At 42.2% G+C, this 243,793-nt stretch overlaps 3 protein-coding genes and 1 non-coding gene across 6 annotated transcripts; 1 reads left to right on the plus strand and 3 right to left on the minus strand.

Annotated features, from left to right (window-relative positions):
• Window positions 1-32,603: 32,603 nt before the first annotated feature.
• On the minus strand, window positions 32,604-39,488 carry DMRT2 (doublesex and mab-3 related transcription factor 2). 2 transcript variants are annotated; one of them, XM_028531076.2, is made up of 5 exons: window positions 39,045-39,488; window positions 37,657-38,234; window positions 35,915-36,017; window positions 34,200-34,280; window positions 33,736-33,811 (listed from the first exon to the last, which is right to left on the minus strand). In XM_028531076.2, exons 2-4 carry the CDS (start codon window positions 38,188-38,190, stop codon window positions 34,225-34,227), a joined length of 693 nt encoding a protein of 230 aa, XP_028386877.1. In that variant the 5' UTR covers window positions 38,191-38,234; window positions 39,045-39,488; the 3' UTR covers window positions 33,736-33,811; window positions 34,200-34,224. The 2 variants fall into 2 exon arrangements, with proteins under 2 accessions (XP_028386869.1, XP_028386877.1); XM_028531068.2 differs by lacking the exon at window positions 34,200-34,280 and having other exon boundaries at window positions 32,604-33,811; window positions 39,045-39,478.
• A 59,868-nt stretch (window positions 39,489-99,356) lies between these two features.
• On the minus strand, window positions 99,357-114,212 carry DMRT3 (doublesex and mab-3 related transcription factor 3). Of its 2 annotated transcripts, XM_036021709.1 has the most exons (3): window positions 114,089-114,212; window positions 113,130-113,879; window positions 99,357-101,086 (listed from the first exon to the last, which is right to left on the minus strand). In XM_036021709.1, the coding sequence occupies exons 2-3, from the start codon at window positions 113,581-113,583 to the stop codon at window positions 100,122-100,124; spliced, it is 1,419 nt and encodes a 472-aa protein (XP_035877602.1). In that variant the 5' UTR covers window positions 113,584-113,879; window positions 114,089-114,212; the 3' UTR covers window positions 99,357-100,121. The 2 variants fall into 2 exon arrangements, with proteins under 2 accessions (XP_035877602.1, XP_028379761.1); XM_028523960.2 differs by lacking the exon at window positions 114,089-114,212 and having other exon boundaries at window positions 113,130-114,027.
• Window positions 114,213-121,002: 6,790 nt separating this feature from the next.
• On the minus strand, window positions 121,003-223,233 carry DMRT1 (doublesex and mab-3 related transcription factor 1). Its single transcript, XM_028525127.2, has 5 exons — window positions 222,892-223,233; window positions 219,491-219,680; window positions 186,905-187,188; window positions 168,621-168,765; window positions 121,003-122,158 (listed from the first exon to the last, which is right to left on the minus strand). Exons 1-5 carry the CDS (start codon window positions 223,231-223,233, stop codon window positions 122,004-122,006), a joined length of 1,116 nt encoding a protein of 371 aa, XP_028380928.1. The 3' UTR covers window positions 121,003-122,003.
• Window positions 223,234-237,472: 14,239 nt separating this feature from the next.
• LOC114514559 lies at window positions 237,473-237,604 on the plus strand. The gene has a single exon (XR_003686079.1). It is a non-coding gene; the product is annotated as a small nucleolar RNA SNORA51 (small nucleolar RNA).
• Window positions 237,605-243,793: the final 6,189 nt, after the last annotated feature.

Raw genomic sequence — 243,793 nt, forward strand, 5'->3', positions numbered from 1 at the left:
GCTTTGCTAAGAATGTCCTTCTGATAAGGGTCCAAGCATAAAATTAGTTTGTTTCCCAAAGTTTTATGGCCCTTTAGCTAACTGATCCTGACTCAGAATAAGCCCTCATAGTTCTTTGAATGTTATCTATTGTTTGATCATTACTGCCTGACAATGATGAATGAAGACATTCCTTGAGGTAATGCTCCCAGAAAAGCAATAAAAGCCTGTCCAGGCAAGGGTCAGGACACCGTCTCACTCAGAGAGTGGCCGTGCTGTCCCTTCTTCTCCACAGTACTTCTGCAGTCTGTGTGAATTTGTTCGTCATATCCACAACACCGTGGACACTGCTGGTCAGAGTCTGCATCAATCCTTCAATAGATGATTGGATAAAGAAGATGCGGTACACATATATAGTGGAATAAAGGGTGTGTTTTTTTTAATGAGCAAGAATTACTTGGGCAAAAAGAAAGGAGAAGAATATACCATATGTAGAGTTTTCAAGCAGAGGCACAAGGACAGAAATACCCAAGGGACCCAGGCAACTAGAATACAGTTAGGAAGAAAGACTAGAGGAACAGAGCTTTGAAAATATAAGTTGGTGCCTGCCTTAAATGGCAGGCAGAGACGGTTTGTGTTTTCTTACTGATGAAGGACACTTGGATGTTACATTATCTCTGCAACATTTCCTCCTCCAAATAAACAGAACACTTTGCTTTCGAAGGCAAATGACCAGAAGCTGTGATTAGGATCAGATTGTCTTACAGACATAGAGGACTTAGTAAAACAATCTCCCTACTAACAAGTACATTACCATAGTAGTTTCCAGTTTGTTTGTTTTTCCCTTACACGGTTGCCCGTTCTTCCAGCCCACACTTTCCCCACATGGATCAACACTCTTGCACCCTGTGCCTTGTTCACAACAGGTTTTATTTGCACTGAAAACGAAATAAACAAACTATCTGGGTGAGTGAAAAAAAATGTGGTATCTTCCCTTTCTTCCCTGCCCCCTAGTAATAAGCTAAACTCTATTGGCTTCATTTTCCTTTACCTCCCCTAAGAAATACCACCAGTCGTAAATATTGTAGCTGTCCCCTTGACTCTGGCTGACATTTCATGCAAAATTCATTTTAGAGAACATCTACCTTTTAGTGATTTATAACCAAAGTGTTAGGGATTTCAGAAAGTACAAGATTTGAAATACAACCAAACAAAGACCTCACCTTGTCAGTCACTGTGTGCTCTTTTTCCGGTGGGTGGTGGTGCATTAAAAACTTATTGTTCTGAAATTAGAAACAGAACAGAACAAAACCTCTATGTTCTCGTGGAAGGAGTTTCATGCTCATTATATGAAAGATACAGGGGAAAATGCCTACTGCCTTGCTATCAACTGAGGCCTGAATATTTCAGTAGGAGAAGGAAACGCCAGTCCTTAAGGGGACATCATTTATAACTGGGGATAAGACACAGCTACAGAATACTTATCTTCCCAAGAGATGCTTTAATAGAGGGAGTTCAGGTGGAAAGGCAGGTCTGAAAAATGGAGGTGGGGCCTGAGAACTGAAATCTAGGGCTCTGTGTTTCCAGTTTGGATGCTAAACCAAGTAACTTTTAGCTTATCATTTAGCTGTACTGAACTGCTTGTGGAATGGAGATCATCAGACTAACCTATCTTGTACTGCATAGAACATTTAGTTTAGAAAATAATTAAAAAGGCAAAACAATCATAAATCTGTAGAAAAGAGACTATGTCACCCGAGGAAACTTTGAGCAATAATAACACACTTCAAGAGTAGTTTGAGATACAAAGGGATTAACTATTTTAATATAAACCTACATACTCACTCTCACCTCTTCTAAAGGAACAAAAGAGTTTTACTCAGGATGTTCAGAAACCACTGGCTTTGTACTCTCACGTAACCTTCTTAACCTTGACTTGCCTGTCACTTTAAATATTTAGCCATTTAAAAAAGCACTTGAACACCTGCAGCACAGAGAGAACATTTCATTTCCCTACCAGAAAAACCATCAAGCAAATTTAAATAAATCACCTCAATGTATCTCCAGTAATGGCCCAGCTGCCTGGTTATTCGTCCCCGACTTGCCATTAGATTTAACTTATCCTTGCCCGGTGGATTTATCTAACAAAAGCGCAATGTGTTGTTGACATTCTTTGGAATAAGGAGAATGTCTGAAAAGCTGTACAAGGAAACAGGGGAGTGATTTTGCCATAGCTAAGAAGGAATTTGTTTACACCACTTCACAGTTCACTGTCCCCCTGCCCCTCCACAACATCCCAGCTCCCAGCCTCCATCCCTGTCCCCCTACATAGTTACAACAGAATGCTGTCAGGCAACAGTTCTCTAAATGGGTTCCCATAGCAGCAGCAGCAGTATCACCTGGGAACTTGTTGGAAATGCAAATTCTCAGGCCTCACCCCAGACTTTCTAAATCAGGAACTGCGAGTGGATCCCAAGAGCTGTGGTTTAACAATCCTTCCAGGTGATTCTGATGCACACACCAGTGTAGGAAGCGCTGCTACCATGAAAATTAATCACGCCTGACTCCAATCTTCTTTACAGAAAGCCCATAATTACGCTTATCATCCTAGGGACACCAGAAATCACCTTAGTTTGGGGAATTTTGTTTGCATTTTTAAAGCAGAACCTACCCAAAAAATCTAAAGCCATTTGGATTATGGAGGGTTTTGGTTCTTTTTTTTTTTCCTGCTTTCATAATTAGACCATCATGTAGACTAAGCAGAGAGATCAGTATTCCAGTCAAAAGAAGGGAGCTGACTGGGATCCTCACATGCCCTCTCTCTGAGCATTATTAGGTACAGAATAATTTCTTTAAGGATCTTGCCACTTCGGCCTCTTCTAGACAAGACGTAGGCCTGGCAAGGAAGGCGGTACGGAAGCCAGTACTCTGGAAAGCCTGTGCCATCCACAGGCGTCACCTAGTGGGCATTGCTGAGAGGGAAGTGGCCTTGGGGGCTCTCACAACACGCCTCACACCTGACTTCTTGTGACTCAGGGACAACCACTGAGACCTTGCTTTACAGTGAAAACAGCTCTAGACAGGGAACATAGGCCAGGCTGGCTACAAAGTGGAGCTGGGGGTTTCTAAGCAAACAGTGCTACATTGCTCTGATAGGAGCTGGGAAGATGAAAAAACATTTTTAAAGAACATATGTAGAATACCATATTTAAAAGCAAGATCTGAGAAGTTTGTCACATCCCAACTTTTGGGTTCCAGAAGAAAGTACTTTCAAAATAAACACGCATATCTCTGATTTGCCTCTAGGCACAGCGCTGGTTTTCTATCAGACTTTGTCCTGTAAGAACTGCCAGACTGACTTGTCCACTTTGTTCTCAATTTTTTTAGGATGCTGTGACCCTCCAGGGCACTCTGATATATTAATCTATGACTCCTAGGCCCTTATGACCCCTAAGCCCTGGTCTCCACCTTCTGCTTCTCTCTTTGGTTCTGTTTCTGGCTCTAGCTGCTGCCCAAACCACTCCTTCCCTGTGACTAAGTGTTATAAACAGTCTTACAGGCACCACTCAGACTCTACTCAAGTCTTGTGAATGAGGTGGAACATTCTTGAATGATACAGCACTGTTTTACAGGAGGCTCTGGCGTGACTCTCTCTCCCATAGGTAAAGAGGGAACTTGTACATGGTCAGACGAGTGCCGGTGAATCAGGGGTCTTCCATGAGCTCTGCAGCTTGTTTTCTTCAAGGGTGGTCATGTGGAATAAGGGTGACATATCATACCACTAAATTTCATTTCAGTACATCAAAATCCACTCTCCCTTCCCAAAATATGCTGGTTAAGGTGGAAAAGAACTGGTATCTTTATGGTTTGAGAATTTTTTCATATTTAAAGGGAAATTAATAAAAAACCTTTCTTAAGGAGGTGGCTAAATTATATCAGGCTCAAATATCACAGTTGTAAGAACCCATAATATCAGGAGACAGGGTGACCCCCCTCCATGGAGAAAGAACTCCAGAATAATTAGGAGGAAATTTGGGAAACCACCTGTGGCCCAAATTGCCTCCACTTTAATGAAAGGACTGTGACCTTCACAGAGGGAACAAATTGCAGCTCTATACTTACTTGGACAAATGACTTTAGCTTCCATTTCCTTATCTCTGAGAGGGGGAGAAAATTACACTGGCATACTAGTGAGAAGAATAGTAGATGCTTAATTAATGTCATCTGTTATCCTTCTTGTTAAATACTGACTATAGTAGAATAGAAATTATAAGTATTAAAATAATAAAATAAATGCTGTGATTACAGCACAAGGAAAGGAGTCTTCGCAGTATCTGTGAAACACCCTGGGCACTCTAGTCCGTCCTCTGCCTAAGGCGCCACTGACTTTTCTTCTCATGCCCTGAAGTCTGCCTCATCAGCCAGAATAAGCAGGTTAGCACTTTAAGGCTGGCACCTGTTCACTTATTGGCCCAGCAGGAATCATCAAAGGCTTCACGGACAGGCCTCACTTCAGTTGTGAGCTCTCACATTCCCAGACTCCTCAGATCCAGTGTTTCCCCAACTTTTTACCTGGTTTCTCACCTAGTGTCTCCTTTTGAGCATAAGGGTCAACGTGTTCCTTGGTTTCTTACCAAAGGGTCTAGGCACTTCCTGGTCCAACCCATGCCTGGATCTTGCCCCTGCCTTCCGTTCTCAACCTTGCCTCTGTTTTCCCCATGCTGAATCCAGTCGCCACCCTTGCCCAACTCAATATGAAATGTATCGGAGGCAGGTGAGCTCTGCCCTCATGCTGAAAGGTCAGGGACAATAGCGAACAAGGTGGGAGAAAGGATCCTTGGAGAAAAGATTATGAACCCAGGCACAGAAGCAATAAATCTCCTCTCTTTAGGGCCTGCCTGTGTGATGACAGTGAAAGGTTAGCCTAATTCCAACCCCAATAAGACAGCATGTTAAGTTGGGAGCCTTACATTTCAGACTAAAAGACTGTGCTTTGTAAGAAATTGCAGAGCTGTGCACAAGCATGTTGGGTTTTCAAGACACTACTGGGGAGAGAAGTGTCTTAAGCACAACAAAAATGGCTGTTTCTTTTCTTTCCACATTCACTTGCCCCTCCATTCATCTCCCCCAAGCCAACAACTCACTCATATGTCCTTGGTGCCAGGTCTTATATGGTGCCAAGTCCACACAGCCAAATGAAACCATCTGGTCCACAATAATGAGAGAGGCCTGTTCCTAGCACCCCAGGACATGCCAAAGGAAAGGGGAGACCTGGCCTGCACCTACATACCAGAAAAAGACAATAAGCCTAATTAAATATGGGGCAGGGCACAAATTATTGAGCTAATACTTTATATGAGACCAATTACAGTTGTGTAGCTATTAAGCCTTATGGCAATTGTTCTCAAAGTGCTGCAACCCCAGCCTCCCTGAAAATGTGATAGAAATGCAAATTTGCAGTCTCCTTCCAGACTCACTAAATCAGAAATATGGTGGGGGTGGACAGCAATATTTGGTTTAACAAGCCTTCTAGGTGATTTTGATGACCACTAAAATGTGGAAACGACTGCTCTGTAGCAGAGTTTCTCAACCTTGGCACTACTGACAATTTGGGACACATAATATTATTGTGGGTGCTCTGCTGTGCATTGTGGGGTGTTTGGCAGCATCCCTGGTGAGTACACACCAAAAGCCAATAGCATTCCCCCCTCAGTCATGACAAAAAAAGTCTCCTGACACCATGAAGTGTCCCTGGATGACAAAATTGCCCCAGTTGGGAACTACTGCTTTATGGTAAAGTGTTCCCTGGTGTGATTGGGATTATTCTGATCAATGTAGTTACACAGTATCAATAACAGTGCACAACCCAAAATTATCCTATACTTTTGTAGAATATTCAAGGGATAAAAATCTGCAGACTCTTAAAGGATGTCAAATTAACCCAAATTCTTGGAAAATCTCTAGTTATCTTTGAATTATGGCATTATAGGTGACAATTATTTATTTTCTGTAAGCTTTTTGTTTGTTTTGTTTTCCAAATGTTCTATTCTACATATGTATCATATCAGAGTAGAACAGAGAACTTATAGGAAATGAAAGAAAAATGTCTTGGATAAATGTTGGCATTTTTTCACCCAAATATTTCTACCTTCACTTCAGTTTTGCAAGGAAAGTGTGAGTCCAGAATGACACGTGTGCTTTCTTACAAATCTGCTCTCATCTGACATCTGAAGACTAGCATTTGTATACTGTGCTTTATAAATTACCTACTGCTTCATATACATCATCTTGTTTGATTATCACAACAATCCTTTAAATAAGCTTGGAGCCCCAAGTTCCCTCTATCAGTAAGTTTCAGATCTTTAAACTTTAAGTCTGGCGATCATTTCAACTATTTTCTCCATCATAACAACCCAAAAGCTTTGCTCTGCTTGGAGGCCCAGACTCTAGAACTGACTTACCTAGACCCTTGGTAAATGAAGTGTAGTCCCTATACCAACAGCATTGGCATCACCTGAGTGAGCAAAGCAGGAGTCTGGGGAGAAGTGAGCCACCATAGATCAGAATCTCATGGCCCCTTCAGACCTAGTCAATCAGAATCTTTAGTTTAGCAAGCTCCCCAAGGGATTTCTGTGCACATTAAAGTTTGATGATACCTGACTTTGGCCACTGTACTGGCACCCATCTAAAGGCTATAGTCAATATTTTATTCCTTTTTATAGCCCCAATCCATAGCACCATTTAGTACTTGCTCAATTTATCAGTTCTTTGTCACTGCTGCAATAAATTACCACAAGCTCAGTGACTTTAAGGGAAAAATACGCTATTGCCTTACAGTTCTGGAGGTCATCCAAATGGGTTTCACTGGACGACATCAAGGTGTCATCAGGGCTGCATTCCTTCTGCAGGCTGTAGGGGAGAATCCATTCTCTTTCCTTCATAGATTCTAGAGGTCATATGCAGTCCTTGGCTTTGGCCCTTTCTCCAATTTCAAAGCCAGCAGTGTCTTCAAATCCTCTCCTCTCTCCTCTCTCATCCATCCATCCATCTCTTCTCTTGCTCTCTCTCTCTCCCCCACCCACCCCCTTCCTCTCTCTCTCCCTTCCTTCCTTCTTCCCTGGCTCTCCACTCTCTCCTCTCTCCTTTTCCCTATCTCCTCCCTCTTTTACTCATCTGGGCCCTGTGATTACATTGGGCCCACCTGGATAATCCAAAATAATTTCCCCATTTCAAGATCATTAATTTAATGACATCAGCAAAGTATAAAGTAGACTATTCACAGATTCTAGGGATTAGAAAATGGATATATTAGGGAGGTGGTATTCTACCTATCGGGACTCATTAAATGTTTGTTAATTGGATTCAAATGGGCTAAACTGACCTGCAGTGGCTCACTTTTCCCCTGACTCCTGTTTTATCAGGAACATCATCTCCCTTCCAGGCATTTGGCACTTCCCTGGAGTCAGTCTACCTCCCTGTCTTCTTTGCCACTTTCCTGTCGGCACCAGAGCACCTCCAGCTGGCCCCCTTCTCCTGCCTGCTGTTCACACTTTTCAGCTTGGTCTTTAGCAACTATCAGTGTCAGTGCTCATTTCCACCCACTTCCATCTCACCTGCCCAGGATAGTTTACTACCCACTGCCTGTATTTCCTTCTTTTTCTCCCTTCCTCCCTCTGTCTTCCCATGATGACTATGGTTGAGGCCACTGGCCTGCCACCAGCCTGTTGACCCAGCTACCACCCTTCCTTTGTTCAAATCTCCCTTAATATTCCCTTCTTCAAAAATACTTTTAATATTACCTTCCTGGTAAGACACGGTTTCTTTCTCTACTTACTCCCCACACAAGTTCACAAGAAAAAAATGGAGAGAAGCTACAAAGAAATATATTTCATGTTTATGAAACACTTTTGCAAGGAGATTCTCAAGAATGTAACAACAGGACTTCATTGTAGAGGTGCCTCTACCTCACGTGAGTGGCTTAGGAGGCTAAGAAAATCATTAACCTCTGGTTGAGAACACAGACTGAAAAAAATTTCCATACAGTGACAGCCAAAATTCACCTGCCCATTTAACCTTTTAATGTGTTTTTCCCAAGGACCAGTCCATCTAATTAGCTTCATGGACACATAGTTCCCAGGGTCAAGGGGACCATAGGAAAGGCTAAGATTTTGACTGGGAAATTTGGAAAGCATGCCACATTCTGGGAGGGATCGAGCATGACAGGCTCTGGAAACTTAGGGGTAAAGTGGTAGGATTCAGAAGAGAAACAAAAGGAAAAGGAGCCAGTATTCCCAAACCTACAAAATAGGGCTGAAACAACCTCCCAAGGTGACTTGAAGAAACAACTGAGCTATAAGTGAAAATGCTCTCAGACTTCAATCTGCTGTACACATTAAAGCACTAACATAACAACAACCACAAAAAAAGGACATTAAGTTATAGAAGAATAAAAGAACTCAGACTAACAGCTTTGCCCGCTAAAAGTAAGTAAGAACAGAGCTAAGATGGCCTTACTGCCCTACTCTAAAATCACTAGCAGCAGAAAAAAAATAGGAAGCTGGGACAGATACATTCTGCCTTACTGACAATACCCTAATTTAATTTGGGGCATCAGCGTGCCAAACTGAAATATTTTTCAGCCACACTTCGAAGCTACAAATGGCCCAAGGACAGCTCTGGACACATAAATAGAAGCCTGCTGAGAATGTCTGGGCAAGTTTTGCTTTCCCGACAGAGACAGTGACCTTTCTTTCCTGTCTTTCCCACCCGAACCTGTGCAGAAAGCAGAGGTAACAGCTGGCCCGGAAACAGCATGTTGCACGCAGGACAGAAGGGGTGGGAAAACCACAGTCCTCAATGCTGAAATCTGTACACCACTGAGTTAATACTAACAGCTTCCTCTCTGGGCTTCTTGTTACGTGAGAAAAAAGTAAGTCCTTCATTACTTACATAGGTATAATACCTACTTCCTGAGTTTTCTCCCCCTTGCATCCAAACAGAATTCTTTACTGATACAGCAGCTCCAGAGAAGAGTGAGCCTGGTTCTGGGCAAACTTTTGCCTTACATAAAATGAACACCTGAAATTCATCTCCTCCTTCATGAAATTCTCTCCTCATTGACCCACTTCTCAGATGCTCAAGTCTCAGAGATTTTAGAGCAGTCCCGAAAAGTGACACTCTAGTAGATTCCACTGCCTAGCTTAGGAGGCCTTTTATCCTCGCATGATTAAGTTAATCTCGGGCATTTCAGAGTGCTTAACGATTGTAAGAAATTATTTTACTTATATTACTTATATCCCACTCCCAAAACAATTCTTTAGAGCAGTGATTTTCTTTTTTTTTAATTATTGTATTGTTGTTCAATTACAGTTGTCCGTATTTTCTCCCCACCCCTCCCCCCTACCCCTAGAGCAGTGATTTTCAAAGTGTTGTCCCCAGCCTAGCAACGTCAGCATGACCTATAGAAATGCAAATTTTTAGGATAAAACTAAGATCCAATGAATCAGAAACTTGGATAGTATCAGTTCTCAGCAAAGATCTGAGCTCTAACAAGCCCTCCAGGAGATTCAGATGTGTGCAAAGTCTAAGAGCCACTGCTACTGAGTGTGGCATACAATTTTTTCAGATAAAGAAATTAAGGCTGTGGTAGATTATCTTGGCTTATCAAAGGCATCACAGTAAGATGATGTAGACATTACAGACAGTAATGTTCTGGCTCTAAACCCAGGGCTATTTTTACTACACGCAAGTATTTTCCATCCATTCCTGCTAACTGCTTCATTCTACAGAGAGCTGTCATTTTGAGGGGGGAAAAAAGAAATTTACAAACTGATGTAGAATATTAATGTCTGACAATACTTGTTTTTCCTTCTCAAGGGAGTTTACATTTAAGAGGAATACTACTCAAATCACAATGAGATACCACCTCACACCCATTATGATGACTGCTCGCAAAAATCAAAACAGAACAAAATAATAAGTGTTACAGGTGATGCAGAGAAACTGGAGCCCTTGGGTAACATTGGTAGGAATGTAAAATAGTGCAGCCACTTCAGAAACAGTACAGGAGTTCCTCAAAAATTAAAAAAGAATTAGTATATGATCCATCAATCCCACTTCTGTATACACACCCAAATGAATTGCAGAGACTTGAACAGATGTGTGTACAAAAATGTTCATACCAGCATTATTCACAGCAGCCAAAAGGTGGATGTGATCCAAATACATATTGATAGATGAATGAATAAACAAAGTATGGCTCATAAATACAGTGGAAAACTGTCCAACTTTGAAGAGGAAAGAGATTTTGACACATGCTGCAATATGGATGAACCTTGAGGACATTATGTTAAGTAAAATAACTCAGTTACAAAAGGACAACTTACATGTGGTGCTTAGAATAATCAAATTCACAGAAACATAAAACAGAATGGTAGTTGCCAGAGTCTGAGGGGAGAGGGAGGTAGGGAGTTATCATGTAATGAGCGCAGGGTTTCAGTCTCACAAGAAGGAAAGAGGTCTGTGGATGGAGGATGGTGATGGGGGCCCAGCAGTGTGAATGTCCTTTACTGCACTGAATTATGCACTTAAAATGGTTAAGAGGGTAAAGTTATGTGAATTTTACCGCAATTTTTAAATGTATTTTAAAGACAAATACAAGTCAACTTGTAAAATGTCTGTTCACTTCTGATGAGGAAAGTATTGGAGAGAATACACTGGGTGACTTCCTTGGCACCACTCAAACCACATCCCATAAGGGACTCTGAACTCCACATAGAATTTTGGAGCACAACTGGACATTAAACCAAAAATCAAGAGTACAAGTCCCATCAGGTACAGGGTAACATTGAAGGGTGATTTCTCATGGATTGTTGTAAATATCACGTTAGGAAATAGAGATGTGAGAGACAAGGTTGAAACTGTTAGGCTTAGCATACACAATTTTGAGTAAAGGAAAAGATAAAACCTCTATTCACCAACAAATGGCTCCTGTCCTTTAATAATGTTACTAAACTTATAAGGAAAAGAAAGCAGTTAAGCCAAGACTTAGGAGGTCTTGGCTTCTAATGAGTCCATCTTGAGGACAAATATGGCCTTCAGGAGTGCTCTTAATACATTCTTGGAGGAAAACAGACAGCATGGGACAAATGCCAATGGTCAGCATGTGTCAATATTTTTGACAAACAACCTTAATTGCTAATTTTTCCCCAATTTTTTCAGTTCTGAAATAATTTCATATTTAATGAAAAGATATAAAAATCATACAGAGAACTTCCATATTCCCTTTACAGAGACTCACTAATTTTTACCATATTTGCCACATTTGCTCTCATTCTTCTAGCTACATGTACTTTATTATTTATCTCTCCCTGAACCATTTGAGAATGCCCCCTTTCCCCTTGATACTTTGGGATATATTTCCTAAGATCAAAGATATTCTCTCACAATGCTACAATAGTTACCCAATTCAGAAAATTTATCACAGATACAAAAGTTTTATCTCCAGTCCACAATTCAGTTTTGTCAACTGTACCTAAAATGCCTTTTTTCCAAAGATTTCATTTCTTTTTAGAGACAGGGAAGGGAAGGAGAAAGAGAGGGAGAGAAACACTGACGTGCAAGAGAAACATCAATCAGTTGCCTATCGCACACTCCCAACAGAGCTGCAACCCAGGCATGTGCCCTGACCGAGAACTGAACTGGCAACCTTTCAGTTTGCAGGACGACACCCAACCCACTGAGCTACACCAGTCAGAGCCCCATAATGTCTTTTATAACATTCCCTACAGGATATAGTCAAGAATCACATATTGAATTTTATGTTATGTTGTTTTAATCTCTTTAAATCTGAAACAATTCTTCAGTCTTTCAGTAGAGATCAGCTATTGTATAGAATATTCCTCAGTTTGAGTTTGCCTAATGTTTCCTTAATATTAGATTTGGTTACATCTGCTCAGCCAGAACAATAACATAATGTTGTGTCCTCAGAGTATCACATATACAGGCACGTAAGTCCATCACTGGTGATCATTTGTATTACTACGTTAAGGTGTTGTTCAGTTTCTCCACTGTATGTGTACTGCTTTCCTACTGTGCACCTAATAAATAATGCATGGAAAGACATTATCAGACCTTGCAAATATCCTGCTTTCCACCAGAATTTATACCCTAGATTTAGCATCCATTCATGATTCAAGCCTAAACCAACCTTTGTATGATGAGTGCAAAACAATAATTTTCCAACTGTTCCCCACCACTTCCTCCATGTTTATCAGTTGGCATTCTGCCTCAAGGAAGAATCTTCTTTCTCCCCCCTTTTTAACTTATCCATTTAATTATAAGTATGTATTCATGGGCTCTTATTTTATTCAGTAGATTATCATTAATTGCTATTCATATTTCTTTTGCTGCTCAAATTTTTCCAGATTTGGCCAGCAGGAGCTCCTTTAAGCTGGTACCTGTATCATTTTGACAGGTCCCCATCATTTTCTTATGAGGACTTCTTTACTTTCTGGCAGAAATGTTCCAAGTTATCTGGTACTTTCACTGTTTCAGTCCTGGAATCACTCATTTCTCACAGAAGCTCTAGTTCATTTACTTTTTCCCCAAATTTGTAACATATTGAGATGGAATTCTGTTTTGTTTTCAATGACTGGGTTTTACTTTTGTATATATTTCTTTCATTCTCTCATTAGACATCTTTTAAGGGATATGATGTGAAGTGTGGGAAAGACATATATGGCTATCAACAAGAAAACATGAGACAACAGGTGCTAGTGAGGATCTAGTGAAAAGAGGATGTAAATTGGTCCAACCACTATGGAAAACAATATGGAAACTCCACAAGAAAAATTGAAAGTGGATCTACCAAACAATCCAGCAATTCCACTACTGGGCATATTTCTAAAGTAAATGAAAGCTGTATTTCCAAGAGATACATGCACTGCCATGTTTACTGCAGCATTATTAACAATAGCCAAGATACAGAAACAATCTAAACACCATTGACAAATAGGTTTAAAAGATGTGGTATATACACAGTGGAATATTATTCAGCCATGAAAAGAAGGGTTTCCTGCTATTTACAACAACATGGATGGACCTTGAACACATTATATTCAAATAGTTTAAACACATACTGCATGATAACACACATATGTGATACATAAAATTTTAAACTCAAAGTCATGAAAGGCAAGGACCTACATCCAAGATCACTCTATCCAGCAAAGCTATCATTTAGAATGGAAGGGCAGATAAAGTGCTACCTAGATAAGGTCAAGTTAAAGGAGTTCATCATCACCAAGCCCTTATTATATGAAATGTTAAAGGGACTTATCTAAGAAAAAGAAGAAGATCAAAAACTATGAACAATAAAGTGACAGCAAACTCACAATTATCAACAACTGAACCTAAAAAGAAAACAAAAACAAACTTAAGCAAACAACTAGAATCAAATATCAAGAAACAAGCAGGAACAGAATTACAGAAATGGAGATCACATGGAGCATTATCAGCAGGGAGAGGGAGGGGAGAGAATGGAGGAAAAGGTACAGGGAGTAAGAAGCATAATTGGTAGGTACAAAACAGACAGGGGGAGGTTGAGAATAGTACAGGGAATGGAGAAGCCAAAGGACTTATATGTGTGATCCATGGACATGAACTAAGGGGCGGGGAGATGTTAGAAGGAGGGTGGCATAGGGGGAGGAGGAGAAAGAGGAGAAAAAAATGGGAAATCTGTAGTGGTATAATCAATAAAATACATTTTAAAAAGTTGAATTAGTGAAAAACAGAGCGTAAAATGCTGGTTAGCAGGGAACCGTGAGTGGGGAGAAAAGACCGATGTTGTCCAAGGGCACAAACTTGCAACCAGTAATATGTAAGTCGTCGTCATGATCTAGTGCACTGTATAATGAATCTAAACAGCAATATCATACTATGATTATGTAATGTGACAAGTACAACTACAAAGGCAATCATATTGCAATATATAAAGGTATGAGTATAAAAGAAACATTATACATTTTAAATGTACAATGTTGTATGTCAAATATATTCAATTAAAAACAGAAAATGTTGATTATAAATTTTAAAGTAAAACAAAATAAAATTAAAAAATAAAAAACAGAGACAATTTTAAAGAAAATGTACAATAATATGTTTTTTATATAGGGGTGGGGGAAAGACCTCTGAATAAGGCTCTAAAAACACAAAATTAAGCCCTGGCTGGCATAGCTCAGTGGATTGAGCGTGGGCTGGGAACCAAAGTGTCCAGGTTCGATTCCCAGCCAGGGTACATCCCCGGGTTGCAGGCCATGACCCCCAGCAACCGCACATTGATGTCTCTCTCTCTCTCCCTCCTTCTCTCTCTCTCTCTCTCTCCCCCTCTCTCTCTCTCCCCCTCCCTCCCTTCCCTCCCTAAAAATAAAATAAAATCTTAAAAAAATGCTTTTAAAAAAAACACAAAATTAAAAATTGATTAATTTGATTCTGTCAAAATAAAGAATACCACAGAAAAAGTAAAGGGGAGAATTTGGGGGAAAATATTGGTAACACACAAGCCAGCAAGAACTTAACACCTGCCAAACCCAAACAACTCCTAAAAATCAGTAAGAAAAAAAAGTGAGAAGCTCAACTTTAAACTGAGCAAGATATTGGATAGACAATTCTCAAAAGGGAAGCCCAAGTAATTAATAAGAATGTCAAGAAATACTCAGACTTTTCAGTAAACAAAGAAATTGAAATGAAAATAAGATTATTAGAATGCCAAAAATTAAAAAGTTATATAATTTCAGAGATGACAGAATGTAAAAAATAGAAACTCTGGTATACTTTGTGGGAAACTGTAAATTGGTGCAGTCATTCTAAAAAAAAACAATATATTCTCTGACTCCAAAATTTCTTTCTGGTTCTATATATCAGAGAAATTCTTGCACAGCCTCACAGGGGATCTGTATAAGGTCATTGACTGTGGTGTAGTTTGTAGTACTGGAACTCGGAGGCAACCTAAGTGTCCATCTGTAGGGGAAGAATAAAACACAGTGGATGCCATGGTGGTTGCCAGGGACTGAGGGGAAGTGTGAATGGGAAGTTACTGTTTAATTGTTACAGAGTTTCAGTTTGGGAAAATGAAAAAGTTCTGAAGGAGAGTGGTGATGGTTATAGAACAATGTGAATGTACCTGATGTCAAAAAATTGTACATTTAGCCCTGGCTGGTGTGGCTCTGTGGATTGAGCATGCGCCTGTGAAAAGAATTGTATACTTAAAAATGGTTAAAGTCTTAAATATTGTTATGAATATTTTACCATAATTTAAAAAATATTTTTAAAATACAGCGGATGCACACTATGAAATACCTTGCAGAAGTAAAAAATATTGAGCTAACTAGTTATAGCCATATGATCATAAAAAAAGATTGAATGATAAATTAAAATCACAACCACATTCCAAACAACACACTATATTTTACTAGAACACATGCATCTTTAAAGATTCATTATCAACATATTAGTTTGGAAAGTTATTGGGGACAGAGGACTAGAAACGCAGGTTGAGAATTGAGGGAAAAATAACAAAATAAGAGGGGTGTTACATGGACCAATAATAAGTGACAAAAAGACATTATGAACTGAGAAGTTTATACCTTCAGTTAAAAAGAAATTACTTCATACATGTGAAAATCCTTTGAAAGGATGTAAAGTTTTACAGTTTATAGTTTATTATTTCCTTCACTTGAAGAGGAGTGAAATGAACCAAAATAGACTTGCCTCCTAATTTTTTGGATCTTCAGTGAATTCTGAAAATCGGTGATTTACACATTGCCTAAGTATCCCACACTGGAAGTTTATCTGTATTTTATGAGCTTTTAAATGTCTCCAGTGATCTCTCATTACCACAAATTTCTTCTTTCCTCTTTTTATATTCTGTTCCATACTGAGCCAGATTAAAGGGTGTGCCAGACAGGATTTGCCTGGGGTGCTAGTATTTAAGAGGTGTTAAAAATGTCGCTAGAATTATAGTAAGATGGAAAAAATTATTTTCTTTAGCACTCCTGTTACAGAGAATACTTTGCAAGGTTAGAAAGAACCCAGTTATAAATTGTGTGGGGTGGGGCTGTGTGTGGCCCCTCTCCCAGGGAAACACACAAATAATAATAGAAGTTATTTAAACTCAGGGCCACAAAGCCACAATGAAGAGCTCTGCACAACTCCAACATCTGTTGTTTACATACGACCTGCAAGACTGTCCATGGTGGCCCTGTTTAAACTAACTCCTTGAGTGGTCACTCAGTCAGAATGCAAGGCTTTTGCTTTATACGTTGGATAATCAGGGTAGGTGCTGGAGTTGAACTGTTTAGGAAAAAAGAGGACAAGCTGAACACTAACAAGGCACCAAGTTATTGGACTGCCTGGGAAGCCACCTGCTCCTGGCCAGGTCTACTTCCAGAAAAAAATTCCAGAAGGTCCTTCATTTAGGATGTTGAAGCCTAGCCATTACTCCCATGTATGTCAGGCTTTCAGAGTCTAATCATGCTCTTCATCCTTCCTTAAGAGGCAGGAAGTGGAAGGTATAGGGGATGGGGGATGGCAGATGACAGTCAAGGGGTCCTCTGTGGATTCCATGTGCTGATGAAGCAAAGGTAGCATGGCTGTGCATAAAACCAAGCCAACAACCTTGGCCTAGCCATACAAAAGGGTATTTTTGAGAAGATGGAGAAATGCCTTTATTTGACCCTAATTCTTAAGGAAAGACGGGCAGACCGCTACCAATTCCTAAAGGCATTTTGGGAATCAGTAGAATTGTTCATTTGTTTAAGCACATCTCTGTGGGATGTTTGGCAACCATAATTCTTTAGCCTCCATTCTCAACTCATTTAACACAACTGAGTCCATAAATTGGGCATCTAAAAAAGTACTTTGACAGCCAAATTAGAGTTGAATTACATCAGTTAGCAATTTTCCTTAAAATATCCCAATTATTTTTTATTCAGCTCACATATTAAGCAGTTGACAATATTGTCCTAAATAAAGCAGTTCACAATATTGTGTTCATTGACTCTTCAGAAAGACCTAGAAACTAAAACATAAAGCAAAAAGCAACAACAAAGGATCTCTTCTGGTGACATGTCTAGCAATCCTGAGCTTCACTGGCCAACTGAACAAATCTCCACTGGGTGCCAGACATCACAGCAAGTGCTGAATACCCTCTGGGGGCCCTGCCCCAGTGGCACTTGGAGTCTGGAAGTGTGATTTCACAGAAGGACTGGGACGTGTGCCTTTTCCAGCTGACTCTACAGGTCATCTGAGATAGCCACAGGCCATCCCAGAATGATGAAGTCAGACCAGATGGCTTTAAAAGTCCTTTGCAGCTTTTGGATTTGAAATTTTTAATAAAACTTTATTACTTTACCACCTTTTTAATATGTAATGAATTCTATGTAAAACACACACACACGCCTACATTGGAACATGGCTAAGCATTTTGTACACGGTTTAGCCTCCGAACAGTCCTCTGAAGTAAGAATGTATACACCCAGTTTTCAAAGCAGAAAACTAAGTACAACGTCACATAACTAGCAAAGGCAGTGTGGACCAAAACCCAGGTGTTTGGGAACATAACTGGAGACTTTGCACTGTCCTTGCTCTGTAAGCTGCCTCTAATGTTTGTCCTCCGTTATCAGCAGTATCTTTTCCAGACCCTGCCTGTTACCTATCCGCTGACAAATCCTGGTGTTTCAGTTCTGTGCAGTTCAACCATTTATTTCCTCTCTGAAACGAAACAGCCTCCGTAAGAGGATCCGTTCATACCACGCTCCAACCAACTGACCAGCCAGTCTGGCAGAGCGGTGCTTTCCCAGAATGGGCGGAACGCACCAAGGGACAGCAGCTTTGCGCATGCTCCTGGGGGTTCTCACTGCTGGGTGCTGAGGAGCGTTCTTATAATTTACATGCTCCACTTGAGATGTAGATGCTGAAGCACCAGAATTATACATCTGTTCCCTTGACTTTTTAACCAAAGAGTGCTAGTTTATTGCTGAGCTTAAGGATAAAAGAGGCAAGAAATGAAAGTTGGATTGGGTTTTTTAAAGTTTCCTCCCCACTAAGTACAATCAGATGTTGACTCTGTGAGCCGGATGCTGGGTGGATGTTCACTTCACTTTGCCTCTCAGTTTATCAGCTCGTTTTTTTAGGTAACACTTTTCATCACAAAGGAAAACCGAAGGGTCCTATACAAATATTTTCAGTTAAATGCATCAAACAGCCCCAATGTTGTGGTGCCAGAAGAAATAAAATAAAATAAAACAGGAACAGTACGTAACTGATTTATGAGGCTTTGTGGGGAAACAACTGTCCTTTCATCTCTGGATACACAGTTTATCTTTGACCCTGGAGTACTTGCTGGAATTCCGGGCAAAGGGCACCTATTCAGAAATAATCTGTCCAAGACCTGAGGAGCTCCATCATGAACCAGAGATCAAACGCCTTTTATGTTCTTTCTGCTCTAGGATTAAAACAGCAGACCTATTGTATTTTAATACAAAAAAATAAAGAATCAATCAGGGGAATCTGCTGCCTCAGCAAACACCTTCTTCCAAAAGAACTATTTGTGATATAAAACCCAGTACGTGTCTCCATTGGGCATCTCAAAGATGGAGAGGTGGGCTGCATCTTTTCAAAGGTAGGAAGGTAAATGAATCAGCTAGTGGTTTGACATGCATTTTCATGGAGAAAATAAAATGTCAAAGGACTCGTGTTCACCCCGCCTCTAAGAAATATGTATTCATTTAGGATGCTGGTAAAAGAAATTTCTCTACACCTTTCCCACATTTTCTCCTTTGACCAAGAGAATCTTTCACCCTAGCCCAGAGACTTGTATGTGGTCTCCACATGTATCATCAAGAGTTCCTCCAGGTTTCTGCACCTGGAGATCAGCACAGTAGCCTACCAAGTGCACAGGGTTTTGGATGGAAATGCAGAGTTGCCTGGGCACCTGGAGAGATGGAGGACCAGTGCACTGTGATAGGCACCAAATGGGGTCTGTCTGACTCAGGAGTCTCTTTTCTGGTCTCCAATAACCTTCCTGTGCTTTGTGTCTTCATCTTCCTGCACAAGGGTGATTGGTCCCAGGATGGTTCTTTTCCCATGCCTGCCTAATCAAAGTTGTTTCTCAGGACTTTTAACTAGGACAAGGGCAAGAATTCAGTATTTTCAGGGTGAACAGTGTAAAACTATGATGCTTGGGAGGGAGAGCTGGTCTGCAATGAGAGAGAATTACTCATCCAAAATGTAAGTTCCTGGACCCTGTCCTAGATCTGCTGAATCAGAATCTTTGGAGAGGCATCTTAGAAACCATATTATGAACACAAACACCAGATGACTTTTATAAACCTAAAACTCTGAGTACCTCTACTCTAAGAATTCCAGGAGGTCTTAAGTGTGGGGTAGAGGGTTATATTTTTTAATGCTACCTGCCTTTCCACTGATTTTTGACAATATCTTCCATTCAAGAGACACAATATCAGTGGCAATTAAGTTAAAAATAACCAACCTGACCCTTCAATGTAGGTAAGAAGTGCAATGATGTTTTCTTCTCATCAGTGCTGTCACAGAGTGAGGGTGGCCCACATGACTTCATCCTCCAAGGTCCAATGAATGGAGCACCCTCCTGGGGAAAGTGGGAAGATTTCACAATAAGCTGAGAAGCCATAATGAAACTGGGTGGCATGTTCCAGGGTTTAAAAGGAAGAGGGATGCTGGCTAGGTTGGCTGGCAAGTTTGGTCCTTATGGATGTGAAGTCAGTTGGCAGTGTCAAATTGAGAACACACCTACATGAGATGGCCTCCATCATGACGCTGCAGTGTTCTCACCACACCTGTAGGCAGCTTTCAACCATGTCCCCGAATGACCAGTATTCCCAGTTACCCTCTCCTCTCCCAGCACACACAATGTGCCTTTCCATCAAAAGTCAACAAACTAATTTGTTTTTATCAGCAGTACTTTATGTTTATGTTTCATCAAAACCTGTTATCTTCACATCATCCTCTTTCTTTCCCAGTCCTGTCCCCTCCAAGAGGGAGAGAGAAAGAAGAGTACAGTGCATGAGAGTATGGGTTTTAGAGTTGGAGAGAACCAGAAACGTTGGGCAAATTATTTAACTACCTAAGCCTCACTAACCTCATTTGTATCTACAGCTCTTGTTAATGAGTTTCAAACAAAACTTAGCACATCCTAAGTAGTAAATAAATATTAGTGAACTCACTGGCCAATATGTTCACATGCATGTGCATGTTCAGACACCTAGGCTCATACAAAGCATTATGGCATTAAAAATTGGCTGAACGAAAATCAAGGCATCTGCAACCTTGAACAATTCACACCTACTCTGGGGGCCAGTGTCCACATCTGCGCAATGGAGTGTTATGCTAGGTAATATCTAAGCACCCATCCAAGACACAGAGTTCAACAGTCTGAATCAGCATTAAAGCATCTCCATATGAACTGGCACAGAATGGTCTCCAAGACACACTACTAAGTGAAAAGGGCAAAGTGCATAACCATGCACATATATGTTCCCTCTCATGCATGTGTGTTCACAGACTATCTCTGGAACAATACATGACAAATTGGCAACCGTAGTTGCCTCTGGAGAAAGGATTTGGAGGACCAGAATAGGAAGCCTTACTTTGTATTGTACAGTAGTCCCCTTTACCCTGGTTTTGCTTTCCAAGTTTCAGTTACCTCACAGTCAACAGCAGTCTGAAAATGTTATATGGAAAAATACAGAAATGAAGAATTCATAAGTTTTAAATTGAACGCCATTCTGAGCAGTATGATGAAATCTTGCACCATCCCACCCAATCCTGTCCAGGTCATGAATCATCCCTTTCTCCAGGGTATCCATGCTGTATACAGTCCCCACTGCTTAGTCGCTTAGTAGCCATCTCCATTACCAGATTGACTGTCACGGTATCACAGTGCTTGTGTTCAAGCAACCCTTATTTCACTCAACAATGGCCCCAAGTACAAGTGTAATTGCCTGAAGTTTGCAATTCAGACATCCCAAAAAGAAGCCATAAAGTGCTTCCTTTAAGAAAGAGATAGAGCCAGCAATTCCACTTCTGGGACTATATCCTAAGAATCCCAAAACACCAATTCAAAAGAATATATGCACCCTATGTTCATAGCAATGTTATTTATAACAGCCAAGATTTAGAAACAGTCTAAGTGCCCATCAGTAGATGAGTAGATAAGAAAAGCTGTGGTACATTTATACCAGGGGTGTCAAACTCATTTTCACTGGGGGCCACAGTTGCCTTCAAAGGGCTGAATGTAATTTTAGGACTGTATAAATGTAACTACTCCTTAATAGTTAATTAAGCAAGAGCTCGGTGCTGCCGCCAGGTAGAAACAAGGTGCCAGGCCAGATGAAGCAAGGTGGAGGGCCAGATTTGGCCTGCGGGCCTTGTGTTTGCCACCTGTGATTTCACAATGGAATACTATGTAGCAGTAAAAAACAAGGAATTCTTACCTTTTGCAATAGCATAGATGGAACTGAAGACTATTATGCTAAGTGAAATAAGCCAGGCAATGAAAGACAAATACCATATGATCTCACTTATCATTGGAATCTAAGGAAGAAAAGAAAAACTAACAAGCAAAATAGAATCAGAGGTGCAGAAACAAGGAACAGACTGACAGCTGTATGAGGGGAGTGGAGAGGTTGGGAGTGGTTGAAAGAAGGTGAATGGACCAGACAAACAACATATATGTGTGACCCATGGGCATGAACAATGGTGAGGGGACTGACTGTGGAAAGGGAAGGGCTGCAGTGAAGGGAGGAAGGGGGAAAAGTGGGACAACTGTAACAGTATAAACAATTAAAAAAATTAAGAAAAAGAAAGACAGAACTCCCAATTACAATGCTCTTCAAAGAGGTTCAGAAAAAAAAAAAAAACTTTCAACTATCAGGATCCCCAACCATCAAACCATCTGCTTCTGACATAACTGCCAACATTGTCATGGCTCTATCATCCAGGATCATCCCAGGCAGATGGTCTTCCTTTTGGTATCTCATCAGGAGGTCAATAGTAGCCTAACGCTACATCACAATGCCTAGGCCATTCACCTTACTTCATCTAATCACGTAGACATCGTATCATCTCATCTCACTTCAACACAAAAAGGGTGAAAATAGTAGTAGAAAATATTTTGAAAGCAATCATATTCACATAACTTTATCATAGATATTGTTACAATTGTTTTATTTTATTATTAATTATTAATGTTAATTTCTTACTGTGCCTAATTTATCAAACTTTATCATGGGTATGTATGTATAGGAAAAATCATAGTATATATAGGGTTTGGTACTACACACAGGGGTCTTAGAACATATCCTCCATGGATAAATGGGGGTATTTTATGAGTGGGGGACACAAAAAAACAGAATTATCTTTTTTGGAGGACAGGCCCCTTGTAGCACAGGTTTCCCCGACTAGGTGAATGTTCTAGGAACCCATCTGTACCAGCTGGCATTGCTGTAAGAGGCTGCATTCGGCTTCAGTGAATTTTTTTTTTTTTTAAAAATCTTTCAACACATTTCATGCACAAATCTTTCAATGCATTTGCAAATTTCATGGCTGATGACTTATGAGCGCACCTGCCCACACCATGCTGAGTGTTCAGCAGTTTTGACCAAAAACACCATGACCCCTATGCCCCACTCTCCCTATTCACCCAATCCCACCCCTAGAGACTTTTTTTGGTTTCCCTAAATGAAAAAAAGCCCTCAAAGGGAAAAATTTTGCCTATGTGGAAGAGGTGAAACAAAACACAGTAGAAGCACTAAAAGGGATCAAAATCAACGAGTTCAAAAACTGCTTTGAGCAGTGGGAAAAACACCTCAATAGGTGTATTGCATTCAATGGGGAGTACTTTGAAGGTGACCGAAAATTAAACAGGTAAGAATAAATACCCAATTTTTTATAAATAAATTCCAGGTTTTTGTGAGTTCTCCCTTGTATACCCTTTGTAGTTTTATACCATGGCCATTCTTCACCTATTTTTTTAGTAATTTAAAACCTAGAAAAGAGACCCACATTACAAGTGGGTACTGAACGGCTAGTTTTTATCATAGTGAATTCCATCTACATTTAGTTTGCTTTCATAATAATTTTATATTTATTAAAATATTAAAAATTAAATCGTTGCAGTTCTATAGAATCTTGAGGCTAAATTTTTCCACCTCAATAATTAGTTCTTGCTGTAGCTTAGTGGATTGAGAGCCGGCATGCAAACCAGAGTTGCTGGTTCAATTCACAGTCAGGGCACATGCCTGGTTTGCTGGCCAGGTCCCCACTTGGGGGTGCATGAGAGGCAACCATACATAGATGTTTCTCTCCCTCTCTTTCTCCCTCCCTCCCCCTCTCCCTAAAAATAAATAAAATCTTTTTTAAAAAAGTTATTAGTTCTTAAAACCACTCGACTCTTCTTGTAGGCTGTTGAAAGTTACAAGCTCTTGGTGAGAAGGAAATTGCTTCTAGGGAATACCATGAGTCTAACATCAGGAGAGTGACTTCATTATAAAACAGGCACTTTATATGTATTATCTCATTTAATCCTTACAACAATTCTCTGTGCTGGTAATTTCTCCATCACATCAGGGATGGGGGCTCAGAGAGGTGAGATGGTTTGCCAAGAAGAAACTGAGGTTTAAATCCAGGTTTAGCTTGACTCGAAGTCCATATGCATTCCAGGTTGCCATGCTGCCTCCTGGAAGTAATCTAAGGGAATGGGTTCACATTAAGAATATTAGTCATTTATGTGAGTGGAGAAAGGAGGGGGAAATGCCATATAAAAATTGGTAGACTAGAACTGTTAGTTACTATGAGCTATGTCTGTTTTCTGTTGCAGGCTTTTCAGCATGCGCGTAAGCATCTTCAAACACATCCTCTGCTTCATGCCTCACATGTGCCCCTGGACACTTTAGCTCTATACTACAAGAAGTGTATTTTTAGAGAGTTTCTTCCTAAAAGATTAAAGCTACAGGTGGAGCCTAGGCTGACTGGATTGACCAGAGCCACCACAACTCAATTGGTTCTGTTGGGTCTTCCTGCCATGTGACAACCGTGTGACCCAGGCAGGATTCAAACTCAGGCCTTTCAATAGCCAAGTCTTTAAGGTCCATTTCATCAACTTTTTTCATTTTACAGATGGACAAAACCTGAGATCCAGAGGAGCAAAATGACAAAGAAAGGAAGCACTGAGGTCAGAACTCAGACCTTCCACCTCTGTATCCTGTATCCTTCTTTCTACAGCAAGATGCTGCCATGAAAATGAGCCCTTTTTCATTTCTGGGTGATGATGTGAGACATTGGTTAAGATGGTTAGGAGTAAAAACTCTGAAATTCCAATGACCTGGGATTCTTCTCTATGCAGTCACATCCTATATACATGATACTAGGCAAGTTGCTGCACTTCTTTAAGCCTATGCCCTTACATGTGAAATAAGAATAACAATTATACCTAATTCACAAGTTAAAAGTTGTGTGGATTAAATAAGGCATGCAAAGTGTCAGATGAAAAACAAAGACCAGAATAAATGTTAGCTACCATTAGTAATATCTGTCTTATAGTTGGAAATGGATTTTGCAAAAAACATTAAGTATATGGATGTTTCTCCTTCAGTAGGCCCTGAGCTCTTGGAATGCAGAGTCCATGTCTTATTCTAAACTATCCTAAACTAATCTGGGAGAGGAATTTATTATATTCCAAGATCCACTACATCCAGGCTTCCAATGAGGTGTTTCATTTGTGACATTATTGTGGCTTATACCACATGACTCCCCACAGAAACCAATGCAAGTACCTTACCTGCAAGGCTTGCCCAAAAGAAGACAACAGGGATTGACTAAACTCATCAGGTCTCACTCTTAGGTTTAAGAAAAGTACTTACAGTATGAGGAGACAATAGGTGGTAGAGTAAGAAACCAAAAGATGCACACAGAGATGACAGAAAAGAGAAGTCACATGGGGAAGGAAAACTGAGAAAATAGAGTGGGAACCATAGGAAAAGCAGACACAGGCATAATTCCTCCCTTCTTTATCAGGAGGAATTATATTCAGCTGTTTGTACTAAGACCTAAAGACAATGGCTCATGCACATAAAGAGTTATTATCTCTCATAAAAGATGAACAAACAGAGGAAAGCAATCCAGAGCTGGTATAGATGATCCTCAAAGTGAACAGGCATCCAGGCTGCTTTGATTTCTCTGCTCCAAACTCCTTTGAACATGGCTGCCAAACTCAAGGTCACAAGAGGCTACCAGAGTTCCAAATTCCAAAAAGAGAGATGATGAAAAAGGCACTCTTCCCTGTTGTTTCAGTCCCCTTTAGAGAGATTTCCTGAAGTCCCACCCATGGCTGTCCACCTGCTTCTTGCTGGCCACACCTAGATGCAAACTAGGCTGGGTAATGCAGCCTTTCAGCTGGACACATCACCAGTCTAGATAAAAGGAGGGCTCTGTTACTAAAGAAGAGGAGAATAGATATTGAATAGGCAACTAGACATTTCTAGTACTACCCCCCCCCCACCTGCGCCATGCATTTACTTAACTGTCAAGGGAATAACAGGAAACAAGGTTGCTAGACCTGGGCTGAACCACCTTCTAGTGACCAGACCACATTCCAGTCTTTGTGAGACCTCCTAAGTGTCAAGATTTCCATCTTCCTTATCTCCCCTTAAAATAAACTATTTTTAAAAAATAACTTAAATAAGCCTCTGAGGGTTTTTTTCTACTTCAAAAAATCTAAATAGCACATAGGCCCAGTTCCTGACATGTACCTGGCACCCAGGAAGTTCTCAGTAAATGTCCATTAAACTGAACTTAATTCCATGAACAATCAATCATACAGTCACACCGCTCTCTCACTCACCCTCCTACTCGCTGCCTGCCCTGAGTCTTCAGATCCATTACCTCAGAAGACAGTAATGGGTATATTGTGTTTGTATTTCACTGGGCTTTTGCAAGCGTTTTATGCAAGGTCATCACTAACAGCAAGGGCTTCAGGGCTTTTTGAGTTGTGGATCACAGTGGGCCATTCACTGCTTTAGTGTGTGTGTTGAAGAATGATGATCCTTTGTTGATTTCAGGGCCATGGCCACCAAGCCTGAGTTTCATAACAAATTGGGGCAGCTGAGGCTAAACTGCTTTCCTACAGGGAGCTCCTGAATCTACAAGTTTCACTTTAAAAAGCTCTGGCTGAAATGAAAACTATTGAGAGAGAGAGTGAAAGAGAGCTGAGTCACATCCAAACAATCCATGCCTGAAATGACAGGAAATAACTGTGGGCTCCTTCCATGCAGGAGAGAGGAAGTGGGGAAGCAGAGGGCTGTCTGCACTCACAAAGTATAATGGAGAGTAAAGTAATGAATGTAATCTACATTAACTTCCCAGATTATAAATTTTTGAAAGCAGTACCTTAAATTATGGGTGGTCCATAAATGACTAGTCTGCCTTGTGAAAAAAATGTCCATTTGTGGACAACCCAAATTGAAACATGGTCTCCCTTTAATTGAGCTCTCCTTTACCCCCTGTAACAGACTCTTCTTAGCCCTGATTGTTTCTTCTAGAGACTCCCAAGGCGCTTTAATTCCTTCTCCAAAATGACAGTATTTCAAATATATGAAAATGCAAATCAAGCCCTTAAGACATCCCTTAAGATATCTCTTCTCCAAGTCATCATTCTCAATGTCCTTAACTGTCTACAGTCAGAAAAGACTGGAAGACCTTTCAGCACCCTCATCCTTGGTTCCATTCCTCCTTTGGAACCAAGTCTATCAATGTCCCATTGAAAATTCAATGCACAGAACTGGATATCAAATCCCAGATGTGATCTGATGTGGGGGGAGGGAAGACCTATAGTTAGCATTCCCTTTGATCTGGACACTCTATTAACAGAATCTAAGCTTGCATTAGCAATTTCTTATAACCATGGCTCATTCTTGGTTATTTTTTTTTGTAAATTGAATTTATTGGGGTGACATTGGTTAGTAAAATTGTATAGGTTTCAGGTATATGATTTTGTAACATATTAACTATATTCACTCTTGGTTCTTTTTTGAGCTTTGTGATCCCCTATGACTCCTAGCTCATTTTCACATAAACTAATGTCAAGTCAAATTTCCCTCAACATATAGTTTCATAGTTGTGTGACAGTTGTTTTTGAAATCCAAATATAGGATTTTCTCCTTGATGTATAGTCCCAGTAAAGCCTAACCTGCCATCAACAGTGGTGGTTAGACCTCCCAACTTAATGTCATGCAAAGATTAACAACAAACTGCTTATGCCTTCACTTGCTAGCCAGGATGGTCCAAAATAAGAGAACCATGAGCACTAAGACTACAGACTGTCCTCAAAATTGTCATGGATTTATTACTCAAAGTCTTTTGAAGGTAGCTCTTCAAACAGCTAAAAAATCCACCTGACTTCACTGTTTTCCATCCTAAAATTTTTTTCTTACTCAAGACTTTATTAAATGCCTTGCTGAATTGCGCTATATCTTGTCTTTAGCATTCCTCTCCCTGATACCTCTCTAGCAACCCTGTCAAAAGAGAAAATATTAGTTTGGCTTAAAATTTTCACAACATCTCAGGTACCTTCCTATGATAACTTTTTAGGATAATAATCCATGACAATAATTTGGTGATGAATGATAGAAGTACAATCCCCATGGGTCATGCTACTTAATAATATCAAATGATACACTCATCAGTAAAATAATACTTCAGTATTGGCCAACATTTTATACATAATGTCTTAATACCATCTGGGGTAAATTAATTGATTCCTCTAGTTTTTGTTTTTATTCTAAAGAAAAAAAAAGTGCACACAGTCTTCAGTCTAGTTAACACACATAAAGTAACCACACCATTCCTTGGCCCCTAACTCATATCTTCAGCAATGGCCTGAACTCTTCTAGGGTTTGTGGTCTTTAGATTGATTTTAATTCAAAACAAAGAGATAACAAATTATATGTTAATCAAAGGGTAGAGATTAGAGTAACTTATCTGATTGGTGAGTATGGAATAAGGAAAGAGGCATGAATAGCTCTGCCTTCTTCTCTCCCCTTTCTTTCAAGAACAAACACACAGGCAGAGAACAGAAACACTCAATCACTCTCTGCCTGCAGCAGAGGTGTGGTGAACCAATGCAGACTGCTTTCAGGTGGCTACTTCTATTTAATTCTTGGGTTTAGTACTAGAGATCATTCTAGGGGTTAGTTTTGGAACTTGCTCCTGGATATGTCATCCTCTAATATGATCACAATCAGTAATAAAGTTAGGTAAGGTATATTCTAATCTCCATATGCCAGCTCCTTTGTTCTATTTCTTGATTGAACTCCAGGCATATAATAGCAGTGCTCATTTTTAGGCTCCTAAAACATCCATAACAAAATGCTTGGATGGGGAGTTCCCACATGAGGGGTCCCCTCTCAGGACAAAAAAGGTTCCATTCTAGCACTTCTCTATCACTTGCTGGAAGCAGCCTGGGGAAAGTGTGGCATTGATATAAACACCACAGTGGATTCAAATGTGAGACAGCCGAGACTGCAAGTTAGTTATCCTTCCCCAGTAGGTTCCCTTTCTTGTTCTTTATCTCATTTGTTCTCATAACTCCCTGAGATCATGTGTATATGTATGTTACTATACTTTATGAAGCTAAAGTAGGTATACCAATGTTTCTACATAGAAATATATGCAGTCATACAGGTAACATTATACATATGTAACTTATCATATATATTATATATTATAAGCATTTGATGTACGTAACATTTACACACATACAAACTCTTAGAGGCAGATTAGGCCATGTCAGTTCATATACATTAGAAAAAAATCTCCCATGTACACACACAGAGGACATAGATCCAATTATTGATATGGTCATTTGCCAGTTTTATATAGAACTTTTATAGGAGGAACAAAAGAGATAAATATGAATGTTTTATAAATTAGGGGGCACTAAACACATGTTAATTATTATTATGACACATTTTTCATTACATCAGATGCCAACCTATTTCAGGTGTCTCCGTCTAGCATGCCCTAAATGTGTTTAGATATAACAAGTTGAAAAACAAAATAAGGGTAATCAATATGATAAAAGCTTGGTACAATCATTAAAATAAAAATAAGTGAGTGCCACAAACCCAAGTTTATATATTGCAGCATCCAGCATTTCAAGAACTATCAGCTCTACAAAGTGGATCCTAGAAGAAAATAACCCTCAGCTTACAGATATAGAATAGGAACAAAGGAGGTTAATCCAAAAATAAATAAAATTAGGCAGGGCAGTAAAAATTCTAGCACTGACTGAAAAACCCAACATTAATAATAAGTTATTATTTTACAGGGAATTGTAGATATTCCTTCTTTCTTCATCTCTTTAGCACTGCTGATAGTTTGTAGGAGGAATTCCAGAAAGTTTCTTAATACAAGTTAACAGAAGTCTTTCATTCCACAATTAGAAGTAAGCTTTTAAATGCAGATGATGTGTTAACACACACAAATTCACATTAAAAGGTACACAACTGATATTGGAGCCTCTCTGAGCACACTGGTGTTGCCTAGGTAAGAAATGACGATGGTCCATGAGCTCAGGAAGGGGGACAGAGTGGAAGAGAGGTATACTTGAGAAAACTATGATAGGAAAGAAAGTGAAATCGGGAAGCGGGGACTAGGTGAAGAGATATTTGTACACCCATGTTCACAATAGCAAAAGGGGAAAGCAACCTAACAGATGAATGGACAAACAAAATGTGATATATACATACAATGGAATACTATTGTCTTTACAAAGAAGGAAACTCTGACATGTGCTACAACATAAATGAACCTTGAAGAAGCTATTCTAAGTGAAATAAACCAGTCACAAAGGGACAATACAGTATTATTTCACTTATATGAGCTATCTAGAGTAATCAAATTTATAGACAGAATGACTGCCAGGGACTGGGGGTAGGAAGATAAAAAGAGTTCTGTGAATGCATGGTGGTGATGATTGCACATTATACACTAAAACTGTACACTTAAAACTGGTTAAGATGGCAAATTTTATGTTATTTGGTAAAATCCAAATTAAAGACATATAGTATATTGTTAACTAAATTAAAAGACCTAGGTTTAAAAAAAGAGAGAAGGGAAACAACTTTTCTACTTTATAGCTTCGTTTAGGTTTTTTTCCTACTTCAGCCACCAAAGGGTTAAAAGGGAACTTTTTAAATAAACTATTAACTACTATTAACTATTCAAAACTGCAAGTTGAGCAAAAACTAATATTAGATCAGTAGAGATAGAAGAAAAATAATGCCATTAAAGCTGCATTAATATGAGTTAAATTGAGAAAAAGGCCTATTACATTCTTAAAATGATTAAAGCTACATTCATTTATTGCCTTGAACATAGAAAATGCTTAAATTGAAGCATAAGTTTGATTTAATATGTCAATGACAATGTCCTTTGAAGGCTCTTTATAGTAAAATAGTAGCTTTTATGAGAGAAAATGATTAAAAGAAGCAAAGAGCCAAGCACAAACCTCTCACTGAGTGGCTGATGGGAGAGCTAGTGGGTTTGAAATTCTGAGAACTCACCACTACAATAGAATTAATGAATAGTATGATAATAATTTCACCAAGCAAAGTACTGACCCTCATAAATGTTCAAGAACAATAAAATTCTGGTCACTGGTAGTGTGAGGAAAACCACTAATACCCACAGCCAACTGGATTCACCTAATGAGATGAAAATGATACAGAGAGAAGACAGAAACGACATCCCAAAATTTTCATTGAATACAAAAAGACATAACTGACAAATATAAGTATTCAAAAAACTACAATAAAGTAAGAAAGAGAGAAAATCCATGTTTAGATTTAGAAGGCCTTCTCCTTGAAATTTTTATGTGGACTTTTAGTTTTCCCCCATTGCCTTGCAGCAGTTGGATTTCAATACTAAGTTTACATCTAACACTTGACAAAAAATAAATTCCTGATAGGAAATAAAATTAATAACTATAAAGATACAGCAAAGTGACTGGGAGGGGGCAGTGGGTGACTGCAGTGAGGCTCCGTCTCTGACACCAGGGCATTCAGTGCTAGAAAATATTTTTCCACTTAATGATAATCTTCAACAGTTATTGGGATCTCTGCCTGCTTTCATTTTCTTTTCTTCTGGCAAACTTCCATTCGCTCTGGCTTTTGCAACAGTAAAAATGAGTAAATTTGACTCAACAAAACCAAGTATTATTTTACAAATACAAACTGAAAATCAACCTAAGTCTGGCTTGTTGTTTTTGAAACAGATGCTAATTTTAAGCAACAATTCAGAGAACCCCTGGAGATTTACATGAGCTCATCAGTAGCAAAATCATTTTTGAATAATTTTAAATGTTTTCCAGAGCAAGAAACTCTTTAAACTGCCAAATTTCTTGGCACATTCCACACACCCACCTAATAGTCTTGTCATCCAAATGAGAGCAGCACTGAAAATAAACTCACTCCACGGCAAAATTAAAAGGTGAGATATTTGGCTCTTGATTTTCTGTGTAGAAATGACTGAAACATCTTAGAACTTGACTTGGGGTCCACAGATGAGGTCTTACTGTATCTATCATATAGAACAACAGTTAGCATTTTGTTGAGCTTTAAAAACAGAGGGGGAAAGTTTAAGAATCAAGAAGCCACCCTCATGCTATGATAAACATCTGATGGCTCCCCCACCCCGCCCCCTCACTGCCCCCCACAACTGGCAGATAAAGCAATTTGAATAGTAAAAGCTTTTAACTCCAAAAAGAGCTCCACTAAGAACCTCTGATGCTGCTGAAAATATGAGACACATAAAGCTGACACCCAGGGCCTGCCTCTAAATGCCTGCTGCCACCAGTCCTTAGGAAACAGAAGTTACACAAAAGCTGAGAGGGTCTCTAACCTTGTGCTGTCATGGTTGAAACTGATGGCACCCTACAAGAGAATCTGCTCTGGGCTCCTAGCAACCCCCAAACCATAGTATGAAGGTTCAATTGAGAAAAGAAGCTTGAAGCTCTACTACATAGACATCCCCATCAAGGAAGGACACTGGGACCCAGAGAGTTAAGAGATCCATTCCAAGAATCCATGTCTTCATACAAACAAAATATTAAACTTGATTTCTCTTTAATTTAATTCAACTTTGCCTAATCACACAAAATTATGATTCTATACACATGAAAATCTTACCTATGTTCTCTGTAAAGCTATTTTGCCTCAGTCTTGAATAACTAAATTTACATACCCTCCAAAATGCAACAACTAAGGCATTATAAGTGTTCTCCTGTGGCCCCCATGGACCATTAAAAGCACTTGAAAATACAAAGAATCATAGAAAAATAAAGATCACATTTCATGGACATTAGTTTTTTTGCCTAGACAAGGACAACTATTTACTTCAGCAAATACTAGGTCTTTTACAAGGCAGTGTCAATTTTATTGCTTTTTGAAATAATGTATAAAGTGTGAAACTTTATAATTTGCACATAAGCAACTTCCATTTTTAAGTTTAAACAGGTGGTGAGAAGAAGTACATGCATATGAATATAAATTTTTTAATCACCATCATTTACATTAGAAATTCCTTTATACAAACATCTTAACTTTGTTCTTTAAAAAAAAATCAGCAACTGGTAAGAACCTTCTGAGACTGCAGAAAATCCAGCTTTCCATTTCAGCAGGCTTTCACTGAGAGATGTGAGTGATGGCAGATGAAGGCCTCTTGAGAATAGACTCAACAGAAAATGACAGCGGTTCATTCACCGAGAGTTTTGTTCCAACTTGTTTGGCTACAAAAAGGTCTTTTGCACATCTATCTATTGTAAATGTGTACTTCTGGTTCTCCTTGACTAAACACTCTCTGTGTTTCTTAGGGGCCTCTTCAAAGGCCTCTTTGACAAATGGTGTTTTCAACTCAGAACCTGATTTGTCATTAAGACTTTGCTGGAATAATGAGTGGAATGGATTATGTTTAAGTGGCAGAGGGTGCCTGGTGCTTTCTTTGCTGATCTTGGTTAAGATGTGCCCTTGAGCTGCCAGGGAGTCCGTGTCAACAATAGGAGAGAAATTCCGTCGGGGTGGGGAGAATGCAGACCTCTCAGGGACAGCCTGGTGACCCTGAAGGTCACTTCTTAAGGTCTGGACCTCAGGAGTGTGAGGCAGCACCAGAGAACCTTCCAGTTTTGATGGCATCATCTCGTGTTCTGCAACCAGTCCATCCTGGACTTGCACTCCCTTCAAGTCCCAGCTGGCCCCAGGTTTCAGGGCTTGAACAGAGGTGGTGGTATTTAGCAGGCATTGCTGGTAGAGGAGAGTGTCACTAATGGGGCCACACTTGGGCCAAACTAAAAATCTTGAGGACAAGGGATACTGTCTGTAAGTCGTGGCCACACTGACATTAGAAGAAATTAGTTCCATATTCCCAGACCCTGAATACTGCATGGTTAGATCAAGGCAGGCGGGCAAAAAATTACAGAAGTCTTTGTTTGGTGGTTCCACTGGGGTGGGGCTGTAAGTACTTTTGTAGGAGTTGTATTCAGGTCCATGTACCATGTGGTTGGGCAGGAACAATGCAGCAGCTTGGGAAGCTTCCAGCATCTCCCTCTCTTTATATTCTCTCTCCAGCATAATGTTCTCCAACTCTTTATCAGCAAAGGCCCGCCTTTTCCTCATCCGGTCACTTACTGGGGGAGGTAGAGGTAAGCTCCCTCCCACATAAGTCTCTGCTGGGATGGGGCGGTAGCCTAGAAATAAGCAAGCATCGCATACGAAAGAGATTAACATCTAGGGGGGGAAATCTAGAAATCCAGAAAGCAACAGACACACTGCAAATTGGCAGAACAAGTGTTTATAGTTCTATGTCACTAATATTTTTATACAGAAAGCAAAAGTATTGGTTCAATTCAAAATTGTTCCTTTGGGGGGAAAGGATATTCGTGTTCTAACTTTTTGTTATTATTGTTTTAGTACTTATAAGTGTGTTTGTTTACTTTGACAAGTGTACTTTATTGGCTGAAATTTTAATATTCTTCCCAGGCTCCTACACATAAACAAGGCTGCTAATCTTACTTCAATCAATGATTCATTACTATCCATGTCATCTTTTTCCATTATTAGAAAAGGTATCTATACCTAGAGCTGATGTCACTTTTATTTCCTAAAGATGGCTCATTATGTACACATTGTTACAGTTGGAGAATAATCCAAGGAGAACTAGGAAAAAAGAGAAAGTTAAAGCAGATTAGTGAGGAGAAAAACAGAAAGGACATAAGGAAATACAGAAAAGACATAAGGAAACTAGAAAGAGCTGTTACCTCGTCAAACAGACTCTGCAGTAAACACTGAACCAGGCACCTGCCCCTGACCACCAATAGAAAACAAACAAACAAAAGTGGGGGCTGGCACTGAGATACCCTTCTATATAAAAAAACTGCTCTAATGCATTTTCCCCAAGCACTAGTCATGTTGGCCAGACACCCCAATGGTTGAACAAGCAATCATTAGAACAAAGATTAAGTCATCTCAAATTTATGAAGTTGAAAGCAAAAATTAATTTAACAATATAAATAGATTTCTTGGTGGTATAAAATACTTTCATCAGCCCCAAGCACTTGCTTGCCATTATGAAATTTGTTTGAAGGATTCATTGTAATGGTTGTGTTTACATAGTGACAAATCCATCATACTCATTTGCAAATAAAATAAAATTTGAAAATTAATGTTTCTTTTTCTAAGGTAAGTTTTTGTCAGAAAGTTATTTACTCCAATTTACTATTACATTTATTTCTTCTTCCCACTTCTCAAATTGCATTGGCACAATTTCAGTTTATCAGTGCAGGCCCCATGGTTATAAATCTGTTTACCCAGTTTGTAATCAAATTTACTTTCAATGCATCAGAAACCATTCTAAGGTCAGAAGTACACTGCACAGAGTAAGACATGAACAAATTTTAAAGCCTGTCCAGACCAAACTCAATTCAGAAGCTACATAAGAAAAAACAAAATTCAAATGTCTCCTTAAAAAAGAAAAAAATCTGCTTTTCAACCTGAATCTTTGAGGCAGCAGTACTTAGAGCAAATATAAACATTTCCTTTCCTCAATTGGTGAAACGTAGAAATAAACATTTCTTTTCCTTAATTGGTGAAAGGTAGTCAATATATTATTTAGCAGGTTACTCAATAAATTCCATACCAATATGCTTTGAAAAATCAGTAGTATTTTAAGAGAAATTAATGTATCCCCAGGCTTTAAAGGACGTAAAAACATGGAGAGGGTTCAAGATTTCACACTGTTCAAATTCAGCCTTCACTTTGCCTGTTTGATTCTACAATCTCAACTGTCAAAATGATAAAATACACTGTGGAAAAAACCACAATTATAGATAATCTAGGGAGGGAAATGGTAAAATGAAAATGAGTGGAATTAGAGGTTGGATTGCCCAGACTCGAAGTGTTAGTGTGGGTAGCTGCTAAAGTCCTCACTTGACGTACTCTACTTAGCTCCAACAACTAAATAAGCTTTTACAATTTATTTCCTTCCAGGACATCTGCTCTGGGATCACTTGGCAACATAACTTTGTACATCCCTCACACTAGGGCAAATTTCATATGCACTCCCTGCTAACCCCTTAACTCTTAAGCAGACAACAAAATTATCAGTAACAAAAACAGGATGGATTCATTTTCCCGTGTCCTGATTTCCTTCCTGGAGCAAAACCTTCTAATGAAAGGTACATTCCCCTCAGATTTCTCCTTCACAGGTTAATAAAAATAGCATACACCAGAATGATGAGAATCACTCAGAACTTTGTTTTAAAGGCTAAAGGGGCAATTTTGCATTGCTTTACCTTCTAAAATACTTTTGGCCAGCAAACTGGGTGTCCTGACTTGCCTCTGATATACAGCTTTGCGCTCGAAGTTATTCTGTTTCCCAGAAAGCCCCTTCTTGTCCTGCAAATACAAGAAATAATCAATAATGCCTTTTTTAAAAATGTGGGAGAAAAACAAGAAGGAAAGGGTGTCAGTAACGCTCCTGGGGCCAAATGTATTCATGTTTTCTATCCCATGTGAAAATTATTCCAAACGAATTAATATTAGCGCTCCTTAATTCCAACACAACGAGCTAGCTCTATCCAAAGCCACCAACTGGTGAGCAGAGCCCTGGCTTTCTCTGGGGTGCTTTGCCAGAGTCATCCCAGATAAGACCAGCAGCCAGAATTGGGGGAACGATTCGGGAGGAAGGAAATCCACAGTAGACAGTGGGAACCCAGCCCTGGGCCCTGAAAGACAGCTGCGACGCCGCCACCGCCGCCAAGCACCGTATCCTCTGTACCCAGAGACAGGGCTGAAGGTGCCCATGGCCTGCTTTTGGGCAATGACGTGGTGCTGGTTTCTCCCCACAGCAGGACAAGTAGGATGGGTGCAGGGGGTCGAGGGATAGATATGAGGGTCCCTATCTCTCAGACTCTTCCCTGTTCCGGCTGGAAACTCTGGATTGTTCGTGGGCAAGGGGGACTCAAGACGGCAAACAAAACCCTCGGAAGCCGCAAGGGCTGCGGGACATCGAGGTCTTCCTCCCGCAGTCACCACCAAGTGGGTAGACTTCTGTGCCCTTCTGGTCTAGTGTCCAGCCCAGCAGGCCTTGGGGTGCAAGAGGGAACGCAGGGTCCCAGGGTCCGCGGTGAAACACACAGGACGCAGGAGGCTGCCAAGACCGAACCCGGATCAGGGCCTCCTCAGGCATCCAGCTCGCTCTCCAGGGACCTTGGAGGCTTTCCATTAGGGCCATTATTTTCGGTGTGTACAGAGATCCACTCTCAGGCCCCTCCTGGCCAAAAAAGTAAAATAAAAAATCTTTCCCCTGCCCAGAGTGTGAGAGGGAGCCGCGTGTAGCCTCCCTCACTCTGAGCTCCCTTCCCCCTGTGCAGGAACAAGTGGGAACATCAAGTCAGACGTTCAAGAAACGCCTCTCCCTTCAGGAAAATCCTGGGTCCTTCCCACAATTGGGGCCTCATGGTGGGAGGCGGCAGACACCCCTCCAACGGCTTTTAAGAAAGCTCTGGTTGCATGATCTTGAACTGTGGACACTTAACTTCCCACGCCACTTCTGATCTCATCTGTAAAATGGGCACCACATTCAGCCTGTATGAAACGGCCCAGGACAGTGGAAGCAACCTGGGCCCTAGCTGGTTCTTTTTCGCCATCAACAAGAGTCCAGCACTGAGCGTGGAAAAGGACACCACACTCTAACCCTCCTCCACCCAACACCACCAATAAACTTTAAAATATAAAAAAAATCAAATAAAATGGTTTTTTTTTTTTCACAATGTCCCGAGCAGGCCTAAAGACTTCCAGACCCTAATTGCTTTTTAACACAAAATCTTTTCTACGAAGTTCCCCAGCGACGCCCAGAGCATCCTACCTCTTGACCCTGCAAGCCTGCATTGGGAGAAAACTGTTCTCACATACTCCCAGGCGCCAGGGAGTGCCAGGCGCCCCGGGGCCCTAGGCCCCCATGTGAAGGGTGTAGCCTTGTCCCCTACGGCTCCCGGACTCACGCGGAAGCTCGGACGCCCCCCGGGGTACGCACCTCTGTGGCCTGCTGCCTCCGGAGCGCCACCTGGGCGGCCATGACGCGCTGCCGCTCCACCACCAGTAGGCAGTTGGCGCACTGGCAGTCACGCCAGCGGCAGAAGCGTTTGTGGCCCTTGAGACAGGACACTACCCCGTGGTTGCGGCAGCGCGCGCACTTCGGCGTGCGGCTCAGCTTGCGCGGTTCCGCACCGCTGCCCGCGTGCGCGCTGCGCTCCGGGTGCCCGGCGGGGGCCTGCGAGGCCTGAGAGGCCTGCGGCGCGGGAGGCGGCCTCGGCTGTGGGACCCCCTGCTGCTGTGGCCGACACGGCACCCCTGGGGACGCGCCTGCCTCCTCGCTGTCGCCCTCCTCGTCCACGTCGTCATCGTCCTCGTCCTCTTCGTCGTCATCCTCGCCGTCCACCTCAGGCGGCTGCGGGCTGGGCCCAGGCGGCGTTGGCGGCGGCGCCCCGCGGTCGTCCTCCTCCAGCTCCAGGCTCTCCACGTCGATCTCCCAGTCCCCGGCCGCCGGGCCTGCCTGCCGGTCGGCCATGGCGCGTGGCGCTTCTCTCGGGCCCACGCTCAGTGGCCTGCACTCTGAGAGACACAAAAAGACCCCAAAACCCACAGCAGTGAGGCACTATCCCCAAGCCTTGGGGCCAGACTTCCCGGTCTGCCTGCCTCCAGCCCCTGAGGAGCCCTATTCTTTACCCTTTCCTTATATCCAGGCCACACAAGCCTTGTCTTGTAACTTTAACCGCCCCCCCCCCCGCCCCCGGATCCCAACCCAACAAGGATTTATCTATTAATTCGAAGTGCTCTGTGAGCTTCAACCGCAGCCCACTCTAGCTGTACACACACTTTCGGGAGAGTCCCTGGGTAATGCACTGATCACACACACACACGCACACACACACAAGCATTGTCCGCAAATAGGCCGGCTTAGGCCACTTGTCAGGCTTCCCCGTAACCAACTAGTATGGCCACGATGAATATAAAAATGTCTATAGGATCATTATTTTCCTTTGCTTCACAAGGGGCCCTTCAAATAGAGAGGTACCGCTCTTTGGTTCCTCAATGTCTTTCATCCACCTACACCGTCACGAAGACCCCTCCGTGGGCTTGAAGAAGTCCTCTCATTCCCCTTCCCACCCCAGCTAATAAGTGACTAATAACCAAAGTGTTGGGCTGTCATTACAGTCCCATAGGGACACTGGGCACAGAGATGCAGATGCCTTTCCAGCATCAACAGTGTTTGGGCCGCGCTGAGCTGAGCCGCGCGGGTCTGTGCACATCGGGCATGGTTTGCACTTTAAGGCAAGACTTCCAAGTAAAATAGAAAAGGTAAGGAAAGGCGATTCTCGCCCTTTGCCCCCCCTGACACCCCAGCAACATCACAGCACTCACCAAGACTCTGAAGCCCGGGCTAGCAGCCGAGGCAAAAGATATCCAGCCTTGGGACCTGGCTCTTGGACTGCTGGCTGTGCTTGCAAACAGAAATCGGGGTTGCCACACCCTGCCACGAAATCGGGGTTGGGGGAGGCTGACCGCTGGAAGCCCGGAGCTCACTGGATGGGGAGTAGGGTAGAAAGGGGATGGATAAGGTGAGTCAAGTCCTTACGGCCTCGCCCTACACATCCCGGTCTCGGCAAAGTTAAGATCTGTCCACGGCTGCCCCGGGCGCTTCACTTCGCTGAAGCTACTTTCGGCTTCCTCTGCCCCAAGCTGGGCGGGAAGGGTCTAGCCGCCCCGGCTTGCCTCAGACCCAGGGCTCTTAGGGCTGGCGAACGCGCACAGCTACGCGCGAAGCAGAGTTCCTAGCCGCAGTCGTCTGCCTCAGCTCCCTTTTCCTAGTATTATCCGCTCAGGCCCCCGAACTTCGCGCCCGCTGATTGGCCAGTTGTCAGGCGGTGTGCACGCTGATTGGTCGAGGCTTGCCGACCCGGCTCTTCACTGATCCCCTCCCTGCCGCGTCTCCGCCCTGCAGCGGCCACGCTCCTCCCAGCTGCACTGCGCCAGAATAGTCCCGCGCCGCCTTCGGTGCAGCCGGGTAGCTCGTCCCGACGCTAAATCCGAAGCGTAACGGCGCCTGCAGAGGTGAAGTCGCCATTTATCTCCCCGACTAGGAAACAGACACACACTATTACGAATCACGTTGCCCACAGGAGAAGGTAATAGACAGCATGGCAGAGATAGAAAGTTACTGTTGATCTCTACGTTGTCAGCATCACCAGTAGTCTGCGGCTTGATCTTTAACCCAGTTAGGGCGCAAAAATGAGGCCGCTCTAATCGGGATCACAGCTGCATTCTACTTTCTTCTGCAAGACTAAATCAATAGTTGCCTTGCACCGCAGCGCGGGGGTTAGCGGACAAATAACCTGTAGATATTTTTCTGGCCAACTCCTGTAGTCTTCAAAATGCAGAGTAGTTCCTCGTTAACCTTCACCCAGCCCGGGAGGCAGGAAGGTCGCCAAATCACGTATGTCAACTACATTTTTCAGCTTTCAATTATATTACAATTGATTTGAAGGAGAACGGACATACTTGCCTTTAAGAGATTTAGGTACAATATATTCACTCTAAGCATGTTTTAAAACGAAGTTCTTTTAATGAAAAGATTACTTTTTTAGTGTGCCTTTTTATAAAGAAAAAAAGCCCTACTGTCTGCCTCAAAATCCTTACATAAATATTTAATAACAGTTTAATTAACAACACGTTGAAAGGAATTAGTCCCCCAATTCAATGCTGCATTCTATTTCTTGAAGTAAATTTAAAATCACTTAGACGCTTTTCTAGTTACACCTCTAAATAATACCTCTCAAAATCGGTTTAGGAGACAGATTAGGAAATTGAGTGCGGTTAGATTGAGCACACAGTAGGCCCGCAATAAAAAGGAAATTGCTGTACTGAATCTAATGTAATTTTCTCGGAGCCCCTCAGGAAGTTAGAAGTTAACCAAACTCGGAGAGTTGCGATATGGGAGCTTACGAATTGCCATGAAACTAATGCAAACTGCTGGGCGCAAGTATTCTCCAGCTTTTGGCTAGGTTGGAAAGTTCTTCCCCAGTGACTAGGCACTGTGATTCGTGCGGGGACTTTTGTGCGGGGACTTTTCTGCCGCTTGCGGTGCCCAGTGAAGGAAGTAGAGACACAGCCCGGCTTATTCCTACGGGCAGCTCAGCAGCTCTGGGTGTCTCGAAGGGTGACTTGGGAGCTGTGCAAGCGCAGACAGGGGACAGAGTCAGCCCCTCACTTGGCACCATCAAATAACACCAGTGAGTTTTAGCTTTGGTGTTGCTGTTTATACTTACACAAGCGCATTTTTTCATCAATGTTAGTTTAGATTCTTGACTGCAGAAGAATTATTTTCCCCGTTTTGTCAATGGCAAAACTGAGGTTTAAAGAGGAGCCCTAGGTCACACGCTAGTCTTGGGGAGGGCAGTGGACTGGTGAGCAGCTTGGTCCTATATCGACCTCTGCTCTTAAGCCCTTAAGTCTGAGGAAGTTCGTGAAGCTCTTTGCTCCCAGCCAGAAAGTTTCACATAGGTTCCCGTTTTTTATTTTATTCCCCTGCACTGCTTTTCATTTTAGTACCTGGCGTTTTGAGCAGCCCTCCTTTAACAGGACACAGCACGTTTTGATCAACTCATTCGGTTTTTCCTTTCTAAGACTCCCCCTGCTCGCTTCATTTTTCTGCCTTTGCAAACATAAGCTCCATGAAGTGTATGCAATCTACAACCCACCCACTCACCTCCACCTGGGAGCAGAGCCCCACTCAGATTGGCGGGCTGGGTTTTTATTAATTGCTGGGGCGCGGGGGGGGGGGGACGGGGCAAGAAATCATTAGCGTTTCTCCAGTGATTATTATTAAGAAACAAAATCAAGAAAGTAGGTTTGTTAATTTGAGGAAACCAGATTGGGGAGAAGGGGACCAGGAAGGAACAGGTGAGGACAAGGATGTGAGCTGCTGTTTACTAAAATGAACCAGATTGGCAGCCCTTGAATTAGTTCGAGTTGTACAAGCTGCTATATAAGGAGGAAACAAGTGATATTTGTGTACAGTAAACTACATCAGCTGAAGCCAAGATGGGAGGTGGGGGTTGTGCGGGCACCCAAGGGCAGTAGAGCCGACGTTGGGAGCAAACCAAAAGAGCAAGCCCTCCCAAACGTGGATCAGAGCCTGGCGGCATCCTCGGAGCAGCATCCAGCCAGAAGTGGAGAAAGTGGCTCCGGTGTGCTTCCTGGAGCAGCTGGGCCCACGGGGTTCTGTAGGTAGGCCCAGGACAATTACCCACCTAACATGCTCCCCCCACCCCCAGCAAAAACGCATGTAACAGTCCCACTGCTTCCTCCAGACTTCCCTGCCCATCTCCATGTGCCCCCCTCCACCTGTCTTACCCTCCCTGAACCCCATCTGCTGCACTTGGGGGCAAGGAGCTGTAATTGTGATCCAGTTGAATTACACTGCACTCCCGGCCCTGAGAATTATGACCCAACCAACCGCTGAGAGGTGAGGTGAAGGAGAAGGCTGGAGGGCGGGAAATTTGAGCTTAAGAATTATAAGGAACTCGCATTAAATGCGAAATAATCTGCATTTTTTCGGGGGAAATTTAAAAGGAATCTGAAGTTGCACAAACTGGTTAGTGGATTAAATATTCAGAGACAATAACAGTCAGAGAGCCTAGGCTCAAGGCTGGTGGTTCCACTGATTCCCTAACCATGGTCGATTATTTTTCTGCTCCTCGGTCACCAAAGCTGCAAAATGGGAAGAAGGGCCTTCCTTCGCCTAGTGGTTGTGAAGACAGTAATAAAGAGGACAGAGAGTCTCCATATAGTCTTCACACACAGCTCAGTAAACTTCTATTTATCCCGGAGGCGGCAGTGCCATGCAGATCCCAGGGCTCAGCCACCCAGTGCCTCACTGGTTGTACTGAAAGGCAGGGCACAGGAAATCCAGCTCTTCTCCAGGTTCCATTCTTAAAAGGGGTCAGGACGTGGCTGAAGACCTGTTAGGTGAGGAAAGAGAAGTGCTTTGACTTGTAAACCGACACCAAATTACGAAGTGCAGTTTGGAGCCCCTCTTGTAAATTACAAAGCGGGGGCGGGGCCGTTGACGTTGCCAGTCCAGTTGGTGGGGCGGCGCGCAGGGTTTTCTTTTCTCCTAGCTGGAAGCTGCGGACCTTCCCCCTTTCCCTTCCCCTTTTCCCCAAATCTCTCCCGCACCCCACCCCGTCCCCACGCCACTAAGACCCACCCAGTGCGAAGCCCGCTTTCAGGGAGTCAAGCAAGGGAACCTGAAAATAAAGCCAGAAAGGAAGGGGAGGATTTTCTATGTTTTTCTTATTTTTCCTTGAAGAGGGTGGCTTTCTTTTTTACTACCAATAACCACTCTAAAAAGAGGAAGGAAGGGTGTTTCAAATTGGCTCCTGCTGGCCCATCCAGTTCCTTGCTGCGAATCCTAGCTGACAGGACCCCTGCCACTCCACAGGCGCTGTCTCCGTTAAGCAGTCTGAGATCCGGCTCCAGCACCTGGCCATCTCTCGCCCGGTTCCTTGAATTTTGGACCGTCAGAGTTGAGCAGTCCTGAGAGGTTTTCGGAGCCTTGGTTCGGAGCAGGCGATGGGCTTGGAGGCCGATTCGGATGGGACAAATGGGTTAAAATGCCAGGTTTGCAACGAAGAGGATCTTTAACCTCCCTTTGCGCTTCACTTTCCTCAGTGGAGTTAACCTTAAATAATGCTTGTAGACAGACCCCTGGCAGGGTGACCGCCCATGCTGAACATTCAGTACTTGGGAGGTATTACTTGTATTAGTTTGTTATTAATTCAGTGAACTGACCTGCAGGGAGCCCATGCGGCTGGGGAAATTCGAGGCCCGTTTACCAGCTCGGGAGGCCTGGAGATGTGGCTGGGCGAGTTGGAACCCTGCCCCTTCACCTCCAGCCTCAGTCACCTCGCTGACAACCTGCCGCACCGCCCGGGTGGTGAATGATTTGGGGAACTTTTGGACATCTCTGTAGAAGTGCTTTACTTTGGAACGATTATGGCCCTGGTTACTCTAGAGATGACCTCGAATCCACTTCCCCTCGCGGAAAGCCACTCTTAACGTTTTATCGCCTCACAATTTTGACCTGCTGTGGACGCAGCGAAATAAATAATCCCAGATGGGATTGCAGAGATACAATTTCCCAATTTGCTTTGCGTAATGAAATATACGACCTGTCACAAGCAATGGGGCGGGGGACAGCTTGCGAGAGATAACTGTTAGAATTCTCCCTTTTTCTGCTCTGCGTGTCCAAAAAACAAAAACAAAAAAAAGGCTGAAGAAAAGGACAGTGCGATCTGGGCTCACATCCCTCTTCCGCGGGAAGCAGGGTTTAAATCACAGGCATTTAAGACTGAAAGAGATGCGTCTAGTGCATGCCCCTCTGTTTGCAAATGGAGAGGTAAATTGAGGCTTAGAGAAGTTCCTGGGATCAAAGTGGCTGCTCGGGGCCAAAGGGGCCACAGTAACTCCAGGGCCTTCCACCTGATTCCGTCATCCAGTTTTTTTGTTGTTGTTTTATTTTGTTTCGTTTTAAGTGCCCTTTGCATTAGGTTCTGGAGTCAAATGCTGGACTGTGAAGCAATCATGCAGCGCATATAGAAGGATCTGCCCGGCCTACCCATCCCAACCACCAGATAATTTCCATCCTCCTTGCTGAGAAACACATTCAGTTCCCTTGGGGGTCGTGTAGCAGCTAAGGAGATGATGCAACCGCAGGCCTCCTTGACTTCTCAGTACCCATTCCAAATGGTCATCCGGGGAGGGAGAGATGCAGGGTTGTAGTGGGGCCTGGGTTCCACAACACGGTGGTGTCCTTGCTGCAGAAGGGAGCCATCAGAGGGCATGTGGCTTCTGGCCACATCAAGAGGCCAGGCGCACACACAGATCCTGCTCTGGGCCTCCCTGCAGGCCCTAGGGGACCTCGTGATTAACCAAGACAGTAAACCCTTCGAACTGTCTGCCCCTAGTCCCATTCCATATTTGGAGTTTAACATTTTATCCACACTGAAATCATTCTCTATGTTTTCCCAACAGTCCAACTACCAAGTAGAGAGTAATAAAGAGATGGAGGAGGAAGCAAAGCATTCATGGGGCAGGCACTATGGTGAAACTTAATTTCATCCATGTGTTCCACTGGGCAAATCTTTTCACCTTCTTAGGCCTCAGAGTCCCTAGTCAGGTGACTAGGGACCTAAAGTGAGAAGTAAAATTCAATGATTTCTAAATTCTCTCTCAAACATTAAAAACTTTAACACAGTAAGTCTTTTGACGCACTCATGGCTCAGGTAACAAAACCAAGGGCCCAGAAGAAAGTCTAAGAAGGGGCGTGGGCTGCGGGATTACAAACAAACCTTGGTGTTGATTTTGACATCTTGGTGACATTTCTGCTCCTACATACTTGTGCAATTGATTTGCCTGACAAAATCCTTGTCAATAATGTGAAAACAAACCCAAAAAATCTGTCAACTAGTGCAAGATGGGGACATGGCACAGTTTCACAAAAGATGTAGTTCCCTAGAGCCCAGGCCCAGTGCAGACTCATTCATGTGACAAAGGCTTCTCACAAGTCATCAAGTTCCCATGATACTGTTGTGGGCTCTAGATTAAGTCTATTCTGGCTGGATTTTAAGCAAAAAAAAAAAAATATATCACCAGCCTTCTGAAATAGGCCTTCCCAGTCCTGTCCCATGTGATAAACAGCTTCTGGGGTCTGAGTTTAGGTTCTGGGAAGAGCCAAAATATTACCTTTGCTGTTATCTCTGAAAAGTCTCTCTACAGTGTCCTTGCTGGCAGGAGGGATTCCTCCCAAATTCCACCAGTAGAATCCCTATGCTCAAGCTTTGCCCTGGCCTGGAGAAGATGGCAACAGAGTGACTTGCATAGCAGAGATGCTCCATGTCTGTCCTGATGGATTGGCGGCAGGGAAGAAGAGAGGATGAAACAATCAAACTGTACTTGGCTCAGTTTTTGCTTTCATATGGACAGCAAGTGACTGTCCATATATCCAAGTGACTGAAGTATGATCCCATGTCCCAAAGCCAATTGGCAAAAACACAGACACCTCTAAAAGTACTTGACCTGCCTAAGATAGAGTTCTGGGATTCTTTCCGTCTATGAAATAAGTGGTAAAAAAAAAAAAGTAGTAAGACTCTAGGGACCCTCCTGTTCTGTTCCTGGTTTTGCCAACTAAAGTAACCCTTGATCTTGAGCCATTTTACTCACCACCACTTCTTTAGGCTTTGATTGGCTACTCTGCAAAATAAAAGACTTGAAGTTGAACCAAATCACCTCTAATGTTCTTCCCCATATTTTTTTTAATACTTCTACATGGGGTGAGAAAATGGAAAATGCTCACATGAAGGTTTCTCCAAAGAGGTGTGTGGAGAGGAGAAAGAGGGGACAGGGAGTGAGAAAGCCCAGCTTGAGGGCATGCCCCTTATAACAAAGTGCTACATAAACTTTAAGAGCCCACAGGAAATATATTCTCTTTGAAAACATTGACCCCAGAGAGCAGGCAGGGGTTCTAAAGGGGGGAGATGAGAAGGTAGAAGGCAGAAGGGGGCATGCAAAAAGGAGACGTCACTTGCTTCACACTGATTTAATGCAGCAGCGGGAGTGCAGGTGCAAGAAACTCTTGTCCCCTACTCTTGGCCACCAAGCCCCCCTTACCCCTCCACTCCTGCTCCTTCATTCACAGAAAATTTATTGTCAAGGTGAGGCCAGGCTAACAAAGTTGCAGCCCTGGGCATTTCGGCCCCTCAGGAATGCTTTGATCCTCTCCCAGTGTCTAGTAGTCCCCAGTGGACTGCACTCACTGCCAAAGGGCAGAGACCCCGATGGGGTCACTGCTGGGGACTCAACTTCCCTAAAAACAGTGGCAGGTGTGTCCACCCTGAAGCAAGAGCCCACGCAGGGGCACTGTGGGGCTGGCTCATGGATCTTTGCTCAGCAGAATCTGAGACCCAGTGACCCCAGGTCCTACCCACTCATGGGCCCAGGAGCCCACAGGTGTCTGGAATAAGGCAGCACCAGCACACCTGCAGCATTTAATCCTCGCCACCTCCTGCCCTTGTTTCCAGGAAGCATCTGAGGTCGGTAGCAAACAGTGATGGATTGGAAACTTTGGAGGGTCACCAGCACAGGAAGGGGAGATTGTAGGAGTCATTTGATTCTCTGCAGGTTCCCAATCACTGCTTCTTCCGGCACTTAAGCTTCTACTCTGAAGAATGGAGAGGGTTCTTCTTGTGTTGATTTCTTGGTATGATTTTGCCAAAAAAGAAAGAAAAAGCATTTACAATTATTGAGAGCCCACCATCCACCAGATTCTGTCCTAGACCCTTCCTCCTTGGCATTATTGACTCGTCACAGCTTTGACAGTTAAAGCAGCAAGTTTCAAGAGGCTGTCTTCTCCACGGTACAGGACTCAGACAGACAACAGAACCCAGATCTGAATTTGAAACCATCCCATTTCAGCATTCTTCCACCAGGAGGTAGATAGACCAGCCCTAACAAAAAGGGGCCTAGGTGCCAACTGCTTCCACAGGAAACCAATCCCAGCCACTCCCAGGCCTCCAACTATTTGTTCCAAAAGAAGCCAATATTATCTCCCTGAGCACAAATTCTGCAGTCTCTTCTCAAAATCCCACCCCCACCCCCTACCATACCCTTGTTCTCAGTCCTTCTCCCCACCCATACTCTCTCCACTCCTACTTCAACTTGGCAAATCTCTCATGCAGAAACTGCCCTGAGAAGAGAGGGCATTTTCAGCACAGAACAGATTTTCAGAATTTCACTCTGTAGCCATTGAGGAAGTCTAAAATTTTGTGGTAGGAAATAACCCAAGACAAATCCACATAATGTAAAGACTACAGGCAGCTGTGTGTACCAGCCTGGGCTCTGAAAGCATAGCCAACCCAAAGTCATTTCTGGAGCTGACAAAAGTTTTGGGCAAGGCACTTAACCTCTCAAAGCTCACTTGTAAAAAGGGATAATAAGTATTTCCCTTGCCTATATCAATACTTTCCTAAGTTTAAAATGAAAAAGAAAAGGAATCCTTTGAGGATCATAAGGTGTTTTGAGCATAGGGCATTAGTGAGGTCTCCTCTGTCTTATTTTGTTCACTTTCAAATCAAGAACATCATGCCCTGAGTAGCAAGTTGATAAGATCAAAAAAAAAAAAAAAAATGATGCCTGTAAAAGGCTATAGAGGGAAATACAGATGCTGTTTTATTTATTAATGGTTTTTCAAGCAGTGCCCTTCTCTCAAATGAAGCTGTCATTATACTCCTTCATCAGTCAAAACACAACAAAAAACAAAAAGAAAAAAAACAAAACAAATAATAACAAACAAACAAACAAAAACAGTGCCTTACCTCCCTTGGGGCCACCAGAGAACAAAGCTATGGAAATGTTTGCATAGATTTCTGTATTGCTGTGGAAGCATTGAAAAGGAAATACTACTCTCACTTTGAAAAGCAGGAGGAATGCAGAAAGGTAATAAAAAACCTTGCTAAATAAACAAGTTGACCCAAATAGTTTTCATTTCTTCCAAAGAAACTTGGTTATTGTGCTGAAACAAAAGGTTCATCTTCACTCTCTCTCAGCCTGCTAAGGCTGCTCGCCAACTGCAGCTCTAAGCTGAACTGTTTTCTTTCCCCCTTTTTTACTTACACTTTTTATAGTGGAAATGTTTAAGAATATATAAAAGTAACCCAAATAGTATAACATCCATTGGTCTAAATCAATAGTACGATATCCATGTTATCCATATACCTATGTGGATATATAATATCTGTATATCCATTAGCCAGATTTAACAGTTGTCATGGGCCATTCTTTCTGCTCAGAAGAATGTTTCAGAAACGCCACTGCCTTTCTGTCAATTAAAGCTGCAGCTCCACTGACTGAGATGGTAAGATTTAATTGTACCCATTGGATGGAATTTCTTGAGCCTTGGATCTGATACTTTCTAGAATTCACAAACTTGCGATAAATTATTCCAGCAAAATACCCATTATTTAAGCACGTAGCTTGGTGCCAGTGGGCTGTGGACAGAGACACAGGAGGCAAAAGTGAATCACGGCTCTAGAGTCTCAAGTCTAGAAACTGAATTCCCCGTAGTCTGCTTTTTCTATCCAACTTAGGGGACTTCCTCTCAAAGGTTTAGGACTGTTCCACTGGAAAGGCCTGGAATTAGTTCCTTTAGCAGAGAGCTTATCTCAGCCCTCAAGTTAGAATTAGGCACCTATTGGATTCTGCCTCTCTCAGAGAATTCTACGCTTTGCCCAGGAGTAAAAACATGTATTGAATCCAGCCTAATACATCTTTGCCTGCATCACATTTATACTAGCAGCTTCCCAGGATCTCAAAACACAGGGTTTTTGTTGTTGCTGTTGACTTCTTTTCTGCAGTTTTTCTTCATCCCTTTGCACAATTCATGCAGACATCTGCACACTTAACTTTCATCTACTTAAGAATTACAAAGTCAGTAGACCTCACTTATCTCTTCCAAAAGAACTAGATCTGGCCTCAGTACACAGTCCAATATATGAAAGCACATAATCAAGTTCCAGTTATAGCATTCTCTATAGTATTCCCAGATGCCCTGTGTCATTTGGCAAATCTATGATGCAATAAATATTGATAGTTCCCTTACATGTGGTGTCAATATCTGCTCAGCCAAATGTTTTTCTTTTTTCCCCTGCACTCTCTTTTAAAAATATGTCACTAGAGTTGTCCTGAAATTTGTTTGTACTCTGGCAGCTTCATTTAAATGTCAACCAGATGCAGAGTTTCATTGTTATGATTCCTTTTTTTTTATTTGTCCCTGTGGATTGTTGGTGTTTTGAAACATTTTTTTTAAAGTCTTTCCAAGATGTCTGTTCCTAACTGAAGATAAAACATTTAAAAAATCAATGAACTTCCTAGCTTAACATGTTTTAATTTTCCTTTCTGGCTTCAGGATCACAGTTTCTGAATTTCAAATGTTTTTTCAAGTCAAGACACAAGTTGGGTAACTGCCTAATTGAGTGTAGCTTAATGTTACTGTAACAGTGACTTTTGCACCGCAGAAGGGACCTGTCAATTACAGCCTTTCACCCTCCACTTACAGTTACACACACGCTTTCACTCAAAGCCCTGCTTGCTTTCACTCCTTTCCAAAAATATTATCCTTCTGGGGTGAAATTTTTTATGCATACACTCTGCTCAACACAACTTTTTAAAAAAGAAAGTTTGAGAAAACTAATTCTTAGTTATTTGACAGTGGTAACATACACACTAGTGTCTTAAACCTAGACTTGAGTATGCTGATCATTAAAAGTTGAAAGAGGGGAAGAGGCCATGTAATTAAGCCTGTCATGAGAAAGACTCGAGTCTTTAAGAAGTTACCAAATGTTTAGTAAAAGCAAATTTAGTTTAAAAATCCATTTACATTACAAATTTTATAACTCAACTGAATTATTTCCATTTTCTAAAGTTCCATAATTGTAAGTAATTATTGCTATAGGGGTATACAGATTTGGTAGGTGCATATAAATAACTAATTTTGTTATCACTACTATAGGAAAGGCTTTTGTTTGTTGTATTTTTATTTTTTAACAACTCCATTTCTAAAAAAAATTGGAAAGAGAAATAATATTCTGTTCTGTATAGTACACAGAAAAGCAAAAGTAAATTTCAGAAAATTTTAGAACATTCACTTCAAAATTCCCAATGTTTATAAATGATATTTTCTGGGAAGATATTAAATGTAGGATTTTATATAGAAATGTTCATAAATTTATATCATAATGAGATGAATCTTGCACTTGTTTTTGTCTGTATGCTTATATAGCATTAAAGTTTTATTAACCAAATTTCTCATATTTGACACAAATTAGTTATAGAATTTTAAAAAACTTTCCAGGAAGTATAATTAGCTTTTACTTCTGCAAAATTAGTTTCTCCAAAAACTAGAAAACTAATTAAATTGACATGAAAAATACAGAATCTGTGGTGCCTGGTTTGGGGAAGGAGACTTATAACCATTCCATCTCTATTTCTTATCGTATGAAAAATTTTATTTTATTTTTTAATGTTTTTAAATTGATTTTAGAGAAAGAGAGAAATCAATTTGTTGTTCCACTTATTTATGCACTCATTGGTTGGTTCTTGTATGTGCCCTGACAAGGGGTATAACCTACAACCTTGACATATCAGGATGATGCTCTAACCAACTGAGCTATCCAGTCAGGGCTGTTCACAAAGTTTTACATGAAACCAGCCAAAATAGGCTACATTTAAGTTAATTAATAATTTTCCAAGAGTTCTAGCCAAGATGGAGGTGTAGGTAGATATGCTTTGCTTCCTTGCATAACCAAAAGAAGAATAACAACCAATTTAAAAACAAAAAACAAACAGAACTGGAGAAAATCAAACTGAATGGAAGTCCAACAACAAAAAAGTTAAAGAAACATTCATTCAGACTGGTAGGAGGGACAGACTCAGGCAGCTGGGGCAGAGAAGATGCACAACAAGGCTGCAGCTGGCAGACTGGGACAGGTGAGGTGGCAGCTGGCAGAATGGGCAGTCCCACATTTGCATGCAGATAATCCCAGAGAACAACTAGTGAGCAAAACAGACTGCACAACCCACGGTTCCAGTGCAGGAAACAAAAGCTTCAAAACCTCTAGCTATAAAAACTTGCGGGGGTTGCTGCTGTAGGAGAGTCCATTGGAGAGACCCACAGGGTCCCAGAATGTTAAAAAACCTACCCACCAGGGAATCAGCACCTGAAAGGACATAATCTCCTTGTGGGAAGCCAGGGAAGTGACAGAAAGTGGGGTGAGAGAGCCAAGCAAACTAACAAGCAGCATTTTCCCCTCTCTGACCCTACCCATACACACAGCACCACAACACAGCGAAGTGTGTTGCCCCACCCTGACAAATACCTAAGGTTCCACCCCTTACATTACAGGTTCTCGAAGACAAAGAAATATGGCCCAAATGAAAAAACAGATCAAAACCTCAGGAAAAGAACTAAGTGATGAGGAGATAGCCAGCCTATCAGATGCAGAGTTCAAAACACTGGTAATCAGGCAGCTCACAGAAATGATTGAATTTAGTCACAAAATAAAAGAAGAAATGAAGGCTATACCAAGTGAAATAAAGGAAAATGTATAGGGAACCAACAGTGAAAGGAAGGAAACTGGGACTCAAATCAATGATTTGGAGCAAAGGGAAGAAATAAATATTCAACTGGAACAGAATGAAGGAACAAGAATTTTTTTAAAAATGAGGAGAGGCTGAGGAACCTCTGGGACAACTTTAAACGTTTCCACATCTGAATCATAGGAGTGCCTGAAGGAGAAGAGGAAGAGTAAGAAACTGAAAACTTATTTGAACAAATAATGAAGGAAAACTTCCACAATCTAATGAAGGAACTAAATGTGCAAGTTCAGGATCCTCAGAGAGTTCCAAGGAAGTTGGATCCAAGAAGAAACATGCCAAGACATATCATAATTAAATCATCCAAGATTAAAAATAAGGAGAGAGTCTTAAAAACAGCAAGAGAAAAGGAGATAGTCACCTACAAAGGAGTGCCCATAGGACTATCTGCTGATTTCTCAAAAGAGAACTTACAGGCAAGAACGGGCTGGAAAGAAGTATTTGAAGTCATGAAAGGCAAGGACCTACATCCAAGATTGTTCTATCCAGCAAAGCTATCATTTAGAATGAAAGGGCAAATAAAGTGCTTCCCACACAAGGTCAAGTTAAAGTAGTTCATCATCACCGAGCCCTTAATACATGAAATGTTAAAGGGACTTATCTAAGAAAAAGAAGATCAAAAATATGAACAGTAAAATGACAATAAACTCACAACTATCAACAACTGAACCTAAAAAGCAAAAAAGAAATATAAGCAGACAACTAGAACAGGAACAGAATCACAGAAATGGAGATCACATAGAGGGTTATCACTGGGGTCAGTGATGTGGAGAATGGGCAAAAAGGTACAGGGAATAAGAAGCAGAATTGGTAGGCATGAAATAGACAGGGGGAGGTTAAGAATAGTATAAGAAATGAAGAAGCCAAAGAACTTGCATGTACAACCCACGGACATGAACTAAGGTGTGGGAAATGCTGGAGTGAAAAGGTGTGCAGGGTGGAGGAAGATAAAGGAGAGAGAAAAATGGGACAACTATAACAGCATAATCAATAAAATATACTTTAAATAAGTAAATACATACTTCAATATTCTAACAAAGGAAGTTGGGAGTGCAATTTATCATGTGCACTAGACTTATTCAGGGGTGACAGGCAAGGGATTTTTCATGTGAACCACTTGTTTTATGCTGCTGGGTTATTTGATAACTATCCTCAGGGACCTTGGGTCCAGTCCTACCCTCATTTTGAGTCCCATCCAACCTAGAGGTAATTAACTTCAATCCAAGTCAGCCCTAGTAAGCTTCAGTAGCATCATTTTGAAATTTTGGGCAGCTGCTCACAGGAAAAAAAAAAAGAATAGAAGGAAAAGTGACCCATAATATTCTACTATTCATTGCTTCTGTGAAAGCAGATCTTAATGGGCTTTAAGAGGCATTTTCATGAATGTATTTTTTCACTCTCACTTATGTTTTTATCACCCATCTACTTAATAGTGAAAAATATTGAGGCTTCCTTCCTTTACAAGCAATGAGTTTTTTTAATTCAACTGTCATTGACACTTTAAGATTTTTTAAAAAGACTTTATTTATTTTTAGAGAGAGGGAAAGGGAAGGAGAAAGAGGGGGAAATAAACAGCACCAATGTGTGGTTGCCTCTTACACTTCCCCAGTTGGGGACCTGGCCTGCAACCTTGGCATGTGCCCTGACTGAAGATCAAACCAACAACCCTTTGGTTTGCAGGCCAGCGCTCAATCCATTGAGCTATACTAGCCAGGGCAACACTTTAAGAATTTTAAGTCCACATTTGATGGCTCTCCAAGATTCAAGTTGTAGCTACATCATTCTAATGTGTTTGAGAAGTTAAATCACATCCATCATATAGGCTGTTACTGAAAGAACCCCCAGAGGATAATTGAGGCAAGAATCTAAGTAATTAGAAACTCAAACTGCTCTTCCCCTATCACTTGGGTTCTGGGAGTGGGGAAGCAGGCCATGTCTCTAAACAGACAGGAACAGACAATTCTTACAGGCATAAGCAGTAGTCCATTGACCTGATAGTGCCTCAGAGACCAGCAAAACATTTGTTTAACTGCACTCTTCCACCTTGCTAGTGGAGCAGTATCTAAGCAAAACACTTGTGAGCTTTGCAGTCAGAAAGCCAAAACAGTTTTCAAGAGGGAGCTCACATCTCTCTCTCTCTGGGCATTTGGGACTGGGGATGGGCAGGGGAAGTGAACTAATCTTGCTAAACTCACAGCCTGATGTAATTAATGTTTATAAAACATTAAAATTACTATTCACAATGTTTATTTTTTTAATGTTAGTAAAAGCCCTGGACCCAAGTCTCCACCCCTCTGCAAACCCATTTTAAAACAGGGGCTGTGCCTTGACCAGTGTGGCTCAGGTGGGCATCATCCCACAAAGTGAAAGGTAAGCAGTTCAATTCCCGCTCAAGACACAGGCCTGGGTTGCGGGTTCAGTCCCCAGTCAGGGCTCATTCTAGAGGCAACCATCGATATTTCTCTCCATATCTTTTTCCCTCCCTTCCCCTCTCTCTAAAAGTAAATAAATAAAATCTGTAAAAAAAAAAGTGGTTGAGAAAGGTTTTTAAACACAAGTTTTCATCCTTTTTATCCAAGTTAAAGGGGCCAATGAGTCATGAAATGACCACAAAACTAAATGTTGATATAAGAAAGATATAAAGTGACACTGGGCCTTAATATTTTCAAGCTCTCTAACCACCCCCTGTGTAATCAGGGCTTATTTTCAAAGCCAGCCTTGCTTTCTGGGGGGTGGCCCAGTCTGCCATGACCTGAGCCTGGCTTGTCTCCATAGCCTCCTACGTTGGCAAGTCTATCCTAATTTAGTTCTCCCGCAGATACATTGCTGGTTGGCACTGCTGAGGTCCAGTCCCCAGTCCAGTGCCCCAGCCCTAACGGTCCTGTCCAGCCTGCAAAGCCATCTACAACCTCACCCCACTTTTGCCACTAAGAACCCACCCACGTGGGACTGGCTACCCAGTGCCCTCCACACACTGCAGGTCTTTTCTGACACCTCCTCCGTATCCTTCCAATGCTGCCAGCCCCTCGGTTTCCTGCCAGTCACACTCTGATCACAATCTATAGTCTCTTAAGGGTTTGTTCAGATCCCACTTTTCACGAAACACCTTCTCTCCCCACTCCCCACCCAAGAAATACCCTTTTACTTTGACGTTTGATTTATCTCAATGTGCGTGCTCTTTATCATCTACTACCTTGCATTTTTAATTACTGCTATATTATTTTATTTAGTTTTCATCATTTGGGTCTAAGTCATTTTTTCCAAATCTAGGCTATAAGCTCCTTAAAAACAGGGACCCCATCTTAAATCTTTTCATGTTCCTGACCATACCTAAAACAACACCTGAAAGAAAATATGTGGTCAGTGGATATTTGTTGATTAAATGATTGTTAATCTGTGAGTGGCAGATGGGAGTCTTCAATTCATTTATTTAACAGACATTTATGGAGTACTTACTGTGTGGTGGACTCACGTCTACGCTCTGGGAACAGAGCAGTAAACAAAACAGATAAAGTCTCCTGGTTTCAGGGAAGGAAGACAGGTAAGAACAAACAAACAAGAAAGTATATAACATGTCAGACAGTGATAAGTGCCATTAAAAAAAAACCTGACTAAGAGGAATAAGGAATGGCTAGAAGTGGCTAGAAGGAACAAGGTTTTGTGCACAGTGGCCTCACAGATCAGGGACATTTGAGCAGAGACCTGAAGGAGGTGCTGCTATCTGATGGAAGCACATTCTATTGAGAGAAAATGGTAAGTGCAAAGGCCCTGGGGTAGAAATGTGCTTGGTGTATTTAGGGAACAAGAGGTGGCAAGTGCAGCAGTATCAGAATGAGTAAGGGAGACAGCGGGGTTGAGTAAGTGTTTGAGGAGAAGGGAGGAACAGATCATATGGATCCTAGAGGACCTGGCCCTTCACTCTGAAGGAGATGGGAAACCTAAGTAAATGAAAGTATAAAGCATTAAAGCAGATTGTATCATTCAGCATGAATGCCAGTATCTGAGATCAGACCAGCACTCAAGCTGTTTGTTCAAAATTAAAACACAATTACATTTAGAGAGCACCCACCTAGGCCTCATGATGAATAGATTATCTAATTCATTTCTCAAAACTACACTCTGAATCAGCATTATGTCCATTTTTTAGACTTACAGAGTTTATACAAAACCTGCCCAAGGTCACATATCTGATTAATTAGTGGCATTCCTAGAATTCAGACCTAGATAGATCTAACTTCAGAGCCCATTCCCTTCCAAGGGTGTCCAACCTGCGGCCCACAGACTGCATGTGGCCCAGGATGACCATGGATGCAGCCCAACAGAAAATCACAAATTTACTTAAAACCTTTTCTTTTAGCTCATCAGTTTTCGTTGGTGTGTGTGCATTTAATGTGTGGCCCAAGACAACTCTTCCTATGCCACTGTGGCCCAGAGATGCCAAAAGGTTGGATACCCCTGCCCGTGGAAATGGTAGACATCTCAAACATACATTAAAGTGTACACATGTAAGTACAGATTAGAAAATAGTTGATGTCATCTATATGAGTGTCCCTTTGTATTATCCATAACATCCGAGAATCTGGATATAGACCGTTAGCAAGTGGCACTACATAGATAAGTGATAAATTAATGGCCACTAATGTATCATTAGCAATGCTCTCATGGTACTAAGTTCTACGGAGGCCTGACAGCAAGAGTCCCGCAGGTAGAACCCCTCAGCATCCAGGCCCCCACACCCTGTTACTGCAGCCTCTCCACTAGCCTCAGCAATACCCAAAGGGGCAAATACTGTACCTGCTCCCAACGACAGAGGTTCTCAACTTCTGGAACAGATGAAAACCACCTGTGAGATATTGCCTGCCCCTTCCTCCTAAAACAACCACCCAGGCCACCACACCTGCAGGTGCTGAATCAACAGATGTGAAGTGGGAACCAGGCTCTCTGATGCCCACTGTAGACCACGAATCATTGGCCTAGCAGTTCAAATAGTCTGTTAGAGCTGTGATACCTAGGAAATATTTCCAGTTTTGGCTTAGTAACTGAAAGGCCCACTAGCTAAATATTTATCCAACAAATTCTTTTTTCCTTTTTCGTTTTAGAATCATCAAACATTGTGTCTATCAGATAAACTTCTAGACTCAGTGTCTGGATATGGATATGTAAAAAGAGGAACTATTGACAGGTATTCTTAAGAAGCAGAAAATGAGTGGGAAGTATTGTTACCACAAAGAGAAAGTACCCACTGACCAACTGATCCATGAATCAGACAGTGGCAGTGATCAGAGGCAAAATGGCAACTGGGTTTCAGTTCCAGCACCAGCTCAGAGCTAGACTGTAGCTGCCAGGGACCCTGAGGCTGCGCAGGGAAGAATGGAGTAGTCACTTAGCGATGTCCATCGTGGATGTGCAGATGAAACAACATGCTTCATACGAGAGCTAAGTGGGAGAGTATCAGTTAGAGAAAGGCATCCTGCCTGATCTAAAAAAGAACTGAAATTATAAGAAACATTAAAATTGACATTTAGCAGGTAAAAATCCTGCTTATTCTTCACTTAACAACAGGAGTACACAGACTGAGATCCCAATAGAAAGCCCATATAATGCTGATATTTAAAAGGATACATTTAATTATCAGGGGTTTATCAACCAAATCCCAGTTAATGAAGCTACATTTTAATGTAATCCCACAGCTGGATCAAAGCCATCAACAATTTGCTAATTATCAAATTGTCAGCGTGCTGACATGGCTGTTCTTAATCTAATTGTTTATGTAACTGCTGGCTACTGTTTCTATTCTGAGCTTTTGGCTTCTTCCTCTGATGTTTTTGGAGCCTGACAGTGTGACATTATTTACTTGTGGGGTTGGGGTTTTTTTGTCTTTTTTTCCTAAGGTTTATTGTTGGTTTGTTTTAATATCCTCTTGATGTGCCTACTTGTGGGTCAGTTAGATAAACAAATCCCAAGGTTGAGAATATGTGAGAAAAAAAAGCCATCACCCACCAACAAACTGATCTTTAAAAATATTTAGACAGAGAGAAACACAAGCAAACCACTTTTAGGTCATTTTTCTCTCCCCTAGAATACAACTCTTAAAACTCTTTTAGAATTTTCTCTCATTTTTATGAAACTATTTCTCATATCTAATGAGATATGAGAAAATATGAGAAATATCTCATATCTCATTATGAGATATTTTTGGATATTATAATATTGTATATTATGCATAGTTATTGTTTTCTATGTCATGTAACTATTACGTATGTGGTTTTTAAAATATTGCATTACTGTACATCGCACAAACCTTTTTCTGCATTACATGTTAGGTAAACTTCAACATGAAAAGATTTGTTGATTCTGAAAAGATGATAAAGAACATCCCACATGAGATATGTACTCACACAAATGTTTCCTGACTATGTTATGGAATGATAGACACATTAAATTGAGAGCTGGGAGAAATCATTTTACTCAAGTGATTTTCAAACATATTTTAGTTTCATACCTCTTTCTACCAAAAAAAGAATTCTAGAGGACCCCAACGTGAAACAGTTAAATTCTGAGCCACCTGACTGGAACAGGAACAGGGACCCTGTGCTTTTCGGCTTCACTTCTCCCAGCCCAGCCCAGCCCAGCCCAGCCCAGCCCAGCCCTGTGGTCCTTAAATCATGGAAACTGAGGAAAAGGGGGCTTAGCCAGGCACTACATTGTGCAGGGTTTGTTTGCCGAGCATTTCAGCACCAGACTACACACACTTTATCATAGTTCTCTGGGATAGCCCCTTTAAAGCAGGCCTCTAAAGCAGGAATCTTTAATATTTTATATACCGACCACTGGTAGAGCAAGAGGTTCCACCGGGAACAGACTTTGAACATGTCCTTCCTTTTATTTTTTTAAAATAATGTATAAGTTTATACCTGTAATCATGTAAATTAATGAGAATGATGTCATTAGAGAATGACCACAAGATTTAACAGAGGGTTATGGGTACCTATTCCCATATGAACCTCAGCATCTGTTTTCCTATCTTGTTTTGACTATAAGACATTCAGAAATTCCTGACTCATTCGGGTAGGTAGCTGCAAAGCGTAATTTTTTAAACTTTTTCATTGAGAGAGGTAACTTTTTCATTGAGTGAAACACACATGCACTAAGCATACCTTAACATGATTTCTGATAACTGTGTGTGCCCATGTAACCAACACTCAGTCAGCATACAGACACCTTTCTGTCTGGCTGACTTTGGAGTGAGGGATAAATGCTCTCCGCACTCTACAGGTAAACCAGTTTGCAGTGAGACAGAAAGTCTTCCTGAGAGGCTCACGTAAGAGCTGTGATCTGGGTAGGACCTGCAACCCTAGTCTGAACAGTAGCCCAGGAAGTTAAAGAAACACTCCCGATTCCCAGTCAGGGGTGGCCCAAGGATCCCTACCCTGCCACTCTCAGAACTGGGCATCATCCCCGAAGCTGGAATGCCAAGAGGACAGTGGACACCTCAGTTATAAAGATGCACAGTGACTTTTTTTTACTTAGTGGGGCAGGTCTAGCCAGGGAGAAGTGGCTGGAGCTCCTTTTCCCAATGTGCACTCTCACTGGGTCAACAGGGAGACTGTTATGAGAGCGTAACCCAAGCCGGGTAGTGTGTGTAGGATCTGTGGCTTTACTGTGTCCCTGCTATGTTAATTAGTATTAGGAGCATGATGGATTGGCAACACGTGTGCGCTCTGAGTCTCAAACCAGCCCTGAGAGTTTAGCACTCCATTAGTTACACATCACAGAAACCCAGGGGATGTTTACTCAAAGAGAGGATCACTTACAAGAGGGAAACATGCTAATTCATTCCTGATACTTTCTGGGGAGAGGGACACCCCATTGTCCATGAGTAGTAACTGGTCATCCAAGACAGAGATGGAATGAAAGGCTGGCAGGAAACTATAGAAAGCCCTGGCCCCCTGGCCTGGGAACCCTGAAATCTCAAATCCTCAGTTGTTCCTACTTGAATCACTCTGACACAGAAGTTCAGAGAGACTCCTTGTTGACATTTTAATTCATTATCCTGTTGCAGAGGCATGGAACCCTCGACCCCATCTCTCCCATACCCTGGCCAAGGCACAGAAAAGGGAACTCCCCCTCTGCCCTCCTCCTCACCAAGCTTTCCGCCAGCTGCCACCTCTCAGGCCTGGGCCAGCTGTGTGCACCCCACCTCACCCCAGTGGGTATCAAAAGTGCCCAGAAAGGATGTCTAAAATCCTGGAGCTCCTCCAACACAAGTAACTATTCCTGGCCTTTTTTTTAACTCAAAGAATTGAAAGATAAACTCCAAGTTCTCTTTTTCACTGTAAGGTTCTAGAGTTTTAATGTTGCCAAAACAAGTGTGTAGATATAAGAAACTAAGGGTATGGCTAGAATATTAATGAATCCATGTTTGCTTCAAATTAGCCTGTACAATTGGTATGCAATATTGTTAAGAATATGTAATGATTAAGAATACATTTAGGCAGTAGTGTGCCGGTAAATGTGTAACAACTGGCTGAAGTGGGAGGAGGCGGGGAGCCCTAATTTGCAGTGCCTGACAGTTTCTGTGGTGTAAATATTCCCACCATGGCCAATTTCAAGTCACCAACCTGACATCACTGGACACAGATCTGGCAAGAGCAGATGTTCACAATTGGTTCTCACGAGCCGGTAGGAACAAGCTCCAGCACATGGTTACCAGCTGGATAACAACATTTGAATAAAAATCATCCCTGCTCATCATCATCATCTGTTAAGCATACCCTCTTCCTCTCCCCTGTTATTGTCCGCACACCTCAGTGTAGTGGTGAAGATCCTGGGCCCTAAGCCAGCCTATCTGGTTCAGATCTGAGCTCTGATGCTCTGGAACTTGGGGTGTATTCCTTTGTGTCTTTCCTCATATACTAAGCGGAGACTTTTAAAAATAGGTTCTACTCCATAGGGATGCTGTGTGGGTTACCTGACTTACTTAGCACACCATGAATAGTGATACTCAGACTTCAGCGTGCTCCAGGCTCACCTTAGACAGCTTGCTAAAACAAAGATGGCTGGGACTCACCCCCAGAGATTCTGATTCAGTAGGACTTGGTTGGGTCCTGGGAATGTACATTTCTCACAAGTTTCCAAGAGGAGCCTGTATTTGCATTTCTAACATTTTCCCAGGCAATGATGATATGGTGGGTCCAGAGCCCATACTTGGCAAATCCCCCCCCCCCCCCCCCGCTAAAGGTCTCAGTATGGTCCCAAGAATCCATTACATACTAGCTGTTTCATTATCAATTCTAAGAGGTCAGAGCCATCACCTCTAAATAAAGACCATGCCATGAAGACACCAAGGTCCTTCCCAAATGACAATCCTATCCCAGAAGGACTTCTCAGGATCTAGAGAAAGCCCAGCAGCCCTCAAATGAGCACTAGCAAGGAGAGCATTCATTCATCCCCTGCTGTTCCCTCCACCAGTCAGTCAACAAGTCAGCCCCACCTGAGTGTCTACTGCGGCCACCTCCAAGGAATGAAGATCAGGTAGAGCAAAAATGCACTTACATTAATGAGGCAGAAATAAAAAATGCATTATTCCCTGAGGTCACCAGCCAAAAGGAAAAATCCCTGAAGGCTAGCTATACTTCCATCAGGCAAGTCTGCCTATCTGCTTGTTTTCCGATAGTTGGTCACATGTAATCCTGCACAGCACTAATATTCATTGGTGACAACAGGGCTGATAGGGACCACTCTTAGCACAAGGCATGAATGAATCTCAAGTGAAGCACAGAATTCATCTTCTGTGTCACTATTTATTCATATATCTCCCATTTGGAGTTTTGCACTACATTTCAACAGCTCAATATTAAGTAAATTCTTATATTTACCTCTCATTACAATTACTAATTGCTCTAAGCCCACTGTGTTCACTGCATAAACATCACAGAAATTCCAAATGGTTAAATCTTAATGGCTTTTTAGATCAATTAAGCTAATATATCAAGTAATTGCTTTTTGCTATAATATATCACAAAAGCCACATGTTGTGGTCAGGCCACAGGGCAATGGTAGCTTATGTGTAAATAACAAAAGGGAAAGTAGGACTCACCCATCAAGAAGCAGGATGTTTATATCCCCTCATTCCCACGTGAACTGCCTGGACAGTAGTTCCCGGCTGCTGGGGAGTGGTACACATGCTCTGTTTGATTATGTAACAACTAGCACCTCCCTGCCCTGCACACGGCCACCATGGGAAACAGAGTAGGTATTGAAAACCCAGATGGGAAACCCTGGGAGGCAGGCCCCTTCAACCTCACCTCTGAAAGCCTCCATATTCTGACTTTCAGATATACCCAGGAGACAGCTGGCCTAACATCTCCACCTTATTCAATGGCTAATCTCCCTCTCCATGGTGAGGGGGAGTTGCACGTAATATAATGTAATATAGTTGCACACCGGGGCCAATATTAACATTCCCTCTGTACACAGATCTCCCCTCAACTCAACCCAAAAAGCCAGCTTTGCTGAGCCAAGAAACACTGACCCCATCCTTCCTTTCTTCACAGTTTTCACTTAGAAGGTAGTTGTTTCCTCCAAACACATTTCACTGGACAATCCCTTTTACCTCCAACACTCAGGTCACCTGCCTTCCTCCTCTCCTGCTCCCTTCATGGTCTTCACAAAGGATCAGGGGAGAACAATGAGTTTTCTGCCTGTTTGTTCCTGTTCTCATAAAATAAAGGCACAATACCAAAATGTCAGAACTATATTATACCCTTCCAACTATGTGTTAATAATCTGACTCAAAATTTTCTAAATTAAATATGGATTGAAGTGTAAACTAGCCAGCAACACAAAACTAGAGAAATTTTCCCACCTCATGTATGAGGTGCTTCTCTTTTTTTCTGTTACCAGTGTTCACTCACATTTTTATGGCTTATAAACAAACAAGTCAAAGAAAAAAGTCAATAGTTGACTAATTGAACAATCAAATAATAGAAGGAAAAGGAAAGAAGGGAGGGAGGGGGGAGGAAGGGAGGAAGGAAGAGGAAGGAAGGAAGGAAGGAAGGAAGGAAGGAAGGAAGGAAGGAAAGAAGGAAGGAAGGAAGGAAGGGAGGAGAAATGGAAGGACAGGGGAAAAAAAAGAAAGGAAACAATAACAGACTAGGGAAAACATCTGTAGCAAATAGGATAAAGGGTTAATGCCTGAATTAGATAACAATGTTATTTAATTGATAATAAAGACAGGAATGAACAGAATTCACAAAATCTTAACTACAACTAATAATCAAATTCAGGAAAATAGCCTCACTAGAGATCAAAGAATGCAAAATTAAAATATCAAGATACCATGATTCTCCTAATAAACTAGCAAAACAGAATTTTATGTTAACATTCAGCGCAGTAAGGGTAGTATGAAAATGGCCCCCAAACATTGCTGTGAGCATTCAAAATTGCTATAATCCTTGAGCAAAGAAGTTTGGAAATACATATCAAATGCCATAAAACTGTTGAGACCCATTGACCCAGAAACAGCACTTCTAAAAGAGAAAATAATACAAAGATAAAGCTACATACACAAATATATTCAAGAGAACGCTGTTTATATATATTTTTAAAACAGAATCAACCTGAAGTCCTCTAGTCAAAAAGGCAGCATACTTAAACACAGGTGTGTCCTTGTACAAGTATATCAAAATTACAACTAAAATATAGAATAACCATCACTCAGAACCATCAGAAATCAAGGTGAATGGAAGTCTGACAGCTATGGAATTAAAGAAACCACATCCATCCAGACTAGTAAGAGGGGCAGAGTTGTGGAACAAGCTGGTCCTACACTCACATGGGGTGGATAAAAATTTGGAAGGGATATCTTGGGAGCAAGGAGTCCCAGCCCCACACAGTATTCCTGTGCCAGGTAGATAACTCCCCATAACTTCCGGCTGCAAAAACTAGTGGGGATGAGTCAGTGGAAGAAGCTACTGGAGTTCCAAGGAGTTCCTCTTAAAGAACCCATACACAGACTTACTCATACTCACTCCCTCTGAGCTCCAGCACCAGGGTAACAGCTTCAAAGGTACCAGTGGCATATAGGGAGGAACTGAAGCATCTGGCATCGAGGCGAGAGCTGGGAGACAGCTTTTTCCTAGACAGAAAGGCAGGCAAAAGCCACTGTCCTTTTTCAGAACCCTCCCCCCACAGAGCTACAGAACCAGAAAGAGGGTACCATAACTGAGACTCCATCAGTCTGGCTAATACTGTTTGTCCCTCCCTGGTGATTGCCTGAGGCTCCATCCCACACAACTTATGGGCCCACCCAAGCTGTTAACCATGACTTTTCCATATGAATGGCTGGCTTTGACTCAGGCTTCACAACTTCTTAAATCCTTTCAAACAAGCAATAGCCCACCTCAGTGAACCCCCAGGCCCCCTACTTCTTGCTAAGTGGCCCCAGGCCTGGCACTAGCAGCAGCCATCCTAGATTCACAGCTTGGCTTGTCCTAGGAATCTCCAAGCCCAGCACAAGTGCCAGCCATCTCAGATTGCTTTATAGCTCAGGCATGGTGGCCCAAGGCAAAACATATGTGGGGGCTGACCTTGGCCTGCACCACGCAGAAAACCCCAGGGCTTGCACACTCAGTGGACATCTACAGACCATGTCAGAGGACCACCACCCTGCCCCTGCACAGCTGGTCCTCCACAAAGGGAGGAGGCTGGTGGTAAGTAGTCACAGCCAGTCCTTGCAATGAACTGGCCTGGCTAAATCCCTCCCATTGACCTGCCAACAGCAACCAAGGCTCAACTAAAAGAGGAGGGTATACACCCCCCAAACGGAGGGTGCACCTCGAGTACCCAGCTTGGGTGATAGGAGAGACTGTGCCACTGGACCCTACAGGACACCTACTACACTAGACCATGCTACCAAGACAGGGAGTCATAGCAGCTCTACCTAATATATAGGAACAAACACAGGGAGGCCACTAAAATGAGGAGACAAAGAAACATAGCCCAAATGAAAGGACAGATCAAAATTCCAGAAAAAGAACAAAAGGGAGATGAGCAATCTATCAGATGCAGAGCTCAAAAGACTGGTTATGATGATCCTCAAGGAACTTAGTGAAGACCTAAACAAATAAAAAAGATCCAGTCAGAAATGAAGGGTATACTCATTGAAATAAAGAACACTATACAGGGAAACAACAGCAGATTGGATGAAGATGAGAATCAAATCAATGATTTGGAACATGAGGAAGCAAAAACCAACAATCAGAACAAGAAGAAAAAAGAATCCAAGAAAATGAAGATATTGAATAAGCAGCCTCTGGGACAACTTCAAGAGGTCCAACATTCACATCATAGGGGTGCCAGAAGGAGAAGATCAAGAGCAAGAAATTAGAAATCTATTTGATAAAATCATGAAAGACAAATTTGGTGAAAGAAACAGACATGCAAGTCCAGGAAACATAGAGTTCCAAACGAGATGGATGCTTGCAAAGAAGCCCACTCTAAGACATATCATAATTAAATGCCAAAGGTTAAAGATAAAGAGAGACTCTTAAAATCAGCCAGAAAAAAGAAGTTACTTACCTACAGGGGAGTTCCCATAACACTGTCAGCTGGTTTCTCAAAAGAAACTTTGTAGGCTAGAAGACATTGGCAAGAAATATTCAAAGTCATGAAAAGCAGGGACCGACAGCCAAGATTGCTCTACCGAGCAAAGATATCATTTAGAATCAAAGGGCAGATAAAGAGCTTCCCAGACAAGAAAAAACTAAAGGAGTTCATCATCACCAAACCAGTATTATATGAAATGTTAAAGGAACTTATTTAAGAAAGAGAGGAAGATCACTCCTGGCTGGTGTGGTTCAGTGGTCACCAGTTCAATTCCCAGTCAGGGCACCTGCCCAGGTTGTGGGCCAGGTCTCCAGCTGGAGACATGCAAGAGGCAACTGATCAATGTTTCTTTCCCTCTTTTTCTCTCTCCCTTCCCATCTCTCTAGAAAATAAATAATAAACACTTTAAAAATATTTTTAAAAAGAAAAAAAGATCAAAATTGTGAACAGTAAAATGGCAATAAATACGTATCTATCAACAACTGATCTAAAAAACAAACTAATCAAACAAGGAAAACAGGGACAGAATCATGGATACAGAGTGCATTTTGATGGTAGCCAGATGGGAGAGGTTGTGGGGGAATGGGTAAAGAGGTGAGGGGATTAAGAAGTATAAATTGGTAGTCACAGAATAGCCATGGGCATGTAAAGTACAATATAGGAAATGGAGTAGCCAAAGAACTTATACACATAACCCATGGACATGAACATTGGTGTGGAGCTTGCCTGAGGGAGTGGGAGGTGCTGGGTAGAGGGGGACCAAGGGGAAGTAATTGAGACAATTATAATAGCATAATCAATAAAATTTTAAAAAGAATCAACCTAAAAGCCCAGCAATGGGGAATAGTTGAATAAACTATGGTACACTCACCCATTCATTTATTCAAAAAGTACTTCTTAATTACTCTCTATTTGTTAATATTCCTTCCCCTCTGTCAAATCTTAGGACAATCAATAACAGATAAGGGAGACAGAACACACATTTAGATGATTTCCCTCTAAGTCAAGAACTATCAGCCTTCAGTAGACCGCTGACATACATGTATCACTCCCAAATCACTAGGGAATAAAATGCCCAGGGTACTGTTAGGATGGCTATGATCAGAAACACACGAGGTAATGCATGTTGGCAGGGATGTTGAAAAAGGGGGACTTTGTACACTGTTACTGAGAATACAACTGTTGCAGCCACTATGGAAAACAGGAAAGAGGTTCCTCAAAAATTTAAAAATAGAATTACCATGTGATCCAGCAATCCCACTCCCAGGTACATATCCAAAGGAAATGAAAACAGGGTCTTCAGGAGGGCTATGCACTCCATTGTGCACTGCAGTATTACAACAGCCGAGACAGGGAAACAATCTAATTGTCCATCGATAGGTGAATGGATAAGATGTGATGATATATTTATATTTATGTTTATACTTATGCTTATGTAGTAGAATATTATTTAGCAGTGAAAAATAAGGAAATCCTGCCATTTTCAACAACATGGATGAAACGAGAGTATTTTGCTGAGATAAGTCAGCTAGAGAAAGACAAATACTGTATGATCTCACTTACATGTGGAATTTAAAAAAGCCAGACTCATAGAAACAAAGAGTAGAATAGTGGTCACCAGGAACCGGGGGTGGGGGAAATGGGGAAGATGTTGCTCAAAGAGAACAAACTTCCAGTTATAAGGTGAGTAAGTTCTGTCGATCTAATGTACAGAGTTGTGATTCTAGTTAATGAAGCTGTATTTATATTTGCAAGTTGTTAAGGAAGTAGATCTTAAATGTTGTCACCACAGAAAAGAAATGGAAACTACTGACACAATGGAAGTTTAGCTCACTCCATATTAGAAATCACTTAATACACTTTTACAATATATAAGTGTATTAAATCCACACATTGTCCACCTTAAACTTACATAATGTTATATGTCAATTATAACTCATTAGAGATAGAAAAATACAAATAAAGTGAAATGCTATCAAGGCATTTTATTAAAAATTAAATAACTATTTAATTAAGTTATTAATTAAATAGAGACCCACTTAACTATTTACAGCCCTTGGATGTGAGCCTTGGGAAAATCACGAGACACAGCTATGCCAAGGGTTCCCAGGAGCCCAGAATTCATGGTCCACTGCTTTAAGGAGTTGAACTTAGGTGCACTGGAGCCCCCAGGCCTGAGCAAGCTTCGGCCTTCAAAGAGCCTGGGTCTTGGAGGCAGCAGAGATAACAGGCAGAAGCAGCCGAAGCTTTGCTCCCCAGTGGGGCTCCTCTCCTCAAACACATTACCCTAGCCCTTCTTAGGTTCCTGTCATTGCACCCCCAGCTCTTTTGGAGACTCCACTGACTGCTCCCAGAAGCCAGGGAACACTGATCATGGCGGAAGGGGAGCAAATTTGCAGTCAAGGGAGCTGACCTGCCTTCAGACCCTGGGCTGCCCAGGTTCACCTGCCCAAAGAGAGTTCATCGAGCTGCACAACTTGCCACTCACCTCTGAGAATGGCGCCTGTCTCCCAGGCAAAGAGCACCGCCCCTGGCACCAACAGCAGACACCTGCCTCCAGGCATCAATAAGGGCCTCCCTCTAAAGAAACCACTTTCTATGCTCCCTAAAACCTAACACTTTTTTCAATAAGGGATAACCCTTTGTTTCATAGAGATAAGGCTTAAAATTTATACCTTTGGCAGAGATCATAATAATAGCAAATTAAGTTCAGTATTTGCTATGTGCCAGATATTTTTCTAAGTATTTTACATATAGTAATTCATTTAATTCTCACAACAAACTGAGAAGAAAGTACTATTACTTTCAACCCCACTTTACACATGAGGAGGCTTGAGCATAGAGATGTCAAATAATTTCCATAAAGTTCATACACCGGCGAGATGCTTTTGACCCAATGATCCCACTTCTAGGAATAAATTAACCCACAAGAATGAAACTCTCTATATACAAATATATTTGTGGTGGCATTATGTAACACAGGAAACAGTTGGAAACACCATAAACAGAGTAGCAAGTAGAGAATAGCTAAGTGAATGCATTCATTAATCTGGGATTTGGACTCCGGCAGACTGACTGGAATACCTTAACCACTATGCCACTCCACCACATTAGAAAGAGACTCCAGCTTCACACTATGTGTAAATGGCTGATATGCAGGGTCCTTCCTGACAGTTTAGAAATGAGAGAGAAACGAGTGCCTGAAAGATGAGGGAATGTAGAGGTGCTGATTAGTATCAGGGCTCACACAACACGTGCTGCTGACCTCGCGGTTTTGCCTGTAGTTGGGTCTGGGTGCCCTGTTCCTTCCCAGAAACAAACTCCCTTCCTCTCCCTCCTCCTCTTATTCAAAATAAAAAATAAGCAGGTGCTCATCTAGGTACTGACCTATTCTTTTAGAGGAAATAATTGTGCTTTTATTCTCCCCCAATGTCTGTAACCATGAAAGCTAATCTAAACCAAAACAAAACTTCTCTCTGCCGCTTAGGGTTGGTGAAGGACCTACTGACAGCTTTTGGTGGGGAAATTGATCAAAAGCCTCAAGCTGTGCTGACCCGAGAGCCTAGCAGATTCCCATGATTCCAGGCTACTGAGCCCTGAAGTGGGCTTCCTCATTTAAAGCACCTTCAGTCAGTCATGCCAGGGGACAGAGCTCACACACACGTGCATGTGCACACACACACACCCCACCTCCCACCCACTATTCGTCGGTGTGCACAAGCACACTCCACCAGGTACACTCGGCACACACACATGCACATTCCTTCTCCGGTTTGTCGCCTGCTTGCCTCCTCCATGATTCTACTGCTGAGGTGTCTAGGGGCACAGGTAAGGCCTTCCTGAGCCTCTGCTCCCCTATGGACTTGGGTATTTCCAACTCTTGCTTTCAAAAAACCCTTCCCTAATTCCTTCTTTAATTTAATCTTCTAGGATGTGAACAAAGTTATTTGGCACAGAAATCAAGCACTCTCTTGGATTAAGTAGTGTGAACTCTTGGCATTCCCAGTTTTACGTTCATGGTTCCAACTCCGTGAACAATCTTGGAGATCAGGACATGCAGACATGTGTGATTTTTCTGGGGTCTGAAACTGAAGCAGACTCTGCACGGATGGTGTGAGCTCCCTGCTGAGAGTCAGCGGGCCTGACTAAGTGCACAGTGTGGGCATCTCACCTCAGCTGGGTGGCTCTCTCCTCAAAATCTAGAATGCTTTTTATGGAAAAAGGAACGCTACTGAGACATGGGGGCTCTCGTGAGGTCTTGGAATGGATCTGCAGAATGTCATGGGCCAGCCTCCGCTCTGTCGTAAAGAAACCAGGGCATATATCCTTAGCAAGGGTAGGGACAAGGGACTGGTTCTGGGAGCTGTGTTCACAGTACAGTCTGCATGGATTGGTCGGTAGGTCAGCAGGTAGATGATGTAGAGACCCTGCTTCCTCCGCCTGGACACACACACAAATCAGGAAATCGGTCCTGAGCAAAGGACTCAGAAAAGCAATGGGTCCCACCCCCTCCTGCAAACTTATGGGATCAGCAAAGAAAAGGCAGCCACACAGAAAAAATAAAGTATAAGCTAACAACGTAGACTAACTCCTTGTCTGTGTGGGGGAAAGTTTTCTCAGGTAGCTCAAGGCACAGGTGTGGCGTCAGACATGAGTGACTGTCCCAGCTCTGCCATAATCGGTCCTATATTCTCCCTAAGCCTCAGTTTCCTTATATGAAATGGGGATAGTAAGAGTGTCTTTCTCTTGAGGTTCTTGTGAAGATTCAAGGAGAAGGTCTGCGAGAACTGTTTAGCACAGTACCTGGCAACTTGTAAGTACTTGATCAACATTAGACAGGATTTCTGTTCTTGCACTGGCTGCTAGGGAAGGATGGAAATGAAGTTTCCTGACTGCAGGAACCACCACTTTCTCCTTCAGGCACACTTGGCTTCAAGGTTCACTTCCCTGGTTGGATAAATGCCTCTTAAGGTTCCCCTCTATAGGGCACGCATGGACAACAGGGACCACCCTCTCTGCCTGTGGGAGAACCAGGACCTACTGCTGGTGTGGGTAACTTCACTCTGTGCTGGAAGAGAATCAGAGAGGGGGATGGCCCATCTGGTCAGATGGCTCACTAATAAAAGCCAGGACGCTGCAGAAGAAAGAGACAACAGTTCAGAAAGGGGGCGGACCCCCTGCTGTGATGGACAAAAACATCTGTTTGTTCCATCCTGCAGATTTGGGGATATTGCGTCTGAGAGCTGTTTTTTCTGACAGCACTAGATGGAATGCTGTTTCTAGGCTCACACAGGCTGTCTTTTCAAATCCAAATGTAAACATTTAGCTCCAAGAATGGAACAAATACAGGGTTGCAGGGGCAAGCAATTATGTGGTGTTTCTTTTCTTTCTTTATTTTTTCCCACTGAGGTAAAACTGGCATATAACATTAAATTAGTTTCTACTTGGTGTTTCTTTAAGGGATGCCTGGGTTGGGACTACTTGAGGGCAAGTTTACTCTTAATTAACATCCAGTATAGCTTGGAAGGAGCAAAGGTGGTAAAAATTAGCTTGGAAGAAAATAATTATAAAACATATATCTGACAAAGGACTTGTAACTGAAATTATAAAGAACTCTTTCAATTCAGTAACAAAAAGGCAAACAATCCAATTTTTAAAAAATGGGAGTCGTAGCTGGCGTAGCTCAGTGGATTGAGTGTGGGCTGTGAACCAAAGTGTCTCAGGTTCGATTCCCAGTCAGGGTACATCCCTGGGTTGCAGGCCATGACCCCCAGCAACCGCACGTTGATGTTTCTCTCTCTCTGTCTTTCTCCCTCCCTTCCCTCTCTAAAACTAAAATAAATAAAATCTTTTTAAAAATGGGTAAAAGAGCTTTTGAGACAGCATGGATGGACCTGGAATGTATTATGCTAAGTGAAATAAGCTAGAGAAAGACAAATACCATAAGATTTCACTTATATGTGTAATCTAATGAACAAAATAAACTAACAAACAAAATAGAAAGACTCATAGATGTCAGGGAGGGAGAAGTAGGGGACAGGATAAAAAATAGTGAAGGGATTAAGCAAAAAAAAACCCTCTCAATAATATGGTGATTACCAAAGGGAAATAGGGGTGGAAAGAGATAAAAGGGGGTAAAGAAAGGATAAAGGGTCATTGAAGAAGACTTGACTTGGGGTGGTAAACACACAATACAATATACACAAGATGTATATAGAATTGTACACCTGAAATGTATATAATTTTATTAACCAATGTCACCCCAATAAATTTAAAATAATGGGCAAAAGACAGAAACAGACACTTCACCAAAGATACACAAAATTCCTAATAAGCACATGACATGATTAGTCATCACTGAAATATAAATTAAAACCATAATGAGCCTTGGCTGGTGTGGCTCAGTGGATTGAGTACCAGCCTGCGAACCAAAAGGTTGCTGGTTCAATTCCCAGTTAAAGCACATGCCTGGGTTGTGGGCCAGGTCCACAGTAGGGGCTGCTTGAGAGGCAACCACACACTGATGTTTCTCTCCCTATCTTTCTCCCTCCCTTCCCCTCTAAGAGTAAATAAATAAATAAATAAATACCACAATGAAATAGTACTATACTCCAGTTACAATAGCTAAGTTTTTTTTAATTTGACGATACTAAATATTGGTGATGTGGAGCAACTGGAACTCTCATACATGGCTGTGAGAATGAAAAGCAGTACCCTTCCTTTGGAACACATTTGGAAGTTGCTTATAAAGTAAAATTTATACTGGCCATATGATTCCGCAATCCCTCTCTGGGTATTTACTCAAGAGAAATGAAAACATGTGTTTGCATAAAGCCTTCTACATGAATGCTCATAGCAACCTCATTCATAATAGCCCTACCTGGAAGTAAGACAAGAGTCCATCCACAGGTGGACAGATAGACCTATCGTGATATGGTGAAATCCCTGCCATGGAGAACTCAATAAAAGTAAGTGAACTAACATGTATACCAATGTAGTTGAACCTGAAAAACACTGTGCCAAGCAAACTAAGTCAGACACAGAAGTCTACGTACTGTATGCTTCTACTTACATGACACCCTAGAAAAGACAAATCTACTGTACAGGGACAAAAAGCAGGACAGCCATCATGTGGAAACTGGAAAGGGACAGAAGAAAGCCAGAGATTTTTGACCTATGTATCTCTTTAGCTATAGGACTAGGTATCAATATTCCTTATCCAAACCCGTCTTACCAAGTTTCTCTTACCAAAGAGAAAAAAGTTGCTATTGAGAATTTAGTCTAAGACTAAACATTTTTTTCTATTATGCAAGGTGAAATGATACTAGAGAAAACTCATATATATTTACCGCATGCCAGAGCTCTTTCTAAACACTTCAGATACTTAATCCTCTCAGGAAGGTATGAGGTACATACTGGTATCATCCTCACAGTTGGGGAAACTGAGGTACAGAGAGGCTGCCTCAGGCAGTAAGTGTCTCAGCCATATGGAGCACACCTGGACTTTGGATGCAGGTTGTGTGGCTCCAGGAATCTGCTTCCTTAACCACTTTGCATACTGCCTGTCAGAGCAGATATTTTGGTCCCAGAGACTTTAGATTCCCAGAATTAAAGAGATCTCCAAGGACGGAACCAGGAAGATCTCCTCTGAACTAAAACTAGCTCTAGATGGCAAAAGGAGGTACTTCTCAACAGGGATAAATAGGTTTTCCTGCTGAGAATATTTTTTGAAAGGAAATGGGCAACTCTGTACACAGGCAGTTTTTTTTCTTTGGGCAGAATGGATTCAAACAAAATCTGAAAGACCCTCCCCATCCCTTGCCTCCGCTAGAGGGTATGAAAGGGTGTCCGTGGCTAATGGGCAGAGGTGACACACACCTGAGCCAACATACTGAGTCCCAAACTAGTTAATCCAAGAAAGGGGCATGAAAAAAAAAAACTTGAGAAAAAACTGGTCTACTAGGTCCCCAGGATAAAGAAAACAGCCCATTTGAGAGAGGTAGTAACTATCAATTCCTTCATGTGCACAGGGGACTGAACAGGAAAACAAGAAACTAAAGTCTCAACGCCCACCTTTGCAGCATACTAAGCTTGTCTTTGGCTCATCCCTAAAGGTTGGATCAAAGGAGGTTAGCCTCGGTGTCATTACTGATATCCAAACAAATCGCTGGACCTCAGAAATCTTCATAAGCAACCCACACAGAAGGGTGAATCGGCCCCTTCCCAAGGCAAGCTAACAAGCAGGGAATCCCCATTCCTGTAAGTCTTCAGTCATAACTACTTAATCACTCTCAAGAGCATCCGCCCCACAAACCTGAGGCGGTGTCCCTGCTCGGAACAACTTTTTTACAGTCTTAGGGTACTTTTTAGATTGTTTTGCACACACTGTGGTTTTTTTTTATTTTCCACTAGAATGAAAACTCCATGGAGGCAGGAGTTTAAGCCCCTGTTAAACTTCTGTCTATCCACCTCAGCGTCTACTAAACATTCATAATGGAGCATATTCAATGGATGGAAAGCAAGAAGGGAGGGAAGAAGAAAAGGAAAAAGAGACAGAATGAGGGAATAAATGAATGAATCCATATTTTCTTAAAATAATAATAATAATAGTAATCAGTAGTGCTATGAAGAAGCAAACTTCCCCAGGCCGCTAAGGCCTCAAGTGTCCTGACGTTAAAACCTCCCTGATGGCTTTGTCTTCTAAACGCCCCGTTGCTTCAGACCCCAGTGGTGGCTTCTGCCCCTGCACCATTATTCTGCCACCTCACCCCAGGCCAATAGGTAACTCTGGGGATTGTCATCAGTGAGTAATATTTTCCAGGTGTTGAATGCAGGATAAATATATTTGCCTTACTAGAAAGTTCAGGAGGGTTTCTTCTTTTAATGAGAAACTATAAAACTCCAAATGGACTTGCTTCTGCTGGGTCCATCCTCCTCTACCATCCTCTTCTTGGTCTGAGTAACAAGGTCCAGATGAACTGTAACATTAGTTCATTTCTCTCTGGGCTCCGACTTCCTATGAGAAAGGAAGGTGAGTGACATTTCAAAAGCACTCTCTGAGATTTATGCTTTTGTATCTGTGGAGGTCTTTCAAGAGCCTGGCATTTTCTCATAACCTGTGGAAGCTCCCTTTGTCTGCCTTTGAACCTATTTATGAGCTGGACAATTTTTTAGGTGAATTGAAAAAAGAAATAGTCTGCAACTAGAAATAAAGAGGGGTTAGGAAAAGTAATAAATCATTTATGGATTTCCAGTGATAGGAAATGATCTTGCTTGAAAAAATATATATGTGTGTGTATGTGTTTCTTTTTTTTCAAGCAAGATCATTGTGTACACACACACACACACACACACACACACACAGGGCCTGGCAGAAGTAAGGTCTGCTTGAGTGCAGTTGGTAGGGTAATAATATGGGTATAACAATTTATAGTTTGAATTTGAACATTTCACCTAGAATGTCATATGGTATGCTTGAGTGTGATATTGTTATGTTACAGAATTACATGCTTATGATTTTGTAATAAAAGATTTTGTAATAAAAAGGGTGTTATTTGTGCCGGACCCTGTACACACACACACACATGCATACATATATGTGGGGGATGTACATGTGTGTATGAAGAGAAAGGCATTTATCTTTTTGGTACACTAAAATAACCCTGCTTTCCCCATACTGGGCTACAGGGAACACAGATAACCTATTTTCATTTAGTGCAACCAAACCAAACAAACCTCTGAGCCTACAGTTAAACAAATGCCTACACGAATCACCACCAAAACACACCCTGCCAGGCCCCTGCAAAGCGCACAGCACAACGCCCACTCTGTGAAGCACATAAAGAAACATAAGACCCTGGCCCTGCCTGAAGGAGTCTACTGTCTTCATGGAGATCCTCAAGGCATGAATATAAAATCTAATCAGATTGTTCCCCTACTGAAAACCTTAGAACGGTCTCCCACTGCACCTGGGATAGAAAGTCAAATATTTAGCACATCTCCCCAAAGGCTTTGAGTCTCATCTCCTTGCTCTCTGCATGTTCACCCCAAACACACTGGTTTCTTCAATTCTTCAAATGGGCCAAGTTCATTCTGACCCCAGGCCCTTAGCACCTGCTGTTTCCTCTTCCTAGAAACTTTTTCCTCCCACTATTCCCCCTTCAAGTCTGTTGCATACTCAGAGTCCTCTAGAGAAACAAAGCCAATAATATATATGTATATCCATATATATATATGGATATATATAACCATATATATGGCTATCCATATATAAAGAGAGAGAGTTATTACAGAAATTGGCTCCCGCAGTTATGGTGGCCGAGCAGTGCTGTGACCTGCAAGATGGGGCACCAGGCAAGCCGGAGGTACAATTCTATCCCCATTGGAAGACCTGAGAATGGGGGACTGATGGTGTAAGCCTCAGTTTGAAAGCCCACGAGCCATGGGCACCTGAGTCAGAGGACAGGTGAAAACGGACATCTCAGATCAGGCAGTGAGAGCATGACTTCACCTTTCCTCTGCCTTTTTGTTCTATTTGGGCCACAAGGGACTGACTGGGTGAGGCCCATCTCCCCTGAGGTAGGCCATCTGCTTTATTCAGTTCACCAGTTCAAATACTAGTCTCTCCCAGAAACACGTTCACAGGTGCACCCAGACATAATGCTTTACCAGCTTCCTGGACCTCCCTTAAATTACTTAAATTTACACATAAAATTAACCATCACACTCAGAAAATCTTTCCCCTAATTAATCAGGTTCTTTGATACCATATCATATTCTGTCCTCTAATTTTTTCTCCATTTAGTTATCAGCTTGTAGTTTATTTTTATCTGTATTCATATCTATTTTCAGATTTCCCCACTGGACTATAAAAGCTCCATGGCAGCTGAACTCTTTTGTTCCTTGCTATCTCAAGCACCATGCCTGACACGTAGTAGGTGTGCAATAAATATTTGTATATTAGGTCAATAACTGAATAAATATAAAACTTCGCTGGCAGTTTGAGACAAGGCAAGGTGACAGATACAGGATAATTCAGTGAAAGGTACATCCACATCTTTTCAACTTGTTACAAATGATTTACCTAAATTTTTTATCATTTCTCCTTTTGCATTCTTCAGACACATAGCAACATGGGATATGGGCCCCCCTGCTTAGCTCACGGCTGAGCCTTCAGAACATCAAAGACCCTCACCCAGAAAGCCCTCCCTCTGGTGGCTCCACAGTCCCTCCCAGGAAAGCTCCTTGCTCCTCTAGCACAAGCACAGGGTAGGAGGAAGGTGGATGAGGTCCTCCCTACCCATCAAGAGTTTTGGTGAGCCTTCCAGAGGAAAAGCCTAAAGTGATTGTTGAACATGGGGCCAGGAAAGAAACTGCAGGAACACAGTTCTTCATATGCATCAGGCTATCATCCAAATAGCTCTATACACTTCATGAACAGTGTCCAGAATCAAGGACTCCATCCTAAATTTCAGGAGGGTAGTGATAATTTTGTCTTGATGCTTAAAGACAAAGACTAAGGCCTAATTGAGTAGCTCAGTTGGCTAAAGCACTGTCTCAATATGCCAAGGTTGCAGATTAAATACTTGGTCAGGGCACATACAAGAATCAACCAATGGCCCTGGCTGGCGTAGCTCAGTGGATTGAGTGCGAGCTGCAAACCAAAGTGTCACAGGTTCGATTCCCAGTCAGGGCACATGACTGGGTTGCTGGCCACGGCCCCCAGCAACCACACATTGATGTTTCTCTCTCTCTTTCTCCCTCCCTTCCCTCTCTAAAAAATAAATAAATAAAATCTTAAAAAAAAAAGAATCAACCAATGAATGGATAAGTGGGAAAACAAATTGATATTTCTTTCCTCCCTCCCCACACTTAGAGATGTCTCTCTAAAATCAACAAATAATTTTTTAAATAAATAAAGGCAGAGACTACAAATCCCCTCTTTCTAGAAGAGAAACAGATGTGGCATTACATGGAAAGACCTACAGAGTATTGATTAAAGAGTGGGCCTCCTGGTAGATGGGCATTGGACACCCAGGAAATCTTCAGGCATCTGGTTGCATTCATGATGTCCCCTTTGGAGAAAGAAAAGGTCATTTGGCTTTAATGGCCATAGGGGCAAGAGTCAGCACCTCATGAGAGAACGCACAATGAGAGGATGGGCTTGGAGGCCGGGCTCCAGTAGAAAGAGCAATGTTGCAGGTGTTGGAGCAGAGCTGCCTCTGACAGCCAGACCACATGTTTTCTTCCACCATACAAAACTGGGGGCTTGTGGGGAGAGTCTCTTTTGCAGACTAGTAGCCTGACCAAGACTCTTCCCCTATCCTTCCATGAAATGACATGTATTCCACACCACGCTCTGAAAAGTCCTTACTCTGTGCTAAGTCCTGAAGATAGCAGGGCCAAAATCCTTGAATGAATCTACTCGAGGTCCTGGGAAAGAAATGGGTAAAAACCAATTGCATTGTGAGGGAAATGTCCCAGAAATCAGCAGCCTCTGGACAAGTACAAGGCCATGTATGATGGAAGGTCCCAGGGCCACTGAGGGGAACATGATGGAGGGACTATTTTGAAGTTGTAGGACAAAAATACCATACACAAAAATTAACTCAAAACACATCAGAGACCAAAATGTAGAGCTAACTGTAAAAGCTCTACTATAAAAAAAGGAAAAGCTAAAACTATGAAGCTCTTAGGAGAAAACTTTGTAATATTGCTTTAGGCAAAGCCTCCTAAGATATCATATGATACCAAAAGTACAAGCAACAAAAGGAAAAATAAATAAATTGGACTTCATCAACATTAAAACCTTCTGTGCTGCAAACCCAAAATGGGAGAGGATGCTCAAGAATTGTATATCTCATAAGAGGCTGGTATGCATAATATATAAAGGACTCTTTCAACTCAGCAATAAAAAGACAACACAATTTAAAAATAGACAAAGGATCCAAATAAACATTTCTCAAAAAAATACATAAATGGCCAATAAGCACAGGAATAGGTGCTCAATATCATTAGCCATTAATCAAGTGAAAATCAAAATCGCAATGAGATACCACTCCACAGCCAGTAAGATGGGTACGATTTTAAAAATACTAATGGAAATAAGTGGAGATGTCTGTAGTCAAGGGCTCAGAATAAAGACACGCAGCGGGAGGGGGCCTGACACTCAGCCCTGCTTTCCCCACAAGGCATCTTCCGATATATGACCATGAGGCTCAGAAGCTAAGCAGAGTTTTTGGAGCTGAGGAAACAAAATTGGGGTTTAGGAAAGACCTTATGAAACACCCTGGGGTTTTGTTAAGACCCCTCAAAGCCTCCACTCTAGGATTAAGGATGATGGAAACAAGCCAGCTCTCATAAATACCGAAACTAAGCTTCTAATGAGCTCAGACCCAGAGTGGATAAAGTAACTCACCCCCATCCCATCTTCCCGCCAGACTCAGATGACAGGATTGTGGAAATAAAAACAAACAAACAAAGAAACAAACAAACAAAAGACCCAGAGGACTCAACAGATAAACCATTAGAATTAATAAGTGAATTTATCAAAATATCTGATTAAAATGCCAAGGTACAAAAACCAATTGTATTTCTATATATCAGTAAGAAAATATTATAAAATGAAATATTTATAACTGTATCATTTATAATAGCATGAAAAAAATAAAATGGTTGGGAATAAATCCATCCAAAGATATGCAAGGCCTCTATACAGAAAACTATGAACTATTACTGAATGTAATTAGAGAAGAAAAATAAATGGAAGGGTATATCCTAAGTTGGAAAACTCACTATTGTAACAATATCAGTTCCCCCCAACTTGATCTATAGATTCAATTTATTCCCAATGAAAAACCCAAAAGGCTTTTTCCCCCTGAAGAAGTTGACAATCTAAGTCTAAAATTTATATAAAAATGCAAATGACCAAGAAAAGTCAATAAAATCTTAAAGAACAAGACTAAAGGACTTATATGACTAATTATAAAGCTATAGTAATTATGACAATGTAATACTGGCAGAGGGATAGACTGACTAATGGACCTAAAACAGACCAGAAACAAACGTGCCCACACTCACTGGATTTACTACAGAACTACAGTGCAGTGCAGGAAGGATGTTCTCTGCAGTAAGTGGTGCTGGATCAACTGGACATCTACATAGGGGAGGAAAATGGATCTTGACCCTTACCTCATCCCAGACACAAAAAATCAATTCCAAATGGGTTGCAAATCTAAATGGGAAATGTTAACAGATGGCACATGGGAGACCACCTTCATAACCTTAGCCTTGATTAAAACTAACAACTCCTGTTATTAATACATTTAATAATAAACTTTACATAAAACTTCTACAACTCAATTAGAAAAAGACAGATAATTCAATTTTTATGGGAAAAATGTAAACAGACAGTACATAAAAGAGACTACCCAAATGGTTAATAAGCATATAAAAAAACTACACAACATCATTAGTTGTCAGGGAAATGCACAAAAAATTACAGTGAGATAATCAATGAACACCCAGCACAATGGCTAAAATTAAAAAGACTGACAGTACCAACTGCTGGCAAGGGTATGGAACATCTGCAACTTTCACGCACCGCTGGGGGAAGTATAAACTGCTACAGCCCTTTGGCAAAATATCCTTGAACTGAACATATGTATACTCTGCCTGAGCAACTCCACGGCTTCAAATATACATAATAGATAAATGTACACATGTTCACCAAAAGACGTGTAATAGAGTCACAGAAGCACCATTCATAGTAGTCAAAGGCCAGAAATAGCTCAAATGTCCATTATCAGTAGAACAAATAAAACTATGACACATTCATACACAGAAAAAGGACGCAAAAAGGAAAAGAAGGTACAACCACGTGCAAAAATATAGATGACGATCACTGATGTAATTAATGCTGAATGAAAGAAGCCAGTCCAAAAGAGGACACACTGTAAAGCTCCCATATTTACTAAAAAGCCAAAACGAGCCTAGTGTTAGAAATCAGATTTGGGGTTACCTCAATTGAGAAAGGAACCTCGACTGGGGTGGCCCCAAGGCACTGGCAACACGGCCAGGCTCCACCCGGTGCTGACAGCGCGCATGTGTTCATCCTGTGCGAATCCATTTTGCTGCACAGAGATTTGTACTCTTTTCTGTACGTGTTTTACTCAAAATCTCTTTTTTAAATTATTGTTGTTAATCTGAATTTTACTGGTATGTTTGTACTTTCTTGAATAAGAACTCCAAGGATATGAAGATAATATCCAGTCTTGTTAGTACATATTTAAATGATATTATTAAAAATAATTTTAAAAGATATTAGGGGCGATATCAATACATTAGAATAATTTTTAACATCTTGGTTGAATTTTAGATATTGCTAAATGATGCCAGGTTAAATAAATTCAGGAAATTAAACATCTTAAACTTCCTTCCACCTCCCTTCCCCAACTTGTTTTTGTTAGTTTTATTTCACTTTGTCACCGGCGTATTACATTTACATCCTATTCAATAATCACAACCTCATGGTTGTTTTATTCTCAGTTCTGGTTTGTATTACTCACTTCTCACCACTGATCTTTTTATTTTACTGCAACCCTTTCATTCCTGCACTCGTCTCAGGATGAGAACACCATTCAATATCTGAAATTAAAAAGACAAACCTGGAGCGCTGCTTTGGTACAGTCTCTCTCAGTGGAGCAGGCTATTGATCTCCACGGGGTTTGGAGCAAGTTCACGTGGAGGCTTTAGTGGACAGCATCCTCTGATGAGACTGTTGTTGATTGGTTGGCACTCAGAGGCGTGTTTATTGCAGTCCTTCCCTGATTGGCTGACTTTCGGAAGAGACGCTCTGGCACTGATTGGTTGGCTTGGGAAAGCGTGTTCACTGCATTCTGTTGTTGATCCTTTGACAGGGTTTAAAACTAGGGATTTGTCTCAAGTGTCTTTAAAATATAACAGCTCAATTTTCTTTCCATTTTTGTCATCTCATTTTTTGCTTTCTCCTTTCCTTTATCTTTTTCCTTCTAGACTAGGTTGTTCATCTTTCTCATTCCTTTTCTGTAACATTTTATAAATTTGAGATGTCATTTATTATCTTTGTTTTTCTTTCTTTTTTAAGACTTTATTTATTTTGATAGAGAGGGGAAGGGAGGAAGAGAGGGAGAGAAACACAGATCAGCTGCCTCTCGGACACCCCCAACCAGGAGACCTGGTCCACAACCCAGGCATGTGCCCTGACAGGGAATCCAACTGGAGAGCCTTTTGGTTTGCAGGCCGTCTCTCAATCCCCTGAGCCACATGAGCCAGGGCTATGTCGTCTATTTTCGTATTCTTCATGCTTAATATGGGCAATTTCATCCAGATGTTCTACACAACCTTGTCCCCCATGAAACTAATATATATTCTGTTTGGTTCACTGGTTATTTTCTGCAAAGTGCAAATTTCTTACCAGCAAATTTAAAGACTGGAGGTTCCACATAAAATTCAAGGTTTACAGCTTCTCTTGGGGGAAAAAAAATCAGCCCTGACTGGTGTGGCTCAGCTGGTTGGTCATCCTCCTGCAAACCAAAGGATAGCTGGTTCTATTCTAGTCAGGGCACATGCCTAGTTTGTGGGCCAGGTTCCCAGTAGGGGGCACTGGAGAGAAAACCATGCATTAATGTTTCTCTCTCTTTCTCCCTCCCTTACCCTCTCCCTAAAAATAAAATAAATATATATATATATATATATATATATAAAATATCAGAAGAAATAACAACACTAGACCTATATTCTCAGATGGCAACAATCAGCTAAGACTTTTTACACTGGTAGTTCTTGAACTTCAGTGAGCACTGGGACCACACAAGGAGCCTGTCAAATCAGGTTTTCCTAGGCTCCATTCCCAGAGTTTCTTGAAGAAACAAGCATTTCTAACACATTCACAGGTGTTGCTGATGCTGCTGATCTGAGGACCCCACTTTAACAACCATTGCCAAAGATGAAGTTCTTGTTCTCCTATTACCACAAGTCATAGTACTCCCTGTTGTATTATACCTAACCAGCCTCATTTACAGCTCCTGCCTGGCCCCAGTAGGTGATTATACTTATTACACTTGTGATCTATTTGATCTGAATTTCCATCGACAACCTGAGACCTGGTCGTCCACAATGTGAGCAGCTGTTGGAAGGCTGCATGGTGTGTGTAATTGACTTTCCCCAGCCTAAAAGCACAGAGAGGCTATGTAGGTCCTTGCTGAAGGTCCTGGGGCCCTTGTCCACAGGAGAGTTTATACACGTCCTGTATAGAGAGATGAATTCATTCCCATGAGAGGATACCCACAGGTGACATTCACCCAGTTCTGGTGGATCATGGAAAACGGCCAGACCAGATCGGTTGGTTTTCTTGCCTCTGCTGAGGTCTCAAGAACTCACAACACTCCTACCTTTTCTTTTAAGCTGCCTATTTACTATCTTAGGTTCTTTTTCTTTTTTAAAACATTTTTTAAAGATTTTATTAATTTATTTTTAGAGAGGGAAGGGAGGGAGATAGAGAAAGAGAGAGAGAGAAACATCAATGTGCGGTTGCTGGGGGTCATGGCCTGCAACCCACGCATGTGCCCTGGCTGGGAATTGAACCTGCGACACTTTGGTTCGAAGCCTGAGCTCAATCCACTGAGCTACACCAGCCAGGGTAGGTTCTTTTTCTTTATACAATTGTGGATAATAGTGAGAATTATCATAATTATGTCACCAGCCTTCTTTCCTTGGGGTAGGTAGGTACTTTTCTGTTCCATGCTAGAATCTTCCTTTTACTTTCTTAGCCACCACATTTCAAAGTTTTCAGCAAAAATCTGTACTCCTTTCCTAGTTTGCTTGCTGCTGAAGCATTTTTGCTGTTTTTTTTTTTTTACTTTTGTTGTTGTTGTTGTTGTTGTTGTTGTTCCTTTTGTGAGGTCTTCAAAGAGGAAAGGTCCGTGGTCCAGCATCCATGAGCCATCATTATGGTGAAATCTAGCTTTGAATAATTACATAGTTTCTGTTCTAAATTCTGTCAATCTCTTTCTAAATTTGTATCCAGCCCCCAGTGATTTCAACAAAGTAAGTCCAGGGTGAGGCCTGGCTATCAGGATTTTAAAAACCTCCCCAGGATATTCTAAAGTACAGTGGAGATTGAAAACCACTGCTATAGCTCCATGCTTTTCGAATTTTAATGTGCATACCAATCACTGGGGTGGGGGGCAGTTAAAATTCAGATTCTAAACTAGAAGGTCTAGGGCGGGGGTGTCAAACTCATTCTCACCGGGGGCCACATCAGCCTTGCAGTTGGTTTCAAAGGGCCGAATGTAACTTCAACTCCTTAACAGTTAAGGAGTAGTTACACTTATACAGTCCTAAAATTACATTTGGCCCTTTGAAGGCAACTGGGAAGCTGATGTGGCACTCCAGTGAAAATGAGTTTGACTCCCCTGGTCTAGGGTGTTGCCCAAGTGTCTGCATTACTAACTAGTTGTCAGTGCTGCAGCTGCTACTGCTTAGACCACACCTTGTAATGAGGTTCTGTAATTAACATGGTTAACAATCTTGCCTTTTGGTCCCTCGTGGCCTTAGACTAACATGGTGTCCTCATTCTATTCTACTCTGTGCAGCAGACACCCTGCGTGAAGCAGGACACAGTCATGCACAGGGACTGTACTTTCTCTAAAGCGCCCCAGACTCGTGTGGCACAGTGAGTTCTAACTAGACAGACTGGAAATTCTCAAATTCTTAGGGTTCAAAGAAGGACATTAAGAGATAGAAGCATCCCCTCGATTTCTACTTCAAAACAGACATAAATTTCACTTACCTGGGTACCTGGCCTTTGTCGTCATTTCTCCCAGGCATAAATAGTGGCATACAAATAGAAATGGCATTGTTAGTTTGGCACCAGCATGCCACAATGAGAGCCACAAGAGTAAGGTGAAGCTGGAAGGGGAACAGTGAGCCATGGCGCCATCATTTCTGTTGATGATAAATGAATCCCAGGCACCTCACTGCACTTTCTCTATTAAGTGTGAAAGACAAGAAGACATCACCAAAACAGGAATTCTTGGGAAAGCTCAGGATAAATCTGAGCAGATGCAAAACCTGGGACCAGTGCCAAACTGAGATAGCATAATAACACCACAAGATGGCGCTGTCGGCTCGAGGAACACGAAGTGTCCAACTCTGTGGTGTGGATGTTTTTCTCAGCCCTACTTTACCGCACAATCCTTAGGCGAATGAAAATTATGAGTGAAAAATCAGAGCTGCTAGAAGCTGCTTTTCATCAGGCCAGGAACCTTTGACATTTAGAACAATCTAGCAATGTCTACGAGGCATTGAAGGCTGACCAGGTCACTCTTGTTTACAAGAAGGATCCTGGAGGGGTTGTGTACCTGCTGGATTAGAGAAAAAGAAATCTTTTTCTATGAACACTAGTAGACCCCTTTTGGAAAAAAAAAACTCTTCCATTTTTCTTTTTTAAACTTTTTAAGTCTATTGAGGTCTCATGCAAGAGGAAGAGTGTTTAGTGCTTTGTTTGTTTGTTTAATCTCCAAAATAAACCCTCTGGCTTTACATTTTACAGGTAGGGAAACTGAGGGCTGACATGATTAAAGCAGTTTGCCCAAATCATGAAGCCATGACTTGAACCCAGTTCTATCTGTCCTCAAATCCTGTGAACTTAACCACTGTGCTATATTACCTCCCATTTACTATTCTTTCACAAATGCATATGTCCATACACTGGTCTTTCTCAGTCTAATATTGAGTTGCAGTAGAAACATCTTACATGAGACAGTGTGATTGAGGAAGAATGGGTATTCTAGGCACCCATAACAGGGCACCTAACACGTTCTTGTGCAGCAAAAGTCTGATGGAACATCTTTATCTCTTTCCCTCTTTCTAGTACTTCCTTATAATATGGAATGCCCTCAGCTACCCAAAACTCAGACTTCTCACGACCAGTTAGGCAGTACCCTGCACACAGTAACTAAATTTCCTCTTTTTACTACTTCTTTCTCAGGCCTAGTTTCTCCCCACTAACTATCAAATTTATTTTTCCTCACTAACCTGTGAAAGGGATACCAAGCCAGTTAGTTGCATTAATTCTTACTAAAGTGTATATGATTGATGTTCACTGCAATATATTACCTAAACAAGAGGTGTTTGGCTTCAATCTAAGAGAATATTCAGTGATGATATTTCAATCTATAATATGTTGCTTATTTAAGGAGACAGACCCTGAGGAGAAGACAAAAGGTAGGGAGAAAGGAGAAGACCAGCAGTAGAAAAGAATCCATTAGTAATTATGAAATTATACGCACACTTGGTGCTGAACATTCCATGATAATCAGTAAAACTAAGAATAAAGCTCTCTCCTGGGCCATTTCCCTGGTCTGAACATGATATGGTCCTCTTCTTAGGTTTTTAAATTTTTTCTCAACTGGGAAAGGACAGACTAATTAAGAAGCAAAGAAACATAAGGAAATCATTGGCCATTTTGAAAATGATAGAAACTATTCCAAGGTGATCAAATAGCTCTTCTTTTGTTATATTTTTAAAAACCTATCAAATAAATATGAAAGGGGTGATAAAACTCCATCTCTAACTCCTAAAGAAATAACTGATTCAGGCAACTGCATAAATCACAGGCTGATAAAACTGTATGTGAAAGATGAAACAGGAAAAACTGACAGGGAAATGGGCAACGGATGGGCCAGGTTGATGTCATTTGACCCCACTGATCTTGCTTAGTGGGACAAAAGGCCTACTATGTGCCTTCTGAACTGATACAGTATGAGATCCCCAGTATGATTCATACTGAGATTCAGTATGAGTTCATACTGAGTATGGATTCTCACCCAAATACTTGAACCCATATCAAATGAGCTTCTAAAACTAGCTTCCACTCTACAAGAAATATATGGGATATGGAAACAAATTAAATGACTCCACAAGGAAGAAAATATGCAAATTCGGAATGGATGGCAATGGATTCAGTTTCCTCCAAAAAGGGAAGGGTCTGCTGTGAAATAGAAAATACTTAAGAAACATAAGAACTGAATGCAGTGCATGGAACTAACTGCCAGTGGCTCACTCCACTGAGCCACATCGGTACAGGGAGAGAGAGGACTTGAGACAATCAGGGGATTTTTACAAGGACTAGGTATTTGATGATACCAAGTAATTACTGTTAACTTTGTCAGATGTAATAGCAGCATTCTAGTTATGTATGAATACAACCATTTTTGAGAGATGCTTACTGGAGTATATAAGGATGAAATAACATTATTTGCCTTAAAATCTGAGTAAAAGGAAGGAAGATGTATGAATAAGATATATGAATCAAATGTGGAATAATCTTTATAGTGGCTTAATCTCAGTGATGTGTGTATTAGGGTTCACTGTACTAGTCTCTATATGTGTATTTTTTGTTTCATAATAAAAAGGGATTTTTTTAAATTAATTGAAAAAAAAAGGCCTGCCTATTTCATGATATTTGGTAGGAAAAAGAAAACTCAGTAGGTCAGTGAGATAATCTTCAGCTTTGATGGGCACCGCCACAGCCGATACTAGAGCTCCATCAGGGTTCAACCAGGACCCAAAAGTCTGTCCCATTTATTAACCTGCATTGCATTCCACTTACCCATCTCAGAAGAACAGATGGTGCCATCAGCTTCGTTGGGATTGGACTCAGTGCCTCCAAACACTTGCAACAGAAGGCACTTCCAACACCTTGCTCCCTAAGACGCTGACCCGTAAATCTCAGGGGTTGGCTGCAATGGTTCTGCCATCAGTGAGCTTAGGTCAGCGACCTGTTCCAAGCCAGGTGTTCTTCCAGACCTCCAAGAAGGAAATGCTCGTTGATGCAGATGGCTCTAAAGAATATGAAAGATGCTTGCCCTCATTCATACTCAGAGAATGCAAATTAATGCTGGTATTTTCAGGCTGTGGAAACACAGAGCAATTGAAAACACTAGCTGAAGATGCAGGGAAATGGGCCTTCTCACACCTTCCCAGTGGGAATGTAAACTGGAACGATGCCTGCACGGGGACACTGGCTGCATCCAGCAGGATTACAATGCATACCCGCTCTTTGGCCCAGGAATCCCTCTTGTATTAATTTATCCAACTTGTACTTGCTCCCACCACAAACCATGTTTCTCCAAGGTTATTCATGGCCACATTGCTTGTAATAGAAGATGATTTAAAAACATGAATACCTATCAGAAGGGGATGATTTAAAAACGTGAACACGTATCGGAAGAGGACTGCTGAATGAATTATGAACAACACACACCATGAAGTACTATGTAACTTTTTTAGGTAAAGAAATCATCCCTATAATTATACCAAATTATCTCTAAGACATATTAAGTGGGGGCGGGGGAAGCATGATAAAGCAACTGTGTGTGCAGTGTAGGATCTTTGTGTGGGAAAGGAAGGAAACAGTGTCTCCGCTTGTGTGCGCGTGAGACACTTCTGGAAGGACGCCTGACACGTCCTTGGTCAGGTTGGTTGCCTTTAGGTAGCTGGGAGGGGGGAGAATTTTCTCTTGCCCGTTGAACTCTGTGAATGTGTGACCTGTTCAAAGAATACAGGTGAGAATAATTTCCTAACAACTAAAAAGAAGAAGGAGCCAGTGGAATTTCAGCTGAGCTTGGAGGGAGACAATGATTTGTGCAGGGCCCGGCTGGGGCAGAGAGCTAGAACGAGGGCTGGGACCCAGCGGAAGGAATGAAGCACAGATCAGTCTCATCTTAAGTCGGATCAGCCACATCACTGTTGCTGATGAATCTAACCCTAGTTTCATCGTGCATTCAGGCTGCTATCTCCAGATGGGATGGCCCCTGAATTCCCAGGGAGGGGACTCCAGAAGCCAGCACCTGGTGCACCTGGCAAAGCCACGAAGCCCCCAGAGCCGAGCATCAGCGATGGCAAAGCTGTCAGGCCCAGCTCCGTGATGAGCTCTCAGGGCAGGAAGTCCAGGCTCCACCACAGGGCTGAGGGACTGGAGGGGGCAGCTCAGTGACAGGCTTTCAGTGGGCAAATGCACAAACAAAAACGAATCCCTGGAATGGAATGTAGTGGAATCAAGCTCATTTTTCAAACGTCAGTTCAAATACAGATAGCACCTGTTTTTTTAAAAATCTATAAAACATGTACCTACAAAAAAAATAAAAGCGTAATCAGGAAAAAATAATATCTATTTGGTAGGGCTGTATAAAGATATATGTACAATATATGGTATGAGTTTAAGGTTAGCTATCATTATCAGGAACAAAAAGATGAGACTTGGGAACACCAAAAGATCAGAGTATCTGTAACATCTGTACTATCTGATGCCTGTCAGCCAGAGGGCCGGTGGGTCACCTGGGGTGCCTGGGGCAGTCCCTTGTAGTGCTCACTAAATGCATTCTCTGCCTCTTCCCTTAAGTGAGGCCATGAGTCTGGATCCAACCAATGAATGTGAGCAGAGGAGGAGCTACAAAAAGCAATCTCTTCTACAGTAACAGCCACCTGATGAGATGGCAAAGCAATGGGACAGAAAGGAACTGAATCCCCAAGTCACTTCCTACAGATTTGCCAAACCCATTTTACATGGGCTAAAATGTTTATGTGTTAAGACACTGAAATCTTGGACTTCATTTGTTACCACAGTGTAGCCTAGACTAGCCTGGCTAATATGGCGCCTCAGCCCCTAGTGACTCATGGTAGCAGCAGAGGGACATGAATGCATTTTCAGTAAGGTTACATGAGCATAAAAAAATGCTTTTGCTTTTAGAGGGAATTTGATCAATAAGGTGTGGTGACACCGGTCAGTTTCCAGGCTGGCCAGAATTCACAGGCAGTTTGTAATAAATGTCATTTGCTTGGGTAAACAAGATCTTTCAAAACATTGGGTTCACAGTGGCATGAGGTTGATGAAACAGAACTTTTGGTACCAAAAAAATGTTGAAAAATATAGATTAGCTTCTCTCTCATTCTAGAGATGAAAATAGAGGCCCAGAGGAAGGGGACAGGGGTTGGTCCCATGTCACACCTCAGCCCATCTGAGGAACACAGTATTGAGACAAGAGTAGAAGGTAGGAGATAAGGAACAGTCACATCTTAGAGCAAGCTGATCAAAGCCAACAGTCACGTGGGGCTCTCGGGACCAAAGAAAATTCTTCCCTGCTGTAGGGCCAGATATAGGAAACTGAACATTCTAGATGAGTCAGCCTCCAATTTGGCTACAGAAGCCCAAATGATCGAGACCGAGGCAGGCACCAACAAATTTGTTCCCAAGAAATATTGCCAAAGCTCCAACTTTTTCCAGAAAGGCTCAAAAGCCATGTGTGTGTGTGTGTGTGTGTGTGTGTGTGTGTGTGATCTCCCAATTTTCAGACGTCAGCATCATTTGAGAATGAATATGAGAACTCCATACTAATCGACAACAAGCGACATCTGAGGGCTGGGTGAGGACGTCAGCTCGACTAGTTACAACCTCTGCTCTCCTGTTTCCTTGACTACAGGGATGTGACCAGGACCATGGCCATGGCCACAGCCACAGTCAGGCCACAGAAGCATTGTTCGCCTCGTAGGGTTGTCAGATTTAGCAAATGAAAATACAGAACACGCAGTTACATTGGACTTCAGAGAACAATGAGCAATTTTTAGTATGAGTATGCCTAGGCCATCTTTATATTATAGAATATAAGTATGTCCAGGCAATACTTACATAATATTGCTTACAATATACTTACACTCATAGAGATGATAGATAGATAGGTAGATAGATAGATAGATATTGCCTGGGACACACTCACACTAAAACATTGTTCACTGTTTATTTGAAATTCAAGTTTAACTGGTATATTGTATCTGGCACTGACCAAGGCAGCTCATCTCTGAGCCCTTCTTTCTTTGGTCTCAATTGACCAGGACATCTGGAAAACAAAGGTTTTGGGGGCCAACTGGGCTCAGAGAAGTTCACCAAAGCCCTGGAGTGTGAAACACTGCCTGAGTCAGTGCAGAAAGGAGCAGAATAATTCCCACCCACAGAGAGAGGCACTGCCAGGGGCACATGGAGCCCTGGACCACTGGAACCAGCTGTCTGGTGAGCTGCCCCTAGCAAGCCAGTTTCCCTCTGGGTGGTAGGCCTTCAAGCCACAGCAGGAATGCATGTTACTCTTCCCATTCGCCGGCCCTGGCTTCCATAGTACCCATGCCATAAGGACTGCAGCAGGAGGCTCGAAATACCAGAGCACAGGCCTGCTCGCCTCCACTGCCCTCCGAATATTGACCACGCCCAGGGGTCCTGGTGGGGGCCTGCAGCACTGTGGAGCTGCACTGGGGATGGCTCCAGGTCTCCTCTCCAGCTCCTGTGACAGGGAGGCCACCCCAGAATCCACAATTCTCCCTCCTTCACTGTCCAACATTGTCCATTGACAGGAAGGAAAAACTTTTCCTCTGTGCTCATGTCTGAAGTAACTGGGCACCTGCAAATTAAGTTAACAAGACAGAGTAACAGGAGAAAAGGCACATGATTTTTATTACTGTTTATATGCATATGGGGTCACAGGAGAGAAGTGAAACTCAAAGAAGTGGTCAGACTCAGGGGCTTATGTACCTTTTTTAAAAAAAAGGAAAGAGAGGTCAGACCTTCAAAAGGCGATGAATGAGGCAGGAGGGACCAAAGGGAAGGTGAGGGCTACTTAGTAAGGCCTGTTTGTGTGGACTCATCTTGGTCTTCACTCCCCACCTTTCAGTAGTAAGAGTGGTTTCTCTCTCCCAGTCCAGGGCAGGCAACTTCTCCAAAGGGAAATTTTTGCCCCACTCGTAGGTGGCTATGGGAAGGGCAGAGCACCCTCCCTACATCTGTTGACTCTTGATTGCCTTCAGCTCAAATAATCCTCGTGCCAAAGTGGCGTGTTTAGGGGTGGCACATTCTGAGCCCTTACACCACCCTGCTTCCCGGTGGGGCTATGGTGGATATTCCTGTTGGTCCCCACTGTCCCTAAACTTTACACAGACACGGGCCTCCACCACTGGGCAGGGCCTGCACTGCCCCCCTAAACATGATAGAAGCCCTGCTCTGCCCTGAGAGAACCTCCATCTGCACTGGCCCCTTCCTCCTTTTCCTTCCGCCTCACAAGGAGCCCCCTGCAAGGCGACTGGTCCCCCATCTTCATTTCAAAACCTGTACTAAAGGGTCCAACTCCAAGTTTAGGGGGAAATGTTCTCTGAGAGTAATTTTCCTCATAATTGACCAAACCAATCCATAACTAGACAGGGAAATTACTGTCCTCTCAGCCCAAGTGCTGTGAGGATGATTCACTTAACGTCACGTTACTTCTGAGCACTGGTGTTGACTCCCCTCCCTCAGGAGCCTCATTACAGGGATTGGAACTCACACGTGCCTTTTACACGAAGAGAGTATGTTGTTCACCTGGTGGGTCATTGAAACATAAGTAATCTATTCTCAAATACTGTGACAGTGGTTCTGCCTTTTCCTCCCTCAGTGGAGAGCTGGACTGGCTCTCCCTGGAAGGCGGGGCTCCAGACAGGGGCGGGTTTCAGTGGTTCTCACTGTCACTGTGGGTCCCTGGAGCGGAGGGGGGGGGGGGGGGTCTGCTCCCAGAGCTCCTGGCCAAGCAGGACTGGGGGGACATCCAGGCTCTAGATTGTGAACAGGCATCTCAAGGCCTTTCAAACGCAGGAATTTGTAGACAACACTTTGAGAAACTTTGGATTAAATGATGTCCCTGGTTTTCTATTATTTGTCTGGCAGGTTTAATACAGTTGTGACTTAAAATTACATTTCCTTCCTGGTGGTTTTAGAGAATTTGTATTTGAGTTTAATCTGGGAGCCATTTTCCTGTCATTTTACTCGAAATCCTTTCTTTGGGAATCTCTGTGGTCAACAGGCACAACCATCAGTGAAACAAATTCCCTCAGGGGTGAGTTCACTGGTCAAGAGGCTGAAGCTTCTCAGAAATTCCCTGCAGATCCAGTATCCAACGACTGGGGTGTGTGAATGCCTTGGTCTGTAGTCACAGCAGTCCTGGAGGGAGAATCCTAGAACTCGAATGAAACAGGAAATGGCAAGATGCCTTTGAACAGCCTCACACCCTTTTTGTTTGGCCAAGAAATTAGCTATGACAAAAGGGCGGAGGGAAAATGCCAATTTCTACTATTTTACCCTCACTTACCTCCAGGGGGCAGCAGAGCCAGAAAGATCATTCAGTAATGCTATAGAGTACTGGTCAAGATCAGTCCCTGTGTGCTCCATGGGTCCAGAAGGAGAGGGAGGGCAGAAAGGGTTCTGGTTGCTAAAATGCCCAGGATCTGCAGCCATAGCTGCACTCCCCATCTCTGGTGGAGGGATCCCTGGACCCAGAAGAAAACCCAGGGGCTGGGCAAAGAAGGCCCAGGAGCTCTAACAGACCCTGTGAACTCTAAGCCCATAGAATGGATCCAAACTGCTGAGACTGAAACCCACATCCACTCCACAGAGTTGTCCTTGGAAAGTTACCTCTTTGCGTCCTCATTTTATAATGTCAGAGGGAAAGAGTAATACTACAGACCCATGCACTTGTTGAGAGATAAATAGGTTAATAGAGGTTAATCACTTAGAACAGATTAAGTGCTTTATAAATGATTGCTCCTGAGTCACACATAACTCCAAACCATTTTTGGAAAATACCAGATTCTGGATAGCACTGTTTTGTTTTGTTTTGTTGTTTTGGGATTTTCCTTAAGATTTTATTTATTTATTTTTAGAGAGGAGGGAAGGAGGGAGAAAGAGAAGGAGAGAAACATTAATGTGTAAGAGATACATTGATCGTTACTTCTCACACACCCACAACCGGGGACCCAGCCCGTAACCCAGGCATGTACCCTGGCTGGGAATCTAACCAGCAACCTCTCGATTTGCAGGTGGGCAATCAATTCACTGAGCCACACCAGCCAGGGCAACACTGGTTTTTAATAAGTTAATTTGCATTTGGATTGGATCTAGACAGGTGTTTTAAAATAATACTATCTAACAGGTGCTTTGAATTGCTACTTTAAATAAATCACTCTTGGATTAACAAGATTTTTTCCAGTGAGTATAAACATGCACATATAGACATGATTCTGACAGATACACAGAGGGTACTTTGGCAAATCAAGCATTCCATTTAATAAAGAGTTATGTATGCATCATGCCCGATTGTCAATTTCCAAAACTGAAGATATATACTAACATATCTTTAATACTAAACCACATTAGACATAATGTTTCTTGAAAATTCAGGCTCTGCAGTGAATCACGGATATCGCTGCATTGGAGCTATGCAGACAGGCTGGTTCACAGAGCTCTCCCGGCGACAGCAAACTGCACATGCGTTTGCTGCAGGCATTTTCATTCATTCGTCAGCTTTGTTTTCCATACACTGTTGTCTACTCAGACAGCCCCAAATGGCATCTGTCTGCCTGGTTGTTGGTGACCTGAGCTGGTTTTGGGGTGGAGACAATGTGTGGAGACAAGCTGAGGTCAGAATGGAGGCTTCAGGTAACCAGTGAAAGTAGTCGGGGCTCGATAAAGTCAAGTTCTCTATCTCTCCTTCCAACACCTCCCTACATTTTTAATTTCAACTCCTGTGAGTGAGATTTCTTGAAACTCTCAGTGAACTGAGAGTTCAAAGGGAACCAGCTGAGGGAGATGGGATGGCAAAGATTCATCAATAGTTCTCACAGCTAATCCTTCTAATGCTCAAGGTGTTCTCTTGCAACTCACTCACTCCTTCCTCACCCCTATTTTTCCTCAGGGTCCCTGTGGCACTCACTATGCCTCTTTCCAAAGCATAAAAAGGCACCTCCCCAAACAGCAACATTTCTGGTCTGGCAAATTGGGAAAAAACACACATTCTGGGTTTCAGCCCTTCGGCACAATACCCAAATTACACAACCACCCACTGCAGCCAATGTCACCCAGTGGTCCCCAAAGGCAGAAGCCAATGAGGAAGGCCAGGGTCTGCATGGGAGCCAGTAGTCTTCTGGTGAGGACAGAGCCCACCTGCATCACCACAGCAGCCCTGGGGCTGAGAAAGAGCTGGGTCCCAAGTCAAACTCACCTGCTCTCCCTCTGTAGAAGCCATCACACACCTGGTTCTACCATGTTTGAATGGAAGGCAGGGAGCCTTTCTGTCCCCCAAAGAACATTCCACAGACCTTTGGAATCTTTCATTTAAATCGCAGTGCAAGTGTGAGGCTGTGGTTTAAACCACCGAGCTGTGACTCAAGTCTTCTGGAGAGATCATTTTTCTGAACAACTGCTGAGTTTACTTTTGGTTAAGTCCAGTGGCTTTGCCCATGGGATATATGAAACTCTTGAAAAAGCCTACCAACTCCAGCAAACTCTCAAAATCCAATTAGTAAATAAACTCCATTGTACTTTAAGGAAAAACCACCACCCTTGCTATTTACCTTGACACTGAAATAGTAAATGATACCGTGGGAACTTTGAAGCATATCACTGAATAGACCATCAGCAAAAGGCAAGATTGCCTCTTCTGAGACTCCTCTGCCCTCTAAGATTGGAATTTGGGGAGGATGCATTCAGAAATGATTTTTTCTCAGTAATGACAACATTCAGTGCCACATAAGAAATAAAATTGAAGCATTGATCTTAATCTTCAAATATAGGATAGCTTTAATATTAAAATTAACATATAAATTTAGCATCCATCTTATTTTCAACTCACTTCTGCTGAGTAAATGCACATATAAAGAATGAATCACTGAAACAGTATGCAGTGAAATCAAGTTCATTTTTCAAATATGTCAGTTCAAAAGCAGTCAGTGCCTGTTTGCTGGGCACCCAACAAATGTTCCCAAGATGCACCTGTCCCTCCCATCACCTCCCACTGGTATAGCCATAGTGCCACCAGGGAACCATGGGAGATGAGTCTGTGATGAGCAAATCCATTAATATGTGACTGCTACCCAGCATAAGCCTTCCTATGGCGCAACTTCATTTAATAAATTGTAAATGTTGTTAGACACTTAGAAGCCTGCCACTTAACTGTAACAGCCTGGACCAGAGGGCTAGAATCACTGCACCTTTTCCATGGTACCTGTTGTCCTTCCAGGTTGCTCTCCTATTAATTTCAACCACAGCCACGTACCTGCCTAACAAATGCCTTATTTCTCAACACATCTGCAAAACTACTTTTGTTTTTTGCATCATCAAGAGTGACACTGCACAATAAGATATCATCCCACACCTGTCAGAATAGCTATTATCAATAAATCCACAAATGACAAGCGTTGGCGAGGATGGGGAGAAAAGGAAACCCCTGTGCACTATTGGTGGGATTATAAATTGGTGTGGCCACCAGAGAAAACAGTATGGAGGCCCCTCAAAAAGTAAACCAGAACTGCAATATGACCCAGCGATCCACATTTTAGGTATATGTCTGAAGAAAATGAAATCACTACCTCAAAGAGATATCTTCACTCCCAGGCTCATTGCAGCATCATTCACAACAGCCAAGGTATGGAAACAACCTAAGTATCCATCAATGGATGAATGAATAACGAGATGTTATTTGCTGGGTTGCAATAAGCCAGTCACAAAAAGATAACTACTGTACCATCCCACTTATCCATGGAATCTAAAAAAAAGCCAATCATAGACACAGAGAGGGTGGTAGTGGCCAGGGGCTGAGGGGTGGGAAAAATGGGCGGATGTTGGTTAAAGAATCCAAGCTTCCAGTTATAAAACAAACAGGTGCTAGGGATCTAGTGTACAACATAGTGACTATACTTAACAATACTGTATTGTAGAGTTGAAAGTTGCTGAGAACAGATCTTAAATGTTCTTACCACAAAAGCAAAAGGTAATTATGTGAGGTGATAGATTTCTTAATGAACCTTGCTGTGGTAATCATTTCACAATACATCAAATCATCACGTAGCATACCTTAAACTTACAAATTGTTATACATCAATTACATCTCAATAAAGCTGGGGGAGGAAGATTATTGACTTTTCTTAAAACTAAAAGCTCTAGGGCAAAATCTATATTCCGGAGTCACTAGTAAAATAGGAATCATGAAATAATGAAGGATCAACAGCATGAACAGTGGGAGGAGCTTTAAGCAGCATGCTTCTTAGGGGAAAGGCTAGCACATTTATGCTAATCTCTGGCCCTTTACCAACCAGTAGCTTCTAAAACAGGCATTTCTGATCCCAATGTGAACTCAGTCTAATCATTAACACTGACACTAAAGTTATTTGAACGAGGTCCAGGGCTTGTGCTAAGACCGCTTACATACTGAAGTGTACTCTGGCTACAGAAAGTAGATGGTGCGGAAGGACTAGAAATCTCCAGCAAGTCTGTATCCCTTAGCCCACCTCTTAGACCTAGATCTTAGGAAAAAACTGAAGAATGTGATGCGGTTCTCAAATCTTAGTGAGTTCAAGAATTAACCTGGAGAGAACGATAAAGATATAGGTGCTTAGACTACCACAGATTCTGACTCAATCAGCAGGGCCCGGGAATCTAAACTAGAAGGAAAGCACTGGGGTGCCTGGGCCACCCTGGGAGACAAACTGCTGTGGAATGGCACACTACCCCACCGGCACACGTATTAAATGAACAAAGCGTTTACTCTAAGACTAGTCGTGGGCAGGTCCTCACTAGAAGGGAAAAGAAGTGCTGTGGTCTAATGTGGATTAACTTGTGGTTTAATGTGAATTAACTTCCCATAAGGCTGGCTTGACTCAATTGCAAGTAGACACCCAAGCACCCTGATATTTTGTCTGTGTGACAGATGGGATTTAACAGGGAGTTGGCTGATTTTTTTTCTCTTTTCACCCGGATGTCCAGTTTCACCTGAAAGAGTAACTGGTGCCCCTGGGCAGACAAACGTTCATGTCCCGTGAATTCTACATGCCTTCACATGATGGTCTTCGAGAGTTGGGCTAGAATCACGTTAGCCAGAGGGGGCTCAGCTGTCCGGCCTACAGAGGAAGCCAGACTGAATGCTCAAAGCCAGGTGTATGTTTTTCGTTTTTAACACCCAATTTCTCCTTTCTGACCCTTGACCGCCCTTGGCCCACCACAGGAAACATTTCTTGCTGCAGAAGATTACACTGAGGACGAAATGTTCCTGGCCCCACCCATGAGGAAGCTGTCTTACAGGCGACCCCATTTTGCTGGACACTGTAAAAAGAAGTCATCAACTCTGACCACCTGTGGGTGAACTCACCCCATAAGAGTACTGTGTCTTAACCAAGTTTTGTTCAGTCCACACCATTCAGCCTAGAGGGGTAACAGTTGAAGACTCTGTAGCACCATCAGCTCACATGGGATCTGTTATCATTGTGTTGCTTGTTAAATAAATGTAGAGAAACTGTTCAAATGAAGACACCTTTGCAAACACATCTGTCTTAGGTAGGCCCAGACATTAGCCCATCACTACCACATAAAATGTCCTGAACATGTGTCTTCAGAGTCGGAGGTCAAAGTATTCCTCTCCACTTCCTCGCTTTCTTCCTTTATGTAAACACTAATGTTTAAGTGTAACTCTAAATCACAGCTACTTTTCAACACTCCGATATGTAACTATGTCAATTAAATACACATTTGTCCAACAAAGAATAATGAATTTCCCCCCTCAGACATATCTCCTTCCAAAGGTGCCCAGCAGAAATAAAAATGAGATGGCCCTTCGGTTGCAAACACCTTTTCTCCTGGGGCCCAAACAAGGGTGGGAGGCTGCTCTGGCTCAGGCGGTTGAGGGAGCATCTCAGGTCAAAAGGACTCACCCTCCTCTCTCCCAGGCTAACCCGCCCCCGAAGAGTTTGCCTTGCCCTGGGAGTTCTCTCCACATCTCTGTCATGGAGATGTTTTTATCTGTTTACTCATTTCCTTTCCTTTCCACTTCATAAGTTTGTCTGACCTAAGCAGTCATCTTTCCGTTCAACCGCCATGAAGAATGAAAACAGTACAAGAAGTGGTTGGTATGGCTGGTGTGGCCACTACTAAGTATCATTGTTTTAAAACTCATTTTTAAACATATCTGAGCAAGAAGTCTGACATATGTAGCACTCCCAAAATGCTTTAAAAATTGAGGGGAGCATTCAGATGGTTGGGTGTTCTCCCACAAAGTGAAAGGTCGCTGGTTTGATTCCTGGTCAGGGCACATGCCTGAGTCAGGGTTCGGTCCCTGTTCAGGGTGTGTAGAAAATGCACCTGATCGATGTTTCTCTCTCACATCAATATTTCTCTCTTACATCAACGTTTCTCCCCATCTCTTTCTCCCTGCCGTCTCCTTTCCCTAAAAATAAATACATAAATAAAAATCTTTACAAAAATAATAAATTAAATTAAGGGATAAAAGCCCTGGTTTTCAAAGTTTTGTGGTGGTCATCTTCTCCAAGTGACAAGAGGGAATTCCCTTCTACATCCTAAGCGCAAAGCTACTGAGCTGAATTAATAGGAGTAATGGTTCTCATATACTGAGTGTCTTCTCTGCCAACACTGCACTCACTTCCCACATGGTGAGCTGTGTCATCTCCACTTTGTTTCTAATGGGATTCTCCATCATCGTCCCTGCTCATCTTGGACACATGGGCAGGTAACTTGGACAATCACGTACAAGGAGCTTTCTGTTACATAGTAGGCACTCAGTAAGAGTGCCTACTCTTACTGAGAAGAAATAAATGAATGAATAGAGGGAGTGAATTAACTCTATTCTTGAACAATAACTTCTTTCTGATTGCAGCCCCAAACTCTGTCATTCATGTTTCTCAAGGAGTGTCTCACTGAACCGACACCTTGATTGGGGATCTGTGCGCTAGTAAGTAGCATTTACATCAGGTTTCTATTTTTAGAGATCCTCTTTCCACAGCAGAAATGACATAAACCAAAATCATCTCCTTAGTTTATTTCTTCTAGAGTCTTCAGCATGCTACATTAACCTGACAAAGCTTAATCTTGTGTTCATTTCACAATACATTTCATGCAGTTCACAGCTGTGATTGGTTTTACATTGACATTACACATGTTTCGATTCAGCCATGTGAAAAGAATAATTCTTAATGGAGTCTCTCTGAAAACCGTCCAGGCTTAAATAAGCATGTGAGCAGTTTGCTCTATTCTTACGTGCAGTCACTCTTTAAAATGCAAGAAGGATTTTTAGCGTAAGAATATAATGTCTCTGTTTATAGTCCATTTGCAATTGAACCGCTTCCTTTAGGTTTCACATATCCTGAGGAATCCTCGTTTACAAAACTGCATTCAAGTATACTATTTTATTGAACATTCTGACCTTCAGCTTTACATCCCCAAATAAATCTCCCGTGGACCCAGCTTTCCCTAGACTATTCTTAGCATTAGACTTTCTTTTACAATGAACATTTAGCACTAAAGCCACAGAGCAGAGCTATTTGGCATTTTCCAGTGAAGTGCAAGAAATTAAATAAGTTATGCTTTTATTGCTAAGGTACAGAATCAAGCACAGTCACTCTGTCAAACAGAAGGAAAAGGTGTACATAGGATGTGGCCTCTCCTCAGGGTCCCCCCGCCAGGCTTCAAATGCACAGAACATGTCGCCTGGTCACCTCCCATCTGGTGCCACTTTAAGATGATGTGTTGAGTATTCTGGAGTCTGAGGAGTCAGACCTCTCGTCATAGTCATCCTCAGTGTAAATGGACTGCTTTGACACAATCGGACAGCCATCATCAGGGATGGAGATCCGAGGGTCTTCTGGGGTGCGAGTGGGGAGGACAGGCGAGCTTCGGAAGACGCTGGCAGAGTTACTGGGGAACGGGCTGACGTACTGGGACCTCAGCTGGTACTGCTGCTGCAGCGTCATGGTGTTCCACAGGGTGACATCGTTGGGCAAAAACGGGCTCGACTGGTTTCTTGCCAAAGTATTCCTCAGCATGAGTGGGTACCGGGGTGGCTGGGGGAAAGGGTGCTGCAGGGGGACGGCCAAGGGGTTGGGGACAACGTTACTCGAGTCAGCAGAAAACCTCAAGGTGTCTGGGACTCTGAAGGCTGACCCCACTGACCATTTGGAAGAGGAGATGGGGTAGGAGCTCAAGGTGTGTTCGAAGATGTGCCCATTGGAGGGCAACACCAGACTCTCGGGCTCTGCTGAAGTTCGGTCAGCCCCGGAGACTGAGGATCGGCTAGAGAGCAGGACCTCCACGGCGCTCACCAGGTCTCCCCCACAGCCCTTCAGGATCAGCTCAAGCACCGTGGGCTTCTGGTTGGGGAATATTTTCTTTAACACTTCCAGTGGGGGTCTGTTGGCTTTCAAGCTGAAGGGCAGAGACACGGTCCCTGAGGGGCCCTCGATCAGGAGATGATTCTGTTCCCCATGGTACTTGGGACTGTCAGAGCGGCTCTCGGAGTTGCCGCCGTTTTTCTGGACTGCATACCCACCTTCATCCACCGACACTATCTCAGGGCTCTCGGGGGTGAAGCAGCCCTTACTTTTTGCAACATCTGGGGAGCTCCTCTGGTCGGTGTCTTTGTCGCTGAAGGTCTCTGTGTTGTCTGCCATGCTGCTGTCCCCAAGTCGCTCTTCAGTCAAATCTGAAAAGCAGGGAACAGCTGTGTTAATCCTTTCCCGGTGTGCATAAAGAGGAACAGATGTGCTCAGGAGAGAGCTGTGCACAGGCTTTCTGGAAGGGGAAATGCATCCCAGTGGGTTACAACTTACCACAAGCCTTGAGGGGGAAAAAAAAAGAAAAAGGAGGTAATTCAAACTATGTCATTGGCAAATGGCAAAAAATAAAATAAAATAAAACAAAAAACAAAACCCAAAGATAGAGATCTAGAAACCAGAGTGACTTCTCAGAATGGTGTGTGCTGGGAAGCTTGCCTTAAACACGAAGGGAAACATGGCAGCCAGACAGACCCACAGAAGACGAGGCCATGCAGCAGTACAACCCAAACAGGGACGTCCTGCAGGCTGGGCATAAACACAGCCCAGGGAAGATCAGGAAGATGAGCTCAGGCTTTTCTTCTGGCTCCTCTTCTGCAGATGAGGTGGCAGGTGTAATCTAAGGGCATCATTGGCTGGTATGTAACCCATACACCACAGAAAATTTTAATATTTAAATCCTTTTTGCCAAATGAGGATTTCTTACTAAATGTCTTGTGAACCAGGCACCAATGTTTCAACAGGATACTGCACAATCACTGGTTGATATAACTGCCAGAGTGAAAGAAGGCAGTCTCTAGACACTGAAATCTTTCTTAAAAACCACCTGAGGGACTGGCAGACTTGGTTGTCCATAACTCGCATTAGAAGGCAAGCAAAAACAGCTGTGCATTCTGGATGATGGGACAGGCCGTGGGGAAGGAAGGAGGAAGTGACTTGGGAGGGCTGCACGAGGAGCACGACCCGTCTATGAGACAATGCGTCCTTGACTCCAGGACCTGCGGTTCGAGAGGGAGGCAGGTTTTCATGTACTGTTTTATTTTTATTAGTAAAGTTTATGAAAAAAACTTAAAGAAACCTTCTTGAATTATTTTTTAAAAAAGAGGAAAAAAGCTTCCTAGATAAGCAGAGATTTGCTGTGAAATAAACTAGTTATAAATTTACATTTTGACCCAAGACATTACCCAGATGGCTAGTATTACAGTGCTAACCAGGCGGAAAAGAGAGATAAGACTGGTTTCCTTGCAGAAATTCTAACAGACCTTTATTATAAAGAAACATATTCTTTATTAATAAGCTATACACAAGTGGATTTTTATCCTTCTTAACACATGAACTGGCCGTGTCTACTCCAAACCAATGTAACTGATCTAAAGGTGAAAATTATTAATGACTCACTTGTCGGGCTGTAAACAATTGGTTTGACTGTGTTTTCTACTTCCCTGCTTGAATAGCCTCATTGTCGCCACCTCTGAGGGCGCACCTGATTAGTGTACACAGCTAGTTGGTGAAATTCTATCAAAGTAGCTTCTAAAATCCATCTCCTGTTTGTTGTTGTTTGTTTTAAAAGCCTTTAACAAAGGTCCATTTATGCACATTCTTCTAATATGGGCTGTATCTTAAGTACAACTGAAAAACAAATCTTCAGTTCTTCACAAAGCAGTAAATTATGTGCCAGGCATAAATACTTAAAAATATATTCTTAAATTAGATCAGTGCAATTTTCAGTCATAAATATGATATGAATTCATATTTATCCCAAATTTATATTTTAAGTAAACTGCTTTCTTTTCTATATGAAATATAAGATTTCTATATGGGGTCCATTTACAGCCCACACAGATAAGCCATCTCTGCTTTCTACAACTCTGCGATGCAAAAAAACCCCATCTTTGAAAGAGAAATTTGACATACTCTCTCTTCTAACTTCCCAGGACTGGAGACCCAGCTTTCCTTTCCTGAGTTAATGTGGTACTAGTACTCCATCTAAAAGAGAAAAACAGCACCCAAAAAAGCTTCTATAAATTCATATTCTAGCCCTGGCTGGGTGGTTCAGTTGGTTGGAGCATCATCCCATACACCAAAAGGTTGTGGGGTTGATTCCCAGTCAGGGCACGTACCTAGGCTGTGTGTTCAATCCCCGATCATGGCAGGTACGGGAGGCAACCATGTTTCCCTCTCTCACTGATGTTTCTCTCTCCCTTCCTCTCTCTCCAAAATCAATAAAAACATGCCCTCAGTTGAGAATTTTTTCACAATAGAAAATCATATTCTAAATCATCTGGGCCTATCCAAATATTCCTGACCCCTGACCCCATGCATGCCTCTTGGCCCTTCCTCTGTTAGACACCTGGAAATGAGTGGACAGTGACAGCACGTCAATTGAGCACCGACTAAACGCACAACTACATTTTGGCCCCTGCTCAGTGGAGCTCAAAAGAACAAGTCAAATACTCTCGCTGAGCAAATATGGACATAAAGTAATGTTTTACATATTATGTACTTCTAAACAGTTTTATTATTTCTTTAACTTTAGCTTTCATTATCTGTTATTATCAGTACCAAGTATTTGTATCCCTATAATGCACAAGGTACTGAAGACACAGCATGGATGCCAGAAAATACAGGAAGTGTGAGGCTTGCCCCCAACTTGTGGATCTTATTAAGTTGGGGTGATAAGACGCATGTACAGGGGGAAAAGCACACACACCCAGGCAGACTTGCTAAGCATCAAATGTAACACACTACACAAATGTTCATAGCAGCAGCATCCACAAGAGCCAAAAGGTGGATACAACCCAAGTGCCCACAGATGGATAAATACATAAATCAAATGTGGTCTATGCATGCAATGGAATATTATTCAGCCTCAAAAATGAAATTCTGACATGTGCTACAATATGGATGAACCTTGAAAACATGCTAAATGAAATAAGCCAGTCATGAAACGACAAACATTCTATGATTCAACTTCTATGAGGTACCTAAAATAGGCATAGTCATAGACTGGTGGTTACCAGGGGCTGGGAGAAAAAGAGAATAGGGTCTTATTGTTTAACAGGTATACAGTTTCTGTTTGGGGTGATGAAAGAGTTCCAGGAATGGACAGCGGTGATAGCTGCACAACAGTGTGAATGTACTAATGCTACCATGCATTACACCCTAAAAATGGTTAAAACAGTGAATTTTGTTATGTATATTTTGGCATGATAAAAAAGAAACATGACACACAGCATCATAGTGATGTAGCAGGGGGTGAGATTTTTTTAAAGAAAAACAACCAGTTGTTCTAGAAAATAAAAGATGTGGAAGTATAGCTAAAAAGCTTAAAACTTACCTATTTTTTAAAAGTTGCTTAAGTGTTTTTATTTTATTTTTTACATTTTTATTGTATTTTTCCATCATCATTTACCCCCTTACACCCTCTCCCCGGCCCCTCCTGCAGTCACACTGTCATCCATGTCCATGAGTCCTTGGAGGGATCGAGCAAAAAAAGGGAAAACTTAGCTGTTTTTAAAAGAAATGTGTGAACCTGAGAACCTCTTCCTATTTTGAAAGGTAATTTTCCCTACCCTGGATGACTGTCACACACTGACAACATTTGGGGAAAAGGTTCTGAGGTCTATCAACCAAATTCACTCTTCCACAGAACGCTTTGGGCTCCAGAAAATGTGATTCAAAGAGGAGTTTAGCCAAAGGGGAACTAGGGAATGACGTTCTGGCTAACCTACCTACCGCACTGAAAATGTAGTACTTTTTTCAAGATGTCAAAGGATACACCTACCCAATCAACTGGCTATAGAAGGGCAGGAGTGTAAGCCTATGACAATATAAAGTTCCACTGGCGACCCTATTTTCCTGTTCTGCAGACCAGGCCACGATGGAATCTTGTATGGGTGCCCCCTTGTTCACAATTGTGACCCCCACCCAAGACTGCAAAAGCCTGTTTCTAATTTTCTCACACTACCCTTTGCCCCTGCTACTGTGCCATGCCCAGTGCAGCACACACTTCTGGTTATTTCTCGAGGAGTAGTGGTGGATTGTGCTGATTCATCCACTCTCTCATGGGTTTCTGGGCTGATCTGCCTCTCTAACAGGAAATCCACTATGGCAAAAAAGTAAGAAAAGCTAAGAAGATGGCACAGGACTCAAATTACAAACTCAGAACATTCCAACCAACCAATTCAACACTATTGATACTGTTTTCAAAGGGAAGACAAAAGAGGTTGAAAGAAGCGATGAGTAGGAAGCACCTAGGGCATCCATACACCTGAGCGGCACAGAAGGGCCTGCTAGCGGGTGCTGGGTGAGCAGGACCCCAGTCAACAGCCAGGGATCTTGGGGTTTCAAAACAGGGCAAGCCTCTCACTTGCACTAAGAGTAGGTCCCTCGCCCAACAATAATTTCTGAAAGCTGAATACACAGTCCCTGCAATTCTGTGGCACTGTGGTATCTAGTGTCGTTGTGTGTTGGCTGTATCGTTGTACTGGAACTAGATGTTGTTAATTATTCTACTATGAACACAGACTTTCACAAGTAATTATAGAGGGTGAGTTGTGAGCCCAGTGATAAAGTGTAATTTAATAACAGGTGTTTCTTTACATCTCTAGATTTTTTCCTAAATAAACTTTATAAATTGTTCGCACTGGGTTAAAACACAAAGGCCTTTCTTGATATACAAATGTCAAACTGCCAACAAACAAAACAAAAAGGAAACTGCTCCCCAGTTCTGTACCCCGTTTTTCCTTGAAACTGACACCATAATTCCTAGAACATAGAGTAAGAGCATATTTCAACTGATAATATTTTTACCCATAATGTATGGGTATAAAAAGCCAAAACTACTAGGCAAAAACTAAGAAGAACTTAATTTCATCTGATATTATATACCACCTATTAAAAGTGATACATCTGCTCCTTCTAATGTTTAAACGTATACATATTTTAAAAATCTTACTAAATGTTCACTCTTCAATTTCATATTTTTCATGATGTAAAAATACAGCCACCCCTAAAATAAACTTCACTAGGGTAAAAGTTTTTAAAAGATATTCAATTACAAAGGAAATTTTTATGTGGATAATAATGATATATATATATATATATATATATATATATATATATATGAATGAATGCCATAAGATAGCTATAAAAATTTAAGGAGAGAAAATGAACACACACAAAAATAATTTCCAATGTAAAATTACAGATTGCAAAATCTTTCTTTAGAAGATTTTTTTCATATGAAAATACAATAAAGTAAAAAAATTCTAGGTATTCATTTCAAACATTTTGAGAAAGCATACCATATATGGAAATGAACATTTTGCTTAAAACACATAAACATGAAAAATCTTTCTTACTTAAATGTGGTGGGTTTGATACATTTTATCCAATTACATCTACAAAAACAAAATATATCTTAGATCCAAAATGAAAACACAAAAACATCAAGAGAAATGTTTCCTAGCTAAGTCACTGGACTTTTTTTTCCCCTTTTGAAATCACATTGGGCATTTTGAAACATGGATTGTTGTGTCCCCATCTGTTCACTTGGGCGTTGGGGAGCACACTTCTAAATAGCTGCTCCCCAGCGGGTCATTCTGAAAGCACACACATCTTATAGCAATGGCGGGGAAGGAACCCCGGGCTGGACCAGAACTGGCTTCTTGAAGAGCCAACTGCCCACTCAGGGTTCTAATAGGAGACAGGCTTTCACCATTTCTGTCATCTTTATCTCACACTACAGGTAGGATCATAAAAAACTGAATGGCTGGCAACCTAAAGTACAGCAGGAAATGAATGTCAGTCTAAAATCTCCTTTTCTTCCTGTGGGGGAAAGGGGCAGGGAGGAAACTTGTGAAAGTACAAACATACAGTCATACTTTCCCTTTAAAAAATCACTAACAATACTGGCTTAATAATGTGTGGGTGGTATCAAAATTCCTCCTTAGGACCAATATTTTGGGGGGACATAAAGGGGGAGCTAAGGAAGCATGGATCTGTAACTGTGGGCTACGTATGTCCTACAAAAATTTACTTCTGGCCTTTTTCTTGACTCAGAAAAGGATCAAGAAGCAGGAGGGAAATTACCTTTAAACCTACATGTGTATTTGGTACTTACCAAAATGCAGCTGTCTACTCCTTCATCCATCTATTAAAAAAACATCCTTGAATCCCTCACTAGGAGCCCAGGCTTGGTACTAGGTACCATTACACCTGCACAGACAGGATCAAAGCATTGCCTCCTGACTACCGAAAGGCTTATAGTTTCCTAACTAACCTTTTGCAAAATTTGCATTGAAACACAGCAAGCAGCTGCTCTGCATCTGGGCAGACTATGGTGTAGTCATTGGAGGGAATAGTGTGGTAAACGTTCACATATAAAACCGATGGGTTGGTGCAGCCGATATTCACGCTGAATTAAAGTAATAATTCAGTGGTGGGGGGAGCGGAACACTGACCCCAGTTTTGTAAAAGTTGTCTGCCTAGTCATCGGAATGAAATGGGACTAGAGATCCGGTAAAGAACTGAGGTTTTGCTATTTAAATTTTCCATAATATTGTCATTCAGGAGTTGACATGGTTTATTTTTATAACTGTTCAACTATACAATAAAATGAAAAACCCCACTGATATATATTTTTGTTTTCTCTTAGTGCTCAGACAAGGAAATGGTTCACTAGAGCTATGCAGGGCCCTAGTGGAGTGACACTCAGGCCTCAACCTTGGCCACAGGCACCCACGCACACTCCAGTAGTGAACTGGGCATCACAGTCACATCGAACTAGACACAAGGGCCCAGGGAACCTGAGTGGCGAATGGCTGGGAAGCCGCAACAGGTTAAAAAGCCAACGCAGGAGGAAAGAGGGGGAAGGCAGGGAAGGAAGGGTAAGGGGAGGCAGGCAGGCAGGCAGGCAAACAGATTTTTACTGGGTTCCATCCTCCACCCCGTCAGGAAGAAGTGCAACATTTCCAGAAAGGGGCTTCAAGTCCTCCAGGGACGTTGATTTATGAAGATTTACTCCCTTTCCCTCTGTAAAGCTGTTAGCAGAAAGTGCTGACTGGCTGCAGCAAAGAATTTCTCATCAATGCTCTTTGATTGTATTTTGCAAACAAAATGCCTGTTGCTTGGTAACATTTCACTTGAGCCTGACCTTCTCCGAAAGTTATTGCTATCAGATTCGATTTACACTGTCCTCCTGTGATTACTGTAATCTTTTAAACCCAGGAGTTCATCCATCAGGGAAAAGAAAAGTTGGTTGTGTAAGTCCAGAGCACGGCTATCGGCCAGATTTATAACCCAGAGGAGTGTGTTGGGTGGAGGGGGCAGATTCTTTCCCGGATGGCAGGAGAACTCTGGTTTCTAGACATGGGAACCACTCAGGTTTTTCCTGTCAGCCCTGTCCTCAGATCACAAGATGGACACCAGTGCCATTCCATGCCTGGCCACGGCAGCATGGGCTCCAGAGAGAAAAGCTGGGAGAAGCAAGAAGCTCACGAGTGACCCCTACCCCAAGGGGCACCCTCCTGGGTGACTGGAGCTGGGAGGGACAACCAAGGTTGCCAGATAAATTTCAACTTCAGATACATACCGGAGAATTTTTCTTTTAAGTATGCCCCATGCAAAATTTAGCACCCTATTTTTATTTGCATGGTTGTTTTTTATTTTTGTTTTTTGCAAAATCTGGCAACCTAGCAGAGAGGGAATGGATGGCCTGAGAAGCAGGAGAGAGAAATGCACAGAAAGTCTTACTCCTCGGGCTCCCCGCTCCCAGGCCCTTCCCAAGTCTCCGTAAGTGAGCTAGGAAGGAGCTCGCTGCAGCGGGGACCAAAGCAGGGTGGGGTGCCCTCTTCACCCAGCCAGCGCACTGGAGCTGCCCAACTGCAGTTTCCCAGAGACTGGCTACAAGGGGACAGTGGTGCAGTCCCCTGGCATGTGCCTTTCCCTGGATTTTTGTTTTATCTCCTCCCCGAGAGTGCTGCCGAGGTCCCTGTCCCCTGCAACTGTTCCCACAGGCTGGGCCGCGCACCTGACTAACTGCACGGGTGAACAAGCAAATCCGACTGGTGCCCCATGAGGAAGGCCAGGAACTGTGAATACCCTTGGTGGTCCGCCCCTGGAGCCAGCCCCGGGTGGCATTGGGTTTGGAAGAGACCAGTAGTACATTATCACTTATTCCTTCTCATGTGGGTGGGTTTTGTTTTTTACAGTGCAACTCTAGAGTCGGGGCCCTCACACTAAATCAAGCCATCTTAAAACCAGACCCTGTTATTAAGTTCCTAGGCACACTTCATGAAGGATCTGGAAGTTTTTCCCATTTTTCCATTTTCTTGTAGCCCATAGTCTCAGAGGTTTCCCATCCCGGTCATTATACTTCTACTTCAGGTATTTCTGTTTGTCTTTTTTTTTTAAATTAAAGTTAAATTTTTAAAAAAATGGGACTAGACTGGACAGGACCCAATCCAACTGGAGCTAAAAGGTCCAGAGCAAACATAAAGATGCTCTGAGGTACAGGGCTGGAGGTAAAACAGAATAAAGGCAGTTTTCCAAAGCTCCTACCTTCTCACACTAGAGATCTCTTGTTCACCCCTTTTCAGGAGAAATAAACAGAAGGAGACCCCACTTTCCTATTGGATCCTGCTCTCCTATTCCTAACCAAATATGATGTTTTTTCCTTTAAGACAATTTTAAAGAACTTGTGTGCATATTTATTTTGATGACAAATGTAGACCTAGAAAGAATCTATAGCTACAGGTCTTTCTCCTCACAGTCAGAGAAGACCCAGGACACTGTCCTGAAGGAAATGGTGAGGGTGGGGGAAGGGAGCCACAATACAGGAATGTAACTTTAGCTCTCACCTTGGTCTTGACCCTTAACTTCCCTCAGCTCTTGAGCCCAGGTCCTGAAAGGCTGGCTTGGCTGGTTGAGGCTGCTGACTCAGATACACTAAGAGCTGAAAGCTGTCACACTTCCCAAGATATTTTCAAGGGAGATCATCGGAGGGCATGTGAGGAGGATGAAGAAGGAATTTAGGAGAATAAGTGAATCATTGTTATATATGTAAAGAGGCTTAAATTAGAATTTCATGCTTACTCAAATTTAATAATTCCAGGGCTGCCGTGGATGTTAACAGAGGAGCAGGGGAAATGTAGACCCAAAAAGAAAAAAGAATGTTTCAATCCATAGTTAGAAACAGTAACACTACCCTATGAAAATTCTCCCTAAAACCTTCACCACGTGGAAAGGGACACTCAACACCCTACACCGTTAGATAAAGTAACCCCTTATCCCTTAAAGATTCTAAAGCAGAACTTGGAGATTTCTTCCAACTACAAAACTGAATTTTGGTGTTAATGTGGCACTCCCTTAAGAGGGTGTTTTTTCTCCAGAGGAGCCCAGCAAACAGACCTTTCTCTAGGGCATATGCCTTTCACCTGCATCTGTAGTCCACAACAAAAACGTTTCCACAGCTGTGGACTAAAGAAGCTCTTTGCAAAAGGACCAGCCATGTTTTAGACACAGAGATCATAGTTTTCTATAATTTGCCAGTAGATATTTACAGATGCCTAATGGTCAGTGAACTTATGTACATGCAGACCTACCATCTGAATAGAGCTTCATTTATTTCTCTACACGCAGTGAACTAATTGTCCAGGAGTGTTTGACATACTTCTAAATATGCCTAGTATGTTATATAGAAACAGATCATAATAAGAGCAACTGTAAAAAGGTATAATACATACAGCAACGTGTAGTCTCATCCAAGCAATTTTCTCTTAAACCCCAAATGGACTTTCTTACAAAGCAATGAATGAAAATGATCCACCTGTATGCTTGCCTTCCTAGTGGAAACAATTATCTGTTCTTTTTCTGCCCACCCCCACCAATATCATTGGATTGATTGGCATTTTTTAAATGGAATCACAGGATCAAACCAATTGAAAGGAGAAAGTAAAAGTTATATATGAATGTGCAAAGTATGCAACATGACCAGCTAGAAGCTGAGTCCTTGGTCCCTGGTGGCTCAGTCTCCCAAAGCCGCCACTCTGACCTCTCCCTATGGTAAATCCTATTCTCCTGTGTGATTACCTGCTTTCAACTTGAAGGGCTCAGGCTATCCCTGAATACTTAGAATAAGAGAGCACCAGGTCTGGTTTGTCCAGTTGAAGTAAGTCTCCCTCTTTTATTCTCCCAAACTTGTATCCTTCTGCAGCTGCTGCTGCAGCTGTAGCTCTACCACCTTTCCTTCCGTCCTCACTACCCGCCTCCTAAGGTTGGTTTTGGTTTCATGACTCTAGAAACCTTGCATGTTGGGTATCCCAAGGAATGGTTTGAAGGGCCCAGGATGTGAACAGAATCCCCTCTTTGACTAGGGCCCACAAATCCAAGGCCCTGTTACAGGGGTGCTCTGTATTACAGGTGGCCACACAAAATGCTACCATCTACTGACATGAACTCAGATTCCTGCTCTGGTGCTAGGGGAAGTGGAGACAGGAAGGTTAAGAAAAGTTATTGGCATGGATCAACTTCTAGAACTGAGACAAAACTCTCCTAGTTACTCATTCTAACCTAAAGGACAAAAACAAAATAAACTTCTATCTCTTTCCCTCCTATTCCTGTGGCAAACCTACTAATATAAAGAGATCAGACTAAAAAAAGGACAATTAGGATAGAGAGCATTATTCAAGAGAAGTGCTTAGATACTACCTTGCATTAAATGTCCACAAAATCAATGTTCAGCAAACTCTCTTCTGTCTGAAAATATCCAGTTCTGCTCTTCACATAGGATGTTCTCAGAGCTTCAGGCCTGGTGAGTACAACTGAGCAACAGGGCAGCAAAACTGCCTGCCAGGCTGCCTATCAACTCACCCCAATGAGGGAGTCTGTATTTCCCCAGCTCCACACAGCAGTCAATTATTCCTGAAAGCCAGGTGCTTTTGCAGACTTCATGAGACTCGTGGAGGTGTGTGTTGCCGCTCCCCCCCCCCCCCCCACCAGCAGAAGATCTACCACTCCTACCCATGGGGCTCTGGGCCCTACAGGGCCTTCCCTCTTGAATTCCAGTGCATTTCTTAACCATGCCTCTGAGAAGATGGGTTTTCCTTCATACATTTGCAACAATGAAAGGGAAATGCCCAACACAACTGAATTCCAAGAGCCTAAAACTGAAGAAGTGCTCGGGCAGCATAGGAAGATAGAGACACCCAAAAAGAAAGGAGCCTCAACTAGGGCCTGCAGACCCCAGAGACCTGGGAGAGGGAAGGGATGGAATCAGGCAGGTGGAAATCTCTAGAGCTCAGGGCAGACTCACTCTCTCTAAAGCACAGCACAAGAGGAGAGGAGGGAGGAAGAGAGAGAGAGCCTTTGCTCCAAATCTTGGAAAGTGAGGCCCAGGCCCGCCTAGAACAGGGGAAAGGGCTCTCTAGACGTGGCCTCCCTCAAACTAGGCCCAGTTTTATTTGTAGTATTTCTTTAAGCCACAGAGATGGCAGAAGGCGGCCTGAGGAACCTATTGAAGGGCAGGAACAGTTTTGCAAAGGAGCTCACTCTGCACGAACCAGATTCTAGATCCATGCTTATCAGTTTAGAAACCTCCCTGGTTCTTTCATCTACTACTTCTAAATGAGGCTTCTTTCAACAAATTGCAAGACGCTGGAGACCACAGTTGGCTGCGACACAGGCTTCAGGTTCGCTCCAGTTCCCTCTGGGCCAGAAGAACGTCCAGCCCGGGGTCGGTCAAGCCTTGGGCCTTGGCTCCGTCCTTGCACCTCCCCGTCCCAACCTCTCTAAAAGGTCCTAAGCCGGGAAAACCCTACTGCACAGTGGTGTGTGTAGACTCGCATGGATTTTAATTTGGTCCTGTCACGACCTCTTTAGTTACCCACTAAAACGGAAATGTTTCTCTATAACCTGGGGATGACACTCGGCGAGCCCGTCGCACAGTCTTGTTGTTTGGCTAGCATAAAGCATTTTTCTCGCGAGCGTCTGGGTTCCACCTGCCTGATCCAGAAGGTAGGTCGGCTATGGTCCCGAGAAAAAGAACCGGCTTGGCGGAGTTTGGGGAGGTAGGATGGCCCGGCAAGGCCCGCTTTCCTAAATTTGCCTCCGGGCTTCCCAAGCACAGCCGCAGCAGGAGCTCCCAAAGGTTTTCGCCCGCTCGCCCGGCCCCCCGCCCGCAGACTCTCTCACCTGACTTGGCCAGCGGCGCCTGCAGCGCCCCGGGCTGGGGCTCGGCAGCCCAGCGCAGCGCGGCGGCGGCAGCCAACTCGGCGGCGGGGCGCGGCGGCTGAGACGGCTGCGAGGTTGGTGGCGGCTGCGGGGCAGCGGCCGCAGCGGTGTCCCCGGATGGCGGGGGTCCCGGCAGGGCTCGCAGCGAGTCCGGGATGAGGCTCTCAAGGCTTTCGTTGGCCTGCTGCCGGCGCAGTGCCACCTGCGCCGCCATGACCCGCTGCCGCTCGATAATGAGGATGCACTTTTCGCAGGTGCAGTCTTTGAAGCGGCAGTAGCGCTTGTGGCCCTTCAGCCAAGACAGCACGCCGTGGTTGCGGCAGCGCGCGCACTTGGGTGTGCGCTGCAGGGGCGCCCTCGGAGGCTGCGACACCGGGCCGCCCATGTACAGATAGGGGGAGCCGTAGCCGTTCATGCCCCGGCCTCCCGGAAGAGTTGGCGAGCTGGCAGCACGAGCGGGGCAGGGAACGCCCGACAGCAGAGCAGGGAGGCCAGTCAGGGGCGGCCTCTGGCCAGCGCAGCCCTTGATCCCGCAGTGCTAGCGACCGCGTGCGTTCCGGAATGGCCGGAGGTGCTGCGGGTGTCTTTACGGCTCCCCCGGCGCTCGCAGCCCCAGCCCGTGGCTTGTACTCCGCCAATCCCACGCAGGTCGCGTCTCAGCCAGCTGCTGCTTTGGCCCGCACGTCCTCCCTTGCCGAGGCGTTTCAGAAGCTGCTAGGAGCCGGCGAGCACTCCGGTTAAGGTCTGAGCCAGCTTGCCTGCAGCTCCCGCGCGCTACCCGCCCGCAGCACCTCCTCTACCGCCCCCTCCTCCTCCCTTCCACTGCAACCCCCACCCCCCAGAGCCCCGGTCTACTTGCACTCTCCACCCAACTGCATGCCTTCCTCTGTTGTCTCCCCCCTAGAGTTCCTGCACATCACCTTCCTTGCCACCTGCAGCCGAGCCGCTCTTGCGGGGGCGCTCACGACCCCCTCCTCCAGGCTGCCTGCACTGCCCTAGTCCTGGAGGGAGGGACTGTGGCGCCCCGGGACGCAGCGTTACACACGGGGCGGGGAAGGGGAGGGCCAGTGTGGTGAAGGTGGGGGTGCGTGTTGAAGAGTGAGGTGGCCGCTCCTCTTCCCTCCCTTCCCTTCACTCCAGGCCTGATTTGGCGGCACCAAGCCTGAGGCCGCATTTATCCCAATACTTAGCTACACAAACTCATCTCTGGGAGAACCGGAGCCTATCGTGGAACTGGTTTGGAAAATTTTGGTTCTTTTTTTTGCAACTTAAAAAAAATAAATGGTGCTACTATAGAAGAAAATGAATGTTTTTGAAAACCTGCTAGCCTAAAGATGACAACCCATTTTGTAGGCACAGTCCTTCCTCTGACTATGAGCTTATTTCCCTAACCTCCTCCCCTGCTTTAACGAACAATCTCAGTCCTGAAAAGAGGGAGGGACGCTCGTGTGAAGATGCTGCTTAAGTGCTGGGTCTAAACTTTAAGAATGGCGGCTCAAAAGTTACTGGATATGATCTCTCCTCTGCCCAACTGCCACTGAACCGTCAAACGGAGACCTCGTGCTACACAATTCAAATCCACACGGACTCGATTTAGTCGTGGATATGGATAGCGCCATTTTTCTCCCCCACCCCATTGTCTTTGAGTAGGGGTGGAGGGGGCCCTTGGACATGACAGCAACATAAAACTTTGTTCAAACTGTATTTGCGTGTTTCTAATCTCCTAAGAGTGCCGTTTTGGCCTAATGCGGACTACCGTCTTAAACACAGGGACGACTAAACACCCCCTCCCCAAACAGAACAAAATACAAGTGGATACAGCAGCGCTGGGCAGCACAATGGCTCGGGTGTGAAGCCGAGGAGATGGCAGTCATGGAGCTGGGAACACAAGACAAGAGTGTAGATCAGTTTGCTGCAATGGTCAATCTTTTGGCCTCACAGAGGTCCTCGTCCCCTAGGGAAGGCCGTAGTTCTCCGCCCTGGAAGCAAACAAGCAACCCGAAAACGTCCCTCTGTGTTTGCTGTGAATTCAAATAAAGCACCTCCCTGAGTCATAGCAGCCAACCCCACAGCATAGAAGGGCGACTTCAGGAGGGGAGGATTAAAAAGAGACCCTGGGTGTGTGCATGTTTCCCCAGAGGTCTTTAGAGCCGCCCTCACCCCCGGTTGAGGCCAGTCGGGAAGGTGGGACTCGCTGGATGCTGACCTGGTGGGGCGTGAGCAGGAACTCTTGCGTGAGAATGCTAACCCTTGGAGGCTTGAAGTGCCTTGGGGCTCGGACCCCTCAGATTTTCCCTTAATACTCCCACCATCACCTCAATCCCTCCTTTTTTCCCAATTTTCGGTCGGAAAACAAGCCCTAAAGCACCACAACCAGAAGGAACTTAATAGTTCTCTGGACTAGAAATAGAGGTCACCCGCAGTCCTGTGGGCCAGAGGCTGCAAAGCGGGGAGTTGGCAGCGCATGGCTTCACGTGACAGATACAGAGGACCTAGAATGACACTGAATCTGGGAGTGATAGTTTGCACTAAAATCTTCAGGTCTCTTGGCTACACGGAGACCATGGACGTTTTTCCAAAGCCAAATTTCTCCCAACTTTCTCCAAACGGCCAGGGAAACCAGGACTGTAAAAACCTTGGGAGTACAATATTTTTACTTATTTTTAAGGAAAGTAGCAGAGCTCTGTACCAGGTTTTGAAGGCAGGGGGACATTCCCACTAGCAAAGCGGCCCCCTTTCCTCCCTCGGTCACCTAGCCACCCTATCTCTTTGCCACTCAGTCTGGCATTATTTGGTCCCGGGCCTCGAGTTTCACTCCAGTGCACATCGGGACCCGAGATCTAAATACTCATTTGATATACATAATAATCCTTTTCTCATATTTGATGGGAATGTTTTCCATATCCCAGTATTTGACAACATCTCCCTATAGGGACAGGTTTGTATTTATGTTGGTAAAATGTCCCCTGCCTCCAAGTCTATTGTAACCCAACACCTGACAACCCCGAGTCCCATTTCTGTTTGCAGAAAGGGTTTATTCAAGCACATAATGGGATCCCAGCAGAAAGCCTTTTAGAACAAGGGGCTATGGTAAACTTCACCACATGAACTCCGTTTCCAGGGCTATTAAGCTTTTAATTGGAAAATAGCAGAGGAAATTTCAAGGTGACTATAACGTGTTAGCAGTTAGTGCGGAGAAGAAAAGCCTAAGCGGGAATGAATGTAGAAAGCATATGGTCCGAATCACATTTAGGAGGAGCGGCCTGCTTCTCCACTTATGGGAAAAATAATCAAAGACATTGGAAAGGGAGAGGGGAGGATTACAACTAAATGTAACCTCACTCGACTGGACCCATTTGAGTTCTGCTTTGGGGTGGGGTGTGTTTTCAAACCACAATTAACTCAGTAGAAGTGTGACAGATATTAACAGTGAAAAGCTAAAAGATAATGTGTGTATGTGGTTCTTTCCCTTGGCATGCACACAATCTCACGGGCGTGTGTAAAAGCTTGAGGAATGCAGGTGTCCTTGCTGAGAAACTGAGGATGTTCTGACTCCAAATCTGGGAGTCTTGCCAGCTGCTCCTCACCTCAAGAAACAATCAAAAGGACAGTTTCATATTGTCCTGAATAATACATCAGGACATTTTCTGCTTTGCTGGATTCTCATGGAGGGGGAGGTCAGGGTTCCTATTTTGTCGTTTTAATCGCGGCCACAGTGACGCTGGAAGCCGGGGGCGTGCAGAAAGCCCTTTGAATGCCGGGGGGGGGGGGGGGAAGAGCCCTCTCTTACCAAGTATGAATTTAGCTCTCACACTGTCCGTGCCTCTAAGCATCGCTCTTTGGCCAGCTTCAAATTGAAAGGGGGGAACAAATGTCTAGTAAGGCCTCGGGTGGGATAACCAGCAATCGATTTCTTGAGGTGACAAAATGCCCTTGTCGCCTTCAATTATTTGGGGAGCGGAGCGACTCTTGAGCACACCCCAAGATATTCCCAGAGCTGCCTTCTGGGGTGTGGGGCAGAGGCCGCGTGTGCCCCGGGGTGACTGAACCTGAAGTTGACGGGTCTGGGGACACAACTAAGCAAAAAGTAAGTCCTGGACGGTCATATCCTCAGACGGTTTTGGCAGTGGGCTGCCGGAGGCTCTCCAGGGGCCTAGGCCTTTGGGAACAAACGAGGGTGCAGAAAGGCCTGCAACCCCGCAGGTGCTACTGCTTGGGCCTTCGTGTTCTCGAATTTTCGAAACTAGCAGCGACTCCAGCTTGGGAACACATGCTCCCAAAGTGCAGATTCCTCAGACCTGGCCCAGACACAGGCCGCTCCCATCCCAACCTTTTGGGGTGGGTGTGTCGCTCCCACATTTGCTTCCTCCAAGGCGCCTATTGAGCAGCGACCTCAACTCCAGGCCTTCGAAGGAAGGGATCGGAAAAGTGCTTCCTCGGGCCGCTCCCCATTGGGCCTGGGGCCAGGCCAGTTTCCCCAGTAAGCCCAGGGCGCGGCTGCTTAGTCCTCTCTGGCCTCCAGATCGAAGAGCGACCACGGCCTCGGCCTGTCCACTGCCCTGTGGATTCCCTCGGACTTGGGAGCTGGAGGCTCTGGCCCTGAGCGTGGGAACTTGCTCTGGGCTCCTAGGCTCAGTCGGACCCAACCTGCGCAGCAGGGGGACTGGACATGAGCTGAGAAGGGTGGTCAAAGCTCCGCGACAGGGTTGCAGTGGGCGGTCTGAAGATCCCTGTCTGCCTTCTGTGTAAAGGGTTAAAAAAAAACAAACACGTACCCAACAAGGTAAAAGTGAGAACAGCACAGGCTTATCTTACCCCTCTGACTTTAAATTTTAAAATACCAAACAAAAAAAAAATAAGCCAAGGAAATCTTTTCAGGTAAGTAGAACAACATTCATGGGACAAGCCAGCTCTCCCCAGGGCTCGCTCTAGTGCAGTTCTTCTAAGAACGAGCCCCTTTTCCAGAACTCTCTTCTGCCTCTCCCTTCCCCCCTCCCTTCCTGTCCCAGCACAAAGCCCCACTTCAGGGGAAGGGGGAGAACGGGCGGGCTTCCAGAAAATAAGTCCCAGCTCGGGTAAAGGGCCTGGGGAATAAAGAGGCAAAAGCCCCGGCGCTGCTCGCATCCCAGGCAAAGTGGATGCAAACAGCAGGTACCCACGCCAGACCCGCGGGAGAATACCACCGAGACTCGAACAGCACCCCAACCTGGGGAATTCGAGGTGAGACTGCACACTTTGTCCAAGACAAAGTTCTGGGCCGTGCGACTTCCGTAACAATTGCAGCTCCGCCCACCCAGCCAGCACCCCGCCCCCAGCCCAGCTCGCCCCGCCTACCGGACCGGGTCCCTCGCCAGCTGTTAGGGTCCCCCTTCAAAACTGTTGAGAAGTTTGCAGGTTGTTTTGCTGGGGGAGACTTAACGTACAATTGGTTGCGTCAAGCTCGTTCGAGTTTCTGTGAAGGGGTTGGGGGAAGAGTCGTGTTTTAAAGGCGAGTCGTTGGCAGCGCAGGTATCAGGCCTTGTACTCGGGTGGGTGGGCGGAGGGAGAAAGGAGGGTTAAAGCACCGCTCAAGTTTCCAGAGAAATCTTTCCAGAGCAGCGGCAACGTAGGGCAGACAGCCGCGACCCGGTCTGGCCAGGCGGACAAGACCAGCTGAGGGGAGCCAAGGAAAATCCGTCTCTAACAACAGGCTGCTCTCTGGGGTCGTGAGGGGGGTGGGTTGTGTAGCACAAATAGCATTCTATAAAGCGCTTGTAATACCTCTTGATGCGAAGCGTCAGGTGTACGCGTGAGACCCGTTCACTTAAGTTCATGGGAAGCGGAGAAAGGCTCGGGTTCTATGCGTGGGTGGGAGTCCTGTTTCCACGAGGTACTATGAAGACAGAGGGGCCTGCTAGGCAGGTCTGGTTCACGCACGCATCTGCCCCGAACTGCGGTTTCGTGCGTGGGTTTTCGAGAGCCCCACTGCAAGTACGGCAACGGTTGTGACGGGGAGGAAGCGTGTCACCGAGGGCTTTCCCTGAAGCCCTAGCTCTGCGGCGCACAATTCGCGGCACTAGTCGGTTGAGAGCCAAACGCACCGGGTGGGCCACCGGCCCGGGACCGCATCTGCTGGAAGTTGGGATGGGATGCTTTCGCCCCCAGCCACTGCAGGCGGCTGAGGAGGAAGACGCATGCTTTGTTTGCCCAAAGCCCCACGTCGCATGGCGGCACTTTGCCCGGGGCTCAGGAAAGGAAGGCCGGGCAAGCCCGCTTCGGTTTGCCAGCGCCAGAGCAACAGATGCGCCTGTAAAGTAAGGGCCGTCCGGGCAGCCCACCAGAGCAGCACGCACTACTTGCACACACTCGTATACCGCACACACCACGGATACCACCGCAGGAGGATCCCGTCCTACTCATAAAAGCTCTCCTTTCAAGGGGGTAGAGTTGTGAAACAAATGACCACCCCTCAAATGTGCATAAAAATGTTTAAAATTCATTAGTCAATACTTAATTGCAATGTTTTGCCTTGTGTTCAGAATTAGGTAAATTCATAATGTCGTCCACCTGGCCCAGGTCCTACGCCTACCTGGCACCCGCTCCGTGGCAGTCAAGGATAAACACCCGAGTAGCAAACGGGCGTCACTGGCCTACTCAACCGCATCAGGCACGGGAGGAAGGCACCAGCTCCCTCTTTTATGGAGCTATTGGAAGGAGAGGCCGGATCTTCTGACGACTCGGCCTGGGCCTGTGGTGGTCCTGGGGCCAGGCCCTCCCAATGGTGTGGCCCTTCTGGGACGGGAACCCACGTCAGGGTCCCTACGGGGCGGCGGCTGCCCGATTCAAAGTCAAACTTGGTGTCAGGCGCGGCAGGCGGACTCGCTGGGCCAAGGGCCCCCGAGGGGCCTCCGGGAAGGACGGGCGCTGCCCACCCAGCCTGGTTGCCAGAAGCAGGCCCAGATGAACAGAGTTGCACAACCGAAGCCCGGCCCTGGGGGCACACTAAGGACACAGAGGGTGCTCAATCAAGGCTCCGAGAGCGCTGGGACGCTTATCCAGGCTCCGCCTGGCTTTCCAGAAATGCAGGGTCACTGAAGGGGGACTGTGCTGGAGGGAGCACTCCCCCCATTGAGGGGACTTGCCGAGCTTCTCCCTTCAACAAAAACTGCCAGGCAATATTAATGTGTTGGGGGTTAACTACTAAAGTGAGGAAATTGGAGGATTCCTGGATCCGAAGAAGCCAGGGCTGGCTATTCAAAGAAATGAGAAAGGTCTGGGCAGTGAGCAGCGAGTGCCCAGGTGATCGAAGGACCTCCATCTCCAAGGACGCCACCGTTAAAATCTTGAAGGTGGCGACTCCACGTCCGGGTCCCTCCCTGCGCGCTCCGCAGCCTCCCGGCGTTGCTGTCACAATAGCTACAGCTACAACCACCCAGAAGGGCACAGGCTGCAGTAGCAGCAGCCTGACAAGTGTGATAAAATGATCTCCCTTAACTAAACTCGTAAAGCACTCGGCAATAAAACTCAATCTTCTGTAAAATCCAATTAAGTCATTATCTGACTGATTGTATCTTTAATTGAAAACAGAAGTGACAGTAAATTTCTGTGATATATCAGGATCAATCGATACCACTATACGATTCAGCCCCAAGAAGTGATTTATAATGTCAAACCTATATAGGTAACTCCACATTATTCTCTCTAAAACCACTGGTGGATGAAATTAAGAGTAAGTGCATTTAATAAAAAACAAGATGGTCAGGTTATTGATTACAACAGATGGGGGTGAAATCAAATAGATGTTTTCAAAGCACAGAGCGAAGAAAATACAAGTAATTTCTTTTTTCCTGTTTAATATAGCTAACCAAATATACACACAAGAAAATTCAGTCATCAATAACATTTTTATTTCAGGTACAGCTGCAACTACAGAACAATGAATTTTTTAAGACTAGTTTCATTTCAGGATGGCTTCTGTTACATAAGGAAGTATACCACAAGCAATCTTTAACAAAATAATGAACTCAGAAATATCTAGTAACTTTTAAAGATGTACTTATTTTCAAATCAGATTACAACCTAAGGTTACAAAATAATCTAGATTGCATCCATTTTTTTCTTGTAGTAGAAAGAATGTATATGGTAAACTCTTATATTATTCTAGAAACAGCCAGGAACTCTGCCTTACTGGGGTTACTTTAAATTGTACTGTTGTCAACTTACTCTTTACAGAAAAGGTAGCAATTCCTAAGAGCAATATTTTTTTCTTCTGACTGTATTTCAGTCATGTTTTGGAAAGGGAACATGTTTTGAGGATATGGGGTAAGGGCTAGGCTTTTCCAACAGCAACACAAACATACAGTTCCACTTACTGACCTTCTGTAGATTTCTAAAACCATCACTAACTTTGCTCTTTTCTTCTCACCAGTCAGACTAAATTTATGTTTTCTAAAATTTTAATGAAAATACTAAAATTCAAAAATATCTAAAGTACCTACGATTTCATTTTAAAACTAACATATCTAATAATTATGACACATTTAGATGCAAACATATTTCTTACTTGAGTGAATTACTGTATTTCTTGAAAACTACACATAAATCTGTGCCATAAAAAATGAAGGACCCTACTATTTAGTGTTTTGATTCCATGAGCAAACCACTTAACTCTTGGGAATGGTAGTCACCAATCCTAAACTATTCCAAATGTATTTTAGCCTCTGGGCTAAGACCTAATGAGTATAAACCAAACTCGTTCTCAACAGTTAAGCCAAGGCAAAATATTAACGACAAACCCTGTGTATACATGGAATAAGCCTGCTATTCCAAGTGAACCACCACAGGCATGGGCATGGCTTACTCATCCTCCTCGATGACGGGAGTAACCGTGAAGCTGCTGGGCTCCGAGGCCGATTCACATTCAAGCACTCCCTTTGTGCTCTCGGTACTAATAGGAGAGCTGCTGGAGAGGGAAACCAAGCCAGAATCTTGACTGCTGGGTGGCGAGAATACTGGGAAGTGGGGAGAAACAGAGGGAGAAGAGTGTGTTAAAAGTGTCTAGTATTTCTACATTCAGTCTTCAATTAGGTTTCAACAAAGAAAGAGGCACTCTACATTTCTATTCCCAGTTGAGTGTTTTTATAGACACATTCAAGTCCTTAGTACTTCTTTAGAATATAAAAGTATTTCTGAACACTATTATCTACTTAACTACTGGGAGAAGTTAGCTAGCCAAGTTCTAGTTTTATGTTCATTAAACACAAAAAACAGTCTTCCCCTCTTTGGGGAAACTATTTCCACCCTTCACAGAGCCCCTCCTTTATATAAAAGATGCTAATAGAACCTGTCTTGTCAAATAATCAATCTGACAAATTGCCCTAAGCAAGACTCCACCCATGTATTTCCACCATTTGACAGGTAACCCTAGTTTTTCAATATATAGCAAATGAAGGTGATAGCTTATCAGTTATTTCTCTTGGATGTAGGGGAACAAACACTTGGTAGTGGTAGAGGGAGTCAGCAAACATACAAACATGCCATTTTAAAAAGTAAAAAGCAGTAAGTGTGAGAGAAGCTTTTTAAGACCACAAAAAGTAAAAGAAATTGAATTAATACCACAACACTAAAATAGAACTCAGGTCAAGATTTTAAAAAGCAAACCTGTGAACATAAAACTTCTATTAAAAATTGACATTAAAAATGAAGGACGCAAAAGTAATAAAGTGCTAAACAATTTTTGCTACCTTACAAACCACAGTAGATACAAAATTAAAGAAAAAGGGTCTCTGACCTTCTTAACCTTAGCTGAGTTCAGATCCACCCCCAGAACTCCCTTCCTGCCTAGTGTGAATGTAATTAAGGGGAAGCTGCAGTGGTAATTTCTCTCCTCATTAACTTCCTGATTGGTTTCAGCCTCAGGATTTTGCCGGGCAGTAGTTTGTCACCAATTCCAAATGGCCAATCGTTAATACTAATGTTTGTGTAACTAACTGCCAGCATCTGCCACGGCTTCTTGTACAACAATAATGGTGAAAGGGTACATTAGTGCTCCTGTGTTAATTCAGCTTGTGTTCATCAATAGGGAAATCTATGATGTAATTAGCAAAATGCATTGGGAGCTGAGTGTTGAAGTCATTTGTAGAGAACTAAATCATAGTAGAAGCTGTATTGGGTCCTGATGTGTTTGCCATCAATACTTATTATGTTTGGAATTTAATAAGGTATATTATCATGCTGAAGAGACCTTTTTACAAGAGAACACCATTTACACTTGTTATGGGTTTGGAAAAGGTTTGCTGCAGCTAGTGAAACCGCACAAAAATAAAAGAACAGGGCTGGGATTTAAGAAGCAGAACTTTAAACCACTCCACTGGACCAAATTATTTCAGAAAGCCCCTTCTAATGTGACATACACATGAACAGACAGATAGTTTTGTATGGCTACACCTCAATATCCAGTAAGGAAAGGCATGATCTGAAAACATAGTGAGTAAATTTGAAAAACAATTTAGGTAATTTCCCGATAAGCAATTATTTTGATATTGATAGTATTTGTTTAGTTAACTTACATAAAATTCAAGAGTAATAGTTTGTAACTTTTTAAAAGAAAGAGCTACTAAATAGTGGTATTTTATAAATGCCAATAAGGGTACATGTACATATATAAATATATAATAGCAACCAAAAAAAACTGGAAATCTATGAATTCTGAAGCCTTCATTTTATTGTAGTTCATAAAAAGTTCTAAAGTTTGAATTGTTAAATGGATTTAAAATTCCCAGCAAATCTAAGATGAATTATGAATTGTTACATGCACAAGGATGTTGTATATACACAAATATACAAATGTTCTCCAACAGCGATAGATTTTGCTCTGACATCTTCTTACTATATAGCAGGTTTGGAGAGCCTACCAAAAGCCAGCCAGAGTCTAAGACTTAATCTGCCAAGCTCCATCCCCACCTCAAAGCAGGAACTGAAGTTCTGAATAGAAGTGATGTGAAGGGAATGAGCATCTACTACTTCCTGTATGCCACATATTTTAATGAAGTGTTTAATCCTCAAACCTTTCACTGAGAGAATTATTCTCTCCATTTTACACAAGGACCCTGTGGAAGCTGCCAAGGGCAGTGTGGCAGTGGTGAACCCAACCCTTCAGCTTGCTTTTGCCCCTGCATCATCCCACCCTTGGGTGACACATTTAGTCATTGACCACTGAACCTTTCTAAACTCTCTGTGATTTTAAGGAAGTGAAACCATGGACTCCTGTCAGGCTAACACAGAGGCTATAGAGGAATAGAGGCTATAAAGGAGTGTTCTCCAGACATTCTGAACCCCAGGCCTGCCTTTGCCTTCAGGTAGCAGATGATCTAGGAGATGCCCTCACCCCAGTCACACACCTCCCACTCCCCATTTAAAGGATTTGGGACTACAAAAGAGAGATATAGGAGTTCTGCAAAAGAAAGGAATTTGAGGCTGGACTCCTTTTACCCACATTTGCCTTGTCGGTATTGGCAAGTATTCCTATCACTTGGGGCTACAAAAACATGCAGAGTGTCACCTGCACAGACTAGGAAGGCTCTAAGCACACTCGGTGTGCTCAGTGCATGACTGTACTACAGAGAAGATGCAAATAAATGAACTCTATCTGTTTTGAAATATACCTGAGTATTTTAAAGCATTTCTCCAAACAAAATTTAAATCCATGTTATTTTATTTCTGTTCCAGGCTTAGCATTCTTTGAATAATGGGCTGTTGAAATTAGGGATAGTATATGTTTGACTCATTCTGTGTAGCACTTCATGAAAGTAGACCCAAGTGCACTAAAGATTTCAAAGTGTTTATCTTAGTAACTAATATCCAAAATCTATGTTACCGTTCTTAAAGGTACCCTCCCCATTTTAATGCAGCTTCATTACACTCTGTGGGGCGGGGGAGGGGGGAGGAACAATAATTGATCAATGTAAATCATTTTATACCAATTAAAAATTCAGAAGTCAAAATTACACTTTTTGCTTTTTAAGTTGAGTCTAATGAGCACTGCACAAGGCTAATTTCAACTCAAAAGGCTTCTCTTAATTATTTTGTGAAAATGCTAATGCCTAGTGTCAGTGAAACTGTAAGTAAGGGTCTGCTGTTGGAGCACTAGAAATTGGTTCAATCTTTCTGGACAGCAATCTAGTGGCATGTAATAAGAACCATAAAACTGTTCATACCCTCTGACCTGGTAATTCCACTTTGGGGAATAAGCCCAAAGAAAGAAAGAGTAATGGGCCCAAAGATGCTCAGCACACCACTATTTGCATCAGTAAAGATGTTAGTGCTTTGCTCTGGTGCTGAGCTGGGGGCAGGGATAGGGGTAGCTGCCTTGAGGTTGGGGGGGGCAGGAAGCATTCACACGCAATGAACAATTCAGGATTATGCTACCCTGTAATCACCAACAGGCTCCTAGTATTTACAGAAATGGAAGAAATGACTTCTGGAGACCAAAAGTAGAGACTGAAAAGGAAGAAAAAGGAGGGAAAAAAATTTAAAAAGGAAACCCTGCCCATCTGATCTTTTTTATGTTACAATGAAAGGTGGGTAAACCTCTGAGGTTGACCCTTGTTTGAACCAGCAAGCCCAGTATCTGTTTTCTCTCAAGTAGCCTATTTGTCTACAGAAGCTAAAGGGTCTTTATTATTATTTAAAAACAAACAAAAAACCTTACACACAATTACTCTTACCAAGAACGAATGTTGGGAAAAAAAAACGTAAGATAACTTCAGTGATACCATCTAACCATCAGTATTCTTTTTGGAAAATATTGTATACTGCCAAAAAGCCCCACCTCTCTGAAAAACAAAACAAAAACCACTCTAACTGCTAAATCTTTTGACATTGCAAAGACCCCTGACTTTTAACTTGAATGATTTGTTGGAAGTCAATGGACTGGAACGAATAATTCTCTTCCAGTGATGTGAGAAAACAGGATATTCATGCTTGAGAAAAAAATTTTCTCCCTCTATATGTTAAATACTATTAAATTCTCACTAAAAATCATTTAAAAATAAAAATGCAAGTGGCCTTCTTCAAGTGTTAGCAACTCTTCACCTAGATGCTGACAGGAACAGAAAAAAGTGCTGGCCTCTTTGGTTTCCTGGAGTTTACAGGCCTAAGAGTTTGATGAAAAGCTGATGAATATTTCTTAAACAACAGATTCTTCTGCTTCATGATAACCATAGTGTTTGGAAATAAAATCATGTCCAATCAATACCACTTAGCAGATATTTAATGTTTCACAACAGAACTCTTTTCCAGAGTGGAACTGCGGCCCTTCTCACTAACATTCAAAATAATTAGGATTATCTTGGCTGTCCAAAGCTTGGCAGGTTCAGTTTGCACTTTCAAACAGCATTAATTCTTGGCACTCAGAACAAGGGATAAAAGCTAAAGATATGAATGGAGATCTTTATTCAACCTGATCTATCATGGATTAGCTCATTCTTTTCCAGTTCATGCCTGCACTCTAGTTAAGAGGAAGGCTAAGCTGTAACTGATGTAATTAGAAACCACAAGCTGAGAAAAAAATAACCCCCCTTTTTCTAATCTTCCCCCCATTTACTATATATTTACTACAAAAAAAATCTTTGAAACAATTAAATGTGTTTTTTCCACCTAAGTGTAATTAAAGAGTAGTGACAAGAGAGGGGCTATTCAGGATTATGCTTTCCTTGGAAATATATCTTAATTGTCAGTTCTACAGTCTAATACAAATTTAAGAGGGGCTGGCTCTGCACTTTGCATGTTGTATAGAGAAGGGGCCAAGCCCTGGCAAAGAAGAGTTCCTGCAAACAGAATAAGGTAAGTTATCAGTGCTTCTTCCTTGACAGAACTACCATAACCCTGGTAAGCACTGGGAATTACCCATTTTAAAAAGTAAAGTGAACTTGTAACAGAAAGTAAATATTTACTCAGTATCAACAGTACTTTCCCCCCTAATTTCTTGTGTAACATGTATACACAATTCACAAAAATATTAGAATAACATTTTTAAAAAACTTTTGACTCCCTTCTCCCATTAAGAACTTCTTTTTTTTAAAAAAAAAATTATATTTATTTATTTTTAGAGAGGAAAAGGGAGGGAAAAAGAGAGGGAGAGAAACATCAGTGTGTGGTTACCTTTTACATGCCCCCTACTGGGGACCTGACCCACATCCCAGGCATGTGCCCTGACTGGGAATCAAACCTGCAACCCTTTGGTTCACAGGCTTGCACTCAAACCACTGAGACACACCAGCTAGGGCAACAACTTCTTAATTCTCAAAATAAACAGAAGTGTATTAAGCATCCTTTTGTAGAACATCAGAGAGTCTGAGGACCTGGGATCACAGCCTGGCACAGCCATTGCTGCAGACCAGCTTTCCTACCGCTTAAGAAACAAAGGGATAATGCGCTAAAACCTACGCCCTTACCTTGCACAGTTAAACATGACAGGAAGGCTCCTTTTCTGTTTGTTTCAATGCAGTACACACAAAGGGAAAAGAGAGAAGGGACCCTATTCAGCCTTCCACTCCACCTAGCACCCAGGCAGAATCATCTTGGGCCAGACATTCCTCATCCGCTCCTAGGTACCCCCTGCAAAGCAGATCCTCCTGGCTTGCAGCTGCCAGAGCCTCAAATTCCCTGTTCATTTCATGGGGATGGGGTCACCAAAACCAACTGGAGTCTCAAAGAAAACCCACAAATAAGCATTGTGTCTGACAGCAGCCCTACCCTGACCAGACTCACACCCTGGGTCCTCACTTCCACAAATGCCTCTTGCCCATCAATAGTGGTGATGCCCCTGGCTGCTCCCTCACCCGCAAACTCACAGGCAGTTGTGGAGACTTTTCTCTCACTGACTTCCTCCTGAACCCCTTCCAAAGTGAGCAAGTGTGTATGTGAGGGGTTAACTCGTTATTTGTTCAACTGACTTGTCTCATCCAGGGAGGAAGCATTTGATGATATACACAATCCAAACATTCAAAGATTCTCTAATGAACTATTTTAATGAAAACAGACTCAGTTTTGAACCTAAACATACCGTGTGGCTTTGACTTCTCTCTAACAACATCCTGAAGTAACACTCCTCACTTCAGCTCTCTTTTGTCCTCTTCAGTGAAATAACCTCAAGACAGACAAGGTAGAAATGCCCTCTACTACCTGGGCAATGGCCTTAAGCATTCTGAGTCTCAGTTTCCCCGTCTGTGAAATGAGGCTAGCAACAGGTCATTGTGATAATTATTGAGTACATATTTGTTTCCTTGCTGCTTCTGTCTACAGTCTAAGTTTCAATGTCTTAAAGTTAGGTGACTCTTGGCTTTTGAAGGTGACAGGATCCAATCAGCATTTAGTACAAGGTCTATTCACTCCAGACCACACATACATTTTTGAAAGCCTGGAACCAGGAACACACGCTTACTTCATTCTGGGCCTATGTAATAGTCTGAGTGTTGTATCCAAAAGGCAAAACCACCTCTTCCTCACTTGGACAACAGGCCCCAAGTTACTTATACTCTGCCTTTTTCATATTTTGAGGGTGGGGTGATAAGATGTCCAGTGCCAAATCTAAATCAGATTGTCTGTGGACAGGCTTTATAAACCACACACAAAAAGTGTCATTATCCAGTGATCTAGCAAACCATCCCTTCAGACAGCAGTGTTTGGAAGCAGGAAGAATCTCTTGTTTTTGAGGTTAGGTTTGTTCGAAAAGTTGGGAACTCTGGGAAGTACTAGGCATAGGATTCAATGCCCCAAAGGAAGAGGCTCATGTGTCCTAACCTACAACAACTGGGTACCTGGAACCCTGACTGAGCAAGGCTTGCTAGGATAGGAGACACTCCATGAAAATGCAACAGAACAGAGCTAGGATTAGGTGTGTGGGCTTTGGGCATGGACCATATCTTACTACCGGGACATCTCAGATGAGTCCCTTAACCTCTCTATGCCTTGGTTTCTTCATCTGTAAAATGGGGACACAGTAAAGCACTCAGGATGGTTCTATGCAAAGTGTCAGGGCCCACTAAGCCTGATGCAGATGAAAAGCCCACAGTCAGGCATAGCTTTACCATCTGGTCACCCAGCACCTCAGCACTGGGTGCTGTCTGAATTACTCTGTTCTCACATCACTTCCTGGCTTCTATCCTTCTCTCTACAGTTCTCAACTACACCTGCTGCTCCCCCACATCACTGTTCTGGAGGACCTGAGGGGTAGCAGTCAGAAGGCAGCTGCTGCTCCTGGTCCGGCTTCTCACCTCTGAAGAAGCAGACCAGTTTCCCATTGCGAGAATGCACCCATGAGGGCAGGTGGGCTGGGTGGGAGACTCTTGATCCTGGCAGGGGAATCATAATCATGTATCTCACAAAGCTGAGGTATAGGGTCAAGGAGATGATATATGACAAACCAGTTTGTAGACTTGAAGGCTATACATACATGTCAGTCATTATATTCTTTGTCCCCTCCCCCTGGCCTTTTGCTAGGGAAGAAGATTGAGTTAGTATCTATACTCTGCTGAGACAGGACCAAGAAATGAGAAATATTTTTATTAAAGACTGGATGGGAAAGGAAAAAAAAGATTTTTAGTTGACAACACAGCTCAAATATCCCTGAATGTTCTCAAACACGTTTCAGTTCTACGTTCAAGGAAAGGTGACTTTTATTTTCTGATCCTTCCTTCCTTCCTCCCTTCCTTCCTTTCCATACCCAGAGACTAAAAGTTAAGATGAATTCCAAACTGAAACACGAGCCTGTTATTTTGTGCTTTTTACAGCATCGTGCAAAGGACTTCAGTTACATATAACACTTCCTGAGGTGGGGCCAGGAGGCAAGAAGAATCAGCTGCACCAGGCTGGGACGGAGAGCCAGGAGAACCCGTGTGGCAGAAACGGGGGTCTACAGCAAACATCTGGCAAACTGTAGTGGAGCTGAGAATGCCTACCATGCACTGCCTAGCACAGTGCAGGGCACATGGTAGGTGTTTAATAATGGATGCGTGAGTGAGAATGAGCATGGAATTTAGTCTTTACAAGACATGCCGCAATCACAAAACAGGGCTGATTCTCACACACACTGGCAAAAGGAGTCTCAAGTCTAAAACCAGATTTGAGGATTTTAAAGTGCAAAGGTTTCATTTAATTCCATCTGTATTTACTGCACAGGAAGTCTAAAGCAAAGGCTGGGTGCCAAGGCAAAGGGAAAAGCAGCATGAAACACACCCTGGGACGAGAGATCTCAGGGTGCAACCAGGATCTCAGTCCAGCTCTTACTGAGCATGAAGGACCATGTTTCTTGGAGACTTTGCAATGCAAATGAGGGTTCAAATCCAAGTTCGGTGCCAAGCCTGGTAGTCACAGGAACAACTGCATTTGAAGACAGGGTGTAAATACCAATGTGATAATCTCAGAAACTAAGCTAGTCAGGGCAAAGAAGATGCTTTTATGAGCTGTTTCTGGAATAGAATTCCCCTTTGATTTTGAGAAAGCTGTTTTCTCAGATCCAAGAGGAACCAGACCCATAGAGCAGACTGTGGCACTTGCCATCCTGGAAACTAGGTTGGCTCTGCCCAGGTATTTTGCAACAAGAAAAAGTTTTATGGTAGTCTTGCAAAGCATTTTCTTCACATTGAGAAGAAAGAATCATGCTCAGCCTGATGGGCATTTGTTAAGGCTAAGAAAAAAAGACTAAAGTTTTGGAGCCAACACCACTGTCAGGACACCTGGTCACGAGGACAATGAACAATGCCTCTAACCTGGGTCCCAGAATGAGCCTGGGTACTAACCCACTAGCCTTTCACTTTGGGATTACATCATCTTCGGTAAAATACACCATTTAACAAGACATGGAAGATGTGAGCTTTAGCTATGTGGTTTTTAGGAAGTCCATTACTTAAAAATATTCTTATACTGCAATTAAATGGATATAAGAGAAAACTCACGAGCCATTTCTTAAGTAGGACTTGTATAACATTTGCATTTAATATGAAATGATATACTAGTAGCAGGCAAAGGATTATGTCAGGTAAATTATCTATCCTAACTACCAGGAGACTCTGTCCTCTGCAAAAAGCAAATACAAAACCCCATCAGCACTGGCTATCATACCATGTCAACATTTTCTTTTCTTTCTTTTAAACTAGCATTACAGGAAATTTAAGACTAGAAATTATTAATATTTTTTCTGGTACAGAGAATGAAGCAAACACCAGATACATCTACATAAAATATATACCAGAATAGAAAGTTCCAGGCATTCCATGTATTACATGTATTCTCCTGCCTACTCATAGCTGTACAAGCTATGCACAGCTAAATATGACACAGCCACCATGGATGGATATGGTAGTTCAGATTACAGGAACAAGAATACCTTCTTTTGGAGCAGTCCTTGTTCAGGCATATGATTAGGCATAAGAAAACAAGAGCACAAACTATATGTTTTCCCAATAGAATATTTCAACACTTTTCATAAAATTATAATAGCAAAAAAAATTAATTTTCTTAAAACATTTCTTTTTGGCCCTCGCTGGCATAGCTCAGTGGACTGAGCACAGGTTGCGAATCAAAGTGTTACAGGTTCGATTCTCAGTCAGGGCTGAGAATCAAAAAACATTTCTTTTTGGTTTAAAATGCTGTCTGTTCAGTTAGCTCACATGAAAGGATGTCCACCCTAAGGGGTTAATCTGCAGGTGATATGAGGCATTCAGGGAATGTGACCACGCCTGCCCCTGCCTGGGGGTTTTTATTTTAAATTGTTTCATTAGAGAAGACCTCATGTTTTGACAAGTATTTTAGCTTACCGTCAAAAAAAGGATTTTCCTTTTCCTCCCAACCACATCCCATCTGAAGCCACACTAACTTGAAGCCTATCTTTGGGGGCTTCTAGAACAGACACCTCTGGTGTCTCTGGGTGAGAAGCTCCGGGACGGGGCCTGCTGGCAGTGGTCAGCAGGTCTCAGCTCTGAACTGAACAAAGGAAACTTACATGAGACAAGTTTTATTTAATTCTTGCCCCTACTAGTCAAAAGTGGTTTCCTTTCAGAATTTAGTTTTCTGTTTTTAATGTTTAAAATTATGGTAAAATGCACACAGCATAAAATTTACCATTATAACCATTTTTGAGGGTACAGTACATTCACGATGTGGTACAACCACACCGCCAGCCATAGCTAGAGCTGTTTCACCTTCCCAAACAGACACTCTGTACCTATCGAACAATAACTCTATGTTCCCTGCTTCCCAGCCTCTGGTAACCACCCCTTATTTTCTCTGTGAATCTGACTGCTCTAGGTACCTCACATTAGTGGAGTCACACAGCATTTGTCTTTTTATGTCTAGGTTATTCTACTTAGCATATTGCCTTCAAGGTCCATCAATGTTGTAGCTGTGGCAGAATTTTTCCTGTTTTTGTGTCTGAATAATATTCCACTGTATGTATATATCATTTTATTTACTCATTCATTTATCAATGAACATGTGGGTCATGTCCACCTTTCGGCTATTGTGAACACTGGTGTTCAAATAGCTATTTGTGTTCCTGCTTTCAATTCTTCGGGGTATATATCCAAAAGTGGAATTGCTGGATCCCATATAATTCTGTTTTTAAGTTTTTGAGGAACTGCTATACAGTTTTCTAATGCAATGACACCAGTTTACATTAGTACCATCAATGCACAAGGATTCTAATTTCTCCACATCCTCAGCAACACTGTTCTGTTTTGTTTTTTTAATTATAGCCATCCTATTGAGTGTAAAATATGGAATTCAGTTTTTGATCCTTTTCTATGAACCTCCCCCTCCATTTCTGCTCATTCTTCCCCAGCCTTGACCTACTATCCTGTCTGTATTTATGACTACCCAAGTGACTGAAGAGTCAGCCTCACTGCCTATACCCAGTACTGCCTGCTGATCACCCAAGCCAATGGCCTGTCCTAGCGTTTCCTCCTTCCCTCTGGAGCACTAGACACCTGACCATGGCCTCTTCCTTCCATCTTTCTCTATTACTTTCCTGGACTCTCCTTTCCTGACTAGCTCTTCTCCATGTCCTAAAGGAGACTGTCTCCAAACTGTTCGACTTGGTCCTCTCTTGTCACAGATGCTTTTAATGTCACCTCCTTGCAAATGACTTAAAAAATTATCTCTTGCCCTGAAAACTACTTCTGTATTTTAAGTATCTGCTGGACATCTCCACCTGGTTGAACCTCCTTCAATGTAAAACTCATGGTATGTGAAACTGAACCCACCATTTCCTCCTCCAACAATAAACCTGATGCTCTCCCTCCTTTCTTGGGCCCTGAGCATGACCACTTCACCTGCTTGCTCAGGCTTTATCTTAGACCCTCTCACACCTAAGCAGCAGCCAAGACCTGCTCTTGTGAACTCCAGGGCTCTTCCCCACATCCCTCCTTCTGACCACATCGCAGTCTGAATTCCCACCATCATTATCTCACTTAATCTGCTAGCTTGTGGCTGCCCTATCCAATCTTCTCTTTCTCCTTCACTTACCCATGGTGGCCCCTTACTCTCCCAGAAGCATGTCTCTACAAGACATTTTTCCTAAACAAACACCTTTGGTGGCTTCTGAGGAAGTCCAAACTCACTGGCCTGGCATTTGAGGAGCACCCTGATTTTCCACTTCTCCCCTATACTTAAACCTGTTCCCGACTCACTCCTGCTCTTGATTCTAGGACAGACCTAGGTTCCCTGCCCCAGACACTGAGCTCATGTCAGTCCCACTGTCTCCCCACTCTGCACAAGTCAAAACCCAGGTCACAAGCCAACCTTTCCTGATCTCTCTAACAGAACTGCACCCCACCCCCACAACACCCACAGTACTTTGCCTATACCATTCTTGCAGTACTATCACTGTTGCCCTCCTATCATCTTCCATTGTAGAACTAACAGCTCTCCCACAGAACAGGGTAAGGCCCACATCACATGTCTCTGAGACGCTTCGGTGGCCACCAGTTAAAAATTTTACCCCTGGTAAGCACTCAATAAGTAGCAGTTGATGAATGAATAAAAGATAAGTCTTACTGGTCAAAGCCAGCTGATCTGTTTCCTAGAACCCAACCACTCATGACCACCATAACAGATGAGTTTGCAGGAAAAGAATGGTGGAGAAACAGCTATTGTAACAAGAGAGAAATGACAGCTGCCAGCCCCACTTCAAGGAAGAGGTGAGGAAAACTAAAAATAATAGATGTGACAATGAACCTGAACCCTCAAGAAAGGTTCAGCATCCTGAAGGCAAGAAAGAAGAAAATCTATTTATAAACATCCTGTCATCAAAGGTTGGAAGCAGGAAACTCTGGCAATTGCAGGAGAAATTATCAGTTATTTGGAAAACTCATTTTTGTGACACAGATCATTTCTCAATGATGGCAAGTTAACAAGACAGCATGGATCCACTCTTCAACCCAATCCTTGGACGGATGTACCTTCACTCTGGGCACTAACAGAAATGACAGAACAACAAGCTGGAGACTGACAGGTATACAGACTATCTCTCCCCTCTATAGTAAAAGAAGCTCATTAAAACTACTACCTTACAAAAACTAGGTAATGTACTATCAGATAAGTTCTGGATAGACTGTTTTTATCATTGATTGATTGATGATTGAAAATGTGAACAACACAGTAAGTAAGCTTTATTCAACAGACATATATAGAACTTGAGCCCCAACAATGAGCAAATCCACAATCTTCACAAGCACACGTGAAACATTAATGCAAAATGACCATGCACTAGTGTGCAAAGCAGGCCTCTACAAATTTCAAAAATGTGTATCTTTCAAACCTTAGAAATCCTGGAGATATAAGCCTGTAGTCTATCATAATAATTACCAAGGAAGAACTCTTTAGCTTGGGAAAAAAAGATAAACAAGATGAAATAAATTTCATTGATTCTAACCAACAGGCCAGCATTTGGTCACAATATAATTTATTTCACCTTTAATGCTACTGTGGGAAGTGTTTAAATGCCCAGGCACTGACTCCAACCCACACATGCCTCCCTCAATTCCACATTCCAAGTAGACCAGGTATTTTCACACTTGGTTCATCTTCAGTGAAGACTGTAATTAAATCTTTAATTTGAAAACAAGAGTAAAAGTCCAGCAGTCACTGCATTATTGGCTGCCCTCAAAACTTAGAGCAAAGAGCAATCAAATAACAAATGGTGACCTCAGCTCCTTCAAGCTTAAGTAATCTGCTTATTTCAAAAAGGATCATCTCAAAAGTGACCAGTTTACGTGTAGAAATGCTTTCCAGTCATCTGTAAGCTTCCTGGAAAAGAGATATGTTACTTAAATTGCATAAACTGTCAAGTTTATGCACTGTCTGGCCTTTTGATTACACCATAATTTTTAAAACATAAACTTCAGAGCACACTTTATTTTATAGACAAGGTATTGAAAGAGGTCTCTTAGGAAGCTGAGTCATCTCAGGAACATGACTGCTGTTAGTCCTCTTTAATTCTGAATCTACCTCCAGAACTAGCTAAAGCTCTTCTTAATCATGAACAAAGGCAGTGTGGTGCTACTTGGTTACTTAATTTATGGAATATTTATTGGGTACCTGTTCTGCGCCCAGCACTGCTGTAGGTAAAGGGAATATAGCTGTGAACGAAACAAGTCTCTGTTCTCAGAAGAAAAACGCCATGGACACTTGGGACTGGGTTCCAGTTGAGTCACCTACTGCTGATGTGACCGTGGGTGGGCAATAGTTTAACGGCTGTGAACCTCAATTCCTCGTCCATTAATGAAACACATTAAAGGCTGTTGTAATAAAAAATAAAATAGACCAAGCATTCCACCAGCACTGGGTCCTTCCTTTGCCTGTCCCTTTCCATAATAAGGGAGCAAATAGCAAGTCCTTCCACTGGACACCAGGGGCCATCTGAAGCAAAATTGGGAGGAATGTGACACTTTTCCTCTATTACGTTTACCTGATCCTTTACATCTTTCTCATCTCCTTGCACTCCTTTCTGTTCTTAGGTACCCTGCGTTCTATGTTCCCTGGTTCTCTTCCCTGGTTCTCCCCCCCGCCCCCACCAAATTACACCATACCCCCTGCTCAGTTCACTCTAGAAACAATTCTGTTCTTTCAGTAACTGCCTAAAGTTCTTGGTGAAATACCCAACTAATTTAATTCACCCAGGTAGTAAATGCAAGGCTTCATGCTCTAACCCTCTTGTTGATATTTTATTAAAAAAAAAAAAAAGGCTCCTTAGACATTGCAGGGCTGTCATCTTTGAGGCAGGGCAAATTCCTAAGGTGTTGCTGATACCACTCAAGATACAGAGGGCACTGCTATTAAGGGGGTAAGTCCTCAAGTTTCACTTTTACCACATCAGGTCTTCATAATTTACAGAAAAGGGTAGCTCTTGCTGAGTGAGGTTCTGGCCCATGCCTGGTCTGCATCCCCACCTTACAATGGAGGCACAGCCATTCAAAGTATTGACTAGTGAGAAAGTCTCAAGTTGATAATCAGCTTCCCTGTTACTCTGCCTTCCAGAATCTTAATTAGAATGTAGTCCTATGCTAACCAGAAAACCAGTATATAAAGAAGAGAAATTACAAGACAGTTAATTACTTTCCATTAACAGAAACTCTAATGTTCTCTAGTGTTTCATTGGGGTTCCAGGATTCTAATACAGTATTTGTCAGAGTGTTGAATAAAATGAACTTTTAATCATTTTTGTTAGGAAATACTGCTAGTTGTAACACTAACCCAGATAAAACTGAAAGAAAAGGAAAAGATACAAATATTAGCATTAGATAACAAGCGTGTTTGGTAGTTAACAGGGGAAATTTTTTACATGCTAAACCAAGGTCATCTTTTTATTTAAAAAGTACTTAGAGTCACTATGTCAAAACAAACTCAAATAACACAGGATTTAATTTGCTGCGATAAGCATGTATTATTTTATAGCAACAGTATGTAATATTAAAGACAGAAAGTAAGGGTGAAAGGAAATCATAGAGCAGAGGCCCTGCTGATGCACAGCTCTCCTCTCTGGGGCTGAGGGGTCAGCAGCTTCCCAGAATGAGCGCAGGCTGGTGGGCCCTGGGGAGATGAAATGGGAATTCTTAGGAAGAGACTACTAGCCCCAGGCAGGAGCTGGTTAAGTGCTGACTTAGGTCAGCAAAGCTTGTGAAATGAGGTTCAGCCCATATTATTTATTAGTATAATAATAATAATAATTATGCACTGAGCTCCTATCATGTTCCAGGACTTGTACTTACTGTGTTCACATAAACCCTTTGGGGAAATGGGTATTAATATCCTCACTTGACAGATTTTAAAAATTGAGGCACAGAGAGGGTGCTCAACATCCAAGGTCACACAAGTGCTGAGTGTCAGAATATGTACTCAGAACTCGAACCTGGCACTGTCCACCACCAGGCCACATTACAATAGGTTTGCTGGTGCGATTCCCTGCTAACTTCTGACACCACCCAGGGAGTCCTCTGCCATGAACTTTGCTCTTCTGCACACTCACAGAGTTGGTGCCCCAATTCCACTCCAGAAAGCCATCCACAATTTTGCTGAAAAAGACAACCCTAAAGTCCAGGCACCTCAGTTGTAGGTTTGTCTTCTGAAAACGAGTACAGGAAAGCAGCTATCCACGAGACCCCAATTCCCACATTTTAAAAATCTACTTTCTAAGCATGAGAGCCTTCAGAGGTCCATCATGCAATTTGGTGAAGTAAAGGGTTGCTCCCTATCGGATTCTGTTTCAGAAAATAAAGTGAGTCACTTGGCAGAACCCTGTATCCTCTTCCAAAGCAACCTCTTGTGCAGAGTCCTCTGAGCCCCCAAACAGCAGAGAACAGTGGAGAGAAAAGTACTTCTTAAGAGTGGCATCAGAGGCTGGAAGGCAGGCCCCTCCAGTGCAGTCCACCTCTGCCTGACAACCAGGCTGCAATGCCTCTCAGGGCCAGCAGGGGGCTGCGGGGGCCCTGGAGAGGATGCTGACTTCTACCAAAACTGCTGAGCACCTAGCAGCAGGGTCTGAAACAGGGCCATAGGGTCTGGGAATATGAAAGCTGCCAGACACTAAGGTGTCAAAAAAAGAGTATTCAAGAGATCTTATTTTTCTGAGTTCCATGTGTCTGGGGACAAAAGAGGAAAGGGGGACAAAAGCCCCTTTGTAATGTAAAAGCTTTTGCTTTTCCCTTCATCAGATTTAAAATGATGATGTGTACTGTTCATCAAACAGTACACATCATACAACTGACAGAGGAAGGAGAGAGGACAGCAGGGACAGAGTCAACAGGGGTGGGTGAACATCACGTTGGGACCAGCCCCGCAGGCCTCAGCTCACCATCATGTTCCCCAAGAGGCACAAGAAGGCCGAATTCTGGGCAAATCCACACAGGTGAGTTTTCAGAGTAGATAAGTAATTACCCTAGTCCACCTCATGTGACCTTCCATGAAGTCAAGATGGAGACAATGAAAAATGAACCAATTCACCCCAGCAGGCTCCAGCACCTCACGGTCATCAGTATCAAGGGATCCTGATACATCTAACAGAAATGCCATGGTGCCTGACCAGGGCCATTCAATCAATGAAGCTAACACAGAGTCCAGTGCATGCTCAAATCTAAAACCAGAGTGCCAGGAATCAGTGCTAGTACAATAATAAACTCATGGATTCATATGGTGTTTGTCTTCAAGACTACCCTGTGTCTTGGGTAAGCCACGTTTGGAGCCTCAGTTTCCACATCTATAATGTGAGGCAACTGAGCTCAATGACTTCTAACTTCCCTCCCAGAAATACAATTTTTTGTTTATTTACAATTTCTCAAGTCTCCATTTCTTTTCAGCTCTAAAGGTTCAAGTGCCTGCTCAAAGTCAGAGTTAATTGAGGACAAAACAGAGCTGGGTAATTTAGCATTAAGTGATTACTTCTGAAACAGGAAATTAACCTCTTTTCTTTCCTAATAGAGACATTAATGTTTTCTGTCAATAATGGACTAAGCTCTTTCCAATAATGGATTCGTCTGCACGGGAGGAGGTTCAACTCCTCCGTCTTTGTGTTACTGTGCAAAAGTGGCTTCAGGTGACATGTGACAGCCTCTTCTTCAGAATCAAATGGTGATCATAGTATGAATACTTGGTGGAAATCAGATCAAAGGTAACTTTTTACAATGCATTTCCCAACACTAGCATTTCTCCAGCATCTTGATTGGCTCAGTCTATGAATCTGGTCCTTGGCAGTCTCAGTCATGGCTCTCTGTGTGAATCTCAACTACCGTCCAGTATAACTCCACAGACCTGAATGTATACACCCCTTAGGACAGAGAGGGCATGTCCATAACCTTTCCTACAAAGACAACAGCACATTTTTAGCTGCATTGAAAGCACAGTTGTCCCTACACTACATCAAGAAGAAAGCAGGTGGAGTTGCCTTCTTTCTGTTTTGGGGGCTGTCTTCTATTAGATGAGATCCTCTAGCAATGCAAAAGCAGCTGTAAGAGATGAAAATCACTAGGGTCTTTACCAGCACCTCTGCTTGTGTGAGAGCTCGTGTTTTTCTGTGGAGATTGATTGGGATTCAGAGCAAGCTGACTGTTAGGCAGAGATGGACTATGCTGGAGGCCTTTACCTTGTGACCTGTGACCCCACTCTTGGACTTTTCTTGCAGGGAGAGAAGGAAGTAGTGGTGGACAAAATGGTCCAGGCACCTGGAGATTTAGGCACTGCCTAGATGCAGAATGAGGATAGCTTCCATACTGACAAAAATGTAGATGTTCTGTAAAACTCTGCTAGCAAAGGATTATGGAAAGTGGTACTTTCCTACACTGCTGGGAGAAATGGAAACAGGTAAGGCTCACTCTTGGGGTTAATCTGGCAGTATTCCCTATTATCTAGAACAGACTTTCTTTGAAATCCCCTCTCTTAGTATCTCCCCAGTAAAACACCAGCATACATGTACAAGAAAACTGCAGCATTTGTTTAAAACAACATGATTTTCAATAAATAAGAAAATTAACCTATAAATTATGATCCACCTAAACTGTGAAATCCTATGTACCAGTTAAAAGGAATAAAGCAGACCCTTGTGTACTAATGTGAAAGATGTCTAAGACCAACTGTTGGATTGAAAAAAGTGTATCTGAGCAACAATATGTTTACCATGTTACAACCCAAGCAAAGGATGACTATAGAAACACATATCTACATGTGATTTCATAGCAAAAAGTTAAAATGACATACAGTATGTTTTTAGCTCTTCAGGCAAACTGTTAAAATAAATAGAGGGGAAAATAGGTCACAAAATGGTATGCACACCAAGATTAACAGTTTTAAAAAAAAAACCCTTGCAAGGAATTACAGAGAAAATAAGAACAGCAGTGTTTTTCTTCTGTTCATTTAAGCAAAAATAGTTACTTTAAGTGTACATACAGAAATATGTTCTGAAAAGTCGGTTTTCCAAAGTTATTTTTAACTGCTCTTATAAACTTCTGACTTATAAGGTACTTTTTAGATGAATAAAGTACAAAAGTTAGCTGTATAGCAGGTTTCATCTTCATGGAAGTATGAAATGGCTGACCGTAAGCTATTATGAAAGAAGTAGTAATTAAAGTCTAGTTATATTAATTAATGTGAACCATTTAAAACTAGTATGAATTTCTGGAAATGGTACTTTGCAAAAGATATAACTTGCTGATAAGTATGTATTTCATTTCATTATTATTTCTAATTTGTTATAATACAGCAGGTCTTTATCCAACAGAGAGCTCTGCACAATTCCTTAGGTTAAGTTAGTCACTGGGTGATGTGTAGTTTGGGCAACTAGATTTATTAAATGATCTTGTTAACTTAATAAGTAGTCATGCACCTTCCAAAGCAACTGACAACTGTAGTAAAAATATTTTGTAGTGTGCATGTTTGAAACATTATAGAACAGTAATATTTTATGACATACAGCCTTATCTAAGTGTGTGATAATAGGGATACAAATACAGTATTTGGAAGAAAGCCAAATTTAAAGCACTTCAAAAATTGAGATGCTTGAATCAAGTTTGGTTCCATACACACAAAAGAGGTGGTTATTTATAAAAGAGTGACTTGAGATTCGTGGGACAAGAAATTCTGTCCTCAAAATATGCCTACTACCCAAAGACCAAAATACCTAATATTTCATGATTAGAGATTCATTTCTTCAGAATAAACACTGATGTCCTTTGAAAATGCAAATAATCAGCAGGCTTAAGACATAAAATCAATCTTATTTGACCATGTGATTTATCAATTTTTTTTTCTCAAAAGAGGGAGAAGAGGAAAGTAGGCACCCAGAAGTTAACAGGGAGTTCTATATTTGTACGTGCCCTTATTGTGTGTGAACAACAGAAGAGAAATGACAAAAGTCTAATGCTCCTAACTAATCACTGTTTCTTTCCTGGCATCAGTCCTGCTTGCAACACTTTCGACTGTACTTTCGAAGAATTTTGGCAAGCACCAACTCAATCAGAAACATAAAATTAAGATGAGGGAATTCTTCAAAAACTGGTAAAAGTACAATGTATTAAGCACCAGCCACGTGCCATATGCAGTGCTAAGCCCTTTACACACATTCACTTAATTCACACTAAAAACCCTAATATTACCTCCAACCTACAGATGAAAAAGCAAAGGTTCAGAGAAAGACACCTGCCCAAGTCCACATGGCACTGAGTGACTACGCAGTCTGTGAAGACACCAACCTCAATGCTCTGAACCATTATGCAATGGTGCTTCACACCACCCCCCCAGATAAAACGCTAGAAATGGGGTACTTCATCAGTAAATTGGAATCTGCTGGCAAATCTTTAATACATTCCTTTCAAACAATCCTCCTGGTCCTCCTTCCCTTGGCTGATAATCAGAGATAAAAAAGAAGTGCATTTGGCAATGGACCATATATCCCACCATCCCAATGAGTTTCAGACTTTAATGAAATAAAAATAATCCACACTACCCAATATCCAGGTGCTATGTGTTAGGTGGCTGCGTGCTACCTCCATGGGAAAGAGAGTTAGGTAAATGCACTGTCATGTATGAGTTTGGATGATATTCCTATAGACTGTACTAGATGCCTGTAGAACTGGAATCACATCCTCTTGGCATTACCTCTATGCAAGCTTCAACTCACCGCCCTATGACCTGTGGCTGCATCTTCCATCAGGAGTGGACTGTGGATCCCGTACACCCTGCCCTAGGGCTTCTCTGATGCCACAGATACTAGGCTTCTTCAACCAGGCATGCACAGCTCAGGAGAGAGGGGACTTAACGTCTCAGCCAAGGGGCATGGGAACTCATGGATAAATGCTTCTCTTGCCTTATCCTCAGACAGATGATTCTGAGACACTTTCTAGGAGCTCCTCAGAAGATTCCAGATCTAACTCCTATTACTGTCTGTGATGACTCCAGTGACACAATCTATGTTGGCGTTTCCTCCTTGGAATTACTGTCCTATATACCACAGCACCTACATCCTTGTTTTAAGTTCTTCTTTTAAGTAGAGCCAAGCTAAGAAACAAACATTCTTTATACCTCAGTAAGCAGCACAATACAAAGGGTGGGGGCAGCGTGAGCTTTGAAGACAGAGCAGAGTTTGAAATCCAGCTCTGCTTAAGTTATGTCACTAAGTATCTACACATGAACAAATAAACTCATATAATGGTGCTGTGAAATCCAACAAAACAAGCCAGCCTTTGGAAAATATGACCACAAACACAAGAAAATAAGGACATAAGGAGAAAAGCATTAAACATGAGAAAGTGGTTATAACTGCAGGTAGTGTTTTCAAAAATGTAAGAGATCACTGTAATTGTTATCATTAAGTTTGGAAAGTATAATGGCTAGTTTTCTTCAAATAAAAACAAACTGCCAGAATCAAGTGAGGAAGAGAACTCATTAAATAGATTTCCATAAAATAAACAGAAAAGTTAATTAAGGCTTATTCCCCATCTGCAAAGGACCCAGGCCTAGACTGTCTTATAGGCAATTTCATTTAAACACAAAGGCATGATTATTTCTATACCATTTAAATGTCTCCAAAGAAGAGAAGAAGAGGAATGGCTTCAGTCTCATCCTATGAACTGACAAATATGATGCAAAGACATGGTTAGATTCAACAAAACAGGAAACAAGGCCAAACTGACTATGGCTAAAAATAAGAAAGTCCTAAATAAATATGGGTATGTTGAATCTAGCAAGGCATTAAAAAGATGATGCCTCATGATGAAGTAAAATTTATTCCAGGAAAGCAAGGATGGTTCTACAATAGCAAATCCATTAATATGACTTAACTATATTAAAATGATACAAATCACATGGTTATTCTAATGAATGCCAAAAATATATTTGATGTAAACATGATGTCCACTCTTGCTGGTATTAATTTGTTATTATAACATACACTGGAGAGGAAATGAACACAAAATGTACAATCATCTATATGAAAGAAATAATAAAAATTCACTATGAAACTTCTGGTTTAAATATATTTCTATATTATTTGATTTTCCCCCCAATGAGCTTACATTGCTTTTTGTAAAAATAATGATAAAAGGGAAGGGAAGATGGCGGCTTTACTCTAGGCAGCGTTTTTCTCGGCTTCTGTGAAGAGGAGGGAAACTCGCAGATCGGTGGAGAAACAGAGCAAGTGGACTAGGTTACTGAACCACTTTTGAAAGCAGGAAATCAAAAATTATTGCAATCACTGGAAAACCAGACAGTAAGGAGACTGCTTCAGGACAAAAGGGACCCAGAGATCAGCACGGGGTCTAGGGGTGTGCAGACCCCAGGCCCGGTGCTCCAAGGGTCTGCCTCAGGGCTCCCAGGAGAAGGGAGTCGCTGCTCCCTCCACCGAATACGGGGTTGAGCAACTCCAGGGGAGAACGTGTTGCTTGAAGGAACGGACTGGCCAGTTGGTCTGGGAAAAAATGACCCAGGGACTATGAACACCCACCCAGAGACCTGGGAGAAGTGAGGGCCACCAGCCAACACAACTGCCCCTGGTTGGGAAAGGCGCCAACACCCCTAGCCTGGTCGGGGTGCAGATCGGTGGAAAACAAAGAGCTGGGAAGGGCTCCGCTCGCACCCCATCGGGGAGCCTGACTCGCGCGGCTGTGAACCCGGAAGGGTCGCGGCATGGCACCTAGAGTGATCCTAGAGCCGGAATCTCAGAAGTTTGGTGGAGGGACGCACACTTTTACAATTCCCAGGGTGGGCGTAGTGAATCCCAAAACGTCTCGGGTGCCTTCTAAGATCATAGAGCTGGAACCCTGCAGGACCCCAGAGTCCGGAAGAACGCGGCAGTGAGCTCTAGAGAGCGAGTGTGCTCGGGAGCGCCCAGGGTACCTGACAGTCTTGCTGAGATCTGGCTGGGAAGAGAGAGAAACATTTCAAAGGTCCCTCAGCCAGCTGAAGCCAGCAAGGTCAGAAAAACTGGTCTGGCCAGTTAGAAACAAACAAGAGGTTTTTCTTGTTTTGTTTTGCTTTGTTTTGTTTTTGTGGCTGTTGTTGGTAGATTGATTTTATCTTGTGTTTTATGTGACATTTTATTTTTCAATTCTTCTTATTTTTATACCTCGCAATCCCTTATGTTTCTCTTCCATTCCTCCTAATATTATTCTTTCCACTCCAAATTTATCTCTCCTGCACTCCATCTTCTGCTTTTCTTTCCTTTTTTTTTTTCAATCTTGCAAGTTACAGTAAATTTGTATTATCTTTTTCTCACTTTTCTGACATTTTTATTTTAATAGTATTTTGGTATTCTTTTTCTTTCTGTATAATCTCCTTTGCCTGGCTGGTTATACTGTCATTTGATAGGTTCTCTCTGGTATCTCAGTAACAATGTGTTGATAATTTACTATTCTTCATCTGTGTTTCATTAATACACCTCTCAAGGTTCTATACTCTTTATTCTTGTTATCTAGATCTCATCAATTCTGCCACGAGACTGTCACTTTACTATTACTGTTAATAAGACCTAGTCCATACAATTGTAAATACTACTCAATACCCCTACCTGATCTCTGCCCACATTGCAATTTTCTGAACTATACTATTGTGGGGGTTGTCTCTATTCTTTTCACACTACTCCTATTTACTAATCTTTAATCTAATCCTACTTTAGAATCTGACCTCCCACAGTCTCACAGCTTTCTAGATACAACTGACAATCCTCTCGTCCCCAATAAGAGTCTTACCCTCTTTCCATCCTTTCTAAAAGGTGGATAGTGGGGTGGAGGATCACGGTTAACCCTATAAGGAGCCAAAGGATAACCCATCTCTTCTCTACTGGCTGCTAATGTAATTATCATAGTAGATTGTCTTGCTGTCTTAAACCATTTCGCCTTACTCCTCCAAATGATCACAAAAAAAGAGTAGGGGGAAGCTGTGAACACCAGGATACACGAAGGAGATTGCACCACTGAATCTCACAAATATTCTACCACAGAAGTTCACACCATAATTTCAGGGAATCAGAACAGATCAATTTAAGAAACAAGAAGAAAAAAGAAGAAACCCACGAACAATGAGAAAACAAAGAACCCCCAATTGAAGGGAAAGGAGGAAGCCTCAGGCAAAATGCTAAATGAAATAGAGGCAACTCAACTATCAGATAGTGAGTTCAAAACCATGATTATCAGGAAGTTCAATGAACTCACAATGAGCTATCAGAAATTAGAGGGAAACTACATCAATCTCACTGCAAACTATATAAACATGAAAAAGGAAATAGAAACTCCCAACAAAGGTCAAGAGGAAATGAAGAATACAATTTCTAAACTGAAGAACACAGTAGAAGGAATGAAAAGCAGGATCAATGAAGCAGAAGATCGGATTAGCGAGCTGGAGGACAAAGTAGAAAACAACACCCAGAAAGAGCAAGAAAAGGAAAAGAGGCTCAGAAAGAATGAAGAGGAATTAAGAGAAATGCAAGACAATGTGAAACGTAATAATATCCATATAATAGGGATACCAGAAGGAGAAGAAGAAGAGCAAGGGATCGAAAACCTAGTTGAACAAGTAATGAAGGAGAACTTCCCTAAATTTGATGAGAGAAAAAGTCACACAAATCCAGGAAACACAGAGAGTCCCAATCAAGAGGAACACAAAGAGGCCCACCTCAAGACACATCATAATTAAAATGGCAAAATTTCAAGACAGAGAGAATCTTAAAGGCAGCAAGGGAGAAAAAGGAAGTAAGATACAAGGGAGCCCCAATAAGGCTAACAGCCGACTTCTCAATGGAAACACTTCAAACCAGAAGAGAATGGCAAGAAATACTCCAGGTAATGAGAATAGAGGTCTGCAACCAAGGCTGCTATATCCAGCAAGGCTCTTGATCAAGATAGAAGGCCAAATAAGAAGCTTCCCAGACAAAAGAAGTCTAAAAGAATACACCTCGACCAAACCAGCTCTGCAAGAGATCCTAAAGGGACTGCTTTAAGGAAGGGAAGGAAAAGAGAGGGGGGGGGGGGAGGAACACACGTACATAAAAGAAAATGAATAAGTACCTATCAATAATAACCTTAAACGTAAATGGATTAAATGCTCCAATCTAAAGACACAGAATAGCTGAATGGATAAGAAAAAATGATACACATATCTGCTGTCTACAAGAGACCCACCTCAGGATAAAAGACCTACACAGGCTGAAAGTGAAGGGCTGGAAACAAATCTTCCAAGCAAATGGACAGGAAAAAAAAGCTGGGGTAGCAATACTCATATCAGACAAAACAGATTTCCAAAAAAGGTCCATAAAGAGAGACCCAGAAGGTCACTTCATAATACTCAAGGGAAGAATCCATCAAGAAGACATAAATATTGTAAATATATATGCACCCAACATAGGAGCACCCAAATACATAAAGAAAATCTTAGAGGACTTCAAGAAAGATATGGACAGCAACACAATTATAATGGGAGATTTTAACACCCCACTATCAAAAATGGACAGATCTTCTAAACAAAATATCAATGAAGATATTGTGGCATTGAACAATACCCTTGATGAAATGGGCTTTACTGATATTTACAGAGCCCTCCATCCAAAAGAAGCTAAATATACATTCTTTTCAAATGTACATGGAATATTCTCAAAGATAGACCACATGATAGGACACAAAACAAGCCTCAACAATTTCAAGAAAATTGAAATCATACCAAGCATTTTCTCAGACCACAAGGGACTGAAGCTAGAAACCAACCCCAAGGAAAAAAACCCAAAACAGTCAAAATCATGGAGATTAAACAGCATGCTATTAAACAATGAATGGGTCAAGAATGATATTAGGGAAGAAATCAAAAGGTTTCTGGAAACAAATGAAAACAAACTCACAACAACCCAAAACTTATGGGACACAGCCAAGGCAGTCCTGAGAGGGAAGTTCATAGTGATGCAGGCCCACCTAAAAAGGTTAGAAACATTCCAAACAAACAACCTAACCCTACGTCTACAAGAACTCGAGGAACAACAACAAAGGCAGCCCAGAGCAAGCAGAAGGAAGGAAATAACCAAGATCAGAGCAGAATTAAATGACATAGAGACTAAAAGCACAATTCTAAGGATCAATGAATCCAAGACATGGTTCTTTGAAAAGATAAACAAAATCGACAAGCCTTTAAGCAGATTCAAGAAAAAAAGAGAGAAGACCCAAATAAACACAATCAGAAATGAAAGAGGAGAGATTACAACAGATACCACAGAAATACAAAGGATTGTAAGAAATTACTACAAAGAACTGTATGCCAAGAAATTTGAAAACCTAGGTGAAATGGACAAATTTCTAGAAAAATATAATCTTCCAAACTCAATGAAAAAGAAGCAGAAAGCCTGAACAGACCAATAACAGATGAAATTGAAGCAGTAATCAAAAAACTCCCAACACACAAAAGCCTGGGACCAGATGGTTTCACAGGAGAATTCTACAAAGCATTTAAGAAAGAGCTAACCACTATCCTTCACAGACTATTCCAAAAAATCCAAAAAGATGGGAGTCTCCCAAACTCTTTTTATGAGGCCAACATCATCCTAATTCCAAAACCAGATAAAGGCACAACAAAGAAAGAAAACTTCAGGCCAATATCACTGATGAACATTGACGCTAAAATCCTCAACAAAAAACTGGCAAACCGCATCCAACAATACATTAAAAAGATCATACACCATGACCAAGTGGGATCCATTCCAGGGATGCAAGGATGGTTCAATATTCGCAAGTCAGTAAATGTAATACATTACATAAACAAAAGCAAAGACAAAAACCACATGATTATATCAATTGATGCAGAAAAAGCATTTGACAAGGTACAGCACCCATTCATGATAAAAACACTTGGCAAAGTGGGAATAGAGGGAGCATTCCTCAACATAATAAAGGCCATATATGAGAGACCTACAGCCAACATCATACTCAATGGGCAAAAATTAAAATCTTTTCCACTAAGATCAGGAACAAGACAAAGCTGTCCACTTTCACCACTTCTGTTCAATATAGTACTGGAAGTTTTAGCCACAGCAATCAGACAAGAAAAAGAAATAAAAGGCATCCAAATCAGAAAGGAGGAAACAAAACTGTCACTGTTTGCAGATGACATGATAGTATACATAGAAAATCCTATAAACTCTACCAAAAAACTGCTTGACCTAATAAATGAATGTGGCAGAACAGCGGAATACAAAGTCAATATCCAGAAATCAAAGGCATTTCTGTACACCAACAATGAAACAGCAGAAGCAGAGATCAAGGAAAAAACCCCATTTGAAATAGCAAAAAGAAAAATAAAATACCTAGGGATAAACCTAACCAAAGAGGTAAAAGACCTGTATTCAGAAAACTATATAACACTCAGGAAAGAAATCAAGGAAGACACAAACAAATGGAAACATATAGCGTGTTCATGGATTGGAAGAATATCATCAAAATGTCCATACTACCCAAAGCAATTTACACATTCAATGCAATTCCTATTAAAGTACCAATGGCATATTTCACAGACATAGAACAAACACTTCAAAAATTTATATGGAATTATAAACAACCCCAAATAGCTGCTGCAATTTTGAGAAAGAAGAGTAAAGTAGGAGGGCTCACAATACCCGACACTAAACTATACTACAAGGCCACTGTAATCAAAACAGCCTGGTACTGGCATAAAAACAGGCACATAGACCAATGGAACAGAACAGAGAACCCAGAAATAAACCCAAGTCTCTATGGTCAATTAATATTTGACAAAGGAGGCAGCAACATAAAATGGAATAAAAGTAGCCTCTTCAACAAATGCTGTTGGGAGAACTGGACAGCCACGTGCAAAAAAATGAAACTTCAGCACCAACTTACACCATATACAAAAATAAATTCAAGGTGGATAAAAAACTTAAATATAAAATGTGACACTATTAAAGTCCTAGAGGAGAACGTAGGTAGGAAAATCTCAGATATTTCACGAAGAAACTTTTTTACTGCCATGTCCCCTAGAGCAAGGGATATAAAGGAAAGAATAAACAAATGGGACCTCATCAAAATTAAAAGCTTTTGCACAGCTAAAGAAAACAGTATCAAAATTAAAAGAGAACCAACTGTATGGGAAAACATATTTGCCAATGATACCTCAGACAAGGGTTTAATCTCCAAAATATATAAAGAACTTACAAGACTGCACTCTAAGACAAGGAATCCAATTAAAAAGTGGGCAAAGGACTTGAACAGACACTTCTCCAAGGAGGACATACAGAAAATCCAAAGACACATGAAACGATGTTCAATATCGCTAGCTATCAGAGAGATGCAAATTAAAACCACAATGAGATCCCACTTCACACCAGACGGAATGGCCACCATAAACAAAGCAACAAACAACAAGTGTTGGAGAGGTTGTGGAGAAAAGGGATCCCTAGTGCACTGTTGGTGGGACTGCAGACTGGTACAACCACTATGGAAAGCAGTACGGAACTTCCTCAGAAAACTAAAAATGGATCTGCCTTTTGACCCTGCGATTCCACTGCTGGGACTCTATCCTAAGAATACTAAAACACCAATTCAAAAGAACCCGTGTATCCCAATGTTCATAGCAGCACAATTTACAATAGCTAGATGCTGGAAGCAACCTAGATGCCCATCAGTAAATGAATGGATCAAAAAACTATGGTACATTTACACAATGGAATTCTATGCAGCAGAAAGAAAGAAGGAGCTCCTACCCTTTGCAACAGCTTCGATGGAGCTGGAAAACATTATGCTAAGCAAAACAAGCCAGGCAGTGAAAGACAAATACCATATGATCTCACCTTTAACAGGAACCTAAACAACAAAACAAAGAAACAAGCAAAATATAACCAAAGACACTGAAATAGAGGTCAGGCTGACAGTGCCCACAGAAGAGATTAGAGGGAATTTCAGGGGACAGTGGGAAGGGTTCACGGGAACAACTTAAAGGACACATGGTCATAAACTAAGGGGAGGGTGGTAATGGGAGGGAAATGGGGAGGGGTGGGAGGCGGGGCTGGATTGGGAGTAAAAAGGAGAAAACTGTATTTGCACAATGATTAAAATAAAATTAAAAAAATAATAATAAAATGAGCCCTGCATGAAGCACTGGACTAGAAGTTACACAGAGGTCAACGCAAAGCCTTCTTCAGGCAGCTGTGATCTACACTAAGTGCCAATAAAGAAATGGTAAAGTTGAAGGAATGATAAGAAAGAATATACAACAGAAAACAGGATTATCTCTAGTATGTTCAGGGAAGTTTCATATTTCAAAAAAGTAGGACTAGGAAAATTAGCCCTGTTATCTGTAACTCATTCTGGAAAGCATCATGATAGCAGGGTTTCAGAAGTAGCTAATTAGAGAAGAGGACCTGAGGAACAAGGGAAGCTGGGAGCAGCAAGCAGGGAGTACAGGTCGTTCTCAGTGTATGATACAACCTACAAGTTAAGTTCCGCAGGAATGGGCAGACAGTTAAAAGCATGTCCTTAATGGCCTGGCGAGTGTTCCCTGGGCAAAGAGTATGCACCATGGTCACCTCAGAAAGGAAGAGTTGAACTATCCAGAGCATGAGCAGGGGCAAGGTCAGGATCCAGCAGTCATGTATAAACCGAGAGGGTTCTTAGGGAAAAGGACACACAAAAGGTGAATGGGGTGTGATTGGTACCCTGGAGGTCACCCTAGAATGCTACGGGATGAGACAACTCAACAAGTGTGTAGGGCGGAGGGCAGGTAAAAAGGAAAGCCTGGGTGGGGTTGGTAACCCAGCACTGCCACCATCTCACAGGTCAATGATTGCCTTACACCTTTAGAATAACCTTAGATCATTATAAGGCATTAAGACTGTACTTAATGCCACTAAATTCTACACTTAAAAGTGGTTTAAGTGGTAAACTTTGTTTTATATATTTAGCATGATAAGAAAACATATAACAGAAATAAAAGATTATTAGTGTTTCACTGACAGAGACATTCACATGGCCTACTAAGTGCTCTGTGGAAAAGATAAATGGAAAAAAAACAGTGGCCCAATCCCCTCTCAACCTTGAAAAAAAGAAAGCAAATCATGAGATAGTATTGAACATGAAAGGCATGTCATAATAATAGAGCCACACAATCAAACTGCAGAATCTGTGTCCCAACCATGAAGGGTCAAGCTACTAGTCATTTGAGTTTGCAAAACGAATGAACACAGCCATTTCAACAGTTCTGTCCCAACCACCAAGGAAAGTAAGTACCAGATAACACAAGCAATCTGGGGAAAGCAATGTGTGTTCCAAACTTTAGTTTCTTTGCTCAGAAACTTCCAGGGCAAGAAATCCTGTCCTCGTTTTGGAGCTCAGTGCATTACTGGCTCACATGAAGTAGGGTTGACACCGAGTTGGTATAATTACAATAATGTGTCTCCAGACCTGAAAGTGACTTTAGGATAATGTCACCTACTGCAGGGGGCAGGGGTTGGGGTGTGGAGGGACACTTTCCTGTCTAATAGTACACAGAATTTCCTCTCTGGCTGAACAGTGGCAAAGTGCTATTTGCTGGGTTTTAAAAAATGAGCAAATCATTTGCCTGTGTTTCCTGGAGACAAACATTTGGCTTGATAAGTAAACAAAAGTCATTTATACTCAGAAGACCACTTGGGTAGATATGAACAGTTCTGATTTACTCCAATGGTCTGAGGGGGTGTAATTTATTTCAGTCCACTTAGTGCTGTAACAACTGCTTTTCAAAACCGACATTGATTCATGAAAATGAACATATGGACTGACTCTCTTTGCAGCCAAACCCCAACAGCCTCAGGCAAGTGTTGATGGAAATGTAGTACAAGGCACTGCAAGACTGGTAAGCAGAAGTGAGCAATTACTCCGGTATTTAACCCAATCTATTGCTCATCAGAAAAGCGCTTAGCACAGGAGTCAGACCCGCAGGAGCTGACAAGGAACACAGCCACTTAACTGCCCCCTCCAGCGATTACACTCTCAAACCAGGAGTGTGTCAAATTAAAACAACTACACATTGACTTTTCACTTCTGCAAACATTAAGGGGTGATTGACAACTTCAGGCTGCCGTCAGCCAGCCAGCCATTATCATCCACCCCTGTGTGCTTGTCTGCTCTCAGCTCCGTAGTCTGTTTCCTTGGCAATATTCCTACAGGACCTGAAAGGATTTCAGGGCTTTCCACTGGGGCTCAGCTAAGGAGGTTCTGCCATGTCTTACATACAAGAAGCTTCAGATGACCCTCAAAAACTCAGAATTTTAAACATCAACATTGGTCACTTTCTATTAGAACAACTTCCCACCAGAAAAATGAAAATATCAGTAAAAATATCTTTTACATACACTTCTATTCTCACAGCTCTACTGTGATCTCGATTTGGGAAAGATTCCCTTCCCTTGTTACCCTTCTCTCCTTGACTTCAGAACTGTAAGGAGTGGAAAAAAGATACAATTGAGAGACAGGAGGGAGAGACTTGGAAACTAAAGTAAAAAATAAATGAGAAAATCTATTCACCACAGAGCTCCAAGTGAATCCATCAACTGGCAACTTTACAGGCTTGTGCTGAGGATTCAGCATTCCATGCCTAACGTTCTGATAATCAAAGGAAAGGGCCACGGGCAAGCATCAAACTTTATTTAGCTTGTCACTCTCCTCCCTCAGTGCCAAGACTATTCCACGAGAGAAGGACAGTGTATGAAATAAATGGTGCTGGGGAAACTGGGTCCCTGTGTGCAGAAAACTGAAGTGGGCCCCTTACTTTATACCATATATAAAAATTAACTCAAAGTGAAAACAAAAAAATAACTCAAAATGGATCAGAGACCTAAACAAAGATCCACCCTGGACAAGTACTACCATTCTTGGACTGAGATCAACCATGTTTGAGTTTATTCACTCACTTCCATCTGCTATTAAAAAAAAAAGTTCACCATAATTACTGTCAAGTGTCAACTAACATTTATCAGCCTTTAATTAGTCTGAGTCCCTCAACCAGACAAGCTTTATAAATAAGGGCTGATGTTTCCACAGAAGGAACTGTTAAAATGGTGCTTTTGGAACTTACAGTTATCATCACTCCTTTGTCTCAGGGTTACACCCTGCGGTTCCCCTTCCTGTCCCTTCGGAAGTCCATAACAAAATAGCCTTCACCTACTTGGCTGGATCGTGCTGTCCAGTAGAACTGCCTGTGAGGACAGAATGGTTCTTCTACACGCCGTCTGGTACAGTAGTCACTAGCCCCATGTGGCTGCTTCCAAGCACTTGAAATGGGGATAGTGTGACAGAAAAACTAGGTTTTTCATTTCAATTAATTTAAATTCAAATAACTGCATGTAACTAGTAGGTCCTGTACTAGGTGGCGAAGGTCTAAGAGAGCAGGCTAAAGATAGTGTCAGTAGTGATGCGACAGTCTGAAGCTGTAAAGTGTCCCAGAGAGGCATTAATTAAAGCCAGGAGAAAGACCACCCAGCTCCACTCCCAGCTGGGTCACCGTTCTCTCTCTTCGGTGATGAACTCTGCTCTAAAGTGGCACCAGGAACTTTTGTTCTACCTTTCCATGGAAAGACAGTTGGTCTCCGTTTCTGGTTCCTGGCACAAAGCTCCTAAAACCCTTAGAATTTCCCAAGTAATAAGGTGATAGAAGCCTCTTTGGTTTTGATGAGGTGACTCTTGGTGGGCCCCTAGATAGCTTTAGGGTTGAAGTGCCAAAAAGACCCAGCCTTAAATACAAGCTTGGGCCATCCAGCTCTACCCACACGCCAACATCCAGGGAAAGAAGCTAGAGATTGAGTTAATCACCAATGGCCCATGATTTGATCAATCACACCTCACACAATGAAACCTCTAGAAGCACCCCGTAACGGCAGGGTTGTTAGAAATCTTCCGAGTTGGTGACCACATGAAGGTGCTGAGAGGGTGGTCTGTCCACAGAGAGCACGGAAGCTCTCCACCTCTACCCATACCTTGCCCTACAGATCTCCTCCGTCCGTCTACTCCTGAGTTACATCCTGTATGATGCTTTCCAAAGTTCGGTGAGTCACTCTAGTGAACTATCCAACCTGAGAAGGGATCAAATTTGTGGGCTAGGCAAATGTGGTGAGCAGGGACCCCACTGGTGGCTGGTGTCTGAAGTGGGGGCAGTCCCATGAGACTAAGCCCTTTGCCTGTGTGGTCTGAGCTAACTGTGGAAAGTTTGTATCAGAACTGAATTGAATTGTAGAAAACCCAGTTTGTGCCAGAACTGGTTGGTGTCAGGAGGAAAAACTTCCTACCTAACAAGATTGCTGTTATGATTAAATAAAATGGTATGTTTCAAACTGCTTTATGGAGTACTTTTCATATTTGGCTGATCTGTAATGAACATCAGTCAGTTTATGATTGCTAACCATGGTAAGTTTATCCTGAGGTAACTTTTGCACTAGTTTGTGACATCTGGAAGCAATGCTTTCTCATTCTTTTCCCTATGTGGAAAAGCTCTCACTCCCCACAATATCTGCCAGGAAAATTGGCAAAAATTCTAATTTGCAGTTAAACTGTTTAGGCACACTGAGCGCTTCAAGGGCAAAGATGGCAAAGATGGCAAAGAATAAGAAATTCTTTTCTGAAATTCAGGGAGAAAAAACAAGAAAAGAAATTCAAGGGGAGAAAAATAAGGGAGAGCAACAATCTAGGGGAAAAGTGCTCCAGGAGAGTGGGGTGTGCTTCACCATGAAGTTCTCCATCTCCAAAAAACATCCCTGCTCTGGGGACCTGGCTTGTAGGTGAGGGCCTACCATGAGCTGTGCTCAGCATGTCAGGGAGCTTAGGAGGTCAGTGAGTGGTCAGCAAGTGCCAGACATTAGCCCAGAAAAGATAATCCATTCATTCTACACACAATAACCCACCAAGCCTCAGTATCCTTCCATCCTTCTCCTATTTCCCAGAGGTGTCACCAAAAAGAGGAGACACACAACGATGCTATGGTAAACCCTTCAATAATACTATGGACTGAACTGTGTCTCCACAAATTTATTGTGTTGAAGCTCCAGCCTCTGATGTGACTGTGTTTAGAGTTAGGGCATTTAAGGAGGTAAATGAGGTTAAATGAGGTCTTAAAGGTAGGGGCCTCGTCTGACAGACCTAGTGCTTTTATAAGAGGAGGGAAGAGAGATTAGAGCAATCGCAATCTCAATCTCTCTCTCTCTCTCTCTCTCTCTCTCTCTCACACACACACACACACACACACACACACACGAAAGGCCAAAGGAGAGAGGCCTCACAAGAAACCAACCTTGATAGCACCTTGATCTCAGACTTCTAACATCAGAACACTGAAAACATAAATTTTCTTTAAGCTACTCAGCCTATACTATTTTGTTACAGCAGCCCTAGGAGAAAAATATAAATAGTACTAGCATAAAATAGGAAAATTGCACAATCTGGCTTGCTCGATGCCTATACTACTACATTTTCCTCATTTCATATAATAGGTTCTACTCATTACAGACATTCATGTGTTGAGGTGAAAGAGCTGGAGATTAATAAAATGAGCTAGCACACATTTTGCACCTTGAGAATCTTATGGTTTAACAGATTTTTAGGTCCTGCAATAGTTTCTGAACTAAAAATAAACCACAAGAAAACAGAGCACTGTTACATGCTGCAACTTGAATGAAACTTGAAAACTTTTTGCTGAATGAAAGTCAGATACAAAAGCCCACACATTATATGATTCAATTTATATGAAATGTCCAGAATAGGCAAATCCATGAAGACAAAAAGTAACATAGTAGCTTCCAGGGGCTGGGAGGGAAACAGTGATGAAAAGTGACTGTAATGAGCAGTTTTGGGGGGATAATGGACATGTTCCAGAATTAGGTAGGGGTGATGGTTGTACAACTTTGTCAATACACTTAAAACCACTGAACTGTATGTTTTAAAGGGGAGAATTTTATGGTATGTGAATTATATATCAATAAAACCATTGTGAACAAACCAATCGATCAATCAATCAATCAGCCCTTCCCACTTCTATAACCATGTAAGTAACAAAAGTGAAGCATGCCTGGAAAGGGCTGATTATTTGGAACATCCATCCCAATCACATTTGGTTGTGGTCTTGGTTTCTCTAACTTGAGAAGGAAACTCTCCATTAGGTTGAAGGTGAAGACCTCAACGGAGTCTTGAATCAGTGCAGGACAGTTGGCACATGGCTACTCCCTCGTACACCCTGTAGAGTCTAGGCACAAGGCTGTTCTGGGTACAGGAAGGAAAGATGTGTGTCCCCAATCCGCTGATGTTTGGGGATCACTGCAGCAATGCTCCCTAGGGCCATGCTTCGTCTCCTAGGCATAATGCTGGGTCCACAGATACATAATTGGCGCTCAATGAATTTATTACTTATTTACTAACTGAGCCATCAGTATATATGCTGGGGGGAGGGAGGAGTTAGGTGAGAGAATGGAATTGGTCCTGTCAGAGTGCTTTGAGAGTCACTGTTCCGGCTGGCAAAACTGCCAGGGGGCAACTGAACCAAATGCATGAAAAGCATAAATTTCCCCTCTGATTCTGAGCAGCAGTGGGTTCATCTTTGTATTACTGGAGCTAATCTATAAAACATGCAAAAAGAAATGTTGGGACCTATGAATTACCTAAAAAAGGAAGAAACAGTACATTTAATACATTCTGGGATAAGTTTTAACCCAGAAACTTTTCACCGAGAAACCCATAAACAGTTTCAGCCAAAACAGGGAACTCTTCCAAGCATGATCAGCACTGTCTCTTGTGCTATTTTTATAGACATATAAATGAAACTCTTAAAACTGCTGAATATGCTTAGCGAAAGTGTTGCTTTCCTCCCTCTACTTTTCCTTTTTGCCTTCTACCCCAGTATACTAAAATAGTGGCTTGGAGAGGACTCGAATGGAGCCTAAGGATGCCAGATTTAACAAGTAAAAATACAGCATGCTTAAATTTCAGGAATAAATAAATTTTAGTATTGATACATGCTTATACTAAAATAACTGTTGTGGTTTATCTAAAATTTAACTTTAACTGGCCATTTTCTGTTTGATCTTGCAACCCTAATGAAGTGACTGCACTGGGCTGACTTGTGTCCCTCCTCCCCCACAAGAGCCAGTGGGAGGCTTCTGTCCCCTGTGCCACCCCTGGAGGCCAGCACCACCTTACACCTGTGACTGTGTCTTGTGCTGCTTCAGGAAGCTCAGATGTGGCACCATTGTTTATCAATCTCCAGTGAGAAGACACTGCAACTAAAAGGACACATAGGAAAATACACGCACACACACACACACACATACACACACAAAACAAAAACAAAAACACCAGCAGAGGACAATGGTAGGAGAGCTATTTAAAGTGGGGGGGAACCCCTACCCCAGACTTGGTGTAAATGGGGAAGGGACCCTGGATTCAATGTAGTGCCAGGTGTGTAAAGGCCACAGAATGATTCTCCTAACAACTTTGCTACACTGAGAAGAGAATTTTAAAATGTGTGTGTTAAGATGATCGTGGGACTATAGGGCCTGATGTTATCTCTGAATATAATATTTCTACAGAGCTCATTTTTAATATTGGCGCCTTTAGGGTGAATGTAAATAAACCTGATCATCCAATAAATTGTGTGCTTTTATTTTTCAGATTTAAGCTAAAACACCATAAATCTTCTCTTGCAAACAGCATCTTTCAAGATAACAGAGGCAGCACTAAGATTTTGATACCACTAAAAAATAAATAAGCAACAGACTTCAGAGACCGCCCCAAGTGATGTGTCCTGCAGGGTTTCCTCCCTTTGCCCTCAAATAAAAGAGATTGTTCCAGTACTACAATAATTCCAGGAGAGAGGGATCCTTGGTTTTGTAAAGAAGAGTGGTAAATACAACCAATTTACTATAGCAAAATCAAACCCACTTATATGATAAAATAACCACCTACTCTAGTGCCCCCAAAAGATTCCATTTATGAGAATTTCAATGAACAACAGTTGGTAAAAGCTGGTCACCATCCTTTACAGAGAAGCCCAGTTGGAACCTGACCTCAGCATATATTGTATACCCATGTATACGTGCAAGATGGGAAGTATATGCCTATATATAAATATAAATACATATAAAGCTAACTTTCAGTGCTCAGAAAACAAAAGCTATCCCCATATAACAGCCAAATTCTGACATAACTCAATTTGGACACCTCATCTGGTGTGCACCGCACTCATTCCCAGTGTAAACCCCACCGCGCCGGGCAATGATATACTGTAATGTCACATCGCAATCTGGATTTACTATAAAGGGCTTCTGACGAGCTTCAGAGCAGTAAACATTGCAGCGAGGTGTATTTCACACTGAGCTGGTTTTTATGAAGAACACTTCACCGCCCAGGCACGGCACCTGGATGATGAATGGTGAAAGATGCATGACAAGCTTCATCATTGTTTGTAAATCTTAACTGTTCCTGCTCACTAACTCTGGAGGCAATTTTCAAAGACAGCGGCCGACAGAAGGACAGCACAGCTTTCCTGAAGGTTATTCAAGTTGTAGTTGGCCTGAGCTGTGCCTCTGAGGAGCTGTATAGAATAAACTCCGAGATACTGCACACCATGCTGAAAAAACGTCGTTGAGGCCCAATGCATTCAAGTCAGATCCAAATGAAGAAACCCCATGCGCAATGATATTGGTTGCTCTAACCAGAGTAGCTACTGTCAAATCCAAGTTAATGCCCATGTGGACACTGCATCGTCAGGATTTTTAAATGCAAGCGGTCACTGAGTAAGTAACAGAAACAGGTGAACCTGATGATGTGTGATATGTCCACAACTGACTGAGCTCCTTGCACTGAGCGGGAAAATAAGGGACTAAATGTCACACCTGAATCCCATCAAGATAAAATGAGCATCAAAAACATGGGCAAGCAATGTTTCCTAGTCATTATGTTCAACCTGGTCATCTCAAGACATCTGTGAGTTCCTGAAAGTGTACCCTCCAGAGCTCCCACTCTCTGCATCCTGCTGTAGTCTGCAATCTGCAGCCCAAAGGGAAACCCCCACAAAGGTGCCCTGTATACTGGCTTTACAGTGTTTACAGCTTAAGTTAAAGATGTAAAAGAAATCTAATAAGCCACTGATAGAGTAAGTAGAGTGTGAAATACTGTCTCTTTCAAAAATTATCTGGGAAAAATTGACAGGCCTTTTTTTCACAATAATTTTAAAATAACAGCTTAAGTCCACAGGAAAAAAAAGAGCTATAAAAGTAACTGATTATATTTCTATTCACATATAATTTCAAAACTAGTAACTAATTTTATAATGTCTGCCTTCATCATATATTAATAGTGTACTTCACTCCCTGCTGTTGTAAAAAGAAAATTCAAATATAACCACAAAATTAAAAGTGATTTTACTATATTAAGTAAAAAGGGGGTTTTGACATTTACATTGTATTTAGCTTTGAGAATAGCAATGTAAATACCACCCCTGATATGCTGCTTTTCATTTTGGGGTTTGGTTGGTTTGTTTGCTTGTTTTGCTGAGATACCCTCAGATGGGGGTGTTACTGCATGATGTACACGCTGAAGGAGCAGGCTCTGAAATTCTATCATTACAGCACAAGAAGTACTACTGCATCCATATTTTTAATCTTAGCAGATAGTACACTTTCAAGTATACTCTCAACCCCAATTGTAACTATTATTGCCTTAAAAATATTTCAAACATGAGAATGCCAGGCTGTTGTCCAGGGAGGCCTCAAACAAGCTAACTCACTAGCATAGTATTTCTCCATCTGCCACATGAGAACGAGGACCCCTTCTCCTCACTTCAAAGGCATCGTCTCTTGCCTCAGTGTCCTCATCTGCACAATGGGGACAATACTACGGTTATGAGAACTGAGTGAGTTATGCCCATCAAGTGCACCAACATCATCTTACAGAGATTGTAAGAGCTACCTAAGTGTGAGAAAAGGAAAAAGGGAAGGAAAAAGGAAACCACAGGAAGTAGTTCAGAGATTTGGGTTCCTGTGTTGGCTCCACCAGCACCAGGGCTCAGACGGCACAGCCCTTGGCCTGCAACTCCCCCCAATCTCTACTATAAAGTGACTAAGCCCCTCTCAATCTCTTGCACAGCCACATTACTAATCATAAGCCAAGTATGCATGAGGAATTAAGGCTTTAAAATGCAAGTTTTCCAAAGGGAAGATTCTACACAATATAAATCCAGGGTATGGTTGTACCTGATGTAGTCCATGTCCAATTTCTTGGATTGCTTTACCAGAAAGCCTCACTCCAAGCATTCATTCAAGAAACCAGGAACTGCCCCTGGAGCCCTCTGAGAACATGGCATGATGCTAGGCACCGGGAGGAATATGAAGCTGAAAGAGTAGGATCCCTGCCCTCGTGTGAGAGAACACACCTGGTAATTCCTACTCAAGTGCTGCAGTGAGTGAAGTCTTTCCTCACAGGAGGGAGCACGATGTCATGCAGGTAGACACCTGGGAAGTGCCTGCTATTTCTAGACTGCTGGTGGCCTTGTCAAAAGCCAGAGTTTTACACAGAGGCCATGTCAGAGGTACATCCATGCTCAATCCTTCCCACAGTTTGCCTTGTAGGGTGTTCTGTTCATGGAGGAAGAAAAAGGGGTTTAAAGAAAAGACAAAAATCTACATGTTCCCATCAAATAGCATTTTAGCTTCCCTCTATCCTGTTCTTCAGGTATAAAGGGACCTGCTGGTATCCTTACATACCCTTCTTCTCTGGTTATTTCCTTTGCTTTACTTAAGAAACATGTCATGTGTGATATACTAAAAATAAATCTTCAAAGCTGTCATTTCTAAATGCTTATTCTGTGCTTAAAATTATTATATGCTTCATCTTCCTCACTCAGCAGACCATGATGTCTCGTTAATTTTGAGAATCAGAATCCACATATGGTTAGCTCTAAACAGGCTCCTTTCAGAGCTAAAAAATAGGCCCTGCTTGATGACTGCAATCACTTCCATGTGCACAGGCCACTGCCGGGCACTTGCTGAAAGAGAAAGAGAGAAGACAGGACGGGTCCTCATGTGAGCATGAGAGAGCTGACAGTTTCTGCCATACTTTCATGTAATTGTTTATATGACCCATATATAAAAATAAGTAAAGCTGTTATTTTTTTTCCAACCTTCCACATGTGGGCACTGAAGCTCTAAGAGATAAAGTGAGCATCTTAGGATCCCACCCAGTGTTCTGCTCCTGGGCTGGGGCCCATTCCCCTGCATGTACCGGCCACCACAGCTGGTGCATGTGAACGCCCCGCCTATCTAACTCTGTTCAAAGCTAAGCTGAAAATAAAAAGGTCATGTAAGGAAAATAGGTTTACCAGCCGAGTGCTCTTCTCTTTGAATTTAGCAAATGATAAGTCCCTTCCTAAAGTGCCAAGTTTAAACTCAACATTTTCTAAATGTTGCATAAAATACACAGCTTTCTTTAAAAAGTAGGGGGAAAGGGGCCAGTGTTTTTCTGCTCACCAGCCTGCCATACAGCCCAGAGCAGAACACACATCACAAAAGCAGCCCTCAGACCCCATGGCCTGCTCTCCTCCCTGTCTGAACAAAACTCTAAAGCATTTCTAGAACAGCTTTCTCCCTAACAAGAAACTACCTGAGACATCAACATAACCCTGGCAGAAAGAAATGGTAAAAATAAGAACAGTATCCTGCCACCTCTTGTTGCATTTTACTCATAGAGCTTGTTTATACAGAGACATGATTTCATCCTTACAACAGCTCTGTGGGTTTGACGGGGCCCATCTCCTCACCCTCCTTTAACAGGGTAGGAAACAGGCTCTCTGAGGAGAGTCTGACACTGTACAGCTGGTGAGCATTGGGTCCCTTCAGATGCTAAACACACAATGTTTCCACCACTCCCCCCACTCCTGGCAGAATGTCACATCACCTCACTTAAAAGGCACCAGTGGCATCCTGGGTCCCAAGTGAGGTGATTAAGGGTGCTTTCAATGGGCAGCACAACCTCTCTTCTCACCTGCAAAACTGGGAGGTTTGGCTGCATGATCTCTTGCTGAAAGTCCAACCTAATTAAATGAACTTATTCTATGGAGTGAATGCTTAACCATCTTGCTTTTAGTCATCACAACTATGGGAGTGTAGCATATGCCATCAGTGAAATCAGGCACTTCTAGATTAATTTGTCTACAAACTTGCTAGCACTGAATGCATTCAAAAGTCATATTTGGGTACATATTGGCCTTTGCAGACTACTCTGACATCACAGAAGGAGCATGAGGCTTTCAACTCAGAGAGACTCTTCCACTGGTCTTGGCCATCTGACCTCTGGGTGAAATGTAAGTGCTCTGCACCTTGCTTCACAGAGTTGTCGACATCCTTTGCTTTTAGATGAATAATACATGAATAGCTCATGATACATAATAAACACCTCAAATATTTTCTTCCTCCTGGAAAGAGCAGAGGTTGGGTGCAAAGGAAGGCTGAGTTTGTATGGGGGCTTGCCACTATATCTGAGCCAGAAGAGGCCCCAACCTAGAAGAAACGGGGTACACCATTTCTGACTTTGAAACTGAGACTGTAAAAAAACACATATAGATAAAAAGATCAAAGTATGTTCATCTTTCCTATTTTAAATCAAAACCTTTTTGTGGAGTTGGCCAGCCAAAGTAAGTGTACTTTGCTTATTTTCTATACAAAAGCTTACTCAACAATAAACATGTAGGGAGAGATGCCTATCCCCTACATATGTGTCCATCTATTAACACAAAGGTATTACTGTGTAGTCCATGTCTTTATCTCTCATTGAGGAAACATCACTTCCAGGATGCTCCCAGCACCCCTTCCTGTACAACTTGTACCTGTTACTAGAAACTCATACATACATCAAACCTCACTTGTGTACTAGGTGAGTGTTTCTCAAACTATATGTGGGGAGGAAGCTGTTTTGCTTTGTTTTAATTTTTTTCCAGTGTCCAACCTACTGCTATAAAAATAAATGGTGAGAATCATAACTTTAAAAATGGAAAATAACAAGTGCTGGCAAGAGAAATTGGAACCATCACAAACTGTGGTGGAAATGTAAACTGGGCAGCCACTATGGAAAACAGTCATCACTTTCTCAAAAAGTCAAAACCAAGAACTACATATGACCCAACGATGCCACTTCTAGGTATATATATATATATATATATATATATATATATATACCTAGACGAACTGAAAACAGACATTCAAACAGAGACTTATACACGATTATTTATAGCAGTGCTACTCACAACCACCAAAAGGTGAACAACCCAAATGCCCATCAACTGTGAACAGATAAACAAAATATATTTTTATACAATGTAATATTATTCAGCACAAAAAGTGATGAAGTACTGATAGATGCTTCAACTTGTGCAAAACTTGAAAATATTACGTGCTCAGTGAAAAAAGCCAGTCACATAAGGGCACATATTATATGATTCCATTTACACAAAATACCCAGAATAGACAAATCCCTTGAGACAGAATGCAGCTTAGTGGTTACCAGGAGCTGGAGGAAGGGAGAATGGGGAAGGACTGCTTAATAGACATGGGTCTCCTTCTGGGGCGAATAAAATGCCTTGAAACTAGACAGAGGTAATGGTTGCCCAACATCATGACTCTACTAAATGCCACTGATTTTTATACTTTAAAATGATAACTAGTTAATTTCTGTGTCAGGTGAAGGTTACTTCAATAAAAAAATTACTAGAAAAATAAAAGACAAAAAATACAAGCCCCTATTTTTTACTAAATTCCATAGACATGAAATTGCTGTCAAGCTGCTATAAAGTTTTCGGTTAATTGTAATTCCTTTACTTATCTCCTTTTAGACCAGAAACAAAGCTCTCCACAGACCCTTGCCAGTCTGTGGCCCCCACTCTGGGGACCACTGCCTTAGATCCCATTCTGTCTCAGGACGCTGCCACTGTCCCTGTGCCCCCATGCATACCTTGCACCAGCTGACACCTTCCTTCTGTTAGGTTATGCCCTTCAGCACACAAGCCTATCATAGTATTTCCCTTCCTTGAACTCACGTCTTACTCTAGTCAGTGCTCCTTTCCACCGCCCCCTCACAGCAGAACTCCCTGCGGCACTGTCTGTGCTCACTGCCCCACGCTTCTCTGCCAGAGGCTCCTGAGGGACAGTCAGGCTTTGGGTCTCACTTCCCCACCAAAGCTCTACTTGCAAGGTCATCAATCTTCTCCACCTTGCAGGAGCCAATGGTCAATTCCAGCCCTCATTCTATTTGGCTTATCGGCATTGACTCTTTTCATTGAAATGCTTTCTCTAGTTGGCTTCCAAGACACACCATTCATTCATAGTTTTTCTCCTGCCCCACAGGCTGCTCCGTATTACTCACCCCTTTGCTGGTCCTCCTCATCTACCAGAGGTCTCAATACCAGAGGACCCCAGGGTTCAATCCTTGGTGCTGCTTCTCCATCTACACTCACTTCTCCAGGGGAATCTCATCATACTGACTTCAAATAACATCTATGCACTGAACTATCGAGACCTTATTTCAATCTTCATACATACAACTGCCATTTGACAATCCACTTGGATGACTCATGAACATCTCAAACTAAATATGTGCAAAATTAAACTCCAAACTCCCATGAACCTGTTTTTCCCATGATCTTCTTTACCTCAATAAATGGAAACTCCAGTTTTCTACTTGGTCAGGTTAAACATTAGGGAGTGATCCTCTACTCTTTCCTTCTTGGCCCACCCCAAATCCATCAGCAAATCTTGTTGGTCCTATCTTCAAAATACATTTAGAATTCACAACCACTTGTCAGCACACCACACTCCCTCCCTGACTAAGCCACTGTCATCTTCTGCAAGAATTATTGCTGTAGCCTTTTAACTGGTCCCCTGCTTCCACATTGCATCCCTATAGTCTATTATTAAACAGTAGCCAGAGTGATGTTTAAAAACCACAAGGAAGACATGTCACCTCTCTGCTGAAAACTCTCCAGTGGCTTCCCAGTTCACTTGAAATAAAAGCCAAAGTGTTCGCAATGGTTTACAAAGTCCTACTTAACCAGACCCACCACCTCTCTGATCTACCTCCTAACACATTTCAGGATATGAAAAGGAGAGTAAGTCCTAGCATTTTTACAAAGAAAAACACTGAATAGGAGTAACATGGCAAAAGGAATACTTTCCCTGTAATTCTTTTCCTCCTTACATTCTATTTCCATGTTGCAATATTTAGCAAAACCTTGGACTTGGACTCATTCTTTAGATGATTAAGAGAGGTTATGGTTGTCTGTAAAGATACTGAAGAAAAAATGGATTTAATGGACAAATTAATACTTAAATAAGACTTTAAAGAAAATATTAAACCTACTGAAAATACTGGTTTTCAAATTACTTAGAAGTTCTCACTTAGAATAACTGATATACTATTTACAAGTCATTAACTTATTTATAAACCTAACCAACCAAAGGACCACAACTCAAACTTGACAAATTGATACCTGTAACGGGTTATCAGCCAGCCTTTGTTACACTCTCAAAAATAAATAATTGAGGTCCCCATCCCGACTCAAGGCATCTGCCACTAGCCTCAGCCCCATTAAGGGCCTCATTTGCTCCCAAAGAGCTCCCCACACTTGTGTCAATACTGATGATAAAAGCAAGGATCCAATGCCCCAGGAGAGTACACCAGGGGTGTCCTTGTGGACACCCAAACATGAGTTTCTCTTTCCTTTTCCCTTCCCCACCAATTCTATAAAAATCTCATGCAATGTACTGCCCATGATATTTGGAACTACCACATATTTGAAAGTCAGAAAGCCATATTTCTCTTAAAAAATTAGCTGAGACTTGCATTTTATATTAATTCATCCTCTCTTTTTCCATGACAATTCCAAAATAGGTCTTACTGAGATTTTACTGCAATTCTTCCTGGCCAATTCCCTCATGTCTGAAGCTAGTGAGTTAGAGGGGTACCGGAAGGTTAAACCACACTTTCAAATAAACACAGATAGAACCAGAAAAGTTTTGAGAAATTCTAGGTGTTATTCACTCAGTCTTCCCCTATGAACACTGGCATGGCCAGTCTTTTCTTTCTTGGACTGTAACCTCTTTCCTCTGAGTCTGTTCGTTTTCTGCCACAAATTCAAATGCCTATTGCTCTTCTCCAAATTCATTCTTCTCTGCTCTAATAAATTTCCTCTTATCTTTTTGTCTCATTGCCTTGCTCTGAATTTACACCTTTTCTCAAGAATGCCAGTGCTTCTAAAAAACATTCCATTATTCCTGGAGAAAGGAGCTCAGGCACTTTCTTCCTGAAAACAGGTTTCATTGCTAATGTTCTGAATGAAGGAATGTTTCTTTAAAGGCCTCATCCTTAAGTTGCTCACTGGTTCAACGAGACAATGAGGACTGTGACCATTCAGGATTGTTTCCTTACAGAACAAGCTTACTTAAAAATAGTACCTAAATCATTTGTTCATTCATTCATCACTCAACCAATAAACAGCAAATAAAAGGTATCACAGCAGACAAAAAGGTATGTGAGATGCGTGATCTCTATCCTTAAGGAGCTTACCGTCCAGATAAATATACGTAATCAAAGTATGAAAGAAAGACTGTATGGGCACATGTTATGCAGTATGAATATTTATAATAGAGATGTGTTTGTCCATTCCAATGAAATATGATTATTAATAAAAGTCACAGTACAATCAACAATGTGGACTTCAATCTCTCTTTAGTTCACACTGATCACTTCCCTCAACCTATATATTCTATGTTAATGGAATCCTTCACTTTATTTTAACATGATTTAAATAAAGTGTTAAGTTGCCCAGCTTTTTTAGACTTAATTGTTCTAAATTTGTAAATTAAAGTATGGTTCTGATTCTCATTCTCTAAGCACTTGCTTTACAGAGAAACAAGTTCTCTATAGAGAGTCAAGCTACTGAAAAAGCAAACTTATTTAGTCCAAGCTAAGTTCTAGTAGTTTCTCTACCCAGTCATTCACGATTGCCCTGATTTCTGCTTACCGCCTCAACTGTGAATGCTCACTTCCCCAGATCAAAAGATGATGCTTAAATATAAAGAACTTGAGAACGGGTCCTGGAACTACAGCAGCCATAAAAGACATCTATCACCACAGTGTAAATGTTGGGGAGAAGGTTAAAATTGAAGTTGAGCAATTGTGTATTTCAAAGTGCTTTGGTTCATTAAACAGTCATTTTTTACTTTAAAGCCATTTTATCAAAGTTATTTGCATTGCTACTGCATAAACTCTGAGATCTATTGTGTTCAAAAATGTTTTATTATGTTATTTTATTTCTTCCCCCAAAAGATAAATACACCTTCAATTTTAAAATGGAAAAGTTTCAGAAAATGAGTATTCAGTATATGGAAATTCACTTCAAAAATATCAGGACTTGGACTCACATTTAAAGTGCCTCTGTATTTCATATTGATCCTCAGAAAACACACTTTTTGCTTCTGAAGACAGTGTCTTATCTTACTCTTGTCATTCCAGGTATACAGAAAAGGTAAATATAATATTAAGAATATAGCAAAGCAGGCCCTGGCTGGCGTAGCTCAGTGGATTGAGCACGGGCTGGGAACCAAAGTGTCCCAGGTTCGATTCCCAGCCAGGGTACATTCCTGCGTTGCAGGCCATAACCCCCAGCAACCGCACATTGATGTTTCTCTCTCTCTTTCTCCCTCCCTTCCCTCTCTAAAAAAAAATAAATGAATAAAATCTTTTAAAAAATCATCTGTTTAAAAAAAAAGAATATAGCAAAGCAAAATCATTCCATACCAAAAAAATTTAAAGGTACTATATAGGAGTCACAGAGCAATGAACTTTCCAGCAGCTCCTAACTGATAAGCCCTCAGAAAGCCAGAGGCCCAGTCTAGACACTCGTCCTCTCCCTGCCACCCCCCAGATCCAGCCTGAGTAACCAGACACCTACCACTCGCTTTGGCTTCTGGGTAAGCAGGGCCATCCTCAAAAGTGAAGATCTGGGGCACGCTCTGGCCCAGGTAGGAGGGAGGCGGGTAGTAAGAATGCATCCTGTACTGGGAACTCATGGCATGGCGGTTGTCCGAGGTTTTCATCTGCTTGAGAAAAAGACAAAATATATTGAGACTGAAGTTCCATTTTACAATCATTTCAAAAATTCCCTAATTCTTTAAATTAAGGGAACAGCCTACTAAGTTGGAAGTACCCTCAACTATGAACATGCCCTCTAGTATACTGACCCTGAAAACACTAGAACTATGCATTCCAAGGTGCCTTTTCTACCCGGGGTCCCTGCTAAAGCACCTCTAAAATTCCATCTCATCATACAATGCCCAATTAATGAGGAATAAAGAGAATAAGGCAGGAAAGACGGGAGAGCATGCTTTCAGAGCCAACAGTCTGCTGTGGCACTGACTAGCTCGTTTGACCGGCAGCCAGTCTTTGAACCTCCTCACGTGTCCTCGCACGTAAAACTGGCATCTTCCCTTAGTTAACTCTCTCAGTGTTCATAAAGGGAGTATTTTTTAAAACACAGCATGACAATAGTGTGGAGGTAAGCTGTTGCTGTGCTGGATATCGTCACTCAGCATCCATCCCAGCCTCCCTATGCCCCACCCCCAGCCTTCTCTATGCTATTCCCTCTATTGAGGAACAAAAGTTTGATATCTATTTCACAGACTCTCCTGTCACCAGGGTTCTGGAAGTGATTAGGATTCTGCTAACAAGACATGGAGTGAACTATGGGAGATGGAAGGGAAGGCAGAAGGGACCACATGCTGTCCCTCCAGCAGCAGAGAGCAGCTGACACTTGGCATTCATGCATTCTTTTCTGGCAATTTGACCTTGCCTTTGAAACCACGGGATAGCTTCTATTAAGGAGCAGTTCACATAGCTACTTGGCCTCTCACTCAAAGCTAGGGAGACAGGACCTGCAGGTATAGAGGAACCCCCCCTTCTCCCTTCCCCTTTCCTGGCTCCTCCCAGGAAACTATGAACACCTAGAACTGTTCTGTTTCCTGCACACACCTTGGTACAGGCACGGAACATTAATGCACCATCATATTTCCACAGCAAGAACATCTAGACTTCAATTATTTATACTGCTTTAAAATACTAAATGTAAATGGTATTAATTTTATCAAAAAAGAAGTCAACCTAAGGGAATATTCAGAATAAGCCAATTCTGTTCTAGAATTAAGGAATGATTTTGAAATTATGTTTTTCAATCAAGTCTCTAGAAAGCTACTTGATTAAAAAAAAAAAAAAGTACTACCCTGGCTGGCGTAGCTCAGTGGATTGAGTGCGGGCTGCGAACCAAAGTGTCGCAGGTTCTATTCCCAGTCAGGGTACATGCCTGGGTTGCAGGCCATGACCCCAGCAACCGCACATTGATGTTTCTCTCTCTCTCCCTCTCTCCGCCTTCCCTCTCTAAAAATAAATAAATAAAATCTTAAAAAAAAAGTACTAACCTACAAACCCTGGCAGGATAAAATTAAGTATAGGGCTTCCTCAAGATCTTCTATGGACATCCAAAGTTTGGACAATGCCTCAAGTAATATAGGCTGAAGTGTACTTTGAATATTATAGCATTGCTTGGTGGAAAGGCCTAAGTCCTTGATTTTCCATGTGTTGATTTGAATAGCTCAAGGAGGTCATTTTTGCCCTTCCCAGCTATTCCCCAGCACGAAGGTATGCTTGATGAGTGGACTATTTCTTCTTGTAGAAGCAAAGAAGGCACCATTCCACTTAATTACCTTTCAAGTGAAGTTTATCTGGCAAGTTCCTTTTATCCTTTCTAGTTTCTTTTCCTGAAGCATATAAAATGGTACCTCTTCCAGCTCAATCATCCAATTTTCATTTTCTACCATCATATAAATCTTTACTAAATAAGTGGGCATGCAAGCAATGCTTGGAAAGAGCAAAAGGGGGAAACCTGGCCATTCTTCATGTGTGAGCCCAAGTGAGGAGAGCCATTAAGGAGGTAGGAGATCATTAAGGAGGAAAGTGACAACAAATGAAAATGGTGTTTCCTACACTGACCCAATTATCAGTTATAGACCAATGCTTCCCAATGCTCTCTTGATATGTACAAAAACAGCCTGGGGATCCTGTGAAAAAGTAGATTCTGACTCTGTAAGTCTGGGGTGGGGCCTCAGAGTCTAACTTACTCCCAGGAGAGCTGATTCTGTTGGCTCAAAAACTTCATGGTGTTGCCCTGGCTGGTGTGGCTCAGTGGACTGAGTGCCAACCTGTGAAGCAAGGGGTCATGGGTTCGATTCCCAGTCAGGGCATATGCCTAGGTTGCAGGTCAGGTTCCCAGTATGGGGAGTGCAAGAGGCAACCACACATTGATGTTTCCCTTCCCCTCTAAAAATAAGTAAAATCTTTTGAAAAGAACAAAAATCTCATTGTGGTGACAAGGGACTAATAGGGATGTCGAACACGCAGCCTGCAGGCTGCATGCAGCTCAGGGTGGCTACAAATGTGGCCTAACACAAAATCATACATTTACTTAAAAACATTATGAAAATTGTTTTGTGATTGTGTATTATAATGTATTTAATGTGTGACCCAAGACAACTCTTCTTCTTCCAGTGTGGCACAGAGATGCCAAAAGGCTGGACACCTCCAGATGATCCTTTCTCTCATACTTAGTGCCATTAGTGGCCCACGACCATAGAAAGACCTTCTAAAAACTCTTTTGACCAAATGTTTACACCCATCAACTTTCTATCTGAACTATGAGAAGGCAGAAATGATGTCATTTTAAATTTTTCAGTAGTCTTATTTTTACACATGAGATTCCTCAGAACTAAGGGATTTTTTTCCAGGGGTCTCCCACCATCTAGAATTGCTGCAGCAATAATAACCAACTCAAAACACATTTTGCACAAGAGAAACATTTCTGCCTCTACAGGCCTTTCCTCAAGCTGATTACACAGTCTCAGTAATGAACATTAATTAGAAGACAAGTGCCGACTGTTCATCACCAAGCGTCCTAACATAAACAATGGTGCCTCCCTGTCTAGGGCTGAGCTGGTCACATCTCTCTCTGGTGTGACAAGATCTTCTAGTCAGAACTTCAAAAAAATGCTTTTCAATTTCCCACCGGTGCAAGAAAATTGGAAGGATTTAAGCCTATAAACTTGCAAAATGCTGGATTCTTTCCTTTTACTATCAGTTTTGTATAAAGCCCCTTTTCAAAATATTTGAAAAACAGTTACTGAGTTTAGAGCCAGGGTCGCCAAACTTTTTGTTAAACAGTAAATATATTAGGTTTTACAAGCCACAGGGCCTCTAGACAATCAGTAAATGAATGAGGGTGGCTATGTTACATAAAACTTTATTTACAAAAATGTGCCCTCATTCTCAACTTTCACCCCCACCGGAACAGGGAGAGCAGAGGCCCGCGCTAAGGCCTGGGCTCCACCCCAAAGTGTTGGACCTCACTGGTCTGGGATTCCACCTGGGCCCTGGGTTATTTCAAAGCTGCACAGGTAATTCTAGTTGAAACCAGACTGAAACAGTTAGAATTACCTATAACTAGTGTTACCTATATGTTTCCCATACCCCAAGAAGTACGAAATCCCAACATCCCCAGTAGTACCGTAACTAAAAAATAAAAAAGTTTAACTCTGATAAACAGACTGGCCAACTGCTGCCAACAGAGATGCAGATAAACTGGAGTTCTTTTTCTTTAACTAATGCTTGCTGGAAAATAAACACATTATCAAATCCATGCATGGTTACTTTCCACCTTAGTACCTTTTCTTTTTTTTTTAGAAAGCATCAGATAACAAGTATTATTTGGAAACAGGAATTGAGTTACTTGAACTCAAACATTCAATTTCCCCAATGAATCCCCAAGATCACTGGGCTATAAAAAACTTTTGGCAAAAGAAGAAAAAGATACAAAGGGTCAGACTCCATCAGAGGTTGTCAAAATGTGAACTTACTGAGACCATCAATCACTTCCGCTACTTCCAACGGGAAGAATAATGTACAAATAACCATCCACGTGACAACATGGGCATAAGAAAGAAATACCATTCTATGTACTTCTAAGTGCATGTGCAAACCTCTGAAACATGAAGTTAAAACTGAACTGTGATTCACCCAGAAAGCCCAGAAAGGAGCGTGACCAAATGCGATTTAAACCTCCAAATCACTTCTTGCTCCAAATCTTAAAAAAAAAATTACAGTCCTGTTGCTTTAGGGTTGGACAAAAGGGGTAAATAAGGAAACTTTAAAATCTGTTGCTTTACTTTAAGCCAGCAGTGCTCAGCGATGGGTGATTCGTGCCCGGAGGACATTTAGCAAAATCGGGAGACACTTTTGATTGTCACACTGGCTGGGGGTGAGCAGGTGCTACTGGCATGTAGTGAATCCATACCAAAGATGCTGCTGAACACCCTACAATGCACAGGATAGTGCCCACTACAAAGAATTACACAGCCCAACATTTCAATAGCGCCAAGGTTGAGAAACTTGCTTCAAGCTAACCTAACCCTACCATCCCCTTGTGCTCAGCCCATCATCTCCACTAAAACAGCAAAGTTCTGCTGACGGACAAAGGTGCCCCCAAGTTAAAGGAACTGTTCACTTCTTCTAAAAGGATGTAATTTTTCCCCTTTATGCATTCCTGCCTTAATATTCTCTAGATTTTTTATTCCTTTAAATTAAACAAAGTAAAACCAAAAAATCCAGGATTCCAGTGAATAATAACTACTATTATTATTAACGTGGTAGCTTGCAAGCAAGAAGCTTGTTTTATAATTTTATTAGCCATCCCAAGTCTCTGCGGCAGAGTACAACCTGTGGACAGGAGTTCAGCTGGTCGGCTAGTTCATGGTGTCACTAACTATTAACCCTGAAAGAGAACCTAAGAGCTTTAGATTTTATTTTATTAAACTGTTGGGAGCATACAGCACAATAAATCTGAATCATTGGTTTCATTTTACATACTTTAGTCACCCTTTTTCATAGTAACAATAAAATCCCTATAAAACATAAATGTTAGACCTCACTTTCTTCTCTTGTTCCCCCTTCTTCCTTGTCCCTCTGGTCCTCTAGGCTTAGTTTCATCTCTCTTAACTTCCTTCACTTCCTTGACTGCACTCATCTTGTTCATATTGTAAAATGCCTTCCACTCTCCTCCCTAGAGGGAGCAAGAGAAAAGGAGACAGAAGGAGACTGGCCTTGTGAGGACTCTGGCCCCAGGAGGGGATTCTTGCAAAGCCTGGGTGGACACCTTCAAGGAGCCAAGGAGGAAGGTGCTGAGCTGGAGGGTCAGCATTTAGAGGCTGGGGGACAAACAGCTGTTTGTCCAGAAATGATCCTAAAGGATGCTCTTCCTTCGCAGAAAGGAGGCTGGGGGATGGGAGAGGCAGACATACCCGGAGAGATAGAATGCTCATGCCATATGGCAGAGAGGACAAATCGTCTAAGGAATAATACATCTAAGATACTTTCAGTTGTCCACCTCATGTTTCCCAAAGCATCACAACATCTGATACTACAAAAGCGAAACAACACTTGCATGGGTAGTATTTCCAAAAAGGATGGAAGGAAAGGAGCTCATCTTCAGGCTTGGATTATTATCAGGGTAGATTTTAAAAATACAAAAACAGCCATAAGATGCACCACAAAAAAAGAAAGTCATTTAGAAATACAGAACCAAAAATGACCACTGGAACATGGAATTTTGGATGGGGCATTGAACAGGGACTCTCATCACTGTTGTATAACCTCTAAGGGATGGAAACCCCACCTGATGTCAGGATTATATGTGTATTTGTTAGTGGCCCATTCTGCTTGTTCTTATTTAAAAACACTTTTAAATCCCTAAGTTTTTATCTGTGTTGCCCCATTGTTGGTTTTCACCATCTGTATTAGTAGTACTGATGGAATAAAGTTTACTCCCCCATTTGGTGGTGTCCAAAATGCAGCACTGTGACCCTTTCATGGGCCAAGAACAATTCAGAGAATTGTAATCAGAATTAAAGGGAAAAACACTATGTCAATGAATGGAATGAAACAATAGAAATATGAGAATCCACTGTACGTAGTATGGGTAAGAGCTGTTTTATGACACCTCATTTTGTGTTTATATTCATGTATAAATAGATGCTGTATCACAATATACAACATTTCTTACTGTGGGTCTCAGTCTAAAATGTTTGAAAGACACTGATGCATATAAATCTGGTAAATGGAATCAGGGCCTTTGGGAAAAGGCGAATGTTAAAGATGGTTAAAAAAAAAGATGATGGTTCCTTTTCCTGGGACCTGGGAGGTTTTTGATGCATTCACGAAAGACAGAAGGGCGGTCTGTTTAGAGACAGTTTCTGGCTGGGACACCTTCCTCATTATCACAAATCCATGGAAGATTGCTAGCACGTCAGTCAGAAACTCACATTTGTCTGATTCACAAATCTAAGACATGAACCCAACTAAAGTCATGCATTCAGAGCCAGGCAGAAGAGCAAGCATTGTTTATGTGAAAACCAATAGGAAAGAGCACTTCAGTAAGTGAGCTGGTGGGAAAAGGAATGATGAAAATTGTATTTTAAATATTCGGTTACTAAGTACCAAGACATAGGATGACTCTCCAATATCTCTAATATGTCAAGATTCTGAAAGCATTACAGAATACTTCTTAAGATAGGCAGAGAGGGCTTCTAATGGGGACATTCTTAACATTGCTGAGAAAATTGTTATTGTCTATAGGACTAACAAAATTTCAGAGGAAGAAATGAGCATTTATTGAGAGATACTATAGAGAATTGTCATCTCATGGTCATAATGTAATAATCATTAACACAGAAACTTCTCAGAGATAAAATAACTTGGTTCTACAGAGAGAAGGCAGAATTCAAAGCAACTGGACCCCAGAAGCTTTTCTCTACTAAACGAAGCCACTTGCCCAACTTTAAATTAAGGTATCTGCTATTTGTTATCAAGACCTTGTCACTGCCTTTGGCTTTTAACAACTCCTCATGTTTTCACTGCTTTGAAATAAAGTAAGAATTTTAGGGGGGCAGTCTGAAAATGAGAAGAAAAGATGCCTGTAATCACACATTTAGGAACTTTGATTTTAGGACCGGAAGTAACAGAGGCATCCATATCTGTCCCCATTTTGATGGACAAACTTAATTAACCTTTGCTACTCTGTTCCAACCTACTGTTTTAGACAAAACTAGTGACCCACAAACAATATGTTACCATCAGAATCTCAATGGCTGCGACACCAAGAGATATAGCTTCATCAGCAGTATCGGGAAATAAGCCACTTGGATTAGCTGCTCTAAGAAATATGGATTATATTCACGTCACACATGATCTGTCAGAAACATTAGGATACTTTTAGCATAAATCAGCAATGTGAAGGGTGTCTTATGAGTGCTGAACATGATAGACTGCCTGAAGGGCAAGGTGAGATGTCTGGGGCCACCTTCTAAGTTAAGCATGCACACACACTCACATGATTTTACCTGAACTGGTGTTAACATATCTGAATACAAGCTGCTGACTGCTGGTGGGCACACACAGCTCACCATGGGCTAGTGGCATGGAAGGGCCCTTCCCACTCCAAAACAAGATAGAGAGAATCCACCTCTCAGTAAACAAAAGAACACAAGAAGGACAAGAAAATGTTTTCCTAAATTACATTAAGTGTGTGTGTGTGTGTGTGTGAAGAACCATGCTTAAGAGCCTTGTGCTTAGTAATGTAAATTTAATGAATACTATCAAGACATAAGACCCTCCACTCTCTCTACCATGTAAATTCTCTGAAAACATTATATAAGACATATGATATCATAAAAGGTTACAAGAGATATCCTAAGATATAAGAAAACATATAATACCCCTCAAGGCTTCATATAAGAAAAAACAAAGAAATGTTTTTAGAAGACAGAGATATGATGGGAGTGAACATACCCTCTGCAGTTAGGCAAACCTGGGGTTCACACTCCAGCTCCCCCACTTGCCAGCTGGGTGATAATGGCAAATTAGTTCCTCTCGTGAGCCTCAGTTTCCTTGTCCACAAAAGGCAGTAAGAATCTCTGACAGGGAGGTGGTTAATGGTTCAGTGTAATGTCAGATATGAGGTGTCCAGCACCATGAGGCTGTTGGACAGCTGTCCTGTCCCTCCTTCCCCTTCTGGTCTCCTCAGCGACCTCCTGCTGGGGCACCATCATGGGGAAGGTATTGATCACACTTGAGGACCCCTCTCTTGGGTTCCTACCAAACAACTCGGAGCCTTTTCATGGGCATGACAGGGCTCTAGTAACAAAGGGAGAAGCAGAGAAACCTGACCATTGTATACTTGAAATATTTTATGGACCTAAACATTTTGTGTGTTATTTAAAAGAAAAATTCATTCTCTGAAAATTTTCTACTTGTCAAGTTTTAAAAAGTTGAAAAACCAACTCAAGATGCTACACTGCCACTATCAAACACAGAGTGGGCGGGGGGAACATTCCTTCGTGTGTTTTAGTTTTATACTCTTACCAGAGACATGAAATTATTATGTGTACTTTCCTTCTTCCACTACTGGCTGATAAGAACTGGGAATTGCTAAAAAGAATGTCTGTAAGAGGAAATATGATAAAAACAGTGTGAAAAATAACATGAGGAGATCATCTTCTTCCCCCTGTTTCTCCATCTTCTTATGAACCCCTTTCCTGGAGTGCATCTCCAGGGTGATGCCCACAGGACTGCCAGGTACCAGGAGGGGGCACTGAGAGCAATGCGTCCTGGGGCGTCTCTGTAAAGGATCTTTAAAAGTAATAAAGCTCACTGAAAGTCAATCTGCTTGTAATAATCACTATGCAGTGACAATTGTAAACAGAAGCAGTGATAAAATGCTCAGTCTGATGCCCCACCCACCCACCCACCCTTTGCTGCACAGGGCTCACCCTTTCTACAAGGCATCACAGCTTCTCCAGGAAACCGAGGCCTCTGATCACAACAGTGACTGCAGAGCTCCCACTGTCCTTCCATTCTTTCTCACCAAGCACGCACTGTGGGTACTTGAGGGGTGAGAGAGTCTAGCTCAGAGCCGGGCCAGGAATTGGCACTTGATAAATGAAGGATCAATGAATGCATGCAGGAGGTTTTTACATACGCTCTGAACTATGGCGGGGATTTTTTCTAATTCTGTTCTTTTTATTTTTCCACTATCATATGAGGGAAGACCCCCCCCAAAAAACCAGAATTTATTTATAAAAAATTGTGTATTTATTCTTACACATGTAAACTTCAGTCACCTTCAACATACTCCCTATTTTGATGCAGTACACCTATAGACATTTTTTCCACTGCTCAAAACAGTGTTTGAACTTGATGATTTTGATGCCTTTTAGCGCTTCTGCTGTTTTTTGTTTCACCTCTTACACATCAGCAAAACATTTCCCTTTGAGGACTTTTTAATCCAAGGGCAAAAAAAAAGTTGCTTGGGGTGAGATCAGGTGAATAGGGAGGTTGGGGCAAGGGGGGCGTGTCATGCCATTTTTTGTTCAAACACTGCTGAACATGCAGCACAGTGTGGGCAGGGGCACTCATAAATCACCCATCATGAAATGGGCAAATGTGATTAAAGAGTTCAAAAAAAATTCACTGAACCTAAATGCAGCCTCTCACAACAATGCCAGCTAGTGTGCACTGATACAGATGGGTTCCTAGTACACTCACCTAGTGGGGGGAACTATACTACAAGGCGCCTGCTCTCCAGAAGATAATTCTGTTTTTTTGAGGGGTCACTCCTTAAACACTGCCTTGATTCTGGTCTATATTTGGCTTATGAAGGACACTTACTGTATTTTTTGGACTACAGGACGCACACCCCCCTCAAATTTGGGAGAAAAATGGGGATGTGTCTTATAGTCTGAATATAGCTTACCTGGCGCACTGTGGGGCTAGGGGGTGGCCTATGTTATTTATGTTATTAAATATTTTACATTTTTTGCTTCAAAAGTTTTTTCCTATTTTACTTCTCTAAAGCCTGGGTGCATCTTATGGTCCAGTGTGCCTTACATTCTGAAAAATTTGGTGATAGGCCACAGAAATATGAACTCCCAAGAAATTTGATAATCACTCATCCAAGTACTGTACTTAAAACATTTTGATAAGCAACCAATTTTATATCATATTCACAGCTACGTAACAAAAAGAAAAATAAGCTAAATAGGAAAACAACCAGGTATTTAGGTACCAGCCCAGGCAAATTGAATCTGAAAGCTCTCAAAACTGTGATCTAATTATCTAATTTGCAAGAAGATGACAGAATCCCCAAATGACTGTATTATTTACCAACCTGATGCTATTGTGTCAGAGGTCAAGTGTGTTAAAAAAAAATCTCTCAACAGACTAATGCATTTCTTTCTGCCTCCGACTGAATTGTGGAACAGTCCCTAGAGAATACCACCCCTTTCTATGGTTTCCAACTTAGTCTGTATCACACTGAACTCCTGTACAAACGGAAATGAACCTGTAGGACAGCCCAGGATTTACTGGAGTTCCCCGGAGGTTCCTAAGAACCTGAGGTTATACTCTGTCTGGATTTCCTGGGATGCTGCTGGGCCATGTCAGCCAGGCTGAGAAAACAGTTCCTTTGGTTGTCTAGCGCCCAGCCCTGCCCCTGAGTCTTCTCTCTGAGTCTCAGGTGCCTCTGCCTTCCCCAGGTTTCTGGAGACCAATTCTACTTTCTTTTATAATCCACAGGTTTTTAACCAAATGCTCTGCAAAAATGGCTCTACTGTGTTGTTGCTGTAGTTGTGGAACATTCTTCAGCCCCACCTCTCAGTGCCTGAGTTCAGTCTCTAGAAGGCCCCCCAGCTCCCTCAGCTTTGGCTCCAGACCGAGTCACCAAGGATGTCATCATCACGGGTGCCAGCCCTCAAACAACTGCCCTCAACACAGGACCGACAGCATGCAAGTGATTAAACATTCTGGGAAACAGAGCAGCAATTCCTTCAGGAAAAGGCACCCTAAAAATCAGATGATGGCTGTCATGACCACCTCGAACAAGACAAAAGAGCAATTCCTTTGTGCACATGCACATGAATAGGGGGTAGATTGGAAATGGAAAGTCAGTTTTGCACTCACTGGGGCTGCAGAGCTCTGGGGGGGCTCACAGGGAACTACTGCTGTCCTCACAGTGGCTGCTGGTGAACCAGAGCTTTTCTCCCCACGGGATTCAGAATGTGCTATAAAAGGCCCAAGAGAACTGGACTTATTATCTCTCCTTAAAAGAGAAGACTCTGATGAGGAGTTATGTTTTTGCAGAGGAAATTACAGATTTGGCTAAGACTTTACAGGCCACCTAGGGGAAAGCGTCTAGTAAAAGTGATGGAACCCCCAAACGTGGGAAGCCTGACACCTTCACCTCACTGGCTTCAACTTCCATGGTCCATTGGGACTTTCATGTTTCTTTGGACAGAAGATTCTCCAAGACTGGTCTTCCAACCTGGCAGGCCCTGTCCTCCCTGTACTAGAAGGCAGGACCTATTCGGGGTGCACATGAAGGACTCCCACAAAATGCAGTGCTAGTGTGAGGGTAATCACAGGACTGCTGTAAAAAAGGAAGGAAGAGACCAAAGCACTCTGCCTATAAGGAGTTAAGCAGAAAGTTAACACAATTGCTTAAAAAAGCATATGGAAGACCCTGAAGAACTCTGCTGTCGTCACAGTGACACAGTGACTGATGCCGTGGCTTCTAGACTCTCTCTGGACTTCAGACAGGTAAACTGTGGAAAAGGGGGGTGTGGCGGGGACACAGAAGTAGTTCTACCAACTTTTTATGTTGCCAAGTAAGTGTCTTGACATAAAAATCCTGCCATTTAGTAGGATCATCATTTTACTTTTTAGAGTTGGAAGGGTATGGTCTCAAGAACAATTTCTGGATGTTTACAGTAGCTCTATTTATAACCACCCCAACTGGAAGTAACCAAGGTGGCCTTTAACAGGTACATCAGATAAACTGTGGGACATTTGTGCGATGGACTTAGCAATTAAAAGGAATGAGCCCCTGACACATGCAGCAATGTGGATGGATCATAAACTCGTTTTGCTAAGTTAAAGACACCAACCCAAAAGGGTACATATTGTATGATCCACTCAAATAACATTTTGGAAAAAGCAAAACTACAGGGACAGATAAGGAGAATAGTTAACTGCAAAGGGGACACATAGAGGAATTTTAAAAAAGAACAATTTTTGAACTGAATACTTTAGCTTTAGGAGAAACCCACTTGACCTCTTTTCCTCATTACTCTGCAGTATCTTGCATACACCACAGTGAACTGCTAGACACGTTCCCAGTAAAAGGAGAAACAAGATGACACCAGCATCCACTATTGGTATCTAGACTGAATAATGCACTAAGAATATAAGTAAGAACTGGAGATATTTATAGGGAGAAGAAAAATGTATCAGTAGTTTTGTATAAAATGACTAACTAGAAACCCCAAAATAAGCAACTATAAGGTTATCAAAATTACCAGCATTCACAAAAGTGACCAGATATGAAATAAATACACCACATCATAGCACTAAAACTTGTAACCCTTTCAGTCAATAGAAATTTATATCTCTACTAATTCCCTTCAAGAAACCAAGTTATGAGGGGAAGGGTTTGCAGGAACAAGTATAGACACATGGACAATAACAATGGAGGAGTGGAAATGGGAGGGAGGTGGGGAGGGCTGGGGGGTGAGCTGGGATGGGGGTAAAAGGCAGAAAACTATACTTGAACCACAATTAAAATATAAATTAAAAAAAAGAAACCAAGTTATGGTTGTTATCCCTAACAGCCCAAGTCAAATACCGTATCTATTTTAATTACCTTTCCTGAGGGTAGAAATTGCTTTAAATGTCTTAAACCAGGTATGTTCTTATAAACTATTCTTGTGTCTGCTTGCAAACTTTTCAGTTTTTCCTTTCAAAAGAGAGAGGCTCCTGTCCAGCAACAGAGAGTGACCGGTAAAAAGGGAAGCCAGGGCTAGTTCAATCAGTAAGACTCTGGCAACGGAACTGGGTGGGCAGCCTTGAGGGTCACAGGATTATTTGTAGACAGAACCCTTTCCCAAGGGTAGGAAGGCCCAGGTTTAGGACCTGGCTCTCCATTAACAGCTGTGTTCCTCAGGCAAGTCACTTAAACATCCTCAGTCCAGAGCTACCCAGGAGTTTGGGGTGACCAGGTGCACATTATCCTGGGGGCCTGACAGCACAGCTTGGTGGCCTGAGACAAGCACAAGTCAATTTAAAAATCCAAGTGGATTTTGCATTCTGCCTTCTCCCTGATGTATCATTTTTTAAAAATTTGGGAATATTTTAAAATAATGATTGTTAATTATAATTACCTCCCTGGGAATGAGAGTCAAGTTTAAATCTTAGATTCCTATCCTGCTCCCTACTTACTGCTGGACCCTCCTGCACAGCTACCATGGCACAGATGTGGAGGGGCTGTGGCCATTCCCATGAAGCACATGCTCAAGAAGTCACTTCTCAACATTCTTTTAGCTCACAGGTTATTCCGACACTGAGCCACAGTAATAAAAGAGGAGGCAGTGTGAAAACTAGGGTCCCTGCCAGATGGCTGGTTACAGGATTAGGAACATAGGGGTGGGGGAGGGGGGCACCCCAGGGGTGCTCCCAAAGGCATTTCTCTGTGCTCCAAGGCGCAAGTCCCAGAATCTGATTTCCTTCCTGCCTCTACCTCAGGTTCAAATCCAGGCTATGTACATGATCCTCAACTTCTCTTCCCGTTTTCCAGGTGATAACAGCAGCCTTCCCCCCAAGACCCGCCTTTCCCATTTTTGTCTGCTTGGTTCAATGGTAGATTCCCTAGGACACAGTAGGACCTCCATGCATGTTTATTGAATATATGAATGCATTCCAGTGAGGTACCTAATCATTAATGGATAAGTATATCATGAAACATTTCAGACTGAGCCCAAAATAACCACCAGAGGAAGGAAATCACCTACACGGCCATTTGACCACAACCTAACTGTGGTCTGAATGGGACCCTACAATTTGGTGGCACAAGCCTCTGATAAGCAGTCTAGAAGGTGCCTGCCACAGGGACTGAAAGCATTTCCCAGGTACAGCTCTGAGGCCTCCCATATTTATTTCTGCTCACTTGATATGCACCTCTCCCTTGTCAACCTGGTACAACATGTTTATTTAAGAGATAATGTTGCCGTGGAGGAGTGCACAAGGCAATAAACAGCTTTTGCAGGCAATTAAATGCAGAACTGAAATTGAGCCTCTGGTCAGTGGAAACAGCCATTCATTCTGAGTTTGTACCACTGTCACAAGTGTTATTCCTGTTTCACAACAGGACAGGAATCTGTGATTGAGCCACGAATCTCCACAGGCTAGAGACCAACCTAAAGCACCAGAAGCAGCTTTCAGTACGCAAGCATTCACAAGAAAGAGACTTGGGATTCTGGGATGCTGACCCAGTAGACTGCTCTGTTTTTCACATAGGTTTTGTACTTAGTAGGTATTCAATAATTATTTGTAGCTTGCTTGATTTTATAGGAGACTTATTATATGAAGTCTCAATGCTACAGTTTCTCTGCAAAAATTCAATACCCTCCCAACTAATCTGTAAGAAGTCTAGCTTTAAAAATTTTTGATAGAGTTGATTTTTTTCTAGGAATCAGCAAAGAGAGGAGCTTTTTGCTGAAAAACATTCATGTTGCTCCCTCAACACACACTGATACATAAAGCAGCAAGGGTGAAGAGTTAGGGGGGAAGTTGGGTCTTAGCAACAGAGTAAAGGAAGCAGATGGAGGAGACACTGGCTAAGATTCAGGCCCTTCAGTCAAGCTGGGGAATCGGACCAAGGGAGAATCCAGTCCAAAGAGACTAGCACAGGTGCTCTCCAGGTGCAGCTGTGAGACACCTTCTACAAAGGAGACAGAAAGGCATGGCAACCACCAAGGGGGAGCCTTCACATAGCCCACGTAGCCCTCTCCTAGAAGTTTCTGCCACAAGGGAGCAACACACTGCCCAAAGAGCAGAACCACTGCACACTCCTCAAACAGCAGAAATAGCAAGGGTGGAGGGAGGCCTCATGCTGGATCACTGTTCCCTACACCTCCGCCCAAAGGACTGTGGTTAAAACAGGAGACATCCAGTTTTACCCTGTAAGCACTGGTCATAAGTAAGTATTATCTTCAGGTGTTCACCACTTAATTAATACTTCTTTATAACATATACACCTTAATAAACATATTTTGCACCATCATAATCTTTATATATCCTTTCAGTTTTGTATTTTCTATGTGGATCAAATTCTTCCCTAACCCTGATAAACATTATTCCATATACATTCATACTGGGTCCACATTCATATGTCACAGCCCTTTAATAACTACAATGTGCATTATGTATACCCTACCTTGTTGCAGAGGGGATTCGTGGTGGCCAACTAAAAAAATACATATGAACAAGAGGTTGAAAACTAAATAGGTTTAAAAAGAGCATTCTGAGTGAAAATAACAATGAAATAAGTTCACTACTGTTAATATTAGCATGGCATTTCTGGGTGCACAGAGAAAACCTTCCATGTATAGTAACCATCTCAGTTCAGCTGTTACACTGCCTTATGTACCCATCAGCCCTGAGTCTCAGTGTCCTCACCTGTAAGACAGAGACAATGCCATCTGCCTCCCAGAGGTGTAGGATGGGAAAGGGTAACTGCTAAACAAACAGGTACCATCATTACTGGTGTTATTACTTACTAAGAGGAATGGGCACCAATCGCAGTAGCAGAAAGGACCTATTTCTGCAAAATAATCTGTTCTATGAGAACATATTACCAATGGTGACTGGCTATGAAATAGAAAGGCTTAAGAGCAGCCCTTTGGGGAAAACAAACTCATATGTTACATGATATCTTGGTATCTCTCCTGGGCCTCAGACCAGTGACGCCTCTCTCCAGCCTAGCAAGTGATGGTTCTGGAGAAGGTATGCATTGCATCAATACTACATGCCCCTCACAGGAGTAAGAAGATCTGGGCAAGATTTTTCCTCCCACTTTTGCTAGCAGGGGTATAAAAACTTGCCCTCCAGGGGACCTTTCCTTGTACATAGTGGCTGGGGCAGTTCTCCAAGACCAGGCAACACTGCCATTCAAGAGAGCTGGTCTTCTCCTAGCTATCCCTAAGAGAGGATCTTAGTAAGGGACCACAGAGGAAATCCAAGACATCTTCCATACCCTTCCCAGGCTTTCCAGGTAAAGTAAGAACAAACAGTTCCATCTGCCACCGGAAAGATTTTGACAAAGTAAAAGGGTAAATTAATTTAGGAGATTTCTGACTCTACTGTAAAAATGATCATGAGCTGTCTTTAAGAAAACACTCAACACTTTTCTGGCTCATTCTTTTTCTCATAAGCCAGCAGGTTCAGAGACCTTTCCCACTTTATCCCTAAGTCCTGGAAGCAGCCAGAAAGCCAGGACACTCTCTCATGGAATCTGTAGGATAAGCTGTTTTGTTTGACTGTTTGTTAGTTTGTTTTTAAAGGAGAGGGAGAGAAACATCAATACGTGGTTGCCTCTCACACACCCCCATGCTAGGGACCCAGCCCAGAACCCAGGCACATCGTGCCCTGACTGGGAATCAAACCAGCGACCCTTTGGTTCACAGACACTTAGTGCTCAATCCACTGAGCCACACCATCCAGGGCATGTTTGGTGTTTGTAACAAGATACTTCTTCCTCCTTTCAGAGTGGAAAGAATTCAATAGAAATCAACCTAGAACCTGCCCCAAATCATATAATCTAAATGGCACTTTGAAAGGCCTGTAAGGGTACAGCTTTGAAGGTCCATAAATTGCTGCTTTTCCTTTATACTCATATTACCCCTCAATTCTAACACCAATGTTTTCAGTTCCCTATTTAAAAAATATTAGTTTAGCCCTGGCTGATGTGGCTCAGTGGACTGAGTGCCAGACTTCAAACCAAAGGGTTATTAGTTCAATTCTCAGTCAGGGCACATGCCTGGGTTTCAGGCCAGGTTCCCAGTAGGGGGGCATGTGAGAGGCAACCACACATTGATGTTTCTTTCCCTCTCTTTCTCCGTCTCTTCCCCTATCTCTAAAAACAAATAAATAAAATCTTTAAAAAATATATGATTGTAAAAATAAAATGTATGAAAATCTATAGCCCAGAGAGTAAAGCTGACATATTAATATGCCAAATAAGTCAGATCCCTAAGGATAGTGAGAGAATCAAAAAGTGGAGTGTCTTGAATATTAACAATTTCCCAACACCTAAAAAAGAAAAATGGAATAGAACTTCTCAAAAAAAAATTAATTCACATATTTTAAAAGTTGGCATAAGAAGGTCAAAGATTTGCCCTAAACTCCCAAATACATAAGATGCATTGTCTCTGCATCTGTGCCCAGATGAGAAAGCTTAAGAGTACAGTACACACATCAAAACAAGAATAGTTTTCACAGAATCATAAACCTGACAGCTGAAAGAAGACCTGGAGGTGTTGAGTGGAAGTGCTCCTGTGTACACACATCCCCACAACATGGTGATCCTGACTGTAAGTGCTTTCGGGGCCTTGAAACTGGTTCTGATACACTGGCAGGAAGGAAATGGTCCAAACTGAGGGGGCTCAACAGTTCTAGATAAACATTCCTGATAATGCAAAATGCTTTGTTTTACCCCAAATATTACAAGCCCTGATTGCACACTATTTTAAATACTTAAGAGTATGAAAGGCTGACCACACCCAGCTAAAAACACACTGATGCTGGCCCAGCAGAACAGCAACCTGACTCCTTATCTTTCTTCCATGAAAACACTGAGATCAGAACACTTCTCCCTCCCAGGGTGCAAATTTATCTACTGCCACCCAGAAGATTGCACCCAGCATTTTCCATGCTGCTCAGAGAAAATGGGGGCAAGGTGGGAGAAGGTAGGGCCACATATGGTGAGCCACTAGGGAATCTGACTGTGGCCAACTGGGTATTTATGCAAAATGACAGTGAAAAATGAGAAATGTGAAGTTTGAAAAAGAAAACAAGTATGTGAATTTACATTCCTTGCAGACAACCTCTGGTGTTAAATGACTTTTTGGGTGGAATGAAAAATTCTTTATACATTTCATATGATGTGCATATACATATGAGCTAAGATGGGTGTGTGTGTGTGTGTGTGTGTGTGTGGTTTCATATACCCAGTTCACTCTCTGGGTGACATCTTACCTGCCACTGGTTTCCGGCCTGACCAGGTACATAAGGTGCTGGGAGGCTCCGAAGACTGTTCTTCACCGGGGATCCCCCAAGGGGGTTTCCCACATCCCCGGAAGAGGAATCAGCAGTCAAGGCCATGGAGTACTGTGGGTAGTTGTACAGATTGTTGTAGTAAGGAAACAGAGATGGCTGATAAAAGCTGCTGTAGTAGGCGGAGTCTGACACCAAATCAGGTGTGTTCTCCACGTGCCCTCTGCTGGTGACAGCAGGAATATCCTGGACAACCATACGTCCATCTAGAAAGAAAAAAAAGACAATATGGTATTAACCTCAGGGCTCACAAAACTTTGCATCCCATGACAATCCTCCTCAAGATCTGCAGAGCTATAAAACAAGGTACCTGACCATGCTACTTCACCTGCAGCCAAAATGAAAGAGGCTTTGTAGGGCTGGCATAATTCTGGAGGTGCAGATGACAAGAGTCCTGCAGATTACTTTCACTAAGGATATCAAACACATTTTAAGGGTCATTTTAATTATATGAAGTCTGACCAGTAACTTCTATCCTAATATCAAGAAACTAGAGATCAAATCCAATTAACTTGGCTGTCCACAACAACATTCTTACAGCAAAATTATTTATAATTCATTTTAAATAGGTAACAAAAGAAAATCCCAGCATCCTAACTATGGTGGCCCATAGATATGTCAGAAAGTCAAAGCAAGAAGTTAAGAGTTTAAGAAAACATTGTTTCCTTCACTTCCTTCCACAGCTGATATCCTAACCTTCAGAAGGCTGGACAATAATTTAGACTACAAACTTCAGCCAGTTAGTAATTATTTTAAGCTTTGTGGTCCACTCAGTTACAGGATATACAAGTTGTTCCATGGTTATGTTTCATTCAGTAAAACTTTATTCACAGATAGTGGGCGAAAAAGGTACATGGGCTATACAGATTGCCAGCCCTAGGTCTGCACTTAAAACTGTGCCAATTCCAATAAACAACCAGATGGATTCCTGAGTAACCCTTTCAATGGACAGGTATTAAACCATGTTCGAAGGGTTGGTCCAGGTGCCTGAAATGGTTGCAAGACGTCAGGCTACCCCTGCCCAACGGGAAGTCTACCATCTAGGAGGAAAAATATGACAGGATTACAAATAATAACAAGGATTATCAATGCAGGAACACCATAAACTTTCACAAAAACTCAAAGGCTGGAAAGATGACTTGCAGCCTAGAAAGAAATTACAGAGACCTTCATAGGAAACACTGCATCTCAAGGGTATTATGCTAAATGAAATAACTCCAACAGAGAAAGACAAATACCATATAATTTCACTTATATGTGGAATAAAATGAACAAAATAAACTGAAAAAAAAAAAAAAAACCCAGAAAGAAACCCATAGATACAGCTGTCAGAGGGGACACAGGGTGGGGGCTGGGAGAAAAAGGTGAGGGGATTAAGCAGTACAAAACTGTTCCCAGTATTTACAGTTAGAGATGCGAATTACAGCATAGGGAATATAGTCAATAATTGAGATAAATATATATGGGGCCAGGTGTACTTGAAGCAGCACGAGAACTACTCTGTAAAGTACATGATTTTCTAACCATTCTGCTGTACACCTGAACCTAATACAGAATAATACAGAATACTGAATGTAAACTGTAATTGAAGAATAAAAATTAATAAAAATAATAAAATTAAAAATGGAAAAAAACCTGCACCAGAGTTGCACCTTAAGAGAGCAGGAAACAGGTAAAAAAAAAAAAAAAAAGACAGAGAGAGAGAGAGAAAATGAGTAATGAGAAAAGGGCCCAAGGAACAAAGAAAAGCAGGAAGGTGGAAGGTAAATTTGGGTGCGAAAAGGAAAAGGGAGGTCCAGTCTGACAGGCGGACTGGAGCCAGGCGAGGGAAAGCCTCAGTCCTTCTCTCTGGCCTCTTGTCAGGGTGTGGCGGGAACTGCTGAGGATTTCTGAGCGAGGAGAGGAAGAGAGCCATGCTTGGGGGATTTATCTGATGGCAAAGCATTAGACAGGCAGGGGAGGAAAGACCAGGCACGGAGAGCCACAAGGGAGCCACTGACAAAGTCAGGGAGAGACCTAGAAGACTCAAATATAACACAGGGGACAGGTGCTAGGAACCTGCGGGAGATATAACTCAAACTAGAGGATAGATGGGACATCACAAAATAAGATGCAGGAGTAGACAAAGAAATGCAAAGCAGATGTCTGGGAGAGCAGGAAGACTGGATGTGACAGAGGAGAGGGAGGTGGTAAGTCTGCTCCATTGAGGTGCCATAGGGCCACGCAAGTAAAAGAGACGAATGTGGGTGAGAGACCTGACACTTGCACTCATGGGAGAGGCTGACATTGGAAGCTGGGGTTCAGGAATCGCCACTGGGAAATTCTGGCTGCCTCTAGGGAGAGCAGGAGCGGGTTGTTACAGAAGAGCATATTCTGAGAAGAGAGTCAAGATGGCTGCAGTTGGGGAGAACTGAGGATAAACACAATAGCACAGAGGCCAAAGCTGATGTGAACTGAGGAGGAGGCAGGCTGTGCTGTCAACTGCTGCTAAGAGATCAAGCAAAACTAGTTCTGTAAAAGGCCAACAGAGGGTTAGGTTTTCAGGACCTGTGTTTTTAGCACAGAAGGAACAAGAGGGCAAGGAAGCAATTAGGAAACAGAAGCGATAGTCCTGTCTCACCAGACGTGAGATCCAGCAAGTGGGCACCATGCCTGCAGGCTTCCCTTTGCCCTGTGCCTAGCACACTGCTGGCCACCTGGTGGTAAATATTTGAGACAGGGATCAATAAATAATGGTTCTTCAAGTACCCCAACATCCAAATAAATGTGAGATGTTATTTCATTTTTAAAACATGGAGAAGGGCTAGGCATATGTAGGCAAGGAAAAGAAGCAAACGGAGAGAAATTCTCAGAACAATCAGTGCACGGCCTGGAGCAGGTGCGAGAAAAATGTCCACCAGCTGGATGTGTGGAAGAAGAAGAAGAAAACATACAAAGGAGGACATGGCTAAAAGTGCATGCTCTGGACAACAAAATGTACTTTACTGCTCATTTTAAAGTCAGAGCTAAAGTCTCCTCTCTGAAAGGACACCAGACCCACCCACCTTAGGCTCCTGTCAAGCCACTTTTTATTACATTTCTCTCCTTTTTTCTCCTTTTCCCAACTAATGAGATGAAAAATTCCAGTTCCGTTATTCTACACTGTATCTGGAGAAGGAACATGTCCTCTTCAACCTCCCCACTGGTCCTTTCTCTTATTTTAAAGACCAACTTAGTGACATAATAGGTGGTTTTCACTCTCTAATTCTTTTGTTTTCCATGTCTTTATCACTAGTTATAAAAGCAATACAAACCTCACCAAAATAGTAAATTATATGAATGTTTACATCAGAAAAGGAGTGAGTGACATATTCTTACCACCCAGTAATAAGCGTCAGTGTGACATCCATATATGATCTCACAGACATTTAGGAAGGCATTTCAGACACTTAGCCCTGGGCCCGCAGTAGAAATAACTGGCTATCCCTTTGGGCCTGCCCTTCAAAAACAAGGTTCTTAATAAAGAAAGCACAATACTGTAGCAGATAAAAGAATTAAATAGAAACTGAAGAGCAGCAGTTTTTTAGGATCAGGGCACAGGTTCCTGAATTTCTGGATTTCTTATCAGGCCTTAGTTTATCCAGCAACAGAATGTTGTCAGTAATACTCTCAATATAACAAGAGAATGGTTTCAATAAGCTGCATAGTAAACCTCAAATAAAATATTATGTCAGGTCAAAGCAAGAATTTGTTTGGCTACAGCTGATTGTAATTAGTTAACAATGACCTCACTTTCCCACTTAATCATATTTTATTTCCTACTTCATATCACAATGAGCTTTAATAACAAGTTTTCTTTTCTTTCTTTTTTTAAAAGATTTTATTTATTTATTTATTTTTGAAGGGAGAGTGAGAGAGAGAGAGAAAGGGAGAGAAACATTGATGCACGAAAGAAACATCAGTCAGCTGCCTTTCCCACACCACCAGCCAGGGACCTGGCCTGCAACCCAGGCATGGGCCTTGGCCAGAATCGAACTGGTGACCCTTCAGTTCACAGGCCAGTACTCAATCCACTGAGCTACACCAGCCTGGGCTAATAACAAATTTTCTTAAAAGAATAAATTAAGATATATTTTGGAAAAGTTTCATTTCATACCAATATTTAAATAATAAAAAGCATTTGCACTCTATAAAAGTAGATGTTTAAATATTCTACATACTTAGAATATTTAAACACTTTAAAAATTGGCCTTTGTAAAAGTACTGAGAGAACCTATTCTAAGGACACATAAAATTACTAAACTCTGGATTTTATAAATCACCCAACAGTATTTTCAAGTTGCCAATGAAAACATGTGGTCAATGTTAAACACCTTTATGACTCCCAGCCTTTTTGTGATGTTGCTAATAGATGGAAATTTCCCAAGGTTGAAATAAACTACATGTGCCTAATCCAGTGGTGCTCAAAGTATGGTCATGGATCGGCAACTCCAGCACCACCTGGGAACCCACAGAAATGCTCATTTGCGGATCCCACCCCAGACCCACGGAGTCTGAAGCTCTGAGGGTCGGACCCAGCAATCTGAGTTTTAACAATGCCCTCAGAGGGTTCTGATGCAATCAAAAGATTGAGAACTGCTGGTTCACTCTCAGGATCCAAAGCAACTGCTTCATAAATTATCCTTAAAAATATGTGACCCCTGACAGCATTATTCTGACAGTCCTGACTATCAAATAAGAACGTGCAAACGAATTCCACTGAATAAAAATGATGGGCTTCTACCTAAATCACTGCGAACCTCGAGCCACAAGCTGTGTGCTGTGAATACTTGTATCTACAAACACGACCAACAGCATTCATTAGCAGAGAGGTCTGCAGGCTTGATCACTTCTTATTCCAATGCTCACATCTGTGGCTCCATACATTTACCTTCCACAGTTTAGTTCTTTGGTAAGCCTTCCCAATCCTTCTGCTACTTTATTTTGCACTAACATATGCAGTGTGAAATATGATTCACTCCTTCACAAGCAATCAATACACGAACACATGATAAATACCATTATCGATCTTGCAGTGTTATATGCTGGTTTCTGGGCCCGTGGCATATTAATAGTAGTTAACCAGTAATTCATTTTAAGGCATGTGAAGGCTCCCCCCGCCACACCTTCTCTAATGTCAAAATTCCCAGAGTTGTTGCACTTTGAGTCCTTTATGTTCACACCTGGAGCCAAAGTAGCCTTTCAATGACAACACCAAATCCCAGAGCTTCCAATATGAAAGATCACATATCAAAACAAAATCTACAATTTTCAACAAGGACTACTTCTGATTTGCAATGATCTCATGTAAATGATTAATTTATGTACACCAGGCTTTATTTGCCTTCATCATCCATACCTTGCAGGTACCTTCGCACTTAGCTTCTAGTTTTAAGAGTTACCAATCAGGAAAAATTGTTCACCACTAAATCTGATATCAGAGTTGTCGGCTGTGACTCATAGATGGAGAGGAGATGACAGCTACTGGAGTGGGGAGGATAGGGGGTGGAGGAATTCAGCAAAAAAGAAAAAGGACTCTTGGACATGGACAACAGTGTGGTCATTGCTGGGGGCAGGGGTATAAGGGGACTAAACTGTAGTGGGAAAAAATACAATAAACATTAGATTTTTTTAAAAAAAACATGAGAGGGGAAAAAATAGAACAGGATTGTCTTGCCATCAACTAACGTGCTGAATGCTAGGAGGGCACAGAGAAAGTACAAGTCATTTTCCCCATTCTTTTTTTTCTTTAAGGAAAATTAAGGTCTTTATAAAAAGACTATGTAACATTTGATGATGTCATGTCACAGACTCTAGAGGATGACGGTGGGGTACACTCTCACTGAAAGAAGGCTTAACTTGCTCAGCTCCCTGCTTTTAGGACCCTTCTCTGCAGGGCAATGCTTTATCCAGATTAATCAGCTCCTGACATCATTAGGAACCACTGAGAAATCCATGCAAGGCTTCGGGACTCTTCCTCTACAAGGGAAAGAGCCTACAAGGAGAAGTCGTTCCATGAGCTGACACCTCTCATACAACTCCAAGAAGGAAAGCTCACCATCCCAACTGAGGAAGTGAGTTGGTTTTTTTAATTAAAGCAGAGCCATCAGAGAGAGGGGCCTGATAACCAAGGCAGCAGTGTGCCTACTATTCATACCACTAACTGGTGACTGTGATAATGAACGAGGGACATCACCACACCTGTCACCTCTCCCCACCACAGAAACAATTCATATTCAATGTAACAAACTTACTGAACACCTACTGTGTGCAAGACAACCTATCCAGTACCTTAGGGCACAAAGAATATAATCCTTGATGGTACAGGTCTCAGCAGTAAGGGGAGATTCTGAAACACACAGGAGAGACTGGCCACAGTTATGGGAAAACACAGACTGTGTGTCAGGCAGGGCAGGATTAGGTCCACCCTTCAAAGCACAAATTCTGCTGATGTTCACCCACTAATAGCCAGCCACTCTTGCACACAAGCACGCAATATGTGAGAGCCTATGAAGATTTTTTTTAATGTAATTTGGTCCTGGAGGAATCTGTCAAATTCACTTTCCTTAGGGTGAAGGCTTTTCATAAAAAAAACAAACTTGAAGTTGGTTGGCCTTTAAGGACAGGAATAGGCTTGGTTCAAAGGCATGGAAATGTCAATGTGGGATACAAAGGGATCTGGGAAAAGGGAAGGGCAAGAGAGAGGGAGGGAGAGAGAGAGATACTGATTGATTGTTGAGTATGACTAGGTCAGAGGAACCAAGCAGGAGAAATGGAGAAGGATGAAAAAAATATAAAGAGAAAAGCAAATCCAAGGAAGACAGGATTTAAAACAGGCTGCCTGCCCTGGGGCCACTGAAAAGCCCAGTAAGTAACAATCACAGCCATTGTGTGCAGCCACTCCCCAAGTGCTTGGCCAAGAACAAGCAAAAACAATCCCTGCCCACTAGGAGCTTACCCTCTATTGATAAAGAGCGCAAGGAAGACACGAGTTTCTGGGACATCAGGAGAACAGGCTGCAGAGCGGGTGAAGCACAAGGTCCTGGTAAAATGAGAATGAAGGTGCTAATTGGATCTGAAAAGACACTTGAAGTTTAATTGTCACTGTGGGGTCCCAAGAATCAGCTATGGCAGCGTGGCAACCCCTACCCCATACACATTTGTACCTATTCATTTTTTAAGTATGTTTTATTGATTATGCCATTATAGTTGTCCCATTTTTTTCTCCCCTTTACTCCCCTCTGCCCTGCACCCCACTGCCTCCCACCAGCATTCCCACCCCTTGGTTCATGTCCATGGGTTGTACATGTAAGTTCTTTGGCTTCTCCATTTCCTATACTATTCTTAACCTCCCCCTATTTTGTACCTACCAATTACGCTTCTTTATCCCTGTACCTTTTCCCCCATCCCCCTGCCACTGATAACCCTCCATGTGATCTCCATTTCTGTGATTGTGTTCCTGTTCTCATTGTTTGCTTAATTTGTTTTTGTTTTTTTATAGGTTCAGTTGTTGAGAGTTGTGACTTTGTTGTCATTTTACTGTTCATAGTTTTGATCTTCTTTTTCTTAGATAAGTCCCTTTCCCTTTAATATTTCATATAATAAGGGCTCAGTGACGATGAACTCCTTTAACTTGACCTTATCTGGGAAACACTATCTTCCCTTCCATTCTAAATGATAACTTTGCTGGATAGAGTAATCTTGGATATAGGTCATTGCTTTTCATGGCTTTGAATACTTCTTTCCAGCCCCCTGTCTGCAAGGTCTCTTTTGAGAAATCAGCTAATAGCCTTATGGGGACTCCTTTGTAGGTAACTCCCTGCTTTTCTCTTGCTGCTTTTAAGATTTTCTCCATATCTTTCATCTTGGGTAATGTAATGATGATGTGCCTTGGTGTGATCCTCCTTGGTCCAACTTCTCTGAGACTCTGAGCCTCCTGGACTTCCTGGAAGTCTATTTCCTTTGCCAGATTGGGGAAGTTCTTCATTATTTTTTCAAGCAAGTTTTCCATTTCTTCCTCTTCCTCTTCTTCTTCTGGCACCCCTATGATTCATATGTTAAAACATTTAAAGTTGTCCCAGAGGTTCCTAAGCCTTTCCTCATTTTTTTTGAATTCTTGTTTCTTCATTCTGTTCTGGCTGAATGTTTATTTCCTCCTTCTACTCCAAACCAGTGATTTGAGTTCCAGTTTCCTTCTCTTCACTGTTGGTTCCCTGTACATTTTCCTTTATTTCACTTTTCACAGCCTTCACTTTTTCCTCTATTTTGCAACCATACTCAACCATTTCTGTGAGCATCCTGATTACCAGTGTTTTGAACTCTACATCTTAACTCTGCATTTTGAACTCAGCAACATAAGCTGGCTATCTCTTCGTTGCTTAGTTGTTTTTCCAGAGTTTTGATCTGTTCTTTCATTTGGAACATATTTCTTTGTCTTGGAGCAGCTCTCACATTATAAGGAGCAGAGCCTTAGGTATCTGCCAGGGTGGGGCAACCCACTTGGCTACCTCGTGGCACTGTCTGTGGCGAAGGGGTCCAAGACGGAACAAACAGTTGCTCGGCTCTCGGCAGGCTTTCCCCCACTGCCCAAAATCAAACTGGGCCCTTTTGGTACTGGTTCCCAGGTGGGTGGCTTTGTGTACATTCTTGGACCCCATGGGCCTCTCCAACAAACTGTCCTATGAGGCTGGGAGTTTCTCCTGCTGTCACAAACCCCACAGGTTCTTTGAGGTTTGAGGCTTTCTTTTCCTGCGCTGGAACCCTAAGTTGCACAGTCTGTTTATCCCCGGTTGTTCCTCCCTGTTTATCTGCATGCAAATGTGGGACCACCCAGTCCTCCAGTTGCTACCTTGCTGCACATCCTCTCTGCCCCAGCTGCCTGTCTTCACCCCTTCCACCAGCCTAGACGAATGTTTCCTTCTTTAACTCCTTGGTTGTTGTGCTTCTATACAGTTCAATTTTCTGGCAGTTCTGGCTATTTTTTTTTAATTTGTTGTTATTCTTTTGTTGTACAAGGAGGCAAAGCATATCTATCTACACCTCCATCTTGGCCAGAACCTTTTTTTAAAGCCTCACATTCTTACTCACAGGGTTCTGCTCTCCCTTCCCTGGCTCCTGCTCTCTCTGTGTGTCTCCCCTTCTCCCCTCTGCATGAGCCTCAGAATCCCCCAGGGCCACCCAGGGAAACTGTGAGCCCTACAGTGGGAGTCAGATATAGAGAGAACGCCTTTTCTCTGACTTTACTAGAAAATGTCTCATGGCCATGAAGCCTATCTCATGGCCACAAGGGTTTTCTCTCTTTAGGCCAGTTCAGAATTTTCTATCACCGGCAAGATGCCAGCAACAGTGTAGGACTCTGTCAACACCTCCCAGCAGATTGGAGAAGACAGTGCCACACAACAGGCCAGCAGCAAGGCTTAGAAAGGAGGGAAGGTGCCCAACATACTTTGTCTCTATCAAATAAGAACATTTTAAACTAGAAGCATACCTGACTATACAGGGGTGGCAAAAGTAGGTTTATAGTTGTGAGGGTGTGAAACAGCTTATTCTTGTATTATTAATTTATTATTGCATTATTTATTTGTACTACAACTATAAAACTACTTCTTCTCACCCCTGTATGCTTAGGTCTCCACAGAAAAGGTACGCTCTGAACCATATTTGGACAGCTTAAAATGCAGGGGCTTAATTTATCGGGGTCTTTTTGCTCAGGCCTGAGGAGTGCTGATCACAGGAGGCATCAGAGACAGACTTTTAAGTCTGCTCATGGCCAGCCACCCTTTAGAGTTGGGATTTTGATTCTACTTTTATAACTTTCTTTTAAAAGTAAGATCGCAGATGTTTGTCTTTGCTCCTGCAGGTTCCAGATGATAGTCTGAAGTAGACTGCACTCCTAAGTCAATGAGAAGGGATAAAAAACCAAATTACATCGCATCATACTGTTTGGCATGGTTTTTGTTCAAGATTTTGCTATTTTGATTTAATATTGCCACTATTCAGTCAGGTATTTTGTCTTGTAAAATGCTCCAAGTCATGAACAATAATTTACCCCACTGCTGGACTGGGCCCCCCAGGAACCAGGTCTGCCTCTAAACCAGCAGCTCTCACCCCTGGCTGCATGGGGTGGAGGGAGGGACTAAAACTCCCCACACCACTTCACCACTTCAGACCTCTATTTTGTGACCATATTCAACCAGTTCTGTGAGCATCCTGATTACCAGTGTTTTGAACTCTGCATCTGGTAAGTTGGACATCTCTTCATCGCTTAGTTGTATTTTTTCTGGAGCTTTGGTCTGTTCTTTCATTTAAGCCATAATTTTTGTCCAGCACACCTATTACATAGTAGGAGACAGAGCCTTAGGTATTCACCAGGGTGGGGCTACTCACCTTGTTGCCCTGTGACACTGTATGTGGGGAGGGGCTAGAGAGGGAACAATGCCACTTACTTGGCTCTTGGCCAGCTTTCAGTCACTTTCTCCTCTACCCACAAGCAAATTGGCCTTCCAGTCCTGATTCCCAGGTGGGTGGGTTTGTGTATATGTAAGGACCCTGTGGGTCTCCAATGAACTCTCCTGTGAGGCTGGGAGTTTCTCCCGCTGCTGCCTCAACCCCCACAGGTTTTTTTCAGTCAGAGGTTTTGAGGCTTCATTTCCCTACTGCTGGGACCCTGGGTTGTGTGGTCTTTCTCACTCCCCAGTTGTTCCTTCCAGTTTATCTACACGCGAATGTGGGACCACCCGGTCCTCCAGCCACCACCTTGCCGTGAGTCCTCTCCACCCTGGCTGCCTGTCTCCACCCCTCCTATTGGTCTGCATGAATGTTTCTTCTTTAACTACTTGGCTATTACCCTTCCACAGTTTTATTTTCTGGCAGCTCTGGTTATTTTTTCCTTTTGAATTTGTTGTTGTCCTTCTTTTGGTTGGGCAAGGTGGCAAAGTATATCTACCTACACCTCCATCTTGGCCAGAAGCCCCTGTTTTGTTTTTAAGAGTGTAAAGGGTTCTCTAAAAAGTTTGAGAAGCTCTATCTTACAGGCTCGTCTCTTTCCAGGAGGACTGATTTCATAGCAATTGGAGTCCAGTGTCTCATCCTGACCTACCTCCCTGAGCTGTTAGCAATCCGCAATAAAGTCCTTTATCTCCCCTGAAGCCTAAAGCAAATCAGGCAATGGACCCTGAGGTTGAGAAAGCTAGGTCCCAAATCAAACTGCTTGATTAAATCTGAAATCTACTGCCCCATGACCTTGGGAACAGTTACTTACCCACATTTTTAGACCATAAGACACACCTAGGTTTTAGAGGAGGAAAATCAGGGAAAAAATTTTGAAGCAAAAATGTGGTAAAATATTTAATAACACAAATAACATATTTCACCAATGTAAATGTAAACAGAACTCAGCAGCAGTAATAACCATTATTCCTCCCAAATGGGGGGGGGGGGGGGTGCGTCTTATAGTCTGAAAAATATGGTAATTCTGTGCCCCAGCACCTATATGTCACATGGGAATAATGCTTCTACTTACACTGTAGAGAGCCAAGAAAGGCTCTGAAACATGTAAGTGCTCACTAAATGCTAGCTGTTATTTTCATCATGGTCACACAAAATGATAACATTCTCTGCCATCAAATAAGACAGCTACCAAATAATTGCAAAAAAAAGTTATCCTTGCTCCAAATGTGCATCTTTGGGGTACTGCAGGAGGGCGGGGCTGCACCTGGTGTGGCTTCCTGAGTGCGAATGAACTTGGAAAGCAGAATCCTACACTCCTGATCTTTTCTGAGGTCAGACAGTAGCCTTGAGTGCAGGCAGCGTGATAGCACTCCCTAAAGTCGTAATCAGGAAATGTGGAACAGTCTGTTTCTCCCACAAGGCAATCATGACAGGAATATTTTAAACGTCAAGCACAAACCTGACACCAGGAAAATACACAACCTCTTCAATGTGTACCTGCCTTGAGCCCAGAACCATCTCTACTTAGGCAAACATAGCCAGATGGAGAAGAACTGACCATTCCTTCCCTTCCCCAAACTCCATCTCCCTCAGACCCACCTTTTCCTGTATTCAATTCTACTTTTGAGAAGTGCAGCTTATGGTGCTTCCCTTAAGTAAGCCAAGGATTTTATTTATTTGGGGGGACTGCTGCTATTTCAGGGCTGAACTTTTAGCTTGCTATAAAGTTAATGTGCTATTCAATGTTCACTGCAGGCTAGGCTGTGGGGCTGTGTATTTCCTGCCACCCCCAGAAGGCCATTATCTGTAATTGCCCATTACCATGCATAATTATTTCTCCTAGCCTGGTCTATGACCTCCAGGGTTGCACTCTGTTACAGCTAACTGCTCCACCTTACCAAATCTGTGAAGGAATCTTTTTGGCTCTTTAGTGCTATTAATGGTATATCCCAAAGCCTGCATGAGAACGTTTTACAGGCACACTTAATCTTAAGTCAGGAGTATCTCAGATCTCTTCCAGATGGACCTTATCTACCTCCATGGAGTTTACCTCCCCTCAAATAATGAGAACTATAAGATATAATCAACCCTCCATTAAATGGGAGCTCGTAACCCAAACTGGGGATATTACCTGGAACCCTTTACACTCCCTTTTCTTTGATCTGGCTCTTTAATTGTATCACACTTTTGAAAGACTGTTTGAGAGGTGTAGACAGGGAAGGGAATAGAGAAAGAGTGAAATTTCAAATCTTAAATTCAATATATAATATACGCTCCCATGTTTAATGTTTTTTGAATGAAAGAACTATGCTCAACTCAGTGGTTAAAATGAGATCTGGGGATTCCATGTACATTTAAAATATTAATTCTAGAACTGACATCTGGTATACACTCCAAAGTGTCACTTTCCATTTACCTCACTTCACCATTAGCAGAAACAGAGAACAGGGGACAGGGAGATTGCTGGCTGTACGCATGGATGCTGAAGTGCGTGGCCATTCAGTGGCACCTCTCTGTCTTCCTCACCACTGCCTCCTTCAGAAGTTCTGCTCAGTACAAGGGTGTGAGACACACCTTAAAGCTATTATAAGGCTCACAAAAACATCTGAGAGAGTGTCCACAGCTAGGAATAAACCGCTCAGTTTCTAAGTGGCCACGACCTACCACTGCATCTGAGACTACCCACAGACTCTCCTCAATGTGTGCACTCTCTGCACGTGCCATCTTTATTTTCCTTCTGCCTTTCCTTCCTTCTGAATAAAGCTTCTCCTAAATTAAAAGTCAACGCTACAAATAAAACATCTCCATTCTTTCAATAATCATTTTTACCAAAGTCGGGTAAGGTAAACCATAGAGCAGTTGTATGGCCCTGAAGGCTTCACCAACTTGGAATATGTATATGTAGACACACATATAGGTACATACACATATATACACTCAAACGCATACACATACATAAACACATATACATGCACACACAGATACCTATCTCTCCACCTATCTATCTATCCGTCAATATCCTAACTGAAAAGAAAGTCAAATCTTAACAGAAAGAAATGATTACAAAGAACCAAACTAGGCCTGCCAACTAAAATGATGTCATGGCTTTTCACAGAATCAGTAACAGCGAAGGCTTAGGAATTCACTTTATCCCTTGTTTCAGTGCCTATAGAAACTGAAGTGGTGAGTCTGCAGATACATGTGCAGTTGGCAGTGGGACCGCAGCTAGGTCCCCATGTGAGACCTCACACTTTGCCACCATATTGTGTCTCCAAGGGGAAAGGAAGCTGTGCAGATGCTGCCAGTGAATATCATCAGTTAAAAGACAGTTGCTACCGACAAGGAGTCAACCCTGACAGGTTCCTGGAAAAGACTGTGACTACTAACTGTTTAAATGCTGGCAGGAAGTTGTATCAAATAAAGGGGTCAAGAGTTCTCAGCCTCCGAAAACAGACCGTAATGGTCAGAACCTCATCCTTTTCATTGGGGAATGTTAGGCAAGGCGAGGGCTGAGTCGTGATTGGTCTAAGGGCATGTCACACTGACCAAAGCCCCAAACTGTGGCTCTTCTGACTCCTCCCTGAGGCAATTCACTGCTACTCAGGCTCCTCATGTAGCTCTACAATCTGCACCTGCAGCCTTGTTCTCCAGCTGCCAACCCAAGTCATTATGTGCCATAAAAGATGTCTCCAAACTCTTGGTTAATGCCTTATGGCTAGCTGCTCCACCAAACATGTCACTAACCACAAGAATAGAAGGGTGCAGTGAAAAAAATTTCACACTTGTATTACTCAGCCATGAAAAAGAATGAATACTTGCTATTTCCAATGGTAGGAATGGACCTAGAGGGTATTATGCTAAGTGAAATAAGTCAGTCAGAAAAAGACAAATACCACACGATTTCACATATACGTGGAATCCAAAGAACAATAGGAATGAACAAACAAAACAGAAGCATACTCACAGATACAGGGAACAGACTGATGGTTGCCAAAGGAAAGGGGAATTGGGGCACTGGATAACAAAGGTAAAGGGACTGACGAGTTACAGAGTTGGCAGTTACAGAATAATCATGGTATACAGCACAGGGAACATAGCCAACAATGCTGTAATAACTATGCACGTTATCAGGTGAGTACTGGAAATACCAGGAAGAGTACTTTGAAAGTATAGATTTATGATTATCTAACCATTATGCTGTACACCTGAAACTAACACAAAATAATATTGAACATAAACTATAATTGAATGTTTTTTAATTTTTAAAAATAAAAGGATTAAAAAATCATCCTTGTGACAATTCCTGCTTCCTCAATGTAGGGGCCAGAACCCAAATTCCCTGCCTCCATGCAGTTAGGGCCTAGGCATGCAAAGCAAGCTCTGCCAGTTCATTATCACCCAACTGAGACTTCAAATGTGACAGTACCTCTTTATTGTGACTGGATCCAGAAGCTTCTGGCTTTTGATAGTGGCAGAGGCAGCAGTTGAACGACCCTGAAGACACTGCCAACTTGGGATATGTGTATGTAGATGCACATATAAATACCCTCACACATATACATATATATGCACACACATATACATACATACATACACAGAGATGTCTATATATATCTACATATCCCAACTGAATAGAAAGTCAAATCATAACCAAACAAATGATTACCAAGAACCAAGCTGGGTCTGTCAACTACAATTGAAGTGGCAACTAAGAAACAGCAGGACAGAAGCTATGTAACAGGCCAACTTTTACAACCACAGTCACATCCCCCAAATGTCTTTCTTTTCCTCACCTGGTGATTTGTGCTGAACAGATTTTGTCCATCTGCATGACTAGCAACCTTTCAGAAATTCCATTTCACAGAAAGGTCACCAGTACCAAGAACAGTCTGACAGTATCATCCTCCCTTATCCCTGGGGGATATGAACCAAGACCCCTGGTGACTGAACTCAAAGTAAACAGAACCTGAGAACCTCTCTGAGGGGGGAGCAGTCTGTGGCACAGTGGGAGGAGTATGTGAACTCTAAAACCAGGGGCCTGCGTCGGGGGAGCCCTCTCTACAGCAGTCACCAGGCTCTGGGGAGCACCTGGGATCATCTGTGGCTGTGTCCACTCCCAGCCTCACCTGTGCTTCTCAAGATGCATTCCATCACAGAAACAATACCGGATTGACGAGTAAGAGAATAAAGATTTTTTAAAAACCAGCAATAGGGCAAGGGTCATTATCTGAACAATACAAAAACACATACTCTTACAAGCAGTTTTAAGTCAGTTTCTTTTTAATTGGGAAGAAAACAACAAAATAGGCAGAGCCTCAAGACTCACCTGGGTGTACTCTTTCATACCTGGACTAGACACAGACCAGAAAAGTGACGGGAAGGCTGACCTACGATGCCATGACTAAAAGGATTTCAGAGCTGCTGAAGAGCTGGGCTTAGTGAAAAGATCATGATGGATGCTGTCAGAGGAAGGATTCACCAGAAAGGCAACCACCACAGAGAGGGTAACAGAACTATTCTTTCATAGATATTGCACAGTCAGTCATTTGCCCCAGGAAGGTCAACTTGTGAGAAAACAGCTCTCAAAAATTCAACCAATTCACTCATTCATTCATTTATTCACTCAATACCAACTGAGTGTTCAATGATCTACCTCCAAGGCAAAAAGAGTCAGATTCACTTTATCAAACATTACCACCTGTACATGCAGATGCCTTCAAGTTCTTTTGAGTCTGAAACTAGGAAGCCCTCAACTGCACAGAATGTGTAGCACTCTATTCACTGTAAGTCCAAATACAGACAGCACAGGCTTGCATTAACAGCTAATATAAAACAAATGTGTACAAAGGAGAAAAGACTATTAAATGGTATGACAGAAAATATGACACCTTAAGAAAAATGAATAAAATAATAAGCAACAGATTATTAAATTCTTGGGGACTGCAAAAGCTAAACTAGGGAGGAGAAACAAAGTCACTGCTGATTAAATATGGAGAGTTTTAAGCCAATTATAAAAGATCAAAGAGAACAAGAGAGGGGAGGAGCAGCTTTACAAGTAACTGAGATAGGAGACCTTGGGAGAAATATGACCAGGGAAAAATCATTACAGTTTACAGTAAAAGTAATCTAGGGATGACTTTAGCGAGAAATTCACCAGAGACCACCACTGGAGAATGGCTTGGGGACAGAAATAAAAAAGATCTTCATTTTACAAAGGCACACAGCCCTGGAGGGAAGGTGCTTTCTCTGTAGAACAACAGGACTGGCAAAGTGAAACGTGTCGATGAAAAATGCGTGTCTGAGCCACGTTTTGGGTTTCTATGCCATCGACCCCTGGCTAGGAAATTCGGCGTGGCCTTCATTACATGCCACTACAGGCAAAGGGAAGAGTGTCTGTGAAGCTCACCTAACACTTTCCGTCTTGCCCCAATAAAAATCTGATGTGGCCCCCCTTTGAATAATGTCACCTTCTTCAAAAGTCAACCATTGCTAACTATCCTAGATTTTACCTGAGGGGAGCTGAGCTAAAAAATGAGTTGCTAATTTAAGTGTTGCTAACTTTTAATATTATTTTTTATATTATGGAATATTCTGCAACTTGCCCATATTCTTTCAGATGCTACCCAGAAAGCAGGGCTTAGAAAGGTGCCCTGCACCCAAAGGAATACAGTAGGAGCTGGAGTCTGGATTACACCCAGGCCTTTGATTCCAGGTGTGGTACCTTCTTGCAATGATGTGAAAAACACAGACGACCCTTCACCTTTGCTCTGAGTAGTTAATTCAGTACATTTTGGATTTTTGTTTTTTAGCAATCATCAATACACAGGACATTATAAGTAACAGTAAGAAAGCTTAGGCCAAGTATAGAACACTGCCAAGGGATCCCCATTACAACTAGCATGTAAGATCAAGAACAATGCCTAACTTACAAAACTTTTCCTTTCTACATGAGATTATAAAGATCACTCTACAACTACAAGGTGACTGAAAGCTCATGGTATAACCGAATTTACAGAGTGAGAAAATGTGACATAATAATAACATAGCACTCACTGATACTACAGAAAATATACTTCATGAAAAGAGAGAGAGAGAAGGGAGCTCTGGACATCAACTATCCTACTTACCCCTATACATGAATACAAACTGCTCACCTGGCTTAGCAACCTGGCTACCTACCGGGTCCCAAATTAGTACCATCATGACAAGTGATAGAGCTGAATAGCACAGAGCATGAGAATGGGCTGTGACTCACAGACCCAGGTTTGAATCCAACCCCACCTTTTTAATAAATGTGCAATCTTGAGCATGTTATGAAACCCCAATTTCCCTACAAATAGAAAAATAGTTCCTATTTTACAGAGTTGCTGTAGAGATTAAATAAGAATGTAAATATCAAAGCAGCTAAAACAACACCTGACATGAGGCAGAGACTCAGTAAATGAGAGCTAGAATTGCAATTATTACTACCACTGCTGAAAGCATAACGCCAGGGTTGGGAACTGAACAAACTATACTCCAAAGGCAAAGAATAAAGTGTTGTCCACTCTCCATGCTTCACAACAAGGAATGAGGAAACATTATTTACAATTGTGCAGGATCCTCAGTTTGGACAACATCACCCACTTGTCACATTCTGGCCCTTGGTAACACAAACTAATATGGGAATTACATTTCTTTGCTTAATCACCCTCATTACACTTTGTTTTCAGTTCTACCCGATTTTCCCCTGCTCCTAGATGCAAGCTCTTTGTTCCCTGTCAAACTCCTTTCCATTGCTGTAAATAATCTCTCTCCCTCTTTTATATTACCTTTCAAATATTTATAGACTCTTATTCTCCCTCTCTCCAAGCCATACATCATTTTTGTTGCCCTTCCCCTGGATTCTTCTAGTTTATCTACATCTTTTAGAGAAAAACAAACTCCAGGTGCTTCATGATGAAAACAGCACACCCAGAGCTAACAACCTAAACCAATGAGGCCCCTTATTCAAAAGCCACAAGGAAATTCTTTGATGTTCTTCTTACTCCTTTTCTCCTGTAACTCATAATTCCATCTTTCAGATAAAAATTGAGGCGGAGGTGATAAGGGAGATGAACACCACCCTCACCAAGCGATGGCCAGGGCTCTAAGAGACAGCAGCTCCTGGAGTGGGATGCCATGGGAAGTCTCGGATGTGGCTCAAACTACCTAATGAGCAACTGTGTGCTGTGTGTGTGGCTACTACTTGTTCATTCCTTCCCATCCCCTGCATTTGATGTGTGTGTATTAGAACAGCGTCCTTGAGACTGCCCTGATGCTTTGTTTGCCCGTAATGAAAAATCTGACACTAATTTCCAAATGCACACCAATTTGGATGTGCTTTGAAAACTGAAAACTGCTAAAACTAAACACTTAAAACTACTATCCTTATCACCAGGTGGGTCCCATTTCCCAGTGGGCAACGAGTGAGACTCATCTGGTTCAGCTTTCTCACATTTCTTCTGGAAGGTGGTGATGTCAAAGTATCTGCCCCCTCCAAAAGGCCTATGCTGACGACCCCTACTTCTCAATCTGATGTGTCCCAAAGTTTCTGAAATGTATGCCTTCCAAACTGTGAGGGGCAGCAAAGTATTTATGATGCTTTACCTATTTTACTGAAAGTAACTTCCTCATGCTCAGCCTGACCATTTATGTGGTTACACAACACTCTCCACTGCCTCCAGAAAGGATGAGAAATGGCTATGACTAAAGACATATTATCAATAAAATTAACAAAACAGAAAAAGAAAAGTGAAGCCAAGACAAGAAGATTACTCTAATTATTCCAATGTAAGGGTCAATATATTCATTCTATATGAACACTAAGGTTTGTCTCTGAGATTCCTGGCAGCTGGGGTGGGGGTGGTAGGAAATGTGATAAATTACAGAATCCTCACGCACAGATATAGTTCTTGTGATGTTAGCCCATGTAGCTTCATTTAAAAAAAAATACAGTTTATGGCCATTGGGTAGATCGCATGCAGAGCTCATTCGCTGCTCCTGTTACAATCTGAAATATGAGTTCTGTGGCATTATTCTCTACTTCATCACGGCTTACAAGGAATTGCATCAATATCTTAGTGGAGCACCACAACAATCCTGCCAGACAAACTGGGAAGATGTTATTTTATCCACTTACCCTTTGAAGAAGTAGACAAACTAAGTAAACTGCTCAAAATCAGAGAGGTGGTAAGTAACTGGGCTAGGTTTTCAGACTCTAAATTTTAGGGCTTTGTCTGTGACATGGAGTTTCCTCCCCAGGCACAGTGTTATCAAGGTAACAGAAAAACTCCTTTTCCCAGGTGAACTCAAGCTTCAAGACCTTTAGTCAAGCTCCCACCACCATATACCACTCTCTCGGGGGGGAGCCTGGCACTGCCATGTGGTAACAACAACTCATCCCGGGGAAGTGCACCCCTGAATGTGTCCCACATCAATCAAAGAAAGCAATAAAATTACTTTAAAAAGTAGGCTGATAATGTGCACTCTAAGTTCATGTAATATTGGTAATAAGAAGCTTAATCTCTAATAACCAGAATATCTGCCTAGACAGCATACCTACTCAGTCCTGCCATACCCATTAATTTTATACCAAATAGTAGTATAGAAACTTCTAGGTCAATCACTAGACATGATTGTGAAATGGTTCAATCATTGGGGCTGTCATCGTAACTTGAGATCTGCCCATGGTTAACTGAAATAAGGAGTAGAAGTTGGAAAAATATAAGGATAAAGACATCAGGTTTAGCTGTTCTACTACGGCCACTATGACTTGGTCTAGCTAATGATCTGCTAATCAGGAACTAGAAGAATCACAGGCTTCTGCTCCTCTGGTTGACCTTCAAAACATGCAGTGACCAGGGCTCAGTCCTTGGGCTTCTCCCACCTTTACAGTCTGTCTCATCTAGTCTCAGGTTTGAAATACAAATAAGTGTGGGTGTGTGTGGGGGGGGGTAGGATTGCAATTGATGTCACAAAGGGACAACCTCTATAATAAATAAGGACCCGATAGATATGAAGGGAGATTCAATAGAGAAATGGGCTAAAGATGATTCACAGAAAAAAGTACAATAAATGCATGAAAAGACTGTTCAACCTCACTAACAAAGAAAACAGGGATTATAAACTGTATTAATTGTATTTGTGTTCCATTGCTATATAACAAATTACCACAAGTTTAGTGGCTTAAAACAACACACACTACCGTCCAGTCCTATACATCTGTAGTCTAACCCAGGTCTCTCTAGGCTAAAAAAGCAAGGTCTCAGCTGGGCTGCACACCTTTTTGGAGGCTCTAGGGGAAGATGTTTCCTTGCTCATCCAGGCTGCTGACAGAATTCAGTTCTTTGCAGTCATAGGACCAAGGTCCTGTTTCCTGCTGGCCGTTGGTTCAGGGCTGTTCCAAGCTTCTAGAGAACTCCTGATTCTTTGACTTGGGGCCCCTTTCTCCATCTTCAGAGCCAGCAATGGTGGGTTCAAGACTCTCTCACACCTCAAAACTCACCTTCTCCTGTGTTTTCTTGTTGTGGCATCTCTGGGGCAGCCAGGTAAGGTTCTCCACTTCTGAGGATTCATGCAATTAAAAAGAGCCCACCTGGAGAATCTAGGATCATCTCCCATCTCATCCTTGACTCCATCACATTTGCAAATTTCCTTTGACCACATAACATCACAGGACTGAGATGTAGCCATCTCGGGGGGCCACTGTTCTAATGACCATACAATCATACAATGCTTTACCTCTCAGACTGGTACAGCCTCACTGTCAACCTAGAATTGGCAATGCTGTGGCAATGCTGCTCTGGGGAAGAGTGCCATTGACAATATCTACCAAATTACATATAAATTTGCCTCCAAAGTTGCCACTGCTTCATTCTATCTTCACTACCACCACTCCAATCCAAGTTGTCCCCTGTACCTGAGCAACTGCACGGATTTCGCTTCCATCCCTTCAAACTACACTCCACACAGCAGCAGAGAGAGCTTTTGAAAAACCAAATCAGCCCTGACCAGTGCGGCTCAGTTGGTTGGGCATTGCCCTGCAAGAGAAAGGGTCACCAGTTTGATTCCTGGTCAGGCACATGCCTGGGTTGTGAGTTCGGTCCCCAGTCGGGGCTGCATAGCTGAGGCAACCAATCAATGTTTCTCACATACACATTTCCTTCCTTCTCTTTCTGCCTCCCTCCCCCTCTCTAAAAATAAACAAAATCTATTTTAAAATGTAAATCAGATCATGCCATTCACTGCTTCAACACTCTAATGATTTCCCATTGCACTCAAAATAAAATCCCAACTCCTTCCTGGCCTACGAGGCCCTGGGAGATGCAGCCCCCAGTGGCACCACCCCTTGCCCTCACTACTCCAGCACTCTGGCCCGCTTCCTGTTCTAAGCGAGTTCTCACCTTGCTGCACCTTCTGCCTCAAAGGCTCTTTCCCCAGACTGTGAGTGCAATGGCACACCATCACTTGGGTTTAGCTCCAATTTAATCTCCTTAGAGAGGCCCTCTTTCCCTAACCACCTTGCCAAACAGCCACTGTTCCTTCAAATGCTTCCTTCGTATCACTTTATCTTTCTTCACAGCACTTACCACTCTCTGAAAACATCATGCTTATTTACTGGTGCACTTGTTTATCAACAGCACCCCTGCTGGATATGTAAGACCCATGAGAGACAGATGCTTTTGCACTGCTGTATACCCAATGCCTAGAAAAGGGTCTGACCCACAGCAGTCACACAATAAGTGAAGTTAAATAAGTGAAAAATGAAACAGAAAAATGGAAGAAGAGAGGAAAAAGATACACTCAGTTCAGCATTTATTGGCATTTGATGTTTCCCTGAATTGATGCTATTCTATATTTTAGATAAACCCTCAAACCTCAGGACCACAGTTAAGGGGTAATGAAAAATAGGGAGTAGTTTTATAAGTGCTGAAATCAATACCAAAAGTCATTTGGATTGAACTCATAGAGTGGCTGAAGCAATACCTGAGAACTCGTACTGCCAATGAAAATCAGAAAATTTGCTATCATAATAGTAAATTAATATTTTCTTTTTTTTTATTTACTTATTTATTTATTTTTAGAGAGGGAAGGGAGGGAGAAAGAGAGAGAGAAACATCAATGTGCGGTTGCTGGGGGCCGTGGCCTGCAACCCAGGCATGTGCCCTGACTGGGAATCGAACCTGCAATGCTTTGGTTTGCAGCCCACGCTCAATCCACTGAGCTACGCCAGCCAGGTTAATATTTTCTTTTGATAAGCCATGTATTCATAGTTTATTTTAAGAGTTTATTCTGTACTTTTTTTCTGAAAAGCATGATCAGAGTTGTTGTACGATAAAACCAGGTTAGGGATTGTACAGTCCACCAAAAGGCATAAGAGATGAGAGAAGACTGGGTCTGAATGTGAGTCTCGTTCAGCAACAGGAAGCAATATTTATGTGAATTTTCTTAGGAGACTCAAAAAGTTTGCCATGTTGAATTTTTTCTAAGTTGAAAAGACAGACACCTTCTGGCTGAGACATGTAGATCTGCACTTACATAGTTGCCTGTGACAATGGCAAAAGGAACCCTGACAAGTCAAGAACCAGTGAGACAGCAGCAGGAACCACAAGGGAGCGACCGGCACACCTAGCCTGCTTCCTCTGCTTCACGGCGCAACACGGCACACTCCCGGGCTCCGAGTCCAGATCATCTGGCAGAGGTAGAGAATTTACAGAGTCCTGCCTAAGGTGTGAGCTGACATTCCCCTGTTCATCCTTCCCTGTAAATCTCAGTTCTTTGAGAAACTTCAGAGTCCTCATTATCTCAGAAGTACAGATTAGACCAGTGTATAAAACAAAGAGAGAAGTCAGCAATAAAGCAGAAATTTAGGGGCTGGGAGAAGAAGAAAGAGAGGAAAGAAAGGATGCTGACAGAGATAAAAGGAATCATTTTATCTCATGTGATTCTACAGGTGATTTCAAAGGCCAAGAAGCTTTGAAGAAAGCTGACTTAGCAAAAACAACAGATGGGTAAGAAAGGTGTCCACAGGATTCAAAGAATAGAAAGTGGCTGAAGGGGTGGTCAATGACAGGGTCACTGGACCAGCAGATAACCACGAATCGGTGGTTCAAGTTCAGGGCAATCCTGTGGAACAGGTAAGTGAAAAGGATGACACAGATGAGCTTTCTGACATTCCAAATTTCCTACAGCAGCAAATGCAAGGCTGTCTCATTCTATGACAACACCTAGTATTGCCATCTATTAAAGTTCTCCAATGCCACGACCAGCTGTTGGCAATAAATTCTAAGATAGTCTTTGAAAGATAACAATTATTCTTGCCAAGTTTCTAGGGCAAAAGAATTCTCTCTCTCATTCTGAGGAAATGCCTGTCACCCAACGTCTGAAAAGTTGCTTTAGCTCTTCAGAAACAAACCAGTATTTCTATAGGCCAATAATACAACAAAGAAAGCCCACTGCCAGGTCCCTTAATGGTTTACTTCCTCCAACACTATTCCTTTCCCTACAAAGTAAATGTGATAATGAGTAAAATAGAAAAATTTTTGAAATACTGAATATCAACAAATTTCTAGTGATAATAAAACTTACACCTACAGAATCTTCCATGATCTAAACTTCTTGTCATCAAAGAGACTCTCATTTTGTATTTACTATTTACCAGAATGAAGACCTCTTATCTTTTAATTTTAAAAAATGTAAACTGAAATTTTCTGGAACCCTCATATACTGCTGGCAGAAATGCAAAATAGTGCAGCCTCTTTGGAAAACATACTGGCAGTTCCTTAAAAACAATGGCTAAAAACAAAGTATTAACATACAACTCAGTGATTCTACTCCTTGGTAGAGACCCAAGAGAATGAAACACATATTCAGACAAAAATGTTATAGAAGCATTACTCATAATAGGTAAAATAGTGTAAGCAACACAAATGTCCATCAGCTAATGAATAAAAAAGCAAAATGTGATAGGTCCATAAGATGGAATATTGTTTAGTTAAAAAATAGGAATAATAAGTACATGCTACTATATGGATGAGCCTTGAAACAACTATGCAAGTGAAAGGAGCCATACACAAAAGATCACATATCATGATTCCATTTACATAAAATGTCCAGAATAGGCAAACCTGGGGCTGGTATGGGGAGTGACTGCTAATGGGCACAGTTTCTTTCAGGAAGAGACAAAAATGATTCACAATTAGATTGTGTTGGTAATTGCAAAACTCTGGGAATTTACTAAAAAACAAGGAATTGTAGACTTCAAATAGTTGTATAGCATATGAATTACACCTTAAGCTGTTAAATTATGTTTTAATGTTTAGTCACTTAAAACTCCACATTTACAAAAAACTATAAGACAAAATCGCACACTGAAGGTTCATGATCACGGATCTAGTATTTTAAAGCACAACTTCAAAATTAACCATTGTTATTCATTCAGTTAGCATCTACTATAAAGCCAGGTTCTGTAGTATGCTCATGAATAAAATGCAATCCCTGCCCTAAATGTTATATTTTTATAAAAGAGATATAAATATAAACCAATCAGATATTTTCATGTCTTTTACATATGCTGGTTACAAAACTAATTTCTGACTTTAAACCCTGATTTACCTTTTTTGTGACTATTTTCTAAATTTTCTTTGTAGTCAAAGGTAGACCAATAGGCTCCTTTCAGTGTACTTTGTTCTTGTAACTACTTTATAAAAATACTGTCTACAGAGAGTATGAGGCCAACTAATTCCTATATTTGACATGTAAGCAAAGACTGCCTTTCAAACAAATAAAATTGACTGAAGCTATTCAAAACAATAGGCTATTAAAATTATCAATACCATTAATCATTAATGTTAAATGCCAACTGTTGCTTCAGTTTTAGGAGTTTTGTTTTGTTAGAAATCCTGAAAATTTCTTTGACCCTGAAAGTAAAACTGGGGAATGCTTTTATCTAGAGGTATTTTTAAACCAAGTATCTATGCTTCCTATTCTGAAATTGAGAACTCGGTCTAAAATCAAATGGAGCTCCCTCATATTAGCAGCCAGAATCCTTCAAAAATAAACTCTCAAAACAATTTGTGTAAAATGTTTTGGTTGTTCACTTGAATGAAGAGCTTTTTTCTATGCAGTACTGGGAAACTGCAAATATAAAAACTGAAGTGTATTTTATTTTTGCTTTAAGAATATTTTGATTACACTATTACAGTTTTCCCATTTTTTTCTCCCCTTTCTCCCCCCTCTGCCCTGCACTCCCCCAACCCTCCAGCATTCCTCCTAGTTTCTGTACATGAATTGTATATGTTAAGTTCTTTGACTTCTCTGTTTCTATGCATTCTTAACCCCTCCCTATTTTGTGCCTACCAATTATGCTTCTTATTCCCTGTACCTTCCCTGTCCCCCCTTCTTCCCCTCCCCACTGAAAACCATCCATGTGATCTCCATGCTTCTGGTTCTGTTCCTGTTATAGTTGTTTGCTTAGTTTTTGTTTTTTAGGTTCAGTTCTTGATAGTTGTGAGTTTACTGTCATTTTACTGTTCATAGTTTTTGATCTTCTATTTCTTAGATAAGTCCCTTTAACATTTCACATAATAAGGGCTTGGTGGTGATGAACTCCTTTAACTTGACCTTATCTGAGAAGCATTTTATCTGCCCTTCCATTCTAAATGAAAGCTTTGCTGGATACAGCAATCTTGTGTGTAGGTCCTTGCCTTTCATGCCTTCAAATACTTCTTTCCAGCCCTTTTTGCCTGCAAGGTTTCTTTTGAGAAATCAGCTGATAGTGGGTCCAATTTCTTTGGGACTCTCTAGGCTTCCTAAACTTCCTGAAAGTCTATTTCCTTCACCAGATTGGGTAAGTTTTCCTTCATTATTTGTTCAAGTAAGTTTTCATTTGTTCTTCTCCTTCTGGCAGCCCTATGATTTGGATGTTGGAACGTTTAAAGTTGCCCTGGAGGTTCCTAAGCCTCTCCTCATTTTTTTAAAATTGTTTCTTCATTCTGTTCCAGTTGGATGTTTATTTCTTCTTTTTGTTTCAAATTGCTGATCTGAGTCCTGGTTTCCTTCCCTTCACTGTTGGTACCCTTTATATTTTGCTTTATTTCACTTTGGGTAGACTTCATTTCTTCCTTCATTTTGCAACTCAGCTCAACCATTTCTGTGAGCATCCTGACTACCAATGTTTTGATTCTGCATCACATAGGTTGGCTATCTCCTCATCAGTTAGCTCTTTTTCTGGAGTTTTGATCTGTTCTTTCACATGGGCCTATTTCTTGTCTTAGTGCACCTCTATGTTGCAAGGGGCAGGGCCTTAGGTATTCACCCAGGCGAGGCTACCCTCTTTGCTGCATAGTGGCCCTGTATGTAGGGGAGGGGTCAGAGAAGGAACAATGCAGCTTACTTTCTCCACTCTAGCTCCACTTTCCAACAAATTCTCTCATGTGAGACTGGGAGTTTCTCCCACCATGGCAACCCCTGCAGTTTACAGCTAGCTTTGAATCTTTAATTTCCCTTTCAGCCAGCCCTACCTCACCCATGCAATCTGCCACCTACAACTGCATCCTCTCTGCTCAGCTGCCCATCTCCTGTCTCTGCCCCTCCTACCAGTCTGGTTGAGTGTTTCTTTAGCTCCTTGGTTGTTGGAGTTCCATGCAGTTTGATTTTCTGGCACTTCTGGTTGTTTATTATTTTTAGATTGGTTGTTATCCTTTTGGTTGTGCAAGGAAGCAAAGCATTTCTACCTATGCCTCCATCTTGGCTGGATCTCCTGAAGTATATTTTAAATTTAAATAAGTCCACAGAGGATTTTGAGGGCAGTGAAATTACTCTGTGTAATACCATAATAGTTGGTACATGTAATCATAAATTTGTCCAAACCCACGAACATACTACACAAGAGTAAACACTAAAGCTAAGTATGGACTTGGGGTGATTATGACGTGTCAGTGGAGGTCATCAATTGTAACAAATGCAGCACTCTGAAGGGGTGCTGGTAATAGGCAAAGCTGTGTGGGGGGCAAGCGGAGGATACATGGGAAATCTCTATACCTTCCTCGCAAGTTTACTGTCAACCTATAACTGCTCTAAAACAGAGTTTATTTTTAAAACAGACACCTAGAGAACAGACTGACAGCTGTCTGAGGAGAAGGGAGATGGGGGACTGATTGAAAAAGGTGAGTAGATTAAGCACAAAAAAAGAAAAACAACTCATAGAGACAACAGCATGATGATTACTAAAGGGAAAGACGGGTGGGGGAGCAGAAGAGGGTGATGGAGGATAAATGGTGATGGAAGGAGATTTGACTTGGAGTGTTGAACACACAATACAACATAGAAATGATGTATCATAGAATTGTCCACCTGAAACCTATATAATTTTATTTTATTAAACAATATCACCTCAATAAATACCATTTTTTAAAAAAATACTTTATTTTCTTAACTTAAAAACTCAGTATCTTTGTTAATTTATCAGCCACATTTCTAGTTGGTAAAAGGTGCATGGGTACATTACTCCATTTTCAAACTAGCACATTTCGTCTTTGTAAAGCATTTAAGCACTTAGAACACACACACACAACACAAAGTATTCCCCTACCTTGTGTGCCTCCTCTCTCTCCCCGCCAACACTCGAGAAGTGGAATGACTGATAAAGAAGAGAAGTGAGGAGGGGGCCCCACCATTATCAGACACAGACCTGACTGATCCTTCCAACAGGGGAAAGGTGAGAGAGAGTGGGCCGCAGGCCACAGGAAGCTGGGCTGCCCAGGGAAAGCCCAAGACAGCAGGACATGGTTTGATGTGAGGGAGTGTGAGAGTGTGAGAGAGAGAGTGTGTGTGTGCGCATGTGTGTGTGTGTGTGTGTGTGTGTGTGTGTGTAAGTCCAGGGTGCTCCAGAAGGGAGGGTCCAGGGGTGATAACATTCAGGTCCTTACTTACAAAGGATACATACACAGAACCAAATGATCTACAATGCAGCCCTTCATCTGACAGCTCTGCATGTTTGTTAGCAGCAAGCTAAGAAGTCAGGCACTATGTGCTGCATAAAACTTAAAGAACACCTCCCTCAGTCTGTCGCTTTCTCTGGTTCTTTCTCTCTCATTTCATCACCCCCCTCTTTCCTTTCTCCCTCTCCCTCCAAGTATTAATATAGTTTAATGCTATCAGCATTTCTGTTTTTTCTCTTGCTCATATCCAGTCCACTCCAAAAGTGACTGATCCCAACTCAGGAGCTTTAGTGGAAGTTCAGTGAGTGATAACAATGCATCTGAGGCTCCTGCCACACAAAGGTGAGAAGGTGAAGGAGGAGCTCATCGCCTTCAGTGGGAAAGCCCCCAGAGCGATGCCTGCCACCCGCACCTGAGCACATGAGCATGGCACACTGTTGGATTCCACATTCTCCTCCCTCTGAGTGTTGATTCAAGACTCCAAAGTGACTCCAAGGTCTATCAGCCAGAAGCAAAGAAGGGAGTCCGGTCACATCCTCCTTGACCCTGACCTTTCCATCTTGATTTCTCACTGCTTCTATCTGTAATTGTCCCTAATGCTACTCTGAAATACCCTGGGAGAATGTCTTTGTCATTTGGAACTCCATCTGGCCTGAAATCCTTCTCTAAAGCTCTGCCATCTAAAGCTCCGCTGTCTTGGGGTACACAGTCAAACTCTGACATCCCTTCCTCCAAGGCGGAATGCAGGATAGTAGGCTACACCAAGTCCACTGGTGGTGTCCTACAAAATGCCCAGCATTTATCCATCACTCTCCCTGCCTTTCTCCCCAGTGGAGACCAGTGGCTTCAGCCTTCTATACTAACAGACAATGGCAGAGACTTTTGCCCCTAACATTGTTCTTATTGCCCATTACCCTTAAATCCCTTCTGAGCATTAAACTATGGCTCTAATCACAATTGCACAGTTGCCTTTCCAAAAAAAAACATGGCAACTGTTCCCACAGCCTCTTTTCACAGGCAGTTAATGGAAAATCCATGGGCATTGGGACTGGACAGGCCTGTACTGAATCCTAGCTCCACCCAACTTTATTCTCAGACAGTTTCCTTACTGCTGGTTTCCTCATCGGGAAATGGGAACGATTCCTACCTCCTAAGATATTTGTGAATATAATTCGTCTCTCTACTCCTCTGACACACCCAGTTTCCATTCAGCCCTCCAGCTAAATCCACCAGATCAACCCTGACCAGATAGGTATTCGGTAATTAACTTTAGACAAAGCTTAAATTCCCAAAGTGTAAAGATCATATTTGTGACATGATCCGTCCTTTCCTCTAAAAAGGAAAGTTTGGAAGCTGTCATAAGTATATGAGAAACCAAGCCAAAAAGGAAATAATACCATTCCCTTTGTTAACTACAGAACCTATGGTCCCAGTAATACACAGTGACAAAGACAGACACACCTATCTGCAGTGCAGAAACTACGGTTCCACCAGTCACCCATTTTCTTTGGTGCCTGCTTACTTTCTTCTTCATAATGTCAAGACCCAGAGAATGTCTGAAACCCTCCAAGACTCACTCCCCCCTTTTTTGAAGAGGAAGCAAAAGGCCCAGAGAACTTCAGTGATGAGTTAGAAGTTACACAGCTAGTTAATGACCGGCAGCTGAGCAACTCCAGCCCTGTGATTAAGCACAGCAAACTGAGTAACTCATGGAAATATTAGTGAAGAGGTTACCACGCTGTAATGCTTTATTTCATGGAACCTCAGCAGGCTCTGTATACATGCTGTGAATCTCAGCACTTATATTAAGTATATAATATGTATATTTATTGCCAGTAGGATTTCACAGATCTTTGGTGGATTTTCTTAGAGATCCTGTGTTCTAAACCAGGTCCATCAAATGCCCCTTTGTGAGAATGGAAATGCACACTATCTAATCTGGTATGACTTAGCTCCATATGCCCACTGAGCACTTGAAATGTGGCTAGTACAACTGAGGAACTGTGTATTTTAATTTTTTTTCTATTTAATTGTGGTAAATACACATAAACCTTACCATTTTAACCATTTTTAAGTGCACAGTTCAGTGGTACTAAACACATTTATAATGTGCAATCATCACCACCATCCATTTCCATAGCTCTTTTCACCTTGTAAAACCAAAACTCTCTACCAGTGATTTTCAACTGGTGTGCAAGAATCTTTAAAACATGTAACACCTGACTATTTAGACATAGGCACTGACCACTGACCTCTTTTCCCTTAGACTGTCAAATAAAAAATGACAACAGCCAATACAACAATAACTGTCCAGTGTGAATTAATCAAAATTATACCAATTTTGGTCCTATCAGCAAAAAAAAAATATATTTTTGGTGTGCTGCAGAATTTTAGTAATTAGTTCAATTGTGCCATGAGATGAAAAAGGTTGAAAATTACTGCTCTCTACCCTCTACAATAACTCTGCATTGTCCCCTCCCCTCAGTCCCTAACAACTACTATTCTGCTTTCTGTCTGTGTGATTTTGACTACTCTAAGGAGTTAAATGGAATCACACAGTGTTTTTTTGTGACTGGTTATTTCACTTAGCATTATGTCCTCAAGATTCATCCATTTTGTAGTGTGTGTCAGCATTTCCTTCCTTTCCAAGGCTGAATATTCCATTGTATGTATCTATCACATTTTGCTTATCTACTCGTCTGTTGATGGACACTGGGCTGCTTCAACATATAGCTATTATTAATAATCCTGATATGAACATGGGTGTACAAATATCTCAAGATCCTCCTTACAATTCTTTTGGGTATGTAATCAGAAGAGGAACTGCTAACATCATATGGTATTTCTAGTTCCAATTTTGAGGCACCTCCACACTTTTCCATACCAGCTGTACCATTTTACATTCCCACCAACAGAGAGAAAAGTTTCCCATTTATCCTATCTTCACTGTTTTCTGCATTTTTTAAAAATATTAGCCATCCTACCTGGCTGGCGTAGCTCAGTGGATTGAGTGTGGGCTGCAAACCAAAGTGTCGTAGGTTCGATTCCCAGTCAGGGTACATGCCTGGGTTGCAGGCCACGGCCCCCAGCAACCGCACATTGATGTTTCTCTCTCTCTCTCTCTCTCTCTCTCTTTCTCCCTCCCTTCCCTCTCTAAAAATAAATAAATAAAATCTTTTTAAAAAATTAGCCTTCCTAATGTGTTGGTTAGTATCTCATTGTAATTTTGATTTGTTTTTCCCTAATAATCAGTGATGTTTAGCATCTTTTCACATACTTACTGACCATTTATTTATCTTCTTTGGATGGATTTTTACCATAATTAATTTATTCTTAAATAGCCCTATGTGGCTAGGGGTTTCCACACTAGACAGTGCACCCTGACGCCTGAAGTGATTTGGAGGCCCAGTGCAGTAAGCACAGTGAGCTCTGGAAACAGATGGACCAATTCAGATACTTTCTAGTTCTGTAGATTTAACCAGTCACTTAAACTTCCTACACCTCAGTTTTTATACATGTAAAATAGGACTAACACCTCCTACTTCTGAGAATGAAATGAAGTTAATTAACATGCATGTAACCCCTGGTACAGTTTCTGTACATGGGAGAGAGAATTTAAGCCAAAGGGACATGCCTTCCCTCACTCCCCAGTGCCCACTGAAACTTGACCCAAATGAATTGCAGTTATTTGCCAGAGAAATGGAAGTTTAGTTCTAGAAAACAAAGATCTTTAGCTCTCACCAAAATGACCCCAAAATGGAGGGGTGGATTGAGATGAAATCTGGAAAATCTCACTCCTCTGACATTCTGTGATTCTGACTCTGTCCAGATTCAGTCTTGGCTAATAACCAACGGAATAGTAAGGCTGTTGAACTTCCAATTCTAGAATAATGGCCGTCTCCTTTGTGAGGCGGCCAAAAACAGACCTTCAGAGAAAGAATCCTTTAAGAAAATCCTCTAAGCTCTGAATGTGATGTGTGGCCCAGGATGGTCCTAAGACTGTTTCTGTAGCCATGGCCCTTCTTCCCCCCCTCATGCCCAGCCAGCCCACGCTGTGAACCCGCCCTCCCCACCAGCTTACCTGACACTGTGGTGGTGGTGGGAGTGCTCACCGGCGGCGGTGGCTGCGAGGAGCTGCTGCTCTCAGTCATCAGGCACGGGTTGCTGCCACTGTTCTCTCTCTTGACAAGCAGCTCAGCTGCAGTGGGCAGTGGGATGGGGTGGCTGATCCCCAGTTCCTCCTCCTGGGCCTGCTGCCTTCTCAGGGCCACCTGGAAATGCAGGGCAGTGGGTCATCCTCCAGCACACTGTAAGCATCACTTGTGCAGCCTTGAGAAGGCCACTGAGGTCCCACCCACCCCAGACACAATTCATTAGTTCCAGCCTGAGGTCTGAGAATCTCTTTTCCAGGTAACTATGATGTGCAACCAAAGCTGAGAAATGGTTTAGAGCCAGTGTCTGGGACACAGTAGGCACTCAAAAAAATGCTCATTAAACAAATTAATATGTAAATTATAAGGAAATAAGGTTGGCTAGGGAAAATCAGGAAGCATGGTAGAGGAGTCCCACCTGAAAAGAAGTCAGCACAGATAAATTAGAAGGGCAGGAGAATGGAATCATTCACTCCTTCATTCCACAAATTTGTGAAAGGTCACTGTACTGGGAACAGCAACCAGCAAGACTGGATTGGATCCCAAGGTACTATTTTTTAAAAGGAGAAACAGGAGGACGCAAACCTGCAACTCAAAGCAGAATGTGGCGACCAGGACAGGAGAGGTACACACCAATCAATCTTACAGAAGAAATTCAGAGGCAGACATAGAGATAACTTCAAGTGTAAGAATCTGCCAGAGGTGGAACTGGAACAGGGCCTTGAATATTAGGTTGAATAGGACTTGCACAGGTAAGGATGAAGGGGCAGAACAAGGGAACAGGGTGGTTAGGAAAGGCTGCGGCCGCTTAGGACACACTGTGGAGCTATGTTCTCTGAGGTGGCGGGAGCGTGTGGAGAAGTAGTGGGGGGAAAGGGCTGGACGCTGGTTTTGAAGTCTCTGGAGAAGTCCAGGCAGGAATGGAGGAGATGGAAGGGACCTACTGTACCTAAGAAACTTCCCATGGTCCGTCTTCAACATATCTTCTTTTAAATAACATTGTTAAAGGTTGGAAAAAGAGGTGTAAAGAAAATAAATTGTAATTTTGTTGACTACATGTAACCAAAAACGAGAGACTTTTTGTTTAAACTGACTCTTGGTGATAATGAAATGAGAAGGTACCCGTACCTCAGAGTCCCAAACACAGGCCAAAAGCTGAAATCAAAATGGTAAACCAGAAGCAAAACTACAATTTATATATGGTTTTAGGGAAATTGTAGTCCCAATTTAGAAAGCTGATTAATTTGAAAGTCATTTTACTCCTTTTAAGAGTCTCCACCTTACAAAAAGAATCCTTAAATAATGAAGATAAAATAATTCAGTTTAAATCTTGGATTGTCTATTATTAACCAATAAGTTTAGAAACAAAATAGGAAGGATCTGATCAGACATAATTTTAAAATACCCACGAAGCTATTAAGCATGTCAATGCCTACCTATACCTTGATTTACACAAACCCCATACGTGCACAAAACACACAAAATGCTCCATAAACTAGAGATACTTTTACAAAGACCTTTCAAGGGTCCCTAGTAAATGTTGTTTAAACAGGGAAGGTGAGGCAATTATTAAAAAGACGATTCTTTTAGAGTTATAGCGAACATCAATTTCAAACGATTTTAGAAAGTCTAAAAAATGGCCATTACATGAATTTGAAAGGCTTCATCTAGCACAACACAAGCCTTCTGGTGTGGAAAACACTTAAGTGTCACATTATGAAAGTAATTCTGAGTTGTTTTTGTTTTTAACATAACAAATAGCCTTCTCCAAAGTTAGTGCCCCTACTAGTAAAGCTTATTCAAAATAAATGGCCTTACTTGAATATTTTTATTACATTTTGAGGAAAATTCCCCTCCCAAACATACTTTCTACACTACTTAAACCAACGATTAAATGTTCAGAATATTTTTCTAACTATAAATACAATTTAAATGTTCGTAACTTTTTTTAGTAAACTTATTGTGATATATTTTAATGCTACACTCGTTTATGATTTTCATCCACTATAGATTAAGCTAAAGAATCTATAAACCAAGAAAAACAACCTATATCTCCATGACTACATACACTATCTATGAAACCAAAATATATCTAGTTTAAAACACATTTTAAAAAAGGGATGCACGTAAAAATATAATCTTTAAGCATCTGTGCAATCCTGTTCAAGCTCTTATCGAAATCATTTTCAGTGGATATTTATACATTTCTACTTAAAAGTAGCTTCTTGAGTTGGTAAATGCTACGGTGGTAAATGCCTCTTGGGTTATCTTTTCATTTAAAATGACCTTAGAAGGATAAAACAAGTTTTAGCTGGAAAGAATGTATAATATTCTCTTCCAAAAATCTTTTTAGGATACCAACATTAACTATTTCCTTTTTCAAATTTCCGTTGTTAAATTACTGTCGTGCTTCTGCCGCTTTAGAGGGGGGGAAAAAGAAAAACACGAACACGCACACCTTCAAACCCCAGCATTTTTTCCACTGCGTATATTGGTAAAATAAATTTTAAAAAAACCTCTTAGGTGTGTTTTAAAAGTATACACAAAGCAATCTGTACTTGCGTAACTTTGAGCAAGTTTTAAAATGCTAATCAACTTCCCGCAGCGCTCAAAATGGCTGAGGCGCTCAGCCACGACCTACGCGGCGCGAACACGAAAAGTGCGCCAAGCGCGCAGCGACGGCCACGCCATGCTGGCGTCCGTTACAGCGACTTTTCTAGAAAGACCGCTGCCCAATACGTTATCTACATAACCAGCTGGATTTCGATTTCACCAAAACAGGTAGCCTAAGCTGGCACCCTTCGAGTTTCAGCACATCTCTCTCCGTAGAGCGGAGTCAGGGGTCCCTCGGAACCCCCAAAGGGGCGAACGGAGCAACTCCGCTAGAGAGGCGGGCGGAAATCCCAGGACCCAAGCCCAGCAGAGCGAAACCCCCAACTCACGCTGGAGGTTGAGTTCCTGGATCTCGGGGACTCCTGAGCGAACCCGGCAACTTTGCTATGAAAGTGGAATCAGAGATTCTGGGAATTTGGGGGACCTCCCGAAGGAGCAAACTCTGTAACTGTTTGCTACAGGGCTGGATCCAGAATCCCAGGGCCTGCGAAGCCCAGCGAACCCCATACCACCCTGCTCCGCCAGCGGGATCAGAGACGAGCCCCTCCGAGCGCGGTGTCGGCGCGTGGCTGGGAGCCCGGGGCGCGAGCGTGCGGCGGCTGCTCACAAGTAACGCTGCCTCCCCTTGCTCCCTAAACCCCGGCCCCGTGGTGCGGGTCAGGTCGGAGCAACTTTTCCAACAATGTTTAGGGTTTAACCCTGGTCCCGGGGCGCTCACCTGCGCGGCCATCACGCGCTGTCTTTCCGCGATAAGGTTGCACTTCTTGCACTGGCAGTCGCGCCACATGCAAAAGCGCTTGTGGCCCTTGAGTGGCGATGCGTAGCCGTGGTTTCTGCATCGAGCGCACTTGGGAAGCCGTGGGGACTTCTTGCTCCCCGCGCCCAGACCAGATGCCCCTGAGCCGCCACCGCCGCTGCCCCCGCCTCCGGAGCTCGAGGTTCCCAGTAGCTGCCCGCTCGCTTTGGCGAAGCCCCCGGCCTTTCCCTGCGGCGGTGCGCCGGGGGCGTGGGGGGCCTCCGCCGGTGCGGAGGGCTTGCTGAATGCATCATCGTTGGGCATGGTGCACCAAAGAGAAGTGCAAGCGCTCTTTGGTCGCCTCTTCGGTCTTCAGACCCCTGCAGAACCACCCAGTCGACGGCTAGTCTCCCGAGAAGGCCCGCAAGCGTGTACGCTGCAGCCGGAGGTGCAGCCGGAGTGACGTGGTCTGGACAGGCAATGCCCAGAGCAGTGGGGGGTTGTGCCCTTTTATATTTTCTTTTGGCGCGCGCGGCGCAGAACTTCTGGATACTTTTAAGAATGTTCCCGGGACTGCTTGGGCGGGAGAGGGCGCGGCCACGCCCACCATCCCCTGACTCGAACCGCAACGCTCCTGTTCTTGTAAGTTTGCACAAGCTGCATACACTGATGGCATTGCTGCAAGGCTGCTGCACGGAGGGAGCTGGGCTCCCCAAGTCAGGAACAAAGCTTTGTATCATATTAGCGCAAGTTGCTTGGAGGAGGTGCGGGCCACCCCCTGGGGTCTTGCTGCTCCTTTCCCCCAGTGAAGCCATTCCGCAAGTTCCATAGGGCAGACATTACCAAAAGCCAACTTGGAAAGTGGTTTCTTTCTCCCTTAAGAGAATTAACTATGAGGGCGAAGGCTTGCAGAAAAAAAGTCTTTGCACTTACACCGGTAAATAAGACTCTCAATGTGTAGGGCTCATGCCCTCCAAAAACTGGGCCTTTCCCTTCTCCAGTTCCCCTTTCCTGCACCTGTGTCCATTTGCTCACAAGATTTCTATCTGTTGGCTCTAGATAACTTTCGTATCTGTAGTTCCAGCCCTTGTTGCTTCTCACCCTAAGGTTCATATACCTTCTTCCTTTTGAGGCAGCTTCACTTAGGATCTGCAGGCATGAGAAACTCAGCCTTTAAAAAAAAACAAACTTCGGGGTGGGGCAACAAATGCAGACATTTATCAAAATTTATTCCATACCTAAGATTTTTACATTTTACTGTATGTATATAATTATACCTCCAAAAAACCCTGGATCATCTTGCGCCATTCGCCCCACCCTCCCCCTCCCCCCACCCATGTTTGTCTCTCTCTGTACTTGCACAGCAAATCCGTATGTAAGGCCAGCCCTCCTCATGTCTGAATCTCTGCAGTAGCTCCCAGCTGGTTCCTTTGTCTTCCAGTATATTCCATGCACACAGCAGCTGGCCCCTGTAGTGACCTGGTTTTGTTTTCCATGTAAAAACCCCAAGAGTTAAAGACCTAAAGCTACTGCTTAAAGGACTTAGAAAGATCTCCCTCTACATTTCTCAACCTCATATAGTTACCTACCAGCTTGGAGGAGTTCTTTGTTGGCCCTTATGTACCTCTTTGCTCAGGGCACTTCCATACCTTGCAGTGGCCATTGTCCAGCTAGGGGGTTGTCCTTACATCTTTCCCCCATGCTCCTTGCTTTTCCTGAGTGTTAGTGTTCGGGTTCCAAATTCTGGACTCCAACCCTAGGGGGCTAGGTCTACAAAGGAACACAGCCATCCCACCTTGGTTTTTCATCAAAACGGTTGTCCAGTGACCCTCTCTTTAGATGAGCGTTTTCAGCACTGAACTCTGAAATCCTCTATCTGGCCTTTCCCATTCTTATTCTGAGGCCCTTCTCACAGGCTCTTTCCCTCCCTGGATTTTCCCCATCAGTGTTCTCTGTCTGAAATTAGTTCCTAAAGAAGTTTCCAGCTTTACACAATACCTGGTATCCTACCCATCAAGCCAGTGAAGCTCCACTCCTGATAGAGGCCACGGTGCAATGGTTCATCTTATTCTGGAACCTGTTAAATGATAACCACTATTTTGTTCAGAAATATCTCTAAATCTTCCATTAAAACCAATGTGCCAATTGTTGTTATCCACAATTTACTTTTGTTTTTCCATATTTACATTTTAATACAGTAACTAGACCTAAGTCATTCCCAAGGCTCAGTCAGATTTAGAGAATGAAGTAGATGCTGGAAGCAGTGGCTGTCAAATCTCAATTCTAGGGGGACACATGTTTCTTATGAGCACCCAACCACTAGAATCTATGATGGAGGAATTTAAGTCTATAGAAAATTGGGGACTAGGAATCTATGTGACCAAGGTATTATAATATAAAATGTTATGATACAGTTGATAGTCCAATAAAGCTTTTATTCACAAACCACAGAGGAGGTACCAGACACAACATGGTCCAAAATGAAAGTAGGAGTGCCCCGAGGATGAACAGAGTTGTCCTGGATATTTGGACTAGTCTGGCCCTATTGTTTCCTCTCCTCTTTCCAAAAATCAAAGCCAGGAAGGATGATGATGCAAATCTGTGATTATTGAGGTACAAAGATGTCCAAGACAAACTGACAAGTGGGCAATGGGGGCAGGTTGGTTCTAAAACAATGCAGACTTACACAAAAACTTCTTAGATACGATACCAAAAGCCCAAGTGATAAAAGAAAAAACTGACATTGACTACATCAAAATTCCAAACCTTTATGCTTCTAAAGATACCATTGAGAAAGTGAAAAGATAAGGCACACACTGTGAGGAAAAAAAATATATATATATGATTTCCAAATATGTACTTTATATATAAAGTACACTCCCAGAGTTCTTTATACCCTAGATACAAGATCCTTTATTATATATATAAATATTTGTATATATGTGTATATATTAAACACATTAAAATATATTTATATTATAATATAAATATATTTAACATTAAATACAATATATTTATATAAATATATTGAAATATATTTATATTATATAAATATAGATTATAATAAAGGATCTTGTATCTAGTATATAAAGAACTCTGGGAGTATATAATACAATAATAATGCAACCCAAATGAAATATGAGCAAAATTTTGAATAAACATAACATCAAAGAAAGTATTTGGTCAATAAGCACATGGGAAGATGCTCAGTATTATTAGTCATTAGAGACATGCAAGTCAAAACAACAACATAGCACTTCACACTCACTGGGATGGCTATAATCAAAAACATAAACAGTAGCAAGTATTGGCTAGGATGTGGAGAAACTAGAATTCTCATACATTGTTTGTGGAAATGTAAAATGGCACAGCCATTTTAGAGACTTCATCATATGACCCAACAATTCCACTCCTAGATGTCTACCACAAAGAAATAACATCATGTTCACACAAACATTTGTACATGAATAACCATAGCAACATTGTTCATTTGAAACAATCCAAATGTCCATCAGCAGTTGAATGAAGAGGCCAAATGTGATTGGTATATACAGACAATGGAATATTATTCATCCATCACAAGGGGTAAAGAATTGATATGTGCAACAGCAAGAATGAATGTTCACTATATTATGCTAAGTAAAAGAAGCCAGATTCAAAATACCACATACTGTATGTTTTCATTTATATAAAATGTCCATAAAACAATTCTTAGTTACCAGGGGGTACTGTTGGGAATGCAGAATGAGTGCAAATGAGTACAAGGGATCTTCTTGGGGGTGATGCAGAGTCTAAAATAGGATTGTGGTAATGCTTACAGAACTCTGTACTGCAAATAAAATTATTTGTATGATGAAAACAAGGGAATTTAATGGTATATAAGTTATATCTCAACAAATCTATTTAAAATTTTGAATTAAGGACAAAAAAATCCCATGATGTACAGTATGTTTCCATTTGTGAAACAGGAACTAATGTGTATTTATATCTGCTTGAGTAGGTTTTTAATTTTCCCTGGTTTATAGGATTATGGATGATACTCTCCTTAAACTTTGTTTTTTGCCTTTTCAGAGCAGGTGCATGTTCTTGCTCCCTGCCTTCCGTCTCTTCCCCCTTGGACGTGTGGTAAGAACGGACTTATGTGTTGGGGCCTCGCCTGCACAGCCTCAGCCCTGTGATCCAGCCCCCGCATTGTTAGCATTAGAACTTGGAACTCATGCTCATTTTACAACAAATTATTACATGTTTTGCTGTCCATTTACCACGGCTGGGTGGTGCTTATGTCTTATTTTCTGATTTTGAAAACACTTCACAGGCATTACTTTCACCATCTGAAAAACCAATACATTATTTTATTGGTGAGGCAGTATAGCATAATTAAATACCTAGCTTTGAATACCAGCTGTGTGACCTTAGGCAAGTTTCTTAACCTCCCTGTGATGCAGTCTGCTCATCTGTAAAAGAGAGTAATAATAAATACCTACTACAAAGGCTTGTTAGGAAGACTAAATTAGTTAATACTCATGAAGCACTTCGAAAAGTATCTGGCACACAGTAATATGTCTGTTGTCATTATTATTTTCATAATGGAAAGAAAAAATAATAGGAAAAAAAGAGTGGTAAGGTTACATATACATATAACCTTACATATATCAGAATAACTTGTGGGGGTGGGAGCTCTATTAGAAAACACCAATGATAAACACCATCTGCCTTTCATTTTGTCCATGGAAAGCAGTTTTTGCCCCAAGTCTTGACACAACATATAACAGGAAAGTCTCCGGATACAGGGGTAGGCAAAAGTTGTGAGTATGCAAAACAGAGTTTATTCTTATATTAGTATTTATTTATTGCTGTATTATTTATTTGTATTATTTGTCTTATTGTTTCATATACTTGTGATTTATCTTTAAGGTATGATGGCTGGTAACTTAACCTACTTTTGCCCACCCCTGTGTATGATACCATATGAAGCAAATATTCAGCTCAGGTGTCAAGTGTAGAGCTGTGGGTCAGTGGGCCTGACCCCATGATCTGGTGAACAACTGTGTATGTGCAGTGCCCCAGTGTGTGACTGGTGTGAGGAACCTAGGGTGACGTGGGACTGGTAGGGCCTCGTGGGAGAGGGAAGGCTGAGCTGTGTCCTGTGAACCTCACGCAGGTTCGAGTAGGCACAAAGGGGAAAACAGGACATTCTAGGTCGTGGGAACAAGAGATAGAAGGCTGGGCACTGGGAGTGAGCCTGTGGGTTGGGGGAGAGGGCACAGACATGCCAGTGTAGAACAGAGGAGTCAAACTGGAGCCCAGCAGGAGATAAGGTTGGGGAGATAACACGGCACTTTGCCCGCCAGTGAGGAATTTGGCTTTCATCCTATAGGAGAATGATGGAGGCTTTTGTCCTTGAGGTGTTTAAGGAATGAAAGTGATGGGTCTGCCAATCACTGCATGATTTCAACAAGACACTTAATGTCTCTAAGTCTTCAGTCCTTATGAGGAGATGATGATATCATAGGACCAAAGATATTAGTAAGATGCCCAAAACCATGCCTGACACACAGAAAATGCTCCATCATTGTTGGTAGCCGATGCTAACTTCAGTTTGGATCGGAGCAGCGGGAGAGATTTGAAAGCAGGTAGTGCTGGACCTGGTTGCTCAGGAAGATGGTTATGTCTGAGGTTGCAGCAGTGGAACTTAATTACCAGCCATCTTCCTCTATGCATTCCCGTTCCCACTCATGGCCACAGAGATGGAATCCTGGGAAGTGTGGCATATAGGAACACAGACCTCACAGTCAGGCTGCCTGTGTTAGAGTCCCAGCTTTGCCACTTACCAACTATGCACCTGTTCAGCACATCATTTACCCTCTGGGCTTCCAATTGGAAATAACCTGAGAATTGTAGAGATGGAGTGACTGATGTATAAAGGGTGCAAGAGAATAAGCACCATCTAATTGTGATCTGTTGTTGCTTTAGAATTCTGTAGGAAGAATTTTGAAGCACATGTTGACCATGAGGGGACTAGGAGGCCAAGTTTTAGGATCTAGCCAGTTTGCTAGTTCCTCTCAAGTAAACTGTTCCCAAGAAGGTCAGTAATTAGGAGCACAGCCTGGAACCTGGAAATAAGTGACAGAACTTCTGAGTAGCAAACATCTCTCACAAAGCACATCATTCTCACACTATCTGAGCATCCGGAGCCAGTCTGAACCTCTTAGGAAGACAAAAGGACACCATAAGGTGGCACATCATAAGCAGCATAAAGGCAGATCAGCAAAGGTGACAGCTGATGGCAGGGAGGAAGCAGCACAGCCACAAACAGTGAAGTGGGTTTGTGTTATTCAAGACAGAGACCCCAGGAGCATTGCTGTTTTATAAGACTGTACAGTGATGCATTTTCACAAGTAATCCCGGTGAGTTGTCTACAAAAGATTAATTCATGTCCAGTCCCTTTCTCTCTGTTCAGTAAGAGTTAAATATTCTAAGATATTTCCCAATAAAAATTGTCAAAATGTTAAAGTTTTGACATTTAAAGGGGAAAGCATACATTATTTAGAAAAACCAATGAATATAATACAGGTTAAATGAAGTAATCTAGAGAAAATGCACTCATAATCTAGAGAAATTTTAAAAAGTATTTTAAAGATAATTATAGATCACTTTTCAGTATTAACTGCTCGTAGAAATTATCAGCAGCATACTGACCCTTTTCCATTAATTTAAAGAAAAAGAAATAGCTTACCATCACACATTTTTCTTATAGGATTAATTGCTTAAAATTTCAAGAAAAATCTGGTTTAAAATTTTTATTTTTACAAAGTTAAATTTGATGGAGAAAAAGTAACTACATAGCTTTACTGTTTGATATTTACGAGGTACAAACAAATGTCAAGTTGCTATTTTAGGTTCTAATGTACAAATGCATCATTTTAACTGACCATTTATAAATAAAAATAATTACTTAAAAGATTTGATAATCTACTTACTTAAGTACTGTCTAAACAATTAATTATCTGGTAAATTGAAGCTCTCTCAGGAGTTTTCTTGTGCCTTCTGCTATAAAGACTTAAAAGAACAGAGGAAACAGTGAAAACAAATCCTAAAATAAAATTTCATTTAAGTGTTTCAAATAAATCAGAAGTTAAAATGTATATCAACAAAGGTGCTCAGACACATCCCCCATTGGGTTCAGTAGCCACTCTCTTGCTGATATCTTGATTTGCTAACACAGTAAAAGCAAGACAAACAGATATATTAGCAGTGCTAATAACAATGTAAGTATGCCTGTATTTTTACCGTAGGCTGTTTATATGAGGTAGAGAGGTGGGACTGGTAAGATTAATATTTTGTGGCTCATTCAAAGTTTAAAAATTGAAACCTTTTGTAGACACATAAATATTGGCTATTATGTATTTTATTAAGTTTTTTTTTTCTGGCCAAAGGCGGCCTTGTCAATTTTCTACTTTACCAGAGAATAGAAGAAAACTACGCTTAGTTTTACAGATACATTATAAAAACAAAACTTCACTTAACTCCAAAAGAAAGAATGATGAGCTAAGAAGCCAAACAGTGAGGGTGACTGTGGTATCGATGCCAAGAATCAGACTAACTATACTCATTGTAATAATTAACACAGATTGTTTTAGAACCACCTGCAACTATAAAATGAGAAAAAATTATATTCATGCATACATTTCTATACTTCAGTTGATTATATGGTTATTGTCTGAGTTGGCTGCTGGGACTTGAGGGGGTCAAAAAAACACCCTTAACCAAATAGGACTTTGGAATATTATAAAGACTATTCCTGGCCCTTGAAAAACAAGATAAATGAACTATTTCATTATAGGGAACATCAGTTAGAGTTCAGTTCAAAAAAAAATCTCCAGTTAGTGCAGGACTCATTGCCAAATGAAAGGTGACATTATTTGCCAAGGAGTTTAGAAAATGAAAAACACTGAGGACTGGAGCAGAGAGGGGGTCTTCCTGGAAGAAGGAAGCTTTCAGAAAAGTAGTATTTGGATTAATGAACCAAGTAATGAAGGGGTGGTAAACTGATGCAAACTACAATTAGATCATCCAAGAGGGGACTGGGACAGTCTCATGATGGGGATTTACATGCATCATTGACTCTGTCCCTGAAATTTCCATCCCTGGGGTGTCCCTTTTCTCCACCCCTCATCTGTCCTTGCTGCTCTCCCCTGTCCCTAGTGGAAGCTTTAACAGGCTCAGGAGGAATACAGAGCTTTTCTTTGCTTCCAGGGAATTTTTACTGAGATAAGCCTGGGGAACTTTTAATTATTATTATGATTTACAAATATTACTAAAACGGGGAAAAGCTACAAGAAAATAATCACAGAGTGCCAAGAATCAACAGTATAGCTTGCAAAGTATAAACTCGTATTCTTCCTGGGGATCCCAAGGAGAAAGATCTTGGCTGGGGCTCTCCTGGCATGCAGTCAGATTTGCGCGCCGCCCCCCACCAGCCCTCCCCTCCCCCACCAGCCCTCCCCTCCCCCCCACCAGCCCCGCCCCTCCCCCACCAGCCCCGCCCCTCCTCCACTCCCAGGCAGGGGCCATCTTTACACAGGGGCCCCTGCCAGCCATTGGTTCTCTGCACGTGACTGGCGCCATCTTGCTCACACCCACTGATGGAGGTCCTGGGGCTGGCCAGGAGTCGTCTTCCCGCCCCTTTTCAGGCCAGATTTCCTTCCCGGAAGACCCGCCCCCTCTGCAGTGATAGACAGGTAAAGACTTCTTGCCTTCTGGGAGCTCACAGCGGCTTCCTCCTGGGAGTATGCCCAGTGGATTCTTATGTGCTGTGGGTGGCCCTAGCACAGTGGTGTTCGGGTGTAGGGTCATGGGGGTAGAGAGTGGGGTTGAAATGTTTACATCTGGTGAAGTAGCTGTTCCACATGGCACATAAATGTTGTATGCAGAATACTAAAAAAGATTGTTCCTCGTTTACTGAAATTGTGGGTGTTCTTTGGTAAATATGCTGACCCTACTTTTAAAGGGTTCTTGGAAACACCGTTTCCCCAAGGTCTCTTAGAAGTAGAAAAAAGACCCGTGGGCCAGAAGTGCTCCCGCTGCAGCCCTGGAAGCCAAACTCCAACCCGCCGCAGTTCATGTCGGGCTGCAGACTAAGAATGGGTTTTACATTTTTAAACATTTGAAAGAAAATCTAAGGTATTATTATTTTCACAAATGAAAATTGTATAAAATTCAAATGCTAGTGTTCATAAATAAAGACCAAAAGTTTTATTGGAATGCCTATCCCTTGATGTTCATAGCTAGCTGCTTTGGAGATGCAAAGGCAGAGTTCAGGAGTTGTGAGAGAGGCTATCTGTCCCACAAAGCCTAACCTGTTTGCTACCTGGCCCTTTAAAAATTGTGAGAACCCCTGCTGCACACTTCCATTTTTTGAGGCTCCTAGCATGATTAAAAAAAAAGATACGTCAAAATGGGGTAATGCATTTGGAGGTACGCCCAAAGGCTGGGTCTAAAATGGTCATGCCTTTGCCCCTCAGCCTCCCCACCAACCTCCAGGCCCAGCTGCCTGGTGGGTTAGTGGATGAACATGACATAGGCCAGGTCTGGCAGAGCTAAGGTTTGCCAAGGCAGACAGCCGTGTAAACGAAGTGTTCAGCTAGAAGTATATTAAGGAAGAGAATGGAGAGTTATGAGCAGCACCCAGTCTTAGGAGACAGGCAGGAAGACAAGAAAGAGCGTATATAATACTTCAGCCAAGTAGGAAGATAAAGGTTTGGATGCGTGCAAGTGTATGATGTATTCCCGAAATTTAAAAAAAGTTAAGTTTGGCTACACCTGAGAGGCAGGGGACAGCAGGTGGGTGGGGTAGAGAAAATACTAAAGATAATAGCGATACTTAACAGAGGTCAAGTAAAGCATTCTCTATGCCTACCACTGTTGTAAGTGCTTTCTGTATTACTTTATCTAATTATCACAACAGCCCTGTCATTATCTCACTTTGTAGATGGGAATTCTGTGGTACAAAGAGGTCTATTGTGTTCCCTATCTAAAAAAGGGAGGACAGTAGGAGGTGGACCCAGACTCACACTATTAACCTCATTCTAGAAAGGTCAGGTTGCTCATCTCTCCTCCTTAGAGAGTGGCAGTGGGGACAAGTGCATAGTGGGAGTGGAGAAGTGAGATATTCCTGGGGTCCTGGGACTAGCTCAGACAATTGTGTGAATGGGGGTAGCAACTTAATTAGGGTGATCTATATACACTGAGCTCTCTTAGAGCAACAGCAAACAAAACGAAGGGAGAGGTAATCAGTTAAGTGTGATACAGACTGTAGATGCTCTAGAAAAGCAGAGAGGAAAGAAGATGATTATTTCTTCTAAGGGAGTGGTGGCCGGTGTCAGAGGAGCTGGCCTTTCAGCTGGTCTTTTGGACACTCAGAAACAAAGGGGTGTTTCCGAGAGAGTCTTTGCCATCATTCTGTTTTGTCCTGTCCAGCACCTGTTAGACTCTGGCGGCTCATTAATGTTTGCTGAATGAATGTGTACATTTTAAAATATACATTTACTTTTGAATAACTAATAGAGTCACATCGTTCAAAAATTAAAACTTTCAAAAATCTGAAAGATGACATTTTTTTCTCACCACTGTTCCCTTTCACCCAGCTCACCTCCACAGAGGCAACGAGGTTTTACATTTTTTGAGATTTATTGCCGTGACCACCACTTTTTAGACTGGCTGGGAGTCACCCCCTACCATGGATGTGAAAACCCTCCCTCAGAGCCTGACAGCTCCAGAGGCGGCCTGGTGCAGTGAAAGACTGGCTTTGGGGCCAGACAAACTTGAATTCCTATCCTTGTTCTGTATTCCCTTGAAAAATTACTGAATTCCTCTTTAGGTTTTACATCTAAATTGGGGGTAGTGATTCTCTAGGGATATGAAGATTAAATGAAATGAGATAATGAATATAAATAGCCTGACTAGGTGTGTGGTACCGAGGAGGGAATTGATTCTCACCTTCGTTTCATTGTGTTGCTGTGCGGTGCCCCTTGGAATTCTCTTCCTCATTCTTCCCTCAACCCTTTTATTCCATCTAGTGTGACAAGAACCACATAATGACCTGCAGGGCTACAACATGAACCTTAAAAACATTATGCAAAGTAAAAGAAGCCAATCATAGAAGACCACATTGTGTATGACTCCATTTATACAATACATGTAGGAAAGGTAACTCTATGTAGGTTCATGGTTTCCAAGGGCTGGGACATGGGAGGGTGGGTATGAGGAGTGACTGTTAATGGATACAGGGTTTTCTTGCAGGGGAGGGGGAAGCAGGTGGTGAAAATGTTTTAGAATTGAGGTGGTTGATTTGGCATACTCTCAATGTGCCAAAAACCATTGGACTGCACACTTGAAATGGGCAAATTTTATGACATGTGAATTATATCTCAATAAAATTGTTATTTAAAAAATGCCCTGGCAGGAAGGTGAGGTAGAGGAGGAAGAGATAGAAGGACCTACAAGTAGCGAAGAAAAAGGGCTGCACTCGGCTGCACTCGGCTGCACTCGGCTTGCAGGTCTAATACAGGAATGAGCAACAAAGGGCCTACACTTTAGTCCTGGCTCAGCCTCCAGCTGGCTGTTTAACCTTGGAAAATCCCCTCACCCCTCTGTGCTTTGCTACCTCATTAAGAAATAAAATAAAATGAAATTTAAAAAAGGAGGTAGAACTTGATGACCTAGGGTCTCTTTCTCATCTAAACGTCTACAGTTTGCCTCCTGCCCCAGCTGGGGGAGGAGAGGTGAGGGGAAGCCAGAAGATCCTGGCTGGGGCTCTGCCCTCCTCTCTGCCCTGCTCTGCACCCTGCCCTCCCCTTGAACCCGAAGCCTTTGTTCAGCTTCCCCCAACCCTGAAAGTGCATGCATGCACGGGAGAGAGTACGTGGGTTGGGTCGGGTCAGGGTCACAGAAGGCGCAGTCAGGAGCCACACTTGCAGATCTTATTCCATTTTCTAGGAGAGATTACAGACCTTGGGAAGGAAGCAACTTGGGAAAATAAATGTAGATTCAAGGTAAATTCTCCAGCCAGAGAGGTGGTTTTCCACCTACTCATAAGGATAACTCTGCCATCATTAAAGTGCATTAGTATCCTTTAATATATAATAGTGAGCTGCATTTAAGCATGTGCATTGTAATTTTTTTATTGTGCTAAAGGATGCATAAAGTGTACCATTTTGACCATTTTAAGTGTACACTTCAGAGGCATTAAGTATATTCACACTGTTGTACAACCATTACCACCATCCATCTCTATTTTAAAATTTTTCAGTTGAAGTGTAACAAACATAAGTGAAAAAATCCTGTGCTTTGCTCCATGAACTTTTACATTTCCATATACCAGCCACTTTGATCAAAAAATAGACCACTTACAGCACTCTAGAAGGCTCTCTCAGCCCCCTCCCAGCAATTACATTTGAATGTTTTTTCCTTCTAAATTTAACTCTTTGATTGAAAAAAAAAAAAAACACCAGCTGGTTCACAAACAACCTAGATGGTTTTGCAAATTGCATAGTCAATATCTTAATGTTTCATTCCCAAAGTTCAAGTGCCAGAGTACTTGGCAGGAAGGCGCTGAGCTAGCATAGTGCACACACTGTTCTATGGAAGGTCTGCTCTCCTCTGGCCAGCTGGAGCCTCCTTTTGCACACCTCAGGGCCAGTGCATGGACTGAAAAATTCTTGTTGGAATGCACTCTAAATTCTCACTGCAGATGGGACAAAGGGGACCACCTTTCTGGTGAACAGTATCTGCAAGGATATTTTCTACTTGCTGCCAGGTAATTTGTTGGGTAAGGCATCCGAATCTATGCCCCATCAATGAGGTCAAAATGTCAGCTGGTTCTGTAGCTGGATTAACAATGATATAGCCTAGCCCATTTTACCATTCTGTAGCAGAAGCTAAAAGTTAAACAAGGTTAGCATCAGCCCATTTTTTTAGGCTTTAAATATAAATTAAACTTAATTTTTATTGGGACATATAATATTAGTTGCAAGTGTATAACAGTGATTAGATATGTGTGTATATTGTGAAATAATTACCACAATAGGTCTAGTTAACACCCATCACCGCACATAACTACACTTTTTTTTCTGGTGATGAGAATTTTAAGGTCTACTCTGTTAGCAACTTTCAAATATGCAATATTGTTAACTATAGTCATCATGCTGTACATTACATAACCAGGACATATTTATTTTATAACTGGAAGTTTATACCTTTTGACTACTTCTACCCATTTTTTTTCAATATTTAAATCTGGACTCTTTGCATGTAGGAAAAAAAGCAGAGTTCAGTATAATTCATCAGATTAAGAAAGCAGCCAGTAGGAAACTAGGGAAAATAAATAAAGGAGTTTGAAAAGGAAAAGTTGGAAAAAGATCATATCAATCCCAAAGAGAGGAAAAGATTACACATTTTTATGCAGGAAATCCAGAAGAAGACAAAAACAAACCAACCCTGCTGATCATCCACATTCTTACCTGCAAAGTTGGCTCCCTGCATTTCTCACCTTCAGCGGAAGCCCTGTGAAAGCCCACATGTTTTATTCACCACTGTCTCTCCTGAGCTCAGCACAAGTAAGGACCTGGCATGTGGCAGTCAAGAACCAGGAAGCATATGAGGGAAATCATATGATATTTGTATTTCTCTGACTAGTTCACTGAGCATAATACCCGCTAGGTCCATCCATGCTGTTCACAAAAACATTCATTCTTTTTTATGGCTGAGTAACATTCTGTTGTATATATATGTACCATAGCTTTTTAATCCTCTGGATACATGGAATCTAAAGAAAAAAATAAAATTGAAACAGACTCATAGACACAGAGAGCTGACTGGTGGTTGCCAGAGGGGTGGGGGTTTGGAGGACTGGGTGAAAGAGGTGAAGGGGTGAAGAAGTACTAATTGGTAGTTACACCTCATTCACGGGGATGTGAAGGGATGCATAGGGACTATAGTCAATAATACTGTGATAACTACGTATGGTGCCAGTTGAGTACTAGACATATGGAGAGGATCACTATGTAAAGTATATGATCGTTTAACCACTAAACTATACACCTGAAACAAATACAAAATTAAATTGCAAGTAAACTTGAAAAAAAAATTTAAAATGAGCAGGGACACAAATATGGACATATCAGCTAGAAAGGCCCATTTCCAACTGGAAACAATGGCCAAGGCAGGGAGAGGGGGAGGCAAGGAGGAAGAGTCACCAGGGAAACAGTCACCTACTCAGAGTGATATGTGCTAGTGCTAGTGCTTCCCAGGGTGGGCTCAGGGGAAAAGAAGGAAATACACCTACGGGGAATTTTTTTTCTTTTTAAGCAATGGAACACAAGAGGAAAAATGTGTAACTATGTGAAGTAATGAGTGTTAACTAGACCTATTGTGGTGATCATTTCACAATATAAACAAATTTTGACTCATTATGTTGTACACCTGAAACTACAATATAACATAACTGGTATAATCTAATTCATATATGCCAATTATATGTTGATTTTTTTAAAATATCAAGGGAGGCCTCCTGGTGCTTACCACAGGCTGTGCTCTTATACTGCCTGTGCAGAAAGAGGAGGCAGAGTAAACCCACCCCATATACACCTCAGCCCAGGCCCTTTGCCTGGTCTGCATTGTGAATGGGGAGACATGGAGAAGAAGAAGAAAAAAAGAAAAAACTATCAAGGGAAGTAAACACTTAGAAGGAAGGAGGTAGACTTGCCCAGGGAATATGAGGGAAAAGCCTTTTCTTTAAATCAACAGCACTAGTGATTGTGAAGTATATAGCTCACTGTGACTTTAATTTGCATTCCTCTAAGGACTAATCCTGTTGAGTATCTTTTCATGTGTTTCTTAATGATGCTTTCATCATCTTTGGAAAAATACCTATTGAACTAATTTGCTCATTGTTAATAGGGTTGTCTTTTTATTCATGAGTTTTAAGAGTTCTTACTCTGGGTACATGTCCTTTATCAAACATGTGATATGCAAATGTTCCCATCCAGTCTTTGAGTTCTTTTCATTTTCATAATAGTGTCTTTGGAAGCATAAAAATTTTGAATTTCAGTCAAATAGAAATTATCAGTTGTTTTTCTGTTGTGGATTTGCTTTTAGAGTGTTTGCTTTAAGAGTGTTATGGCTAAGGACGCCTCACCTAGCCCGAGGGAAGACGTGCTTCATACAGTTGGAGAAGGGAGGCTAGTTGTTCGCTGTAGTAGGCATGATTTTATGTATCGATGGGACATTTAGAACTAGCTTTTTGAATGCTTTTTGAGGTATTTGAGTACATATTTGATGAGAAATCATTTAAATTTGGTTATCAATTTGTAATGACGATAATAGCAGCTAAGATTCATTGAACATTCGGTGTTAGGCACATGGCTGAATTCTTTAAGTGAACAAATCTCATTTAATCCTCACACCACAGCTGTGAAGTAAGCACTGTTACTATCATTGCTTAAAAGATGGGGAAACTGAGGCACAGAGTGGTAAAGTAAGGATTGTAACTGAGGTAATCTGAATTGGAAGCCCATTCTCAATCACTCCTTGGTGGGCGACACCTAAGCACCTGTCCAGAATTCCAGTGAGCCTTGTCTGACTGTGCAAGTACAAGCCTCCTGATTCTCAGTTTCTTGCTGGGAACTGGCTGTGGGATCAACAAGTCTTCAGTGATTTTTAGGAGCATAGAAAAGGTGCACCTGTACAAAATTTTCTTCACTGCTCTCTATGGCCTGTAATGCTTGCCTTGCAGAGTCATTTGTTTTAGGGTAACCAATTTAGGGTAAACCAATTTAGGGTAAAACACATCCGCAACGTGCTTGGTGATCTTGATCTCAGCATAACGTTTCTCTGAGTATGCACCTTATCTTTCTAAATGGTTATAAGCTCCAAGATGACTGAGATCATGTTTTATTTTTGCATGTGTTTTCAATTCTGGGCATTTGGATTCATGGTCTGTGGGACTTTTCTCTGTGGGAAAGGCAACCTGCCAGACACCCCCAAGGGTGTTAATAGTCCAGAACCACCTCTTGATATTAATATCTGTGCAGAGGTTCCCAGCCCTCACAGGGAAAGAATTCCAACTCCAAACCTCTGCGAGGACAGTTTGTGGTTACGAATTCTCCTGGAAGGTATTTTCCTCACACCCACTCCCTGCACCCAAAACCAAGGCCCAGGCAGACAAGCTTCCCTATCATCTTGGTCAAGGGGTGTGATTTTTCTGATCCACACTTCCTTTCAGATATATCCTTTTTTAAAAGATTTTGTTAATTAATTTTTAGAGAGTGGGGAAGGGAGAGCAAAGGAGAGGGAGAGAAACATTGATGTGAGAGAGAAACATTGATCAGTTGCCTCTCATACACACCCCAACCGGGACTAAACCCACAACCCAGGCATGTGCCCTGATCAGGGATTGAAATGGCTACCTTTCAGTTTGCAGGGTGACGCCCAACCAACTAAGCCACACCGGTCAGGGCTCAGGTATATCCTTTGAAAAACCCCAGCTTTGTGTTGGGGTTGGGGCATCAATTACAACTTAGTTTTCAGGGACAACCAAAATTCTTGTGTCCTGGCCCTGTGAGGGTTTTAAAAAACCAAGCCCCTGGGTTACTAAGATAGGAGCAGCCCCCACCACGGTACCCAAGAATCCATCCTCTTACCCTTAGTTTTTTAACTTCTTGGGTTTTTTGGGTTTTTTTGTTTGTTTGTTTGTTTTACCTCTGGGGAAATGTCCATACTACCTGTTAAATCTATAGATTCAATGCAATTCCTTTCCAAACACCAATGGTATATTGCACAGAATTAGAACAAATACTCCTAAAATTTATATGGAACCACAAAAGATCCCAAATAGCCAAAGCAACCTTGAGAAAGAAGAACAAAATTGGAGGGATTGTGCTACCTGATATCAAACTATACCAGGTCCTAGTAATCAGCACAGCATAGCACTGGCATGAAAACAGACACATAGACCCATGGGACAGACGAGAGAGCTCAGAAGCAAACCCATACTTACATGGTCAAGTAGTCTATAACAAAGGAGGCAAGAACATACAGTAGGGTAAAGACAGCCTCTTTGAAAAATGGTGCTGGGAGAACTGGACAGATACATGCCCCCAAAATAAACTAGACCCCTTTCTAGCTCCCTTAATTTTTGTCAGCTATGAATTTAAAGGATATTTATAATATTTTTTCAGAATGTTAAGTCTGCTGTTGTGGGAAGTTGCTCAAAGTATCTGTCTTGCCATTTATTCTTGGAAATGGAAGTCAGTTGAGAACCATATCTTAATTAGCTTTTGCATTTTCCTCAATACCTAACACAGTGTTATTACTCAGAAGATAGATGCTTAATCATAAATAACAGTTTTATGAATGTGCTGTTCACAAGGGAAAACATATTAGCACATGAAAATGGGTCTGTGTATCATATTTTAATCTCAGATGAATGCCCAATTCACTCTCCAAAGGGAAACAGTGCCTGATAGGGAGTTGTCATGGGGAACAGGAAAGCAGTGGACAAGCACCAGGGTTCAAGAGCAAGGGGGGTGCTCAGGAAAGCCATGCCCAGGGCAGTTTCCCCAGGGAGAGTGGGGGCTATCAGAAGGCAAGCCACTGAAGTTCAAGAAAGGAGCTTATGTCAACCCTGCCCCAACCTTTGCGATTTATTATGTGGAGGGCAGCTTGTTGAGTATTACTTTGCTGCTAATGCAGTCTCTAAAGGTTTGATGGGAAGATTTAGAAATCTGTGGAAAGAAGTTAAGCTCCCTTTCTTCTTTTTTTTTTTTAAAGAAAAAAAGAGTCCTTTGGGGAAAATTAGTAAGAGGAAACAAACCTCAGCCATTCTCTCCAAATTTTGGAGATGTGTCTTGGTGGGGACAGCCATGTTCATTCACTTTTAGGAAGCTACATTTGTGGAACTGAGTGCTGGCCCTGTGCAGGGCACAAGGGCTACAGGCGTGAACAGGGTCGGTAAGGAACCGGCTCTCTGGAGCTTCCACTGTGCAAATAATCGTGGGAACCAATGTATGTGCACAGATTGTGTGGGGTGTTACAAATGAAAGTCCACTAAAGGGTGTGGTGACAGATTATGACTGGGGCTCTTATGGCTGGAGGATCAAGGGATTCTCTGAAAGATGACTCAGGTAGTCAGGCCAAGAGGGTGCAGAGAGCAGCAGCCACAGGGAACAGCATGAGTGCAGCTGCTCGCTAGCAATACACCGGCCTGCAGAAACCACCGGCGCTTGTTTCATTATAATAAGACCTGACACTTGGTGGCACTTTGTGGCTGAGTGTTTTCCTGAAGGGGGGCAGGCTGCATCATTATTCCAACTTTCAAGATGAGGGAACCTAGGCTCTAAGTTGTCACGGTACCTGCCCTGTCAAAGAATTCAAAAGGGATGGAGCTGGGGGCTGTGCTCTGGTTATTCAAGTAGCTCATGTTTAAATGGAACTTTGCAAGTTCCCTAGAAAACAGTGGGTTTATTTCAGGCAGCAGTCTGGCTGCACATTTGATACTCAACAAAAATAACTAATAGTTTCTTGAAATAAGTGACATTTTGAATAGGACAGGGGCTCAGAAGGAAGAGGTACTGGCTACAGATGTAACTGTAAGGCATCATCATAAGTATAACCTGTTTCATCAGGGCTGCGATCAGGTTCCTCTGGCAGCACGGGCTGAGGTGCCGCTGTGGAGTGTGGAGGTGCGGCTGTCAGAAATTGAGAAATGTGATGTTAGTGTGACAGCTATTGACAACGGAATAAATTTCTATGGAAATTCCTTTTAATACTGAGTTACTACAACTTAATGGACACAGTTTTTTTAAAGATTGGCTAAGTCAAAGAATACGAATCCCTCTCATCACTCATAAAATTAAAGATGGAACAGCAAAAAGGCTTGAAACCAACCAAATCAATAAAAAAAAAAAAACCCCACTGTGTTGGGGCTTTCCTTGTGTTGCTAGAGATGCATCAGTGTGTTCTACAAAAGGGCCTAGAGTGGCGCTCCTACCCTTTTCTGTTCATTGTCACCCCCTAAGGAGAGTATTTTCATTGAATAAATGTAAACCAATTTATTAAGCTAAATAAAGTTAAATTATATAATATAAAATGTATAATATATAACTTAATTTAATTTCTCCTATTAGGGAAAAATCTATTCCTATTATTCAGGAATAGATTTTTGTCAGATAGGGTTTGAGTTTGGAGGACTACAAACTCCAAACTCACATCTAGGATTTTTTTGTCACCCAAGAACCATTTTTCACCTTTCCTCTTGCTGAAAATTCGTGGGCTAAAGGAGAAGCAGAAACAGAACACATGAACACACATACACACACACACACACACACACACACATCACAGAGCTACATCACCTATGGTCTTAAAGGACCTCGCTCAATCGAAATGAAACCCAAATGGTTATTGTGCTGGTTAATTTTATGTGCCAGCTTGGCTAAGCTAAGGTGTCCAGTTGTTTGATCATAGTCTAGATATTGCTGAGGAAGTATTTTGTAAATGTAATTAATATTTCCAATCAGTTGACTTTAAGTAGATTATCCTTCTTAATGCGTGTGGAGCCCACCCAATCAGTTGAGTGACGTAAGAGCAAACACAGGTTTCCCTAAGAAGGGATTCTGCTTAAAAGCTATAACAGAAGTCCTGTGAAGTGCCCAGTCTGTGGAGATTTCAGATTCACCAACCCCCACACTTACATTAGCCACTTCCTTAAAATAAATCTATTTCTCTCCCTCCCTCTTTCTCTCTGTCTCTGTCTCTCTCTTCCTCTCAATCCCTCAGCAATATATTTGTCCAAAATCATCTTCATATAAAAGGAGGAAAATAGAGTGATAGTCATTTGCTATCATTTGACCCTCACAATAATGCTGTGGGGTAAGTATAATCACTGTGAATAAGGAAACTGAGACACAGAAAGTTTAAGTAAGATTTGCCCAAGGTTACATAACTCTGAATTGATAGAATGGAGATTTGAACCCAGGACTTCCTGGCTTCAGAGCTCCCTGCTTTCCAGACAGCACTTACTTTCCCTCCTTGGACCTTTCCGTAGCTCACTGATCACAAAGTACATGGTTTCAGGTGAACTCACAAGCCACTGAATACACGCAGTGCTTCCCTGATACAGCCCATAGTCCTAATGACTACAGACCCTTGGCCAATGCTGCAAGAAGTGATATGCTTGCATTATTCATCTAACCCTCACAACACCCTTATGAAGCATGTATGGTTACTCTTCACCTTTTATAAAGTAGGAGGTTATTTAAATACATTCTGAGAAGATAAGTGCTCCCAGCTGTTAAGCAGCAGAGAAATGGCTCCCACATTTATCTGTCCCCTCCGGTGCTCAGCTGTAACCACTGCAATAGAAAGCCTTCTCTGACGTTGTCCTTAGGACCACGTCATCTCCCTCTCCCCTTCTCTTCCCCTTCTGGTTTCTTCTCCCTTGTTCCCATTCCTCACTACGAAACTTATTTGCTTTGGGCCAGGATGGGAAGCAATCTGATAAACAGTTGTTATTATTGGCTTGGAATTCCTAGCATCTGCCTTTCAACAAAGAATACCTGGGGACCCCAAACCATCAACCACAAGACCGAATAGAGATTCCACAGGTGGGATGAATTTTAGTAGGTGACTTAGGGCACTGACCAAGAAGTGGGTGGCACTCTCAGGTGGAAAATGCAGGAGAATCGAGTAAAGGGACAATTTACAGAGGTGTGAGGAGGGCTCAGAAACCAACATGGGATGCTGTAGCCCCCATGTTGAGTGGGAGCCACTACCACCCTAGCCCTGAAAGAGCAAGGGAGGAATGATCATGATGGTGGGAACCCCA

This window comes from Phyllostomus discolor, chromosome 3 (genome assembly GCF_004126475.2).
Source record: "Phyllostomus discolor isolate MPI-MPIP mPhyDis1 chromosome 3, mPhyDis1.pri.v3, whole genome shotgun sequence".
NCBI lineage: Eukaryota > Metazoa > Chordata > Mammalia > Chiroptera > Phyllostomidae > Phyllostomus > Phyllostomus discolor.

What these genes read in the sequence shown, in the direction of transcription:
- DMRT2 (XM_028531068.2), bottom strand. Translation starts at nt 38,190, where the DNA reads ATGGCCGACCGGCAGGCAGGCCCGGCGGCCGGGGACTGGGAGATCGAC. An exon ending in GGAGGCAGCAGGCCACAGAG is followed by an intron (nt 36,018 to 37,656) that starts GTGCGTACCCCG and finishes TTGTATTTGCAG; the next exon opens with GACAAGAAGGGGCTTTCTGG. An exon ending in GGCCAAAAGTATTTTAGAAG is followed by an intron (nt 33,812 to 35,914) that starts GTAAAGCAATGC and finishes GCTTATTTCTAG; the next exon opens with GCTACCGCCCCATCCCAGCA.
- DMRT3 (XM_036021709.1), bottom strand. Translation starts at nt 113,583, where the DNA reads ATGAACGGCTACGGCTCCCCCTATCTGTACATGGGCGGCCCGGTGTCG. An exon ending in GGCGCCGCTGGCCAAGTCAG is followed by an intron (nt 101,087 to 113,129) that starts GTGAGAGAGTCT and finishes CCTGCTTTTCAG; the next exon opens with ATTTGACTGAAGAGCGACTT.
- DMRT1 (XM_028525127.2), bottom strand. Translation starts at nt 223,233, where the DNA reads ATGCCCAACGATGATGCATTCAGCAAGCCCTCCGCACCGGCGGAGGCC. An exon ending in CACCACCACCACAGTGTCAG is followed by an intron (nt 187,189 to 219,490) that starts GTAAGCTGGTGG and finishes TTTTCTTTCTAG; the next exon opens with ATGGACGTATGGTTGTCCAG. An exon ending in AGGCCGGAAACCAGTGGCAG is followed by an intron (nt 168,766 to 186,904) that starts GTAAGATGTCAC and finishes TTTCTCAAGCAG; the next exon opens with ATGAAAACCTCGGACAACCG.